This window comes from Camelus bactrianus, chromosome 32 (genome assembly GCF_048773025.1).
Source record: "Camelus bactrianus isolate YW-2024 breed Bactrian camel chromosome 32, ASM4877302v1, whole genome shotgun sequence".
NCBI classification, from domain to species: Eukaryota; Metazoa; Chordata; class Mammalia; order Artiodactyla; family Camelidae; genus Camelus; species Camelus bactrianus.
In genome coordinates, this window is record NC_133570.1 from 1,456,737 (window position 1) to 1,707,365 (window position 250,629).

At 51.7% G+C, this 250,629-nt stretch overlaps 1 protein-coding gene across 19 annotated transcripts; it reads left to right on the forward strand.

Moving 5' to 3' along the window:
• Window positions 1-13,278: 13,278 nt before the first annotated feature.
• On the forward strand, window positions 13,279-243,593 carry RIMBP2 (RIMS binding protein 2). Of its 19 annotated transcripts, XM_074356577.1 has the most exons (24): window positions 69,346-69,475; window positions 69,890-70,082; window positions 73,053-73,171; window positions 156,854-156,943; window positions 188,805-188,909; window positions 195,607-195,657; window positions 197,224-197,244; window positions 204,970-205,171; window positions 208,714-208,859; window positions 209,535-209,611; window positions 211,701-211,810; window positions 214,028-214,849; window positions 218,399-218,550; window positions 219,499-219,960; window positions 221,713-221,856; window positions 223,724-223,882; window positions 226,344-226,967; window positions 228,416-228,533; window positions 231,630-231,814; window positions 232,369-232,537; window positions 235,461-235,564; window positions 236,415-236,486; window positions 240,211-240,345; window positions 242,226-243,593. In XM_074356577.1, the coding sequence occupies exons 5-24, from the start codon at window positions 188,808-188,810 to the stop codon at window positions 242,412-242,414; spliced, it is 4,044 nt and encodes a 1,347-aa protein (XP_074212678.1). In that variant the 5' UTR covers window positions 69,346-69,475; window positions 69,890-70,082; window positions 73,053-73,171; window positions 156,854-156,943; window positions 188,805-188,807; the 3' UTR covers window positions 242,415-243,593. The 19 variants fall into 19 exon arrangements, 18 of the variants coding, with proteins under 18 accessions (XP_074212677.1, XP_074212682.1, XP_074212676.1 ...); XM_074356576.1 differs by lacking the exons at window positions 69,346-69,475; window positions 69,890-70,082 and adding an exon at window positions 13,279-13,369; XM_074356581.1 differs by lacking the exons at window positions 69,346-69,475; window positions 69,890-70,082; window positions 73,053-73,171 and adding exons at window positions 13,328-13,369; window positions 166,130-166,252.
• The last annotated feature ends 7,036 nt before the right edge of the window (window positions 243,594-250,629 follow it).

A 250,629-nucleotide genomic window follows, 5' to 3' on the forward strand; every position in this document is an offset into this window, starting at 1 on the left:
GTTCAGTTTGGGGAAGGAAAGTAGGAATCATCAGCTTTATGCAGAGAACCCTCCCTGTGGGAGTTTTGCCTGAGTCAAGACTTAAGTCCACGGATTAACGGAACATTATCTTCTTGTGGGAGGGAGAACAGAAAGGGACCCCAAGGGAATATAAGGCAATATATTTTATCACAACTCTTCTCAGGAGCTTAAGATAAAAAAGGAAAATAAGATTTATTGTTATAGCAATTAAAAATGGGTTTGACAAAAAAAGCAATAGAACACGCAACTAACAGTGTCTTAAATAAATAGGGCTTGATTTTTTTCTCACATGAGAACTAGGCAGCTGCTGGCCATGAGTCAATGGCTTATGATTCTCGGGGCCTTTCCCTCATGATTGCAAGATGGCTGCCACAGCTCCAGCCATCACATCTATATTCAGGACAGGAAATAGAATGAGGGATAATGCTATCCTCATCTACTCCCCTTTATGAGTAATGAAAACAGTTTTCCAGAATTCTTTTCTCCCGACCCCCAGTCAGCACAGCTCATTGGCCAAAACAGCATAACATGGCTACCTCTACCTCCAACAGAGTCTGGGTCCATTGCTACATTATTCAGTATCTTGTCTGTATAGAAAAGAGGAGTGAATGGCTCTTAGAAACTCTATGCCACACTAGCCAAACCAAAATTTGCGCAATATTTAGCATCTCTCTTTTTCTGTTCACTTTAGAACCAGCTATGTTCTGTCTCATCTGGGAAAAGGACAACACACTCTACAAGGCTGCTTTCCACCAAACCCGAAGGTCATGAGCTCCTGGATAAACCCAGCTCCTGCAGCAGATGCCCAGGGAGGCCCCGAGAAATCAGTACCCGGGGATGAAGAGGGGCGCCTGAGAGACCCGTGTGGGGCCCCAGGGTAAGTGCACTTTGCGTTACTGACCTGAACAGAAATGAACCCCGAGAGCATGAGCTGCCAGGAGTGACTCCAAGACAAGAGCTCTGTCCTTGGGGCTGCTTTTCAGATTCTTGTCCTGCATTTTAAAAAGTCTTATTTTGACATAATTTAACACTTTCAGAAAAGCAGCAAGAATAGCAGGAAGAATGCTTTTATATTCTTTTTGAGGGGGGGAGTAATTAGGTGTTCCTTTTTTTTGTTTTTTTTTGTGTGTTTTATATTCTTTATTTAGATTCATCAATTGTTTACATTTTGCCTCCATTTTTAAAATCATTTTATCTATCTATCTATCTATCTATCCATCCATCCATCTACCAATCATCCATCTATATAGACACACACACACACACACACACACACACACACACATGCACAGTGGGATAGGGAGAGAGATTTTTCCCCCAGACCATCTACCTGACAGTAAATTGCAAATATATCGTCCCTTTATCCCCAAATATTTTGGTGAGCTTTTTCTTAGAACATGGACACCCTCCCACACAACCACAGTACAACGATCTGAAGACTTAACACCGATAAATTACTATTTCTAATCTATAGCCCTTATTTAAAATTTTGAAAAATTTTTATTTATTTTTATTGAGTACAGTTAATTTACAATATTGTGTTAGTTTCGGGTGTACAGCAAAGTGATTCAGTTATACGTATTCACATATATTATTTTTCAGATTCTTTTCCATTTCAGGTTATTACAAGATATTGAATAGTAGGACCTTGCTCTACAGTAGGACCTTGCTGTTTATCTGTTTTGTATACAGTAGTGTGTATCTGCTGATCTCAAACTCCTAATTTACCCCTCCCTCTCCCCTTTCCCCTTTGGTGACTACAGTTTGTTTTCTATGTTTGTGAGTCTATTTCTGGTTTGCAAGTAAGTTCATTTGTATCATTTTTTATTTTCCACATATAAGTGATATCATATGATATTTGCCTTTGTCTGACTTCTCTTAGTATGATGATCTCTAGGTCCGTCGATGTTGCTGCAAATGACACTACTTCATTCTTTTTCACAGCTCAGTAGTATTCCATTGTATAAATATACCACAACTTCTTTATCCAGTCATCCGTTGATGGACATTTAGGTTATTTCTATGTTTTAGCTGCTGTGAACACTGGGGTGCAGGTGTCTTTTTAAATTATATCTTTCTCTGGATACATGCCCAGGAGTGGGATTGCTGGACAATATGGTAAGTCTAATTTTAGTTTCCCAAGGAACCCCCATACTGTCCTCCACAGTGGCTGCACCAGTTTACATTCCCACCAGCAGTGCAGGAGGGCTCCCTTTTCTCCACACCCTCCCCAGCGTTTATCGTTTGTAGACTCTCTCATGACGGCCACTCTGGCAGGCGTGAGGTGACACCTCATTGTAGTTTTGATTTGCATTTCTCTTAACAGTGAGTGATGTTGAGCATCTTTTCATGTGCTTGTGGGCGTCTATCTGTTTTCGTTGGAGAGATGTCTCTTTAGGTCTTCTGCCCATTTTTTGATTGGGTTGCTTGTTTTTTTTTTTTTTTTCTCATTAAGGTATATGATCTGTTTGTGTATTTTGGAAATTAGCCCCTTGTCAGCCGCATCATTTGCAAATATTTTCTCCCATTCTGTAGGCTACCTTTTCGTTTTGTTGATGGTTTCCTTAACTGTGCAAAAGCCTTTAAGTTTAATTGGATCCCATTTGTTTACTTTTGCTTTTATTTCCATTACTCTAGGAGCTGGTTCAAAAAACATACCGCTGTGATTTACGTCCAGGAGTGTTCAGCCCGTGTTTTCCTCTAGGAGTTTCCTAGTATCTGGTCTTACATTTAGGTCTTTAACCCATTTTGAGTTTACCTTTGTACATGGTGTTGGGGAATGTTCTGACTTCAGTCCTATACAGGTAGCTCTCTCGCGGCCACAGTTTTGACCTGCACCTTATTCCACTGGCAATTGATTTACCCCCTAAAACCCAGGAGTCTTCCCTTATGAGTGATTTTCCTGCTCTGCAGGGTCTGGGCTAGAAGCTTTGGGATCTTAATTCTTGGTGCATAGTTGTTCAGAGGATGAATCTAATCATGCATCAGCGGATGCACACTTTCAAAGTTGCCATGACATCAAATGAGGTTAGAATGTAAGTTCCCTTTAGATCTGATGAGAAGTTTTCCCCTAGAAACTGCCTGGAAGGCCCTACACAGTGTCTGTGTTCTGTCTGCACAGTTTGCAGCTCACTGGGATTGTTCCGGGTGGGGCTTGGCTTCCCCAGTGACCACAGGCCTCACTCTTTCCCCGCCCCGCCTGGATGGGTCCCTTGGACCCTGAAATCATGTTTATTTTCCTCCCCTTTGGGAAGTGCTGACAGTCAAGGAGTCACCTTCTAGAGCTCCTCCCCCTTGTAGCCGTGGGATGCTAAGTCCCAGATGGAAAATGAACCGAACCGGGATGTTTATATTTAGTGGCCCAATTAGCCACGTCCCTACAAGGGAACCTTCATCATTGCGAGGCTCACCCCAGGGGGTCCGAGAGCCTTGGAAGGAGCTAGCTGTTGACTTAACTTGCTTCGCTCTGCATGGTCCTGCTGAGGGGGTGGCACGACCTGACGCGGGCAGGCCCCTTCCAGGTCGCAGTATTGCACTGGCACCTGGTTCTGGGAGATTCTAGGGCCCCAGGTTTCTGGTCCCCAATGACGTGGGGACGGGCACCAGAAAGTCACCAGCCGGGGGTGGAACGAGTCTTGGGAACAGTAGCGTGAGTACGGGCTGGGGGCGATCGGCTGGCTGTTTCTCAAGGAGGGAGGTTTGTGGAGGATTCCTGAGCGGGACCAGCCGGAGATGACCGTCCACCACTGGGCAGGTTCTCCGAAGAGGGGAGCGCAGGACACACACCGGGTCTCCGGCGGGGGGGGGCAGGGGTGTCACCTCCCTTTAAACCTAACAGGGAGGGACGTGGCGGGCAAGTAAGGCTCTGCATCTCCAGCCATCTCTCTGTGTTTTGCTTTTCTGTTTTCCTTTCCAAAGGCGATCGAAACTTGTTAACTATTGAAGCGGATGCTCCATCTCACATTCTGCAGCTTTGATGTTTTTTTTTTGAGGTCTAGTCAGTTTACAATGTTGTGTCAATGCCCGGTGTGCAGCATACTGTTCCAGTCAGATGTATACACGCATATATTCCTTTTCACATTCTTTCTCGTTACAGGTTACTGCACGATATTGAATACAGTTCCTTGTGCTCTACAGTTCCTTGTTTTTTTTAATCTATTTTATATATAGTATCTACAAATCTAAAATTTCCATTTTATCCCTTCCCACCCACTTTCCCCCCTGGTAACCATAAGTTTGGGGGGTTTTGTTTTGTTTTGTTTCTATGTCTGTGAGTCTGTTTCTGTTTTGTACATAAGTTCATTTGTCTTATTTTTTTAGATTCCACATTTAAGTGATGTCATATGGTATTTTTCTTTCTCTGTCTGGCTTACTTCACTTAAAATGATGATCTCCAGGTCCATCCATGGTGCTGCAAATGGGACTTTGACTTTTGAATTATTGGAATTATCCAGAAACTGTTGAGTCAATTCTTAAAAAAAAAAAAAAAAGACAAGCCAACCACAGACTCACCCCAAGAGAGCACTTCCTTCCAGGGAGCTGGGGGCGCCCGGAAGAAAAAGAGAACCCATGTAGGAGGAAGGGGCAACCTGGAGGCGAGTGTCAGCGGCAGGATGCTGTTGGGGGGGCTCAAGTTCCCCGGGGGGACCTCTGCTGGGCTTTCTGCCGCGAGGTCTTCTCCTAGGAAGGGGGTTGCTTGCGTGGTCCCCCTCCCCGCAGGGACGCATCTGCTTTCCTTCTTTCCATGTCGTATAATATGCTACATGGGGTACAGGGTTGAATTGTGTCCCCATCAATTCGTATGTTGAAATCCTAACCCTGAACACCTCCAAACCCTGGTCCAGTCTGACTAGCGTCCTTCCAGGAAGAGATTAGGAGACAGAGATGAACAGAGGGAAGGCCACGTGAAGACACGGGGAGAAGACGGCCGTCTGCAGGTCAGGGAGAGGGACCTCAGGGGAAACCGCCCCTCTGGCACCCTGCTCTTGGACGTCCAGCGCCCGGATCGGTGAACAGATCAGTTTCTGCCGTGTGAGTCACCCAGTCTGGGGAACTTTGTTCCGGCAGCCGTGGTGAACGAATGCCTTTACTGCACTGTTTGGCATTGGGTGCTCAGCTCCTATTAACTTCCTACCTAACTGTACCTAGGGTTTCCTCATCATTTGTTTTCTAGGAGAATTTTTATTATTTTTATTATAGTAGAATTAAGTGGGAAGTGATGTGTTTTTAATACCCATGTCTCTGTTAAAAGTCAGAAGATAAGGATCCATGCTGGGAACAAGTTTCTCACCCTCAGTCCGTTTTGTTCCTTTATTAGCCCCTTTGTTCCCTGTAGGTAACTTACTTTGCAAACTCTGGTTTACACTTTAAGCTGTTCTCCTAAAGCAGTAGCTCAGGAAGGCGAGTGCATTTTATCTTAGCTTATGGGGCTTCCTGATTTTCTGGGTGAACCGCTGTTGGTTTCACTGCTGGGACCATCTCTGTGTTTGGCAAGATGCACAGAGTTCTGAAATTCGTGGTAGGAGTTTCCCAACCAACTGAAAAAAACAGCCACACAGTCTCTCTCTCTGTCTTGCCTGTGAGCAGGTGTCTCCTCTGCTCTCGGGTGGAATATTCTCAAATGTTTTTTCGCGTGAGCCAGCAAGGGGGAGGCGAAGTGGTTCACTGTGGCTCCAGGCAGCCGCAGACGCCCCCCAGCCTCCCCCACCCCGGGGTCATCAGTGCCGGGTTTGGTGGGGTGTCAAGCCACTCTTCCTATGAACTTCGGGAGCAGGTCCGGACGCTGTGAACAGCTCCCAACAGGGACTCAGGGAAAACACGCACTCTGAGCAGAAGGAAGGTGAGACACGAGAAGCCGTGTCTCCGGGACCTTTGGGTCTGATCACGACGTCCGAGTGGGTGGGGGGCACGGGCTGAGCCCAGGGACGGGCCGGGGGACGGTTCTCGGCGCCTCCTCGCTCCCCTGCCGGCGCTGGACTGCGATGCGGCGAAAACGCCACCCCCGCCCTGGCTCTGCCGCCTCCGCCCGCCCGGCCCTCCCGACGCGGAGCCCGGCACTCCTCCCGCCTCCCTCCCGCATCCGCCCTCTCTCCGCGGCGTCTGTCCTGGCGTCGTGCGGCTCCGTGACCTCGGAGTCAGCGGGGGAGAAGCGGGCGTGCGAGCTCCCAGCCCCCGGGCTGAGAGTTACTGCTACCACTGTGTCAAAGAGTTTCCGCCTGGGTGTTCTCCTAGGCGTCTTAAGGTTTCTGGTCTTACGTGAGGTATTTAACCCGTTTTTAGTTTATTTTTATAAACTTGAGGTGACCCTTTGAAAGCAGAGGCCATCGGGTCACTCTCACCTCACTCAGAGAAGGAAGAAGAGGTCTCGCCGAGTCTAACAAAAATGCACACCGCGTGCTGCCCTCCCCTCCCCCTCCCCCTCCCCTCCCCCTCCCCTCCCCTCCCCCTCCCCTCCCCTCCCCTCCCCCCCCTCCCCTCCCCTCCCCCTCCCCTCCCCTCCCCCTCCCCTCCCCTCCCCTCCCCTCCCCTCCCCCTCCCCTCCGCCCCCACCTCCGACAGCCTGTGTGTCCCCCACGCCAGGTGTGTCCTCATCCTCCCACGAGCTGGGGACTTTCCTCTTCTAAGTCTGGCTCTCTCACTCGCTAGTTTCCTGCTCCACTGTCACCTTCTCAGAGTGGACTTCTGTCTGCCCTCTTCCCTGCCCTGCGTGTCCTCCTGGCCTCCATCACATCCCATGTTCCAGGTTCCAGACCTCTCTGTATTTGTCCGTCATCTGGCTCTCTGTCCTGAGGACATGGGTGCCTTGAAATTGGGGGGGTTTGGGGGAGTGGTAATTAGGTTTGTTTGTTTGTTTATTTGTTTATTCTTTAATGGAGGGACTGGGGATGGAACCCAGGACCTCACGCATGCTAAGCATGTGCTCTGCCACTGAGCTGTGCCCTCCCCACTGTCTTAGGCTGTTTTTTTGCTTATCTTTCTACTGCAGTGGTTTGCTGTGTTCAGACTTTAGGTTCATACAGGATTACTTGGTAAACCTGATGCAAATTGTAACAGTAACACGTATCAGGTCTAGGAGGAATGTTTCAGAGTTGTATACAATGCTGCGTTATTACCTCTAGCCATGTTCAGTCCAGTAGCGAAAGTAAAGCAAATGTTAAATAAAGGACGTTTTTCAGTACGTCCTGTGTGTGTGTGTGTGTGTGTGTGTGTGTACAAGCCCTGTGTGTGTATATACATATATTCACTTAATACAAAATATATTTATTATATAATATATTATATACTTAATAATCATGTTTCAAAATATCTGTAAGATAATTTTTATTTTAAATGCAGTAAAATGTACCCTTTTAGAGCTCAATGAGTTTTCATAAGTAAGAGCACTCTGAGTTAAAAAGAAATAATCATCTCTGTGCATGGTAGAAAAATTTACTCTGTGCCAAAGTAAGAGTTTTAACTCTCAAACCTTGAGTCCCTAGTCCCTCTCTCAAGAGGGACCCACTCGTGCGTTGTAAGCTTTCTGAGACAGACTATACATGTATAAGCTTTCTTTTTTTATATGCAAACTGGAGAATACATGCACACTTTTTTTTGCACTTACCTTTTTTGGAGATGGTATTGTAATAACACCTCACCATTTTTTAAATTGGGGCAAGTGCTGGACTGTGTATTTGCACCATTTGCCAATTTTTCAATTGAATTTTTGGTCACATTGACTTGTAAAAGCTCTTTACATGTTAAGGAATTTAGTCCTTAGCTTGTCAAGAGGTAGATTTACATGAAGCCAATGAAGTTTCAGCTTCCATGGTCCTCACTTGTACAAAACCTTACAAGACCCTGAAGGGATCCCAGGAATGTGTTCACAAAATTCACTCAGGCAAGTCATTTTACCTGGAATCATCTCAGGCAATTGCATCTTTCTACTGAGACTTTCCCTTAGGCGAGTTCTGTCAGACACGCTGTGGGCATTTTTGACACCCAGCTCAGAGGAAGTTCAGTTAAGATGCCATTTAATTTGGATTTAGTGGGGTATGTTAAATGGGTCTCTGTCTCTTTTGGGCATAAATGATCACTGGCCGTCATGGCATGCGATGGCTGCCTGGAATACTTTTGTGGCCTTTCAGACCAAATTATCCTTAGCTAGCCTGTGCAGCCAAAGATCATATTATAACGTGAACCAAATATAAGGTATTTGGTGCTGGACGCACATGGGTGGTGGATGAGAAAAGAGATTTGAAATATATGTGAAAAATTTGTCCATGGAAAATTCTTCCAATCCCCAATCCCCAAGTCTAAGCAGAGGATGCCTTTCTCACCAACATGTGACCAGCAGGAGGTTCTCCTGTCCAGAATATCCTCAGTAATTCAGCAGACATCAGTGTAATCCATCACGTATTTGTTTTTTATTTCTTTTTCGTCGGTAACCAAACAAAACAGAATTGGTCAGAATTCCTATGCTTTTCGGACGCACCCTGGAATAGCAGTTCAGGGATGACTGTGACGGCAGCTGTACGTGGACTACATTTGTTAAAGGAAACCTTTCAACTACCAAAAAAACCTTAAGAAACCCAGATTTGATCAGTTATGCTAGGGAAATAATTTTTCTTTTTCTTTTTTTGTTGTTGGGTATTTTTGTTTGTTAATTTTTTTAAATGTTTATTTACTTATTTATTTATCTAGAGGAAGGAGATAATTAGGTTTACTTATTTTTATTTTATTTATTTTTTAACGGAGGGACTGGGGATTGAACCCAGGACCTTGTGCGTGTTAAGCATGTGCTCTACTGCTGAGCTGTACCCTCCCCCTAGAAGTTTTCTTTTATTCTCTTGGAGGAGAAAAATGTCACAAAATTATTGTCTTCTGGAGAGACCATCAAAGATTATACAGTCCCCAAAAAAATGTTTTAAAAAAAGTATTCCAGAGGTGTGTCAGGCAGCTAATTAAACACATATAAGATTATTTTTCTAGACTTTGTGATTTTTGTGGGATTTGTTAGCTTTTTAAAGTCTGGAATTTGTAGTAATTTATTTTATCGTTTTTGATTAATAATCATATTTGTACTTTGTTGTATTGGTGGGTTTTTTGTTTTGTTTTGTTTTGTTTTGTTTTGATTTTTCTTAAACAGGTTTCCTCAAGTTGAGCAAACTCCAGGTCCCTCAAAACCTGGACTCATACTTGCATCTGAAATTTGTGTTGGCAAATATTTCCTTCTGGTTTGTAACTTACCTTTTGATCTTATTTTTGGCATTTTTCCCCTCACTGTGCAGAATTTTTAAATTTCCGTGTTGTCAAATTTAATCGGCCTTTCCTTTCATCAGCCCTCATTTTCTGTCTTGGTTACAAAGTTCTTCTTCATTCCAAAATAATGAGAAAAAATTTCATGATTCTGTCAAGGATGTTTGACTTTTTCTTTATGGGTTTAAATACTTAATTCATTTGGAAGTTTTGTGTAAGAATATATATATATTTTTAATTATCCTGTTTTCTGAATATCATTTATTGAATAATCAGTCTTTTATTGACTAGAAGTGCTACTTTATCATACAGTAAATGCAGATATGTGATAAGATTCATTTATCCGAGTCTGTTCTATTGACCTTTCTGTTCATGCACCAGAACCAACAATCTTATTTATATACTTATGATATATTTTAATGTCTGGTAAGGCTGATATCCTTTCATTACTCTTATTTGAAATCTAAAAAAATTCCCAGGTTATACGTTTGTGCTTATATTTTCATGCAGAATTTAGAATCAGCTTCCCTAGGTCTAAAAAAATCCTGCCTTTTGTACCTTTGGAATCGCATTACATTTGAGGGTGGTTTAGGGAGCACTTTACAGAGTTTAAGCCTCCCATCCCAGTGCAGGGCACGCGCTCCTCCGGTCAGGTTTCCTGTTTTGTTCTCCGGTTTTCTTCGTCTATATCTTATATATTTCTGGTTCAAATCATTCGTAGGAACGTTTTCTTTTTGGATGCTACTGCAGATGGGATTTTTTTTCTTGCATGACGTTTCCTGACTGCTCTTCTTACACAGGAAACCTGCTGAGTTCTGTTTCTTATTATTTGCAATAACATACAAACTATGCTGGAAACAAAAACGACATACTATTGTATTCTGCTGAGGAATGTTCTTACTTGTGGCACTGTCTCGGTTCCCGTGGAGGGTCCTGGTATACCAGAGTAACGTCTCTGAATGCTGCTGGAGAAGGACTGAGTGGCCCCGCTGCGCCCTCCCCGCGGGCCCCCCAGGGGGTTCTGGACGGCAGGTACGCAGCTTGGCATCCGTCGTCCTGCCGCTCTCAGTGCATTCAGGATCCTGGACGGCCCGACAGGCCCGGGGGACAGGGACGCCTTCGTGCGGTCTGCCTTCCAGGCAGGAGCTAGTGGGCCGCCTGTAGCCAGTGTCGAAGAGGCTCGCTTCTCTGCTTTCTTCGAGGATGCCAGCCCTGGGCTTGGCAGCCCGTTTTCTGGGACAGGTAACCCCTTCCCACTTCATCTGTGTCATGAGTGACCCCAGAGCACGCTTCTGCTTTGCTACATTTCCCAGTGTCTCATGCACAGAATTCACCTGGTCTTTGCAGATTTCTTTTCTCTTTTTTAATATACTTTTTTGTGGGAGAGGTAATTACGGTTGTTTATGTATTTAACTTTGGAGGAGGTACCGGGGCTTGAACCCAGGGCCTCGTGCATGCGAAGCACGTGCTCTGCTGCTTGAGCTAGGCCCCCTCCTCACCTGGCCTTTGTGGAATTAGAACGTGGCTCCCAGAGGTGGAACCCCTGCCTTCCTTTTCTGGCTCCGCAGGGACAGCGCCCTCTCCTGGCCTCAGGTTGCCCCGTCCACCGAACGGGCTCACACAGAGACCCGCGGGCCAAGAACACCCTTTGGGGTGACCTGAGATGGCTAACTCCGGAGTCCCACCACACCTGGCTTCGGATGGCCGTGGTCCAGCCCGGGGAGGGGTCAGCCTCTCGAAAGGAACACGCTTCTGCTGCCGAACTGTTTCAGCACCGCGGACTTGAGGCCTGTGTGGTCAGCGGGATTGCTCCAAAACGGTTCCCTCTCTGCTGAGAAGAGACGGGTAGAAGACCGTTTTCACACCATCAAATGTCCTTCTCAAAGACTAAGTTCTTTCCAAGGGGGAGCAGCTTTTTTTTTCCAGTTGAAGTACGGTTGATTCACAGTGCTGTGTCCGTTCCGGGGTACAGCAAAGCGATGCACTCGTGTGCACATATGCATGTTCTCTGTCACGCTCTTTTCCATCATGGCTCATGGCGGGACACTGAAGGCCGCTCCCTGCGCTGGTCCATAGGTCCTTGCTGTTTATTTGATTACACTAGTGTGTAGCTGCTAACCTCGGGGGGGACAGCTTTATTTCCTTCTATCCCCTGCGTTATTTGTCCCCACAACGGCCCCACGCGGTGATGGCTCTCTTATAAGCAGATGCGATATTTTGTAGCCAAGGGAACAGACCGACCTGTTCAAGGTCACACAGAGTCAGGATTCAGACCTTGTCCAATGTGACTCCCCAATACATGGAGTTTTCCCATGGCCTTTTTTTTTTTCAGTTGAAGTGAGGCTCACATAACACAAAATTAACCTTTATAAAGTGAATAATTCAGTGGCATTTAATGCCTTCACCATGTTGTACAACCACCACCTCTGTCTAATTCTACAAAATTTTCATTGCCCCAAAAGGAAACCCTGTATGCATTAGCAGTCCTGCCCCCTCCTCCCAGGCCCTGGCGCCCACACCACTAATCTCCTTTCTCTCTCTGGACATTTCCATAAATGGAATCGTACAATGTGGTCTTTTGTGTCTGGCTTCTTCCACTGAGTCACATGTTTTCCAGGTGCAGCCACTTTGTAGCCTGTGTCAGTGCTTCACTCCTTTTGATGGCTGAATAGTATTCCACTGTGTGGACAGACCACCTTCTGTTCATCCACCCACCCATCAACAGGCATGGGGTTGCCCCCACCTGTTGGCTGTTGTGAACAATGCCACTATGATCAGGGGCATCTAAGAGCCTAGGACTAGTGGACACAGGGCTCGAAGAAGCCATCCCCTCTTGCCAGCAAATTCAGATGCTCCCCATCCTCAGGAAGCAAAAGTGGGTCCTGACTGGGAAAACTTTTGCTCCACCTGCCTGCCCCAGTTATGCAGAGGTTGTCTGGGGAAGGAGTCTCCCTCTGGCTGCCTTGCTTTTAGACCCCTGTGGTTCATGTAAGACAAACTACCCAACTACTGTGGAGGAAGGTGCATCAGAGTTTCACCGCGGAGCCAGTTTTGTAAGCCTGTTCCTTGGAGAAGCAGCAGAAAGCATCTCGGGAGAGTCTTTCCTTTTGGTATAAAGGACCTGCAGATGGCGTGTGCCTGTCTCCACCCTGTGTGTCCCTGCCCACATTCCGAGCCACAGTCAGGGCTCGTGGGCTCCAACATTAGCCTTCCTTCCATGAGCTAAATCATTTAGCATCTTCAAATAACACACGAGGGGGTTTTCATACCAGGGAATGAAGCGTGTGCATGCGTGTGTGTGCGTGTGTGTGCGTGTGTGTATGTAAGTCCACAAACGTCGCTTCCCCAGTTCACCACTCTCTACTGCGTTGCTGGGTGGCTGGTACCTTCCTGCAACAGCCTGAACTTCTGGGAGGACGAGGAGGACAAATCTGTTATTTTCTCGTGGTTCTGGAGGCTTGGGGGAGCGGGGGAGCCCGAGCAGAGGGTACAGACGCGAACAGCTTGGGCTGTGGCACACCACCGCTTAATTCCTGGCAGTGCTTGACTTTCCCAGCTTTGTGGGGCGCGCGAGGGCAGGTTTTACCTCCACTTGGCAGCAGCCAGCGGCCGGTTGGTTGCAGGAGGCCTCTGGCAGCCAGCGGGGGAGAGCTTGCGCTTTTATTCCCCGGAGGGAAAAATCACCCAGCGACACCCGGCCCCCCTCCCCAGCTCTGCTTGGCGAAGGGAGCTGCCTCACCTCCATGCCTGTCCCAGCTTTTGGCCACAGCTCGGTGCAGAAGACACTGGCAGGGAAGGGAAAGCCATCTTGGTGTGTGCATGCGTGCATGTGTGTCTCAGCACTGACGTTCGTGGGCTCTGGGCACTGCTGCATGGTGGATGGCTCCTCTCTCTCCCTCTCGGCCTGCTTGCCTGCCTGCAGAAAACTAATGAATCATTTCTAGCTGAATCCAGGCAGCGCCGGCACACCAATGCCCTCTCTCCGCCCTCCCTCCCCGCCCTCCGCCCTCCCCTCCCTCCCTCCCTCCCTCCCTCGGCCCCCAGTTTGTAATCTGACACAGTAGACTGCAGTCTCCGCGCTGAGCCTCCCAGTCTTGGCACTGCTGCTTCCAAGGTAGGCTGAGATTTATTTTTTTCTCCTAAAAATAGCTTCCCGTTTCCCTTCGCCCCTCCGCCCGCACCCTGAGCTGCAGCAGCGTCGACCGCGGGGCGACAGCCGGAAACTCTTGGCCCGGACAAAGTTTATTTTCCAGCCATTCGAGGATGCCCTTCAGCCCGGGGTCCAGGCAGCCGCCCGGGTGGCGAGGCTGCCATGGACGCTGGGTGCCGGAGCGCCGCGGCGGGGAGAGGGGGCCTTTCCAGACGATTCCTCCCTCCCGCGGGTGTGGGGCTCTGCTGCTCGGCCCGCGCGAATCCGTTTCTCGCAGGGCAGGGCTGGTGGGTCTCTGGCAGCATGGGGCTCCCTCGTCCCCTCCCGCCCCCCACCCCGGCAGAAAAGCCCCTCTGGGCGAAGTTTGACATCACACCAGGAAATGCCTTTCTAGCCCCCAGGAGTGTGAGGATGGGCTGTTTCACATCGCAGCCTCTCTGGGGCTTCGGAAGTGGTCCTCTTGGGGGTCTGGCTGGAGCAGGCACAGGGGATGTGGGCCAACAAATGAAAAACAAAAGAGTTGGTTGTATCACCCACAGCTGGGCTCGGGTTGAGAACGCAGTGAGCGAGGACCCAGCAGGCTGAGAATCTGTCAATTCACGTCCCATAGACTGACTTGAATAATTTGTTTGTCAAAACAGATGTTCCTGGCAGAATGTGTGTGTGCGTGTGTGTGGGTGGGTGTGCCCATGGCAGGCTGTTCGCTGGGGCAGGCCGTCCCCCTGGCAGTCGTGGTGCGTGTTTACAGGACAACCTGCCTGGAGGGAAGTCGGCTTTGGGAGGCCCGTGGGGGTGGGAGTGCGACTGTCCTGAGGTGGAGTCCTCTGTGGGGGCTGGTTCGCCCCTGTCCCCAGGGAGCCCACACGAATGTGGGCTGAGGCTGGGTGGACACAGCTCGCCACCAGGTCCTGGGCCCCAGGGAGCAGCCCTGCTGGGGGCTCCTGCAGGGACAGCGGACAGAAGTCCAGATCCTTCGGCTGGATCTGCATTCTCGCAGGCTCTTGGGGCAGTGGGGTGAGCAAGGAGAGAAGGGCCCTGGGGAAAGGGGTCCCCATCACCTTTGCCTGCAATACCTCCTTTCACTAGAGAGACCCCACATCATGAAGGAACAGAAAATCTCCCAGAGGGGACAGGCCGGGCAAGAGGACAGAGTGAGCTGGCTCTGAAAATGGAAGGTGGGTGGAGGGGGGAGGCTGTCCCGGCCCGCGAGCCTCTGTGTGTGTGGGGCGTGGATAGCCTCTCCTCCTGTCCAGTTTCTGAGCCAGGAGTGAATGAGGCTGGGGGAGGGAGGCACTTCAAGTTCACCCTGTTTGCAAGGTGATCACTGGTGTGGGGTGGGGGTCCTCTGGAAACACCCGCCCCTGCACCCCAGGATCTCTGGGCCCTGTGCTCTCTCCCAGCCCTGCTGCTGGAACCCCCTGGCTTTTCCTCCGTCCCAGTCCTGGCTGCTGCCTGACATTTGGGGTTTGGTACCTTGGAGTGTGGTGTGGGCTCCTATGAATTCGAGCCTCGGGGTGGGATGGTCGGGTACCACCCAGGCTCGTGGCTCTGGCCTGGGGCTGTGATGTGGGAGGAAGGCAGGCAGCCGGGCCCATCTGCAGCGTGGGGGGATCGGGCCGTGCCCCAGGGTCGAGGGTGGCTCGGCTGGCCATATGGCACTGTACCCAGGACGCGGAGCAAAGCTTTTTGAGGTTATTTCGGGGAAGTGGCTGACAGCTGATATTTTCCACCCTCCCCTTCTGAGAAGATGACAAACTGGGTCAGGGAAAGGTTGGCGTTGTCCGCGTGCCAAGGGCGGGGGGCAGGGGAGATGCTGGACTGTCCGGGCTGCCACTCGCCCCCCACCCCAGGGAGAGTTCTGTGTCTGGTTTCCCCGGGCCAGCCCACAAAGGCCGGGACCCAGCCACACCCAGACCCCAGGCCTGGGTAGTAGAGCTTCCCCAGGTGAGGCCATGCGCAGGCTGGGCTGGGAACTAGTAATTAAAAAAAAAAAGGCAGCGAACCGATTCAGCTGATTCTCTGCACCGCGATTTCCCGTCTCATTTATTTTGCTCCGCGTAAGGTTGGCATTTGGGGGAGAAGAGCACGTGCTTCAAGGGCAGGAGAAGAGGGACAGGGCAGGATCCGTCTTTCCCGAGCTTACTTTCAAATCCTCCCTCCTCTGTGTTCTTGGAAGGAAGCCTGAAGTTTCCGTTTTAATTCCCCAGTGCTGGTGAGCGTGCGTGTCGCGGCAGGACGGTGGGAGCCGTCTGCGGCGAGCAGGGCCGGGGAGGGTTTGCACCTGTCCGTTTCTGGGTGCCGGTGCTGCTGGTCCAGGGGCCCTGCTTTGAGAACCGCTGGGCCAGGGCGTGACCCCAAGGCGGTTAACCATCTGTGGGAAGCTCCTCTGCACTCTTGTCTTCGGCTGCAGGTATAAAGGAGGGGGGACTCGAGCCAGGCGCTTCCCTCTTGGGCGGGCGGGTCCAGGCTCGTAAATGTCGCAAGGAGGAGAGGGTGCTCCTTCGCTGCTGGGGGTGGAGGAGCTGGAGGACGTCCCCGCTGGATTGCTCAGCCTTGTCCATGTGACTGGAAGGCTGGGATCGGGTGGTTCTGGGAACTTGGTGAAGGACGCACCTGCCGCACCTGTCCGATGTGGATGCGCTGGAGTGGCTGACGCCAACTTAATGGAAAACTCCGCTCTTCACTTCTCTTGTTCCCTTTGAGTTAGATCGTATGTCCTATGAATGGCGTTTGCAAGAGCATCAGCCTGTCTTGTTGATGTTGGTGCCGCCTCCTTCGGTACAAAGGGTTGGATTAATCCCCCTCCTCAGCCCCTAACATGCTGTCATCACTGGTTCCTTTCCCCCGGTCTCCCGTGCCTCTCTCTGTCCTGCCCTCCCACCCCCGTCCCCACCCCCTTTGCCTTCTCCATCACGGGCAGGCTGTTCAGCGTGTTTGACGGCACCGCGGGCTTGCGTCCACGTGAAGCATCAGCGCCGCTGCATTTGCAGGTGTTCTCTGACCCCAAACCCCACTGCGCTCTAGACCTCGTTCTGCCTCCCGCTTCTCTCAGGCAGCTCTGTCCCTTTACGGCCCATCTGTGCTGCGTGTACTTCTGGCTGGTTACGTCTGACTGCTGGGTGCTGCTCCGTGGCGTTCACGGACCGCGCTTTCCTTGCCGGTTCCCCGGGGAGGGCGGCAGGGGGGCTCCAGAGCCCTGCGGTGCAGACGGTGCCGCCGCAGAGCCCTCGCGCGCGCGCGCCTCGCGAGCCAGTGTGAGGCTTGCTCTGGGCGCGCCTCAGAAGCGGACGCTGGGGCGGAGGGGGCGTGTCGCCGTCATCTCAGCAAGCCCCTCCAGCTTGCTCTGCAGAGCAGCTCTTCTCTCCCCGTGTTCTTGCCAACACTTAGCATCGTCCGGGTTTCTAACGTTTGCTACGATTTTTTTCTAGCCCTTGTAGATTCAGTTCTCCCTGAAGATGGTTGGGGGCGGGCTTTCAGAGATGCCGCAGTTCCAAACTAGCACCCGAGGGCAGCAGCGTGGGGGTGGGCAGGCTTCCGGGTGACCGGGCTGCGTCTCCTCAGAGCCACCTCTGAGGTCTCGGCAGAGGCTGCCCCGTGTCCCAGGGCCCTGCGGGTGAGAGGTCTTCCCCTTGGAGAGCCAGAAGTGGTTCTGGGAGCATCTGGGAGGGCTGTTTGACCTGCCTCACAGCGACAGAGAGTCTCAAATTAACCCTTGACCTTTGAGGCTACATTTTCAGTCTCCAAGATCTGCTGAGAAGACCTGAAGAAGCAATCATTCCTCAGGCACCTTTAGACCTGTGCACTGTGACTGGACCCCCAGCTCATTGTGCCCATCTTTCCTTTTCAGAAACCTATACTTTGGAACAGGGCATTCATGTCGTACTAAGGTTTGCTGGGCTATAGGATTCATGTGTTAAGTGGATACCTTAAAACTAACCATTTACTCTTGTCTTGACATTTCTTGGTTTTTCACTGGCCCAGGAGCCTCATGAAATGGGAGACGCTGGGGCTCCTCTGGCCTTCTGAGAGGCCGCATGACCTCTTCTTTTTTTAAATGAAGTAGAGTTGTGTTGTGTTAATTCCTGGTGTACAGCATAGTGGTTGAGTTATACAGATACACATATATGTTCCTTTTCAGATTCTTTTTCATTATAGACTATTACAAGATATCGAATACAGTTCCCTGTGCTCGACAGTAGGACCTTGTTGTTTATTTTATATATAGTAGTGTGTGTCTGCAAATCCCAAACTCCCCACCCCCTCTCCCCTCTGGTAATCAAAAGTTTGTTTTCTGTGTCTGTGAGTCTCTCTGTTTTGTAAATAAGTTCATTTGTGCTTTTTTTTGGTAAAGATTCCACATATAAGTGATGTCATACGGTATTTTTCTTTCTCTGTCTGATTTACTCCTCTTAGTATAACAATCTCCAGGTCCATCCATGTTGCTGCAAAAGACATTATTTTATTCTTTTTTTATGGCTGAGTAGTATTCCACCATATATATATGCCACAATGTCTTTATCCAGTCATCTGTCGATGGACATTTAGGTTGTTTCCATGTCTTGGCTGTTGTAAATAGTGCTGCTCTGATCATTGGGGTGTATGTATCTTTTTGAATTAGTTCCCTCCAGATATATACCCAGGAGTGGGATTGCTGGATCAGAAGGTAAGTCTATTTTCAGTTTTTTAAGGAATCTCCATAGTGTTTCCATAATGGCTGGGCCAAACTACATTCCCACCAATAGTGTAAGAAGCTTCAGATAACCTATTTTTTTTTAGTGGAGGTACTGGGATTGAACCCCCAGACTCTGTACATGCTAAGCATGCGCTTTGCCACTGAGCTGTGCCTACCCTACAGACAACCTCTTCTTAATGTTCAGCTGCATGGGAAAGCGGTGTCATGACTTCCCGGGCCTTGGGGCTCGGCAGGAACACAAACCTGTGAGGTGGTGGGGTCTGTGGCAATTGAGAGACGTGTGAAGAAACGGGGAGCAGGGTGGCCTAAGGCTATTCATCTAAAATTATCTTATTTGCTGAGGTTTCTATTGTATGTTTTTCTACACAAGCAAACACTTTGCACAAAATAGATGGTCAGTGAATACATTTTTTTGAAAGAACAAATAAAGGAAATGAAATGACCAACGTGATGCCCCGGGGTGGGGAGGCACCTTCCCTTCCTCCCTTCTCCCCTCCCCTCCCCTCGGTCTGATCACTTGCCTGAGCATTGCTTTTCTCATCCCCTTCACCGCCATACGTGTGAGTGTCTGTTTCCATGACGGTTCTCCCCTCTAATTAAGCTCCTGGAAGGCAGCGATGGGGATCGATTTCATCTCTGTATGCGGAGTGATGAAGGTGGTTCATTCACTTAGTCATTCAACAAACATATGAGCACCTGTTAAATGTTAAGTAGCATTTTAGGTGCTGGGCACAGAGCGGCCAGCAAGATGGCTGAAGTCCCTGCTCTTACAGAGATGACATTTGTGTATGTGTGTATGTGTGGGTGTGTGTCTGACAATAAGCAAGTGGATAAATAACATAAACAAATGGAGGTAGTGCCATATGGAGGATTACAACAGCCTGACGTGAGAGACTGTGACTGGTGATCCAGGAAGGCCTCCCAGAGGAGGTGATGTGTATGCTCCGCCATGAATGATGAGAAGGATCCAGCTACACAGATACCAGTGCAAAGACCCTGAGTATTTGGAGGAGGAAGGATGGCATCATTCCTCCTAGATGGCCGTGAGGGAGGTGCTGACAGTCTGTTTTTGGAGCAGGTGGGGTGACAAAGGTCTGGAGTCCCCAAGATTTTGCCCATGGACACTCAGTGTGAGATCCTAAGAGTGTCTGGAAACCAGTGGGTGGGTGTACCCTGCCAGTTGCATCCTCGGGGAACCAACGGTGGGAGTAGGGGGTCCCGTTGTCCAGGAACAAAGGTTCCCCTCCCCCCTTCCTCCTGTCCCCACCCTGCTCTACCCTCCACTCTGTGCTGCGACAAAGGAAACCTGATTGTCCTGCTTTTGGAAAAGGAGCCTCTGAGGAGGGGGGCTCATGGATGCTGCCCTATCCAGCAGAGCTGGTGATGGGGCTCTTGCTGCCAAGACCTGGCTGGAAGGCTGGAAGGACAGTGCTGAGAACTGGCGGCAGAGTGGCTCTCCGTCAGGATGTTACTGGTGGCTATTGGTAACTTTGTGTCTAAGACAGAAATACTCACCATCAGAGAGCTACTTCGTTACCTCGGATGAGGGAGGTCGATGGAAAATATGGAGATGGGTTTGCTTGCATGTTTCTGGTATTCCCTCCTAACCCCTGCCCCTGTAGGAGGAGCCCCAGAGGATCAGGAAATCATGTTTGGGCTGTGAGTCCCACGTCTTTAAAGAGCTCAGATTTTAGGGACGGAGCTGGGCCCTGCTCCTGGGGTGGCGATGCTGGTGAACTCAGAGCCCAGGGCGTGGGCAGGTGGAAGGGGTGCCCTGGCTGACATCAGACCCACGCACGCTGGCTCCGCCCCAGCTCACAGAGTGGGGTCTGCATCCTGAACCTGCTTTTCTTTTTATGACATCCTTTGATTTTTATTGTGAAAGTAATGACTGTTCACTGTGGGAAAGTTAGAAAGTATTAAACAAAAAAAGCATGAAGATGAAAATTTACTACTCATAATTCTGTCACCCAGACACATGCTTTAAATTATTATGTTTAATGCAAATATTATTAATGATCCAGAAGTTTCTTATATATAGTATTTTTTTCTTTTCTTTTTTTTAATTGATGTATAGTCAGTTTACAATGTTCTGTCAATTTCTGGTGCGCAGCATCATGTTTCAGTCATGCATATACATACATATGTTCCATTTCACACTCTGTTTCATTACAGGTTACCACGTCACCACAAGATATTGAATATAGTTCCCTGTGCTGTACAGTAGGAATTTGTTGTTTATCTTTTTTATATATAGTACTTGGTATCTGCAAATCTCAAACTCCCAATTTGTCCCTTCCCACCTCCTTTCCCCCTTGGTAACCGTAAGTTTGTTTTCTGTGTCTGTGAGTCTGTTTCTGCTTTCTACAAGAATTTTCATGGAGTTAACTATTTTGAATTATGTTTAAAAAGTTTTTATATGATAATGCTGGGATTTTTCCATGGTGTGAAAAACTCTGCAAAAACATCCTTTAGGGTGGCTGCACATTACTTCTGCAGGGCGGTCCCCACCTACTTGCCCTCCATGACCACTCAGGCTTCCGTTTTTCCTCATTATTCCCAATAATGGGCCACCATACCTGCTCTGCTTGCTGTCTTTCTGGGCAGCACACAGGGCTGGCCGTTCGGAGGGCTGTGGGGTGGGTTTTACAGCAGGGTTCCCCATGGCACAGCAGGGCATAGGAGTGGCAGATTACAACATGGTGACAACTGGCCTTATCTTCTCTCTAAAAACCCCCACTTCCTTTGGAATCCTCTGGACATCAAAGTGAATAGTGCCACCTGCCACCCAGACACCCCAGCTTGAGGTCTGGGGTCTCTTTGGACTTCCCCTGGCCCACTTCCATCCAAAGAGCCATGCAAGTCTGTTCAATATGCTTGAATGTGGTTGTGGCCAAATCCCCTGTGCTGGCAGGTGGCAGACACATAGTAGGTGCTTGGCAAAGAAACTGGTGCACGTGACACATAGTAGGTGCACACTTATGATAAACTGGTACACCTGACACATAGTAGGTGCTCAGTAACGGTGAACTGGTGTGCCAGACATGCTCCAGGATGAGCTGGTTGCCCTGGACTCTGGACAGTCCCCAAGCCCACCAGCCCTGGGTGGGGTCTTTTGTCTTCAGTTCTGGACCATTTTTTCAGGCTGAGAAATAAGGGAGCACGTGTGAACAGCTCTTGAAGCTGTAATGCAGTCCTACAACGTGCTGCTGGCCGGGCGTCACTGCGCATCCTTGCTTTTCTCTGGACACCACTGACACTAGACGAGATGGGCACTGCTGCTAGCTCAGACCCATTTTACAGACAGGACAATCACCTACGAGAAATGAAGTGACTCTTCCAAGGTCACACAGATGGCGAGGGACAGGCCAGGTTCCAAACGTGGGCTGGCCAAGCTTGGAAGCCGGTGTATACCCACTGTGTGCGGCACTGCCCTGGTGGACAGGTGGGAGATGTGCTCGGGAGACTGAGGAAGAGTGAACGGGCCAGCCTCAGTGGGGGGAAGAGAAGGGGCATGGCGGTGATGGAGATGGGGAGGAAACAGGACCGCATCACGCAGTGGCCATCGGAAGGACCTCAGTTTAGTTCTAAGTTAGAGTAAAAGCAATCGGCAGGTTCCAAGGGGAGTGGCATTATCTACCTGTTTTAACAAGGATGCTCTGGCTGCTGTGTGGAGGGCGGAATGTGGGGCAGAGATGGACTCAGGAGGCCAGGAGGGATGCAGAGATGAGACACGGGGGTCTCAGCTCAGGCCAGGGGTGTAGCCATGGCCACAGTGAGAAGAGGTCAGATTCGGGACATCAAGGGACAGAGAAGGAATAAATCAGCAGGAACAAGTCTAGGGTACAACTGTACTGAGTATGGGAAGAAGGACTGCTTAGCTGAGGAGGGAGGAGGAGGGAGGGAGGAGGGACCATGTAGATTTACATGTCTCTGATTCAGCAGTGGTTCTCAGACCTGTTAAAAAATACTGATGCTTACAGATGAACTAAATTGGTAGACCCATACAATGGAATACTATTCAGCTGTAAAAAAAGGAGCGAAGTTCTGACGCAGCCTACACTGTGGATGAAACTTGAGAACACGATGTTAAGTCTAAGGAGACAGACACAGAGGACCCCTGATTCCAGTGGTAAGAAGCATCCAGGACAGACAAATCCATAGACAGGGAGTGGACTGGTGTTGCCCAGGGCTGGAGGACTGGGGGGACTGGGAAATGATCAAGGGCACAGGGTTTCTTTCTGAGGGGATGAAAATGTTCTAAAATTAACATTCTTTTATTTGACTTTTTTTTATTGAATGAAAGATTCTTTAAATTCTATAGTGCTTTATAATTCTCAAAAGTTTCACACACACGATTTCACATAATCCCATAATAACCCTTGTGTTTTAATCCCCTACTCCTAGCTTGCCCCTCCCCCTCCCCTCTCCCCATGATCATGGCTAGTTTGTTCTGTCTGTGAGTCTGCTTCTTTCTTGTTTTATTCACTAGTCTGTTGTATTTTTCAGATTCCACATATATGTGATGTCATACAGTATTTGTCTTTCTCTGTCTGACTTAGTTCACTTAGCACAGTGCCCTCCAAGTCCATCCATGTTGTTGCAAATGGCATTATTTCACTCTTTTTTATGGCTGAGTAGTATTCCATTGTGTGTATATACCACATCTTCTTCATCCTTTCGCTTGTTGATGGACTTAGGTTTCTTCCATACCTTGGCAATTGTAAATAACTCTGCTATGAAAATTGGGGTGCATGTATCTTTTCTAATTAGCATTTTTTATGTCTTTTTTGTGTGTGTGTGTGTGTGTATATATAAATCCAGGAGTGGAATTGCTGGGTCATAGGGTAGTTCTATTTTTAGTTTTTTTGAGAAAATGTTCTCAAACTGGTGAAAATGTCCTAAAATTGACTGTGTTGATGACTGCATGTATCTTGGAATATACTAAAAGCCATCGAACTGTGCACTTTAATGGGGTGAGTTGGATGATATGTGAATTTTATCTCAATAAATCTGTTTTAAAAATACTGATGCCCGTGTGCCATCCCAAAGCACCTGCTCTCAGAAGCTGGAGTGAGCCCTGAATGCAGGTTCTTCTCAAAAACTGGGGACTGTGTGGGTGCCTTGGGGCTCCAGAGATGGTATGTTCCGTTCTGGTTCTCTGCGCAGTTTTCTTGTAGGAAACCTGCTTCTTCCTCTCTGCTGGAGGGAGGAGTGGGCTCCCTTTGTCCTCTCTGTCTTCCTCTGGCCTCTCTCAAGGTGGTCACCTTTCGGAAGACCCATGAACCCTTCCCTTGGGTGTCTCCTCCCTCCCATGCCCCCGCCCATCCTGGCATCCCTTGGGGGGGCGAGGCCCTGGAGGTGTGCAGATAGTGGGCGCAGGGTCGGAGATGTGGGCGAGGCGAGCGCAGTGATGTGGGCAGTGTCTGACACCCACCGGATCTGCGGTACTCTGAGGTTGCTTTCCTGTCTGTAACTCAGCTTGTTTTAGCTCTGCTTTTTTCTTGAGAGCAGGAAAGTTAATCTTGTTGCTGGAGGATAACTTTAGTTGTTTCGTCTTTTCTCTATCAATTCAGGATTTCACAGTTAATTTCTATTCCAGGAGGGTACAGCTGGCCGGGGTCAGCTCTGCCATCAGAGGCAAAGTAGAGTCTAAGCAGAACTGGTCCAGAATATGCCTTCCCCCTCCCCTGGGCTGCAGGACGTCTGGGGACAAGGTCTCTATTACTGTGTCAGATTATGGTCCTGCCGCATTGGGGGCTATTTGTTGTTTGCTGAATAATTCCATTATTGATGAGTAATAAATACTCCATCATTGATTAATAGTTCTGTTAATGATTAGTCTGTTTGGAGTCCCATCATAACAGCAGTACTAATAATAACAGAAGCTATCATCCTCCATGTCTGCCACCTAAGGGGCAAAGATCAGGGAGGTGAAGTCACTTGGCCATACTCATGTGGCCAGTGAATGGTGCAGTCAAGGTTAACTGTGGACACTTAAGGAAGACTGCACATCCCTAACCACCATGCCACACTGCCACTGAGGAACGTGCAGACCCGTCCCTGTATTTCCTTCTCTTTCTATGGCACCTGCAAGAGAAGTTAGTTCCACAAATGGGGCAGTGAAATGACCTTCAGTGGGTGGCATTGGGCATGGTTAGAGGGCAGAGTCTTGAGCCACACTGGCTAGTTTTGATCTTGGCTCTGTGATTTCCTGGCTGTGTGACCATGGGTATGTTTCTTAACCTCTCTGTGCCTCATTTTCTCATCTGTAGAATGGGAGAACAACGGTATGTATCTCCTCCTCAAAGGATTGCTATAATATAGGAAAAGTACTAAGTACAGAGTTAGCACCCAGTAAATGTTAACTCTTACCATCATTCTCATTCAGATGGGAAGACTGCAGATGGGCGTTCTGATGATTAAATGAGTTGAGTGATGTGAAACATTTAGAACAGGGCCTCGCGTGTAGTGAGGGTTCAATAAATTCTAGCTAGCATCATCCCTGCTATTGCTCTTGGACTCCAAACAGGCCAGGCAGGAAAGTGACAGCAGAATTAGTAGGATGATATCAATGGGACAGGATCCCATCTGATGGATTAATGGGGACCTGCTCCCCACCCCACTGCCCCGAGTCGGGGGTAGTCTCCGTAAGCTTTGCTTCTGCCGCACGAACTGGTGGCAGATCTGACCCCCTGCACAGCCCCGTCCATCACGCGTAGTAAAATGTCACATTTCCCTTGCTCTCGACGACTGGAAAGTTCAAGCAGCAGCGCTACCTCTTTGTGACGGGTCCTCTGCGGAAGTAACCACGTGGAGACGAGGCTGGACGCACGTGCGGCTGCTTGCTGACTCCGAGGAGCGGCTCCTTTAAAGCCCGGCGCGGGCTCAGCGCAGGCGCACTCGGTGTCTCCGGCCCGCGGCTCCTCCCTCCGACCAAGTCTCGCGGTGTCCAGCGGCCCACGCTCTCTGGTGAGAGTTCCAGTCGGTTCCCCGGAAGCAGTTTCCTGGTGACTGGAACGCGACTTCCTCCCGCCGCCTCCGAGAGGAGGCCGCCTTCCTGACGGGCCTGCGCTAGAGACCGGAGACGGGTCCGGGGGCTGAGGCCGGAGGTGTCGGCGGGCCTGGCGGACCCCGCGCGCAGTCCAGAAGCGCAGGCCGAGGCCCTGAGCCGCTGTGGCCGCACGAGTGTCCAGCGTGAGCCCCAGGGGCCGTGACCCCACCCTGGGGGCGGCTGACGCCCCGGGCCAGCCCGTGTGGGAGGGGGTGCCCGCCCTTGGCGTGGCGTGTCCCAGTGAAGGCCCCCTCGACGGCCCGGGCTCCGGCCTGCAGGCCAGAAGGTGGACCTGAGGGAGGCGTTGTCGCCCGCGGTCGCTCACTTCTTCTCTGCCGGACACGGTTCTAGCACCGGGGACGCGCCTAGAAACAAGATAGACGCAGTCCCTGTCCTCGTTCGGAGACGAACAAACCGGGGAGAATTGGGCACAGCGGTAAGTGATGTTCGTGAGTAATTTAACATACGGTAACGGGGGAGGCCGTGCAATCAAGGGGAGGACTGTCAGGAGGCCACTTTTGAGCCTCCAGCTCTAAATAGCCCCACCTGTGAGAGTGAGCGAGGCGTTCCTGTTAAGGAAAACAGACCGCGAGGCTGAAATAGGCTCAGAGTGGTGATTGAGGAGCAGGGAGAGGGCAGGTGTGGCTAGTACGTCTTAAGTGAAGGGGAAGACAAGCGGGCACTAAATAGATCACTAGGCCCCAGTAAAGAGCTTGGGTTGTATTCTGAGAACCATAGAAAGCCGTTGAAAGGTTATGAAAAGAATTAAAAACAATTAAAACACTTTTATATAAATGAATATGGAATACAGTGGAGGTACGTCTGCCTCAAGGAGAAAAAAAAAAGAATGGTAGTGAAATATTTACCTAAAGGCTAGGAACTTCCTCCTGAGGCGGTTCCTGGGATTCGCTGAGTTTCTGTGATGTGTGAGGAACTCTGCTAGTTACTGAGATGGCGAGGATTCAAGGAGACACATGCTCTTGCTTTCAGGGAGCTGAGAAACTGGGAATAGCTCCCGTTATGGATTGGGCATCGGTTACATGCCAAGTACTGTGTGAGGTAACGGAGGTGTTTTGTCTCATTTCACCCTTAGAGCAACATTAGGAGATAGGTATTTTAGCGTGCTTTAGGAAGGCAAAGAGTGTTCAGAGAGCCAAGTTAAGTGACTTGTGCAAAAATCACTCAGCTAGCTTGTGAAACAGAACCAGGTTTCAAAGCCAGGTTTTCAAAACTTCAAAATCTAGTCTTTCCACTACACTGACTTTTTTTCTAGATTAAAATAAATTCAAAGTTGAGGCATGTAGACAAAATCTGTAGGACAAATAATTGTTGTCAGTTATGGGAAGAAGGAGGTTATCGTCCGAATCTAGGTGATACTTAAGAGAGAAGAGTGGACAGCCTGCAGACTTGAATACTGCACCCCTGTACGTTGGGGTTAAGAAATGTTTGCTAAGGCCCAAGGATGCAGTTTGCCAGACTTGGAAGGAGTCATCTTGTGTTTTAGTTTCTCCCCAGATGTTATACAGGCTGCAAATATAAACAGCTTTAAAAACGTGGGAAAAAAAAAATCAGGCTTGATGTAGGGGACTCCCCAGCTCTGATCTGTCTCAGGAGCCAGGAGCGAAAGTGCGGATTGATTGCACTGGTCCTTTGAAGTTTGTTTTGACTTTCGTCTCCTGGGCAGTGTAGCCTAGATTTTTTTATGGACGCTTCTGTGGTTTATTTATTTTTCCTTTCTTATGAGCGGAGCTGCCTACACTGTGTGTGGGGAGAGCCAGCCGGTGGGGGAGGGAGAGATGTGTGCACGGAGTGCCCGTCCGCGTGGTCCTGCCTGGTCGATGAGCTGGGATGGGGCTGGCCTGGGCCTCCCTTTGTTTGGCTTCTGCTCGCTTGTGGCCTCGGGGTAGATGTGGTGGTTGGAGCCCTGCCCCGCTGTCTGGGGGCCAGGACATCTCTGCAGCCTAGGGGAGCTGGAAGCTCTCTCCTTCTGTCCTGTGCAGCCTGCTCCAGGCGTGTAGAAGAAAGCGGGGGAGAAACAGTGGGAAGACACAGAGTAGGTAACATGGCAGAGACCTATTGTCGACGTTCCATCCACGAGGAGCACGTGGGAAACGGGGATGCGCACGCGGGTTAGTGGGTGCACCTGGCTGACGGGACAGCTGTGTCCCCTCCCGGCCACCTCCACCCCCAGCATGATTCTGTGGCTCACAGTCTTGGGGAGAAAATGGGGGGAACAGAACCCCTTTCTCCCCAAAAGTAAATGCACATCAGAAAGCAGACTAGCTGCCCCAGGAACCCGGGGGTCTGGTCTTTGTTTTATCATGAAGGGCCACGAGGCTACTCACTGGTCACTTCACCGCCCACGCTTCCAAAGTGGGGATAGTCATCTCACACCAGTGTTTCACAAACTTGGGTCACGCAGGCGTCCTCTCCCGACCCCGTGCACGTGAGTGTGAGCGGTGACGCCCCTTTGCCTCCTCCTTTATTCCTGGAGCCCGGCGGACGCCCCTCCTCTCTGTCCTCTGTAACACAGCTTCGTGATTTCTTTTGCCCCAGTTGTTGGAGCCTGTGCTGTTGCTGACTTAATATCTGTTTTCAATGGACTCATTTTCCTTTTTAAAGACATTTATAGAGGCTAACAATAAACAGATACAATTGTATGTGATTACCATAAATGAAATCCTTATAGCATCTCAGATGAAGCAAGCCTCAAAATGAAAATAGTGTGGGAAGAGAAGTCTAACCATTCCTGGGCATCTGCTCCTGCCTGCCTGGGCTCGGCTTCTGAGACCTGCCCTCTTGATGAAAAGGGACGCTGGTGCGTGAGCATTAGGAAGGGGTTAAAGACATTCTAGCCCCTGATTGAGACTTCCTCCGGGAGGAGCTCCTGGAAGAGAACAGGTGATGAATTGATGTTACTTGATGCCACTGCTGAATAATAATAATATAATAATAATAATAATAATAATAATAATAATAATAATAAAAATAATAAAACTGTAACAGCTGACAATGGCATTCAGCTCTCACTGCATGCCAAGCACTAAGGTTTTAGCTCATTACATCTTCACAGCAGCCCTCTAAGGGAAGTGTAGGGGGCTGAGCATACCCCCAAAACGGGCATCCACGTCCTAATTCCTGGGACTGTGACAATTGCCTTATATGGCAAAAGGTGCGATTAAGTTCAGCGTCTAAGAGGAGGGGTTCATGGTCCTGGATCATCCGGGGGGCCCTGAATGCCTGCTGGTCCGGCTGTGGCCTCTGTCTTGTGCTGAGGAGCGACCTGTGGCCTGGGCTGTGATTTCTCTTGTTGCTTCTAGATCTTTCTCTCCCTTCTACATCCTCGCCTCTCTCTGCATTTCCTACACTGTTCTATTACGGGGTACTATTTTATTTTTCTTTCTTCTCCCCTAGGAATCTCCATTTTAACACCCCCTCCCCCAAATACTCCACCCATTAAGAGTTGTTGAGTCTTATCCAAAACGTGGAAAGTCAGCTTGAGCCCAGAGCAGGTGGCAGCTTGTGGGGGAAGCTAATCAGGGTTAGGAGGGGTCAGCCCAGTCATGTGACAGCTAATGCCTCTCAGATCCTGATTACTGATGACCGGAGATCTGACCCGGCGCCCTGCCTAGAGCCAGGCCAGCAGACCCCAGGTGGGGGCTGGGCTGGGCTGGGGTCCATAATTCCCAAGGACTGCGTGGCCCGTGGCTCAGGGAGAAGACGCCGGATGGCAAAAGGCATGTCCACACTTTTAAAAAATGATCGTTTAAAAATACCCTTCCTGCCTGAATTCTAAAGGTGATTTCCAAACACTGATGGTAGGTTGTAATTTTCTTATTAAGGAATCAAGGATTCTTGGGCAGCCTGTGCAATAGGTGAAGGTGACCCCCACACGCACTGGGCGGTGAGGGGCACCTGTGTGACCATTAGTAGTGACAGCAAAAAGCAGAGGAAGTGGGCTGTAAGTGGTGAGCATCACATCCTGGGTTAACTGGCTGCCCTGGTGGTCCTGGGTCCGGCACTCTGGTGCCTGCTCCAGCTATTACAGGCTTCGAGGCAGTGATCCAGCCTGTGCCCACTGAGGTGGCCCACTAACCTGCAGCCTCGCTGAGAAGACCTTATTAATCATGAACCTCTCCAGGCGTCTGAAGCCCAGCGGCATTTACTGAAATGAGTGAATTGCTGGAAATCACAGTCTCGTGGTCTAGGCCTGGGGAAGAGGAGAAGAAATGGATGGTGTTGCTCTAACATAAGGAGACAGGTCCTCTTCTGAGCTTTTTGAGGTTTTAATCTTATTGAATTCCCACATCCCTGTTGTTATTTCTGGCTTAAGGATGGGCTTTATTGGGTGAGGGACCAGGAGCTTAAATAATGTGTCCACAGTCATGTAGTTTGCATCTGGGGGTGTCGGGGGTGGGGAGGAGATTCTGATTCCAGAGCCTTCTCTCTCAACCGATGTGCAGTGGTTCTTCTGGAAGAAATGAATAGCTGAAAAGAAATTTTTTGAATTAAGGGCATGTACACATACCCTTTGTCTGTCTGTGTCTGTCTGTCTCTCACTCACTCTCACTTTCTCACGCACTCACACACATCATTTCCACCTACTTTCTCCTCCAGCCCCTTGATAAATAAGTGATTATTTCTTTGTTGAGTTTGATGGAGGCAGTTTTGGAATTTACCGAAAACCATTTCCAAAGGATCAGCTGTTAAGTTAGACTTTTCTCCTCCCTGTAATACAAATAGTCAGTCGCATTCTTTTGTTACGAAGACCACTTGTTTGGTTAGCTGGAACTCTAGGCGTTTCCTGTACTGGATTTTTGGCTGAAATCAGTTGGAACCAGGGGCAGTACTGTTGAGAGACCCTTCTATGCTGTGTTAATTTGGGGGGGGGGTTTGCCTGCAGTGCTCTTTCCTACAGCTCCTGACCCCTTTCACGCACGTGTGTGAGGGTCGCCTGTGCATGCAGCAGGGCTGGGGGGCGTGTGCCAGGCAGAAAGCAGTCCCTGGTGGGGAGCTGCGGCGGGGGAGGGGTAGGCTGCCACCGCTCTGTCCTCCCACTTCTTCGATTTTAAAGTCACATAGTCAGTTGTAAACCTGTTTTACCCACTGAGCTCAAAGATCCGTTATTAAGAGACATACGATTGTTTGGCCCAAAGATCTTGAAAAACAAATGAATTTTGCAGCTGCCCATCAGCTATGAATGATTGGAGTTCTGTGGCTTTAAAGGGCTGGAATTAGCAAAATGCTCTAACACAGCGTTTCCCCCTCCGGAAGCGTTGGAGCTGTGCCGCGTGGCTCACTCCAGCCAGGCCCAAGTGCCTGGGGTGGTCCGCAAGGCCCCGGGCTCTCACGCCAGCACACCTGAGAAGCTTCCCCTTGTATGTTCTTCACCTGCCCTGCGTGCTGGAATTTCAGTTAGTTGTTACCCTCCTTCGTTCTCGGGAGCCCTTATTTCCCTAGGGGTTGTTTTATGGGCTGAGTTGTGGACCTCCCGTCCAAATCCATATGTCTGAGTCCTAACCCTCAGGACCTCAGAACGTGACCGTTTGCTCTTTAGAGGAGATGGGGCCTTTAAAGAAGTCATTAAGGCTAAATGAGGTCATTAGTGTGGGTCCTAATCTAATAGGACTCGTGACCTTACAGAGGGAAATTAGGACACGCAGAGAGATATTAGAACTGCACGCACAGAGGGGTGACCGTGTAGGGACACGGTGAGAAGGCGGCCTCAGGAGAGACCCACCCAGACCGCACCTTGATCTTGGAGCCCAGCCTCCAGACTGTGAGACTGCGTTTCTGTGGTTTGAGCCCCAGTCTGCGGTGTTTGGTTGTGGCCACGCAAGTGGACCAACACAAGCAGCTCAGGGTGTGACACAGGCGGGGCGTAGACAGAGGTGACGTGGCCTGCCCAGCTGTTCCATACTGTTACAGCGCTTTGCAGGCGTCCCTGCCTGACCAAGCAGAAGGGGTAGCAACGTGCTGGGGGCTGGGGCCTGCAGGCACCTGTCCTAGGCTCCTCCTCCCTGCTGGAGTGACTGTCCTAACCACAGTGTCGTCTCACCAGGCCTACTCAGGGTTGTTCCTCTGTAAAGCTGTCCAACAGCCTTTGGCTACGATTCTTTCCTGCCTGTCTTTCTTTTTTAAAAATTGGTCTTTGTGGAGAACCAATATCTTTTAATTAAAAACATTTTTTTTATTGAAGTATAGTCAGTTACAGTGTGTCAGTTTCTGGTGTACAACACTGTGTCCCAGTCATGCACATACGTACATATATTCGTTTTCATATTCTTTTTCATTAAAGGTTATTACAGGATATTAAACATAGTTCCCTGTGCTGTACAGAAGAAATCTGATTTTTTAAAATCTATTTTTGTATATAGTGGCTAACATTTGCAAATCTCAGACTCCCAGATTTATCCCTGCCCACCTCCTTTCCTCTGGTAACTATAAGACTGTTTACTGTGTCTGCAAGTCTCTTTCCGTTTGGTAGATGAGTTCATAGTGTCCTCTTATTTTCTTTCTTTTTTTTTTTTTTAGATTCCACATATGAGTGATATATGGTATTTTTCTTTCTCTTTCTGGCTTGCTTCACTTAGAATAACAATCTCTAGGTCCATCCATGTTGCTGCAAATGGCATTATTTTATTCTTTTTTATGGCTGAGTGGTATTCCATTGTGTAAATATACCACAGCTGCTTTATCCAGTCATCTGTTGATGGACACATAGGTTACTTCCATGTCTTGGCTATTGTATATAGTGCTGCTGTGAGCACTGGGGTGCTGTATCTTTTTGAATTAGAGCAGAACCAGTATTTTTTAGGGGGGAGTGGGAGATAATTAGGATTATTTGTTTATTTATTTATTTATTAATGGAGATACTGGGGATTGAACCCAGGACCTTGTGCATGCTAGACACACAGTCTACCACTGAGCTACACTCTCCCCCCGTTTTAGTACTTTCTGATGTTTCCCTGTGTCTTGGCTATCTGCACACCTCTCTTGTCTGTCCTAGAAAACTGCTTCCTGGAGGGCAGGGTCGTGTGTCATTGCACATGCCCACCGTACCTGGGACAATTTCTTGCACACGGCAGGTGCTCAGAAAGTGCTTGTTGGATGGTAGCCCGTCTGGTGTGTGCTGAGTGGTTGTGTGGCTTTCCTGGGGCTGCTGCAGCAATTTACTACAGACTTGGTGGTTTCAAATAACAGAACTGTATTCTCTCATGGGCTGGAGGCTTGACGTCTGAACCAAGGTGTTGGCAGGACCACACATCCTCTGAAGGCTCCAGGGGAAGGTCCTTCCTGTCTGTTTGAGCCTCTGGTGTCTCCTGATGCTCCTTACCTGGGGAAGCATCACTCCAGTCTCTGCGCTTCATCTGTGCGTGGCCTCCTGCTCTGGGTCTCCATCTGTCCTTCTCTGTCTCCTAGAAGGACACACTCACTGGATTTGGGGCCACTCTAATCCAGTACGGTCTCACCTCCGTTTTTACATTAATTGCATCTGCAAAGACTCTGTTTCCAAATAGAGTTGCATTCGGAAGTTCTGAGTGGACACGAATTTTGGGGGGACACCATTCAAAACACTGCCATGAGTATTCACCGAGGGGATCCCTTTGGGGTGCAGGCTGGTGTTTTAGGAATCTCCTCAACTCAGGTAACATCTGAAGGAGCTGATGAAGGGGAAAAGAACACTGCTGTTGAGGGACTGGCGTTTGTGGGCCTCTGTGGGTCTGGCCAGCCTGGTTTGAGTGGAGAGGAAAGACCTCACTAACTGGAAGGTTGTAGGTGTTCTCTGGCCAGTGACGGTTCAGAAGGCATTTTTTCCATAAACCATTTGGATGGTTGGGGGCCCCTGATGTCTCCCAGAGGTTACAGATGGGCACTTATTTCTAGACTGAGGGCCATCATGCACATGTTTTGTTTGGCCAACAGAGTTAAGAAAAAAACTATAATATTGGTTATGAACATTTAAAAATTGGAATTTTTTAAAATAAAAAATTTACACAATTGCAGACAGTGGACTTTTGTGACCTGGGAGCAGTATTTGATGGGGTCGACGTCTTGACTCTCCCTTCCAGAGGGGGACAGTTTCCCTGGTGAAGGGCCAGGGAGGGAGGGCAGAAGGCCTGCACACTCAGGGTGATGGAGGGGACCTCGTCAAGCGGGCAGGTGGAATAATGCACTTGAGTTAGTGTGGAGACAGGTTCTGCTGCTGTAACGAGCTTCAGTAAGCTAGAGTGACCAAGAGCATTTGATTAAACAGTAGTCCAGGTTAGGCTTTCCTCGTCTGACAGAGGGGCTCCCCAGGCTTGAAAACCCAGGTTCCTGCTGTCCTGTTGCTCTGCTCTGGCCTCAGCTGTCTGATCCACAGGTCTCAGCACAGCCTCATTCCCGATGGCAGGAATGGAGTTGCGGTGAAAGAGAGGGCACACCCCTTCCTGGGGGACACCACCCAGAGTGTCAGCACCGCTTCTTTTACATGCATCTCATGGGTTGAGACTCAGTGATGTGGCCACGCGTAGCTGCCAGGGAGGCTGGGAAAGGTGGTCGTTACCCGGCAGCCGTATATCCAGCCACGAAATTCTGTTAACGTGTATGAAGGCGAGAATGGATACTAGGGGCCGCTGGTGGTCCTGGCCGTAGCACTGGACTTGGCTTTTGGAGCTAGGTTTGGGAATGATGGGAGCCTTGGGACTTCCCAGTGGCCTTGTCTTTGGGTGACCGCCGTGGTGGTGGAATGCGGTGGCATCAGCATCTCTAGGAGTTAGAGAGAGTGTGTGTGCATCATTTCTTGGGTCTTGAAGATGGCGTTCTGCTTCTACAGTCGACATGTTTGAAGCTAAACTCGCGTCGGTGAAGCCAAGGTCACCTAACAGGAGACTCCTTTGAGGCTCCGTTCATCTCCACTCCCCCTTGCTGACCACACCTGGCCTTCTTCATCTGCTGACGTCTCCTGTTTGGCTCCTCTAACTGTTTCAACTCCAGAAGGAGAGTGGGGCTCCTTGGCACATTGAGTGCCTTTATCCCTGCACCGGGTCCTGCTGTGGACGTTACCGGGAGCTTCAGATGTAAAGCAGAGGCACAGGTTACAGAGTTTAGGGATGGAAAGAGGGTTCCTTTATCACCTGAGGAGTAGAGATGAACGGGGAACTGTCCTTCCCACCTAGAACTCCGGAGCAGGAAATGTATTCTCATTTGAAAACAAAAGCAAATGTCTCCCAAGGGGAATATTTGCAGGTCTGCGCTGTGAGGAGAAGCCCAGATGTCAAAGCATTAAGTATTTGCTTCCAGCAGAAGATGGGATTGGAGATGCATCATCCGAGCATGCAGAGCGCAGTGGAGAGAGAACCTTGGAAAAGAACTGGTCTGTGAAGAAGGTTTTGGGGTTTTTTGGTTTTAATTGAAACTGTAATTAGAAACGTATAGAATCATCACAAGCCCCTTTGTTAGTTTTTAGTTCAGAAACCTCTCCTGCTAGTAGACGTTAAAAAAAAAAAAAAGCAGCAAAGACAGGAGTCTGGGGACTCTCACACTTGTCCTTTGTGTGTTCCTCACGTCGGGGCCCCAGCGCACGCGAGTTTTCTTGCGTTTGGTCGATGCTTTACCAAATCCTTCTCTTGGGAAGCTGAGAATGCGTTTTCCCCTGGAGTGTGGAGCATCCTTCACCCTGCTTTTGGTAAATGAAAAATATTGCCTGCTATATCAGTAAACAGAGGGTGCTGCAGCCATCAAGTCATCAGCTGCTACTGCCACCCCCGACGGTGAGCAGAGGGAACTCAGGATGGAGACCAGCAGGCTGCCTGGCTTCTGCCGCCGCCCCCAGCGGTGCCCCCTGAGGGGACTCAAGGATGGGAAAGCACAGGCAATGGCCCCAGACAGCTGAGGTGCAGATCACAGGAGTGGTTTCAGTGAGCCCAGACTCTTGCATCTTCCCACACACCGGAAAGCGCTGAGCTCCTTAACTTGGAATGTCTGGTTTTCTTTAATTAACAGTAATCTTTTGATGTTCCAACCACCTGGTCTGTGTTGCAAACACTCCTATGTACCTTTGCCACTTTGGAACAGTCTCTTAGAGCTGCGTCCTGGGTTCGAGTCCTCAAAAGTCCACCGAATAAAACATAACTCTCAGCTTTTAATTTGTGCATTTTATTTCAGTCGATATGTCTTACTCCTATTTAGATACAGGCAAGGACTCTTACCAGAAGTTTGGGAGGGCTGTTCAGCCTCATCCTACGTGACAGAGGCCATTGAATCTGCACTTTTGATGTCCTCTTCAAAAGAGGTGACACCAAAAGGTGGATGGATTACACATTTTGATAAAGCATTCATCTTTAAAAGACATGTGCCAAGCTTGTATCCGTCACGGTAGGTTATGTTCATGCTGCCTTGACAAGCAACCCCTAAGTCTCAGTGAGTTAAAACGACAAAAATTTCATCTCATCTCATTCTCCACGTTCAGGGTGGAGCTCAGTGATAAAGCACGTGGTTAGTGTGCCTGGGGTCCTGAGTTCAATCCCCAGTACCTCCATTAAAAAAAAGTGTGTAGGAGTACACATTAAAAAAAAAGAAATGATAAAGGACACAGCTAGAAGAAAGACCACTGAGTTACATAATCTAGGGGAGAGAGGTTGGTGGCCCGGATGAAGATCATGGGATGGAAGTGATCTCCAGGACTGAGAGTTAATAGGTGGTAACTGGTGGAGTGACAGGAGAGCGCTGAGTCAGCACTTCCGGCTTCCTCATCCGTCAGCGAGCAGGGCTGTCAGGGTTGCTCTTCTGGAGGGGAATCTTGCTCAAGGATTATGGTTTGTGCAGCGTGTAGCAGCCCCTCTGGTCCATTTGTGTCCTAGATACATCATTCAGGATTACGTTCAGCTGCATGTTAAAGAAAATGCAGCCTCAAATGAGATAGGGCTTTGTATTTTCGTGACATGAAAATTTCAGATGTAGGAGGGCCAGAGCTTCCAGGTATGTTGGCTTCACTGAATCACTGAGGACTCAGGCTTCGAGCTTGCTGCTCTGTCATCTTGATGACAGTGACCCTTGTCTTGATGCTGTCAGGATGGCTGCTGGAGCGCCAGCTGGTATGTCCACCTTCCGGGCTGGAAGAGGGGGAAACAATGGTGGGCAAGAAAAAAAGACAGCTGCAGCACCCCCCTTTCTTGGGAACGCTGTTCAGTGACTTCTGCCCACATTTCATTGGTCGGACCTGTCGGGTGCCCACCCCAAACTGCACCAGAAGCTGGGAAGTAATAGCTGTGTCGCTGGGGCATTACCACCACCAATACAACTCGAATTCTGTGAGGAAGAAGGAGAGTGAATGCTTATTGGGTAGGCCACAGAGGTCTTCCAAACCCCTGCTCCCCTCACCCGGTGCACGTTTCTCTTCTGGCCTGTGAGCCTCTCTTGCGGTGGGCCTGCAGGTGAATCCTCCTTGAGTTTCACTGGCGTTGAGGGTCACTGTTTTGAAAGGGAGGCACATATGGCAAATAGCCATCATTGTTTGGTGGTTGATCTAATTTCCCTAGGATGCCTCTCTTTCATAGGTTGTCATTGTGCCAGCGTTGGATGTGTGTGTGTTTGTGTGTGTACGTGTGTACTCAGACTTTTCCCAATTGTCTAAAGTATCTTGAAAGTATCTCTAGGGGAGTGGGGAACTGCTCAGTGGCAGAGCGTGTTGCTTAGTGTGCAGGAGGTCCTGGGTTCAATCCCCAGTACCTCCGTTAAAAAAATGAAAGGAAAGTTGGTCTAGGAAATGCATTTTCAATAAGTGTTATTCTTGTATGAGGTCGTCTTTAAGCTGCCCTCCTGGGTGGGAATGGAAGAGTGTTACTGCCTGAGTCCCTGCAGGGTGCAGTCTTCTGTGATTGCTGATTGTTTTGAGATCGGAACTGTAAGGAAAATTGGGAAAATGAGTTTAGAGATACTGTCTGCATTTTTTTTAAATCACATTTCATCCATCCATCCATCCAATCAAATTGTTACACGACTGCACACCAGAATATAAAATCTTATTTAATGAAATTTATAGACAAGAAGGAGAGACAGACACGAATCTTCTGAGAAGGGCTACTGTAAAAATATGGGGCAAGCCTGAGGGATGCGGGAGACAGTTTTGTGTTTAAGTCATGTCTCAGGTACTTGCTCGTGGAGTGAGCTTGTCTCTGTTTCCTTGTCTGTAAAATGGAGATGGATGATAACAGTTCGTAACTTGTGTGTCTCTATTCAATTTCATTCCATCCCGCCCCATTCTATTCTACTGTAAGAAATGGTGTTAAGACCTACGCAGTTGACCCCACAGTCTGGTCAGCCATGCCTTGGTGTTTGGACAGCTCCTTTCAGGAACCTCACCCATGGCAGCAGTGGGGCAAGACTGGGAATGGGTCAGGCTGGAACAGCGAATCAGGGGGCCGCCTTCCGGCAGTGGGACCCTGCCCGGGAGGAGACCTCCAGGTCTCAGTGAGATTGATTTCTGGGCATCAGGACAGGGTAACTTTAATGGTGTTTAGTTAAAATTTAGTATGTAAAAAAGAGAACAAAGGACTCATGAAATCATTCTTCATCCATCACTGCTCAACACGAGGCAGTTAAGAGGCTCAGTTATAAACCAGCGGGGGAGGAGAGGGAGCAGGCAGGGGGAGGCTTGGAAAGGACACTCAGGAAAGATGTGGACCTGGTTGGTCCCGGGGGACTTGAACTTCACTGGTCCAGGTGAGGGTCTCCTCTGAATCCCACTTGGTCCCTCTCTCCCTTCCCACCAACCCCACGAGGCTTTGGATTTAAGGCTTCCAGCTGTGAACTCACCTGTCCTGTGGACCCTGAGGCTTTCTTCCAGTGTCAGGAATGAAGCCCACCCCCTTGTCTCCTGCTCCGGGGGGTTCCCCACAGAGGCTGCCCTTGCTGGCAAGTCCAGCCGCCCATCGGGCCTCACCGCATCCCTTTCTGGCTACTGGCTGAGACATGGCCGGCTTTCTTCTTTCTGTACTGTTGTCAACCAGTAGCTTCTCCTTCTCCACCTGGCAGCACCCAGTACTGGCTTCTTAGACCCCTCGAGGCGCCCCCAGACCACTTCTCTCGGGTAACCACGAGCTTCCACCGTCTGGGGGTGCGTCCACTGTCTTGGGAAGCCTTAGGGGCTGCCTGCGACGTTCCCGACACAGCCACAGCCCCCTGTTGGTCACAGTGAATAAAGCATCACGCATGCCCTTAAGGAGCCTCCACTTTCCAGCTAATTTCTGCTTAAAGATGATTTCTCCCACGTCTGCACCGGTGCCACCACACGCCCACTGTGTCGTTTTCTCTTCTGAGAGCTGAGGTGGGCCCCACCTCCTTCAGCTGCTTAAGCAGAAGGGGCCTCGGGCCGCTCCTCTCTTCCTGGCCTTTGGGGAAGGATGGATGGGAGGAGGAACAGAGGGAAGGGCGCCCCGGGCTCTTTGTGATGAAGGCTGGAGCCCAGTTCCCTTTCATCCTCCCCATCTCCACGGGAGGCCTGCTCGGAGCGGCACCTGCTCGCACATTGAGAGAATCACGGGCCTTCGCCGGGTCCTGTGTGGAATTACTGTGGGAACAGGAGGACGCCCCAGTGGCATTAACCTGCCTCCCGGGGGCGCTGTAGACCTCTCCCTTTGTCCTTCATCAGACCGTGTGGAGAGGGGCCAGCACCCCTCTGAAGAGCTCCCTCCTCACCTCTGATAACAAACACACCCCTGCCAGTTGTCTCCCCTTTCACTGGGGACCGTGTGTAGGTTACAGAGCGTCCCCTCTGGGAGAAGGACGCCCCTCTGGCCCACTTCCCTGTGGGCCGTGGGGGTCTCCATGCACCTCAGAAGTGACCCATGAGTCCCACCTAGGCAGCCGGGCCCATGGGCTCCTGGCATGTGAAATCACATCCTCCCGGAAGAAAAAACGCACCCTTTTTATATCTTTGTTGGCATGGGGAGTTTCCAGTGGAGGTGTGTGGTTGCCGTGGTTGGTGTGGGGCCCTCAGCACACTAGCCGTTACTTAAGTCAGGACTGTTGTTTGCAAAAGACAGAGAAGCCCTCCCAGACGGGAGTGAGCAAAAGGAGAATGGATGGGCTGGATCAGCAGAGGGACCCAGGGTGTAGGGGACGACAGGCTTGGCTCGATTCAGGGCTCCAGTGGTGTCACCAGAATGAGGAGTCTGTCTTCTTTCTGCGTTCTGAAGTGGGCTTTCCCCTCATGGTGACAGAGTGGCTGCCAGCAGCTTGGAACCGCATTCTCTCAGGTTCCCGGCCAGTAGGGAATTGCAGAGACTTCTGTGGTAGGCAGAGCTCTAAATGTGCTCCTAGATCCCACATCCCAACTCCCGGAAACCTGTGGGTACAGTGGGGTGTCACCGTGTGATGGCGTTGCCTTGGAGGGAGAGACCTCCTGCGAAGGTCTGATCTGATCTCACGAGCCCTTGAAAGGGGAGCACTCTGTCTGGCTGGAGGCAGGCGGGAGAGTCAGAGGGTCGAGGATGGAGAAGGATCTGATGATGAAGATGGAGGACCCACGTGTGGGGACCAGAAGGCCACCTCCTGCTGCTGAGCGGCCCCAGCCAGCAGCGTGCAAGGAGGCGGGACTGCAGTCTTGCACTCACGGGGGGCTGATTTCTGCCAGTGACCTAGAGCAGATTCTCCCGCAGGGCCTCCAGCTGCGCCCCCACTGGGGCCAGCACCCTGATTTCTTCCTTGTGACCCTGAGCGGAGGGCCTGGCTGAGATGCCCATACTCAGACCTTCAGAGCCAGGAGCTGACGGTTGGTGCCGCTTGTGGTCGTGGGACACGGGCACAGCCTCTCCTGACTCCACCTGAAGGCTGGAGCCACACTGCTCAGTTCTGGTGGTCTTTTCTGCTTGTCCCTGCATCAGCCAGCACTAGGGATTCAATCCTGAGTTGCTGGTTGGTGGGTCCCCTCTCCCACCCAGCTTCGGGTCAGAGACAGGTGTGTCTACCTGTTCCGGCCATGTCCCTGTGATCTTGAACACTCACTTTCCTTGTTAGCTTATGGGAGAGAAGGGGGACGTCCTTGTCAACTGTGCACCCCACACTCGTTGCCTGTCATCTCATCCGTTCCGTGTGAGAGCTCTTCCCGTCTGGCAGCGCCAGGATGCGGGGATGCAGGCGCGAGAGAACCGGTCGCGGTGGCTGGTGCAGAGCAGCACGTGCACTGCTTTTCAAACTGCAGGTCGCAGCCCGTTAGTGATCACGGACTCGAGGTCGTCAGAGACGGAGAGGAAGCGAAGATAGTGGAGAACACAGTTGTGGTTCATGAAACCTTTGTTTCAGCTACCCGTCCCGTGTCCCTGGTGGGTTACATGCCCCGGTCCACCAGGCTTCAAGGCTGAGTAGCTGAACTTGGGGGTCGCTGGAAGTAGCTGCTGGGGGGCAGCATAGTAGTTCTGTGCCTGTTCGGGAGCCTCAAGGGGGACATCTGGCCTCCATTTTGGGGTCTTCAGAACGTGAGGTCCTCAGTGCCCCTGCTCTCACAGGTCACCTGCCCTGGTCACCAGCTCCAGGGCAGCGAGAAAGGCCCTGGCATCCTCCTGACACAGCCTCCCCAGCTCCGGGCTTGCGGGCTGGCAAAACCCGCCCGCCATCCTCCAGGAGAGTTTTGAGGGTCATCTGGGTATGAGAGGTGACTGTGACTCACTCTGAGTCTCGTGGCTGCTCTCCTGGAGAACACGCTTTGTCCATTCACTGTCCCTTGCTGTCCTCCTGTGTGCCAATACTGGATGGTGACAGGTGCTGTGAAGACAGGGATGTGAGAGAGTGGCCGGGCAGGGCTGGGTGAGGCCCCTCACGTGGGGAGATCTGAGGGGTGGCATTTGAATAGGGAGTGGGATGCTGGGGGAAGAGTGTTCCAGAGTTCTAGAATGTTCCATGTGCTGCCTGATGTCAGGAGTGAGCTTGGAAGAACGAGACGGCCAGTGAGGCAGGGAGGGGGTGCGGTGGGGAGAGGGGTGTGGGAGGAGGCCAGTGGGGTCTGGCCTTTTAGGTCGCCAGGTACCAGCGGTAGGTTCTGTGGTACCAGTGGAGCCCCGGGGACGTGACTGCCGACTCCAGGGGCCGCGTGGTTGTGCAGAGAACTCGGTGGGCAAGGGTGGGCAGGGGCCCGTTGTAAGAGTCCAGGTGGGAATAACGGCCCGGAGCAGGCTGGGTGCCGGGAGCCGCGACTGCCGTGGTGGCAGAGCCCGCGGTAACGCACGCACTTCCATGGGAGGCGCGCCCCTCCTCCCTCGGTGCGAGGGGTGTGGCTGGTTGATCTAACCTGTGGGCCAAGGTTGTGAGGGTCTTTGGGCTCCTTCCATTTTCCATTAAGAAAATCAGGGCTGCGGTTTTCTAAAACCCGTTGTACTGTGAGTGCTGTTTTAACTCATTCGTGGGTGTGTGCCGGAGACCTGATTGCTGGCGCTTACCGTGCTGTGGGGCCTTCTCCCTGGAGCGCCTGGGTGTTCAGTTAGTGTTGCCGTCAGCGGTGTAAAGCAGGCAGTTAGCACGCCTGCTCAGTGAAGGGCCTTGTTTGTCTCCATGTGGGAATATGGGTGGACAGAGTCTGGAAGTCTTACATTCTGCATGACAGAAATTTCTTAATTTTTAATTTTTTTCCTTCTTACCTTTCCACTTTACTTAGATTGTCTTAAATTTAGAAAGAATTGCTTTTTTTTTAAGTTGAAGTACAGTTGATTTACAGTGTTGTGTTAGTTTCTGGTTGACCACAAAGTGATCCAGTTGGATATATGTATATACTCGTCTTTATTAGAAAGCATTGCTTTTATTTTCTGTTTACCTCTTTTGTCCAGTGTCCGGTTACCTGGGACTTTAGTAAAAGAAACAAATATCTGGTAAAATAAATGCCATAAAACCACATGGAACAAATTTTCTTTTCACGTGTTTTCTTTGTTCCTTTAACTTTCCTTTAGTTTATGAAACAAGTGACAAGCCAGGATGCACAGAGACTATGACACGTGTGTGTCTGGGTGATTTTTAACCCGAAGAGATAGTGATGATGTTTTCATCTTTAGAAAGGTAGGAACATTAAGGAATTCACGAGAAAGAAAGTGCATACTCTTTCTCCATGGTGATTCCACCTGGGAGCTGGTCTCTAATCAGTGCGACGTCCAGGTTATAGACGAACACTTCGTAGCTGGTGTGTGCGTGTCATTTCCTGTAAATGGGGTGGTGCAAACTGCGGCCCGTCCCCTCTTCCCTCCACCACTTCCAGTTCATGCCGTGGAGTCACCAAAGCCCCCTGGTTTCCCGGCCCCTGGCTGCGGAGGCCCCCGAGTGGCGTCCGGCCAGCTGGCAGGGGACACACAGTGTTGGAAGACGCCGCCTGGCTCCCCACCGCTCCAGTCTGCCCCCGCCAACATGCAGGCCTGTGGGCTGGAGGCCAGGCCGCGGGTGCCGTGGCCCAGGCCCAGCGCGGTGGTGCCAGCGGTCTGCTTCATCGTCAGATCCTCATCTTGGCAGACTTGGCCCCGCGCCAGGCACAGCCGTGGCGTTTAACCTCAGCGGGGGTTTAAACGCATCGATCAGCCCATCAGGTCCAGGGGAGCCTTGTGACTCCGGCATTCAGGGCCCCCGTGTGAATGTCCTCCTCACGTGGGAGGGAGGTGATGACCGTCTCCTGGGTCCTGTTCGTGTGGCGCTTTCAGTGTCCTGCACGCTGAACAAGCCCGCGAGGGGTGTGTAGTGTGTGCTGGTCGCTCAGTAGGCAAGGGTGATGAGACGCTGAGCTGGTTCTTAGCCGATTGTCTCGACTGAGCGACACACAGAATTTGTGATGAGCGTCAGATAGGAAACACACCTGGGCCTTGTAAGCAGAGGCTTCATTCCGGAGGATTCTTGCCAAGGGAGCAGCGAGGGGCCACCCAAACAGGGACTGCTCTGAGCATAAAGTCTGCAGGCATCTCCAGGGTCGCAGAAGAATTTCCCTTCATGGGAAGTAGGTGGGGCTGGAGGGGGGGGTGTGGGCTGAGGAGTGGCAGCATTAGGTAGCAGATCGGAGAGAGTTTCATCCCGAGGCCTGCCTGACCCCAGGATGTCTGTCTGTTGGCCAGGCTGGGCCACAGCACAGGACATGGCAGCATTTTGGAGACATGCAGCTCTGTGAATCATGGACAAGGCACAGATTTTCTATGATCTGTAGCTGACACCAGTCCAGTGCAGGCAACTCTCAGAGGGAGTTTTTGGGGGAGAATTGTGAGGGTTCACTGTAGGAGGGGTGAAGGAGGGGCAAAGGGCAGAGGCAGTGACTTGGCTGAGGAGAGGCCAGGCCATGCAGAGGAAGGTTCTTCCTGCTTCCCTGCAAGGCCAAGGGTGCAGTGGACATCGTGGCTCTGGGGAGACATGGGAGCCTCTGGACGTCTCTGCACGCAGGCACAGAGGTGGGGACGAGCAAGCCGAGAGCAGGGAGGCCCGCTTGGCTGGGCAGGTGCTCTGCTGGCGGGGACTGGCGGTGGTTGTCCATGAGCAGAATTGAAGGAGCCTGTGTTCCCCAAGGTCTGCAGACTAAATCCGCCTGAGCCCAAGGGGAGGCTGAGGCCTGGGCGGAAGAGCAGGGCGGGACGTCCGTGTTTCCTTCTACCACCATTGGGCACCGCCCCCTGGGTGGTGTTCAGGAAGACTGGGTTCCAGCCATGGCACTGCCCCTTAGAGTTTGTGTCTTTGTCTGTTTTTAAATTGAAGTACTGGGGATTGAACTGTTCTGTATACAGTAGCATCTGCTAACCCTGAGCTGTTTTATCTCTCCTCCTCCTTTCCCCCCGGTCACCGTAAGTTTGTTTTCGATGTCTGTGAGTCTGTTTCTGTTCTGTAAATAAGTTCATTGGTATTATTTCTTTAGATTCCACATGTGAGTGATGTCATATGCTGTTTGTCCTTTGTATGGTTCCATTTAAAAGAAATGTCTAAAATTGGCAAGTCCATAGAGACAGGAAGTAGACAAGTGGATATCAGGGGTGGGGGCGGGAGGGGAACGAGGAGTGACTGCTACTAGGGGTGGGGTTTCTGTCTGGGGAGATGGAAACATTGTGGAGTTTGCTAGTGGTGATGTTTACACAATGTTGTGAATGCATTTCATGTCACAATTTGCATACTTTAAGACAGTTACAGTGGTAAATGTTAAGCTGTGTGTGTTTTATCCTAATTTAGAAACAGCCTACTGGAGTGAGTGACACCTAATAAATGTCAGGGACGTGCATGATGACCTCAGGGACAGGGCGCTCTCACCTGTGCAGCTGCCACGCTTTGCATGGCAGTGTCCTTATCCTGGAGAAAGCTCTTCAATTCTGATGCAACCACTTTCCTACTGACTGGAAGCTGCACTGTGTCAGGCCTCAGCCCAGTGTTTTATGTACAAGCCCACCTGTGTTTCCTTCCAAACCTCGTGGTCAAATCTGAAACGACAAACATGCCCACTCGCACCACTTCTGTACAACGTACTATTGGAAGTCCTAGCCATAGTAATCAGAAAAGAAAAAGAAATAAGAGGGACCCACACTGGAAGAGAAGAGGTGAAGTATCACTGTGTGCAGATGACAGGATACTGTGTGTAGGAGCCATAAAGCCTGCACGCAGAAGCTACTAGAGCTGATAGAGTAGCGGGGTACAAGATGAACATGCGGAGACTGGTTTCATGTCTTTGCTTGTCTGATATCTCACTGTTAGTGTGAAAAAACAATCCTTTTTAAAATTGCATCAAAAAAATTTACTTAGGAATAAACCAGACCTCAGCGATCTGCCGTGCCTCTGAGATTTCCCAGCCAGTGAGCTGCTGAGCCACTGGAAGTTCCTTCTAGCTTAGCGTAGGGACGGCATTGCCTCGATCCCTGCATCCACGTTTGAGTTGCGGTGTGGGTCACTTGTTGAGGGCTTCCCTAAATGGGCTTTTTGGCCGCTTTGTGCATAAGACAGAGGGTGGGGCTGCCCGCTCTCCAGGTCAGCGGGCTGGCATCTGCGGCTTTTCCGGATTGGGCACCCACCCATTCTGCTGACAGCAGTTCCCATGCTTTACTGGGAACCCAGACAGAGCAGTTTTGTGGCTCTTCTGACAATTTAGCACCAGTTACATTTCTCTGTAAAGATCAGGAGCAGGCACTGTGATTATTAGATTCCCAAGCGGGAGCTGTTCCTTCGGGGAATCTCGTGTTCCTTTCTGAGAAAGGCTGTCCATTCCTTGGGGACTTCCTGGTGTGTCTAAGGGCAGAACAAATCCCTAAGTGAGAAGAAAGAAATGACTCGGAACTGCCTCTTACGGAATGAAGGTGTGGGAGAAGAAAAAAGGTGGGGACCACAAAGCATTGATCTAAATGCTCTGATAAGACCCGCAAAATTGTGTTTTCAATTTTGAATTCATGGCCAGTGTTTAAAAAAAAATGCCCAAACGTTTCTCACAATTCTCCAGATTTCTGACTGTTTTCTTGAAAAAAGTCAGCGGCTCTGGCAGCAATCAGCTTGCACGAAGAAGCAGCAGTTCTTCCAAGTGCCACAGCCCCACCTGCCTGCTTCCATCTCCCTCACTGCCCGCTCCTGGGGGCCTCTGCCTTTGGCCCCTGGCTGAGGATGTGCTGCTGAAACGCCCACGCTCAGGTTCTTGCTCAGTTGGCAGCTTGACTGAGCCACTGAGCCCCTTTGTGGTTCCATCTCCCACCTGCAAAGGGAACTACTCCAAGGCTGTCACGGGAGATGCAGTGTCCTGGATAGACCTGGAAGTGCTTGGGGACCTTAAAGATGCTTCGAGAAATGTAAGGTTTGTTTCATCCAAATTCTGTGCACACGAGCTGAACTCACCCCGCCAGTTTGGAGATGGCGTTGAGCCGCCCTCCAGCTTGCTGATGGAAAATGATTCCTTATTTCCATAAATAATCCTGCCAAGCAAGTGATTTAATTGATTTAATGAGTCGTGTTGCGAGATTCAGACCTGGCCAAGAGTGTGTATTTATTGCCATCTCCATCTGTGGAACTTTCCTTAGAATTAGAGCAGTGCAGTTTTAGTGAGGGATTTGAGGTTTTAACTTGAATTGTCTTAGAACTCTTGGAGCATTGAGCCAGAGAGTTGGAGACACATTCTGAGCCAAACATCCTTTGATGATCTGGGGGGTTCTAAGCTTCCGTGGGAGGTGGGCGATACAAAAGTTCGACCCTTTTCCACCCTGAAAACATGTCAGAGCACATCTCATATCATGTCCAAGGACAGACAAGCAAAGATGCTGGCCCATTGACCATTGTCTTGTTCGATTCAGCTGACTATAAATAGTTCTCTTCTAGGTGCCATTTTCTCCTGAGATTTTGTCATCTGCCACCATCTCTCATATGGTGTCATTTTTGTGTGCACTTAGAGAAGGCCATTCATTCACTCACTCACTCACTCATTAAATCAGCCGTTTTCAACCAGGTGCTTTTTTTTTTGCTCCTGGCGGACGTTTGGTGATGTCTGGAGAAGTTTTTGATTGTCATAGTTGGTGGGTGTGCTGCTGGCATCCAGTTGATAGAGACCAGGGATACTGTTAAACATCCTGCAGTGTGCAAGACCGTCTTGTGCAGCAGGTAATTCTCCAGCCAAGACTGCCTTGTGCTGCAGGTAATTCTCCAGCCCCAGATTTCAGTGGTGCTGAGGTTGAATATTAAACAATGTTCACTGGGTGTCTTCTTTTCACAATCGCTGTGCTAGGCACCGGGGATGAGGTGGTGAATAAGACAGAGAGTGTCCCTGTCCCGGTGGTGGAGCAGAGGAGGACAGAGAGGCCATAAAGTCGCAAGATAACTTTAGTTCAAGCAACAAGGAAAGTTAGTCCGAGTCATGTGGTAGAGGTGGGTGTCTGGTGGGGATGATTGGTTAGTTGTGGAAGTCCTCTTTGGTGAGGAAATCGATCAGTTAGGAATTTTACTATCGAAAAGTAAGAAAATGTGACTTACCATGGTTTAAATGTTCACTTAATAAGGAGCCTAGAAGTAGGTAGCTGCTAAAACTGACTCAGGGCCAGGGTCTCTGAAACTCTCTTGGGTTCCCCCCACCCCCACCTCAGGGTCACAAAATGGCTGTTGTAGCTCCAGGCACCACATTTGTGCTCCTGGTGGGAAAAATGGCCTCAGCTCCATCCAGCGCTCCTATCACATGAGTAGAAACTATCATGAAAGCTCTGTCAACAGACATCTTATGAGCTGGGGGGAGATCTAGGTTGCATGACAACTGCAGCTGCTGGTGAGGTTGGATAGGTTAGTATTTATCCTTTCCAGCCTCTCTGGTGGAGGCAGGTGTGGGAGGAAGGTGTTAGGGGGTGGGTGTCAGGTCAGCCAGCTTTATGTGCTGGCACCTGTGACATCAGAGCTGAGCCCGTGATGGTAGGAAGGAGGTGGTCATCTGGAAACCTGTGGAAGGGCATGCCAGAGGGAGGGTAACAGCATGTGTGGGGGCCTAGAGGCTAGGGCCAGGAAAGAGAGAGAGAGACAGAGACAGAGACAGACATGCCAGTGCTGGTATGAGAACCCCCATCACCCTACTTGCTAGTTTCCTGAAGGAAAGTGCCCTCACAGCGGCCTCTGCCAGGAGGATCTGCCTCTCTCAGCTTCCCAGGGGCTGTTTCCTGCTGCTGCTGTAACAAATGGCCACAAACTGGGTGTCTGGGAGCAACAGTTCCTGCTCTCAGAAGCCTGCACTCGGTATGACAGACTGCCGTCAGGTGCTGAGAGCACGGTGCTCCCTCCAGAGGCTCTCGGGGAGACTCCACCTCTTGCCGTCCCAGCTTCTGGGGGCCACCGGCACTCCTCGACTTGTGGCTGCATGACTGCAGTGTCCTCCCCCCTCCACCTGTGTGTCTGTCTGTCTTCTCAGTGTGTCTCTTAGAAGGGTACAGTCTGTGGGTTTAGAGCCCACCTGGGTAATTCAGGATGAGCTCATCTTGCTTTACCTGTATGCCTGTGAAGACCCCTTTTCCAAGTAACAGCATGCACAGTTTCTGTGGTCCAGGATGTGGATACATCTTCTTAAAGGCCAGCCATAAACCTGTGACCGAGCACAAGCACAAGCACAGGCGTTCGCAGAGAAGGCTTGCTACCTCTCTGATGGTTTTACAGGCAGCGTCTACACCGTTCAGAATGAAGAATCCTGTTAGGAGTTGAGAGGTTATTTCTAACCATAGGGCATGGGGAACAGGCTGCTGGTTTTCCTGGTTCGTCTTCCCTTGGATCTCATCTTGTGATGCCCAACTGAGTACTCCAGCTTTTGAGCTGATCTATTACATATTTATTGAGCACTTGCTGTGTGTGTGTCCCGGCCCCGCTCCATCAGCCCGTCTCAAATCCTGTGCTTGGGCCAAGTCTGCTTATCCTGTTCTTGCTGGGCCAGGTTTGGGCTGTTCCCGGTGGAGAGCGCTGTTCCCTCTTCTCCTCGTTGGTCCCCATCTCACACATCCTCTGCCCCAGCCACGGTGGAGGAGGGCACAGAACCACTGGCCATTTCTCTCGTGTGTGCTCTTGAGTTGTGTGGGTTCAAATCCCGAATGGTTGTCTCTGAGATGGTTTTCTTGTCTGTGAAATGAGGATGCGCAGGAAGATGTACCTTATAGGCTGTTGGTGGGGTTAAGTGATACATTGTTGCTAAAGCACCTGGTGCGTTGGAAACCTCCCAGTGTCAGCTAAAATGGTCACCATCACCTCCTGCTCAGCATTCAGTTGTATCTTTTGCAAAGTAATTCTGACACCAGTTGCAAGGAGTTAGGTCATTTCCACAGGTCTGCAGCCCTCTCCCCTCTTAGAGGGTTAAGCTGAGATCACCTGGCTCAAAGCTCCAACCCTTAGTCACAAGGTTTTCCCTGTATGTCCTGCCCCCATCCTGAAACAGCCTATGGTCCCTGCAGGAGCCACTTTATTAGCATAAACTCAGGTGTGACCCTGGCGGCCATAACGAGGCCACGCCTATGACCTGGCAAATCCCAAGGATTCAGAAGCTGCCTTCAGGGACCAGGAGCAAAGGCCCCAGAGTCGCATTACACACCAGGAGGTGGCGTCTTCTAGCTGTGTTCCTGCCTCTGCGTCCACCCTCCACCCTGCTCCTGCCCAGCGGCCTGTTGTCCTCAACTGCAGGGCCAGGGCTGGGAGGGCGGTGGGCGTTCCACTCCCTGGTCCTTACACCCACCCGCCCTGCCCCCCACCTGGTGCGGTAACTCCTCCGCCTCCTCGTCCCTCTTCTGGGGTGGGGTGGGGTGGGCTTCCAGATGTTGCCGGCCCCAGCGGGATTTCTCCATCTCTTTGATTCCTGTACTCTGCCCACAACTCTGTAAACAATGCCTCTATTCAGCTTTCTTCAAATTACCCAATTTAAGTGAGCCATCTGCTTTCAGCCAGGATGGATAGGGTTTGTCAAGTCTTTTTTCATCCCACTGGGACGGTCCCCTCCCCCCCTCCTTCATTCCTTCCTTTCCTGTCCAGGACCCATCCCAGAATCACCCACAATGTATGTTGTAACGTCTCTTTAATCTCCTTTAACCTGCAGGAGATTCTCAGCCCTTTTGGTCTTCCCTTACTTTGACCATCTCTGAAAACTACAAGCCAGTTATTTCATAGAGTGTTTCTCACTCAGGGTTTGTCTGGTGTTTCCTCCTGATGGCACGCGGGGCGTGCGTTTCAGCAGGAACACTGCAGAGGCTACGTTGCCTCCGTGTCAGCGCGTCCTGCCAGTGCAAACACAGGGCGTCCGTTTGCCGCGTGTTCGAGGATGTTGATTTTGTCACTAGGTTGAGGGGCCCTCCGTGAGTTCCTTGGCTGTAGAGTTACTGTGGCCCCCCTGTAGTGAGTTCGAGGTCTGTGGGGGCCGCACCGAGACCGTGCCTCACCGAACACTCGCTTTAGCATCTGCCGATGCTCATCCGAATCAAGTATCACTTAAGACAGATGCAAAACGGCAATTTCCCTAGCACTGCTTCAGTGTTTATTGCCTGGCTTTCCTCTGTAAGGGAGAACCTTCCGCTTTCCCTCCATTTACAGATTTATGTTTACTTATATCCACTTGTGTGAATGGACTGTTATTTTATTTAGTGGTGAAATTTACCTTCATTATTTACCTTAACTCTCATCTGAAGGAGCAGTGGGAGCTGCTTCCTGTGCTGTTTTGGTGTATGACCATCAGTTTTTAGCTTTTACTTACTTTAAGCATAATGCGATATTCCAGCTCACTTTGTCCTTTCCCTGCCCCAGTCCTAGGCTTAGCCGTTTCTTGAAGGAGCCTGTTTCTTTTGGTGGAGAATGATACTTAGAAACCAAAGTTTGGGAGCCTGGGGTGACCTTTGCAGCGGGGGTGTCACACTTCTGGGGCGTCTCAGCAGACAGAGTGTGTATTTCTGTATCTTTCTGATTCCAAGTCTGTCTGTGTATCAGTTTTAATCTTCCTGAAACCACGAGTTCATAATTGTCCTTCCAAACACAGTCTGACCCATGGGTTTCCTGCAGCCTCTCCCCTCCCGTGTGTCTGACTCCTTTCCCTTGGCGATGAGAAACTGGGATTCCATTTTACACCAGGTATCCGTGCACCTGCTCAGTCCTAGAAGACGAAAGCACTGCTGAGCAGAGCTCGGTATTTGTTCACAGCTCTCTTGCCTTTGGCTCGTGGGCGCATGCTCCAAGTACTGCATTTGTAAGTTACTTAGGGAACCCCCTCTGCCCTCCATGGGGTCTTGTGTTCATTTGAAATACGGTTCAGTTCGCTAGCCTCTGTGTTCCATTTTAGGGGCCCTTTCCCATCCTGTTATGTAATTTTGGGGGTCACATGGCTCCTAAGTGGGTAGGAGAGGGACGTTTGAGTGCAGATCTCCTTGACGTGGAAGCATGTGTTCCCCTCAGTGGCAGAGGCCTTTCCAGGAGCCTTGGGCTTTGCTGTGTAGTCGCGTGTGAGATCTTGGCCTCTTAACCTTGAATGGTCAGAGGAAGAAGCGAGGGTCCAGTGAAGGCTTTCCTGGCCGCATGAGTGGTTGCCCGTCCTGCCGACTTCAGCGTTTGGTGGGATTGCGTTTCTGCCATTGGTTCCAGAGTTCGAGGCCGAGGGATCCTGTGTGCAGAGTCTCACCGTGCGCCCGCCAGTGTGGACCAGACCGCCTCATGTCCGTGTCCTCTTTATCACCACCTCCCCCCATACCATCTAGCATGGTTTACACCGTGCAGTTTGCACTGGAATCTTCTCAGGAGCCCCATGTGTTCCCTCAGCTCCCTTGCTCACGTGGCACTTGTGTAAAGACGGCCACTGAACTGGAGGTTTCTGTGAGGTGCCCAGGAGGAGAGTACAGGGAAAGAAGAGGGAGGTGCGAGGCCCAGTCTTTGGGATGAGTGAACCCCAACCCCCGAACCCAGGAGCTGCTGCCAGTGCTCTCAATGCCTTATACCAGCAGCTGCTCCCGTCCTTAGTCTCTCCTCTCCCCGTTCCAGGGAACAGCGCAGCCCACCTCATCCTCCTGACTCAGACCCGCCCGCCCCACTCTGCAGCGGCCGTCAAGCCACCAAATGTGGGCAGTCTGAGTTGAGAGAAAAAGTGTGTAAAACAGCATTAACAATTTTTATTTTTTAAATTTCTTATTTTTTTATTGAAGTTTAGTTGATGTATGATGCGGTCTTAATTGCTGATGTACAACATAGTGATTTGGTTATACATATATGCATTCTTTTTCAGATTGTTTTTTATTATAGGTTAATATTTTAATTAAATGTAATTTCCTGTGTTGTACATTAGGACCTTGTTGTTTATCTATTTTATATACAGTAGTTTGTATCTGCTAATCCCAAAGTCCTAATTTATCCTTCCCTCCCCTCTCCTTTCCCCTTCAGTAACCATCAGTTTGTTTTCTATGTCTGTTGAGTCTGTCTCTGTTTTGTAAGTTCATTTGTGTCGTTTTTTTAAGATTCTGCATATAAGTGATATCATGATACTGCCTTTCCATGTCTGACTTCTAAATGTACTATTAAAATTAATCTTATCTGTTACTTTTTCACTAAAGTCTCCCCACCTCCACATTTAAGATTACGTATATGGCTTGAATTACATTTTTCTTGGGTGGCACTGGGTTAGACCACTCCTGCCTCCTTCACGCACACCCTTATAGAAATCTTTGATCTTTTTCGCAAAGGCGGCATTAAAATGATACACTGGGAGCACTGGTGCAGGCGTGCTGGAGGGATGGAGATGGGGGAGGGTGAAGACAGTGGGAAGCAGCAGTGGAGTCAGTGTGTCACTGAGCCGGGGCTTGAAGCATCTTCTCACACGTGTGCCTGCAGCCACCACGGGGTCTGGCGCCCCGAGCATTGCTTGTATTCCTTTAGGGTCTGAGACGCAGCGGTGAGCGCCCCGTGGCTGCTGCCGGTTGGCAGGAGTGGGCTCCTTCCCAGAAGGTCCCTCCAAAGGGAACTTGGTTATTATAAACTGGGCCCTGCCTGGCTCTGCTGTGGGATCTTGCCTATGAATATTTAAATGGAGGCTCAGCTTTCAGACCAAGCACATTAGTGGCAAAGATCAAGCTTTCTGACCTTTTGTCAATTTACTCAGTGAAATATTATTCTCCTGGTTGGTTTTTTTTTTTTTTTAATAGTTGAAATGGCTGCTTTTTGTCCAAATGTGCCATGGAGAAGATGCAAGAGTGTTTGTGTCTCTCTGTATTTATATTTGAGTATATCTAAATGCAAGTAATAAAATTCCCATTCCTGCCGGCAGGATCGTGTCTCAGAGGTGGTGCGGTGGTTCAGAACCAGAGGCCCCTGGCTGGCCCCTGGCGAGGCAGGCAGAGATGGCTGAGGAACCCGGAAGTCAGAGTATAAGTCCTCTGGCCGTGGGGTCTCCCCTCCCCCTGCCCACCTCCCCAGGCTGCCTGGGGCCCCGATGCTTCAGCCCTCTTCCTGTTGCAAAGCCATCCTGTGAGTGAGCAGATTGTCAGTTAGGCCGTCTTTTGTAGGGACTGGGGAGGTCAAGTACAGTAGTAGAGAGGACAGGGGAAAAAAATCAAGCATCTTGGGACTGAGCATCGTATGGCAAAAACCCTCTGCTCCTAAATATATGCGCCTTTGAAATATGGTTTGGCTCCTGTCCAGTATTCATTCTCTGATCTTGAATAGTCTCAGCACACGCATATTTAAAGCAAGATAAAATATACACCAAAAGGGAAATTGGAAAAGAAACACATCAGATGACTGCTTCAAAGTAACATTGGAGATTGAAAACCACATACTTTGTGAGAGAATGAAAGCCACGGGGTTGACCAGGAAGACTCACGAGTGTGATGAAATGAAGCTGTGTTTGCTCTCACTGCCCCTGCCAAACCCGCGCCGTGAGACTAGCTCCTCCCGTCCCCTCCAGTGAAATCTTGGGTCGATGCTGTTGGCTTTTCTTTTTTTCCCCCACTTTTTAAACTGAAGTATAGCCAGTTTATGATATTGTGTCAGTTTCTGGTGTACAGCATCATGTTTCAGTCATACATATACATAAATATATTCTCATTTTTTTTCATTACAGGTTACTACAAACTATTGAATATAGGTCCCTGTGCTATACCATAGAAACTTGTTTATCTTTTTCATACATAGTAGATAGTATCTGCGAACCTTGAACTCCCAGTTTACCCCTTCCCACCCGCTTACCCCCTGGAAACCATAAGATTGTTTACTATGTCTGTGAGTCTATTTCTGTTTTGTAAATAAGTTCGTGTCCTTTTTTACATTCCACATATGAGTGATATTATATGGTATTTTTCTTTCTCTTTCTGGCTTCACTTAGAATGACAATCTCCAGGTCCATCCATGTTGCTGTGAATGGCATTATATTACTATTTTTTATGGCTGAGTAGTATTCCATTGTATAACTATACCACAACTTCTTTATCCAATCATCTGTTAATGGACATGTAGGTTGTTTCCATGTCCTGGCTATTGTAAATAGTGCTGTTGTGAACACTGGGGTGCATGTGTGCTTTTGAATTAGAGTTCCTAAGGCAGGGGTATCCTCTCTGTCTTTGGTCCCTTGAGTAGCACCAGTTTAGTTATCGTTTCTTTCAACAAAAAAGTCCCACATCCAAGCTCATTTAAACTGAAGCTTTTTCCTTTTCGTTGGTAGGGCCTGACTTGGGTTGGGTGCCTGTAAGGGTGGATCCCTGGTCAAAGAGGGCTGGTTCTTTGGGAAGACTCAACTCAAAGGCTATTTCCAGACTCCACCCTGGTGGGGTTCTGGATCTACCATGCTGTTGTGTTAATGTGAGGATGGGTGTGCTGGGCTGGGAGATGGCCAGGGGCAGGTGGACCCTGTGGGTTTGAACTCCGCCTCCTCTACTTCCTGACTATACGCTGTGAATAAGTAACTCAACCACAGTGTTGCTCACAGCTTTCTGCTCCTTAAAATGAAAATGACAATAGTACCTGCTTAACAGGGGGGCAGTGGGGACCAGATGACTTCCTGCACTTATGGGTGACCAGAACTCTGCCACCTCTCAGGAATGTCCATCAGCACAGCACATCCTTGTTCCCATCATCACACTGCCTGCCTCATCATGGTCCATGCACCTCATTCTAGCCATTTCTTCTTTTAAACCTGTCTTCCTGAGCATCCTCAGGCACCCCTGGGCAGCCTCTGTGGTGTGCTCCCCGCCCTCTCCCCTGCCTCCCATGGCAAGGGGTGCAGAGGTGGTGCTAGGAGATGTTTGGAAGCCCCGGTCTCTGCAGAGTGAAATGGAAAGTACAGATCTTTGTGGGATGCACGCGCCAATAAGCCCTTCCAGAGAGCAGCTTTACTTTGGAGACTGAGACACTCATAAGGCCCCAGAACCTGGAGCCTCAGCCCTAGCCCAGATCACAGGAAGAATGCTCTTCCCTCCCCTGGAGCCTTCTCACCTTGCGCCTAGCATCCTTCCTGTGACATTTACACAGTGGTTTTATTATTATTTTTTTTTTTAAAGCAAGGTTTTGTGCAAATTTTTGTTGAAAGAAACGCTGCTTGAAATCTTTGATGTTTTCCTCCAAGGTCAGGAGGCTCATGTTGATTCCTGGACATTTCCTTTTAGGGCCCAGGCTTAAAACATAAAATGTAAACTTCTGATGCAGTTATTTGTTTTGAAGAGGGTTCTGCCTTTTCATTGCTCCCCGCTGTCCCCAGAAAACAATGATCGGTTAAGAAAACAGCCCTAGTCCTTCCTGTTAACTGAGGTGATGAAGGGGTCTTTGGATAATCACATGAATCTCCGGCTTCCCTGGGCAAAGGACGGAGGTCAGCATCTGTGCGTGGACACAACGTCTTCAGAATGTTTCCATGTGGATTTCAAATGCGTATAGGAGTGGGTGTGCTGCATGAGGGGGTACAGCCTCTCCACAGATGTGGGGGATCCCGCCTCTGGGTCATGCCCTGTGGGAGAACTTCCCTGCGTGAGTCCACAGATAAAGGCACCACAAGACGCTGACGTTTGGCAGAGGGCTGTGCCGGGTAGAAATAGCACAGGCGTGGTGTTAAAAGCAGTTCTGCTTGGAGCCCAGACCTGGAGCTAACAGCATTTGCTGCAGGGCTGTCACGTGACCCTGGCGGTTTGTAAGAATGGAATAGGCAGCTGGCTGTGGGGAAGGGGGCATGGGACAGCCTGCAAGCTGCCCACCCAGGAAATGCCTCTCTGTTTTGGTGCCAAAGGAGCAGATGCAGTTTTCTTCTTTTACCCCCTTCAGCCCCCGCTGGATCTCCCAGAGCAGGTGAGCAAGTCAGCCCAGGGTTGACCCCACACGTGCCAGGTACACCTTCATGTTTGGTGCCTTGGACTTGGATTGTATACTCTGCATACCCCGTCCTCTCTCAGAGCCTGGGAACGCCTGTTCCTATATATTTTCTGACCTGCAGACAAGGTTTGGCTTATCCTGAGCATAGGGGTGGAAGGGCTGTGGGGTAGGTTTCTGTACCTGCCATCGTGAGAGTCACTGAGTGCAAGGCTCCCAGACTGCTGCGTCCTCTCCTAGGGGTGGGGGCAGCCAGGCCTTAGACCCTCCCCTGTCCGGCTGTTGTCTTGTCAAACTGCTAAGTAGGAGTATAGCCGAGCAGGACCCTATTGTCATCATTGGTGACTGTCTGATACCTGTAATGGTGTTTGGTGTTTGTAACTGCTCAACTGTGTAATGGTTTAAAGGGTTTTCTCATGCTCTTGCTGACCAGGGTTTGGCTGCAGAGGGGGGAAGCTTGGGTGGTCCGCTCAACCTCCTCGCGGTCCTCTGTGCAGGGATCATGCTCAGAGTCTTGCTCTTGACTCTGGTGCCCTTCTCTCGACTCCTTGTGGTTTCCTTGTATCCTGTTGTTTGAGCTGCAGGTCCCAGCTTGCAACAGGAGGTCTCAGGCCTCCGCTTGCTTGAAAGGCTAAAAGCATCTATCAGCTTGACTTTAAACTGCACAAGTTTCTATGTAGAGCTCCTTTCCACAGAGCCCCTTCTGGGCACGCTTTGTTCTAGGTACAAGAATGTTGAGAGTCCCAAAGCAGGAGGTGAACTTCATACCCAGCAGAGGGAAGGGGGACCTCTGCATCTGCAAAAACAAGAATAAATTTGCAACAGTTTGTTACCCCGTATTTGATCTCTGTAAAAACTATCTCACCCCCTGGAACTCTTGAACTTTTACTATAAAACCCCCTGCTTTCTCTCCCCAGCAGGCTCACAGTCTTAGAGGCATTCGTCCACTGTGACCTCCTTTGCCTGCAGGGAAATAAGGCTGCCTTTTCTGCTTCATCCAGAACTCTGTCCTCAAGTCTCAGTTCAGTAGGCGGGGTATGGAGGCTGTGTTTTGGGAACGGGAGAATGATCGACTCTCCAGGTTTTCCTAGGATGGGAGGGACTTCCTGTGCTAAACTGGGAGGGTCTAGGACAAAGCAAGACGAGCTAGTCACAGTAAGGGGGTCTGTTTGGGGGTCCTCCACTGCCCACGCTATCTCCCCGTGAATAGAGGAGGTGCCTGTTCACCTAAGATGCTTTCTCCTGTAGCTCTGAGTGGTTGTGGAAGCTGCTTCTCACCTACGGAGCACATTTTTGGGCAGCCCTGGACCTAAGGGGCCACAGTACTGGTTCCAGCCAATGAGAAGGAAGGGGAGGTGACGTGTGTCACTTCTGGGCCAAGATGATGGAGAAACACACTTCTTAACTCACCTGTGAGTTGGATGCTGAGGCCTGTGAGCCCCAGGGAACATAGGAGACACAGGGTGGAAGGGACCTGGGTCTCCGGGTTGCTGCACGTGAGGGAGCTGCCCCCAGCTAGGACCGCCTGCATTGACTGAGTTTGTAAGAAATAAATGCGCATTGCATTAAACCCCACACTTCAGTACCTCACTTGGTATAGAGGCTGGTTTGATACTGACATACTTGATATGATTCTATCCTCTTCCATTACTTTCTTGTCCATCAGCTCATTCCCCACTCCCCAACTGATCACTGTTGTGTTGGGCAGGAATTTGGGAGCCCAGTTACTGGTGCCTTTAAGCTGTTGGCTCTTTAAGAACCGTGTGCTCCACGGGGCTATGCAATCAACTTGAAAAAGGGCATTTGTGTCCTACACTATTTAATTCTGCGCGACAGTGACTGTGCATCTGCTGTGTCTTTTGTAAGTAAAAGTGATCCAGGGTTACTGTAATTTAACCCATAGAGTAATATACATTCCGGTAGAAAATTTTTATAGAAAATAATTTAGAAAAAATTTAAATCAGAACTTAATTGCAAAACATAAACAGACTCAGACATAGAAAGCAAATTTATGGTTACCAGGGGGGAAGGGGCATGGAAAGGGATAAATTAGAAGTTCGAGATCTGCAGATACTAACTACTATGTATAACATAGATAAACGAGTTCATCTGTAGAGCACAGGGAACTATACACAGTATCTTACAGTAACCTATAATGAGAAGGAATATGAAAACAAATGTATGTATGTATCACAAATGACTGAAACATGATGCTGTGCACCAGGAATCGACACAGCATTGTAAACTGACTAGACTTCGATTAAAAAAAAAAGAAAAAAATTTAAATCACCCAGAAACGTAACTTCAACACAGTCCTCACGCATAACACCTGGTGTACGTAGTTTGAATCTTACGTTGCTGGGATATTTAGAAAATGCATATGGGCTGAATGTATGTGGGGGGTATTAGGTAGTTTTCATTTTCATTTTCATCTTCATGCTTACCTACTTTCATTTTTAAGCAGTGAGCACATTATGTGTGTAATTCTTGAAGATGAGATGATTCAGTCACATCCACTTATTATCCTCTAAGATAAACTTACACAAGTGGAATTTCTGGGTCCAAAGATGTGCGTGTTTCTAAGACATTTGATAAAGAGCTTTAGATTGCATCCAGTTCTTTCTCATTTGCAGTATGCAAGATGCGCCTTCTCCTCTTACCTTGAAAGCCTTAAGGAAATTGTTTCCATTTGTTATTATTTATTATAGAAAAGTTAGAAAGTAACTATATGCAAAAATTAAGGAAATAATAGTGACAGATGCAGTGGGTGATAATTGATGCTGTGTGAAGTGCCTGTGTGCACGTGCGTGTGTCCCGTGAGAATGACATGGGCCAACACCGGCCCCCTGGACCGGGAGGTGGGGACAGGGTGCTGCTGGCAAAGCCAGGATTTCAGTCTTCATGGGTGCTGGAACGCCCTGGCTGCCGTGCCCCCTACTGCTGCGGAGCCTGGAGTCAGGAGCTGCCCCAAGCCTGGCTCTGCGACTCTCAATTGTGAGACCATCAGTAAGTCATTCAGACGTGTGGCCTGGTTTTTCCCTCTTGTTCCGTGGTAGATGATCTCTATGGCTCTTTCCAAGTGCGGCTTTGTACGATTTTATGTTTTAAACAGGGCACCCCCCGTTCATGACGACTCCCCTAGCTCCGACTTGAAACATCCCCGTTACCTCCACGAACCTCTGCCATTTGATCACAGAGACGTGTGTATTTGCAACCCTTGGTTAGTGCCAGAAAAGCATCCTTTAAAAACAGTACCTCTGGATGGAATGGGAACAGAAGGGCATTTAGAACACTGGAAAAAAAAATTAATCACCTTCTGTGTGAATATGCATATGTGTTCCCGGATTTCAACGCTCAGGTGCAGTGTGAAGTGTGGCTCACTGGTGGTGGTTTTCTTCTCTAAGAGCTTGGGAGCACAGAGCTATTAAGTGATTTAGTAATTTGAAAGAGCTTTAATGAGTCCATTTAGTTAGGCGAGGGGGGCTGACATGTAAAGGCTTGGTTTCAGATTTCTTTTGGTTGGGAATCTTTCCATTAGAAGAAAATGTGTCTAAAAGTGGCTTCAATTTTAAAAGGACGTGTATAGATTTAGATAACTGCAGGGGCCGGAGATCAGGAATGCATCAGGCAAGGTTTGATCCAGAGACTTAATGTCATCAGCCAGGACTTTGCTGCTTTTCCTCTTTCGCTGTGCCGTCTTTGGGCTAAAGGTGGCTCCTCCTCTAGTTACGAGATGGCTTCTGACACTCCCCTTCCCACCCGGGCCACATCCTTGATCACTTTGTTCCAGTGGGATAATGTGCGGCTTTTCCCAGTCTCGAAGTTCCCTTTGGACCAGCTCAGGTCCTGGACTCACCTCCACATCGTCACCCTTTCTGGGGGAAGGGGGTGCTGATCGTTTTCTTAGTCCATCTGGCCTGCTGTGGAAGAACACCACAGGCCAGGTGACTTGTGAACAACGGAGATTTACTTCTTACAGTTCTGGAGGCTGGACGTCTGGGATCAGGGTGCCGGCCAGCATTGTCGAGTTCTGGCAAGAGCCCACTTCCGGGTTGCCAGTGGCTGTTTTCTCCTTGTGTCCCCACATGTCAGAGAGGCGGGTCAGCTTCTGGGGCTTCTTGTCTAAGGGCGCTGATCTCAGTCACGAAGGCCCGCCTCCTAACACCATCACCCTGAGGGTTAGGGTTGTAGCATGTGGATATTTGGGGGGACACATTCAGCCCCCAGCATCAGACAAAGCCAGTGTTGGAGGAGGCATGGAGGAGTGAGTCTCCAACACACATGGAGTATGGTTCTTCATTCTGATTTATTTTCCTGCCCCCATAATAGAAGTGGGTTTTAGGAGGTGCTGTCCTGGTAACCTGGCTCTCTGGAGAAAAACAGCACTGCTTGTAGTCTTTGCCTGATTCCATGGTGTGACTCCAACCATGGTTGGTGTCAGGCTTCCGCTGCTTCAGTGATAATATTCCTGAACACTTAACAATTGGAGAAGGTGGCCACTGGCTTCCGCAACTGGTGGGCGCCATCTTTGTAACTTGCAGTTGTTCGTACCTGGTTAATTCGCCCATGTGGTCTGTACCAGTGGGCTCCAGCTGCCTGACGTCAGGCAGAATTTGGGTTTTCCTAAAAGGTGCTTGGCCCTGGTACTTCAGGAAACCTTGTCTTCCTAGAGGCTTATTTCAGGATGCCCTGAAGTGATGTGATGATCATGGTCACAGACTCGAGTGTTGGGGTCTGTCCTGTGGCTTTTCTGGTGTCACTTTCTGGCTGTACTGACTCTGAAGTCTGCCTGTGATTGGAATCCTCTGGTTTTGAAACCTCTTCCATAGTTCCTGGGCATCATCCTGGTCTGTTCGGTTTAGATACAAGTGTGGTGCACTGCACAAATTAATTTGTCTTTGATATTGAGGCTCCTTGAAATAAGAATGCTTTTAATCTTCCCATCCCATGTGTATAGATTTTTTTTAATGGTTAGTCTTCCTAGACTAGATGATGAATAAAGCCACTGGTAGAGTCTGAATCAATATGCAATTATATTTTAAATGCAGTCTGCATCTCAGGGCTGGGTTTCACTGGACTCTTAACCAAGGTTACACATGTCTGCCTTAATAGATTAAAAGCTGAGAGGGTTGTGAAACCTAATGTATCTGAGACCACAATGGAGGAAATGATGTGTCTCCTCGCACCACCTCCTCGGTCTACTAGTCTCACAGCAAGTATTGGTTTGAGCAATTTGAGGCCCTCCACATTTAGTCTTCCTCTCCCCTTCTTTCCCTTGGTCTTAAAGGAGGAGGCAGCGGACCCCAGGACCCCACAGTCTAGCTCTTACGGCAGTGAGGGCTGGAGCCTTAGTAAGGAGGGGACTGTTCTGAGAAAGTGCCCATAGACTCTCCTGCCTCAGGGCCTTTGCACATGCTGTGCTTTCTGCTGGAACTCTGTCTCTCCCCCCATTCTCAGGCCGGAGATGCCTTCTCATCACTCCATAGGACAGACATCTCCTCAGAGAGGCCCACTCTGACCACTCTGTCTAAATTAGCTCCCCATCAAACATCCCACTCTCTGTTTACACACTTTCTTGCTCTGTTTTCTTCTGTTTTGTGAGCTAAGGTGGTCTTGTTTGTTTGCTTGTTTGTTGTCTCCCTTTTTCCCCTCCTCTGGACTGTGTGTTCTCTTGAGGCTGGGACCTTACCTTTCTCTCCCTGTTGTTCACTGATGCTCCTGTGCTGTCGGTGGTCCGTACATTTGAATGGATGGAGTACATGGATGAGGGAAGAGCCTCCACTTCCACGCAGCCTGACCTGGGCAAGCGCTTTCCCTCCACTTGTGGGATTCAGTTTCCTTGTCTGTAAGATATGGGGCCTGCCCTTGTGACCCTTGACACACCTGTAGAAACGCATTTTCATCTTCCCAGTTTGATAATTCTGGTCACCCAGGAGACCTCCTCATCTGCATTCGCATCTTCCACTCCCCCTAGTCCCTCCTGTTGCTTGTTTGTGCCGCTGGCCTCTTCCCAGTGTAAACTGCATGCCCCTCATGGAGGATGCAGGTTGATGTCAGGGGGCCTCCGCGGTGGCCTGTGTCACTGGGGCCAGGTCTTGCCCAGGGCCTTACCTGGTGGAGGGAGCAGGCAGGGGCTTCCCTGTTACCTCGGAACATGAGGTTGGCCCAGGAGGGCAGGTGGCCATTTGGGGGAGGGCTTCGTTTTCAGATGGTAAGCCAGTCCACAGGTCAGGAGCCCCAGGGTAGCGGTGAGAGGTGGGGCGTCAGAGGCTTGGAGAGTTGGGGATTACAGAGTGGATCTAGTCCAAGACTCTCAGGTGAGGGATATGAATCTGTATAGACAGGAGGGGTCTGAGAGAAGTTTTGTGGGAGGTAAGCTGGAGGAAACTGTTGGCTTCCTGCGAACCCCTCACTCCCAGTGAGAGGCAGTGGATACAGCACGTGCCCCAGTTAAGAGGGACCTCCTGGTTCACATCCTGGTGCACGCTGCCTCGCTGTGTGATTTTCTCATCCAAGAAATGGAAATAGTAAGAGGACTTGATTCACAAATTTGTTGCTGTCAGGGTTAAATAGGTGAATAGGGCCTGGCACCTCGAAGAGGTTAAATACATGTCAGTTGATGCTGGTTGTTAAAATAACAAGTTATAATTCCTGTTGCGACAGTCTGACTTCTCAGACCAAACTCAAAGCTGCTTGTAAAACAAGGAACCTCCCTGAAGTTCGGGCTGCCCTTTGGGGCCTCCTGGGTAGAGAGCCGTCTTTTCTCTTTCAAACAGTCTTTAAAACTTTTTTTAAAAGTATTTTTCTTTCATTTTTATTGAGGTATAATTGGCATACAGCATTGTATAAGTTTAAGGTGTATATAGCAGAATGATTTGACTTACATACATCATGAAGTAATTATCACCTTAAGTGTAGGGAACACTTCATTATCTCATATAGGTAAAAAAATTAAAGAAATAGAACAATTTGTTTTTTTGGTGTTGAGAGCTCTTAAGATTTACTCTCTTAACTTTGATACAGCACTGTTGAACACTGGAAATTGACATGCAAAAGAATGAAATCGGACCCTTAACTTACATCATACACCAAAGTCAACTCAAAGTGGATTAAAGCTTGAAACGGAAGACCTAGAACTTTAAAATTCCTACAAGAGAACAGGAGGGGGAAAGCTTCGTGGCATTGGGCTTGGCAGTGATTTCTCGGATACGGCACCAGTCAGCCTTACGTCCCCACACTGTCCCTGAGCCCCTTGTACCAGTGCAAAGATTTTTCAGGCCCTGAGGACAGGAGGCTGTGGAGGGCTGTGATTAGACATGGGCTTGACTGTGGACTCCGCTGTTTGCAAATTGTATGACCTCTTGTGACCTCAGTTTTCTCATCTGTGCAGTGGGAGTAGATGTATGCACTCAGGCATCACCTGGGGTGTGCTTGTGTTGACTGATGCTCATAGCACTGCCCAGCATTGAGGGGCCCAGGTCTGGTGCAGCGCCCCTTTCTGTGCGGACCACCTCCCCTGCAGTCCTCCTGGGGTGTTCTCGGCCACGTACCTAACTATAAGGGGAAGTTGAGGGGCCCTCAGTACGCTGACTCATGTTCCAGTGCCCTCCAGGCAGAGTCACCTTCTTCATTCCCCATGACGCCAGGACCAACATAGTCTTGGTCTGCTTTTGTTTTGTACTCCAGCTAATTCCTAGGCGCTAGTGAGGGCCTCTCAGCTCACGAGGCTGATTAGAGGAGAGGAACTGAGAAGGACAATTATGATGCAGAAGGAAGGGAGGACGGCAGGAGTCAGGGTCCAAAACAGGCTGCTGTGGTGTCTGGCTCAGTGTCCACCACGTCATCTGTCAGGCGGAATCAACCTCCAGCCACTTGGAGGCCTGTCCTGAGGTTCAGGTCAGGTGGCGTGATCTGGATAATTATTTAGCTTTCTCCCTTGGAAATGGCAAACAACAGGATAGGAATTAGGGCTCTGACGCTTCTGGAGTCTTGTAATCATTTATGAGGTTGCATCTTCAAGTGGTGCAGAAAAACATGGCTCCAGGATTACAGGAGATGTGTTATAATTGGCTAAGTTGAAGATGAGACCAGGGCTGTCCTGGGTGCAAGGACGGCTACTATCTTGACTTGACTCAGCTTTTCTAGGGGTTGATCTTTCTTATCTCTGCTTTAGAACATTCCTGGCGGTTTTCTAGTTAACCCTAGAAATACTAGTTTTCAATATATTAGTTTTCAGTACTACAAGTTTTCAACTTAGTATTTCCAAAGGCCAATGTAGTAGATAGAATAAGGTATTTCTCACATTTGGAAAAGAGAATGCTTTTTTTCTTTGAAAACATTGGCAGTGAGAGTAATTACCCTTTCTCCCTCGGTCTACACTGGCCATCTGACTTATGGGGCTGCTCATCACGGGGCAGTGGCGAAGCCCTGTGTGTGTGGCCAACTACAGTCCTTGCAGCCAGGCTGCCCAAGTGAGTTCAAATCCAGACTCCTTGCCATCCATGCTGTGTGATCCACTGGGTGACTAACTTCTCTGTGCTTGGGGTCTTCACTTGTGACATGTGGAGATGATCACAGTACTGACCTCAGGGGTCTTTTGGGGATTCAGGGGTACACTTAGAACAGTGCGTACGTGAAAAGATGCTCAGCATCACTAATTGTCAGAGATGCAAATCAAAACTACGGTGAGGTATCACCTCACACCTGTCAGAATGGCCGTCATTAAAAAGTCTGATAATAAATGCTGGAGAGGGTATGGAGAAAAGGGAACCCTCCTACACTGTTGGTGGGAATGTAGTTTGCTGCAGCCATTAGGGAAAACAGTATGGAGATTCCTTAAAAAACTAAAAATAGACTTGCCATGTGACCCAGCAATCCCACTTCTGGGCATATATCTGGAGGAAACTCCTAATTCAAAAAGATACATGCACCCCAGTGTTCATAACAGCACTGTTTAACAAGACATGGAAGCAACTTAAGTGTCCATTGACAGATGACTGGATAAAGAAGTTGTGGTATATTTATACAATGGAATACTACTCAGCCATAAAAAGAATAAAGTAATGCCATTTGCAGCAACATGGATGGACCTGGAGATCATCATACTAAGTGAAGTAAGTCAGACAGAGAGAGACAAATACCATGTGATATCACTTATATGTGGAATCTAAAAAAAGGACACAAATGAACTTATGTACAAAACAGAAACAGACTCACAGACAGCAAACAAACTTGTGGTTACCAGAGGGGAAAAGGGAGGGTGGAGGGATAAATTGGGAGTTAGGGATTTGTAGATACATACTTCTGTATATAAAATAGATGAACAATAAGGAGCACAGGGAACTATATTGAATATCTTATAATAGCCTGCAATAAAAAATATGGAAAGGAATATATATATATAACTGAATCACTATGCTGCACACCAAAAATTAACACATTGTAAACTGACTGTAGTTTAATTTAAAAAAGAACAGCGCTTAGTGTATAATGAGCACTCATGACGGTAGCTGCTGTTACTGAATCTGGTAATTAACATTGAAACAGAAAGCCAGATCCCTGAAGGAAGTTTATTTTAGGAAGCAACACCACACCCCGAACTTCCTTTGAAAATACGGAAGAGACTGGGCCGAGGAGAAGCCTGGTCTGTGCCGGAAGGGCGCGTGCAGCACCCCCCCTGGGGGGGCTGCCAGCGGGAGCTCGGTCCGCGTCCAGGCGGGCGGTGGAGCAGAGGGGCTGCTCTTGAGCAGCCCGCGCGTGGGCGCAGCGCGGGCGTTGGCTCCGGCCGCGGGCTCAGGCTCGCGCCGTCCCCCGGAACGGGGCCTTTCCCTTCTTCTCGGAGCCGTCATCTCAGCGGCTTGGATGGCTCCAGAGGGTGGGTCTGCTGCCCTCGTCCCTCGTGGCTGAAACGGCTGCGATGGAGAGTGACACAGTGAGAAACCCACCGCGAGGGCCGGCGAGCACCGGCGCGCGCAACGAGGCGGGGTTGATGACGCCCCGCAGCGCGGACCGACGCAGCGCGCCGGCCGCCCGCGGGCCCGCCAGTGCTTCACGGAGCGCTCCGCGTGCCTGCAGCTCTCTAGAACGTCTCTGGGGAAGGTGGCCGCCGGACTGCTTTTCCCGGGGGAGGTTTTTGATCTCAGCTTTCAGTCTGCACTTGTCAGTGTTCCGCCATTCATGGCCAAGCAGAGACACAAGGACTGAAATCTTTATTCAGCAAACAGTCGTGGCGCCCTTTCCGTGGGCCGGGCTTCTCTCTGAGGCCTGGGTCACCCGGACTCCTGCTGTCGGTGAGCTCGTCCTCCTCGGGCACACCTGCCGAGCTCACCGCGGTGAAGGGGAAGAAATCCACGCGCCCAGAATGGCTGCCCAAGAGCAGCCTTTAAAGGGGTGGGGTGCTTTTTTGGGTCAATTAAAAAATTAATAGACTTAAAAAAAAAAAGATCAGTTTTGAGTTGACAGAAAAGTTGTTGAGAAAGCACAGGGTTCCCTGCCCCTCCTCCCTGCCCACAGTGTCCCCTGTTGCTTCTGTCTTGCGTTTGTTACAGCTGATGAGCCAGTGCTGAGACATGATTATCACTGACAGCCTAGAGTTTACATGAGGGTTCCTTTGTACATTCGGTGGGTTTGCACAAATGTACAGCGGCATGTATCCATCGTTATGGTCTCGTATAGAGTAGTTTCACTGCCCCCCCCCCCCCGATTCCCTGGGCTCTGCCTGTTCACCCCTGCCTCCCTTCCCCCACTCCTGGCAACCACTGATCCCTTTACTGTCTCCATAGGTTTGCCTTTTCCAGAGGTTATAGAGTTGGGATCATCCAGTGGGTGGCCTTTTCAGACGGGTTTCTTTCATTTACTAATATGCATTTAAGGTTTTTCTACATGTTTTCATGGCTTGATTAGCTCATTTCATCTTCGTGCTGAATACTAGCCCATTGTCGGGATGGATGGACCACCGTTTATCTGTCACCCACTGAAGGACCTCTTGGTTGCTTGTGAGGGTACTTTTAAGCAGATCTCAGCCAGTGGATATTCCAAAACAGGGAAGATTTGCTATGTATTGATCCAAGTGAACCACTAGGGGAGGTCTCTGGTTTTGGACATGAATTGGATAACTGACAAGTTATTCACCAAATGCCTTCTTGTAGCAAATGGGGGATGCCATCATAGCAAGGAAGTTGGGGTGGGTCTCAGGGGTCCTTATAATCCATGCTCATTACACTTGCACATTGCAAGGCCTGATTTCCTCAACTATCCAGTGCCAAAAACACTGACCAGATTCACCAAATAACCCAATAATGTTGAGGAAATATTGATAACCAAGGTCAGGAGAGCTGGCGTGATGCAGGGTACTAGTAATTTGGACAGTCTTTCTTTCCTTTCTCATGAGCTGTATGCTAGGAGATCCAGGTACAGGGCAGGAGGTTGCTGGATGGAGAACGGATAGAAGGCTGGACAGGAATGGGTAAGCATGCTTACACTAAGCTCTGTAGCGCCACCTCAGTCTGCTGTTGTGAGGGCTGGTCCCAATCAAATCCTATAAAGAAATCCTTTTCTCCCAGCAGACAGTGCAGGGAATACTTTGACAAATTCTTCATCTTCAGTAATTTCAGGATTTCTTGTATGTGGCCCAAATTTTCTGTTCTAGTTATGTTATTCTTAGTATATCATGCTACTTTCATTTTAATGAGATTGCTTCTTGAACTCACTGATTTTATAACTAATTGCACCAACATGCTGTGGGTTCTCCAGTGTACTCTATTTTACTCATCCTTTTACTCAACAAGCGGTTATTGTGCATTTACTATGTTCCAGGCACTAGGCTTGGGGGACAGGGTGGGGACTGAGGTGAATAAGGGCTTTGCTCTCAGAGCACTTCTGGTGGAGCACTGAAGATAAACACTTGTAAGTGGTGACAGTTTGGGGTTGATGCTTGTGCTTTAAACTGGATGGTCAGGGGACCACTTCCATGGAGAGGTGATGTTTGAGCCAAGACCTGAAGACAGGAAGGGAATAGAGTGGGTACAAATATGAAGAATCAGTTGAGCAAAACATCTCAGTGCAGAAATCCAATGGCTGTGGAGTATGGAATTAATTTATGTTCCTACAAACATGCTCCTAGTTTTGATTTTCTATTTCCTGTTCCCTGCTCCATTCCATCTGGGTTCTGGAGTGAGGGTGACGTGGAAAAGAGCTGTAGCTGGTCCTCCATGGACACAGAGTATGAGTGGGAAATAAACCTTTGTCTTTGAAAGCCACTGATATTTGGGGGCTATTTGTTGCCATAGCATAACCTAACCAATCCATCCTGACTGCTACATATTTCAAGGCAACATTGAAACTGAAGACTACCTTCAGTTGGTATTTCAACAAATGTTTGAGTAGCTTCTCTAGCTGGACACTGTGAGTTGCCTAGAATAGCACACGGGACATGGGAGGCATGGTCCCTACCCTCATGAAGCTTATGGTCTCTGGGGGACAGAGGTCAGTCCGGGCATTGGGTTGTGGGTTTTATACAGTGGTCAGCAGCAGCCTGTGCAGCAGGTGGAGAGAAAGTGGGCTGTTGGTTAACCCAGGGGTGGGGTCTTGCCAAGCTGGTAACTGGAGAACAGTGGGGGAGTAAAGCTTCGGAGACACTGTCAGGAGGGTAGTTTTGAGGGCAGACTCCAAGATATATGGGTAAAGAAATGAATAGAGTAAGTGGCTCATAGAGGAGGCGGAATAGAGGTGTAAGAGGAGGTTGGGGAGCAGTAGGGCTTCATGTGGCTGAAACAAAGAAATCAGGTGAACTGCAGGTTTTAAATTCTCAAGAAAAAAATTACTAGGAGGCACGCGCAGTCGCAGGAATGAGAATTAGGAGATTACCTTTGCTAGGCATGGCTCTCTGGGGACCGGGAGTCGTTCACGCTACCGTTGACTGGGGCCCTCTCACTCTGGACGGCAGGCCGTCCTCTGGATCCAGCGGCTTAATGAATGCCATCATCTCCAGGTGCTGGAGACCCCGCTGTCTTTGAGGTGATCATGCAAGGCGTCCCACGGTGGAAACCTTTGCTACAGATGAACTCTGTTTCCTCTGGCTTCGTTGCCCCTTAAGTTTCTTTTGTCAGTTCCCAAACCTTTCCACCTCCTTTCTCTTCAAATGTTCGTGCTTCTTGCGAGGGAAGAGAGAGCGTTTCCTTCACTCCTGTTCTGCCAGGGGTGTGATTCCCACGTGTCCGGAGTCCCATGGGGCACTCAGCCTGAGGTGGGGTGACTTGGAGGGGAGGAGGGGAGCGGTCGTGTCCTGGAAACACTGCTCGCTGTCCAAACAGACGCTTCACCCATGGCTCTGAGAGCTGTGTTCTTTTTATCTGCGTGACTCATTATGACAGATATGCCGTGTGCTGAACAGTCCCCATTTGGAGATTGAATTACCATCCTATTCAGCTGACACAAAGCAGTTCCTGGCCGGCTCGGGCAGTCCATGAATAAGTAAACAGTCTTCTAGCTCGATGCCGAGCACAAACATCGGAGGCTCAGAGAGGCTGGCGTCTGCAGGGGACAGGCAGCCGGCGCTGCTGCGGGGGGCCGAGGCTAGTCCGTCTGATCCACTAGAGATCCCCAGCATCTTGTAAGTACCCGCTTTTGGGGACGGGGAGGGGTCTGATGGATTCATGAGATATGGCTTAGACATAGAAAAATCGACCTGCGGAGTCGGGCTGGCTCAGGACGGGGTCTGTTCTTGTGTGCTGAGACACGGGGAGGGTATTTTGCTGCCTCCGAATTCATACTAATTCCCAGTTTCAAAGCCTTTGGGTCTTACTTTTGGCTTAAATCCCTGCTGCTACCCAGTGTGCATTTGCTTCCAGATCTGTCCCTGGGCCAGCGCCAGGTTCAGAAGGGCCCCCTGCACTGAGGGTCAGACCGCTGGGTAAGTTTTGAGCAGGACGCTCAGGACATGCTGTCCCTCAGGACAAAAGGCAGTGGTGTAACTTGCTGCTGGGTCGAGCGCTTATTTTTTGTCCCCTCAACCTCACTCCCTCAGGAAATCTGCTCCGTTTGAAACCATTTCGTCTTGCTCATTTAAGCATCACATAACTGGCGTTGAAAACAGCGCATTTTCAAAGCTGTCTCCCATGGACATCTCGACCTTCGCTTTGTGTTCAGTTTTGGGGCAGCCCTTGTCAGTTCTTTAAGCCCAGCTCACGAGACCGGGTTTAACATTGTGACGGTTTCAGGTAAGGAATATAATTAGATGATGAATGTCATTGTAGCACTTTCATTTCAGATTGGCACGCTGTTAGTTGAAGTAATACGTGTGAGTGTCAGGAGGCTGGTGCTGGCCGTAAGACCAGGAGGTTCTGTTCAATTTTTTTCTATCTATTCTGGTGGTAACTGGAGAGATGAAATGAACTGAGTGTCCTCTGAACATTAAATGGCAAGAACTAGATTTTTCCCTCACAGCAGAAGAATCGATTCCGCCCTGTGGGTGGACGTGTTTGTAGGACAGAACAGGTGGGCAGTGTTTTCTGTTGCTTGGCATTTGATAGTAGCAGTAAAATGTGCATCAATAAATCATTGCTCTTCTTTCCCTGTCTGCCCAAACAGCTCTGGTAATTAAAACTTCGTACAGAGTGATAGTCGAGCGGTATATTCAGTTTTACTTAAGAGGCATTAGAGTTGGTTATACACATCCCCTCAAAGGCATCATCTTGCTGGACCACTTTTGAATTAATAATAATCATACTTTACATGCAACCATATAGAGGAGTTTTTCATGCTGTGTAATCACTGGCAAGCTCCCCAATCAGCCTGGTGAGACGGAGAGGCCTTAGAGCCCTGTTATGAGTGGGCGGGGGGAAGGGGCAGAGAGCAGAGGATGGAAGGTGGTTGAAGACCCTCAGTCCCAGAGCCCAGAAAGATGAAGGAAGAAAAGAGATGAATTTACTCACTCTGTGCAGGGAGCACCCAAATTCGCTAAGTGCACTGAGAAGGCTAGAGATTACTGTCCTACATTTTCTTTTTTTTTTTTTTTTTATAAAATTAGGAAATATTTACACAACTTGCAGGCTGTCATGGTTTCCTGTGTCCCTATTTTTTTTTATGCCACCCTTAACCACTTCCCTAAGAACATAATTCCTTAGAGGGACACAAGGTCTTTGGGGATTTGCATTATAAGAAGATGGTTAAGGTGTGAAGAAGCCGTTACAAAACCCTTAAATCTCGAAAAAAAAGTCGGGGCTTAGTCAGCACACGCACGGTGCTTCTGCCGGTGGAGCTGTCTCTGGGGGTCTCTGCTTTGGCTCACTTTCCACTTGGCCCCGCTGATGGCTTGGAGACACCTCCCTGTGTTTTCATGGCTTAGCTGGGGTTTGATTTTGGAGCGAGATCCTGACAGCGTGGCGGGTGTAGCGGGGCGTGTCAGTGGTGGCCTCACTGCAGAGTAATTGCGGGGACCTGAACATCTTGCTGTGGGAGCTCCCAGTGTCCCGAGGTGGGCGTACTTGCCTTTTCCGGTCTCCCAGTTGAGGCCTGAGTCGTGCGTGGGGGCGGCGGTGGGTCATCACAGGCGGCCTCTGTGTGTTGCTCGGATCAGCGTGGCGCCCCTCTGGGGTGAGCCCTTCCTGCTGCCTGCGTCCTGCACTGTCGGTGACCACCTCTGGGAGAGAGGCCTCCAGTCTTCTTCTTGCCTGCCATCTTCCCCTCACGTCTCCTTTGCCCATCGTTCTAAATCTCAAAGTCTAGCTTGACTTCACATTACACACGCGTGTTCCGGCCTCCTCTCTCAGACTGTGGGTCCTGGAAGTACCTGATCTTACTTACGTTTGGGTCTGTCAACCGCCGGGAACTTCACTGGTGCTCAGAAGATGTTTGCTGTATTGAAATAATCTGAGCTTTGGTCAGACTGACAGTTTTTCAGTTCCAAATTCCAGGCTGAAGCCCAGCTTTCTGATGGTTCTTTTACTTGCCCGTGCTGCTTGCTTGGAACCCTAGATGCTTTCGAACTTTTGGATAAAACCTAAGACAATTCAACATATTGTCTTGTTCTGTGTGTCTAAGGAGTTTAAAGACATTTTATTAACAAAATGAGAGAGGAGTAGAAGAACTTCTGATAGTTCGATTTTTTATGTCAGCCTGAAGGTTTACTGAAATATGAGAATTTCTGTTTTTAAGTATTTGGTGGCTAGATGGGAGTTCCCTGAGAGTTTGCTACGTGCATCATGCTTGTTGGTTTTTATGTTGATTTTTATTAATTTGACCCACAGTAACACTTCTCCTAAGCCGCTGAGCACCAGTCGTGTTTATATAATTCAGGAAACGTGTAGAGCAGGCCTGGGTGCTGACTTGTGGCCCCAGGTCTGCCCCACTTGTCACCAGCCGATGGCGTGCCACCACTCTGCAAAGAGGGATAGCTAGCCCTGCGCACGATAGCTCTAGTCACATCTTGGAACGTAGAGTTCTGCTCAGAGACTCATGAAAGCTTATGTGTGTGTATTTTGCATTGATCTACACCAGGAAATTCTGGTGAAGGGAAAGAAGAGTGGCAGGCTGGAGCTAAGTTTCAGCTCTCAGTCCCTTAGCCCTCAGCGCTGCTGTTACCAAGTCCAAGCTCGTATTGGACCCTGCACAGTGGGCCAGTAAATCAAGGGGCAAGGTGTTGGGGCAAGGAATAGCGACTTTATTTGGAAAGCTAGCAGACAGAGAAGATGGTGGACTAGTGTCCCAAAGACTAGTGTCTTACCTGTGTTAGAATTCAGGTTTCTTTTATACCAAAAGGGGAGGGAGTGAAGTCAAACATTTTGGGTTCTGGTCAGCCTCCAGAGAGGGTGTGTTAATTTCGTCCTTCCTGCATGCAGTCATTCATAGGTGGGCCTGGTCAGGATGTTCCCTGTGAGCTAAACGAAAGTATTTTAGCTTAATGCTCATTACCTGGGAGGCAGGTTCCCACAGATGGATTATTGTGTGTAATTTAAACTTATGGGCAACATTCTTAGAGTGATTAACTTGTTGCAAAAGCAGTAGATACAAAGGTCAAAGTAAAAGAAACATTTGTCAGATTTGTTCTCCCCTGTTACACTATGAACTGGAAAATGTAGCCTATCTCCTGACTTGCCTGCATCTTAGGCACAGAGGAAGGTGGAGGGAGTAGAAAAGCCAACATATAAGCCGTCCTTTTGTGACAGAACATTGCACGCTTCTTCCTGCAGTTTAGACGTGACCCGTCATACCTGAGGCCTGTTGGTCCAGAGGACACACCTGATCAGACTCACCCTTTGGAAGACCCACTTGGGAATTTTCCACTGGAACCCAGCAGTGGAACTTGGTGGTAAGTTGTCCTTTATTCCTTCTGAGGCTCTGCCCCCTGTGTCAGTCAGAGGCCGTGTCCATTCTCTTGTTGTTTAAGGGTCTATTCAAAACATGTTTATCAAGGCCAACTGTAGGTTGTTAGTTGGGGAGGTCAGAACGGCGAGCAAAGCAGATGTTATCTGTACCCTCGTGGAGATAGCAGTGTTGTGGGGGAATGGCAGTGCCAAGGTCCTGAGGCAAGCAAGATGCATGAAATGTGGTTGTCTGGACACAGATGGGGGAGAGGGGCAGCTCATTCAGGACCTCATAGGTTCTGTTAGGATGTAGATTTCAAGTCTAAGAGCAATGGCCAGCTAGTAGTGACCAGTTTTACATAGGAGAGTGACATTTGATCAAAATTTGCCTCCTAAAAAAATCACTGCAAATTCTGAGTGGAGATGGAGGCAGACGTGGCGGCAAGGAGAACTGGGAGGCCACCGTGTGGCCCCCTGAGCGGCCGTGGCGGCCTGGACCAGGGTGCGGGCGCTAGAAGTGAGGGCTGTGGGAGTGGTTCTGGATGGAGCTGGGCAGTAAGACCCGCCGGCTGCGACGTTTTGGAATGGAGGAGGGGCGAGAGGGCTCACCAGCACGACTTTCAGAATTTTGGTGCGGACAGCATAGGTGGGGGGGGGGTGTCATTTCCTGCGATGAGGAAGACAGAGAGAATCAGACTTGTGGGGAAGATTCGGATTCAGCTTTGCACTGACACTGTTTTGAGTCTGAGTTACACCTGAACACAGGGGTGAGGAAGTCGGTTCAGGAGTTCCGGAGAGAAACCCAGGCTGGCTCGATTCTTCCTTTACAGCACGTTCAGTTTAGCGTTCCTGTGTGGAGGCGGGGTCTGAACACAGGGCGGTAACTGACACTGTGTGACCCTGAGATGATCTGAGGGGGCAAGGATAATAGCTGCTCCTTTCTGCCAAAGATTCCAGGGGTCAGGTGGCTGGCTGGGGGCTGGGTGCTAGTTGTTGGTCAAGCATTTTAACAGGAAGCGGAAGGTGAACCAGCTGAAACTCCGGTGCCCCTGCCTGGGCTTGGCATTGAGGGTTTCTCCTGACAGAAACAAATGGGTCGGAATCTTGTATTTCAGTAAATAGATGCTGGTGGGGATAGAGGCGATGGTGGAGGCGGTGGTGGTGAGAACGATAGCAGTGACGGCGCTGGTAAGAGGCGACCCAGGCAGTGTGTGTTCTGTAGATTTAAGTTCATACCCAATCCTGTGATTTCTGTTTTGTGTGTTCATTTCCCTGGCAGGAGATGGAAAGAGTCTGTATGTGAAACTCAGCTGTTTCAGATACAGGATAAACACTTGGTAACCATCCTTTTTTCATCACTATAAGGCCCCCCCCCAAATCATTATTTAATTAATAAAGGCAGGGTCCTTGGGGGTGGGAAGATGTCTGCATAATATCCCAAACCCTTTATCTTCCATCATGATCTGCCTAACAGCATCCATTTCTTCCGTGGATATCATTTAGAGGGAGAGATGTCTATCTGTATGCCCTCAGCAGACACACTGAGTCGTTATGGACACGTTCAAAGAGGGCACGTCTCAGTTGAGTGACGCAGGTTATCATTTGTGTGTGATGTTTTTAGAGTTCATTTGTTATGCATGGCCTAGGGGACCCAGAACTTACTCCGTTCTCTTAGGGGTAACATGCAGGTTACTTCGAGAGCTCATTACTTGATGGCTTTAAAAATTGTGTTTGGTCATTGTGGGGTTGCAAGCTACAGAGAGGAGGGGTGTGCTTGTGTGTGAATCTTTCCTATATTTGGAATGGGCTAATTTTTTTTTTTTGATAGATTGTTGGCTGCTTGGAATTGCAGATGCATCATTAAGTTATTGCATTTAAATTTAGCTCTTGTTCTCACTTTGGAAGGGGATGGAATGTTTGAATTATTTCACCATGAAGAGAAAGCAATTAGAAAATAGATCCTCATGACTTATCAAAATAGGAGGTCTAGCCAGCGAGTCTCGGAGGGCCTGCATGTTTGTCTCCGAGCAGGAGGCTCTCTGAGAGCATTCTGAGTGTGGAAGTTACAGCTGCCTTAAGCACACCTTAATGATCGCTCCGGTTTAAGCTCTCTGAGGGCAGTGCCTGTGAATCTGTCGTGCACGTTATTCACAGTATGATGGTACCCATTCCTTTAAACGGGGGCCAGGGCCCCTCTGTGTAAATATAACGTCGACCTGTTTATTCATAAACCCAAGCTGGAGAGCTTTATGTCGTCAACAGCAATTTTACGGAGGTCATGAGTGTGTGGAAACATCTTTAAAATCGTTTTCCTTTGTCAGATTTCAAGGGCAGTAGCAGTCTCATCTTACAGGCACGTCGAGTGAAGAGGGAAAGTCCTCTGGATACTGTCCCCTTCCCTGATCCCCGTCAGTAATCACTATTAAGAGTTAGGTGTTTCCTTTCAGAATTTTCAGTCTCCTTTCAGTCTCTGATGTAAGTGTTGCTACTCCAGCTTTCTTTCGGTCTCCTTTTGCAGGGCGTGCCTTTTCCCGTCCCCTCACTTGCAGCCTGCATGTGTCTAGCTCCGGAGTGGGTCTCTTGTAGACAGCGTGTATACGGCTCTTGTTCCCGTCCCCATCCAGCCAGTCTGTGTCTTTAGGTTGGAGCGTTTACTCAGTTTACATAAGGTTGTTATTGATATGTTATGTTCTTACTGCCATTTTGTTAACTGTTTTGGGTTTGTTTTTGTAGGTCTTCCCCCCCCCCTGTTCTCTTTTCTTGTGGTTTGATGCCTAGAGAAGTTCCTTTAACATTTGTTGTAAAGCTGGCTTGGTGGTGCTGAATTCTTTTAGCTTTTGTTTATCTGTGAAGCTTTTGATTTCTCCATCAAATCTGAACGAGAGCCTTGCTGGGTAGAGTGTTCTTGGTTGTAAGTTCCCCCCTTCCATCACTTTAAGTATACCGTGCCACTCCCTTCTGGCCTGAGGAGTTTCTGCTGAAAAATCAGCTGATAACATACAAGGGAACTCCCATAGTTTATTTGTTGCTTTTCTGTTGCTGATTTTAATATTTTCTCCTCATCCTTAATTGCTGTCAATTTGATGACTGTGTGCCTCGGTGTGCTCATCTTTGGGCTGATCCTGTGTGGAACTCTGTGCTCCCTGGACTTGGGTGACTGTCTCCTTTCCCAAGTTAGGGAAAGTTCTCAGTTATTACAGAATTTTCACATCTTTTCCCATGCATCCACAAACACACACACAGGCACAGTGCTTTGATATTAGAGATGTCTGTGCGTGTACAAAAATGAGGTGCATGTGTATGTGTGTGCTTACCTTGATGTGTGTGTGTATCCAAGGACATACGTACACTGCTCTGCAACCTTTAAAATTCATTTTTCCTTACTTAGGCAGTAAATGGATATGTTCCATTCGTGAAAACTCGGGTGTCTTTGACTTTCTCCCTTCCACCAAGCTGTCCACTGTCATCAGTTTGCTCCTTCTGGATCTGCTTCTGTGTGTGTGTGTGTGTGTAGTCTAATGGCCTGACTTTGTACGTTATAGGTACTCAGTCAATATTTGTTAAGACCGGGGATCATTGACCCTGGAAGGAAATGGACTCACTGGTCCATTGGCACTTTGGCCATACCATCTGTTCTTTCATGCCCCCTCTTAGATAATTTGTATTGTTCCTGCCTCCTAGGGTTGGCAGGCAGACCTGTTTACTCAATGCCGTGAGCTCTTGGAACAGAGATGATATTCAAGCTGTGAGCAGGGTCTGAGAGAAAGTAATTTTGTCTTCTCTGCCCCTATGGAGAACTTTGTCAGTCTGGTGAAGGTGCAGCCTAAACCTGTCGACCAACCCAATACCTCAAGTGTTCTGTGGGTAGCCAGACAGACACAGCCAGCAGAACCCAAATACAGTCAGACAGTTCCTGGAAAAAATTAAAATTCTTCACTAAAAAGTTGTAACTAGTGCATCAACCAATGGTCTCATGATAGTAATAAAAGTTTCTCTTCCCTTTTCTTCTGTCGAGAAATAAATCTGTACCTTTCATCTTTATTAGGTTAATTATTTCATGGTCAACCAATACAGTTTTCAGTCTGTTTTTAGTACGTAAGTTTTGGGTGTACAGCATGATAATTCGACCTCTGCGTGCGTCGCAGAGCAATCACCACGAGTCTGGTGACCATCCTTCATCATACACTCGGCCCCCCACACCCTCCGCCTGCCCCCAACCCCTCCCCTCCGCCACCCACTCGTCTGATCTCTGTATCTATGAGCTTGTTTTCTTTTACTTAGTTTGTTCATTTGTTTGTTTTTTTTTTAAAGATTCGACATATGAGTGAAATCATATGGTATTTGTCTTTCTCCCTCTGACTTATTTCAATTAGCATAATACACTCAAGGTCCATCCATGTTGTCACAAATGGCAGGGTTCCATTCTTCTTTGTGGCTGAGTACTATTCCACTCTGTGTGTTTGTGTGTATATGTGTGTGTGTGTGTATGTATACGTGTATGTGTGTGTATGTATGTATATGAAACTGTATTGGTTGACCATGAAATAATTAACCTAATAAAGATAAAAGGTACAGATATACATGTATCATATATATAGAATATCATATATATATATATTTTACATCTTCTTTATCCATTCATCTGTCAGTGGACTCTTAGGTTGTTTCCATATCTTGACTATTGTAAATAACACTGCTATGAACATGGGGGTGCATGTACTTTTTTGGATTAGTGCTTCTGGGTGTTCTTTAGATGAACACCCAGAAGTGGAATAGCTAAATCAGATGGTAATTCTATGCTTAATTGTTTGAAGAATCTCCATACTGTTCTCCACAGTGGCTGCACCAAGTTACATTCCCACCAGCAGTGTACAAGGATTCCCCTTTCTCCACACCCTCACCAACATTTGTTATTTCAGGTCTGTTTGATAATAGTCATTCTAACAGGTGTGACAGTGGATGGCCACATGCAAAAGAATGAACCTAGACCACGATCTTATACCATACATAAAAATTAACTTACAATGAATTAAAGACTTGAATATAAGACCTGAACCCATAAAATTCCTAGAAGAAAACATAGGCAGTATCCTCATTAATGCCAGTCTTAGTGTTTTTTTTTTTTGGATTTACTCACACAGGCAAGGGTGACAGGAGCAAAATAAACTAAAAAGCCTCTGTGCAGTAGAGGAAACCATCAACAAGACAAAAAGGTAGCCTCCTGAATGGGAGAATGTATTTGCAAATCATACGTCTGATAAAGGCTGAAATCCAGAATAGGTAAAAAAAAAACTCATGCAGCTCAACAGCAACAACACGCACAAACAGACAAACAAGCAACCCTGCTAACAAAGGAGCGGAGGACCTGAGTAGACAGTTTTCCCAAAAAGACACACAGATGGCCAACAGGCGCATGAAAAGATGTTCAGCATCACTAATCATCAAGGAAATGTGAATCAAAACCACAAGGAGACGAAGTCTCCTTTTTCAGTGTTTTTATGTCCGTAAGACACATGTGCTTGTTGAAGGAAACAGGGGAAGTTATTCGGTGGTACAGAGACATGGCAAAACTTGTGAGGGTTGGGGAAACCCAGTTTCCTACAACCTCAGAGGTTCTTGTGCCCCAGGACCAAGAGTCCCCTGCACAGGTTCTGGGGTCTCACTTTGGTTGGGGCCTCAGGACAGACTGTCTCAGCATAATCTCATTTGTGTGGAAATGTCTAGTTAAAATGGCTCTTAATGTCATTACTTGTCATGACTAAAGCAATTATGTATTTTAAATTCTATTTTGTTTCTTTTTTTTTTTTTTTTAAAGTAGATGAGTCAAAATGGAATGGGCTCTGTTGATACAGAAGTCTTAGTGCCAGTTACAGTCCAGTGATTGTTACCACTGTCCTGGGCGTGCCAGGGAGCACGTGTGATGCTGGCATGCTGTAATGGCCCTCTGTGTGCTGGCAAGGGTAGTAAAAAGCACAAGAGTGTGCAAATGTGTGTGGCAGAGGCTTCAGAAACTGCCAGGAAAGCTACCGCATATGGATCTTGAGAGTGTCCTTATCACTCTGGTCTCTTGGCAAACTCAGACCCTGGAACACAGCTCTCATGCTCCTTTTGTCCTGCAGAAAGAGAAGGGAGGCCGCTGTATTCTCAGCAAGGTCTTTGGGGCCCGCCATGCCCTGTGCTCTTGTGTTTGTCCGAGCTCTTTAGTTTGCAGATGACAGGAACACAGCTCAAACTAGCTTAAGCAAAAGGGAGAGTTAATTGACTGGTGTAATTGAAGAGAGCATAGACACTGGCTTCAGGAACAGTTTGATCCAGGAGCTCAAACAGTGTTTCAGGAATCTGAGTCAGTTTCCTCTGTGTTGGCTTCAGTTTTAATTAGAATCTCTTAACCATACCCTTAGAGTTCATAGACCTGATGCTACTTTCCCATCATTTTGACGCCTCTATCATTAGTCTCAGAAAGGCAGCAGAACTTTGTACTGTGGTTTCTTGGGTCCGTACTTTTCACTCAAGGAGAGCATCCACCCAAATTCTACCACCTTAACTCTTCTTTTGGAAGACCCATTTCCTGAAGCCTTGTGATCAGGATCAAGAGTTTTCAAATTCACCTAAGGTTATTCCCTATAAAAAATTGACCACGTTCCCCAGGAGATTGGGGTGAAAAAAATGAACTCATCCTTCACTGTGAGACGACCTCGTCCTCCTTACAGAGGTGTGTTTGGCATTTGCAGGCCTCCGCATCCAGGCCGATCTCGAGGCATGCTGCTCGTTGCTAACATAACTGTTCCATGGGACACTAACTGGGGTGGGTCCTGGTTTGTAGGTTCCTGCATGCTTGCCATGGCTGTATGGTATGGTCCACTCTGGATCGCTTAGAGATCTGTTATGGGTTGAATTGTATTCCCCACAAAATGTTGGAGGTCTGACCCCCAGCAGCTCAGAATGTGACCTTATTTGAAGAAGGGGTCCTTACAGATGCAGTCAAGTCAGAAAGAGGACACTAGTGTGGGCCCTGATCCAGTAGGACTGGTGTCCTTATAAAGAGGAAGTTTAGACACAGACATGCACGCAGGGGGATGCCATGTCCAGGGGGAGGCAGAGACCGGGGGGAGTTTCCACAAGCCGAAGAACGTTGCCAGTGGACCATCAGGGCCTGGGGGAGGCGTGGGGACCGACTCCCTCACAGCCTCGGGAGGAGCCAGCCCTGCCGGCACTGCGCGCTCAGACTTCCAGCCTGCAGAACTGTGAAACATAGGGGTCTGTTGAGTCACCCAGTTTGGGGTGCTTGGTCACGGCAGCCCCAGCCAGCTGACACGGGCTTTGGGGACAAGCAGCAGAACCCAGTCCTGGCTATCCCAAGAAGGGGCGTGTTCTAGAAGGATCAGCTGGAAGGAGAGGACGTGGGAGCCTAGGGAGTGGGTATTAACGGGTGGGCCCTCAGGCTGACCACTGGGAGCAGTCCGCTGCAGCTGCTGCTTTTGTGTTTGGTTCTCTCCGCTGGCCGGGGTCTTCCTCGCCCCACGGTGGGAGGGGGTGGGCACCTTGCTTGCCCTTCTCGCCAGACCATGTCCAGAGCGAAGTCAGGTGCTCTGGCCGGAAGAAGAGTGCGCATGGCCCTGTTGCACGCGGACCTGGGAGCCTGCGTCACAGTGTTGGGGGGCACCTCCCAGGAAGATGCCTCCTGGGATGCAGGCTCCCTTCCACCTGGCCCTCTGTGGCACCCGAGTACGAAGGGCCGAGGGCCACCTCCTCACTGACGCTGTCCCATCTCCACGCCAGCCCTTAGGCGTCTTTGGCCTGCAGTCCAGCCAGGCTTGTCCCTGTCACCAGTTAGTAACCAGGCAACAGCCTTTGCCCCTGGCAGGTGCTATCAGCAGAGCGTGGCCGGCTGCCCAGGGCAAACGCAAGGGCTTTGGATTCCAAGAGGAGATGGATAAGGGAGCATTACCACAGGTGGAGCTTAATTTTTAACCTGTGGCCGTGGACTGTGCCTGGTTCCCATGACGACATGGCTTTGTCAGATTAAGCCAGCGTGAGAGTCAGTCACTGTGGAACGTAGAGGATATTCATGTTAAAATATCTCAGGCTGTTTATGCAGAACTGTGGCTTCTAAAATCTCTCCTTGATTTAGTTCCCTGCTTGATTAGTGCGGATAACCCACATGCATCCTGTAAACAGGGGGGCTTTAGTTTCTGTGAATTTGTAGGATCTGTTTCCCAAGGAAGTAAGAAGTCAGCAACGACAGGGTAGGTAAAGGGTGTTGTTGTCTCAGTCCTGGGCGAGATGGGAAATGAGAGTGCGTGAGGATGAGCTGCAGCGGCTGGTTTTGTGAAGCCGTTGTCTTACTCAGCAGCGTCTGCACTCCCTGAAACCACGTTCATTTATTTGCTTGTCTGCGGTCTGTGAGACCCGCTAAACTAGAGAGGGCAGGGAATTTGCCTAATTTATTCAGTTTTCTCAGCACCTGGACTGTTCCTCTGACACGTAGTAAGCACGTGTATTTGTTGAATAGATGATGGGATGAATGAATGAATCATTAAATGAGTGAATGAATACTAACATACTGGAAAAATATTTTTTCCCCAATTTTGCTGATTTGGTGCCATATTTTGAAGGTAACTTCTTACAAGGTAATTTTTTTCAAAACATGGGAACTTCAACAGCAAGAAAGGTGTTAATTTCTGGCTTTTAGACCAAGACTCGTCTCTGATGAAAACCTGGGGTGGAGAGTCAGACTTTCTTTCTCCCTCCCACCTTCCCTCTCTTTCTAAATGGACTGTGTGCCTTGTATTATTAGCAAGATCACTGTACGCTTGAATATGACTAAAAGATCTCTTTTCCATCCTTTTCATGTGCAGTCTTACATTTGCTTTCTGTTGCTGGAATTTTGACTTCAAGGTTATTTACATTACAAAGCTATAAAAAAAATTTCTCTCTCAACGCTTTTGAAGAAGGCATTTTGCCTGAATTTCTTTTTGCAGTCCCGTCAGCTGCCAGGAAGACTGTTCAGCCGTGGCCAGGCAGTATGAAAAGGAGCCAGGCCCCTTGGAGCAGGTAGCACCAGGTAGAACGGAGGCCACACAGCCCTTGGGATGCTAGAGCGGGAATCCTTCCCCACGTGCAGAACAGACCCTACACCAGGAAAGTTGAAGGAGGGAGAAAAAAACTGAGAATGAAGAGTCCTCGATCTTTTTGTCTTTACTAGGGGGAGAGGGCCAGAGGATTTTGAGCCCCTGGTTGCTTTGTCCAGAAATCTGTCCTGCTTTGGGGAGAGCATCCTACCCTCATGAGACCAGTGACTTGAGAGACTCCATATTCATTCTGGTTACAGCGTGTTTTGTTAAAAATAATAGAAAAACCCACTCAAGTTGGCTTAAATAAGAAAGGATATTTGGGGATGTGAAGGGGAGGCAGGTCCAGATGTCATGCAGACTGCAGGTGAGGCTCGATCTGTTGTATCACAAATATATTCGGCTTGTTTCTCTCTCCCTCCTTTGCCTTGAGACTGGCTTTCCTAGGAGTTACAAGATGGTAGCTGTAATGGGTTGAATTCAGTCCCCCAAGATATGTTCAGATCCTAACCCCTGTTACCTGCAAATGTAACCCTGTTCAGAAGTAGAGCCCTTGCTGACACAGTGAAGATGTAAGTTAAGATGAGGTCATACTGGATTATGGTGTGCTGTACATCCAATGACTTGGTGCCTGTGAGAGGCCATGTGAGGACACGGAGATGCAGTATCTTTCTCTGTTCAAATAGTACAGATAAGATGCATATTTGAGGTTCAAATGATGGTGTATTAGTCACAGATTTTTTTGGCTTCAAGTTAATGAACAGTCAACTCATTCTGGCTTAAACAAAAAAGGATATTTATGGAGAGAAGAACTTCAGGCTTGGATGGATCCAGTGGCTGAAGCAATGTCATCAGGATATAGTGTCTTTCCATTTCTTGACCCACCTTTCTTCCCCACCAGCTTCATCTCAGCAGGCTCTTTCCACGCACGTGGTGGCCACCAGCAGCTCTAGGCTAACCTTCTCTTTTCCTAGCTCACTATGCAGGAAGAAAGGGAGCTGCTGCTGTTTGATAACCCAGCAGAAGACCCAAGTTTGTCTCTGATGGGACCAACGTGGCACTCAACCTGAGACAACATATGTTCCATAACAATTATTTGGTTTAGGATGGATGGCATTTTGTCCAGGTCTGGGCCATGTGCCCACTCTGGACTGAAAAGGAGAACAGTAATTTCCCAGAGAAAAAGTAGACTATTAGAACTAGAAGAATGGGGAATGGATGCAGAGCCAACCAAAACAGATTGTTCATTGAGATAAAGACATTATGGGCCAGGGTGATCAAGGAGGGCTTCCTAGAGGAGGAGGACCAGAGGCCCTGGAAGAGAGGTTGGATTCATAGAGGCAGAGGGAACAATTCAACTAATCAGACTTGATCCAGTGCTTCTGCCCTGTGTACTATGAAAGATTTAGGAATGAGAAAGATATGAACTGGCCCCTCAGTGAGTCTGATACTGTGAGAAGATAATGTGGATTTGTGAAAGGTTGCTAGCCACGCCAGCCAGCTCAGGCAAAGGGGAGACATGAGCATTACGGTGCATTAGAGCAGGGAGTTGGAAACCTATGGGTTTGGAAGAGAGATAAATGTGTTCATTTGTTTCATAAATATTTATCCATGAGAGTCACCATGTTCCTGACTTTCGCACTATCTGCTTGATAGCTTTACTATCACTTATATAGTATCATTATATTTGTTTAAATTAATGGACTGTGTAAATCTGTTTAACAACCTTGGTATCACTAGATTAAGTGGAAGATCCTGCTAGAGATAGAAGGTAAAAATAGTCAAATACATGGAAAACAACACTGCTACTCAGATCCAGCGAGATCTGGGGGGCTGTCTGGACCCGCAGACCTGAGGCCTGTTCACGCATACACCAGAGGGGAGGTGACCGTATTACAGAGGTGTACAGTACGGATGTGCATCAAATGGAGCCGTTTTCATTGAAGGACATTAAATTGCCGATGGTCCTGCGATGTGTAGGTCAGTGACTGTGGAAACGCCTGCCAGGTCTGTACCTGAAAGCCCCTTGGGTGTCACGCAGGGCCGTCCTGCGTGGGGCTTGTCGGACTGGAAAGCAGCGACGAGGTGAGTGAGATCCAGGGCTAATCTTCTAAGTAGAATCCACGTGGAGTTCTTTCTGTCCTCTCATGGCAGTTACATCAGTGGGTAAACGCCCTGAATAACATGCCTCGTGGTTTCAGACAGGCGGCAACGTCCCAGTGTCCTCGGTGGGGTGGAGGGTGAGCCCTCCTGGTGCCTTTCTTTCAGGGGAGGTAGGTTGTTCCAGCTGGAGGCTCAGTGGAGGAAGGAGAAGGGGGCTTTTGACCCTTTCAGCAGTGAGGTTGAGTATCTCTGCCCTAGAGTTCGTCACCAGGGGCCTTCTGCCCCCCAGACCTGTGGATGGCCCCGAGTTCTGAGTTAACAGGAGGTTCACGAATTAAATCATTTCGGCAGGCCAGGAATAGCTTAGTTGTCTGGGCAACTTGGAGATGGTGTCCAATGGCTAGAAAAATTTGCATGAATCAACTGATTTGCAGACGTGCAGGTTTTTTCTCTCTTTAGAGCTCTGAGATATTTAGGGGGCGTGACTCTCATCGGAAGCTCGCGGAGCCCCACAGCAGCTTTGCAGAAGAGACTTAGTGCTGTTCCCTTGGCCCCGAGTTAGCAGTGTGTTTGTCCATAACCGTGTCCGTGCTGGGGCTTAATACACTGCCTGCATAGCCATCCACGCCTCCTTTGTGATGAGCACTCGGTTCTGTCCCCTAATTACACTCACTCCTAGTTTAATCAGGTCAGTGGAAAAAGTCCTTCTCAGAGAAAATGGGGTTACAGTGTCACACCTGGTAATTACCCTTGTGACAGAACCGTAGGGAAGCTGGGTGTGTTGTAGGGCGTTGCCCCCATTCCATCGCCCGGGCCTTGGTCTAACGAGCAGTATGGAGATCGGTTACTGGAGGGACATGAGGAGGTCCTTCCTTTATCTCTGCAGAGACGTGCAGTAAGGGAGCACACAACAGAGGGGGAAGGAGCCCCCTAGGTCTGCGTTTCATGCAGGGGGAAGGAGGTGTTCGGCTCACACCCGTGTTCTCCCAGGGTGGACGGATGGGCCTCTGGGGGGGCGATGTGATGCACATGGCGCAGTGGAGGTTTGTTGACAGCCTGTCCGCCTCCACACCCCTTTCCCTCACTCCCTATTGTTTTTCGATTCACAAGGCTCAGAGGAAGCTTGCTGCATCCCCGACTCAAGGGAGAGAGCATGTGACCTTGGCCAGCTCTTTGGTTCATTCTGTCTGTCTGGCCACTTTCAGATCTGTGTGTGGCCTCAGTCCAGTCAGAGTGGCCTTTGAGAATGTGGTTACCATGCTGTCATAAAGATTTCTCCTTTTCCACTGCCTGTGGGTAACAAAGCTTAAAACACCAGACCTGTTAGCACCTAGCGTGGAATCAGAGTCAGATATTAAAGCCAGACCCGAGGAAGGGTCAGGTTTTCCCAGACCCTGGAAAGAAACTGAGCAGTATCAGCCAGGCCCCTTGTTCCAGCCCTACCTGAAGCCCCTCCCATGACTCTTTGAAACCTGGGCCATCCTAACCAACACACACAGCACTCCCCGACCTCCTGCCCACGAGGCACACGCTTGATTCTCTGTGGTGCTCTTTCCTGTCGACCGTGTCACAGCCTTGGGACCCTTCTCAGTGCCATTAAGTAAAGGCATTAGAGAAGGGTGACATGAGATGAAACCAACTCGTTATTTCTGCCTACAGATACAAATGGCACGTCCTTACAGCCAGCGTGAGCAGTTTTTATGGAAGCCCCAGCCCATGCCCTAGGGCAGTGTTTGCTAGGGGAGGAGAAGTATAGTCTAGGCAAGAGGGACGTGCCACTTGGGTGCAGACAGGACTGGGTCCACGTCCTGGCGCCGTCACCTACCGCCTACTGGATGTGGGCTGATGCTGGAATTTCCTGAAACTGTCCTGCTGCCGTGTGTTTAACCAGGACTTGTCTCAGAGGTGCTGTTTGTGGGGTTAAATGCAGTGAAAGCTGGTAAGGTCTCAGCGCCAGGACTGGTGCACAGGAGGGGCTCGGACCCGGTGACTGTGAGGCACAGGGTTGGAGGTTCTAGAAAGATAGCAGATGGGGTGAAGCGTCCCGGCAATGGGATGAAGTGGGCTCTGTGACGCCGAGTGGATCTGAGCGGATCCGGCGACCAGCGTTTCTTACTCCTCTTTCTTCTGGTGCTGTGTCCTGCCCCATCAAGCTCCTTGCTTGCTGCTTCATAGAGATTTAAGAGGAGAGCTTCCCTGTTCTTGGGAAAGGGCCCCAGGGCTCCACGCTGCCAGGTCTCAGGACATGCATGGCTTCCTGCCAGCCACAGGCTCTGTCCTGTGAGAACTGGAGTGGGGAGTCCCTTCACCTCTGTCTGGTTCACTGCTACCTGGAATAGTGCCTAGAACATAGTAGGAGCTTAGGAGACATTTGTTAATTGGTTGAGTGGATTTTTCTGTGCCTCAGTTTCCTTGGATGTTAGATGGGTTTAACAGTAGTACTCATTTTGCAGTCAGCTTTGAGAACAAGAGTGGGCACTTGGTAAATGGTGTTGTGGTTATTAATCAGGTGATTCTGCACCAGCCCGAGTTGTGAGCCCTCCTAAAGGTGATGAGATTGGAGGAGGCAGTGAGGGGAGGGAGACAAATGGGAGACAGGGAGAGAAAGGAAGAGAGGAAGAGGAGGAGGAGGGAGAGAGGGAGCGGGAATGGAGGAAGGAGGTGGGGGAGGCCAGAGACAGAGAGACTGTGTTTTGTGTGTGTGTGTGGGGGGGGAGGGGTCAAGAGGACCAGATGTCTAGGTCTGCGACAGGATACCTTAGACAGCTCCCCACCTGTCCTGCGAGCCATGTGTAGAGTATTGTAGTCTGTAACAGTAGACGTCGTTTGCTCTTGGATGCAGAGCAGCCGCCTGTAGGTTCCTTTAAAAATTCAAAATGTTTGTGGACTGTGTGCCTCCTCCAGGCAGAAAGATTGAAGCCTGTCAAAGGTGAGGAAGCAAACGCCTTTGTCTGGAGCAGAAGGACGGGGCATCTGTGAGGCAGGGATTTTCACATGGATGCCTCTGCACGCAGCTCGCCTGGACGGACTGATGGCACCTACGGTCGTGGTGGTGGAGGTCTGAAATCTTTGCCCATCACTGCAGGGAGGCCTGTCCCTGTCCATGAAAAACGGTGCTGCTTATATGTATTGGTTCCCCCCCCTTAGCTCTCCCCTAAAGATTTCTTACATCACATTCCCCACGCCCAGGTAACCAGCGTGGTTTCCTCCACACCTTGCCCCCCACTGTATAATCAGGTGAGAACACCTGTATGCCCACATTTAGGCTTTTTTGGGTTTTGTCGGCTTATAAAAAATGGGCATACATACCCTGTGTGCGTATCTGTTTCTGTGACTGGTGCGAATGCACTTTGGCTTCCTCCCGTGGACGCGATGTCTGAAGGTGCAGCAGCCATGACTGTGAACACAGCAGGGCACCGGGAGGCTGCGTGCTGGAGCGCTGGGCACCACTGCAGTCACACCAGTCATAGAAACAGACACACACACAGGGTACATTCTTTTCTGCTCAGAAGTGTGTCATGAACATATTTCATGCCAATATATACACTTCCAATTATTTTGAATTTACTTTATGGAATCCATGCTATGGATATACCACAACTAAAAAATATTTTCGCTAGCTTTATGGAGACATCATTGAAACATAACACTGTATATATATACCACAATTTTACTCAACTGTTACATTAAAAGACATTCCATTTTTTTACCTGTACAGTGCTATGGTAAGGATTCCATGGATATATTATTATGGCTTTTATTTTAAGAAATCCATTTCTAGGAATTTATGGGTCAAAATGTGTTTATATTCCTTTAAATTATGCTTCCGGCAGGTGGTTTTCCAAAAAAGACTCTAGGAATGCCCTTCCCGTCCGCTGCGTACGGAGTTTCCTGTTCCTCGCGTGCTTGCCAGCACTGGGTGTCTTCACTTTAACTTTTTTGGAGCGAATCTGATGTGTGGGAAGCATCCTGTTGTTGAGTGTTGCGTATTTCATCCATTTGTTTATGTTGTTCATTCACTTTATAGCTCCCTGACTGCAGGGGTTGGTCTCTTCTGGGACATCTTAACAGTCTTTGACCTTCAGAAAGCAGTGATGCTGAGTTGGAGGAAAGGCTGTCTTGGTTGTCTGAGCCGCAGGAAGGAGCCACGTGGACGTTGGGTGGGGCTCGGGCAGCAGGGGTGGGAGGGTGGGGGGACGTCTGTGAGAGGAGTCAGGGCGCTCCTGTGCTGCTGCGCCCTCACTCTGCTCCTGGGGGGTGACTCCTTACCTCTTCCTTTCCTCCCCTCCCCTCATTTTGATGGAGGTACTGGGGATTGAACCCAGACGTCGTGCACGCTAAGCACGTGCTCTGGCACTGAGCTGTTACCCACCCCCCTCCTCCACACCCCTTTATTTGAGGAGAGGCACACCCATTCGTTTTTCTCAGTTCAAATCAGAGGCTCTACATGGAGCTGTGTTGCCAAGTACAAAGCATTCCGTCAAGTGCGGACGGACCAGATGGGTGCAGTGATTAGGTTAGGTCCAGCTCCAGGGTACAGCAGAGCCTTTCAACACTGTCGTACGGAGATGAGGCAAGTCCTGAGGGGCCACCCCGGGGTGCCCAGGGCTCCAGCACGCTGCCTCCCGGTGCCCTGCTGTGTTCGCAGTCACGGCTGCTGCACCTTCAGGCATCGCATCTGTTGGGGGAAGCAAAGGGCAGGGGAAGGGCTGTCTCTGCGGACCCTGCCTCTCTGTCTGGCGGGATGACTCCAAGCCCGGTGTTCTCAGGCTGCGTCCAGAACCCTCTGCTCCTTCCTCTTCTGCCCTTTGCCCTGGGAGCCCCGTCCTCAGGCCCTCCTGACCTCTGGTTTGGTCACTGGACGTTGGAGAGGCTGGGATATTTACGGCTGCCCCCTGCCTCTAGTCTGGGTGGTAACAGTGGAAGGCTGTCTCCAGTCTCTGGGGCTGCCTCTGTCTCCCCGTAAAGTCTCTCAGTTACTGCTGGAGCAGGGCGCCTCTCTCGTCCTGGACCCTGGCAGACACAGCTTTCCTGCAGATGTCCACCTGTGCTTGTTGATCTGAAATGTCACACAGTCGTCTTTGCCAGCAGTGGGAGCTGGGAAGTGTGTAGGACAGAAGGCAAGGGAGCTTTTGTCAGCTTGCTCACAGCATCTGAGCAGGTGCACCAGAGGTCAGTTAGAGGCTCTTTTAATAATCAGGGGGAAAATAAAAAAAAATTAATACAATGAAACAATACACTTGTTTTTGCAGCAAAAAAATAAAAATGAAAGTCAGGGGCTAAATGGTGAGTTAGCCTGTGGGAGGGGAGCAGGGAGGTGGTGGAGCCCCAGGGTGAAGCCCGGCCTCGTGCCTGAGGCCGTCTGATGGCAGGGAGGGCCCAGGGCGAGCCCAGGCTGCTGCTGGCCCTGTGGTCACTGGGGAAGCTCGTCTTTAGAAAGGACAGCCTCTCTTTGACAAAATCCCTCAGATTTCTCCTGATCTCGCACTCACACTGCTTCCTCTCAAGTCTTAATTGTCCTGTCAAAATGGTGCCTTAAAATTATTTTTCAAACACCATTTTTTCGGCCGGGAGATGGGGCGGAAGGAAGGAGCTCAGCGGTGGAGTGCGTCCTTAGCAGGTACGCAGTCCTGGGTTCCATCCCCACTACTTCCACTGAAAACAGAGCAAAACAAAACACTGTTTTCCATAATGTACACAGGGGTTGTTGCTGTTCCTCCTGCTGCTTCTAAACCGCAGTTAGATGTTGGGGTAGAATGAATGACTACGGGAGGTGGGGCGGGATACCTCTGTGCACGCAGGTCACCTGTGTGGCTGAAGTGGGGCTGGAGGTGAGAAGTCTCTGGCCCTGGAGGAGCACAGTCACAAGTGCAGAGGGCCGGCTGTGCGCTCTGGGGGGGGGGGGGGGGGCGGGCCCTGCAGCGGGCCGGAGCGCGCGTGTCCTCCCCAGGGCCCTTGATGTCTAGCTGTTGTAGAAAACAAGGCGACAGAGCTTAAAATAAGGACGTGCTTTTTTATCCCCAACTGCATGGAAGAGGGACGTGGACAGGGTTCCTGGCTGGTCGGAGCTGGTTCTGGGCAGACGGAGCTGCTCATGTTGTCCAGAGGTCGGGCGTGCCTCTGTGTCCCCTCGCCCCACCTGGCACGTGGGCTTGGCTTGCAGGTAAGATGGAGACTGAAACACACTCTGGTCTGGGAGCCTGTGTGGGCAGAAAGAGTGTTCTCGCCGCCGGCTGGAGGCTGGCCCTTGGCTGGCGTCAGACGCCTTGGATTTCCAGAGGGTTCCCGCCGTTCCGCAACTGACAAGGGGGCTCGCTGTGTCCAGAGTGTTTGCACCAGTGTTGTCATTGATGCTGACACCTGCTTCCCTCTGGGAGTCTGGGATTCTGGTCCATCCAAGGCAGAGGCGCCTACGTGACCAGGTCCCAGTGAACTCCAGGTGCTGGGTCTCTACCGTCTGGCACGGATTAATGCTGCGGGAGTTCAGTTTGTCTTGTGTGACTCCCTGGGAGAGGACTCTGGGCACTTGCTCCTGGTTCCCCCGTGCCCTTTCTCTTTGCTGGTTCTGCTTTATGTCCCTTTGCTGTAATAAATTATAGCCCAGAGCACGACTCTGTGCTGAGTCTTGTGATCCCACTGGCAAATCTCTTCCTCTGGGGCTGGCCTTGGGGACCCGGACCCAGGGCCACTTTAATCTCTGAGAGCTGGTCTTACTGTTTGGATCAAGAATTTGTACTGAGCGGAGGAGCTCACACATCATGACCAGTCCTCCTTGACCCTGCGGTTTGCCCAAACCAAGCAGATGTAAAAGAACATGAAAAAAGGTGGTCCCTGATAAACAAGCCAAAATAATTTTTTAAAAAGTCATTCAAGTGGAGATGGAAGCTGGCTGACCAAAGCATGCCTTGGGCCGCACGCAGGCCTCGAGGCCAGTTCTCAGCCTAGGGATGGTGAGGTTGCAGGCTAGGCCAACAGGTGAGTCTGGTCTCCACTCTGGGGAGACCCACGGCTCATCCCAAGCAGATGCTCTGACCCAGAGATGTGCTGGCCATGCAGGGTGACGTCCCAACCCCTGCCCTCTCTGGCTCTCTCTGGAAGGTGCCTGTTAGCCTTTAGGTGATTGCAGGTCCCAGGGCCTGACCTGTCCGGCAGATGGCGTCTCGGAGGACACACCAGACCTGCTTCAGGTGCAGAACAGCATTCAGTGCCAGTGCCTCCCGACTCTTTACTCAGGGAGTCTTCCTTCCGCCCCGACTCATCTCTCGGAGTCCGCTGCACACAGAGAACTTTCACCATCAGGGCATTTGAGTGTCTCCTCCCTAGGCAGCGGGTGAACATGTGACCCGTGTCCTGCTTGCTAGGCGTCAGCTCTTCATGAAGTATACAGTTAACAGCACTTGGAGAATAGAAGGCTTTCTGTCATGTGTGTCCCAGGGCTGGAACTGAGCCCTTTGAGGGGAAAGAGATGAGATTGCTGCAGCTGCAGACGAAGGACCTTCTACATCAAGACTGTAAACCTCTGAACTTCCCCGAGCCCTCGCCACCGCGGTAAATCCTATCTGGAGGGGGTGCCTTTGCTGCCAGACCGGTTAATGTCTGCAATTTATACCTGCAGTGAAGCCTTGTGTCCGACAGGCAGCCTCTTCCAGCCGAGGACCAGAAGCACCGCTGACGATGAATAAAGTACCCAGGCTGCTCTGTCTTCCATTAGAGTGAAAGATGAACAGGCCAGGAAAACAGCCTTGCGATTTATCGTGTGTCACAGGCTGTAGCCCAGGGAGACCCTGGGAGGGAGAGCAACCCCGCGAGGAGGCAACTCTGCGAGAGCCAGACAGTGACATGGAGTCCTGGGTGAAGCCGGCACAGAGCGCCCTTTGGATGAGAGGTGGGTTGGAGTCCGGGGCCCTGACGTTTCTGGATCCCTGGGTGCTGAGCGCAATGCTGGCAGGGTCCCAGTGGGCTGGGCTCAGCCCTGAGACAGAGTGGGCTCTGCCCTGCGAGCTTTGTGGCTGGAGGTCCACCACTCCCCACAGTCCTTTTCAGGTCCTGGCCTGAGAGACGATTGGGTGGATGGTCCAGGGCCTGAGAGACGATTGGGTGGATGGTCCAGGGCCTGTGAGACGATTGGGTGGATGGTCCCAGGGCCTGAGAGACGATTGGGTGGATGGTCCCAGGGCCTGAGAGATGATTGGGTGGATGGTCCAGGGCCTGAGAGACAATTGGGTGGATGGTCCAGGGCCTGTGAGACGATTGGGTGGATGGTCCCAGGGCCTGTGAGACGATTGGGTGGATGGTCCCAGGGCCTGAGAGACGATTGGGTGGATGGTCCAGGGCCTGTGAGACGATTGGATGGATGGTCCCAGGGCCTGTGAGACGATTGGGTGAGTGGTCCCAGGGCCTTTTGCTTGAGCCTTCTGAGTTGATCACACTGGAGCCTTCAGAGAAAAGCGAGCAAACTCTCCAACAGTCATCGGCCAGTTGGGGTTTCTAACAAATGTGTGTTTGTGACACATCGTGGGTGTCCTAGTGGCAGTGAGTGATTGACGCTGAATATAGAGGAGGAAATATTTTTTTTATGAGTCACAAAATGTTTATTAATTGCTTGTAGATTGCTCAGAAATGTTACTTTGCTTTTACCCTTTTGTTTTTGGTTCTCAAAAAGACAAGTGTTTACCAACTAGAAAATCTAAATATATATAAGCATGGAGAAGTTTTTCAGAATTATCCAACTTCGGGTTGACCCAAGATGGCATAGACCCTCCCCACTAGGTGCAGCCATCAACCCAGGCAATAAAGCCAGACGCAGCCACAGTGGAGCTCTGAAAGGTGGGAGGAGGAAGGGGAGCTGGTTAGGGAGCCCAGGGCTGAAGGAACAAGATGCTCCCCACCCAGCAGAGGAAGGGGACCCAGATCCCAGTCCAGTACCAGAGGGCAGCCGTGGGGGCCTCACTCCCCCCCGGATGGGCAGAGGCCACTCTGATAGAACTAGGCGAACCCCGCTTCCAAACTGGGACGTTAACCTGGAGTCCTGCAACGATGACCAGCCAGGGACCAGCTCTCCATCCCTGCAGGGCCTGACTCCTCTCCCCTCCCAGATATACTCCCTCAGTCCCACCCAGCAGGCATCAGACTGTCCACCCCCCACCCAGGATGCAGCCATACCTGATGGCCTGGCCTGGAAAGTCTCTTTGACCCTTTGACGGTTGAAACTTCCCTGAAATGCCCAGCGACACCAGGGTAGCCAGGAGGCTGATAGGGTTGTGGCTGCAGGGTTCCAGGTGGGGCTGGTTCACACAAGATGCCGCGTCACCCCTGCATCCAGGCTCTCCTCCTAAGAGGGCCTTGGTTCCCCCTGTATCTCATCTCTTCCTTGTCGTGTGTAGTTTTATTCAGTTGTTTGCCCAGGTACCTCGCCCCCTCATTGGAGAAACCAGAGTTTTCTAGTTGCTTTTCCTGCCAGAGTTTTTTCTTCCGCGACCCTGGTATGGAGGCAGGCGGACGTTGGACATGTCGCTGTGTCCAGTCGGGTGCTCTGCTCTGGAACTCGGAATCTTTGCTGAGTGAAGTAGGGGAAGAGTCAGTAGCTGGAGAACGTTTATTTCAGCGGCAAGTTCCTGGCTGGGGGGTGGGTAGTAGCTTTCTGGCAGTTTCTTCAAGATGGCCTGGGGCGGCTCTCTGCTTCCTGAGCCTGGTTCTCCAAACTTTATTTTTTAAGTACAGTTTTTTTTTTTTATTAATAAACTGATTTTTTTTTTAGAGCAGTTTCAGGTTCACAGCAGAATTGAGCAGAAAATACGGAGTTCACACATATCCCTCCCCACTGACACATATATACTCCCCCACCCTCATCAGTGTGGCATATTTGATATGATCAGTGAACCAACATGGATCAACCAAAGTCTGTAGTTTACATTAGGGTTCACTCTTGATGCTGTACATTCTGTGGGTTTTGACAAATGCATAATGACGTGTAGCCACCACTACAGTATCCTACAGAGTAATTTCATCGCCCTAAAAATCCCTTGCGCTCCATCTGTTCATCCCTCCCTCCCTCCCTCCCTTTCCCCAGACCCCTGGAAACCACAGTCTTTTTATTGTTTCTGTAGCTGTGCCTTTTCCAGAAGGTCATTTGGCTGGAATCGTACAGTTTGCAGCCTTTTCAGACTGTCTTCTTCCATTGAGCAATTTGTCCTTTAAGTTTCCTTCATGTCTTTCATCGTTTGATAGCTCATATTTTGTAACTACACATATATTTTTAAATTTACATGTATGTGCTGTTCATAGTTTCTAAGAACGTTTAGAGCTTTAGCATTTTAAACTTACATAGTGATAAAAGGAATAAAGCCAACCACAAAACAAGAATTAACTCAAAAAGATACATACACCCTGCTATTAACAGCAACATTACTTACAACTGCTAAGATAGGGAAGCACCCTAAGCACACATCAACAGTTGAATAGATGATGAAGATGCAGCAGACATATATGTGTATGTAATGGAATACAGCTCACTCATAATATAGAAGTATATTTTGCCATTTTTTTTTCCCACTTCAAAAACCAGAATTTTATAACTGGCAGAAACATTTCCATTACATCAAAAACAACAAAATACCTAGAAACAAACTTAACCAAGGAGGTTACCAAAATGACACAAAGAAATGGAAAGATTTATTGCGCTCTTGGATTAGAAGAATCAACACTATCAAAATGGCCACACTACCCAAAGCAATCCACAGGTCCAATGCAACCCCCGTCAAAATACCAGAACATTCCTCACAGAACTAGAACAAACAATTCCAAAGTTCATAAGGAACCACAAAAGACCCCGAACAGCCAAAGCAATCTTTTGTAGGTCTCTCTCTCTCTTTTTTCTTTTTGTTCTCCTTTCTTATGGTTTGATGACTAGAGAAGGTCCTTTAACATTTGTTATAAAGCTGTTTTGGTGCTGAAATCTTTTAGGTTTTGTTTATCTGTGAAGCTTTTGATTTCTCCAAGTCTGAACGAGAGCCTTGCTGGGTAGAGTGTTCTTGGTTGTAAGTTTTTTCCCTTTCATTACTTTAAATATATCATGCCACTCCCTTCTGGCCTGTAGAGTTTCTGCTGAAAAATCAGCTGATAACCCTTATGGGAGTTCCCTTGTATGTTGTTCGTTGCTTTTCTCTTGCTAATTTTAATATTTTCTCGTTATCCTTAATTGTTGTCTATTTGATGACTGTGTGCCTCGGTGTGTCCCTCTCTGGGCTGATCCTGTGTGGAACTCTTTGCACTCCTGGACTTGGGTGACTGTTTCCTTTCCCAAGTTGTGGAAGTTTCCAGTGATTATCTCTCCAAAAATTTCCTCGGGTCCTTTCTCTCTCTCGTCTCTTTCTGGGACCCCTGTAATGTGAATATTAGTGCACTTCATGTTGTCCCAGAGTGCTCTTAAGCTATCTTCCTTTCTTTTCATTCCGTTTTCTTTTTTTTGTTCTGCAGTAGTGATTTCCACTGATCTGTCTTCTGGCTCGCTGATCCGTCCTTCTGCCTCGTTGAGTCTATTCTTGGTTCCTTAGTGTGGTGTTAATTTCAGTGATTTTATTCTTCAGCGCTGTCTGGGTATTCTTTATGTTTTCCAGCTCTGCCAAAACCTTTGCTCTGTGCATCTGTACTCCTCTTGAGTTCTCTGAGCATCTTGGCCATCATTACCTTAAACTCTTTCTCAGATAGATTGCTTATCTCCTCATCACTTGTTTCTTCTTCTGGGATTGTATCTTGTGCCTTGGCCTGGGAGATACTCCTCTGCCGCCTCATATTGTCTATCTAGTTGTATTTTTTGGTAGGTTAGTTACATTTCTTGACCTTGGAGAGGTGGCCCTCTGTGGGAGACGTCCTATGCGTCCCAGCAGTACACTCCTCTCTTGTCACCCAAGGGCCAGGGTCCAGCCAGTCCCAGTGTAGAGTCTGGTCTGTGTTTGTGGATCCCTTCCACAGGCTTTGGGATTGTTGTTTTCTTATTTCTAGTATCTGCCCCCAGTGGATGAGGCTGGACTAGAGGGTTCCTGGCAGGAGGAGCTGGTGCCTGCCCACTGCTGGGTGGAGCTTGGTCCTGGAGCTCAGGTGGGTGGGCTGTGTCTAGAGGCCTCTGTGGCTCAGGAAGTCTGCTGATGGGTGGGGCTGTGTTCCCACCCTGTACGTTGTCTGGCCTGAGGCTTCCCTACAGGTGTTGGGTGGGGGTGGGGCTGGGTCTTGGGGCTGATGATCCAATCAAGATGTCAGCCTCCAGGAAAGCTCATGCAGATGAACACTCCTGGAACGTTCGCCACCAGCTTTTATGTCCCCTGAATGAGCCACAGCCGTCCCCGACGTCTGCAGGAGACCCTCCAAATCCAGCAGGCAGATCTGGCCCAGGTTCCTATGAAATCACTGCCACTTCCCTTGGACCTGGCACACGTGAATTTCTGTGTACACTTCTCAAGCAAATGGAGTCTCCGTTTCCCTCAGTCTCGTGGGGCACCTGGAGCCAAGTCCCTCTGGCCTTCAAAACCAGATGTTCTGGGGTCTCCTTCTCCCAGTGGCGGGACCCCGATCTGGGGAGCCTGACGTGGGGCTTAGAGCTCTCTCTCCTGTGGGAGGGCCTCTGTGATTCAGCTGACCTTCAGCTGGTGGGTCACCCACCCCCGGGGGGTGGGGCCCAGCTGTATTGTGAGCACGCCCCTCCTACCGTCCTGCCGTGGTTCCCTCTTTGTTTCCAGTTGCAGAAGATCTTTTTTGCTAGGCTCCAGTCTTTTCTTCGGTGGTGGTTTAGCGTTCAGTTGTGGTTTCGTTGTAGTCGTGAGGAGAGGTGAGCTCGTGGTCCTCCCTCTCCGCCGTCTTGACTGGAAGTCCCTTTTTAATACAGTTTTTAAAGGTTACACTCCATTTACAGTTACTACAAAATGCTGGCTGTGTTGCCCGTGCTGTGCAGTGCATCCCGGTAGCCTGTCTTCCAGCCATTATTTACCTCCTGTGTGCTCCCACTCCCTCCCCTGGACTCTTGTCGGCTGAGTTGGCCACGTCGTTTCTGTTGCTGGCACCCAGCGCAGAAGTTCGGTGGCTGGGACAACATGCTTCTGTTTGGTCAGAGATGAGAGAAGAGGGAGCCGGTTCTCGGCGGCTCTGCTGCATGACCGCTCCGTGCCATCTGACCGGCGAGCGGTTCCTGCCGGGGGTCGTTGGTGCCCGACTCACCCTCGGGCTGAGCGTGGAGAAAACAGTGGCCTCTGAGGATGACGTAGGAGCTGGCGTTTTCATCCCTCTCTCGGAGGAGCTCGCAGGGGTGATCGAAGCGCCGTGCATGAGCAGTGTTCACGTCGAGTGCGTGGAAACGTGGCCCTGCTATGGAAGCATTCAGAGACCCTGTGGAAGGAATCTGCAGACACCCGGGAGGTGGCCGTTCGCCGGGGCCGTGTGTGGCCCTCTGGGGACATCCACCGGACGCCGAGCGCCGCCTGTCAGGTGCAGCCCTGTCAGGCGTTCTGGTGCGACCCGAGCACGTGCCGTCCCCAGAGAGCTGTCCTCTCTGGAGGGGGCCGTGTCAGACCTTCCGGGAGAGCTTCCCAGGGGCTCCGGCTCCAGCGGGCGCGTTGCCCGTGCTGGCTGTGGGATGTAGACCGCGTCGACCTGGAGGAGTTCAGCTTGGACAAGGGGCCTCCTCTCAGCGGTAGGCTGCTGAGTCGGGACGATCCACTTCATATGAAGGCGTTGGAGTCCTCTGTCATGGTTCGTGGGACTGTTTTCTGTAGCCTTAACATTTTGCTTTATTTTTTTGACTTCGCTAAAGCAAAGCCATCATTCTGCACTAGGACAGAAATTACAGATTGTAATTTGAGACTGAGAAGAAGGTTCTAGAATATCTAAAGTTCGTAGTCTACAGTTTGCCCTGAAAAATGTGCATTTCACAATTCACACTCTCAGGTACGGTTTGTATGAAAGCCATGAACAGTCTTGCGACGAAGAGACCCTCTGCAGAATCCCTCCCGGCCTGACGCCCTCGCGGCCCTCAGCTCCGCTGCCCTGGGTGGGGTCGGGACGCGGAGGAGGTGAGTGGGCTCCTTCCCACCCGACGTCTTAGGCCGTTTCGGAGACTCAGCGCTTCCTTCCTGCGACCTGTTCTGGGCCGCTAGCGGTGGGGAATCCTGAGACGGCGGCATTCCCAGGACTTTGGTGTTGTCTGTGTCACTTTTTGGTTAATTTGGGAGTTTCCTTTTTTAAAAGAAAAGTGCAGAGGAGACAATAACACAGGTGTGATTTCCGTCCCGGGGACTCACAGGGCCGGTGTCTGCTTCCAGTGATTTTCATCGTTCATACTTTCAAAAAGTTACGCATTGCTCTTGCCTTTTCAAAACTTCTTCTTGTGAAAAATTTCAGCCATACGGAGAAATTGAAAGCATAGTACAGTGAACCCTCACAGACACACCACGTAGACCCAGCCTTTTAAAAAACTGGTCATATTCGGTTGTCTGTCTATTTATCTATCGATCTACAGTCTATTTTTGATGAACTATGTCAAAGATACAGACATTGTGCCACCTCGTGACTTCATTATGCATCATCTTAAAATAAGGTCACTTCCTGCATAACCACAATATCATTATCATACCCCCAAATTCAGTCATTCCTCGATATTATCTAATGTCCAGCCCACATGCAAAAATTCTTAGCTGTTCCTCGGATAGCTTTTATCCTTTAAAAAAGAATTAAACCAAGATCCAGTCAAGCTTGATGTAGTACATTGGCTGTCACGTCTTTTTAGTCTCTTTTTAAGTTGAAAACATCCTTTCCTCCATGTCGTCGATTTATTGAAGAGACCAGATCAATGGTACATATTGCCCTTTAAAAATTATGAATAAAGCTAAATTCCTCTTTGATTTATAGCGTCTCCTCCATTACCTGCCCCAAGCCCCAGAAGCGTCCATTATGTTACTACAATATTGTGTATCCTTCCAAGTTTTACATACGTAGGTACGTGTATCTGTGTACCTAGATATCTGTAACCGTCTGTCTGTCTCCTCAGAAAATAGATGTCTTTTTGTAAGTGAGGTATAGTCAGTTTATAATGTTGTATCAATTTCTGGTGTACAGCATAGTGTTTCGGTCATACATACACATTCACGTATATGTTTTCAATTGTAGGTTACTACAAGATACTGAATATATTTCCCTGTGCTGTACAGAAGAAACTTGCTGTTTGCCTGTTTTATATATACTAGTTAGTATCTGCAAATCTCACTCCTGTTTTATCCCTCCCCACCCCCTTTCCCCACTGGTAACCGTCAGTTTGTTTTCTATGTCTGTGATTCTGTTTCTGTTTTGTAAACAAGTTCATTTCTGTCTTTTTTTTTTTCTTAGAGTCCACTTATAAGTGATACCATGTGGTATTTGTCTCTGTCTGGCTTACTTCACTTAGTATGACAATTTCTAGGTCCGTCCATGTTGCTGCAGATGGTATTGTTTCATCTTTTTATGGCTGAGTAGTATTCCATTGTGTGTGTGTGTATGTGTGTGTACACACATACACACACACACACACACATACAGACATACTACAGCTTCTTTATCCAGTCATCTCTCGACGGACATTTAGGCTGTTTCCCTGTCTTGGCTGTTGTAAACAGTGCCTCTGTTTACACTGGAGTGCTGTTCTTTAATGTAGGTTTTTTCACAAGCGTATTGCACTGGGCATGTGATTCCTCACTGCTGTCCTCGCGCTGCCTCGCGTCTTGGAGGCGTATTTGGGTTGATGAGTTTTCCTTACTCGTCTTCCTGTTGGGTTTTCCCTTTTTCTGTGTTGGGTGCAGTGCTTTCACGGCTGCAGGGTTAATGTTTGGGATGCAGTGTGTGCAGACTCAGCACTGTACACGCGAGTGAGTCCAGGCGAAATGACTGGGCTCGGAGGACGCGCACGCGTTGGGTTCAGCGGGTTCTCCCACTTGCCCTCTACCTGGCGGACCATCTCACGCTCCTGCAAGCACCGTGTGAGTGAACCTGCTTTCCCGCCTTTTCAGTACTCGACAGGCAGATTTGTACATTTTTGCCCGTCTCATGGGAACTTTGCATGCCCTTGGGTGCTGGTGAGGCTGAACATATTTTCATCTCATTTAGTCATTTGAATTTAACTTTTGTTCCCTTGTTTCCTTTTTGATATGTGAGATTACTTGATATATTCTGAATGTGAATCATGCTGTCAATTTTTGTTTTTAAATGAGAAGATTGTTGGAAATTGTACCTTTTTACTGAATCCTGCCACAGTGGAAAACCTCACTGGTGTAAGTAAGAAGTGGTCCTTCCCCTTTTTAGGAGGTGAATTCCTCTTGACAGTCCCTGTGGAGGGTAAACTCTCAAATGCTCACAGACTGAGAAATACATAATTGCAATAATTCCCATTTTTTGAGCTGCTGAAATAACACTTCTGCATTTGTGCTGAAGGAGTGCCAAGCCCTATTAAAAGTGGACACAAGTTCTCGACATCATTTGTTGTAATCTGATGCGGCGTAGCTGTCGCTTCACTAACCCTTCTCTCCTGTGTGTCGACTTCTCTTTGTTCATTTCTCGAGTGGCTGTCAATTACGCACACTCAAGGCAGTGGTCACACAGTATATGTTTGCCGCCAAATAAGGAAAGGGAAAGAAGTCAGTGGCAGCCCTGCCAGTGCCTGAGAAGGGGTTGTCCCACCCCGGGGCCCCTAATGAGGCACAAGCCACCTGTACAGCCACCAGGGTGACCTCGTCTCCCGGCAAGTGTGCACCGTCCAGACCAGCCCTTGGACATGCAAGGACACGCCTCCAGAAGGAAGGAGGGCATCAAAGGGCACTGTCATGGCTCCATGGGGTGCGTCTGGGGTATGGCCAACCCAGCTCACGAGGTGGCATGTTCCTCGGGAACATTGGGGCTGACATGACGAAGGTTGTTGGGGCTGTGGAGAGAGGCGGACGAGAGGCCTCTGGTTCCTCACGTGCAAAATGGGAACCACATGAGACAAGTCTTAGGGATGCCCTGATGGCTGTGAGGGTTAATACTTGCGATGCTGCTCTTGCGAAGCCAGCACTGCATACATGCCCTTTAAATAAAGAGAGGAATCTCAGGAGGCCTCTCGGCCAGAGAGCTGCCCTTTTACCCATGCCGTTGAGTTGCACTTGGCTGAAAGCATCACTGTGCTTCTGGGGGGATTATGTGACACTCAGTTGCGCACTGAGCGTACAGTAGCCCCTCAGTTAAGTGTTTAACCCAGTTAATCAACGTGCTTCTCCAAAGAGGGGCTTTCTCAGCACGAGGATCGAGTTCTCCTTTCTTTCCCTTAGAGACTCGAGACTGTTGAATGTGTCTTTGAGGAAGCAGATCAATAACTCTGTGCCTAGTTCCATGTGCATAAAGAACCCAGGATGAATTGTGAGCGACTTTGGAGATGACCATTCTGTGCGTGCGGGAGGATAATTGTATTACTGAGCTCATAAACCTCTCCCCGAATCCTGAGCCCTCCAGCCCAGGCTGAATGATGCCTTGGAGCTCAGCACCACTGTCATAACAAAACTCAATTAAGGCATCAAGCTGGAAGCCAGGCTGGACAGTAAATTAATTTTTAATCCACAGACATAGCACACTTTTTCAGCATGATGGATGTGCCACAGCCCAGCGGCTGCCAATCCAACGAGAAATAAAAGAGATAATCATATTTGCCACCAGTGTGCCCACCCCGCGCCCACCCCACCCCAGTGTGGGTGGCTCCAGGTAGCTGGTAGGGTTTGTCCAGTCCCACTCAAGTTCAAGAATTCTGGTGACCTGGACTAACTCTGTTTAGCTGGTGATCTTTATGATTGCTAGTGGTTCTTCTCGTTAGTTAAATCACGTAGCGAGTTAGCCTTGACAGTAAAAGGGTTACTCAAGCCTAATTCCCCAGCAGGCTCACCATTCAGCAGAGGGTGTGAGTGTCCCCCCGGGCGGAGCCCGGCACTGTGGAAAGTGTCTGGGTCAGGGTCTGCAGGAGATGGAGGGGCCGCTCAGCTGAGATTTTGGTTTTTTTTTTTGACGGGGGTAGGTAATTAGGTATATTTATTTTTAATCGAGGAACTGGGGATTGAACCCAGGACCTCGTGTGTGCTAAGCACGCACTCTGCCCCTGAGCTGTACCCTCCCCACGACTGGGATTTTGGAGAGACTCTGAAGGACTGTTTACAGGTGTGTGGGCATGGTTAGGAGAACCAGGAGGAGGTGGGGTCTGGTGACAGTGGGAGGCTGGTAATCACGCGTAAATTTGGAGAAGATGGTGTGATAGCTTGGTTGACTCCTGGAGCTGAGGATGGGGTGGGGGACCGACAGAGGTGGTGGCCACAGAGTTGGGGCGCCATCCCCAGGATGGGGTGTGGAGAAGTAAGGACTCTGACCCTTCTCTCTGCCCACCCACTGATCGTCTCCTGTTGCTCTGAATCCCTTTGGGTGGACAAGGAAGGGTAAGGACGGCAGCCCAGCAAAGTCAGCCCACTGCCCCACCCAGGGCACAGGGCAGGGTGGGGGATGGACCTGGGGGCAGATGAGCAATGTGCTTACATACAGGAGCAAAACTGGGACTCTCCTTGGAGCAGATTGTAGTTTCCAAAGATGGCCGTGAAAGTCTCTCCCATCCTTCCTGCTCTTCTGCAGGGTGGCCCCTCCCTCATCACCCAGAGCTGGGGTCCACTTCTCCAGCCCCGGAACCTCGGTGGGTCCTGTGGCTGCTCTGACAGAACGGAGACGTGGTGCTGATGTGGGCTGTAGTGTCTGGCTGGCCCACTAGCTTCCATTTCCTGGAAGTATTTCCAGTTTCCTGGAAGTAAGACACATGACTCACCTGAGGGCACCATCCTGGGAGAGGTGCCAGCCAAGCGGAAAAGAGGGGGAGACAGACAGACAGACAGACAGACCAAGGCCCACCAAGGCACCGGGCCGGGACTGAAGTGGCTGCTTACCTGACACCACATGGAACAGAGATGAACCGCCCTCTGAGCTCTTCCTGAACTCCCAAACCAGATGACCCTGTGCAAAAGAAACTGTTGTAAGCCAGTCGGTTTTGGAGTTCCCCGGAACACAGCAGCAGATAATAGGAACTGCTCGTAGAGAGTCCGGGGGGCAGGTGTGGCGCCCACACGTGAGGAAACATTACTTCAGCATCTTGTCCTGTGCCCGGCAGTCTGACGGTTTTGTGCATAAGGCGTGAGCAAAACCACATTTTTATGGAAACATATAGTTCCTATTTAATATGTGTATCTAAAAGCAGAACATGCTAACAGTGTTATTACAGCATGTATCACTAAGGAGCCGCAGTTAAAAAACAGCAAATGAGCTCCTTTTCTGCTTCCAGGGATTTTAGAGAAGTGTTTACTTGCCCTTCAGTTCAGCGAGTGTTCAGATAAACGACCGGGCAGAAGAGCTGCCTGTGTACACGTGTCGGCTGTTTGAACGTTAACCCTCCGCAATTCTTTATCTCACAAAACACCGGGAAAGCCTTGTCTCCAAGCTGGGTATGATTCCACTGCTTCTGCTTTTCCAGGTAACCGGTGCGCCCCAGGGCCGTCCCCGCAGTCAGGAGAGTGGAGGACGCCTCCTCCTGCCGCCGCTTGGCCAGGCGCTGTCGTTGGAGGTTGGCGTGGTGGTTTCTCAGGAGTCTGTGTAGGCGAGGTGATTTTTCTTTTTACATTTTATGACTCGACTGCTTTTACAAATGTGAAATTAACTTTGCATTCCTGAGACAGACTCTGTCTGGGTAGGAGGTGTTACCCTTTGTGTGTGTATTGTTGGATTCAATTTGCTGACATTTTGTTTATAACTTTTGTGTTTATGTGACCAAGTGTCCTGTAGTTTTCTTGCAATGTCTTTGCTGTTAGGGCAATGCTGGCCTCAAAGAATGAGTTGGGTAGTGTTTCCTCCTCTTCAGATTTTTTGTGAAGACTTCATGCAGAATTTGGATTATTTTGCCCTTAAATATTTGTTGGAATTCCCCAGGGAAGCTGTCTTTGACTGGAGTTTTCTTTGTCGGAAGCCCTTTACTATAAATGATATTTCTTTAATAAATAGAGAGCCATTCAAGTTACGTATTTCTTCTTGAGTGAACTTTGCTCTTTGAGTCTTTCAAGGCATTTATCCATTTAGTCTATTTTGTATTGAAATATTTAGTTCAGTTGTATAGTTTGAACATCTGTGAAAAATCAGATTGAAGAGAGCCAGTGGCATGATGGTGACATTCCTTTCCTGATGGCACGAGTATCAGTGGGGGCGTCAGGGCTCCTAGCATGTGCGCCCGTGTTTCTGTTAACAAACGTGTACTGAGCGCTTACCTGTGTCTCAGGTCCCACTCCGACCACTGGGTCTAGAGCAGCAGACAAGACAGAAAAGCAGGTGGTTGTAGGCTTCTGCGCCTGGCGTCCCCGAGGGCTCCCTCCTCACGGAGTTCCCACAGTGCGAGGGTGCTGCGGAACAGTGGCTGTGCCCCTGTGCTTCCGGGCCTCGCCGTCTGGGCTCAAAGCCAGCCTTGCCGCTTACGGGCGGTGTCCCTGGGCGAGGCTCTCTGCGCCGGTTCCCCGTCTGTGAAGTGGGGGCTGGTCGTGCCCCTGCTGGGTCGTGTGAGTATTACATGAGGAAACGCAGGCCATGCCGTTGGTTTGATGCCCTGCACACAGCGGGTGCTCAGTAATGTGAGGTGTGCAGCTGTGCGTAGACCTGTGCACTGCTGTCCTCCTGCCTGCCTGCTTCCACGTGGCTGCGGGTTTAAATAGGAAACCAGTCGACTGGTTAGCACTGTATGCAAACTAAGAGTGAGTAGGTGCTGCGTGAGGGTCTGCCTGGGCTTCTGGAGAGCAAAGTGCACGAAGTCAGGGGCACGACTTTGTCAGCTATGGTGACTCGGGTCTTTCGGGCCGACGTCTTGGCCAGCACGATATGTTCAGATAGGCCAGGTCGCAGGTTTTTAGAGGGAGGAGGTGCAGAGTATAAACATCAGACGTCTGTTGTGCTGGTAAACGCCCTCCGTTCCCATGCTGTGCACCTTGAGTCCTCCTGTTCTGAAGCCCCTCGTGCACTTTGTTTCTAGAACGGAGGCCTTCGCCACACCACTCCTGAAGGCGTCTCCTCTGCTCTCTGGCCACAAGGTGTTTTTCTTCTTTGGCATCTGGGACTGCATCTTGCAGCCGAGATCTTGACGTGGTATTTTCCCTTCCTCCCCTTGGGTGTGCGAACCCGTACACCTGCCTCTAACACGAGGCTCGTGCCATTTCCAGAGCAACTGCTGCTGTTAATTATTCAAGGCAATTGGAATTGTTTGCCAAAAGGTGTAATTTTCATTGACTGAGTTTAGCTGAAGGGTAAGGACGCAGCTCTGGGTGGGTTTGCTCGGAGAGGCTGAGGGTGTGATGGTTGTGCGTATGGCTCTGGAGCTGGGCTTCCCGGGGTCAGGTCCAGGCTTTGACCCCGGCTGGCTGTGGGGTCCTCGGTTGCACTGTTTAACTTGGCTGTGCCCTCAGTTGGTCACGGGTGATACCAGCTAGCGCCTGTCCTCCAGGGGAGCTACGGGCGTAACGGCATTAATCACGCAGGTGAGGCCTGGGCCCCGCGCCTGGCGCTGCATGGACGTTGAGTAGCCACGAGCTGCATCGTGACTGTGGTAGCTGTTGCTGTGTCTTGTCGTGTTGCTGCTGGGTGCTTCTCGGGGTGCTGTCTTCCCATCCCCAGCTGAGATGGAGGATGGTTTCCAGTTAAAATTAAAACCGAAGCGTCTCTGGGAGCCTGGTACTTTAGAACAGTGGGTTTCAGACTTTTGGGGACCATAAACCATGGAAGAAACATACAAGGAGATGCAGTTTTCACACGTGTACACATATACACACACCCCTTGAAAGACAGATTTCAGAAAAGCGTATCTGCCTTTCTAATGCCGTCTAATCTGGGTTCTTCTATTCCATCCCATCCTCTTTTATTTTTATTTTCTCTCCTGTTTTGTTTATAAAATATAGGTCATGACCCACTAAACTGATGTAACAGCCTGATGAGATATGATCCACATTTTATAGGAAACCTTTCTAGAAAGAGGCTTGCCAGAGATGCCTGTGGAATGGTGGTAAATTAGGATTGGGGGTCAGGCGCCCTCACACAGCCTGGCCAGCGGCTAACCTGCGACGTTAGGCAAAGCCCTTCCCTAAGCTGAGCCTCACTCTGCCTTGGAAAACCGGGGAAAAAGCGATCAGACCAAGTCACCCTTGAGTGTCCACAGCAGATAACATACGCTTTTCTCGCTGGCGCACTGGACTGTTACGGGAGTACAGGAAAAGTGTTGGTGTCAAAGGCGTTGTGGGTAAAGACACAGCCTCGGGCAGGACAGAGCACCACAGCAACAGCCTCGCGGAGACACGGTGCGGGGCCGGGGGCGTTCTAGGGCAAAGCAGGGTAGGAGAGCCGTCATAATGTGGAAAGTGGTTGGATGAAAATCCGCAGTGCAGAGACTGGGGCGGGAAGCTAGGCCGAGTCCTGGAGGTGCTGGGCGGAGCAGTTCCTGACAAGTTTGTAATTATTTTTCCATTGCCCGCAGTACACACCAGGGATCCTGAACTGGTGGACTCTTGCCCTCAGACAGCGGTGGCACACGTAATATGCATAAGGTTGTAAAATAAAGATAATTGCCAACATTTAAAAATTGAGAGAACTCACATAAAATGATTTCCAACTGTTCTTGAAAAATCAGAGAGCAGGCCGTGCAAGACTGGGCCGTTCCTGGGAGCATGTGGCCAACCGTCTCACACAGCCTTCTAGCCTCCAGTGCATCCACACTCTTCTCTCCTTATGGTCACCAAGGGCGTGCTTTCTGGCCTCTTCAGGGCCAAGCTTCACTTCCTGCTGAGAAGAGTTGTAATTTTCCCCAGTGCAGTTGCAGAAGCAGACCATTGCATGTTCCATGTTCTGAGCGGTCCTGAGGGTAATAAGCCTGCCTTTGTAATCCAGAGATTCAAATGTGTTCATTAAGCATCTGAAGTGTGCTTGGCACTCTGCCTGCCACCTGGTGTATTGTGGGGGATGGAGCAAACACAACCATTGCCCCCTTGTGATACAGCGGAAAAGGGGGTGCGAGAGGATGTCTGCGTCCCAAGTCTCGGTTGAGTCCCTGGGACATGCCCCACCAAGTGAGGGTCCTTGGCTTCACGCAGGAAGGAATTCAGCAGCGAGCCACCGCTGAGTGAAGGTAGATTTAGTCAGAGACAAAAGGCCAGAGAGGCCATGAGGCACGGGATTGGGTGCTCAGTTTAAAATAAAAGCAGATACTCACTCTGCAGACAGCGTGGACTGTCTCAAAAGGTGAGGGAGCAAGAGAGGCAGCGAGGCAGGGTTGCTAGTTCTTATGGGCGTGGTAGCTTCATGTGCTAACAAGTGGGAGGGTTATTCCAACCACTTTGGGGCACAGGCTGGGGTTCCCAGGAACTGGGCCACCGCCCACTTTTTGACATTTTCTGGTCTGCCTTGGAACTGTCATGGCGCCTGTGAGAGAGCCATCTCCCATGCTGATACGTTACAGTGAGCGTATAATGAAGCTCGGGGCCTCCTGGGGGTCAAATCCTCCGCCGTCTTGGGCCTCAAGGTCCACTGGGTCTTCTGCCATCTTGGTGCTAATTGCTGTGTCATTCCTTGGAGGGCTGTGCCCCCCCCACCTCCCCGTCTTATTTGCATGTCCCCACTTAGTGGTGGCAGAGCCGTGGGTGCGGCGCTGTTGTGTAAATGGGGAGGTGCTAGATGAATGAGGACAGGTCCCCCCCCCACCCCCCCGAGCGCTAGTAAGAGAAGCGAGCCCTCTCTAACCGCCTTGGGAGGGTAGATCTGAAGTTTCAACCTAAGATTGTGTGGTTGATTTTAACACAGACACACGTGCACATGCACATACTTTGGTTGTGGGACCTCTGGTGATCTCTCCTCCCCTTTTCAACACACCGGAAGAGTTGGCAGACAGCGCACCCAATCCAGCCTGCCACCTGTTCTTGTAAATGAAGGTTTACTGCAGTGCAGCCACGCCCACTCACTGCTGTCACCTAGAGCTGCGGTTGCTCTCCCATGGGGGGCGGTGCTGAGTTCTTGCAACAGTTGTATGCATTATCTGGCCTTTTACAGGAAACATGTGCTGACGTTGCTCTGTTTGCCGAGAGGTCTTTCTCTGACTCCAGCTCACACGTGCTCTGCCCAAGAGAGAGCCTTGTGGGAGTTGGTCTATGCATGGCTGTGGTGTTTCTAGTCGCCTCCTGATTTTTAAAGTGAGTTTCTGGTTCTGTACTCAGGGCCCAGGAAAATTAGGCTTAATCGGTTACTTTGGGAGCGGGAGCAAGCTGACCCAATGAAGAACCTGAAGGCATATGTCCCCTGAGGGACAAGAACCCTCCGCTTACTTGAGATGGGACGATTGTTTTGCTTGTAAGACAGAAGGTGGAGTCTTTGCAATTCTAGCCTTTTCTGGATGTTTTTTAAACAATTGCATTGCTTAAAAAGTATCAGAGACAAACCAGAAGGTGAACTCCTCCGGCTGTTCCTGGAGAGCGGTCTCCACATGGACACAGGCCAGCTTTGTGTTCAGGACAAATGGCAAGGCGCAAATGGGAACGTTTTATTGTTCTCACTTCACCTGCAGTCCTTCTTTAGCTGTAAGGTGTTCAACTTTGTGTCTGGCCAAGAGAGGCGTGCTTTCTCCTGATGAGCGAGGCGGTGGAAGGTTCTGGAGAAGACTGGAAGCCTTAGTGGCGCTTTGCTAGAATTATTTTTCCTACGGGGGCCTGGTGGTTATGCAGAGAGAGTGAGGACCCAAGGCTGCTTGCTGCCTGGGGCCATGGGGCCTCCCTGCTTTCTCCTCGGGGAGTCTGCCCTCTGGTCTCCCGGGAAGACAGTGGCTGATTAGGAGCAATTAAGCATGTTGTCAGCTGTGGGTGAACTTGAGCTTCAGCCCCAGTGGTAGGGGTCCTGTTCTTCAAGGTGGGTTTCTGTCTCCTGGGTGTTCGGTGGTGTGCTGAGAACTCTGATTGCAGAGACAGTTTTCACTGGGTTACGCAGCGCGGGTTTCCCTTTGTCCTTGGTGTGGGGCTTTCCTTCCTGCTGTAGAAGCTGCTTCTCATGCATTTCCTGTGAGGATTTAAATCCTTGTATGCTTAGTTGCCGGTAGTGCTGTGTCAGAACTCTGAGCCTTCCCAGAAACTGGCTTGAGAACAACTATCCCTGACGTGACCACACCCGGTGGGCACCGGAGGGAGATGGTGATTTACTTGATCGGGGTGTGGCGTTGGCTCTGGATGTTTTAAAACATCCTCCGGTGATGCCAGTGTGTTGATGAGTCTGGGAACTGTGGCTTGAGGGCAGCCTGGAATTGTTTCAGGGAGTAAATTTCTCCCTGGGGTTGAATGGAGGGACCTGGGTCGCTCAGACCAGCCTCGCCCTGCAGACTGCTCTCGCCCAGAGCTCCCCGTGGGGTCAGGGAGCAGGACTATTTGTGTATTCCTGAGGCCCCTGGAGCCCCGGTGACAGGAGTGTGCTGGCCAGCTGGATTGCTGTCCTGGCTCTGTCCCTTGCTAGCTGTGCGATCTGGGCTGGTTGTCTGAACCCTTTTCTCGTCTGAAAAAGGAACAGGAATTGGACTTACCTGGTAGAGCTGTTAGGAGTGGTGAGCGCGGTAATGCGTGGAGGCTCCCTGCGCACGTGGTCCGCCGTCAGCTGGAGCTAGCTATTGTTACTGCCATTCCTGTATCATTGTTATTTCGTATTATTGTTACTACTGCTGCTGTGATTAGCTCCTCAGCGCTGTTTAGAGCTAGGTAGAGGGGTGATGACATTCAGAAATGTCTGTCGTGGGAAGGAGGGTTGCGCTACTGGTTTTTAGAGATTTTAGCATCCAACAGAGGGGAGGCAGTCTTGTCCGGGAAATCATGGCACTCGTTCATCCCGCTCAGAAGACCTGGAACCGTCATGCCTTTCTGAGAGGTGGTACCCAGGGGTTCTGGAGTACAGCTGCTTGGGTCCCGTTCTGCTTTTAGCCTACCTGCTCTGTGGCACCTGGCAGCTTCCTTCAACCAGTGGTTTTCAAAATAGAGGGTGCACAGAGTGACTTGGGGGCTGGTTAAACCACGGGGGGCCGGCCCCACCCTCAGGCTCTGACTGCGCTGGTCTGGGAGGCACTGAAGCTGCGTTTTGAACAAGTTCCAGGTGTTGCTCCTGCTGTGGTGACTGGGGAACCCCACTTTGAAAACTGCTGCTTTAACCTGTCGACATACACTTTAGCATCCCTGTCCGTAAAGTGCGGTTAACAACAGTGGTATCGACCTTGTGCTAAGTGCTTCCCACTGTGCCTGGCATATTGTGCGTGTTTAGGAAATGTTGTTCATTATGATTGCAGTAAGAATTTGGTATTTGATGCCATGAACAGATGACTGGATAAATATGGAATGGAATACTACTCAGCCATAAAAAGAATGGAATAATGCCATTTGCAGCTCCTAGAGATGCTCATACTAAGTGAAGTGAGTCAGAGAAAGAAATCTCATGATATCACTTGTATGTGGAATCTAAAAAAAATGACACAAATGAACATATTTACAAAACAGAAACAGACTCATAGACATAGAAAACAAACATGGTTACCAAAGGGAAGAGGGGGGAGGGATAAATTGGGAGTTTGCGATTAGCATATGCACACTCCTATATATAAAATTAACCACAGGGACTTACTATATATATGTAGCCCAGGGAACTATATTCAGTATTTAGTAATAACTTATAATGGAAAGGAATCTGGAAAAGAGTGTGTATGTATGTGTATAATTGAATCACCTTACACTGGAAGCTAATAAACATCGTAAATCAACTATACCTCAATAAAAAATGGTAAAAAAACAAAAAACCCAAAGAATTTGATATTGGAAATTGTTTTCATTTCACATCAGCAGTGAGAAGACCATTCCGTAAATGGACTTGGGCTTCAGAACCTGTCTAACTGAACTGAATAGCATATGCCGTTAGATTCCTTCTCCAGACCTCACACCAAAATCAGTTCCAGATGGACTGAGGATCTGATGGATGGCATGAAATAAAACCCTAAACCTATAAAAATGCTGACAGAACTGATAGGGACTTTTATTTTCCCCCAGCCAGGACAGTGAGTCCTGGAGTGTTTTATAACAGAAGGGAAGAGTCGGGTGGGCTCCGTGCCACTGACCCCCTGCCACCTGCAGGGAAAGCTGGGGAGGCCGCAGGACCTGCCTTGCAGAAGCTCCCAGAGAGATGAACTGCAGGGTCATGAATGAGCAGGCTGCAGCCCAAGGCGGTGTCTGGCGTGCCCACCGAGGGTGGAGGAGTTCAGCGGGAGAGGAGCTCGTGCGCTGAGGTTTTAAGGATGCCTGGGGGCTTGATGAGGTTTGTTCATGCAGTCCTAGAGATGAGAGAGAATGTTGGTTCTTCAGTTACTGGTTAGCAAGTCTGCTCTGCATCCAGTCACCAGCTTCCTCAGAGAGGGCTTAGGATACAAGCCCAAGCTCCCGACCATTTAGCCCAGGATGCTCTGCACGGAAGTTTGGAGGAGGTTAACTTCAGAAGGAATCCCTGATGCTGTCATTGCAGAGTCCCTCGCTCTCCCCCACCCCTGGGACTTGCAGATACCAAAGAAGAGATGTAATCGTGTTTGGGACGCCAGTTTAATCAAAGCATACATCAGATATATTCTGTGAGCTCAACTGTGTAGTCGTCTTGGTAGATGCCTGGGAGAAGCTGTTCTTTTTTTCCCTTTTTAATTGAAGTGTGGTGGACTTACAGGGTTGTGTTAGTTTCTGATATACAGCATGGTGATTCGGTTGTACATACATTCCTTTTCCTATTCTTTTCCATTACAGGTTAGCACAAATTGTTGAATATGCTATTCTTTAGGACCTTGTTTGTCTGTAATAGTATAGTTTTATATTTTATAAATCTGTATTTTATATGTTTATGCATAGCAGTATAGTAATGTGTATTTGCTAACCCAAACTAATTCATCCCTACCTCTCCCCTTTGGTAACCATAAGTTTGTCTTCTGTGTCTGTGAGTCTGGAGAAACTGTTCTGCACAGAGCTTCCTGTTCCATTTGGGAATAAAACAAGAAACTCACACATTAAACGGGGGACAGGACAGTGTGCTGCGTATCAGGTGACAGAATGTACACGCCATGGAATGATGGGTCCCCAGGTTTTTGGGGTACTGTTGGGTTACATGCATTTGAATGTTTCTCTTCCAGTCTTCTAAAGGGGAACATCCCAGGTTGGCGTAAGGCATCTTTACCACCTCTCCAAGAGAAGAGCCGGTCTTCTTGCAGCTCTCGGGCAAAGGGCAGGAGTTGTGATCTGTAACCGGGCGGACGATGGGTTTGGCTGAGACCTAATAATGTTTGGTTTTGCTTGCGTTTATTTTTATGGTTACAATTTTAGAGTAAATGACAGTACTTCTCCATGTCAGTATCATGAAATCACGTCTCCTGGAAAGTGAGTTGATTTGAGGAAGCATTAACAGAAACTGAATTGACTTTAATGCAAAATATTTCCAAATGGATGGAACAGTCGGTATGCGGCTCTGGTGCAGAGTGAAGGAGGAGTTGCCTGCCTGCAGGGCGGGAAACACTGATGTGGTGCTCAGAGCACGGGAAGGGGCTAGAGGCTGGAGCAGGGGTAGGAAGGCTTCCTAGAGGAGGTGGGACTTGAGTAGGGCTGTGAAGATCGGAGAGGAGTTGGAATGGCAGGGTAGAGAGGACGAGAGACACTTCAGACAGGGGATGAGGGAACAGCAGGTTGCCAATAGGAAGGATGCTGGAATGTTCTGAGGGCCAAGCGGCTGGATGGGAGGCACCAGCAGGTGTGTGTGGGAGGGAAGGAGAGGAGAGATTATTCGTGCCTCCGAATGCTGAGGAGTGAGTGGTGGGCAGCTGCCACCCATCTGCGTGTGAGACAGAAAGTGCAGGACATCATGCCCCTGACGTGTCTCCATCTTAATTTATTACAAATTCCTTTCGGGTCATAAGAGACAGCGTTGCACATCCCCTGGTTCATCACTGAAAGTGCTTGTGGTCATTTTAATAACAACTCTCAAAACGCTTTTCAGCTGCTAAAACACATTTCAGAAAGATTGAGGAAATCAATAAAAGAGAAACACTTAGCCTGTCTTACACGCTCTACTTTGGTCCATTTTTTTCTTGGTCTTTTTTTTTTTTTCTTAATTCAATTTTTTTCTTTCTTTCTTTCTTTTAAATTTTCTTAGTGGAAGTACTGCGGATTGAACCCCGGACTTTGTGCTTGCTAAGCACGCTCTCTCCCACTGAGCTCTACCCTCTCCTCTTCTGGGCCTTTTCTTATTGACAATTTTTATTGTCTCCCGGTTGCAAACTTAGAGCCTGGGCAGTCAAGTCAGGTGAAGTGAGTGAGTCAGGCCAGACGCGAGAGACCTGGCACAAATCGGGGACGCAGCCGCCACAGCCTGCCTTCCCTGCAGTGCTGTGGGCCGTGTGTGGCTACATCTTTTTGAACCCAAGACCGTGGCCCAGGCTCAAAGCAGCAGTGACAGTGGAAGACAGGATGGGTGGTTCTCCCAGGTCAGGAGAGAAAAGTACAGCCCAGCCCAGCCTGACCAGATAGACACAGAGGCCAACATGGGGCCGCATCCCACATCGTCTGCTTCAGCTTTTCCTGAGATCGTGCAGGAGGGTCTGGGTTGTCCTTCACTTCTTTGTGTGCTCATCTCTCTCCAAAAGCTCCCGTTCTGCCCACCACCCGCCCAGCCACACTTTCAGGCTTTTTTTTTGACATGAAGATCTTTGCTTCCAGGCACAGACCTGCCGGATTGCAGTGGAAACACACCGTTTTGCAATCGCTCTCCCGGTGTGATTCACTTAGGACTCGGGGCCTCAATTGATGGCATGTGGAGCGTGCATATGCCTCTTGGCTCCGCGGCAGGGCTCCCACGCGCTGCTTGCAGCAGCTTGTGCTAAAGAGCTCCGACCGTCATCCTGCCCTGCCAGCTCCCTTTTCCTCCCCGCCTCCCTCCCGTTTCCAGACCCAGAGAGAGGCAGGTTTCTCCAGCTCTTGGCCAGGGAGCCGAGAACAGTTTGGTTTGATTCTCTTTTTTGGGAGCTTGCTTTGGCCCTGGGTATACCCATCTGCTTCCCACTGGAGAACGTGCCTCCGCAGGGCTGCCAGGGCTGGGTCGCTGCCCGCTGAGCCGTCCCTGTGGGCGGGGTGCTTAAGGCCCTGAGGGTCATGGCCAGGCTGCGGGGACCTCAGACACGGGACATGGAGCTGGGCCCAGAGCACCTTTCACACACACACAGTAGTGAGAGGCTTCTTTCCTGGGTGAAACGCCCGTGACTCTGGAGGAAACTGCGTTTCCTCCTCCCCTATCCTCCCTTCCTCCCTTCCTTTTCTTTCTTTCTTTTTTTTTTTTGTCTGTGCTTTGGTCCTGTGGCTTTAAACTGTACATTTAAAGACAAAGGACTGTCAAAGAGATGTCTCCTCGGTCTCATGATAAAATTCAAAGTTCTCCCATTGTCTCCAAGGCCCCGTGTGACCTGCAGCCCTTACTCCTAGACCCCACCTCCTACCCACCCTACTCCGCCCCCAGCCGCTCAAGCATGTCTCCACATCAGTGTCCTTCCAGTGCAGTTTCTTCTACCTGAAACGCCCTCCTGGTCATTTCCCTCCCTCCCTCCCTCATTCCCATTCTGTCTCCATTCAGACATCCAGGGACATTCTGGTAAACCAACTCCTTGGGGAAGAACCTCCCCCCTACCAAAAAAAACAAACAAACAAAAAACCACCTCTGGTTTGTAGAGTTTGCCCATTTCCATGGTGCAAATACTTACACTGGGGTTGTTTTTAAGGCACCAGTGACTTCGCTGAACACAGAGCTGGGGAGAGGCGCCCAGCCCGGGTGAGCTAGCTCCACCATGTCGCTCCTCTTTTTCTAATTAATTCTCCGTCTTCTTTATACTGCTTGATTTTTATAGTGCTTAACACTACCTGGCCTGTTACATCGGTTTGCTGTCTGTTTCTTGCCACCGTGAGGAAAGGAGCTTTGTATGTTTTGTTCGTTGCTGGACCCTCAATGACTAGAACAGTGCCTGACTATTGCCGGCATTTGGGGAATGGTAAAGAACTATTAACCATAAACACATACGATGTAGCATTGTTTGTAACAGTTAAAAGCAACCCTGGAAACATCTTGTATTTTGATTGATAGAGGACTTGGCTTTACCTTAATTGAAATTTCACATGTGTGTTGCTTGGAATTTGCATAGTAGAAATTATATTCCTGTATCAGTCTGGGAAGTTTCGATCATGCTGCAGTAACAAACATTCCCCAAACTTGGATGCTCATTTCTTAGTCGAGCTGCATGGCCACCCTGGGTTGGCAGGACTCTGCTCGCTGCGGTCCTTCAGGGACCCAGGCTGGTCTGGCAGCTGCCACCTGGAATGTTGCTGGCTGCCCTACAGAGGCATAGGAGCTTGGAGCACCTGGCCTCAGCCACTAAGTCCTCCAGTCCTGGAAGTGGCACCCAGCTCTTCTGCTCACGACTCATTGAGTGGAACTGGTCATGTGATCCCACCCAGTGCAGGGGTCCAGGGAGTTCAGTGAGCAGAAGGAGAGGAGGGCCAGCCTCCGTGAGCAGCGCGGACAGTGGCCACAGCCCTCGGGAGGAAAGTGTGCTCACCTCTGGGGTGGCGGGGGCATCAGAACAGTGTGGGAGGCCAGGGTGTAGGGTGCGGCTGCCCGTGGCTTCCAGGTACCCCTCTAGTGTCCAGGAGGAAAGTCGCAGGCCACCTGTCACATCTTCCGTTTGTCCCCAGCAGTTTGAATCCCCATGTGTTGCTGCTGTTGTGGCTTATGAAACCTCTTTTTCCCCTGAACTCGAGAAGTGCAAACCAGCCTTTGGGGCAGGGGCTTAGAGACCCTCAGTCTGAACTCAGGGGGATGCACCTGTGATGGCACGTCGCGTGTGGAGCAGCGTGTTCCCCTGTGTCGCACACGTGCTGGGAATTCTGCTTGTGTAACAAGTGAAATGGCAGCCGTGACGAGCTCTTTAGAGGAAGGCGTTTGCCCCAGGACTCCCGCATCTCTCACACAGGATGGGGACAGAGCAGGATGGGAATTAGGCTCCACAGTGTGAGGGTTTTCTCTAGTTGGTGGGGAGGAGTGTTCTTCCCACCCCGCCCTGTTTCTGGGGAGTTGGCGGCTCACCTGCTTGGAGTGTTTCCGCCTGCAGGGAGGCTCGCTCTTGTTTTTTCCGAATGCTGCGTCTTGAACCTATTTATCTCCAACCTGAAACAATGTGGTGTGTATGGCGGGATTTTAGTTTAATCCCTTTGATGGATTTTTTCCCTCATTTTGGTGATTTCCTTGTTTGTTAGTTATATTTAACCAGAAATCCTTTTGAAGGGAGAAAAATGAAGCTTGACCTTACTACAGGAACCTCACCTTAGCCCGGTGATAATCCATTTAAACGGAAACTCACAAGGAGACAGCAGACCTGGCTGCTTAGATCTCCGCTTGCCATTTTCATTCCCTTCAGAAATGGTAAGCCTTTGTCTCCTTTACTTCTGAATTCCATCCCGTGCCTGCAGAGACGTGGGCAGAGGCTGGAAAGAGAGCTGAGAGAGAGGCGTACGTGGGGGCGGCTTGAGAAGAAGGGGGATTTCTGCACCAAACAGTTGGCTCTGGTCCGGCAGCAGCCCCAGAGCGGTTTCAGAATTACCCATGTCTCAAGTTGAGCTGCGTTGCGGGCTGCGTCCCTCTCGCTTCCTGTTTCTCTTGCACCACCCGCACTGCTCCTCTGTGTCCCCGTGCCCATCACCAGGGACCAGCAAACACACCCAGTCCTGCCTCCTCCCCGCCCTGCTCTGGAGCCAGGTCTCCAGATTGCAAAGAGAAGAGCAAAGGCGCAGAGGGTGAAGTTATTTCAAGACCCATTGCTGATGTCTGATTAGACTTAGAGCGTGAGAATCATTAATTTCTATGGCTCAGTTTATTAGCTCACCTGGATCTTCAGTAAACACACACACACACACACACACACACACACAATTATTTGTCTTTAAAACTGTTGTACCAAAAAAAAGAACACTTTTAAATAAAAGAAAATACTTGCCTCTGATCCGACCCCAAATCAATAATTGAGCAGTTGATTTTGCTTTCTCATCTCCTTTATGTTCTATTTATGTTCTATGAGTCTTTTTCATATATATATTCATGTACATGCCTATATACATGTTCTTGTACACACATGCATATTCATATAGATGCATGTATGTTCACATACATACGTATATTCACATGCATATACGTATGTGTATGTGCATAATGCACCTAGACATATTCACACACATATATGCCTGCATATGTACATATTTATGTACATGCATGCATATTTGTATAGATGCATACCATTCACATACATGCATATGTAATGCTCATACACGCACATACATTCATACATGTGCAGTATATTCATATGCATGTACACACATTCATATGCATGCATATATGCACACACACATTCGTATACATGTATATACATATATATGCATGCATATACGCTCATATGCATGCATGTGTACATATTCATATGCATATGTGTGTGTGTATGTGTATATATATATATATATATATATATATATTTTTTTTTTTTTTTTACCCCTGACAAAGCTGTCACCATACAGCACTGGCAGTTTTGCTTTGCTGGTGTCTTAAGTATTGGCATCTGTCTCGTTCATGCTCTGACATGCTCAGTGTTGGGAGCCCTGGATTCCTTTACGGGACCTGCTTGGCTGTGGGTGATGGCCACCAGTGCGGAAGGCGGGTGTCCAGTCCGTGCGTGGCTGCAGCTGCTGTGGACAGTTCCCAGGCTCAGGAGTGAGCGGGACGTCTCTGCAGCGGAGTTTTGGGCTTCTCACCATTTGCTTTCACACCCTTCCCCTCCCCACTTGTGCCTCACTTCTGATTGTTTCCAGGTGGACAGACAAAGCCTCTCCGGCCACCTACCTGGCACGTGGAAGGTGACTGTGGCCCGTTTCTACTTCAGATGGCGTTTTTCTCTCAGTTTGCTGCATATTCAGCTCTGCGTTCCACGAGGGCAGCCCTCTGCCTGGTTTGCCCCGTTTCTGTGTTGCCAGCACCTACAGCCACGCCCAGCAATAGGTATCTGCAAAATTAATGATCGCTTCTCCTGTCTACTTTAAAAAAGCCCTGGCTGCTGCTAACCATGATTACACCCATTCAGCTGCTGCTGTTACTTTTCTCGTGGGACTTATGCTGGTTTCCCTAGTAGTCATCATCATGATGCAAGTGTGTTGAGTGCTCAAATGGGGCCAGAGGCGTCCTGTTGAGTTCTTGCAGCTCTGTGTGGTGGGAACTAGGAGAGGGAGACGTCGGGCCGTGGCAGGCTAGACTCTGGCCTTCTGTGGGGGCTGCAACTCCAGTGCTAGCCTCTCTTGGACCCCAGTGCCCCACCGCTTAATGCTCACGTGAGATCGTCTCTTAATTGATACCCTACTTCTGCAGGTGCTGACATAGCAACATTTTCCTCCTTTCCAGTGTTTGTTCCAATAAGAGGTTTCCAGCACCTGGTTTTAAGGAGTCACGTAGAGGGGGAGGGAGAGGGTGAGTCTTTCTGTTCTGCAAACCCGAGCATCCTCTTCCTGAGCACCTGAGTTTTAAAATGACTGAGATATGTCACTTCGGTGCTGCTCTTTTCCTGGAAAGTTGTGTGTAAAATGAACTTGTGTGCAGCAAAGTTGGTTTTCAGCACATTCATTGTTTACGGGAATCCCTTCAGTGAATGCCGTTCGAACACCAAGAATCAGCCTGGTCATGCAATTTCCATAGACTGGGTTTCTGTCTGTGTGAGGACCACCTGCTGCAGGTGCTGGGGCTTAGCCTTGGCTCGTGCAAGAGGGTCCGTGGGATGCAGTGAGCGTTTGTGGCAGCACGAAGACTAAGGTGGGGGAGCACCGGAGTTCTGTTAGGTGGCCGGGGAGATGCTTTCTCTCTAAGCTAATGGAGGTTACTCTTCTCCCAAAGGCTCGTTCAATGGTCTCTTCAGGTGTTCAGTGCCTGCCCTTTAGGTAACGATCAAGGTCATTTTGCCTCACTAGGTACGTGGGAAGACCCAGGTGAGGCTGTGGCTGGTGTCTGGCAGGTTGGCGTGTCCTTGGCCAGCAGAGTACTGACCACCTCATAGGTGCTCAGTGCATCTTCATTTCATCTGATGTGAGTGAGATTTTAAACATGAAACTGAGACAGTTATAAAACATCCAGGAACACCTGCCCAAGCTGCTAGGTAGGGGTTTCAAAGGAAGTAGACAGGCAACAGATGTTCCCATGATTAATGCATGGTTCGGATGTTGGGCTGGCTGTGTAAGGAGAGTATGTGGCATTTCAGAAATTGACTCTAGGATTTTGTGTTTTTCCTCATTGGATAACACCCTACTGCCCAGAAAAATCATTTTATACCTCTGCAAATGCCTTCTTGGCATTCAGGTGACGCTGCCTACGTAAGAGGATTTGGCTGGAAGGAAGAGCTTGCAAAATCGTTCCTATCGAATCCTTACATGAGAAATGTGATGATGAGGTTGGGGAACTGGAAGGGTTTCAACAGATGTTTCAAAGCAAAGCATTTAGCCTAACACGCCTGGGAGGAAACATGCGTATCTAGTTTGCAGGAGAGTCTGTTAGTGCGACAGGCGCCCTGATTGTGATGGGAGTCTTGGGAGCCCGCTCTCTGTTGCTTTGAGTTTCCCAGCAGAGCAGCCTGTCGTCTTCACCTGGAGTGAGAAATCAGGATCAGAGGGCAAAGGGTCTGGCTCACAACCGATCCCGTGCTTGGGGACTGGCCCCAGGGTTGGTGTGGTACCATGAAACCCGTCCACTTGCTGGGGTGGATCTGATACAGATACCACAGGTTCAAGTCTGACCATCAGCTTCAGGCTTCTGGAAATTGGCTGTTTAGAGTGGAACGTGTTTGGGTTACTGAAGCACGTGAACAGAGGCCCTCTTGGGAGAAGGTTCTCAAACTTCTGTTACTGGGTCCCCTGAGATACCGTGGGCTTCCCCTCTTGCAAGGTTGGCTGTTGAACTTTGCTTTGAGTGAACACCCCCCCCCCAATTCTTTCAGTAAATTTACCTTCCAGCTTCCAAGGCTGTTCCTGTTGTTTGACTAATGTGCTGGGGAGAGAGATCCTGATGTCAGATTTCAAATCACTGGGAGATCTTTGGGTGGAAACGTGGCCTTTGACGAAGGTTCTGTGACATCAGTTCTTAGTTTCCTTCCTTGGCGTACGGCAGATGATTCTGACAAGACGACTCTGAGGCACAGGTAAGAGGGACTGAGGCTTTTTTGAAAGACAAGGTGTGTATCGCTAGGTCAGGAGATGGAGACCACACGTGTTGTTTCAACAGAGAGGAGTTCGTACACACACACGTGCATACCCAGACCGGCAGTCAGGCGTAGGGGGACTGCAGAGGCAGACAGGGGGATGTGGAGTGGCTGACACCCTAAGGCTGGGTCGTGAAGACTCACGACATGGCGGCCGGGACCCAGGGCCTGAGGGGGCTGCCTGGCTGGCTGCTGCTGGTCCCTGAGAGGCGTCACGATGGGAGGAGTCCAGAGAGGCACCACTGTTGCTCCTGGAGTGATGTGCCCCTTTCCACTTAAGTACCGGGGCAGGGACAGCAGTGACCCGAAACCTTAGGGATGCTCCTGCCTCACTGCTCCATCCTGTCTCCCCAGCGCCCCCCTGGCAGAGTCGGAGTGAGATGGTGGGTTGAGTGCGAGACAGCATCCTCCCTTCACGGGGGGCATCGGAGTGCATGTGGCTGGCGATCATCGTATGGTGATGTTATAGACTCTGATTTATAAGAAAAGGAGCAAATTAATAAATGTCCACACACTTTATTAGTAGTGGCAGATTTGTTGCAGGACAGTTGTCCCTGCCTTATGATCACACAGTTGTGTGCAGACCCCACGTCTGAAACCTGGAGGCCTAGAAATGGGTTTACACACGTTTCTGCCCTTATATCACTGCTGTTCCTTATGAGCCTAAAGGGCATGATTGTGTGCGTGCATTCTTGTCACAGCCCTTTCAACAGATGAGATATTTCTAAACATCCCTTCGTTACAAGAAAGTTTCGTTCTCCCAGACTGTATTTTGTGTGTTGGAGTTTCCCAAAGCGAACCACTGTTTACACGAGCAAGTGAAATCTGGTCACAGCTCTTTGTTCAAAAATTTTTAATTGAAATACTATTGACTTACAGTGTTGTGTCGGTTTCAGGCGTACAGCAAAGTGATTTAGGTATACATACATACGTACATGTATATTCCTTTCAAGCTTCTTTTCCATCATAGGCCATGACATGCTATTGACCGTAGTGGCTGTGCTCTACATTAAGGTCCTTGCTACTTATTTATTTTATATACAGTAGTGTGGATCTGTGACTCCCAGACTCCTGGTTTATCTGTTCCCCTTTCCCTTTGGAAACTGTACGACTGTCTTCTGTGTCTGTGGTCGCAGCTCTATGCCAGCCGTCCTCATTTCTTTTAGTCTCTTTGAACACTCCTCCAACTCTCTGTGCCCTGAAAGTGTTTTCCGTCCTCTTCTGCCCTATACGTGTAACCCCACCCCAGCGACCCCAATTGCAGGTGTGGCCGTAGGTGTAGGCATTTCACAGATTTAGCTCTTTACTGATTGACAGACTCCATTGTGTGGTTGTTAATAAGAGCTGGTACCTGACAAGACGGCTGGACAGAAAGTGCGTTGTCTCCAGTGTGGGTTTTCAGGCGTTCATCCCTCCTTACGAGAGTGAACAGTACCATTTGAAAGGTAACTGAATATGGTGGCAGACGGGTTCCTCCTCCCCACTTTTCCAGCAGAGTTGGAGTGTCGCATGGCTGCAGCCTGGGAACACCTGGTTGATGTTTATTTCACTCACTGTAATTCTTGCATGGGCTTTTGTTTTGCTGTGTGAACAAGTGTGGCCCCAGTAAACAAAGAGATCTACAGACTAGGGCCCCGTGCATGTTTCGGAGCCAGAAAGTTCAGAGAGAGGAGGCAGTGGGTGTGCTTCATAGCTAGGACGTGAGCAGAAATGCTAGGTTAAAGGAGCTCCTCCAGTCAGGGGAGTCGCGGGCGGCCTGCTGCTCTCCCGGGACGAGACTGGCGGATCATCTACGTGTTTATCTGTTTACTTTAGAACTATTTATTGAGCCCCGAGTCGGTTCCAGGCACTGCTGTGTAGGTGCGGGGATCCGGTGGGAAACAAGACAGAGCAAGGTGCCTCCCTCACATTCTACTGGGGATGGACCAAAATAATCACACATAATTAGAAAGAAAGCAAGCGGAATTGCTGGGTCATATGATAATTCTGTGCTTATGAATCTCTAGGCTCTTTCCACACAGCAGCTGTACCATTTCCCATGCCTGCCAGCAATGTCCAAGGCGTCCGTTTTCCTCACATCCTCGTCAACACTTGTAATTTTCCTTTTTTTTTTTTTTTTAATTATAGCCAGCTCAGCAGGTGCAAGGTGGTGTCTCACCGTGATTTTCCCCTTCTCATATGCCTGTTAGCCCTTTATTGGACAAAATGTCACTGAGTTGTTCATGTTAAAATGGTTAAATTTTTCTTATGTGACTCTAACTTCAGTTAAAAAAAAAGTTTTAAAAAAGTAAAAGATATTTCAGGCTTTAGTGGGAAATGCTTTGGAAAAAATAAAGTGTTAAAGACAAATGATAAATGCTGGAGAGAGTGTGGAGAAAAGGGGACCCTCCTACACTGTTGGTGGGAATATAGTTTGGTGCAGTCATTATGGAAAACAGTATGGAGATTCCTTAAAAAATTGAAAATAGACTTACCATATGACCCAGCACTCCCACTCCTGGGCACATATCCAGAGGAAGCTCTAATTTGAAAAGGTACATAGACTCAATGTTCATAGCAGCACCATTTACAACAGCCAAAACATGGAAACAACCTAAATGTCCATCGACAGATGACTGGATAAGGAAGTTGTGGTATATTTATACAGTGGAATACTACTCAGCCATAAAAAAGAATGAAGTACTGCCATTTGCAGCGACATGGATGGACCTAGAGACCATCATTCTAAGTGAAATAACCCAGAAAGAGAGAGAAAAATATCATATGATATCACTTACATGTGAACTCAAAAAAAAAAGCCAACTGAATTTACTTAGAAAACAGAGACAAACTCACAGACACACAAAACAAACTGATGGTCACCAGGCGGGAAAGAAGGTGGAAAGGGCTCAATTGGGAGTGTGAGATTTGCAGTTACTAACTACTGTATATAAAATGGATAAACAGCAAGTTTATACTGTACAGCACAGGGGACTGTATTCAATATCTTGTAGTAACCTATAATGAAAAAGAATATGAAGAGGAATATATGTACATGTAAGACTGAAACATTATACTGTACAACAAATTAACACAGCATTGTAAACTGACTGTCCTTCAATTAAAAAAAAATACAGTGTTAAGGGCACTGGGGACATGAGATGGGGAGGAGGTGGCTGGAAGGAAGTTTGAGATTTTTAAAAAGGTGGCATGGGAATCTCAGCAAAGAGATAAAATATGAACAAAGACTTGAAAGATAAAGAAGTTAGCAAATAGATGTCTGGGAGAAGAGTGGCTGAGGTAGGGAGGGCAGCTAGTGCAAAGGCCCTGAGGCGGGGGCTGCCTGGCATGCCTTAGAAACAGCAGGTGTGGCTGAAGCAAAGTCTGGGGGAGGGAGGGAAGTTGGGGGACGTAGCTGCATGAGGACGGAAGAACCAGATCGTACAGAGCCTTGTAGTCCTTGTAGGAGTTTGGCTTTTTTATATGTAATTGAACTGGAAAACCACTGCAGGCTTTTGTGATGTAAGCTGACTTACAGTCTCACAGGAGCCCTAGCTGCCGTGTTGGTGAAGGGGGAGATGGTGGTACTAGTCAGTTTGCATATGGGATGGTTTAACCATGGGTTTGAAGCAGCTGACCTGGTTTAAGTAGCGTCATGGGAAAAGTCATCGCTCTCAAATAAAGCCCTCGCTGCAGGGAGGTGTGCTTGTTTGCCCTTCAAAGGATGAGAGCGTTCAACGCAAAAGGTTGCAGCCTAGCCTCAGTTACCAGTTTCCGTTTTCATGTTTTATTCCTTGTGTGGTTGCACGCGCCTCCCTTCGAACGACTTCATTAATAGTTGGAGATGAATCCCAAACCTTTTCCTATTAACTTTTGATCTGGAAGTTCAACCCCGTTGACATTCAGACACGCATTTGATCTTTCCTTCTGTTTTGCATGTGAGCCAATTTAGGTACCTCACGTTCAGGCGAATTATTGGACTTGCAGCCTGAGATGCCACCCAGATACCTTGTTGAGGAAAAGGCTCAGCGGGGGCAGAGGAAAGTGTTTCAAGTGTCTGGCGATTCGTGTCTTTGTGGAAGAAAAGCGTACCCTGGTTAAAAGGGTGCTAGAAACACAAAATCGCCTGGGTGGGTCCTTTGGTGTCACCTGCACTGAAGACTTTTAAGTGGTTTTTGAAAAGCCTGCTTAGATTCAGAACCGAATACAAGGTAACAGTTTTTGTGCGGCGTGAAGGGGTTTACAGTCTCTAGTTTAGTGCTGGGTTGGGAAGAAAGACCAGATCAGCCGAGTCCAGAGCTGTCCCCGCCAGCCGTCAGGCACAGCAAGTCGCGCTGCCGGAGGTTTCTGTTCAGATCTTACTGAATGCACAGTGAGTTCCTCCTGGCCCAGTGATTTTCCTCTGCCTTTCAAATTCCCTTCCCTCTTGAAGGTGCCCAGTGGAATTCTGACAAGCTGTCAGACCCAGACACCTCCTACAGAATTGAGGGGACACCTGGTCGCTTATTAACATCCATTTCCCCCTTTATTCCTGCCAAACAGAACTCCAGTTTTTTTTTTTTTTTTTTTTTTTTTTTTTTCAAGGCATCCACCTCTTTCTCTAGGCGGCTCACAGAGTCAGCAGACCCACCCTGTAGCCGGGGTCCAGCTCCCCTGGTCTCAGAGCAGCCCTGAGCCCCTGAGGGGTTGGTTCTGGACAGGGCATGTGAAACAACAGTGGCTGGTAAGAGGTGAGGAGAGACTGGCAGGTGGTTTCTAGAACAGATTTTCTTTTCTCCTGAGTGAGCTTCAAGAGGGACCCGTCTTCTTGCTTCCTTTGGACACACTAAGATGACTAGACTCTCTGAACCCATCTTGATCGCACCTGAGGGCAGATTGGACACGTGGGAGCAAGGAGAAGCAGGTGCTCACAGAGGGGGACCCTAGATCAAGCGAGGCCTGAAGGTTACTCTACCTCTGACTCGCTGTTACGTGAGCTCACAGCCTTCCTTTTTGATTAATAAGCTGGTTTAGCTTGGCTTTCTGTTTCTTGTAGACCACACCCCACTCTCTCAAAGATTTTGTAGCATTATTGTTCCTTGTGGATAAAGCACTCTGTGTTTCTGGGAGGGTAGCTTTGAAGTAATTTGATAAAATTCAGTGTTTGGTTGGACACAGATGTCTCATTTGTTGAGTATCAGGGAGAGACCGGGCTGAAAGAGGAGGCGTGAAATGTAACGAGGTCTGCGACCCGAGGACGTGTGTCCTCTACACGGGTCGTCTTCGGTGCTTCATTTCACACGTCAGATGTGCCACCACTTTTGAGGAGTTTGTTCCAATTTTCTCAGTCTGTTCTTTTCTACATGTAATTTAAAACATTTTCTGCAGTGAGCATACATTATTATAAAATCAGAAAGTTATTAGTAAAAGACAAATTCAGATAAATTAAAAATACCTTCCAAACTCTGGAGAAGGGAAGATTGTATTCTAAAGTCTGTTTAACAGACCTAAGAGTGAGAGGTTGTGTGGGTAGGTTTTCGGCTTAAAATTAAAACAGGCTCGAAACCTTCCTGGTGTTGCTGCCATTGTTCTCTGGGACTTTATTTTGTACTTGGTGGAACGTTCGTCTCTCAGCTGGAGAACGAGATCTGAGCTGTACTGCAGGGCTACCCAGTACCCACTTCTGTTTCATGGTCAGCTGAGAATTGCACAGACCTGTTTTCTGCGTTTTGTTGGCTGGAAAACCACAACTGATGACACAGGAAGGGGCGGCCCGGGGGCCTCTGCTTGGAGGAAGCAGAGATGTGAAAACTCCTGCAGCGACGAAGGTAGTGGTGACGAGGACTGGGGCGCCTTGTGCCTGTGGGTCAGGTTCCCCAGTAACTGCTGACTCCATGCTTTGCTTTTGGCCTGTTCCTGATCTCCCTCAGTATGTTCAGCTAACCCCTGGATGAGGCCTCGGACGTGAACTATGTCCGACTCCAGGGAAACAGGAGCCTCCGGGCCCTTGTTTTCCAGGGCTGCTGTGATGTGGAACGCTGTCAGCGGGGCTCAAGCAGCAGAAGTCCCTCCCCTCACGGTCCTGGGGCCAGCGTCCAAGGTCAGGGCCTTGGCCGGCTTGGTTCCCGCTGAGGGCTGGGGGGAGACTCTGGCCCACCCTCTCCTTGCTGTGGGTGGTCCGCTGGCCGCCCTCAGCGCCCCTTGTCTTGTGAGAGCTTCACTCCGCCCTCTGCCTCCATCTCCGTCTCCGCCAGCGTTCTCCCCGTGTGCGTGTCTGGGTCCAAAGTCCCCCTTTAATAAGGACAGTAGGGTGAGTCCTGCACTAGCATGGCCTCATCGTCGCCTGGCTAAGTGTATCTTCCATGGCCCTATTTCCAAACTAAGTCACGTTCTGAGGTTCTGGGGGTTGGGCAGGATTTCAACCCCTGAGTTTGGGTGGTGGAGGGGGACACAGTTGAACCCATAATGCGTGGTTGTAAGAAAATTTCATCAGGGCTCTTAGACATTGGACAGGAAAGGGGATGAAGTATTTCTGGCAGAGTCGAATAGGTTGATTTATAGCAGTCGAGCACTCTTCCTTTGGAAGCCGGTTTGTGTTTGGTGTAGAGCAGTGTCGTGTACGAGTTGCTCTCATAACTCACTGAGATGGCTCCTGGGCAGAGCAAGGTTGGCGACGGAAGGAATGACTGTGGTAGGCTAGAGTCCTGGTTCTCAAGGTGGGGCGGTGGGGGGTGGTTCTGTCCCCAGAGGACATTTGGCCATGTCTGGAAGCAGTCTTGGTGGTCCCTGCTGGGTGGTTGGGGGTGGGCGTTACCGGCATCTGGAGGATAAAGGCCAGGGATGCCTGTGAACACCCTGCACTGCACCCAGCAGTCCCTCACAACAGAGAATTATTCAGCCCCAAATATCAGTCATGTGGAGGCTGAGAAACCCTGGCTTGGATGTTCCTGCCCTCAAAAAAAAAAAAAACCTGCAGTGAAGTTCAAAAGGGAGATGAGGGGGAGGGTGTAGCTCAGTGGTAGAGCGCGCGCTTAGCATGCATGAGGTCCTGGGTTCCATCCCCAGTGTCTCCATAAAAAAAAAACCAAAAAACCTAATTACTTCCCCTCAAGATTAACAAAAGATTAAAACAAACAAAAGGGGGAAGAAGTTAAGAGAAGGATTCGATAAACACGACAGACTGGAATCTGGCATATTGGGTTCTTTTACGTGTTCACCAAACGTAATAGGAAAATAGAAAATCTACCGCAGTCATGCTCTCTTTTTAGAATAGCTTTCTGGCTCCGTCTACGAGAGGTGTAATCCCCACATCCTGCATTAACAAAACCCCAGACATTGCATGGCATTGTGTTTGAGTTCCGGCGCTGCTGTGTACCAGCTGTTTGCTCCTCAGCAAATTATCCCTCTCTCCAAGCCTCAGGTTCCCCCTCCATAAAGTGGGTACATTGATCATATTAAGAGCTCACATTTCAGGTGCGCTTACCACGCGGTAAGCACTCTGAGTGAATTTCCACACACTGATGGTCCATGAACAACTTCCTGAGGAAGTATGCTCCTTCATTTTGTAGTTGAAACATCTGAACAGATAGGTAGCTCCCTCCAGGTCATCTGGTTGGGAAGTGCAGGAGTTGGTGAGAGTTCGTTGATGGGTGAATGGATGGAGAAGATGTATAGATCCTGTAGAATAGTGTTCACCCACGAGCAAGAAGGAAGTCCTGCCGTTTGCAACAACATTGTGGACCTTGAAGACATTAAGTAAAATAGCCAGAGAAAGAGAAACAGTGTGTGTTCTCAGCTGTACGTGAAATCAAAAAAAGCCAAATTCATAGAAACAGAAGAAAGGTGGTCGTCGGGGGCTGGAGGGGAGGGATGGGTGACAGTGGTCAGAGGAACAAACTTTCAGCTACAAGATGAGTCAGTTCTGAGGCTCTGGTGCACAGCACAGTGGTCCCAGTTGGCAGTACTGTGTTGTATATCCTTGGGAGTTGCTGAGCAAGTGGACCTTAAGTGCGCTCGTCACACACATGCAGAATGGTGACTTTATGAGATGATGGAGGTGTGGACTAACCTTACTGTCGCCATCGTTGCACAGCACGTGTATCCGCGCATCAGGTCATCACTGCGTGCCTTACACTCGTACAGTGTCGCACGTCGGTGATCTCAGTAACCCTGGGTGGCAGGAGGAAGCAGTGGAGTGGGAATTTAAGCCCTTGCTGACTCCAGGGGTGTGAGACTTCCCAGCCTGAGTCCTCGCTCCCTGCCTCACGTAGCCTCAGAGCCACGAGGATCGAAGGTCTCGTGTAAGTCAGGCTCTCAAAGCCGGGCCCAGCACACGGTCTGTCCTCAGCAAATGGGAGGCCATTGTGGTTGTTAAGAGAATTCCAGGTGCTAGTCTACCTGACGGTTTCAGTTTTGTGACCAAGTAAATTATTTGAAAAAAAAATACAGTGTTGAGAGTAAAATGTAATAACATTTCAGCAAGGGAAAATATTGACCTGGAAGTTGGCCAGAAATGCAGAATCACAGGCTCCTCTCTACCCCAAGTGGATCGAATCTTCCTTTTCACAAAGTGATTCAGTCACCCTTTGGAATTTAAGAGGTCGCCTGTCAGCCCTTCGCAGAGAGGCCCCCTGCCCCTTGAACGTGACCTGGAGCAGTGAGTTAAACCAGGGCTGACTGGGCTTCTGCCCCCGCCCTCCTCTCTGACTCTCCTTCCTGGGTGAACAGCACGCACTTCAGCTTGGGTCCTCAGGGCTGGCTCTGAGCAGTCTCACTGCGGACGTGCTCATGAGAACTGGCCCTGCGCTGGCAGAAGGCGGCCAGTGGCCAGTCTCCCTCTGGCACCATCACTGGGAGGGAGAGAATCTGCACACTTCGTCTCAGGAAGTGGAAGCGCACAGCCCCACCCCGGCAGCTGTGTTTATTTGCGGAGAGAGGTGTGTTTGTCGGTGATCACCAAATATTATGATCCCATATGTCCAAGCTGATCGTAACTGTGGAAACGGTTACTTTCAGATGTATCTGCGGTGCTAATGGCGCCCGTGTCATTAGTGAGCTATTATCCGGGAGACAGTGAGGGCGGATTCCGGTGGATTTGGTCAGCTGAAAACTGCTCAAGAATGGCCCCAGGTGGATTCAGACTGCATTGTGAATTTTTGTTTCCCTCCTGCGTGAGCAGAATCAAATCATCGTGGGCACAACAATAGCAATAATAACGGCTGCTAACCGCTCAGCTGTCACTCGCTTGGTGCCAGGCCCCGTTCTGAGCACCCGCATCAGCACAGACTTGCCCCGCTGTGCTTCCTCAACAGGATGAGACAGATGTCATTGCCACCCTCACTTTCCAGGTGGGGAAGCTGAGTCACGGGGGCTAAAGGGCTTGCTCAAAGCCAGTAAACTTGGGCAGAGGTGAAGGCAGGTGCTGAGCGAGGTCAGGGTGTTGACCGCAGATGGCTCCAGGGGTGGAAGATAATTAAATATTCATTTTTGTGTGGGGGCTGTGTTAGTCACCTGTGGCTGTGTAATCAGACAACACACACTCACTGTCTCACAGTCACTGTGGGTCAGGAATCCAGACCCCGCTTAGCTGGGTCTCTGGCTCACTCAGTCTGTCGTGTGTTTGCAGTCGGTGGGGCTGCAGGCATCCCACCTGGAGAAAGATCACTTCCGAGCTCACTCACCTGGCCGTGGGCGGGTCAGGAGCTCACCTCCAGCTCACTCACCTGGCTGCTGCAGGCTGAGGTCCTTGCTGCCTGCCCGTGGGATGCAGTCATCCACGTGGGCCTCTCTGTGAAGTCATTCACCACTTGACAGCTGGTTTCCCCAGGGTGAGGGACCCAAGAAGGAGAGAGAAGCAGAGAGGCCCCACAGTCTTTTAATGGCCTGGCCCTGGAAATGGCATGCCCTCAGAAGTGGAATTGGTGAGTAAGCCAGGTATGTTGATACAGTTTTGGACAAAAGACCCAGAGGGAGTTGAGGAGCAGCGTCCTCCCACTCAAAGCCCCTCTTAGGTAACAGCCCACTGTTCCTGTGAGCTGAAGGGATATGAGGAGCCTGGAAGGAAGAGGTTGGGAGGAGACTTTCCCTGCTGCCCAGGGACCGAGGCGCCATCTGAGTGCGGTTTTGGTGCAGACGGCTGCACCGCATCTGTGGCCAGGTAGTTGAGTGAGGGGCCGGGGGAGGAAATCACAGCCGCTGCAGGGCTCGTGGCTTTCTGACGTGCGAGCTTCAAGGCAGTCTTTTGAATTACGCCCCCAGACCTGGCCTTGCCACCCGTGTTCTCAGGACCTGTCTCTACACCAGGCACTTTGATAAAGGATGTTAACCTGCAGGGGGGTGCTTGGGTGGCAGGGCACCATCCTAGCCGGTTCTCCAGCTCTGGCCGGAAGGGGTTGTCTCCCACCACTGACCAGCGGGTCCTCTTGGGTCCTGGCTGCGTGACCCCTGCCTTCCAAGGGGGCGCTCTTGCCCCAGCTCTTGCCCCAGCAGTGCTGAGCCCACACTGGGCCCCTTTCACCCGGAGGACCGGCTGCTGATGAGGATGGAAGGCCTTCTGTTAAAAAGTCAGTGGTGAAGACAAGCACCACCGCTGTCTGAGTGGCCCGGGCTAGGTCTGAGAGCAGCCCTCCCTTTCCGCCGACCAAGCCTGTCCCCATCCGACCAGTGAAGGATGCACCTGCTTGTAACCTGGAAAGCCGGAGGAGGGGGCACGGGAAGTCGTTTCTTCCTGTGACCTTACGAGTGGCTTATCTGCACTCCTGGTGATGGAAGGTGCTTTTTGGTTATCTCCCTGCAGATGCCTCAGCCCCAGCAAGCTGGAGTCTGGCCGGGGAGGTGGCTAATACATCAGGCAGCCCGATTTACGCCCCCTCCACCGCCTGCTAGTGAGTGATGCTGGGCGAGGGCCCTCCTGTGCCTGGAGTTCTCCCTTCATCAGCGTGCACAGCAGCGGCGCCTCCCTTACGGTGGTAGATTAGAGCAGATGCCCGTAAAAGGCTCAGGGTGGCTCCTGCGCGCGGGCTGGACGCCCGTCAGCTGTTGTTTCTCTCTCTCCCGCTGGACAGAGGGTGGTCGGGGAGGCTGGCCGCCTTTTCCATAGCTGGAGAATAGAGGTCCGTTGAAAATACTCTGTCATCTGTCCATCCATCCTTCTTTCTGTCTGTCTAGCTGTCTGTCTGTGCATCCATCCAGTCCATCCATCATCATCATCTGCCTGTCTGTCTATCCATCTGTCTGCCTATCTGTATTCTTAGGGGGTTAGATAATGAGGTAGGCGTTTCAGTTCTCAGGTAGGATAAGCGTGCTCCCTCCCGTGCTCTCTGATTTGAGCGTTCTTCTGGCCCGCTCTGGCTGTGCCCGCAGAGCGCACAAACTCAGCGTCGGGCCTGTGGTGCTTTTCTTCTGCATGCCTCGTGCCCTGACCCGCACACTTCCCAGCCTGTGTTTTCCCAGGCAGGCTGGTGGGGTGTGTGCAGGTGTTCCTCCCTCCCTCCTGGCTCCTCGGGGCGGCTGGCAGTCTTTGGCATCCTTGGCCTGTAGAGGCATCACCCTGCCCGCTGCCTCCCTGTTCACGTGGTGCTCTCTGAGTGTATCTGTGCTCAAGTTTCCCCTTCGTACAGGGGCAGCAGGCATATTGGATCCGGTCCACCCTTCTCCGGGATGACCTCATCTTAACTAGTTACATCTGCAAGGACTCCATTTGAAAATAGGGTCCCACCCTCAGTTTCTGAGGGTTGGGGGCTTCACCATGTGAATTGGGGGGTGCGCGATTCAGCCCATAACAGGGTATGGCCATTTCCTTTGGATTAGGACCCTGAGACTTAAAGAGGTGAGAGACTGCTAAGCCTGGCCCTTGAGGTGCAGTAACGCCGGCTCATGCCTGATGGCCTTGCACTTGGCATTCTCTGCACCCTTCCCTCCCCTGTGACCCCAGGGCTGACCCTGTGCACTGCCCCACCTGGGCACCCGGCCCTTGGCCTTGCAGCTGGGTTCAGCCCCAGGGAGGGACCGCCCTGAGCCTGAACGGCAGGGGAGGGAGAGGCTGGGGACTGCTCTCCTTTCCTCCCTGGGTGCGTGTTTCTGGCTGGGCTGCATCCTCCCCCCGTGGCTCCAGCTTGTCCCCTGGTCCCTTCAGGCCCAGGGGTGGTAGTGACCTCCCATGGTGCCTGAGCACGGGATCCCTGAGCCTCTCTTGTTGGAGACTCGCCCCACCCACGCCCTTCCAGCCAGTTCTTCCTTAACTCTTCAGGATCCCAGCTGGAGGAGCCATCTGTTTTCAGACAGCACCCTGATTGATACCACTTCCCAAGTTGAGATCATTTGTCTTGGACACATGGTAGGAGAAAAGTGGTGCAAATAGCTAGAATGGATTACAGGTCCCCAGGGCTGCTTGGAAGGCCCCTCGAGCCACTGGCTGCGAATTTATCCTGCAAGAGAGAGGTCTTGGTGGCATTGCTTCTTATCCCTTAGCCTGTTAATGAGGATCTGGCTAGACAAAGTGCATCTGTATGCCGCCAGGGCGGTCCTGCTGTGGTGTGATTAAAACATACACACACACAACAAAGAACCCTACTTTTTAAAATAGGCTCTCTTGAAGCCAGGAACCAAAGTACAGCGGGCCTTGAACCTAGTCAGACTCTAATACAATGCGGTTAATTCTGTTCATTTTCTCTGCTCCTTTCCAAAGTACAAGGGGGGCAGAGAAACTCACCTGCAGCGCCTTGCAGTTGCCATGACAACCGCTGGTGTGCCCGTTGGTGTTGCTTCCTCTTTGTGCGTGGCAATGAGCCCTGCTCGCTGAAATGTGTTTCTGTGAGCCGGCCTGCACAGCCGCCTTTTATGATTATCGCTCACAGTGGAACCAGATGATTATTAAGTTTTGCCAGACGTGGAGCATTATTTTCGAGATCCCACACAATCTCCCTCCTCTGGTTTATGTGACTGGCTTTTGCATGAGCAGCTTCGTGTCTTTGCTGTTTTATGTAGAAATCCTTCCAAGGTTAAAGTTATAATAACATCATAAAATGCCTCCCAGTGCATCAGAGGTGAGGCTCCTGATTGAATAGCTGTTCTGCCCCCGACACCAAGCCCCTAAGATAGGTCCCTTGTTAAGACATTAACAGTTTTTTCTGGGAAATAGATATATTTACACTTTTGTTAGTTGCCACATTGTATATTTTTCTATAATATAATGATATTTCCGTCCTCAAAAGAAATGGCAGTGGTGTGTGCTCAGAGCTGCATTTATGATCCTTTAGTTCATTAAATGGAATAAACTTCAGAGGCTCAAAAATAAATATTAAAGTTCATTTGTGTCCAAGACAGCGAGGAGGACATCATGTGAAACCCTCAACGTTCCTGATTTTGTCTAACGGCTGCCCTAACCAGAAACTGAAATGGGCTTTTGAAATTTTTTTTTTCTTGCTAGTCCTTTATGCTGAATCTGAGTTCAACAGAAGCACTTTCCTGATTTATCTTAACAGAGGCAGGAGTTAGCCACCGGCAGCCAGTGCAGGCTAGCGGTTCAGTGCCCAAGCTCTGGAGCAGGACCACCTGGGCTCAAGTCTCTGCTCTGCCTTGCCTCTCTGTGACGTCAGGCAAGCCATCTCACCTGCTGTGCCTCAGTTTTCTCCCTGTGAAATGGGCGTGATGATGGCATCTAGAGTCAATACGAGCCTTGAGTAAATTAATGTCTGTAAGACGGTTAGAGCAGCACATGATAAATGCATTTAAATGTTTGTCCAGTGAATAAAATAAATACTTAAGAATTCTGTTTGACTGTGCCTTCATTTCTTCCTTTGTTTGTTTGGGTCCTCTCTCTTTCCTTGTTGGTGAGCCTGGCCAGCGGTTTGTCAATTTTGTTTACTCTTTCAGAAAACCAGCTCTTGGTTTGATTGATTTTTTTAATCTCTGTTTTATTTATTTGCTCTCTGATCTTTGTTATCTCTTTCCTTCTGCTGACTTTTGGTTTTGTTTCTTCTTCTTTTTCTAATTCTTTCAGGTGGTAGGTTAGGTTGGTTATTTGGGATTTTTCTTGTGTTTTGAGGAAGGCCTGCATTGCTATGAACGTCCTTCTTGGGACTGCTTTTGCTGCATCCCATAGAGTTTGTGTGGTTGTGAACAGTGCTTTCACTAACAGTTTCTCTCGTTTTCAGTGTTACTCTTAAACCTGAGGAACTGTCGTTGAATTATGAGAGTGATGTTAATATGGTCATGTTAGGAGGACTATATTATATCCATTTTCATAACCACAGACATGCTACTTCATATCTAGTTATCCTTTCTCTACCAGGCTTTTTAATCTTAGGAGAGTTACTAAAGATACATGAATGATGGGACAGGATGAGAGCAAGTGGTGAGAAAAAGAATTATTATAAAGTTACTATTTGCTAGGCACTGTAGCAAGTGTTTAATCTGAATTGTGATTTTTTTTTTTTTTTGGTTCCAGGAAAGGTCTAGGAGTTGGGTAAGAAGTGAGGAAACTAAAGCTGACAGGGGTTGTGACTAGTCCAAGGTTGCATGGCTAGTAAGAGGTGGAGCAGGGATTTGAAATCGGGATTGCTGTGTCTGCTGCCCTTTGCTGTGACACATATTTTCTCTCTTCTGGTCAATATGCAGCTCTCTGCTCCCCAAGATCAGTGGGTTAACAGACTGGTACCTGTTCATACACTAAACTAGCCCACAATAACTGTTGGCTGGACGTATGATTGATTATTGATCCCTTTCCCCCTTGGAACTTTTACTGTGATGTCATAAATCTGGAGTCCTTAGATTCCATACATTGTCAGTACTCTGAGACCCCCCAGCTGCTTGAGTGAATTGAAGTATAGTTTCCTCACAGCTTCTCCTTCCTGGAGTAGAGTTTGAGAGAGAGACAGGTTTTAGTTCAGATCCCAGAACTACCGCTTGGTAACTCTGTGACCTTGGTCAAGTTATTTAATCCCTAGCATTCAAATTCTACATATTAAAATTGGGGTTTGTAAATGTTGTAAATGACAGAGAGAGAACGTTGGTAAAATATTTAACACTGCAGCTGGCACACAGACATTCAGTGTTAATTAGTGTACTGCTAATGTGAGCTAGATTTTATCAAGTGCCTCTTTGGCGTGGAGCTAGCCAAACATGTGTTGTCCTTTTCTCTCTGCTTTCCGCAAATCAGAGATGGTCTGTACCATCTACTCGGAGACCACTACTGCTACAGGATGGAATGGCCTTCGCCATCTTCTAATCAGCACCTTGGACAGTGAGCAAGGCTCGGTCAAGCTTGGGGTTCCCTTTTCTAATCAGTTTTAATGATCAGTGCAGACAAATGACAGACTTGATGCTTTTTAATCAGTGGTTTGTCTACTGAGTTTTACCTTAAATAGACAGAATCAACAAGTTGATTTGTTCTGAAAATACGACCTTGCTGTATGAATTCCTACTGTCAGGGTTAGTGATGCCCATTTCCTTCTCAGCTCACCAACGGCTTTCAAGATGTCATAGTTTAGTAGAGCACTATTTTGGAAAAGAATACTCTGGTTACCTTTGTTGCCATTATTATTTACCCTTGCATTTTAGACACAAATCTTGTCCGAACTTACTGTGATTGTGTAATTGTCTTGGAAAATAAATTAATATGCTAATTTTATTTCACGAATTTATTTACCTATCAAGTTACTTTTGGAAAGAAGAGGTAATTTGTGTCAAAGGTAGCTCCACTTCTGTGGTCATCACATTAAAGAATCTTTTTTTTTTTTTTGACTGAGACTTTATACATGGCCCACTCTCCCCCGTCCCCACTAACCAAAATTATTGCAGAGGATGTGGACCTCACGGGTCCTCCACTAAAACGCACGGATTAGTTGTTATGTTTTCATTTACTAGAGGCTGCGTTACTGATTTTTATGTCACTGCCATGTGTTAGCATCATGTCCATGAGCGCATCTTAGATGTGGAGGCTGTTATCAGCATAAGCAGCATGTTATGCAGTTCAAGCCCTGCTTTGGAAACTCCTTTAACAATGGTTTAATGATTCGTGTAATTAATATGGGATCTGAAATGACTGGGTGAACGTCTGTGAGTTGACACCCTTTCTTTTAAGCTTGTACTTCATAATTTACTGCCAACATTAAATGAAACTGCTAGGCCATTTGGTATGTTGGGGGCTTGATGTATGAGTAAAATCCTGTGGGATAACTGGAAGGCCCCTTTGTGGAACAACATTGCCTTTAACTAGAAACCTTGCTTGAAGCACGCTCTAGGTCTTCGCGGCACTGGAGGGGCCGCTAGAGTGCGTGCATGTTGGAGCCCAGCTCAGTTTTCTCTGGTCCCTGTCTTCCTCAGCAGTGTGTGTGAATTTTCTTTTGTCAAGAATACATACTTCAGTGAATTGGACTGTCACTAGGCCTGGCACCCCCCCCCCCACAGTTCACCACTGGACTAGCAGCTTTGGCCAAAGCAATAAAAGAAGAAAAAACAATTAAGAAATGTAAGAATTGGTAAGAAAGAGCAACATTATCATTTTTGCATATTATTATTTTAAAAATAACAAAGCAAGTAAAACTCATTTATTTTTTAAATCAACAGTGTTTATTCATACAACATCTGAGTGCCTGTGGACATGTACACATGAACACAGATGGGAGCGAAGAAGTGAGAAATAGCATGTATTAATTGAATCATGGGAAACATTTTTGGGGGTTCTGGGGAAATGGCACAATTATATCAATTCCCTTTCTGGCGTTGAAGGCCCCTCTGGTCTGATTCCAGCCTCTTCCCACCTATCTGTACACACGTGTCTTGCCAGGTGGAGTTCTGCACCTGGAGGGTCCCACTCAGGTCATCCCTTTTTTGTAATTTCTGATGCATTAAATTCCATATAAACCCTTAGTGTCTCAATACATTCATATCCAAGTCCTCACTCAATGAAAATTGACTCTGATGATCGTGTGTCAGGTTATGTGGGGACCAGAAGTGAACAGCACATGAACACCACCTTCTGGGAGATTACAATACAGCAAGCCATCATTTGTAGCGTGTGCATATGTGCTTTTTTCCCAGTGAACATGTTACATCCACTTTTTATCTCAGTAATTCTGTAATAACTCACGTGCAGCCTTGTAAAAACTGTGTATAAATGCACAGTTATGTTCTATTAATACCAGTTTTAAACGTTTACTTGCATTTCTGGACTCTAATTTTCCAAGTAGACCATAAAGCCCTTTACCGCTTACACGTCTTTTAGAATCTCCCCACAGGGCTTAACGCCTCACCTTAGATGTTACTTGTTAAATCACGGACTACAGAGGGCAGGCTATGTTCTGTGTAGCATTTTATAGTTCAGTTTTTAAAATCTTTTCATTTTGGAATAAGTTTACACTCACATAGACACTGCAAAGATAGTGCAGAGAGTTCCTGTGTACTCTTTGCCTAGCTTACCCCAGTGATTACATCTGAACCAGGAAATTGACATCACCACACTTAACCAAACCAGGAAATTGACATCGTTGCAATACGATGTTCCTGGATTTCTGTTTTTGTTGTTTTGAGAAGGTAGCTTTCTGAGTGTCTTCACTTTTCTCTCTGCGTGTCTTTTACATTGAAACCTTTTCAGGGGATTTAGTTGGAGTTCCCTAGGAGTCAGAAATAGAGAAGCAGAACATACGTGGGTGTGATGTAAAGCAGCAACTGAGGCAGAATTCTCTCCCCGGCAAGGATAAACATGCATACTGTCCCCTTTCTCTTACTTTAGCCCAAATGTGAATTACAGCCATGCATTGTTTTAAGGAGTGCTTGAATTACTTTGCCAGTGTGTGCTGTTCCATCTCTTCATAGATAAGTAAGGCCAAATTCTCACATTATTCCCCCAGAATGAGCACACCAGTTTCCAGTTTAGTCTGTACATCAGAGGGAAGTTTTATTTGGGTTTGAGAATGCTTGCTGTTGGTTCAGCTTTACAGAAAATGGCAAAATATCCACCAGCCCAGTGTTACATGTTTGAACTGGCCAGCTCTCCCCCGAAATGGAGAGCACATTGAATAAAGTGTACTCTGTTACCATTTCTTACAAGTTTCCTAGGATTGTTCAATTAATTAATTAATTAATTAAAGGGGAAATGAAGTTATTAGCACAGATGTGGAAGTTTTCCCAGAGATACTTTTGCAGAATCATTGGCACCCTGTCAATTTTGCAAAAGTCCTTGGAGAGAGATCTCACCACAGCTGCCAACCGAGAGTGAATATCCCAAGAGAGGTCTTAACTGGATTAGAGCAGAATCTTACAGGTAAGATGGCAGGAAATCAGATGTGTACCTCATCAACCAGCCAGTGTGTTTTGTCTACAAAGACAGGACTTGGAGACCCTACTAGGTGCAAAAAAGGAAACCAGCAACTGCCGAGACAAGGAAGGCATGTCAGCACTCTGTTCCAGTTTACTGGCATCTTCCATGTTTCAGAATCAAGTCTGTGACTCATGTTGAAATTCTTAATTTCATGACACAAGTGAAGCCAGTCATGGATTTCTGGTCTTTTGTTGCTTCCATTCAGTCTTTGAATGAGGGTGGTTTCCAGTCTTTGCTGGTTTTTGGGTGGTGGCCAATTATTGGAGGATGACCAAGGCAAGTTATTCTGCTCAGGGTGGTGACTTCTCAAGATATGGTTATCCTGGGCCCCGGGCAGGAAGGTCCATGCGTCGTCAGCAGCAGAGTGAACAGGCACGCAGCAGCAGGAGGAGACCCGAGGGAGGGACCACGTCTTCCTCGGTGGATGCCTCCTGCTTAGAAACTTAAACGGGTATTTCTGAAATACGGTTAGTTTCTTTTATCTTTCTTCACTGGGAAGAAAAACAAGAGAATACTTGAGAGCAGGAAGCAGCTTGGACAGTGTTCTGTGATCATGTTTTCTCAGAGACCCCCTGGCATCGGGAGACAGTTATGAGAGCCACTTGGGGACGGCTAATGGCACGGCCACGTCTTGAATCCTCCCCGGCTCGGGGTTGACATGAGAGTAAATCAGGCATTTCATTCCCTCTTGCAGCAGGGAGCGATGTAATCTCCTGCACCTCATTGCCAGGTCACGATTGCTTCTGTTGGCTTTTATTAAGTCCCAGGTCTCCCAGTGGAAACTGTCGGAAAGCAATTTCTGCAGCCAGCGTTAGTGTGAAATGTAGACCTTTGATTAGCATCATACCAAGTCTGCTAACAGAGTGATAAAATATGATGCTGAGAAACCAGGCAGCCTCTGGTCTCTGTGTTACAACTAAGTTTATGCTAATAGATCAGGGGTGGGTGTTTCTAAACAGTGTGCATGACTGTGGTCAAGAGGTGCTTTTTTTTCTTATTATTTGGCCAGAAAACTAACTACACTAAATAAAGAAAGAAACTCAAGGCTTGGAGACATCTTTATGTATAAATGTACCCGTGCTTGAAGATTTTTTTTATTGTCTTCAGTATAAGGAGCCTTAATTGTGCCGAGTTTTGCTGTCTAAGAGGGAAACAGAAGCATCTTCAAACAATATAATAGAAAAGACACAGAAAGAATATGATAGAAAATATGCAGACACAGAAATAATTTCCCAGTCTGCGTTTGGTTTTCATAATCTCTGTGGAAGTGTGGGTACAGGGAAGTGTTTTCCTAACATGAGAAGGACAGCAGCGCACATGTGTGATGACAGGTAACCACGGCCCTCTCGTCATCCTCAGCGTTGGGGTTAGTGGGCTTGCAGTGAATCCAAGAGCGGACGCCCCATCTCACCGGGATGTCCTTACTCCCTAAAACCGACCACGGGGGCCGGCACTTCCAACTTCTCAGCAGAGGACAGAAACTCACGTTTTTAATGTGAATTGTTCTGATTTGTGAAGGCAAAGAACTCAAATCAAAAACTGAACAAATGAAAAACACTGCATGGACCAGGCGATCCACGGGTCTTCTTCAGCTGGTGGGCTGCCAGTTTCCCAGCGTTTTTGTACATGTTAGTAAACTTCGCTTTGCCCAAAAAGGAGGTGGCCTCTGGGGCGAAATGAAAAGATGATCATGTTTTCTTGACCTTCTGCTGAAGAAAGTTGATGGAAAGAAACAAGGAGAGATTTCGACAAGTGCTCAGTGGTGTCCTGGGAGGGGACCAGACCCCTATTCCAGGTGAAGGTGTCTGCCAAATCATCCTGCTTCTCGGCTGCTCATTTATTCATTTATTTATTTTGCTTTATAATTTCAAATTGATTATTAGACAGTTAAGGCTACACCATTGGTTTTTAAAATCATTGCATGATTTTTATAATTAGTACTACAGAAAAGGCATTATGTGGTACAGTTTCTGTCATGAGATGAAAAGTGTGTATGTAATACAGATACATGTCTTATGTAGGTGTATGTATATATTTTTCTGTATTTTTTAAACTTATTGAGTGCAGCTGATTTACAGTTTTTGGTGTACAGCAAAGTGATTTAGTTATACATACATATGCACACATATATATACTCTTTCAGAATCTTTTCCATTGTAGGTCATTACAAGATACTGAATATAGTTCCCTGTGCTCTACAGTAGGACCTTGTTGTTTATCTGTTTTATATTTAGTAGTGTGTATCTGCTAATCGCAAATTCCTAGTTTATCCCTCATCCCTTTCACCCTTGGTAACTGTAAGTTTGTTTTTTATGTCTGTGAGTCGTTTTCTGTTTTGTAAATAAATTCACTTGTATCATATTTTCGATCCATAAGTGATATCATCTGGTATTTGTCTTTCTCTGACTTACTTAGTACAATGATCTGCAGGTCCATCCGTGATGCTGCAAATGGCATTATTTTATTCTTTTTATGGCTGAGTAGTATTCCATTGCATAAATACAGTACAACTTCTTTATCCAGTCTTCTGCCAGTGGACACTTAGGTTGCTTCCATGTCTTGGCTGTTGTAAATAGTGCTGCTATGAACATTGGAGTGCATGTGTCTTTCTGAATTAGAGTTTTCTCCAGATTTATGCCCAGGGGTGGGATTGCTGGGTCATATGGTAGTTCTATTTATAGTTATTTATTTCTTTACACAAGCTTTGTGAAATTGTCTATTTCTTACCAGGACACTGTGCTAAGAATGGAACTAAGCTCTTTTTGATGAACCCCAAATCCTCTGGCTATTTGTTTTTTCACAATATCATAAACTAGAGAAGAAGGATGAGGACACAACGTAACATTTTTAACACCTGTATAAAACAGTGAGCACATCCACGTTCTCACGTGCCTGCACTGATGACAAGGTGGCATCCATCACTAGTACAGAGACGGGGACTCATTAGCATAAAAGAAGGCGTTTTCATAGGGGCTTTAAAATAATGTCCCTTTTCTGCCCCAGATGCGCTATTTTGTGGTTGTTCTGAATTGCACTCATTCCTCTGATATTTTCCGAGCCAGCATCTAGAGGAGTCCTGTTTGTCTGATAGGAACACAGTGGGAACCTCGAATGTGAGTCACAAATACAATTTAAAATTTTCTAGTAGCCACATTATGGAATGTGAAGAGAAACAAGTGAAATGAAGTTGAAAAACGTATCTTTATTTAACCCACATATTTAAATATTATCACTTCAATATGAAGTCAAGATAGAACAGTTAATACTTTATCTTATGTTTTGTGCTATGTTAAGTCTGGAAAGTCTGGTACGTGCTTTGAGCTTAGAGCGCATCGCAGACGGGGCAGCTCCAGGTCAGCGCTCCTAGAGGCCGCGGCCCGGGAGGCGCGGATCTGACTGCTTCCAGCGCATGCTGATGTCTCCTGCGCTCCCCGCCGTGCTGAGTGCTCGAGGCTTTAAGGGCAGTCTTCTCCTTTGAGGGTTTTGTAGTCTTGTTTTGTTTTTCTTAATTTACAAATGGAACAGTTAAAAAAGTAAGCTTAATAGATAAAATTTAGTCCCAAGAATCGTATCCTGCCAAACATGCCTCCCCAGAATGTGTTCCTGAAATGCATACACATTCAGAAGCCAGAACAAGATACTCCAGGTCACAGCTCGGTCACCGCCACAGTCGTGGCTCTGACATCCAGGGGCCCTTTTTCGGCCAGACCGTTGTCCTCTCTCTGCTGTCACCCTGACATGCTGTCACCCTGACATGACACGGAGATAGCAGGCAGGGCCAGCTTGACGAGAAGAGCTCATGACTTGTGAACCCAGGACCTCGTGCATACCAAGCATGCACTCCACCACTGAGGTGTACCCTCCCCCCAGCACTCTACGTTTTGAAACAGTGCATGCAGTACGGTTTTAATTTTGTCAAAAAAAAAAAGAGGTTAATATTTCGGCATCTGCAGAGAAAAAAATGCTGACAGTAAGTACAGCATAATGTTAAGAGTGGTATCTCTGAATGGTGGAAATACAGCTAATTTTTTTTTCTGTAGTTTCTAGATTTCTTAGATTCTGTGTAATGAATTTTATTTTCAAAAGAAAAATTGTATATAATATACAAAATATATGTACATAAATTGTATATAATATACAAAAATATATTTACACATATTAAATATATATATTTAATGAGTTTGCTGTCTAGCTTAGTAGCTACAGGTCTTCAGATAAAATAACTAATCTCTCCATTTACAAGCGTCTGGATGGGTCTGAATCAAATGGGAACACCCCTTTGTGTGTGTGGCACGTTTTATAATTGTCAGAATGGTTTCAGGTACCTTGTATCACTCGGGGGATTTCCCTGAATGCGGGTTGCCACTCGGGGGGTTTCAGACATGGGGGGACACGGTGACCGAGCGGACTGTCGCTCTGTCTGGGTTCAGCACGTGGGTCCTGGCCTGCTTCCGCAGCTGGTTCCAAGGACCGTGTGGTTTGTCAGAGCCTTTGCTGTTTTGGTCTGTGTGCTTCATCTGGTGACTCTGGGGCAGTGCTTTGGTCCACCTTTTGGGAACAAGGCCCTTCCCTGGCCAGGCTGCCTGGTGTCTTTTGGCCAAGTGTACTGGGTTAAATGGTGTCCTCAAAAATTCATATCCACCAGAACCCGTGAATATGACCTGATTTGGAAATAGGGTGTTTGCAGCTCTAATCAGTTAAGATGAGGTCATCCTAGACCAGGGTGGGCCCTAATCCAGACACTAGTGTCCTTATTAGAACAGATACAGAGACACATGGGGGAAAACAGCATGGAAAAATGGAGGCAGAGAGAGGGAGTCAGCGATGAGCCAAGGATTGCCAGGAGCGCCTGGGAGCTGGAGGAGGCAGGAAGGGGTCTTTCCTGGAACCTTCAGAGGGAGCGTGGTCCCACCAATACCTTGATTTTGAACTGGGGCTTCCAGAAATGTGAGAGAATGCATTTCTGTTGTTTTAAGCCACCCGATTGGTAGTACTTTGTTACGGCCACTGCGCTAAGACTCCAGAGAAGCAGCTTTCCAGCTGTGCCTCGTGGAACTGGGTTTCCCCTGCTGGTGCTGCCAGACCAACAGGTGCCTGTGGTGTCCAGCAGCGGAGACTGAATGCAGGGTATTGACGATGCAGTGTTGCAAAGCTAGAGGAACCAAAAGAGATGGTTGGGGTAACTGACAAATGAGTGACTCCAGGTGGCAGCCCCCACGTCTGGGACTGGGGGACAGAAGGAAGGCGGTGGGTCACTGCAGCGCAGGAGCGTGGAGGAGGGCCTGTATCCGTACCGGGCCCTCTAGAAAGTGGGCTGCTGCTGGGCTGGGACCGCCGGGCGGCACGTGGGGCCAGCGCTCAGATCTTCTAGGGAGTGCTGCACAGCTGGGGTGTAGAGCTGCCCGCCGATGCTGCTGTTACCGGGAGGAGCGTGGAACCTAGGAGCAGGTAGGGTCCCCTGCCCTGCTCCCATCTCCCGCCTCCCGCCAGGGCCTCCACAGGCCGGGGGGTCTAAAAGGTGTGGCTTTCTGCCTTCCAGCCTGAGCCTGGCAGCCTCGCAGAGCGGAGTTCTGAAGAGTAAACACGGGGTCCAGAGACTGCGGGAAGACCACCAGGCACCCTCTTGTCTCACCGTCAAAACCCGGGGTATGGAAAGGGCCGTTAAAAAATATTTTCTAACTGAAGTGTAGTTGATTTACAGTGTTAGCTGTCAGGTGCACAGCAAAGTGATTCACTTGTACACGTACATACATATGTATTTTCTTTTCTGATTCTTTTCCTTTATCTGTTATTACAAGAAACTGAGTGTAGTACTCTGTGCAGGTCCTTGCTGTGTATCTATTTTATACGTAGTGACACGTGTCTGCTAATCCCTAACCACTGATTTATCCCTCCCCGCCCTTTCCCCTTTGGTGACCATAGTTTGTTTTCTGTGTCCACGATCAGCTCCATTTTGTACGTGAAGAAATTACGCACCCACTGGTTGAATACTCTCCCCCAGATTTGTAATGGACCAAGGTCCAAACACCAAGTCCCCAGCTCCACAGGGATGTTGTGTTAACAGACTAGTGAGGAATCATGGCAGTGCAGGCTGATTTCCCATGACCTTACAGCATCCTTCTAGTCAGTTCTGTTCCTACTTACAACAGGAAGGGTTTTTTTTTTTTTTTCTTTTACAATTGAAAAAAGAAAACCCCACTGGAAACCTGGGGTCCCACTGGGTGGAATTCGTGGTCTGTGAGATCAGACAGCACAAGTCAAGTCAGCTTGTGTTCTGGAGTCACAGGAAGCAGCTGAGGGCCTGCATCCGGTCGGGGCTGGTGCCCGGGGTTCTCCTGCCTCTGACCTGGGCTTTAGAATGTGGCTGTCACGCAGAGGGAATCCTGTTTGATAACAGGATTATCCCTTCTGTAATTCTTCGAGACCAGTGGAGTTTAGGAACGCGTCTCCATCCACCACCCTCTTTTCTCAAATTCAGTTTGCTGTTTTCTTTTTCGGCAACAGCATTGTGTGTGTGTTTTCAAAAGCAAAGGATTAAGCACTCTGTGATAAAGATTCATGTCAGGTTTGAGGAGCAGTGGAGAATTGATGGAGTTGGTCTGAAGCTTAGATTTTGCTTCGTGGGAAACGTGCCTATGCTGGGGTCCTCGTCCGTCCTCCAGCCCCCGTTCACTTCCTCTCTCATTATCCTTAAATCATCCCATCTGCCTCCCTCTGGCCAGGTGCACTAGCCTCCAGCGAGGCTGCCCGTCCCTCCCTGGTCCTTCCACTACCCATTCTAATCCCGTTGAGCCTCTTCTAGGTGGTCCTGGTGCCTGATGTCCCCACTCCCCTGCTCTCAGCCCTCCTGGGCTTTCCGTCAGCCTGTGAATAAAGCCCCAGCGCCTTACACCTGGCTGCCTGGCCGTCTGCACGTTCTCCACTCTTGTCTGTCCCGGCGTGCCGCTCTTGGGGCCTCTGGACCTGCTGTCCTCTCTGCCCAGGATGTCCTTCCACGGGATCCCCACAAAGCTTGCTCCCTCACTGCGTTTAGGTCTCTGCTTAGATGTCCCCTTCTCAGAGCCACGTCCCCTGGCCATGTTTTCTAGAAATCTCTATGTCTGTTTCTTTCTTTATTTCACTGTATAGTATTCACAGTTTCAGTACAGTTGACCCTTGAACCACACGGGTTTGAACTGCATGGATCTGGAGGAACCACGTGTGTAAGGAGGGCCGTGTGGGTTTTTGACTGCGTGGAGGGTCGGCGCCCCACTCCCTGCGTTGCTGAGTAGGGAAACGAGAAGGAGACAAGCAACAACACGCGTGTGTGTGTATTTACAAACGTCTCTGTCATTACAGACTTTGGGAGAATGTATCTCTGTCTGCTCTGCTCACTGTTGAAGAGCCTCTGGTGTCCTGGGCCTGTCTCCACTGGGCGTGGCACATCGCTGCGTCACAGGTCACCATGTGCTGCCCTGCACAACTGAATCGCTTCTGGGAAAAAATTCATTTTGGAAATGAGTTAGCAAGGCTGTGTTCCAATAAAACTTTATTCACAAAGACAGGAGGCAAGCACAGAAGGCACTTGACAGCCAGCTCCAGGAGGTCTGCAGAGACACAGGCATGTCCTGCGGTTTTGTCATCCCGGGCTCACCCTGCCCAGTGCCCTTCCTCCTCACTGGGCACTACATCTGCACAGTGGGGGCCCCCACACCATCCCCTGGCAACAGATATAAGAAGAGCAGGAGGGAGAGGCCAGATGGTCACCACCCTTGACTTGATGCCTTGGCTGGTCACGCCCAGTGAGCACGGGAAACCAGTTGGCTAGATGCTCGGGTTCTGGGCAGCAGACATGTGATACCCGTGACTCACCTTATGATGAGAGTCCTGCACAGTCTGTTTTGCCACTTTGGAAGCGTGCTTGCTGATTTCAGCTGGCGCTGCGGTGTGTGGACTCCAGCGTGCAGGGGGCTCGGAGGGGCCGCTGTCGCAGCTGCATGTGCCGACGTGAGTGCAGGCTGAGTCTCCTGTGCGTGGGGTGGGTGGTGGTGTGGAGGCACCCCCTGCCCACCTCCACCCAGTCCCTGGCAACCGCCAGTGTGCTCTCCGTCTCTATGAATTTACCTTTTTTTAATACTTCTTATCAAATATACACCGTATGTGACCTTTCACTTCTGGCTGCTTTCGCTAGCGTCATGTTTTCCAGGGTCATCCACATTGTAGTGTGTGTCAGTGCTTCAGGCCTTTCTGTGGCTGAACAATATGCCATTGTATGGATGGACCACATTTTGTGTCTCTATCAGCCGGTGGACACCGATGTGGGTCGGCCCCCCCTTTTGGCTGTTGTGACTAGTGCTGCTGTGAACAATTACGTACAAGGATTTGCTTGAACACCTATTTTCAGTTCTTCCGGGTATTTATCTAGGAGTGGAATTACTGGGTCAAATGGTAATTCTACGTAACTTTTTTGAGGTTAGCTGTCTTTTGAGGCAGCCTGTGTCCTGTTGATAGTGACCAGTGGGAACCAAGCATAAATGTCACTGTGCCTATTTTCATTAATAGGACAGAACACACATTGTAGGTACATGTAAACTGAGGAAATGCAATCTCTGAGAAAAGCCTTATTTAAATGCAAATGCCTCTCTGGTCATGAGCTTACAGTAGAACCTGCTTAGTGTGTTACATTTTTCCACTTCAGCTTGTCTCTAACCTGTGTTAGAAAAACAGCTTTTAAGTAGCACAGTAGCACAACAATTGCGTTGTTGGCCTATGTGTGACGCCTGAATATCAGACAGGTCAGGAATAGCATGTATGTGTCATCATGGAAGCAAGTGTACATTTATGGAGTTTTCTGAATACAGAAGGGGACTTAGAGATTCGGGATTGTCTCTCCCTACCCCGAGCCCCAGAGACTTACAGGAAAACAGGGACAGTTCTTTCCTAGCAGTCCTTTAATTTGCATAATAATCTTTCACATTCAAATTGCCCTTTACAGATTGTAAAGTGGGCTTATATGCATTATCTCCTTTAAATTTCCAGGAATACTCAGAGGGTTAAATAATTTGCTCAGAATCACACTTGGTAAATGTTAGAATTAGGTTTCAAACCCAGGTCCTCTGAGTCCCAGTGTTTCTCTGTATCATGTGATGACCTCGCCAGCGGTCCTGAGCCTTGACCACAAGGAGCAGGAATGGGGCGCAGTAGCTTTCAGGACCCTGGACAGAGGCAAAGCACTCTCGTTCCATTCTGTCTGTATCTCTCCCCACCTTTCCGTCTGGTTCTCTCACCCCCAGCACCCCACCCACTCCTGTTCCTTCCCGTCCTTCCTCTCCTCCCCTTACTCCATTCTCCCTGCCCCTGCCTTTAGGCTAACCACTTGCGAAGGCTTTTCAGACAAAATACTATCAAGCACTTCCCAGTGTTGACTTAAATTATTTTCACTCTAATTGATAATTACATTATTCTTACGTAACATGATTCTACTAGACTTACATATTATAACTACGTAGTCTGTATTGTTTGAGCATCATGTGAGGGTATGTTTATAATTCATAATGTAATTATAAGTGCCCAGCGATAAAACTGGTTTATAAAATTTTTACAGCCTTTCTAACCCGTAAAGCCAAGATGAAGAGATCAGAGAGAAACAAACGAGTGAAGCCAATAAAGTTCAGAATTCAAACTCGCTGTACTTTAATGTATCCGATGGTACTATTTTACTTAAACTAAAATTTCCTTTGAAAGTGCCTTTGACAGTGACCTGAAAGTTGACTCAACGTTCCCACCACGGGTCTCTTTCAAACTCCTGCCAGATCTTTGACTCTTAAGCACATGTGCAGCCTGGTGGCTCTCACTTTGCACGAAAGCACCGTGTGTCTTGGCCTTTGCTACGTTTCCATCATCTCGGGGCAGTCAAGGTGGTGACTGTTCAAGCCAGTGCGGGCGTGCACGCACACACACAGGCACTGGCTTTCATTCCTGAACGTAAGGAGGCACAGGATGTGTGTATATTTATTCTTTCTAGGTTTCATGGAAATAAAAAATAGCCAAAATTCCTTCCATAGCCGCCCACCCCGAGATTGTATCTGCAGCCCCCAGTCTGGGAAGCGCTGCCCCAGGCCTCCCAGAACCCCCACCCCTCCCACCTGGGGGCGTTTCAGAGCCTGTGGGCAGCTCTCAGGATCGGGAAGGCTGAAGGACCATGCTCTTCAGAAAGAGATTTAGAGGTGATGGGAGTGCAGGCAGCGGTGTGGTCCGATGTGCGTGAGCCGCCTCCCGTGGGCTCAAATCCTGCTCCTTGGCCGGCTACGTGGAGGCTGCCTTTTCAGGCTGCTTAACTCTTGGTGCCTTAGTTTCCTTGTGCACCATGTGGAGACAGTCACGTCCACCCTGCAGAGATGTTGTGAGAGGTGGATGAGCTTTTAAAAAGAAGGAGAAGAAAGCAAAGAGCTCAGCTCGGCTCCTGGCTCGGAGTAGAAGCTCTGTCCCTGGAGTGGCCACATCGTCGGACGTGGATTCATCTCCCTCATGTGTTCTCGTCGCCTGCCTCTCTCTCCCTCCCAGTGCGCCTGTGTTCATCTGTTGCTCCTCCCAGGAATGCTGCCACTTCCGGCCTGAACGGCCTTTCCCTCGAGGGTCACTGTTTCCATCAGCCCCCACATCCGCTGGGTTCTCTTACCTCCCACCGCTGCTTCCCGAGCCCGTGCCGCTGCCTCCCTGTGGGTGTCCGTGCCCCTCAGGGGCTCAGCCTGGTGCCTCCGCTTCACGCTCTGGCTGCTGCTGCCCCGTCCTCAGCACCCCTCTGGAAGGTCCTGGGAGTCATCCTGGGCGCTCCGCCCACTGGGCATCCCGCGGTCCTCACGCGGCCCGATTTCTGAGCAGCGCCGGTGCTGGTGCCCCTCATCCCCAAGTTGGTGCCTCTTTCACTTCCAGGACATCACTCGCTTGGCTTCCTGTCACTGCTGCCCGTCCCTTTGCAGGACCGTCTTCTGCCCATTTTAACCTCCATGTTTCTCCCAGTTCTGTCCTGGGTCCTCCCTCTGTCCCCCTTGATGGATCTCCTTCACTCCCATGACTCACTGACGTCTTCTCAGGATGACTTGTAGGCCCGGACAGGAGTCCAGGTCTCTCTCCTGAGCCTGAGGCCACAGAGCAGACTGTCCACTGAGCCCCCACTGGGTCCCATGCAGGCATCTCGGACTCACCGCCCCAGCAGAGCCTAACTAACATCCATCCTCAGCACTTACATCTGTGCTTCCTCCCTCACCCTGCTCTCATTGGCTGATGTCTTCAGCCCCCAGCTCCCCAAGCCAGAATCCCACGCATCCTTCTGTGACCCATCACTGAGCCGTGTTATTTCATCTTCTTTGATGTTTCCTGAATCCAGATTTTTCTCTCTGCTGCCATCACCTGAGCACAGGCCATTGGCACCTCTTCCCCAGGTGGTTGCAAATTGATCTTTTTGGTCTCAGCCTTGCTTCTCCTCAGTCGCTTACTATTCAGCAAATTCCTGACTGTAGCTCCGAGCTCCTCCTGACCTTTCCCTGCCTGGCTCTCCAAGTCTGCCCCTCCTCACTGCCCGCCTCATCCAGCGAGAATCCGCTGCCTGCGGCTCCCAGCCGTTCGTGCCCTCCCTTGTGGGTGGGTCTCTGCCTCGCTCTGGCTTCCCGGGGAGAGGCAGCACCTGCCCGCCACCTTCAGCCTGACTGGGCTCAGAGGGAGCCTGGGAGCACAGGTGGGGAGACAGCGGCAGGAGAGCGGGCTCCGGCTCGGCTCTGATGGGAAGCCCTGACCCGTCCACACAGGGTGGGGCTGCATTCCTGTATGCAGAGAGGCCCGACGAGTTAACTGACGTCTTCCTCACCCCGAGGAGGCTCCCCCTCTGAGCTGGGCGCAGCCCACCGATGCACCTCCTGCCTTGGAGCCGGCGAGGCAGCCCCTTGCGTTCTGGGGGCGGCAGTCGTGGAGAAGTGTCTCCCTGGGCCTGACGGGTGTGGGGGGAGCCTGGAAGTTTAGGGTCCGGGGTGGTACAGCAGATGCAGATCCTGTTTCAGGAGGCCTGCTGGTCCAGAAGGAGTTTATGTTCTTGTTTGTGCCACGCCGGTCCTGACACCAACTCTGAGACCAGCCCTGCCTCAGCGGTGACTTGAGAATCCCTCTGTGTCTTCTCTAACAGCCTGCATTTCTGCCATTGCTGCCCCATCACCCTGCACTACGATGGCCCGTTTCCTTTTCTGCTGTACCTGTGTGGCTTGGGGCAGGGTGTTGTGTGAGCCCCGGGCCCCCGCCGCCCTCAGGGGACCTTTACTGAATGAATAGAAGCAATGAGTCTTGAGAGAGATGGTTTCCCCTGGGAAGCTGCCCGTCGTACCCGTGGAAATGTGGACTTGAGGAGCGCTCCCGATGGGGAGGCGATGGGACCCGGTTTGCCCAGTAGGGGAACTCTGGTCTTTCCTTGGTTTTTAGATGGATAGTGAATCAGCTCGGGCTGCCGCAACAAAATGCCGCAGGCTGGGTGGCTTCAATGACAGGAGCGTATTTATTTTCCCCCATTTCTGGAGGCTGAAGTCGAGGTGCGGTGGGGTTGTGTCTGGTGAGGCCTCTCTTCCTGGTGGGTGGCCGTCCGCCTTCCCCTCTGTCCTTATGTGGCCTTGGCTCTGCACATGTGTGTAGAGAGAGAGAGGTCTCTGGTGTCTCTTCTTATAAGGACACCGATCCTGTTGTATTAGGGCCCCACCCTTATGACCTCTTCTACCCAGAGTCACCTCCCTAAAGGCCCCATCTCCAAATACCATCACACTGGGGATTCAGGGCTTCAGCGCATGAATTTTAGGGCGTGCAGCTTGGTCCGTAACAGGTCACCAAGGCAGAATTAGGTGCAAGGGGACAGATTTATCTTGGTATCCCACATCCCCCCTTTCTCTCCCTGCACACGGGGAGTTTGCACAGCTGTGTGGTTTCCTGTCCCCCCACCTCACCCCCTAATACTTGTGCATCACCCCACAATACAGATCTAACGTCTTTTACAAAGTGCACCATTTTTAAGCCAACTCAACTGTAGGCATGTTTATTATGGAAGGGAGTGCACAATATGTGTTTTCACCTGAATTAATAGCCTGTATTTAAAAACAGGGACATTGCAGGTAGAAGCCCAGAGTGCTAGCTCCTAAAAACCTGGGGGAGCCGGCAGTGCTGGGCTCTCGCTCCCACGAGGCACCAGCGGGCTGGAGCGAGTTTGCAGCCGCCCTCTCGGGTGGGGCATGAGCTGCCCGTTTGCTGCCTTCCCTGCCCCTCTAGAGTGTTCTTACAGCTGGCCCGTTCTGCCTCTTTATGTTATCCGCTGTTCTCTGAGTCTGTGTCAGTTTGCCACTTCTGCCTCAGCCCTTTTCTCCCTCCCTTGTCCTCATCGGAATTTACCTTTTGCCCATAATTTTGCTAAACAGGAAATAGGAAATCCGATCAGGCTATTCTGATTTAATACATTAGTGGATATTAATGGATTAAAAAAATCTTCCTGACTGGCACTTCCTGTAGCTGCTCTTTGAGGAGAATTTCAGGGATGCCTGGTCCCAGAAGTTCTCAATTCAGATGCCAGAACTCTCTGATCTGCTGGCCGGGAGCTGGTCCTTACCTCTAGATGTTCATCTGCGAAGTGGAGAACAGGACCGTGCCCTTTTCTATCTGAGGATGCAGACAGCTCGAGTCAACAAACTGCATTTTGGTTTTTGCGGAGTAGGCTCAGTCGCATTGTGCGCCCAGTGTTTGGTGACTCCTAAATCCTCTTACTCAGATGGCTTTAAGCATAAAGGATCCAGGACTCAAGCTGTACCATTTCCAAAGAAGCAAACGGATACACAGAGGCTGGTTTTTCTCTCTTTACCATTGTTATTTTGGGTCAAGAAGATGGAGCTTAGAGGGTGATTTCATGCAGCTGGTGTTGAGAAATTTCTTCGTTATCACAGTCCTGGTGACGCATGAGTCACCAGCCCTGCCTCTCCAGGTGGTGGGCGTGTGCTGTCAGAGTCCGTTCCTGGGTGCTCAGATGTGGTCAGTAGTCGATGGGATCACACCCCAGCGCAGGGGGAGCCGACGGGGCTCAGACCACCCTGTGGCCAGGAGGGATGTGTGCACACCTGTGACCCGGGCGCCGGTGTGGCCGGCCGCCTGCCCCAGGGCTGTGTGGAGAACCTCACTGTTCAGCAAGAGCGTCAGAGTATATTAAGTCCACCCAGTCCTCCTCCTCCTCTCCTCCTGTGAATTGTCAGAGCTGGTGCACCCGCGCCCATTGGCGAGTCCCATTTTGTCGTGTTGCAGCTAAAAGCCCACATCTCTGGGCGGCCTTCTGGTCTCAAGCATGTGGCCAGTACGCAGTGTGATCCGTATCCTGCTTGGCAGCCCTTCCTTCGTGGTGCTGATTAATCCAGAAGGGCTCAATTTAATTGGAGCAGGGGTGGCTTCCCCGGGGAGGGCGGCTCTGGTCCTGCACAGGGTCAGTGATGAGAACTTCCAGGGTAAGTTGCCTTGCTTCTCCGCATCTTAATAGGATCAGAAGTGTGAGCGATCGGCATTTTCTGAGTTTTCCCTTAAGTAATGCAAGATACATGCATGTCTGAGTAGCATCGGGGGCCTGTTGCTCCGAGGGGCAGGGAGGACCAACGTCTGCTGTCACTGCAGCATGGAGGGCGAGACCACACGTGCCCCCAGCCCCGTGCCCACCTCTGGGCTTTGTCAGGGGCGAATAAGTCTGGATAAGTGAGATGCTGTAATTTGGTGAATAAAACACATAGTCCATGTCTATCAAGTGGCGTCTTCACTCTGCGGGCCTTTACCTGGGTGTCTTGGTCATAGAAGGGGCTGTTTCAGCGTCACTGTGTGAGGGGCTCTGCCGTCTGCTGAGGAGTCTTCTGTGGAGGACTGTTTGGGGGTGAGTTTGCTTTTCAGCGGCTCGCTCTTCTGTTCCTGGCCCCCCACGGTGGGGGGCCCTGGTGCAGTACGGGCTGCCCCAGGTGCAGATTCCCGCTTGGAGCGGTTTGGGGAAGAGGCGGCCGCGCGTCTTCCCTCTGCCTGGTGGTGCTGTGGATCCGGTGCTTCCCGGGCGGGATTTCGGTCCTGAGCTTTTCTCTGGCAAAGGTTGATTTCGTCAGGTTAAGAGCTGACCTCGAATCACTGAGATGGGATGTAAATAAAGGAGATGAATGAGTCACTTTTTTTTTTTTTTACAACCACCAGAAAGCTGGATTAAAGAGCCAGCCAGGCTTCTCTTTCTGACATGGAGGTGCAAAGGCAGGTGGTGGCAGCAAGTGGAGTCTGTAGGCAAGGATAATGGTGCCCTCCACAGGGAAGGGGCCGTGACGGCGTGCAGGGAGGGGCTCGGTCCTCTACCGTCTCGTGTAATCCTCCCGGCGGCTGCTTGAGTAGGTGCTTCTACATCCTTCCATCTTAAGAGTATAGAGATGCTGGGCAACCTGCTGGGGACCACAGGGCTTACACTCGCAAAAGCTAGGTTTTGTGTTAATGAATCCAAGGTCATACTGCTCACTGTGTGACAGGTCAGTAAATCAAGGGATGAGTTATTGGGGCAAGGAATAATGACTTTATTCAGAAAGCCAGCGGATGGAGAAGATAGTGGACTAGCGTCCCAAAGGGCCATCTTGCCTGGGTTAAAATTCAGGCTTCTTCTATAAGAAAAGGGAGGGAGTGAAGTCAAACACTTCCTGGTTCCAGTCAGCCCCCCGAGGGGTGTGTTAATTTCATCCTTCCTGCGGTCATTCCCGGGGGGCCTGGTCAGGTTTCCTTTGAACTCAATATAAGTATTTTAGCTTAATGCTCATTACCTGGGAGGCACATTCCCACAGATGGGTCATTGTGTATAATTTAAACTTATGGGCAACATCCTTTTAGTGATAAACTTGTAGCAAAACCGGTAGATAGAAGGGTCAAAGTAAAAGAAACATCCAGTATGGAGTCAGATTGGTTCTTCCCTCTTAAGTCTGTGTTTAGCCCGATCGACCTCAGAACTGGCCCCCACTTAAAGCTTCTCCCGTGATTCCCTGAGACATGGCTCCCTCAGTTCGCCTGGGGCGTCTAAGGCTGCCACGGTTGGGAGTCAGGTGTTTGGGTGAGCGCACTGGTGACTGCCAGTGGCTCTCACGGGTGGGACGTCTCAGGCTGTCTCCACGTCCCTCAGGGGGCCTGCAGGGGACTACGTTGTGACTTTCTTTACTTAAAAAAGACAAGATGAATTTTTGCTGCTGCGAACATCTCAGAGGAGGGAAGTGTTTGCCACAGGCTGGGGATCACTGCTCCCCGCAACCAAACCCCAGGGGTGAGGTGTGCAGATTGCTTCCTTGTGTTTCATTGCGTGGAAACCCAGGAGATGCCACGGAGAGGAGGAGGTCGAAATGACTGCGGCCGGGGGGATGGGGCTTGACTGAAATAGGGGACCTAAAATCAGCCAGGGGGAGCCCTTCTCCTTGTGGGAGGAGCCTGAAACCGCGTGGTTCCCGCCCCTTTCCCCTTGTGAACGTGCATGAGCCTGAGATGTGGGCTCCCGAAGCATTCCAGAGGAGATGCAGGTCAGCTCGGACGTGGGTGCTCCCCAGGCAGTGGCTCGCTAGGAAGTGAGCGGAGAACACGCTGGGAGGACCAGGCGAACAGGATGCCTGCCGGCGGGGCGTTGGGGGTCTTGCCGCCCCCTTCCACCGTGGCCGTGAAGCGCCCTGCTTGCTTCTCCCTCGTGCTTTCTGAACAGGTGTCCGTCCTTCCTTTATCTTTTTGAGGCTCCTCAGCTCGCTCACTGAAGTCGTTTTCAGGTTGCTTCACTGTTTTTATTTCCTCTGGAGTCAGTTCACCCTGGCTACGGATTTTGTTAGACCTCTTTCATGGTGAGCTCTCACTGTGTGTTTTGGAATTTCCGTTTTCAGACTCATCTTTAACGGGAGATGTTTTACCCTCAGTCTCCCTCTGTGCTCACCACCCCTCACCCCATGTTACTTATTTTGTGGTTCTACCCTGCTCCCCGAGGATGCTCCCGGTCTTGGATTCGAGTTATTCTTGGTAGTGTTCAGAGCTCCCGCGCAGGTGAGGTCACTGAGCCGGCGGGTCTGCTCCCTCGGCCTCTCTAGTGCGTTACCTTGTCTAAGCAGGAGCTCTGGGCGACCTTCTTTGGAGACTGGGGACTTGACCTCAGACGCAGGTCAGGCAGTGACCTTCTTTCAGGTCTCCAGCCTGAGACGGGACACCTCCAGTCCCGCGCAGCCTGAGACAGTCGGACTCCCAGTTCTCTCTGCCCATCTCTGGACTCAGAATCCGGTGGGTCCTGGGAGCTCTACTCAACCCACGTGTTCCAGACAGCCACAGTCTGCAAAAGCTTTTATGTTGTTTTTGAGCAAGATAGACCTTGACAGAATTGCTCTATGGTTTATTTTGGCAATGTGTTTGGAGGAAAGGGGCAGGTCAAAGCTGGACTTAACAACTCCAGCTGGAAGTCAGTTTTGTTGCCTCTTTAGGATATAAACGTGTAATGCTGGCCCACACACCAGGTACTGGCTGGGATTTATATTCTGGAAGCTCCACTGCATGTTTACATACTATTTCATTATACACCTGCAGCAGTGTCATGAAGTAGCACCCCCCCATTTTACAGAGCGGGGGACTTGTGGCTCAGAGAGAAGAAAGAAATGGGTCCAACACCACAGGGCTTGTGACTTGCAGAGTCACACCCAGCCCTGCTGTGCCTCCCCATTGGAGCCCTTAACCACCGTGGCCCACATGTCCCCAGAAGTGGGGCATCACCTCACGGCGCCCTTTCCTTTTGTTCCAGGAAAATGCACTGAAGGAGGCTGCCCAAGGAGAGCACCGCCCGAAGCCCCATTATGCAGGCCTTCCCGCACGGGCCCGGCAGCACGACAAGGTAACTGCCCACCTCCACCAGCGGGCCTGGGAGGCGGGTGCTGTGAGGGTCCGGGGAAGGCGGAGAGGGGACAGCTCGCTGAGCCCTGCCCAGTGCAAAGGTGGTGGGACCCTGGGCCATGTCTCATGTCCCTTCGTGTGGCCGCTGCACAGAGCGCTCAGGGGACGTCTTGTGCGCTGTCTGCAAGGTGTCCCCACTTAGAAGTCTGCCCAGCCACACCCTCCACAGCGAACAAGCCTTCCCGTGTCCTCGCCCCCAGATCACTGTCTGTCTTAGTTTTTCTCATCCCAGGGACCAGCATCCCCCAGCTCTCAGGCCAGGCTGCTAGGAGCTGATCTGATTCTTCCTCTCCTCACTCCTGCTTCTCACTCAGCAGCAGCCCGTGACACCCCCCCATCTCCTCCGTGTCCCCCCAGTGCAGGCCACCATTTTCTCTCGCCCAGATGCTGACACGGTCTCCTCACTGGACTGCCTACCCCCTCTTGACATCCCAGAGTCATTTCCAGCAGCATCTGGAGTGATCCTGTGGTACAGACCAGATGGTGGGGCTCCTCTGAGTAAACCTTCCAGCGCCTCCCAAAGTAAGAATGAGGCGACCCCGTGGTTGCTGTCTTGCTCAGCCTGCCTCTCCACCTTTGATTCATGGAGCCTTGTCCACTCTGACCTCCTTTGTTCCTCAAACCACCATGCTTGTCCCAGCACACAAGGGTTTTCTCTACTTAGAACTCAAGTCCATCATCTTCAGACAGCTGCCAGCTCCTTGCCTTTCACATATCAGCCTGAGTCACCTCCTCAGCCAGAGCATCCTGGCCCCACTCTATGTCCCTCCCTCGCCCCCCACCCCAGTCTGGCTCTGTGACTTCACCCATCTCTTGTCTTCTTGTTTCTCTTATAACTTGGTCTGTCCCATGTCTTCACTTCTGTGTCTGTCCGTCTCCCTGCGAGAACGTCAGCTCCCAGGTGGCAGAGGTCTTTGCCACTGTATCCAGCACTGTGTCCCCAGCTCCTATAGCAGGGCGCATAGTAGGTGCTCATTAACTATTACTTAATGATTAATTGGCAGCTTGGAGTTGCTAATTTCACAGCTTTGCCAATGCCTATTTCAAAGAATAACTGAATCCTGACAATTTTACTATAAAAATTAGAGCTTTCTTGATTTGGCGCTGATTTTCCTGCTTTCCTATGGGGCTTTTTTTTTTTTTTTTTTAACAAAAAAGACCCTGTTTTTCAGGAAATAACAAGGGTTGGAGAGAATGTGGAGAAATCAGAGCCCTGGTGCTGGTTGGTGGGAATGGAAAATGGTGCAGCTGCTGTGGAAAACAGGGTGGCAGATTCTTAAATACTGAAAAATAGGGTTACCACAATGTGATCCAGCAGTTCCACGTATGGGAATACACCCAAAAGAATTCCAAGCAGGACTGAATCATCCCCCCATTTTATAGAGCAGGAAAAAAATTCACAGCATTATTCGCAAAAGCCAAAAGGTAGAAGCAACCCAAGTTGCTACAGATGGATGGATAAACAAGAGGCAGTATGCACATGCATGTGTGTGCACACACAGTGGAATATTACTCAGCCTTAAAAAGGAAAGAAGTTCTGACACCTGCTGCAGCATGAATGAATCTTGAGGACATGATGCTCAGTGAGATAAGCCAGACGTGGAAGGACAGACACTATCTGATTCCATTCATACCAGGCCCCTAGAGGAGTCAGCTTCACAGAGACAGAAAGTAGGGGGGTGGGGGCCAGGGGATGGGGGGGAGTTAGTGTTCAGTGGGGACAGAGTTTCAGTTTAAGAAGATCAAAAAACTTCTGGAGAGGGAAGGTGGTGATGGTTCATATGAATGTATTTAATGCCCCTGAACTGTACACTTAAAGATGGTTAAGATGGTACATTGTGTTGTTATGTGTATTTTACCACATTAAAAAAAAATGTGTTTTTAGTACCTCCCCAAGTCTCCCTTTAGTTCCCTTTCCTTCCCCCCAGGCCCCACCCTCTCTGTCCTCTTTCTTTTCCCAACCTGGTCTCAGAAGAGGCTCTGATAAACTCACTTACATGGAGGTGTGAATCCGTAATGAGGCATAGTGACTTTCTCAGCCCAGGAGTCTTTTTCGTTAAACAGGAACAAAAGTGAAAAAGAATGGAGGTGCTTCAGGCATTGGTGCAGGCTGACCATAGGGCTGCTGGGAGCTGGGCATAGGGAAGGCTGACCCCGGGCTGGCTTTCTTCTGTTCAGATCACTGCATGTGCATGTCTGTCTGCTCCTAAGCTGGGCTCTGATGCCAGGAGCGGTGATCCCAGTGTGGTGAGGGCAGAGCCAGGGGAGCCGAGGGCAGTGGTGCCATCACCAGGGCTGGGCGGTGGCGGGTGGGGGGGGGGAGGTGGTCACAGCACTGGGCAGCACCACCGTGTCCCTCCCTGGACCTGGGTCTCTAGCTGTGCTGATGGTTGCTCTGCTCCCATAAGACTCACCAAATCTGATGTTATTTTTCAATTAAAATTTGAAACTGCTTGACATCCACATGGCCAATAGGCACATGAAAAATGCTCAACATCACTAATTATTCAAGAAATGCAAATAAGAACTACAATGAAGTATCACCATTTGGTCAGAATGGCCGTCATCAAAAAGTCTACAAATGATAAGTGCTGGGGAGGGTGTGGAGAAAAAGGAGCCCTCGTGCAGTGTGGTGGGAATGTAAATTGGTGCAGCCACTATGGAGAGTGGCGTACAGTTTCCTTAAAAAACTACAAATAGACTTATGTGATCCAGAAATCCCACTCCTGGGCATGTATCTGGAGAAAACTCTAGTTTGAAAAGACACATGCACCCCAATGTTCATAGCAACACTATTTACAATAGCCAAGACTTGGAAGCAATCTAAATGTCCAAAGACAGATGACTGGATAAAGAAGTTGTGGTATGCATTTATACAACGGAATACTACTCAGTCACAAAAAATGAAATAGTACCATTTGCAGCAACATGGGTGGACCTGGAGATTGTCATACTAAATGAAGTAAGCCAGAAAGAGAGAAAAATAACACATATTACTTACATGTGGAATCTAAAAAAAAAAAAAAACATATGAACTTATTTACAAAGCTGAGGCAGACTCACAGACATAGAAAACAAACTCATGGTTACCAAAGGGGGGGGGGTGCGGGATAAATTAGGAGCTTGGGATTAGCAGATACACACTACTGTATATAAAACAGATAAATAACAAGGTCCTACTGTAGAGCATAGGGAACTATATTCAATACCTTGTAATGACCTGTAACGGTAAGGACTCTGAAGAGGAACAGATACACATGTATAACTGAATCACTGTGCTGTGACCAGAAACTAGCACAGCATTGTAAATCTACCATACTTCAATTTAAAAGTTATAAAAAATAAAAATATAGAGTTTTACCAGATTAAAAAACAAAAGATTTGAAGCTTCCTCCCTGCTGCCTCCACACCTTGGCCTTTTTAACAAGGCTTTAAGGCCCAGAAAAGCAGCTTGCCTTCCCTTCAGCAGCGCGTGGGGTTTGAGGGCACTGAGTGACTCACAGGAGGGACGGGAATAGCAGAGCCTTTGGAGAAGAGGCAGGGAGGGTGGCGGGGCCTGAGCAGCTGTCCTGCTCCTTTCCTGGCTTTGCAGGGTGCGCGTTTCCGCTGGGTGCCTGAGCGGGCGTCGTGGGAAACAGCAGGTCCCCAAAGACTGCCCTTGGGGGCCAGCGTCTGTGCCCCAGGGTAACTCAGAGATGCACAAGGAGTGGGTTAGTTAGTGCTGCTGGGGAAAGCATTCAGCCAGAGCACCAGATCCACGTGACCTGTAGAAACACAGGGAACCTTCCCAGCTCTCAGGAAGGTGCCTGGGAGTCCCAGTTCCCCTCGCTGAGTGTAAGTTGCATTTGCAGTTTGCTTTTTAGGAGCCCTGATTACGTAAGCAAAATGAATGATCAGAGAGCTCTTACTTATCAAGGCAGGGGGCTGTGTGGTCCATGTTTGCCCTGAAGCCTGCCCTGAAGGGATTGCCTCTTAGGTGCAGAATCGGATATTGAATGATCTGGAATATTGTATTGAATTCCCCCAGGCAGGCAGCCCTGTGGCAGGAAACAAATGAGCTGGGAATCCAGGACACGGTGAAAGGAGGTGTTCAGTGCCCACAAAGCCTGCAAACCCAGCGTTTTACTGATTGCAAATTTCTTACTTGCCCGAGTCCAAAGGGGCCCATTAAACTCCCAGGAAACTGGGCAGCCCTTCCTGAAGCTGATGGGAAATTCAGGCCCAGAATCTAGTTCTCATTAGATGACTGCTGTCAGATGCTTTAGGCTACTCTCCCACCTGGTGCCACTGTTGCTGCCGCCAGAGACTGTGTTTCGGTGCAGGAGTGAGTCGAGTGGCCGGATCTGGTGCCCGGGTCTGGGATGCGCTGTGGTGTCTGTGCGCGGTGGGGGGGGGGGGTCTCAGCACCCCGAGTCCTGGAGCCGGTACTGCGTGTGGTATGAAGTTCACGACCTGTGAACCTACGACCTACGAACTCCTCTTACCTGCTGACTAGAAACCTGAGGTGCCCTGGAATTCTGGCTCAGTTACGAGTAAGTTACGGACGCTGGGCATGCAGCTCATTGGCCGGTGCCCCCTCTTCTTTATCTTACAGTGAGAAAGCGAGGGGCGTTTACTGGGTGACGCACATGGGTATTTGGGATTTGTGGGGCCAGCTACCTTTGGCTGGAAGGCGAGGGCCCCCACACAGCCCCCAACATCTGAGTATCATTATCTGCGTTTCCTCTGTTAAAAAACAAAATCTTTTTCCAATTCTTACTTATTTTTTATTGAAGTAGAGTTGACTTACAGTGCTGTGTCAGTTTCTGGCGTACAGCGTGGTGATTCAGTAACACTTGCACACATACTCCTTTTCACTGTAGGCGGTTACAAGGGATTGGATATAGTTCCCTGTGCTCCACAGTAGGACCTTGTTGTTTCCATCGAAGGAGGAATTGTCTGGGCTTCTAACTTTGGATGTCTAAGAACTTTCTCTTTTCATTTTGGCAGGGAGGGGAGTTTATACGTCTCAGTGACAATCTCTTCCCATCCTTTTTGCTATTCCGAGACCTCTTTCCCCTTGAGTAGAATACCCTGGCTTGGTTCCCAGGAGAATGTTCTAGTTCAGGTGCCACTATGACAGGATGTGGGTCTGGTGCTATGGACTGTTCATGGAAGTGACCAGCTTTGAGCTCCAGACACCGGGCAGCCAGGGACCAGGGGCTTGTCAGCCAGTGGGCCTCTCCACGGAGGCTCCGGGCACCGGCAGGGCTGGAAAGGCAGGCAGGGCAGTGAAGTGGGGGCCAGCCTTGCCAGCAGCCCATTTGAAGCAACAGCGTGTTTTTCACTTGGAAGCCTCGGTCCTGTCTGCAGGACCGAATCAGAGAGGGTGCCCTTTTCTGCACACTTGGCTGGGTTCTTTCAGCTGCACGTAGCGGGACCCAGGCTGTGATGGAAGCACCCAGGGCCATGATTGTTCTCCTGGACTAGACAGCCGGAGTCCAGGGCCACGGCAGCTTCTGGAGACGGACGAGGACGCGGGCTCCTGCTCCCCTGCAGTGCCATCCCACTGGGGCTGTGGCTTCTGTGGTCCCCGAGACATTGCTGAGTGCCACATCCTCGCTGCAGCTGGGACAGCCACTGCTTTTCTTATAAAGCCTGTGAGGTCATCGTCCCCCAGAGACTCATGCTCGCCTGTCATTGAGAACGATGTCACACGTGTCTCAGTCTGGGTCCCTGCAGCAAAGAGATGGCACTCCCCCAAAGCAATAGGGAGCATTACTGAGACCGTTTCGACGGGTGTAGGCGAGGTAAGGGGACCGGTGGGGTGATGTGACCAGCAACAGTAAAGGGTTCTCATTTGTTGGGAAAGAGAGGAGGTTGTCACCAAAAGACATTTTTTTTTCACATGAGAGATCAGTCTTTGAGATTTCTCAGGCCAATTTTAACCTCATGTTCCCAACACTTTCTTTTTCTTCTCTTGTCTTAATTGTGGAGACACTGGAACCAGACTGTTCAGGTTTAAAGTCCTAAACTCAGGGCATCGGCAGGGCTGTATCCTTTCTGGAAGCTCTAGGAGGGTCCTGTTCTTACCTTTTCCAGCTTGTGGAGGTCCCATGTTCCTTGGCTCGTGGGCCTTCCTCTATCTCCGAAGCCAGCAGGATAGCATCTTTAAAATCTCTCTTTTCTGGCCCCGTTCCTCTTGTCTTACTTTCATAAGGACCCTCGTCATTACAGTGGTCCCCCCTGGAAAACCCTGGGCAATCTCCCCAGCTCAAGACCCTTAACTGAATCACATCTTCAGGTTTTTTTGTTTGTTTGTTTGTTTTTGCCATATAAGGTAACGTTTGCAGGTTCCAGGATTAGCATGTGGACGTCTTTGTGGGGTCATTATTCAACCTACCTCAGTTTCCCCCTACCTAAATCAACCCCTTTGTCCCTCTCTCGTCTCTCCTACCAGAAGACATGGTTTCTGTTATTGCAAACCAGACACATGACCTAAATCATGCCAATAAACATAAAGGGGACATGATAGAAAATTTTAAGTCCAAGAAATGAAAAACCAGTCTTGGTATGAGATGAAGTGTTTTAGGGTTATTAAAGAGCAAATGCCTGTAACTTTCAGAGCCTTTTTGTTGCCGAGAAGTCCTCTGCAGGTTCTTCCTCATCCTTTTCTACTCCCTTTTAAAGCACTGACTTCAAGACCAATAAAACTTGTATTTTCTCCCCCAACATGACTGCTTTCTGTTAAGTTGCTACAATGAACGCAGTATTTCCCACAATAGAAGTGAAGCATTGTAGCTCCATTGGGTAAACAGGATTTATGATCAGGCCTGACCCTCTAACATCTGTCCTAACCACTGTCTGCAACATCCCTATGGGAGAGCGGATCTGGTGCCTGCCAGTCAGTTTCCAGATTCACATCTGGGTTTGAGCTGCCTTGCAGGTTGGGGGACTGGCCATTCTTGACCAAAGTCCTGGTTGGTGCCCCTTGGAGGGTGATTCTGACTGCCCTGTGCTCTTATAAGGGACTGGATAATCACTGAATGTACGTAAATAAATGAGTTCTGCAAAGGGAGCCTGAAACCATGTCAGTTTCCCTACAAAGTGTGAGTCTGATTTCTTGGGAACACCTGACTCAGGTGGACTTCGGCTGTTCGTTCTGCTTCTCCTCTCTGATGATAGGGAATTGGATCACAAAAGCAAACTCCTGTCCGGTTGATGCTTACGCCCTAATGAGGAGCAACCCCAAGAAAAACATAAACAGTTCATAGGATGATCTCAGGTGAACGCCCATGAGAATGAAGTGGGGCAGAGAGGTGGGGGTGGAGGCAGGCAGGCTGGTCCCTGAGGGCCTTGGGAAGGAGAGGCGCAGTTGATGAAGAGGAGCCAGGCTGGCGGAGATTGGGGGTGGAGTGGGCGATGGGTAGGCATCTTCCACTATGGAGGCTTCCATAGCACGTGCAAAGGCCCTGGGGTGGGAATGAGCTTGACTTGTTAAAGGGTCAGAAAGAGGTGAGGATGGCTGCCCATGGTGGCACTGCAGCAGCAGCTCAGATCAGAGAGGCGGGTGGGCAGGTGCTACAGGACTTTGTAGGCCACCCCAGGAGTTTGGATTTTATTCTAATTTCCATGGCAGCCCCGTAAGGTTTCCATCAGGGAGTGGCAAGATCTGATTTCTGTTCCAAAAAGCTTAGACTGGCTAGTGTGTGAGACTGGACTTGCGACATTCGAACACTATTCCCAAGTCTAATTTCCTGGATTAGCCAGAACACGAGGGGGTGGCTTCTGGCAGAGCTGATATTGAGGTTCGTGTTCGGGTAGGGCTTAGTTTGTATCGGTTATGACATTTTCACAGGGAGCGTTTGAATTTTTTCTCAGGTTCATTGCCTGAGGCATCCCGCAGTAGCACAATGGCATTAAAGTACTTCTGTGAATCAGACCTCTCTGCGACCTCTTAATAACAGCTTCCCTGTAACCCTGTTCCACTTAGGAATGCCGAGTGGGATCCTCCCTTTCCTTCTGTGCCTCAGAAATTGTCAGGTTAAACGAACACTCTGTACATAAAGCATTTTATGTGAAACAGAAAGGACTTTTGTAGCTAAAAAAACATGACTTTGTGACAGTCTATTATTGAAGACATAATTCATGTTGTAACATTTGGGAGTAGGGAAAGAAATTAAAATTCTGTGGTTGAGTTAAAATATGCTGCACAATGAAAAGTAATGGAGGATAAATCAGGTAACCTCTCATCAGCGATGTGCCCTTATCTGTTTCAGAGAGGCCGTGGGAGAGATTGAGAATTAGTGGTGCGCCCAGATAAGTTCCAGACACGGTCCTGGGGGCTGTGGGTTGTGGATGGATATGGTTTCTGAGGTTATTGGAGCACTCATCATTATAATCCACGTGGAACCTGATTGCCATTTTTATCCACTTTAAGACGGGGTGAGATTTTTAGACAAAAGAATTAGTATGGCTATGCAATTTGGGTAGCATTTTGTGTCTGTTAGGGCTTTCAGTTCAGAGGGACAGAAAACAATTCAAATGGGTCCAAGTGAACTTAGGGAGTCTGTTGGCCCAAGCAACTGGAAAGGGAAACATTAGCGTCAGGCACAGCTTGATCTAGGTGCTCAAGGCATGTCATCAGTGACCTGCTTCTCCCTCTGCATCGCTTGGCTCTACGCCCATTTTGTTGGCTCTGATCTCATGTGAGTTCTTCCCTCATGATGGCAAATGATACTCCAGCCTTTGTCCTCAACTTTCCAAGTTCAGAGGGTGAGAGAGTCTCTTTCCAAATTCCTACTCAAATCCAATAGCTCCTTTTCCACTGATGTGACCGGGTCCCTGGGTCCCCAGCCAATCGCTATATCCAGGTGATGGGATTACACTGATTGGCCAGGCCTGGGTCCTAGTCCCAGTTGTGAGCCAATCCCTGCGGCTTTGGTGAGGATGGGCGGGGTGAGGAGGGAGGTTGCATGCTGATTGGTCAGCTCTCGGTCACGTGTTCACCCCAGCAGGGGTTGACCCGCCACGAAGTCCCTGATTGAGGATGAGGGAGGGGAAGTCCCGAAAGAAATTAAAGTGGAAGTGACGTGCTGGCTGGGAAACGTTGAAATAGCTGCCTTCTCTCCACGCTTGCTACTCGTAGGTGAAAGCAGAGTATGCTCGGCTTAACCACACGCTCTCCGTGGTGACCAGAGAACGCGATTTGGCCGTGCAGGAGAAACACCAGCTCCAAGCCAAGCTGGAGAACCTAGAACAGGTCCTAAAGGTAGGGGAGCTCCCACGTCCGCTCTCCTCGGGGTCCGCGCGGGGCGGGAAGGGCTGCGGGACTCCAAGCGGAAAGTGGTGGAGACCCTCAAAACCGTCAACATTCAGGGCTCCTGGGGCCGTTTTACCCGTGCTGTGGTATAAGAAAAAGCAATAAATAACGAAATTCGAATGTTTCTGGAAGCCATCCCGTAAAACCAATTACGCATTTCCATTCCTTAGGATGTTAAACACAGCTGAGCGAGAGATGATGGTAGGCTGTGCTCCTGAATGGAAATTGGGCTTAAGTTGAAGACCAGAGGTGTCTACATTGGTTTTTCGAACTTCGTGAATTTTAAGCTGTCCTTCAGATGGTTAACGACCTTCGTTATAAAGAGAACAGCTAAGTCAGAAAATGGCTTTGTCAGGAGGCAGGTAATTGGACACCTCATGCATTCCTGATGAGCTAGGATCTTCTTCAGTGTTTAATGGGTGGGTTGATTTCCTATTGATGTCACTGAGTTAAGCGGAATGAATTCTTTGGTTTTTTGGGTTTTTTGAGTGTTAAAATTTTATTGAATTCTCATCGTGAGAAAAGATTTTAAAAACGTGAAAGAATAAAATAGGAATCCTATGCAGTCCTGTAATCTGGTACCTAGTTTACTTTAAGCGGTGGTGTTTCACAAGCGTGGGGCTCAGGGCTCTGCTGCGCCCGCCGGCCCTCCTGCATGAGGGAGTGGTCTTCACGCCACCTCTGGCTCCTCTGGGGAACGGCTGAGCCCCGGGGGGAAGCGGGCTCGTGACTGGCGGGGACTGGTGTGGAGCAGGAAGTGGGTGCAGGGTTTCTCTTCAGGTTGATGAAGATGTTCTGGAATTAGTGCCATGATTACACAACCGTGGAACTGTACCAGGGCCTCTGAAATGACCACTTTAAGAGGGTGAATTGTATGGCATGTGACTTACATCTCAGTTTAAGAGTGAAGATGACCTGTTCTCTCACAGCGGGCCCTAAAGGAGGGCCACGTGCTTCTCGTGTGGTTCTCGGGGTGGCAGAGCTGTGCCCAGTGCTGGTGGCTTCTGAGACACGCTCCTGTGTCCACCTCGCCCTCTCTGGAGGAAGGGCCCAGGCTAACCCTGACCACACGGCTTTTAACCATTTGCTCTGAACTTAGAACGTAGCCTCGTTCCTAAAGAAATGAGACAGCACCACATAATTATTCTTTTCAGCGCCTGCCGTGACCGCTGACTGTGAGTTCTCTGAGACACAAAAGGTGCTTCATTCACCTCTGCCCGTAGAGCTTGGGAAAGTGGGGGTTTGGTGAATTCAGTGGAGGATGGGCTGGGAATCCAGGGTGTACCCAGGGGCTTGGCTGAGGGTCTGCTGGGGTCAAGTGACCACGGGGGACAGCGTGGAGCAGTGGTTCTCAGCAGGGTGCCTACACATCTAGAAGGCACTTGGCAGCCTGGGAACATTTCTGATGGGTCTGATGGGGAGGGGGCTATTGGGCAGAGGCTTGGGACCATGGCAGCCCTCCTGTGATGCACAGAACAGCCTCCATGGTAGAGAAGTAAGCAGCCCAAAATGTCACTGGTGCCCAGGTTGAGAAACTCCGTGTTAGTTTCCTGTTGCTGCTGTAACAGACGGGCACAACGGAAAGGAACACAGATGTCCTCTCACAGTTCAGGAGGTCGGATCCAGAGCGGGTGGGATGGGGTGGAAACCGGGGTGTCAGCAGAGCAGTGCGCTTTTTGGAAGGTGTTAGGGACGCCTTTTTCTGCCTCCCCACCTTCTCACGCCTGCTCCTGGCCCCTCCCTTGGCCTGCAGAGTCGGCAGGCTGGCGTCTTGTCTCCTCTCTGACCCTCTGCCTGCCTCTTACAAGGACCCTGTGATGACACTGGGCCCACTTGGACCGTCTCCCCATCTCAGCATCCTTAACAGAGTCCCTTTGCCATGTAAGGTGACGTATTCACAGACCCTGGGGATGGGGAGGTGGACATCTTTGGGGGACGTTATTCAGCCTGCTCCCCACTGGAGTATTTTAAGGAAGTGACCAACAGCACTGACCCTGCCTGTGGGCAGAGGAGGCCCGTTTGTAATTCCAGGGAGTGAAGTTCGCATCTATCCAAACCCGTCTCCTGCCTGCCCACAGGGCTTCAGGCCAGTCTTTCCTCCTGCCTGGAGTGGGTGAAGGCCCATGCATTCTAACTGGCATGGTGGGGCCCTCCGCCCTTCCGTCTGACCTGGGGTTAGAACCTCATCACCAGGGCCCTGCACCCGTGGAGATGCCCCAGGTTTGGATCTAGGTTCTGTCCATGGTGCCCTGCAAATAGCCCTCCCATCTTGGGGGTCCAGACCAGGGGTGCCGTCTGCCCTCAGGGGACAGACAGGGGAGGAGGCCTGTGCAGGAGCTGGGGGTGAGCTTGGGGACGTTAGGACAGGGAACTCGAGGGTCTGGGGAGCTGGATTGCGGTCCAGGAGGGGAGAGTGTGGGATTTGGGTGGGCTTGTCCTCTTAGCCCCATGGGACAGAGACCCCAGTCTGAAGGGTGGTACCAGGTGGCAGGGCCTTGGCTGGCTGGGCAGCCTGTGAGCAGCTAGCAGTGGACACGGTCATCTTTGTCACCAGGAAAGCAGCAAGAGCTGGAGAGGTTAGCAGCTGTGAGGGCCCTGTAGGGACTGGTGACAGCGTCATGGGGCAGGATTCTGGCAGATGCCACCCCCTTCCCGCCTTGGTCACCAGCCGCCGCTGCGCTGTTGTGTCTTGTTTGTCACGTGGCAGCCAGAGCAGCACTGACCAAACAGAAATCCAATCCCAGCAACACTGTGGACCCTCCACGTGCCCCCCCAGCTCACTTACGCGGCCCCAGCCCCTGACTGCCAGGGCCACCCTCACCTCCCAGGGCCTCCGTCCTCTGCTCGCTGCCCCTGCTCCACCCACTCCTAGGCCAGCCCAGAAGAGGGGCCTTGCTGGAAGCTGACGGAGCTCTGACTCAGAGCATCTTGGCTCGATGAGAAAAGAGAGAGAGAAAAAGACCTGGAGATCAGAAGAGGCTTGTCCTCTTCAAGAGGGAGATTCTGTCACAGTTGAAGGAAGGAAAGCCAACATCTCAGAAATTCACAAAACCCTCTGTGATCTGCCCTTTTCCCACACGTGGTGCTGAGAGCCTTGGGGGCTGAGAGCAGGAGGGAAAAGAGCAGGGAGGTGTGGGTTCCACCGAGGCAGTTGCTGGAATCTGGGCTCTTGGACAGAATTTGCTGCTTTCAAAGGACCACCTTCAAGTGGGGTAATTGTGGTTTAAGGAGCATTGCCTCAATATGGACTGATGGAAAAGCACAGTGATTTTCACCTTCTTCTGATATTTTGTTCGTAATAGTAAAAGGGTTATTCAGAATCAGCTCTTTTCCGCCCCTTGAGCAGTAAAGCCTGTCTGTGGCAGTAGAGAAGGAAGGAGGTGAATGCTGGGCTGAGACACAGCTGACTTGACTTTGAAAACCCTGTTGTTTCTGTAAACTTGGGTACAGTGATAACATTGCACTTCCAGAAGCCGCCCAGACTCCCCCACAACCCCCAGAGTATGGTGTCTTGTCTCCAGGTGTCATCGATTTGAACTGAATTAGCCCCCCAAACTGGTTTCAGTCAACCTGATTTGCTGGGAGCCAAAGAGAACTTGTCCAGGCTTGGGGAGCATGCAGAGGGGAAGCTGCGAGGTGCAGGATTCCAGTCTGAGCATCCCTTCAGCTGGAGCCGGACCAGACGGCCCTGCTCCCAGCCCCTGCCCTTCATCTGGGAGAAGCAAAGATGCGAGCTGCTGGTCAGAGGGAGACCAGTGACTGGCTCACAGAATCACGGTGTTGTCATCTTCTTACTGAATTATGACTGCTGCGTAGCTCTTCTTTCAGAACGCAGAAGCTGTTAGTGAAAGAGATAAGACTGAATTTGGGGCTGTTTTCTCTGAGAGATGGAGCCATGTGCTGTTGTGATGAGGGTCTTTAGGGATGAAGGCTGGGGGTCAGGGAACCACCTTGTGCTGGAGACAGGGTACACTGTGACCACGGGATCCTTGGTGCAGGAGAACCCTCGGTCCTCACACTGGGGAGAATCCTCTGGAAGCGGCTTTGTTCAGTTACCAGATGATGCACGAGGCAGTGTGATGCTCCGGCAGCAAGCGTGGTGTCTTGTGTCTGAACATCCGGTGGTCACCGCCAGAAGCTAAACTGTATCGCCTCCTCCCGGCCACCATCTTCAAAGTTCTCAGAGTGGTGGGCTCAGCAGGGGCACGCCGTTCAGTAAATGAAGAATGCTCCTTTATGTTGACATGGTGTAATCACGGCTCTGCACTTGGGCCAGCACGCATCCAGTGTCTGTCTGAACTGTTAATTACCCCGTTGGTCACGTTCGTGAGTTAGTTGGCTTTTTAGTTTCCAAATGTCACTGACGTGCCACTCGTCTTTGTACCGATAATTCAGTTTAGCCGAAGACGACGCCTGCCTCCCTCTCTCATCGTGGGTTCTGTAATCGCGAGTCCGCCATCACAGCAAGATGGTGACAGTTCTGGTTTTTTTCAGAGGCCTTTTAATTTTTTTACTTTATATTCAGTGGTTAGGAAGGTCTCAATGACCACGTGACATCTGGGCAGAGACCTGGGTGAAGGGAGGAAGGGTGTTGTGCAGAAATATGGAGAAAGAATGTTCCAGCAGAGGGAACAGCAAGCACTAAGTCCTGAGATGGAGGGGTGGGTGCCTGACTTGTTTGAGGAGAGTGCAGAGGCTAGAGTTGCAGAAACAGGATGAAGAGAGGAGCCGGGCAGCTTAAGGTCTGGAAGGTCCAGCCTCCTCCTTGCTCTCGGCCACACTGCCTCCTTTCAGCTCTTCTCGTGAGCACGCTCCAGCCACCCAGGGCCTTTGCACTTGCTGTGTCTGCTGTCTGGGTCGCTTTTGTCCTGGTCACCTCCAGGAGCCTATAAGCACGATGGCAGTTTCTGTATCTTTTCTGCTAAACAGTTTATCCCCAGTGCCCAGCCTGGTGTAGAGAAACCATATAACAAATGTTTGCTGCGTGAATGAGAGGTGGAGGCGCGATATTCTCAAGTCTGCCCTGCGTACGGTAGCCAATATTCTAAGCCCCCCTGCTTAGCTAAGAGGTGAGCCCTCGGCTTTGCAAAGCCTTCAGGAATGTATGTCCTTCCTGAGACTGACTGTCCCCTGGGGCTGAGCCACAGCCACCTTAGTGGAATTAAAATTGAATCATGTCCCGGCTGCTTACCCTCACCGATGGCTTCTTACTACACAGAGATGAAGATCTAAACTCTTTCCTGCAGGACCCTGCTCTCTCTGCCCCTCACCGAATCCCTCCCCCCTGACTCCTACTATGACCCCTTAGAGCCTGGGCCCAGCTTCACTGGCCTTCCCTGTCTCTGGAACATACTACACTTGTGTCCACCCCAGGGCCTTTGCACTTATTGCTTCTCCCACCTGGAATGCCGTTTCCCTCAGCACTTTGTGTTTCTGACTCTTGGCCAGTTGAGTCTTGGGTGTCATGTCCGTTACTTGGTGATGCCTCTCCTGGCCTTCTTATCTCCAGGAGCCCTCATCCAGGCCAGTCGCTACCATGTCATCCTATTGTGTTGTCTCCCGAGCAAACTTATCTTGCTTGTTTTGTCTGTGTGTGTGTTGTTTGTTTTCTCTTTCCAAAAATGTAACCTCCTTGAGAGAGACTTTGTTTCAGTGTGTAGGACAAAATCTGGCATCAAGGAGGCACTCAGTAAAAATATTGAGTAATTAATCAATGAACAGCTGAATGAATGAATGCAAAGTGAATGAGTGAGCGCATGCACCAGCGACAGAACTGGGTACATGAGTGATTGCACGCATGCGTGAGCGAGAGACCACGTGAGTCCTGACCTGGCCTGCCACGGCAGGCCCCTTCTGCCATGGGGGGGACCAGTGGAGCAAAAGTGCAGGCTTGTGGTCAAGGAAGCCTGTCTAGAAGGATTGCTTCTCTGGGCTTCAAGTGCTTCCGCCAAAATGCAGCCACAAGTGAAATGCAGTCTCTGGCTGAGACTCAGATTCTCCAGGAGGGCAAACCGCCGGCGAGTTTGTGATTTCCAGTGTCTGCTCGGCCCCGGCTGGGGGACCGTCAGACGAGGATGTCCCCCCACCAGGCTCCTCACCTCCGAGTCCGACAGCCCCCCGCTCGGGTCTTGGCACAAGTGTCTAGCCTGGGATGAAGTGGAGCGAACCACACGATTTTTCCCTCCAGCGTCTCAGGCTCAGGTGTCCCGTAGAAGAGCCTCATGTTTTCACGTGCACTTCCTGTTGCTGGATGTTTAGGGCATTCTGGGTGCTCAGCATCCTGCCAGCTCCAGTGAAGCGGAAAGGAGCTTGTGAAGCTTTGGTTTCTGCTTCTGACCAGAGCACATCCTGCCACCCTTCCCCATGTCTTCTTGCTCAGGACCCATGAGATGGGCTGTTTGTCAGGAGCAGAGAGACCTGTGTTACAGGATAGCCTTGCTGTCCTGGCAGGGGACAAGCGGCACACTCGAAGTGTTCACTTTGAGAGAGCCCAGTACAGCGAGCGCTTACAGAGGTGTGGGCTGGGGGGCCGGCCGGGGGGTGAGGCACAGAGACCAACAGTGCTGGCCGCTGTCCACCCGCGGCCTGAGGGCAGCTTCTGGAGCCTGGCGGGCACTGCAGCCACGGGGAAGCCAGGGGAAGTGAACGGTGTCCCCCAGATTCACATCCACCCAGAACCTGTGAGTGTGGCTGTGCTGGCAAAGAAGTTCCTGATTCCTGGAGAGAGAGAGAGAGACAGAGGAATTTGCCAGTGTGTTATCCCCTCCCAGCCCTACTGACCCACCGGCAAGCCCCAGACCACTTTTAAGTTTTCGGACATTTCCAGTAAGATGGTGGAGGGAGGCATTTCAACGTTGATTTTTATTGAATTTAGAGAAAAATCATGACTTAAACAGGACCATCCTGTTCCTTGACGTCAAGGATCCCTGAACACTCTGTCCGAGTGTGACAGGCCAGGCTGATGGCAGGTCTACAGGTAAAACTTCGCAGCCCCCTCTGGTTCTGTGACCAGCAAGCAGCGCAAATTCTAGAACTCTGACCCAGGAGTATACAGAACATTTCTGATGAGTTAAACAACATGTTATAGTTTATAATTCAAAGACAAAGGTAGTATTCGGGACCAGGTTTTGTTCTCCTGATCAACAGATTAGTCAGTTTCAGCGCAGATAATCTGAGGCTTATTTTGTGTTGATGAACAGCCGATTATGTGGGATTAATAAGTAACTCTGGCAGTGACAATTAATCTTCCCTTGTCTCCAGCTCCTCCTCTCTGGCCCTTCCGTTATATTGTATCTGTGCACGGAGACTCATCCTTACACCTATGAATACAAACCTGCCCGCGGTCATTGTCAGGTTTAATTAAGGTTTTGGAGTTCATTTTCTGAGTTCTGATAGTCGAGCTCCAATAAAGCCCTCCAGGGTTCTCTGGGACGTGAGAATAATGTTTAAGGCTCCGTCTCCAGCAAAACCCTTGATGCGCCTGATCCAGGCAGCTGATAGCATTATCTGGATGTTCAGAGACTGGCAAGAAACAGGAAATGCATTGCTTTCAAAGCTTCGTTCTCTGTTCCCGTCTCCACGGGGAGAGGTTTTGGTAAGAGGCACTGCCGGTTCATTGGCTGGTGCTGTGGGACACACGTGTGTCTTATTTGCATCCAGCAAAAGGACGGATCTGGGTCTCATTCTGAGACTAGGACGCCCCCTTCCCCTCCCCGTGGACTTGACGGTTTTCTCCTTGTTCTCTGCTGGGAGCCCCAGGCAGCCCATCAAAAGTCTGAGCTGCTGAGCATGTAAGGTGTTCAACTTCGCTCTCTGCCGTGGATTAAAACGGCATTAAGCTGCTGTTCCCTCCGTCAGGTTAAGATGCGTTCAGGAGTGATGGTGCCCAGGGCCCGCGAGGAGTGGGGCGTGGGTGAATGGCTGCCACCTCCCCGGGCCTGGGCCTGTACAGTTAGCGTGCGCCTCCCCTTCCCCTGCTGTCTCCGCTCTGGGAGCCCACGTAAGGCGCAGAGCCTCCGGTACGTCCCCGGGACATTCACTGTAGCGTGACCTGTACCGGCGGAAACAGCCGTGATGTTCACTGGAACTGAATGCAGTGATTACAGAACGAGTCAGGTCCGCATCTAATGACCAAGGGTGCAGTCCAGTGAGGGGTGCACATGCCGTTTTAGGGGGCACAGCTGAACCCACAGCAGGGGACCACCTCACTTGTTCCAGATCTGCCCCTTTCCCTCAGCTCCCTCGGCTAAAACGTCACCTCCCTGACCGGCTCGAGTGGAGTCCCCGCTGCTGCCCCTGCACCCCCGCTTCCCTATCTCCTCTTGGTCTCTGAGGTCCTCATGTGCTTGCCAGACTCCCTGTGTGCCTTCTGCATATGCCTCCCTAGCAGAATGTGAACTTCGCAAGAGCAGAGATGATCTTTGACTCACTCCTTAGTCCCTTCCAAGCATCAGGCATCTGGCGTGGAGTAAGGGTTCCATGATCATTTTTGGATAAATGAAAGCACATGGCCAGGAGGTAAACTCTGTTTCAACACAGACCCACAGGTCCTGAAATGAGAAGCCAGGTCTGATTCTGTTTCCCAGCTGTATCATCTGCCCAGCTGCTCTGTCCAGAGGCGTGCGATTCCTGGTCCCTCGTCCTGGCTGTGCAGTTCATGAACAGTCCTGTTTATTTAAAATAAGCCATCCAAATACCTCCCAAGCCAATCTGCGTCTCCCCGTTTCTACTCCCGCTGCTTGAGGCTGGGAGGCGTGCTCCCCCTCAGGTTGTGTTAGAGTTTCCTAGCTTCCTGCCTCTTCCTGCCTCCGCTCTGGCTCTGCTCCACTCTTCCCTCCACACTGTGGCTTCCGCGAGCATCAGTCCGGCCATGCTGTGCCCAGTCCAGGTCCTTGCGTGGTTGCCCATTGCTCTGAGAGTGAGGGTGATGTCATTCCGTCAAGGCCCTGGTGATGTGGCTCCTGCTGACCCCCTTGGGTTCCCCTTCCAACAGTCTGCATCCACCCCCCACACTCCTGGCACACCGGCCTTCCTTTCCACCCTTGACTTCACATCGATCCCTTTGGCCACAGGGCCTTTGCTTTGCCCTTCCCTCTTCTAACCAACTCCTGTGCGTCCTCAAAAACCCACTCATCTGTCACCTCCTCCGGGAAGACTCAGTGTTCAGCACTTCCCCTTTGTGGCATTTGTAAGTGGAAGAAATGACATTTGAGTGCAGGTCTGACTGACTGTGTCCTGCTCCTGACTGGCCTTAACCCCTAGCCCGGGCCGTTGGGGACCACTGGGGCATGATGAAGACTGTGCTTCAGAAAGATGATCTTAGTAACTCTGAACGCCGCTGTCTCTGTGTTTTCAGAATCCATCGGGGTCAGATGAGCAAGAGCAGGGCTTACCCAGTGTCTTAAGGGCAAGTCAGGAGTCAGGAGAGCTCCAAGATTTTGTAAAGGGGTTCCTACCTTCCTGATTTTTTTTCCAGTTTGAGAAACTAAGATATTTTGGCTAAAAATAGATTTCAGCTTCCAGAGCTCACATGGCTCTTTTTCATGCCAGTTCTCATAATGAATGAATCTGACTTCCACAGACAAGATGAGCAGTCATGTGGCAGGGAGAACAAACAGTTTTCAGTGCCTCCTTTCTTGTTTTTGAAGACACGAACTCAGTAAGTGCTGTGTTCTCTTCACCAGGTGTCTGGCGAAGGGAGATCGTGGGCACGGAAACAGTCCGTTATGTCCACCGCGCGAGCCAGATCCCGTGAATGTGGCACTGAAAGCCCCTCTGTTAACCGTGCTACGGGAAATGACTTTCTCCCTTCATTTCTTGGCCCAGGCAGGGCAGGACCCAAAGCAGACAACAGAGCCCCCTTTGATCTGACGCTGAGGAGATGACTCAGTTGCTCCACCCTTGTCCGCCCCTGCAACATCCGAGCTTTCCTGGGGAAGCGGCACCTTGACATTTGTAGGCTACTTAGCGCTTGTGCTAATGCCGACATCCGGCTATAAATACCACTGCTTTAAAAATAAGCCCTGCCGCAGGCGGAGCGTTTCAGACAGGCGCTGTTTGCTGTGGTGCCTCATCTCCAGGGCTTTTCAGACGGGAAGTGTTCCCGGGGGACGTGCCCTTGAATCAAACGATGTCTGTGAAAGGAGACGGAAGCCAGATGTTAGGAGTTTGGCGGGAGTTCGTCTTGGGGTGAGAGCCGGGGCGCTTCAGACTGTCTGTGAGGACCCGTGGCCCTGGGTGCTCCCGGGACAGCCGGGATGGTGATGACTCGTGGAAGTTATGCTGATGACGATGTAACTTGCCTCCCCGGGGAAGTGCGGGTGGCTCTTGGCGCTGGTCACGTGGCCTAGGGCGGCTTGTGTTCAGTGGCCTGCGAGCGCCGGAGGGGCTGGGAGTGGCGCCAAGGCCCTGCAAGGCAGTTCTTGCAAAGTCTGCTGGGCATCAGCACGTCCCACAGATATGCGTGGGGTCCCACGGGAAGTCTCCTGTAGAGCAGACTGATGATAGCGTGGAGGGACGGCGAGCGCAGATCTGGGGGCTGGCTCCCTGGGTTCAAATATGGCCTCATCGTTGACTAGCTGGGCAGCCTTGGGCAAGTTACTTAGCCTCTCTGGGCCTTGGTTTCCTTCTCTGTAAACAGGGAGAAAAATATTTCCTGCCTCAAGAGTTGTTGTGCAGATTTGATGTGTTAGATGTGTCGAATACTTGGCCAAACGCACTTCCAGAACTTAGTGAACGTTACATGCTTAGATGAGGATGTAGGTGCCTGGGGCTGGGTACTTTGGGCAGTGGTCTCTGGGAGAACCGTGACAGCACATCCTGCTTATAGGAACAAGAAGGACACAGACGGCCACCAGTTGTACCATCAACAGTGCACACCAGCGAGGGTCTCATTGCGGTGGCCCCCAGAGCCGGATTAGGAGCTCCCACGAAGGCTCCTGGTTGCCCGCTTCACCCGTCCATCCATCTGAACCCTTTCCCAGGGTGGCTGAGTTCCAGTCTGCGTTTAAGTGTGGCCTCTGTTTCAATCCTCTGGGCTGGCCATCCAGCCAGAGTTTCGCTGAAACCCCCTTGGTTGGTTCCGATGCTGGACTCATGGGTGTCAGCCTTCACACAACACGGCTACCCTGCAGATGAAGTGCATTTCCTTGAATAATGAAATGTGCCACCATGACTTTGCTTAGGACTTTGTTCCTGGCCCGGGAGGGCGGGGCACTTGGTGCTACCTCACTGCCCCCCAGTTTATACTCCTGCTGCTGCTGAGAAGGTGTCGTCTGACTCTTGGAAAGCTCCCTTGGCTCTCTGACTGCTTCTTCCCCCAAACTGAAAGAATTCCAAAGCTGTCATGATCACTAGCTGTCTCTTTATTTTGAGCAACAAGACTGAAAAATCATGCAGGTTCCGTGTGCAATATGAGACATTACAGAATGCAGTAGGGTTTGTGGCAGTCATAGATGCTGTTGAAAATATTTTCGTGAGGACCATTTGGGATAAAGTTCATGCATACCTATGTCAGACGGTTTTAAGGAAGGAAAGAGGGAAATAATTGGTTTATAAAGTGGGAAATGTGAGAGAGAGGTTAGGCTTCAGTCAGGGCTGCATCAGGGTGCTGAGGTGATACCAAGAATAGTCTCTCTTAGTCTTTCATCTCCGCTTCCTTCTGCGTCAGCCCAGTTCCCAGGCAGGCTCTCACCGAGCTGTGTCAGGGATGACAGCCAGCGCCTCCTGGCTTACCCCCCACCAGTTTAGCGCCCATGGAAGAGAGCTTTGGGCTCTTGTACCCGGAGGAGTGTAGCTCACATGCAGACCCTGCAGCCTGGGGTTGGGGTTACTCCCTGCAGAACGTCAGGCTGAAGGGAAAGGGTGCTGTCCTTGAGGTCATTCAGGATGTTGCTATGGTTTGAACAGGCAATGGCTGCCGGCAGAGCAGATTAGCAGGTGTCCACTGCGGAAAAGGAAACCAGTAGCACAAGAGCTTTTGGGACAAATTGGAGAAGGTGAAGTTTGAGTTGGGTCTGGGGCAGAGGGGGATTCGTGAACATTCAGGGGGAACTCAGGCCATTCAGGGAAGAGGCAACATCCTAATCAGAGTCAAGGAAGCAGAAGTGACCTTGAACACTCCTGGGATGTGAAAGCTGGCCCAACACGGGCACTGGGCGACCCGCTGAGGAGCTGATTGGCAAGCCTGGCCCATGAGGGAGTGGGGATGCGTAGCTGTCGGAGTCTCCTGTCCATCCGTCCGTCCGTCTGTCCATCCCCCAGTCCACTCTTGAGCATCTTTACAGTGCCTGTGAACGGAGGGTGCGTAATGGGATAGGAGGATGTGTTTGCTTCCATTTGTACAGTTTCTAAAGTTTTTTGGTATTCGGCTGGTGGGTGTATCTCAGAAGTGAAATGGAAGGATGTTTGCATCCTTCTGAGTTTTTAGAAATTCCTCAGCCCACTGGACTTCCAGCCTTTACTGTTTTGGTAAGAAGGTTTCCTAGACAGAAGGCTGGGGTCTGGGCCCAGGGAGCATCATCCTGGAACTTCTTCCACCTCCTGCACAGAAGCATGGGCTTCAGAGCCCCCTGAGATTGTGTGTCTGTGCCCCACCGTCCCAGGGAGGACACAGTGCAGACTCACTACAGTGTCTGTCAGTCCAAGGCCAACTGCGCTGAGAATGGGAGGAACAGCCGTTCATAGTTGGAAAGAAGCACAAACCTTTTTTTGGGGGGGGGTAGAAATCTTTCAAGCGAACTGACTAAGGGACATTACAATAAACCAGTGAAACTGTGGATAAGGTAAATGAAGCCATTCTCAGACTGAATTTCCCTGGACGGATTCATTTCTGCTTTGCAGGGTGTCCGCAAAGTTCAGGTTTCAGTGGGTTTTCATTTTTTTTTTCTTCCAGTTGTCACAGTAAATCTATGAAGCAGAGTTGAATCTAAGTGTGAAAACTCAAGTGAAAGAAATATGACATTTCCCCCCAGAGTTATTTAACTCTCTCAGGCTCTCCTTTGGAAAGAGTGCTGGAAAGATGCTGTCGGTTGGGGCTTGGCTGCGTCCTTCTCCTTCCGGCTCTTGGCCAGACTCAGCTGAAGGACGGGGAGCAATCTAGGTGTTTTCAGGTGGAGGGGCTTTAACGCAGGGGACCGGTTACACGGGAGGTGGAAGAGCTGCGGAGTCAGGTAAGCAACCTGGAAATACCACCTGTGCGGCTGCAGAGACAGCGGCGGGGGGGGGGGGGTTGTTCCAGGGCCAGGCACTGAGGGCTGTCCAGCAGGAGCGCGAGCCCAGAGGGGAGGGAGCCGCCTGCAGAGACAACACCGGGAGTGGACCGGGGGAGGAGCACTGCTTCTCTCGTCTTCCCGCGCTCCGGTGCCTCCTATTGGCTAACCCCCGAGCAGCAGGGCCAGGGCAGTCTGGCAAATGTAGTTACTGTGATACAGGGGGGAAGTAGATCTGAGAGCAGCAGGGCAGCTAACAGGCGCACCACGGCTACCCCGGAGTTGGGGTTGGGGGCTACTTAAAAGCAAGGTGCTGGGGGAGTCCATCTTGCCCCCACCCACGCGTGCATATGCTGAGATTCTCACCCACTCTCCAGTGCTTAGTGTTTACATTTATGCTTTAGAAACATACAAGCCACAGTCTGCCAGTTGTTTCCGTCATTTTGGAGACAAGGTTTAAAGTTTCATGACATCACTGTAAAGTGTAAGAGCAGAGAATTTTTTGTTGAGGTATAACTGACATACAGCACTGTATCAGTTTCAAGGTGTACAGCATCGTGATTTGATATTTGTGTATGTTGCAAAATGATCACCACAATGTCTAACTTCTGTGGCCATACAGAGTTACAGATTTTTTTTCCTGTAATGAGAATTCTTTTAAAAATTTGCAACAAAGTATGCAAATATGCAATAAAGTATAGTTAACTAAAGGGCTAAAGAATCGAGCAGTTTAGCTGTGCCGGCTCGCGTGGACTCCTGGTTAGCCCCGTGGGGTGCGGGAATCTCTGCCAGGGGAGCCAAAGCTTCATTTTCTGGACTCACCGCCAGCCTTAAGTTCTGTAGGGTCTCACCTCTCTGGAACTTTCCGGAAAGCAGAGCCAAAGCCCGCTCTCCAGAACCCACCAGTGTCTGTACACACAAGTGCTTCTCAGTTTGTCGACCTCTGACGAAGCGGTGTTTCTCTGCAGGTTGGGAGGGAAGCCCCGGCCTCAGTTCCCACAGGTCGTCCGTCAGCGTACTTTCCTCTCATGTCCTCAGAGGAATCGAGTCTGTGCGCCAGAGTCCCAGAGAGCCCTTTTTTCTGTCCCTCACCCTGTCCATCCTCCCTGAGGTGGTGAGCAGAGAGGCCTGGCCATCTAGATGGGAAATGGGAAAGAAATGGAGGAGAAGCGTAGATGGTAGTGACAGAGAGAAATATTAACATCTCAGAAACATTAGCCTTGCAGCACTGTGGTGTTCACCGTAGACGTCTCTGCTGGCCCTGTGTGGGAAGTCACTGCCGTCCAGGGCGAATCAGTAGCGCCTCCTCAGGCCGGGACCCGCGAGGGCGTTTAGTCTGCTTGTAAGGTTCGGGGCTCGCCTGCGTCTCTGTCTGGGTGGTTCGTAGCGCTCACTGATGTTCCATTCCCAGCCCCACCGTCTCCCTAGCTCCACAGATGTCAGCTGCAAAGCCAGCCTTTCTCCTAGTTTTGGTTTAAATGTTTTTTTCACCGTCCATTTAACTCTTCTTTGTATCAGTCGTCAAGGGAGCGTGTGAAGACGTGTGGGGCACACCCGACCAGCGTGGTGCGCCTCCAGAGCCAGCCGACAGGTCTGTGTCACAGGTCTGCCTCTACGTGTGGTTAAGACGTGGCATCCCAGGTGGTGAGGGTTCTGTCTCCTCTGGTCTCCCCCAAATGCAGAAGTCTGGTTTCCTGACAGCCACCGCGGGGGTCTTCCATCATCGCTGGTTGAATTCCATTTGGCAAATGTGAGTTAGGCTTCTACTGCAAGAGGCACTTACAGCCCGGCTGAGAAAGTGAGAATTACACAAAATTAATCAGCACAGTACAAGCCTGTTGCAGTTATTATTATACGCAGAACGATGATAGCAATGCGTATGTGGTAATAATGCGTGTATTATGTGCAGAATAATAGTTAACAGCGCACGTAATGATGACGATGATGCGGGTGTTACACACAGTGTAGTAATAGGTCCCACAGGTGATGGGGGCACGCGGCGGGGGGGGGGCCGAGTCGGGGAGGGGGCTCTGGATAAGCGGCCTCACTGCGATCATTTACTCCGTCGTACTACGTGCCAGAGGCTGTTCGAGGCCCTGGGTTGTGTCAGCAGGTGGAGGTGAGTTCTCTAGTCTAATGGACCTCACAGGTAAGTGGGGAGGAGGGAAGACATAAAATAGGTAAACACATAAATAAGCGAGATAACCTCCGGCAGGGACAGATGCTGCGACAGGCCAGGGACCAGCGTCCCAGGCAGTGGAATGGCATATGCTAAGACGTGGGGCGGGGCGGTGTGACGAGCTTGGTGTAAGAGTGGGGCTGGTCAGAGGCCAGTGTGGCTGCAACATAGTGGGGGCGGGGCAGTAAGAGATCAGGCAGAGAAGTGGGCCCCATCATGGAGGAACCCATCAGCTGTGGCAAAGAGCTGAGATTTTGTTCCGAGGGCAATTGGCAGCCACTGAGTGCTTTAAGCAGAGGACAGTGTATTGGACAGGGTCCTCCAGAGGAATAGAACCAACCGGATATAGTCGAGAGATACACAGACATAGAGATTTGTTCCAGGAAGTGGTGTACACATTACAGAAGCTGACAAGTCCCACGGTCTACCTGCCATCTGCAAGCCGGAATCCCAGGAAAGCTGGTGGTGTAATTCAGTTCAAGTTCAAAGTCCTGAGAATTTGCAGGCTGATGGTGTAAGCCCCACTCTGAGCCCCAAAGCCCAAGAGGCCAGTGTCCAAGGGCAGGAGAAGATGGGTGTCCTAGGTCAGACTGAATTCCTCCTTCCTCCGTCTTCTCGTTCTACTCGGGCCCACAGCAGGTGGGATGGTGCCCTCCTGCGTGGGTGAGGACCGCCGCTGTTACTGGCTCACCAATTCAAATGCTGATCTCTTCTGGAAACACCTTCACGACACACCATAAATCATGCTTTCCTGGGTCCCTGGGCCTCCCTTAGCCCAGGCACCAAATCAGCCATTATGGGTGGCCATGTTCTGGAGGGTGCTCCCTGGCCGCGTGGGGGACCTGTCCCTGTGGAGGACTGACAGCAGGAAGACCAACGATAAGTCTGGTGATGGCCCCAGGGAGGTGACGGCGGCTGGCCTGGGGGTGGTGGCAGTGGAGGGGGTGGTGGCAGTGGAGACGGAGAAAGGGGCCAATTCGGGAAAGATTTTGGTGCAAATGGATGATTTTCTCAGGACTTGAATGTTGAACAAGGAGGGAAGGGGGTGAGGAGAGACTCCCGGCTTTTTGGCTCCAGGAACTGAGTGGATGGGGGGTCATTGCCGAGATGGAGCAGCCTGGGGAAGGAAGTGGTTGGAGAGGGAAAGTCAAAAACTCTGTTTTGGACAGGCTGAAGTTGAGCTTCCTCTGGCACATCCAAGTGGAGATGATGGGTGGGCCGCTGGGCGTGAGGGCAGAAGCAAAGATTTCATTTGGGAGCATGGTTCATACATGGCTGTTCAACTGTGATGTGGAGCAGGGAGGCTGGAGCTCGGTGGGGGAGCACGTGCCTGGCATGTGCGAGGTCCTGGGTTCCGTCCTCAGTGCTCTATTTAAAGAAAACAAACGGAAGCGGAAGGTGTTTCAGGAGGAGGTGGCCCCTCATGTCACGTGCTGCTGAGAGGTTGGGTCCCCAGGCCAGAGAAGTGCCCGCTGGCCTGGTCGTCTCGGCAGGAGTGGTAGGAGGGACACCCGGATGAAGGAGCTGGGAGGTCGTGCAGACAGTGAGGTCGTGCAGACAGTGAGGTCGTGCAGACATCCCCGTAAGCAGTCTGCTGAGCAGTGAAGCAGATAAACGGGCCGCAGCTGGAGGGGAGGTGGCCTTGAAGGGGCAGGTAAGATGTGGGCGATGCACTGAATCAACAGAAAGTTCGCAGCTAATCTTGTCCCCACAGCTGCCATGGTCATCGTAATTAACCTGAAATACGATGTCTCCCAGAGGGCGTATGTTTTTACCCGTCGTTTTTGCTTTTCTGACAACCCCTTTATATTGACTTGGTTCATCAGCCTGAAAGCTGTAACAGCTGTTTCCATCTCTCTGATCAACAAGCCCCCGTCCCCCTTTCGCCTCTAAGCAAGGACCCCACTCAGGCGCTCGTTGTCCCTCTGTCCTCCAGTGACCCCCAAGGCCTGTGGGAGCACGCCTGGAGCAAGTGCCATGTTCAGTTAACGTGTCTGATGAATCCTTGTATGGAAAGTGGTTTCCTCCTTCCCCTGATGACTTCCTTCCCAAAGCGAAATAAAGATGAGCCAGGCTGCGCGGGCAGTGACCACTTCCAAAATGAACAGAAGCACAAAAATCAGCCCGAACAATAGTGCAGTTAAGCAGCTGCGTAGTCATTCCTCCAAACCAGGTTGGCTGCTGGGGAGCCTGAGGGTCCTGATCTGCCCTGGTGGGTGTCACAGTGAGGGTGGTCGGGCAGAAGGGCCTCAGGCCAGGAGGGGGTCCGTGGTTAGGCGTACGCTGGCTTTGCAGTGTGCCGTTCCTGGGCGGCTTCCAGCGTCACATGTGGACTTGGACTTAAGCAACCACTCGGCTTCCCTGAGCATGTGGCCCGTGTAAACGGTGGCCGCAGCACGCAGCGTTGTTTGGGAGAGTGCCTGGCACGTGGTCGGTGCTTAACAAGTGGCAGCAAGTGTTCTTTATCACCTCGTCTTACCAGTGCCGTCAGCCCAGCCACTCAGCACCTTGCCGGTGGAGTCGCTGGTCACTGGATACGTTCTGCCTCTCCTGCGCACCTTGAGTTTATGCTAAAGAGGCGTCCCGGGCTGCTGCGTGCGTCCCGGGCTGCTGTGTCACAGAATTCTTCATTACCTGATGCTGCACTGCGAGGTCCTGGGTGACAGGACACTGCACAAGGTCGATGGGGAGGGGTTTTCTTGTATTCAGAGTAAAAGGTGGTAGACTTAGTTGAAGCCAGGTACTATTCTAACTCATGTAATACTCAGAACACCCCTACGAAGCAGGTGTTCATTCATAATTAACTAATCAACATTAGTTATCTAGTTAATTGTTAGTTAATTAGCCTTCTACAAATTCATCATAATGCTGATGAATAATTAACCCCGAAGAAGCAAATGAAGCACAGAGAGGTCAAGTCACTAGCTCGAGGGTGCAGAGCTGGGAGGCAGCAGGGCTGGCACCTGAACCCAGGCAGTCTGAATCTTGATCACTGCCCTCCACCTTTAACTGACCTGAATTCCTGGAAACACATCTCCACCATCACTGTCCCTGCAAGCACCTGCTGGAGAATATTGAGGAAGTTCCAGGAGCTGGGAGAGGCCAGTGTGGCTGAAGCAGACTGAGCGAGGAGGCCAGGTGGTCAGAGCTGAGCTCCGAGGAGTCCCGGGGGCAGATCACAGAGGACAGCTTTAAGGATTTGGCTTCTGTACTGAGTGACCTGTTCAGGGGCGGGGACTACAGCTGGAGACCAGGTGCCTGTCTACATTCTAGGGTGGGAAGGCAGACAGTGGGCAAGTGAAATGTGTAATATATTAGATGGTGGTAAGTGTTCTGAGCCAAAATAAAGCAAGGCGGTGAATAAGGATGCTGAGGAGGGGAGAGGTTACAGTTTTACTTATGGCTTCACTGAGAAGGTGGTATTTGAGCAAAGTCTGGAATTTGAGAGAACAAGCTCTTCCAGTATTGGGGGGAAGGGTGTGACTGGCAGAGGGAATAGCATGTGCAAAGGCCCTGAGGTGCCTGGCCTTTGGAAAGATAAAGCCCAGGGTGGAGAGCAGAGTGGGACAGGCAGACAGTGGTAGAGGGATGTCGGGAGGAAGGAGGAGGCAGGACTTGCAGCCTCATCACTGCAGCTTTACTCGGGTGGTGAGGGTCACTAAGGGGTTCCGAACAGAGAAAGAACGTGACCCACCTTCTGGGTGCAGAGATCCCTCAGGCTGCTGGCTGCCAGGGGTTGGGGTTCATGGGTTCATGTGGGTATCTGGCCGGTTCTGACCAGTAGAAGCTGTCCAGCGTGTTCTGGAAAGATGTTCCTTCCTGACGTGATGGAGGAGAAAGGCGCCCCCCTCACAGTCTTTGGTTCCTAAGGGACGTCATATGAAGCAGTGAGCAGCGTCTGGAGCAGGGAACACCCTGGAGGCTTCCCAGGCGCTCCGGGCTGGCCTCACACCCGCAGCTCCACAGTGGACGACCTGGCCCAGTGCGTCCTCTGGGTGAGGATTGGAGGAATCCTGGCACCATGCTGTTCCGGGGCCTGGAAGACCCTTCCACCCGCAGCTCCCTGGTCTCTGCTTCAGTGCTGTCTCCTTGGTGGGGCTCCAGCTCCTTCACTGGATCCAGCCGGCCTCTGCTGCACCCACAGCTCCATCCCCCAGCCCCCTGCTGTATTTTACTCCATGGCATTCAGGACCACCCCACACACTACGCATGACTTAACGCGCGCGGCTGCGGTCTGGCTCTCCCCCTAGGACGTAAACTCCGAGCGTTGGGCTTGTTTGTTTTTGTTTCCTCACTAACGCCTTCATAACCCAGGGTGGTGAGGGGCACGAGACAGGCGCTTGGTAATTATTGCCGAGTGAGTGAGTGAGTGAGTGTTCATGGCAGCGGCAGGCGGACACCTCATTGTCGGGTCAGGGGGTGGGAGGGGAGTGGCGGCCAGTCCTGTAAGCTGGAGGTGGCTGCGTGCCGGCTTGAGTGGCCCAGTGGAGCTCCCTGCTGCCACCTGCTGTGGTCTGGCCTGCCGGCTCGCTCACGCCCTTTCTCACCTGCTCCCACAGTTAGGACTTCCGTTCAGGGAGGCCGAGTCCTGCTGCTCTGTGTGTCCAGGTTCTTGGCACGTGGTAGGCGCCCAGTAAATACTGGTTGGATGAATAAACATAAAGAAGGAGAAAATGGGCGAGGAAATGGAACAGATCCCTCTCTGGAACTAAAAGCCTTGCACAGGTGGTCCACCTGCCCTCCAACAATCCATGAACGTTGGTGGGGAACAAGCAACATGACTTAACTCTGGTGCTCGTAAGATGAGGCCTGATACCGACAGAAGTAATGCCCTCTGAGTCGGTGAGCAGTGTTTGTGTGAGAGTTTCCAGAGCCACTCAGCGCTTGGAGAGCTGCTGACACCTTCCGAGGCGCTGGTGGCTGGCTGTCTTCGTGGCGCGTCCCGGCCTTGTGCCTTGTGCCACTGGCCTGGGAGTCACGGTGGGTTGGTGGTGGGCAGGGGGGCTGGTCTGTCCTAAGAGATTGTTAGGAATTGCCAGACCTGTGGCGAGGGGGTAGCTCAGTGGCGGAGCACATGCTTAGCGTGCACGAGGTCCTGGGTTTCATCCCCCAGTGCCTCCATTAAAAAAATTTGCTGCACCCAGATTGGGAATCACAGCTCTGCAGGGCCAGGAGAAGCATGGTCAGGACTGGCCCTTGGAGGTGCGGGGGCTGCAGCAACAGAGAACCCCTCTCCCGCCTGGGATGGCGAGACCCGCTCAGGCCAGGAAGGCTGGACGCTGGCGAGGGTGCAGGCGGGTGTGTGGGGGCTGTTTCTGTCGTCTGTCTAGCCCACAGACAGACACGAATGACCCATTCCTGCCCCAACTTGGGCAAGTTACAGTGACTGACAGACACGCCCATTTCCACATGTCGTGGGATTTTGTTCGTGCTTTGAGGGAGAGGGGTCTGTCTTCCCAGGATTCCGGGTTCTGGTGAGTGTTTCCATAGCAACAGGGAAACCAGCATGTGTCTGCTTTTGGGGCAGGGTACCTGCAGCTTCCCAGAGAACTCAGACAGTAGAGGGGACTGTGTGGTGGTTCAGCTCACGACCGGAGGCGAGGCCAGTACGTGATGTCAATGCACACATGACGTGTGCAGCGTGGGACGGCAGGAAAACTTCACTTTTTCAATGCAGACAAGTCGCAGAAATCTGTGACCTGATATCCGAGAGCTTCCTCGTCCGCAGTTGAAATTGTTCAGCTCCAAATCTCTCCCAGAAGGAAGGAACTTCTGGTGCCAGAGGGTGGAGTGGACTTGAGAAAAATGGTGAAAAGAATAGAATTTACCTCCCTACCCTCCTCCCTTATCTCCCCGTGCCCCCTTCCCCAATCTGGAGATGAAAATAATAAAGTTTTAAAGTAGTAAATAATAACAGTAAGTCAACAACACATTGAGGCCAAGGAGGAAGGTGTGCTAGGGCCCCTCCCTGGCATGGCAAGGTGCCTCCTATCTTTACGGGTCCCGTGAAGGAGGGGCTGGGTCCACAGTGGGGACTGCGGTAAACTGGAGGCGTGTGCTTGTGACTCCGCCTCTGCCAGCCCCTCCAGTGGGACACGCCTTCTCTTTTTTTGAAGAAATCTGGACTTTGATGTGAAAGATCACGATTATAAAATGTTGATCACTAAGTCACATTGGGCATGTATCTTGTTACAGAAAAGAAAGAGGAAGGGAGGGAGGGAGAAAGATAAATCCAAATGTCGTGTTCCTGGTTCTCCATGAAGCGCTCCAGGTGGTGGAAGTCCGCCCCACGCGCACCTTTTTCTGTGTGGTGTCCTTTCTCGTGTTTCCTCGCCTCGGGGGCTCACAGGGTCACGACAGGGCTGTGGTGGTCCCGGCTGTCCTCTGATGCTCATTGGTGGGTTCTCCTGGAGAGTGACTTTGGGTAGGTGAGAAGTCATCAGAGATGAGGAGAAGATGCTGGAGTTAGAGGAAGGGTCCAGCCCTGGGCCTCCCTGCTTTGGTGGGACCTTTTGGGAGGGACCAGTTGAGGAGTCATTTGGACCCGCAGGGCTGAGCACTGTTCTTCACGTGAGTCAGCAGACAGGACCGAAGCCCGAGATTCAAAGGCTCCACTGGGGACTTAGATTTGAATCCCAGATGGCCGCTTACCATGTGGGACAAACAAGGAAAACTGCGTCAGTTTTCCCATCTGTAGAATGGGGCTGGCTACAGCATCTCCCTCCTATGATGATTGCAAGGATGACATTACTTACGTGGTGGTGAAAAGCTCGGAACGATACCCCTGTGCAGGGAAAGATCTGTGAATCTTGGCTGGTACTTGCAGAAGACCTGGGGGAGAACAGAAAGAGGAGAGCAGTTTTCAAAACAGGAAGAAGAGGAATTCATCTCTGCAGGAGACCCAGTTGTGCTCACGTGCTCCTGGCATGTAAAATATAAAAAGTGAAAACTGAGGGAGAAAGGCTTGTGGGTGGGAGGGTTTCTCCGGCTCTCCCTGCAGCCCCTGGGAGGAGCCGGGAAGGTGGGTGGTGAGTCAGAGCGGGGAGCTGGCCGCGGGGACCCGGGATACCGCTCCTTGCGGGGCACCAGGCTGACCCACCTGTCCCCCGCACAGCACATGCGAGAGGCTGCGGAACGGCGGCAGCAGCTGGAATTGGAGCATGAACAAGCCTTGGCTGTCCTCAGCGCCAAGCAGCAGGAGATCGACCTTCTGCAGAAGGTGAGCTGGTGGGCCTGGGCCTGGGCTGGGGCTGGAGGGAGGCCGGCAGCGGGCAGGGGACCAGAGGTGGGAGCCGGCTAGTTGCTCCCCCGAGCCCTCTTTTGCAGGCTTGAGAGTGTCCCCCTCCCGTTCCTGGCGTGGGAGGATTCTGAGTCACGGGTGCCGCCCCGTGTCTCTAGTTGACCCTAAGTTGACACGTGTTCAGGTTCCAAACTGCAAAATCAAACGAAAAGCTCTAACAGTTGGTGCTGGCGAGACTGCAGGGAAAACGACAGGCCTGGGGTTGCTGACAGGGATGTGACTCACTTCAGCTTTGGGGGCCAGCAACCCGACAGCATCAGAATTAAAATCCAGGTGTATGCGGACCCTGTGACCTTCCATTCTGTGAATACGCCCTGTGAGAAACACAGGGGCCGGTTCAAAAGGCTGGTGTTTGTTTTGTTTTGTTTGTGCTGCTGTGTGGGGCTCGGCAGTGGGGCTCAGTCGGATGCCCATCGAGGGTGTGGCTGTGTCAGCTGTGGTGCATCATGCCCCAGGCCAGCACAACCAGCACGACAGTATTAGAACGGATAGTTCGGGTTTCCATCTGCTACCTCGGGGAGATTTGCATGGTGTGCTATTAAATGAGCAAATCGAGTTTTAGGGCAATAAGTATAGCCTGAGCTCTTGAACAGAGGATGAGAGAGAGAGAGAGAGAAAAGGCGAGAAAAGAGGGGAGGGCGAAGAAAGAGCAGAAACCGGAGGGGAGGAGGGGCGGAGGGGACCAGGCAGCTCAGAAGGCGCGTCCCCAAGGCACCTGTGATAAGAAAGTTAACCCGGCCCCGTTCGTAGCCTTCAGCCTTGGTCCTCCTGCTTCTCTCCAAATAGGTATGAAGCTTTTGTCTTTATGGCCAGGGGCTCGAGGTCTTTGTGTGTAGCGCCCATCCTATACATTTCCTTCCCGAAGCCCGGTGCCCCCCACTCACAGGAGGGCAGCCAACCCTCCTCCAGCCAGAGCGCAGCCTGACCGTTGGTGCAGGTGCTGGTCCCAGCCCCCGCACCTGCTCAGGCTGGGAGGGGCTGCAGTCACTTTCTCCTCCACGGGGGGCGGGGGGAGGGGCCCTCCAGGTCTGTGATCTCAAATAAAGGACAGGACATTGCCCCGCCTGGCTGGTGATAGGGATCCATCAGAGGGGCTTTTCTCCTCCCGAGTTTATTGGCAGAGTGGGCAGCATCAGGCCAGTAACTCCTGAGGCTGTTTCTCTGATCATTTACGGCGACCTCATATTAGGGCTAGGTTTCACTGGGCCGGCGCAGTGCAACTGCCACAGCCCTCGTCACCCGTCATGAGAAGTTGGCTGGCACGCTGAGAGGCAGTATTTCATTAGCTGCTATCCAGAAAGGATATTGCCAGGATGCAGACAGCGGCATTACTCTTATCTGCTCCCGCCATGCAGGGCAAGGGGGGCCTTCCGGCGCCCGGGAGACGCCTGCCTGGTACCTGCACCCCCGGAAGCCCTGTCCCCAGGCTGGGAGCATCCAGGCCAGATAAAAAGCCAGCAGAAGTACAAACATCGTCCAGCAAGGGTGACCGGTCGTTTTTCTCAGCAGAGCATCCTCCGAGGCAGGGTTTTACTTCCTAAGTCCTGACGCTGAGGAAAGTGCTCCAGAGCCGAGTCCGTTCTTCAGCTCCTGCAGTGCCTCCTGGGCCTCATCCGGCGTCCTCTGCTCCTTTCCCCCTGGATTCAGCCTTGTCCCTGTTTGTTTTTTGTATATATATTACCATTATTGAAGTCTGGTCAGTTTCCAGTGTGTCCATTTCTGGGGCACGGCACAGTGCTTCAGTCATACGTGAACATGCATGTATTCCTTTTCATATTCTTTTCCACCACAAGTTACTGCAAGATACTGAGTACAGTTGCCTGTGCTCTGCAGCATGAACTTGTTGTTTGTCTGTTTTATAGACAGTAGTCAGTACCTGCAAATCTCAACTCCCAGTTTATCCCTTCCCGCCCTTTCCCTCCCCGGTAACCGTCAGCTTGTTCCTGTGTCTGAGAGTCTGTTCGGACACGTTGATGCTTCATCGGTGGGGAGCAGAGGGAGGAAGCTGACGAAGTGCACGTGTGCCCATTGCATGGCTTCTCAGAGGTCTGGTTCCTTTACAAAGTGTTAGGAAGTTTGAGCCTTGAGTGGAGCGGGGTTGCTGAGTTCTTTCCAGGGTTCATGTCTCCGTCTGATTCCTAGCAGGGACAGCCTCCGGGCTGCACTTGCTGTTGGGATCGCTCGCTCACTCATGCACACTCACACAGTCGTGCACTCACGCGCTCACACTGACTCACTCACACACACGCACATGCACTCAGCAAGTGTTGGCTGGCTACCACCCCTGTGTCGGCCACTCAGCCGTTGTTCAGGAGACTGGGAACGTGTGCTGGGCAGGAGGAGACCACGGCCCTCCAGAGTGAGACTGAGTGAATAAGGGCGTGAAGGCGTCTAAGTGAGCAGCAGACACCGGTGTGCAAGTGCTCGTGTCCTGCGATGGGAGGACAAAGTCAGGCCCTGGTCCCCCTACCACGATAAAAGTCACCAGAGCTCTCTGAGCTCCAGTTTGATTCTCATGAGACAGCAGGGTGCGATCTCTCTAAGGAGCAGCCTGTTCCCTCGGACTACAACTTGCTTTACCTCTTAGCCTGCTCCAGTGGGACCCTGCCTCCGTCTCACCAGGGCCGTAGTTCTTGTTAAGTCACCTGTGTGTGGACTTTGTTCTCAGTGGTCAGTGCCCTGCCCTCATCCTCTCGGACCCAGCAGCACAGTTTGAGGTGGTCAGTCTCCCCATCCTCCAGGCTTCCAGGACCCCACCCTCTTTCAGTTTTCCTCCTTCCACCACTCTACCCCCTTAACATCCTAGGTGTTCCCCAAGCCTCGTCCACAAACCACACCTCTTCTTGATCTGCACCTGTCCCCTCTGTGGTCTCTGGTCCCATGGGTTTAGGTGCCACCTGGGCGCCAGCTCCCAGACTTAGATCTCCAAGTCAGAGTCTGCCTCTGAACCCCACTTCTTCTATCCAGCCTTCCCTGAGACATCCCACTGGGATGATCTCAAGCGTGACGTCCCAAGTTGAATTCTGGTCCAGCCTCCGCAGGCCCACTCATCACGTGTCGTGCCTGGCTCTCTGTTTGTGCAGCCTCTCTTTTTCCCTGGAGGTGACCGCCTCTTTCTGTGTGTTTGGTCTGTTCTCTGTGCACCCATCACCTCCTTCTTCCCAGACTTTCTGCCAAAGCTGTAAAACCCCTCCCAGGATGCCCATACCCTCCCAGGGAGGCGTTAATTTCATTGCCCTGGAGCCTCGTGCCTGGAGTTCGGGCTGGATGCTCCTGAGGGCGAAGTGGAGCTGGGCCTGGAGATTCCGTTCACCGCCCTGGGAATTCCTGACTTCCTTTTACACCAGGAGCCTCTGTTTCCTGGACCCCCTAATACTCCTTTTCGTGATGTACAGCTTGTGTGTAGGGAAGCCAGGGGTATATTTTCCCCTGAGATGTAGGTGGATTTTTGCCACATTTTCCAATACTTGGAGGCCTGGGGTTGGAGAGCATACTCCTGGGCCCCTGAGGGCTGGGCTCCAGAACCCTGATGTCTCCCTGGGTAAATGGTGACCGGGGTCCAGAGGCTCTGGTTGCTTCCCCTTCCCAGCATCCTGTGCAGAGGGCGTCCTTGACTTACTATGAGTAGCAGCTATAATAACCCAGATGTATGAGCAGAAGGGTTTTCCCATATTTAAAATTCACCTGCAGACCTGACCGACGTCACTGGTGTTTAAAATTCCTCTCCCATGTGGGGAACGACTGCTCCCAGTTTTAAGGGCATTCCTGACACATGCGATGCTGAGAGAATTTGGACTCACCCTGCAGTTCATAAAAATGCTTTGCCTCCGTTTGAAGTGCTCCCCTCGGGGGTGTTGGGTTTAGCTGTCGTGCGTGGATGGCAGGGAGATCACGGGCTGGCCCTCTGGTTCATTCAGTGTCTTGGTTGCCCCTGTGACGCACTCCTGGAGTCCTGGCCCACGTTCACGGCTCCCTCAGCTCTGCGGACCTCAGGGACCCTGGTGTGAGAATCTGCACACAGTGCTCAGTCCAGCTCCGCGAATCTCACTCACTTTTCTGCAAAGCTAATATTAACAACACCCACGAATGACTGTTGCTCTACTCCATTTGAACCAGCGCCCATTGTCCCAACCCCGTCACCAAGGTGCTTGGGTGGCTCATTTTGAAGTGCCCCGTCTGCCTGAGCTGAATGTCCAGAGCACTGGCAACAGGGAATCAACTGCCCCCTCTGCACGGCGCTGACCCGCGCAAACAGTGTGTTTGCTGCCATGTCGGCCCCCTGGACCTCCAGCCCCTGGGGGACAGTCTCCTCCTTCTGACGGCAGGAGTCGCGGTCCCTCTCAAGTTTCACTGTAGGAAACCGTGTCTAAGTGAAGGTCTCAGCTTCCCCACGCATTGGCAGCGGCTCCCGAAATGAGCCTCGCAAGAGCTGTTGCTTAGATTCTGTGAGAATTCGGGGCTGCCAATTTGAACTGTTAATTTTAACCAGCTATCCTGAGTGCCCAGATGGCCCAGCTTGCAAGTAGCCAGCGAAAACGAGCTCCTGATTTTTCACGCGGAGCCAGATCCCAGCTTGTCACGGCCAGCCTGGCCGTGTTATCACAGCCCACAGTGGAGTTCTTGGTTCTTCACGCTGCCAGTGGAGAACTATCTTTGACTTGAGCGGCTCAGTCGCAGGGTTATTTATATAATCCCTGTGTGTTCTCTGGCTCTTTGCCGCCCCTCTCCCCCCCTATTTTGTGATTTATTGTCGCTCCTGTGGGTTTTGCTTTGAAAGGAATGATTTCGAGCATTTGAAGACTGAGCTGAATTCAAGAATGGGCTAATTAATTTGCTGGGTTCTATTCATGTCCCAGCTCTTAAAAGCCTCATTGGAAATACGTGCGAATGAAATGCATATGAATGAACTCTATGGCAAACTCAGGCTGCTTTTCACTTTGCGTCTGTGCCGAGGAAGCCAAGCTCTTCCTTTCTTCCGTCCAACACATGGACGTTTGCATGTGAGATGTGGAAGCTGCTAAGACAGCTCTCACTGGCTTACTTAGGATGTTGATTACGCTCCCGATTGTTCTCCAGGCACCTGGAGAAAACGTTCCTCTGGAAATGAGAGTTTTCCATGCAAATCTCAGTTTAATGCATGGACTCTGTATAGGAGGTCGGTGTTTTGAGAGGCAGCTGCCCTGCAGCATCAGGAGAGCATCCTTGTTAACACTGAGTGTTTTTTCGCTTCCCGCTTCCCGGGGCGTGTTTGTGAGACCAGGGAGCCCAGGCGCACAGGACGCATCGGCACGGCGACGCGCTGCGGGCCTTCTCCTCCGTCTTCTGACGCCCTCCACTCTCAGTGAACTTTGGTGTCTCCAGCTTTACAATGGGGGGTGTTGCGTCTTCAGCAGTTGATGGTTGTGCTCATTAGGACTCTTGGTTTTAAGTGACCAAAAAACACAAAAAGAGAATTTTAGTTGCACATTCAGCTGAAAATCTGGCTTCAAATGTGGCTGGATCCAGGGCCCAGACCAGGTGGTCTAATTAGTTTGGTCAGATGGGGTTGAATCCAGCACCTCCTAAATCCCATCCGACCTCCATTGCTCTCCTGCCTCTGCTCTCCTCCGCCTTGGCTTCACTTCCGGTTTCCATGTAGAGGCCCTGGCTGCCCTAGGCTTGCCCCTCATAGTGGCAAGATGTCTGCAGCTGCTCCAGACTCTCCTCCGCTCAGACTTAAGTCTCAAAGACAAGGGGCCCCCTTCCTCCCAGCATTCCCAGACAAAGTCTTTTTGTTCTGACTGGACTGTGCACTCACCTGTTAACCAATCACTGAGAGCCTAGAACCATTCTCATGCACTTAGTAGGTCCCCAGCAGTCAGGGTCTCTTCCTGGGACACAATTCCAGATATTTACTGTCATCAGAATGATAGAACTTCAGGGTCTGTGAAGACAAGAAGTATTTATGCTGCATCTCAATTTTGTGTGACCTCACCATTTGGCCCAGGCAGCAGCTATCCTGCGAAATTTCTTTCATGAAACTCATAGTTTCTTATTCTGTGGAGCAGATGGCTTTGTGTCAGGTAACTTGAAGAATGCATCCCCCCCACCTCCACTACATCTGAGCCTCTGAGAGCCTGGCAGACACTCAGGACCCCTGGGACAGCCTCTCCTCAGGGCCTGGGGTATCTCAGCAGACCTTTAATTATCCAGGGGTCAAGTTTGAGTGACTTTTTTCCCAAGCAGTCAAGGACATTTGAGAAGATGATGGCAACCTGAGGCTTCGGGAAGAATTATCTGGCTGTTCTGAGTTCAGCCACCTTGTGTGTGTGACCCCTTCTCAAGAACAGAGTCAGGGCCTCCCACCCTCCTGCACCAGCCGATCGTTCTTTGCCAGATCGGAGGAAAAACTTTTCCAGTTTTTACAAAGAGTGTCAAACCCAACCCAAATCCATTCTGTCTTGCCCCAAGGGAGAAAAAAATGAGACCTGATTTAGAACCTTTCAGTTTAGAGGCTTACTAGAGTACTGCGAACCAGCGACCCACACTCCCTGATAATTTAGGTACTAATCTCTGATTTCCTTCTCTTTTCCCTGCCTTTAAATGTTCACTCTTGTCTTTTTATCGTTAAAAAAAGGCTCAGGTTGAAGCTAAGAAAGAGCATGAAGGCGCAGTGCAGCTGCTAGAGGTAAGCGAACCTTCCTTTTTGGGGATGGGAGAGGCGGGGGCTCACGTCGATGCCTCGTAGAAGAAACCGCTCACCTTTACCGATTGCGCACCGGGTACCGGTTACCAGTGCTGTCCTCCCATTGTCCCGTGTCAGCACAAGCAGCCTCGTGTGTGTAGGTGCCATGATGATTCCCATGTCACGTGCCTGAAAGCCGGGCACAGAGAGGTTAAGCAGTTTTCCCGTGGCCACACAGCCAGCTCAGAGCTGCGAGTCTCAGATGGGGTCTGCTCTCCTCGGCTGGCTCCTCTTGGATGGAAGGCAAGGAGGGTGAGCCCTCTCACTCACAGGGATGACTTCCTCCAGGAGGGAGGGAGGATGGACCCTTCCTGGGGGCGTGCTGCCACCAGGTGGGCAGGGGAGGGCGAATCTGAGGGGAGTACTTGTCCTGACGAAGCACCTGGTATCCGGGGAGGCATTTGCAGGATCAGAGGGAGGGTGACCGAGGGAATCACAGCAGTGAACGCCATGCGAGGCGCTGCCACGGGCGTTGTCCCCACGAGCACGGCATGAATTACCCTCCCCGGCCACCCAGAGGCCTTTCTCACTGGCCCTGATGGCAGGGGTTTGGCAGGGAAGTGGTGTCAAGTCCCAGCGGTGTGGGTGGCGTGGCAGGATGGCCCCTCTTCTGTCCCAGCTGGTGGCCGGGTGCCAGCCTCCTCGGGAGCAAGGGGAACTCACGGAATCACCTGGGGGTACCTTGGCCGTTCAATTCCTTATGCATAGTAAGTGTGCATTAAGAGTGTACCCACTGAAGACCAAGGTCACCCGGTTGCTGATCCCTTGCTACAGACACAGCAGCGGGGGAGGCCGCACAGCGTGGGGCGGCCCTGTGGGGCTGCTTCCCCTAGTCCCACTCCATCAAGAAAGGTCAGAGGGGCCTTTCCCCTGGTCCTGCTGTCTCCAGATACGGGAAGCACTTGTCCTATTTAAGATGACCTTGTCCCTCGTCCCCAGGGGAACACGACCACTTAAAACAAAATATATGCATCTCGTATATTGCCTTTTAAAATCTGTTCCTCCCACAGGAAAAGGTTTCATCATTATCATCATCTGTATTAAAATTGATTTTTTTGAAAGCTTCCATTAGCTAATGAATACCTGGAGGGCTGAGAGTGAGAAATAGCAGGTGGGAAAATATGTAACCTGGGGAAGTGGAAGCAGAGCTCCCGGGGCCCATCCATCTCCCTGAAGAATCACGGCCTCCCTGGCCTGACTCGCCCACCGCACTTTGATTTGCATAGTCTCCTGGCTGGAAGCGCAGTTTCTTTTTACTCCTTGCCCGAATCCCATTGGTTTGCTCGGCTGTGTTGTTTTAATCCGCTTTCTGAGCTGCCGCTCCGTGACGGTCCCGCTGAAGTGGTGTCACCCGGTGCTGGGTGGCAGGGCATGCATGCCCTGACACGTGGGGACAGGCATAACGTGCTTTGGGTTGAAGAGCGGAGAAGGTGGTGCATATGTGCTGAGACTGTCTTCTTTTGTCCCCAACACCTTCCTGTCCCTGTGTCTTGCTTTGCTCGCACCCAGAACACGCTGGACAGCATGCAGGTACTTCCGGGACGGACGTCTTCCCCTCCCCGTGTGCTTGGTGGTGCTTTCCCCGTGCTTGGACCAGCGGCGCGCCCCTGGGCCTGCTCGGACCAGCTCTTCTGAAAATGGGCAGCTCAGCAAGGTTCTGAGCAAATGGCAGCTTCCCGATGCCGTTGTGGGGACCGGGGGCCGGGGGAGCCAAGCTGCTTGTGGGAGCTCCGCCCCAGGGAGATGCTTTAATCTGGGCCTTGGGGCCCGACGGTCTGTCCTTTGAAGGGATGAGCAGGCCCAGTGCAGAGCAGTCGGCTTCCGTTTTCTGCCAAGGCTGTAACTTTCAGGCTGGAAGAGTGTCTGTGACTTCCGATGACCACGGGGAGGAGAGATCGTTAGCATGGTTCTGCCTACCCTGGGGCCAGCCACGTGCATGCAGCCCAGATTCCAGGGGCTCGGTCATCGGAATTCAAACCTTGCACCTGAATGTCCCGCCTTCCCGCCCCGTGTGGCAGTGGGCCCCTCCAGCGGGCCAGCGGGCCCTTCCTGCCTCCTCCAGCAGGCAGCGCCTGGGCGGGGGGGGGAACTGGGCTGTCCCTCCAAACAGGGTTTTGAACCTCTTCCAAAACTCTGAGTTTGGCTGTGAGTTTGCAGAAAGCCCGACGGCTTTCCTCATTGCTAGATGGGTGGTTCTCAAAGCGGGGTTCCCGGACCTGCAGTGTTGGCATCACTGGGGAGCTTATGCACCTCCTTAGGATGAGCCCTGGGCCTGCGGAATCGGGAGCCTGGGGCTGGGGACAGAGGCCTGTGCTTTAACCAGCCCTCTGGGCAGTCTGACGCAGCAGCTGTTTGAAAGGCATCGTTTAGGGAGTCTGCTAGGCTGGTTAAGGAAAGAAGCGTCTGAAGGAGTGAGGCCCGGGGAGTGCTGGCCGACCGTGGTCCAGCCCTTTCGTACCCGGGACCTCCCGCCCGCTCGCCTTCACAGAAGTGTTAACTGAGAGCCGGCAGAGGGAGGCCCCGCCTGCTGGCCGCCCACGCTGTCTGTAGCGGGCAGTGGCGTTTCCATTAGGAAGTTCATTTTCTGGGAGGCTGTGGTGCACCCCACACGGCGGGCTGGTGACCCCCTTAGGTCAGATAGTCTGCGAGGCAGCACAGCCCACTTCCTGGCGCAGCCAGAGATAACAGAAAGTGACAGATAAGGTCGACCTCAGGAAACGTGTTCAGTAAAATCCCCTCAAAACACCCACATGCGTGAATCTCGTTCTGCGGACATTTCTCAGTCCCGTTTCCTGATGAGTGAGTGGCTGGGGTGTTTGGGGCTGAGGGGAGGGGAGGTGTCAGGACTCCCGAGGACTGATCTGGGCTCACCTGGGGACTTCACCAAGACAGGAGTTAGGAGGCAGCTGAAAATGGAACTTTCCAGAATCAGGACGGAGAGCTCTGTTTGCAAACCTGAGAGCCTCAGAGCGCATGCTGTCCCAGAGTCTAGCAGGTTCCTAGCTCTTGGCACTTTATGAAGGAATCGGTTCAGCATGTACAGAGTTACACAGCACCAGCTACAGTGTGGACAACGGCGTTCACTGAAGACTCCCTGCCGGCACTGTGCAGAGGGCGCCCCTCCAGGACATCCGGGAAATGAGGAACATGTGGTCTCACTCGGTCTGGGTGACACCCGGGGAAACTGAGGCGGAGTCAGGCGCAGAATCTGGACCCAAACCCTCTACCACCACATTGCAGCTTCCGTTGGCCTGGGAGTCCTGACCTCCCTGCGACGGCGGGGGCTCCGCTTTCCTGCCAGCAGAGCAGTACCGAAGGCTGGATGGGGCACTGACTCCCGCAGCAGCTGGCCTGGGAAGCGCTGGCCGGGTGGCCTGCCCTCTCTTTGCTGGCGGCGCAGCAGGAGCAGAGACGGTGGGCACAAGTGACAGGTGTGATGGAGCGTGATGCCCTCCAAGCCAGCCAGGGGGGTTATCATCACCCTCATTTCACTGACCAGACAACCAGGACACAGAGAGGCCGAGCCGCTCACCACGGACATGCAGCTCCGAGAGCAGAGCTGGGCCCTGAGGGCGGAAGGTCCATGGGTAACGCGTGGTGACTGAGGGACCCAGTCTCCCTGAATCTTGAGGTTGTACCGTCTGGAGCACATGGCTTCCCGGTCGTGGTGGCAGAGAGAGCTCCTGTCCCTTCTCCTGTGTCTCAGCTACAGAAACAAGTGTCACCCTTGTTTATGGGGCCACTGGCCAGAGCTAGTGGCATGGCCCGACTTCGCTGCAAGAGAGGCTGGGAGGCGTGGGCCGCGCAGCTCTGATACTGGGTTGCTGTATCAGCCAGGCTGAGACTCTTGACTCCAGCTTCATCTCCCCCCTGCCTCCCCTTCCCACCCTGGCTGGCGCCCCAAGGGCAGAAGCTGCAGTCAGGGAACAGCAAGGGGTTCTGACGTCCCGCCAGTGAGTGGTGTCCGTCTGTGTGCAGGGTGCCTCCGTGTCAAATGCGTGTCTCTGCAGAACAAGGAGACCCGCGGTAACCAGAGCCACCAGTGTTGAATTCACTGTGCTTGAGTTGGATGGTTTGGTAAATGCATTAATCGTGTGAACCAAAGCAAACGTTTAGGGCACTTGTGTTTTCACGGCGCTGAATCCGTGCACATTACAGGAAGCAAAGCGTGAATTAAGGAGCCACCTTCGCCAGGGTCTGCCCTTGGTCCTTACTTTGTGTCAAGATTGCGTTGTTCTAGAGTCCAGAGCAGTTCCTTGTCAAGATCCTGCAACTCAGAGCCTGCTCGGATGAATTCCTGGGCTGTCCTGTGTCTGTTACAGTTGTAGGCGTGAGCTGGTGCGGGCTGAGTGTCAAAGGCCGGCGGAAGGTGTTTCTTAGCTGGGGCTCACTGGGGACGAGTGCTGAGCAGCCCTCAGCGCTCCCGCTGCTGAGAAGAGGCAGGGAGCCCTAACGCACTGCCCCAGGCCCAGGCGCACTGCCGGCCTGCGGTCTTCCGCGCCCTGCGGGGAGCTGAGTTACCAGTCCACGGCCCCTTGCAGCGCTGGGCCAGGCCTCCGCCCACAGAGGCCTGAAGGCCTTAGCATCTGTTTACAGAGCCCCTCCCATGCCGCCAGAGGCTTACAACTGACCATCGTTCTGGAGGGCAGGCTTCTCCCCCACTTCACAGATGAAGAGACTGAGGCCCACTGAGCTGATGTGCCTTGCCTCCGGGTCCCCCGAGACAGTGAGGGAGTGGTGGGCGTGGGATCGAGACCCTGCCCAGAACCTGGAGTCACAGAGGCCCGGGTCCGCCCTGCCACTTCCTGGGTGTGTGACCTTGGCGTTCAGTCCATCTGGCCTTGCCTTCCTCACGCATACAAGGGCTCATCCCAGGTCACCCCATGGAGTCCCTCTGAGCATCAGCAGTCATGTGGGAAGCCCTCCGGCAGGGCTGGCGCACAGCAGGTATTCAGTGAGTAGTAGCTGGCATCACGGAGCTCGCTTGCACAGACACCGCACAGAACAGCGTACTCCCAAGTGGCTCCTCAGGGCGACCCAGTCTGCCCCTGGTTTGCTGTTCCAGCCCGAGTGTTGACAGCACCCCCTTACTCTCCAAACGGTCCCGGTTTGGACACAGAAGACAGGGGACAGCGCCCTCATTCATCCCTTTTTGACACCCGGAAGTCAGATGAGAAATACGGAGCGAAGGAACCTGAGAGAGAGTGCTGGCAGGCGCGTCTGGCTGTGCTCGCCTTCGTCTTCATAAATACTCGCATCCAAATTTGCAAGTCTCCGCTGTTTATTCCAATTATAGTTGACTTGCCTGATGACTGTGCCATCTGTTCCCACTGCGGCCAGGACGCAGCCGCCCTTCGCTCCTGAGGCTGCAGGTGGCAGATCTCTGGGTTGGGAGGAGCGGGGCTGGGGACACAGCGATGGGGACAGGCCAGCGGCCAGGTGAACCCCAGTGGGCGCGGTGCTATGAGTGCTAAAGTAAACACTGCCGTGCAGGTGAGCGCCCGGGGCCTCGGGTAAACGCTGACGTCCAGGTGAGCCCCTGGGGCAGGCGGCTGGGCGCTGTTTTCCTTCCCAGCATTTGGAAGAGTGCTTTCTGCTGGTGGCTCAGGGGCTGTGGGGGCACCAAGCCCCAGCGACCCACGCCCGCTGCAGCCAGGCCAGGGGAGCCTGTCCACGGAGGCTCTGGAGGGAGAACCTGCCTCTTTCCCAGGAGAGGGAAGCAGCAGGGGAGCCTGGCGAAGCTTCCAGAGGGAGCCCGGACCTGTGGGAAGCTTTTCGGGTTTAATGGGCTGCTGACATCGCATCTGCTGGGTGCTCGGACCTTCCCCTGGGACGAGTGAGAGCAGGCGTCTGGGAGCTGCCAGGCTTTGGGGAGCTGGCGTCCTGCTGCCTTGAAGCCATGTCCTGGGAGACCCAGAGGAGAAACAAAACAGGAATCGAGGAGAGAGGCGTGAGCAGCGAGGCGTGAGCCTGCAGGACCCTCAGAGTTTCTGGGGTAGACACGCGAGATGGGAGGGGCTTAGCCGTGCATCTTCGCCCCCAGGTCCCAGTGACAGCGAGTCTCAGACCACACTGTCACACGTGTTCAGATGCATGAAGGGGTGCACATGCATGTGTTCTGCTGCTCAGTGATGTCCCTCCCCTCTGCCTTCTCGGAAGCTTCCACCACCAGCTCCCACGAAGCTGACACGAGGCCCTGTTCTGGTGGCCTCAGGCAATCAGACATCCTTTGAATCAGCGTCTGGTCACGGGACCGTTTTGAGCCCAGCCTTGGGTGCCATCCCCAGATACGCTAGTTACGCACTCTTCATCCTGGGCGGGACTGTGCTGGGATCTCCCATATTTTGAATTCCTTAAATTTCACCATTGGACTCCCGTTTCTTCCATCTATTACACCTTGGAAAAAGCTCATCATTTACCAGTTTTTTTTCCCGATACCGGCCATACTCAACAGGCGTGCGTGGGGCGTGGATGGAGAGACAGGTAGCGGATGTCTGTGGAGCAGCTGCCTCTGGAGCCCAGCCTTCCTGGCATCTGCGTGGCCCGCCCCTGGGGTGGAATTCTCAGTTCCAGCGCTGACTGCTCTAGAGCGGAAGTTCACGCCCCTGGGACGCATGCTCTCCATGCAGAAGGGCTGCAAATTAGAGACCCCAGAGCCACCCTGTGTGTCTGGGCCTTGGGTGGGGACAGCCAGAGGCCACCCTCAGGGCCACGCAGTGCTGGGACTGCTAGCACATTCCAGGTGAAGTGGGATCACAAGGTGGTGACCCCCAGGCCAGGGCCATCTCTGCCTGAGCCTTGTCTGACCAGGCTGTTCATAAGCCTTCAGAATACCCTCCAGTGTCTGACAGTTGAGAGATTTTTCCATCGATATGAAGATTCGCTGCTTCTCTGGGAAAACTGGCGGTTTTGCCCACAGTGGGCCAATACTGAGACGCAGACGCCCTCGTGGACGGAACACACAGCCTGGGTCACCTGGTCCCCCAAGACAGGCATCCCCCACCGACTCCACGGACGTGTGGTGGACACGATGGTTGGGCGTCGGCTCTGCTGCTCCTGCCCCCAGGACCCTCCCCTCATCTCTCACGTCAGAGCTGGCTGCTGGGGAAGCGGCGGTGAAGGAAATGCTCCCTGGAAGGCGGCCCTCAGGGAGCTCGGGCCCTGGGCCCCACCGGCAGCGGTACCCAGGAGATGGAGTTAACGCAGCAGCTGAAGCACGCAGTGGTCCGGCGCCTCCACGTGAGCCCTGGCCTCTCCCTGGTTTCGTCTGGGTCCCGCAGGGCCTGCCCTCCGCCCGCCTCCGCCCCTGAACCCCCAGCAGCAGATCAGGGCAACAGCTGCAGCCGGGGGCCCCTGTTCAGACAGGCCTCAGACGCCCCGTCTCCGTGTGGGTTCCTGACACCTCAGCCACTGTCCGTACTTCCAAGCCCTCCTTGCGGAGGCTAGGTGGCTGGTGGCCGCTCCCCACCTGCGGGCGCCGCCTGCCCTCCAAGGCCAGTCACTCACACCTGGAGCAAGGGTCTGGTCTTCAGGGCTGAGCACAGGGTGGCCAGAGCCCTTGGCCTTGTGGCATCTGAAGTCACCGTCCTGCTCCCGGGCGGGCGCTGCATCTCCGCGGGGGGCCCAGGCGGGAGGCGGGTCTGACCTCCTCTCTGTGTCCCCACCTGCACACAGGTGCGCCCAGTGTCACTGCTGTGCCGTCCTCGGAGGGAGCAGCGATCCCAGCCAGGCTCGGTCAGCCTTTCAGAAGAAGAATCCTGCTGATTTTTTGTTTTTAATGAATCCAAGAAATTAATTACAAGTTTGGGATTGGTTAGGTCTATTTTTAGGATTCTGTGATCTCAGACATAAATAGTACTTCATTCTGGACTAAGGAGCTGAAAGTCTTCATGCCTGTGGAGGACATGGAGAAAAGGAGTGGCTGGTGCAGGGGTGGGGGTGTGTCGCGAGCCCCCTAGCCAAGCCAAGGGTCCGTCTAGCACCGGCCTTCATGCCTGTGTGCACACCACGTGAAACCAGACGTCGCTCAGCCTGACTTGGTACCCAGCTCTGGTCCAGGTGCTGGAGCACAGCAGAAAAGCAGCAGACCAGACTTCTGCCCTCGTGGAGCTGGCACGGTAGCAGGGACGTCCCACCTGCCATCCAGCAAGGAACAGAGGCCGGCCGGGCCCGACGCAGCCGGAGCAGCCCTTGCTGTGAGGAGCGTGACACCTGCAGACCCGGGGCTCTCCTCCCCACGGCTTCAGCAAGCACCCGTCGAGCACCCGCGGTGGGCGGGCTCTGTGCAGAGCCCTGAGGGCGTCCTGGGGAGCCAGAGGCACAGGCTTGAAGCTGACGGTCAAGTTGTGGAGACAGGCGAGGAAGGATCAGGGAGCTTTAGAGTGTAGGGTGGTGAGTGCCCAGAACAGAACACAGCAGGGGAGGCAAAGCGGGCTCTCCACGCGCCCCTCCTTGGGTGGGCGTGCACCTGTGGGCCAGTGCGGGGAGCTCGTGTTTCTGCACCAGGAGTGGAAGCGCAGGAGCGTAGACTCTGGTTCCCCGGGAAGGAAGAGGGGCTGGATGATACCCGCCCAGCTGAGAACCAGCCAGGGCAGGACCAGGCAGAGCGGGGGTGGGGGGGCTGCCCTTCCAGGATGTGTGCCCAGGGACACTTCAGCCTCCCTAGTGCTCCCGAGACTCCTCCGGCATCTGCAGATGGCAGCGATGTTGCTAACCCAGTCCAGCAGGTAGACCTTCCCTTTACTGCTGAAGCCGTGTGCTTTGGGGTTCTGCAGGACTACAGGCAGGGGCCTCCACGAGATGGCTGCATCCGTGGGTTAGCCACGGAGCCATCCCCCGCGGCCGGGCTGTGTCCCCGCCCCGTACTCCAGATCTCCAGCATCTGTGGTGAGGCGTGCCCACCACACAGAGCCCAGAGCAAGCCGCAGTTGGCTGGGCCGAGTGTCTGCAGGGTGTCTTGGCACCTGCGCTTGCCCACGTTTGCCCTGGGAGCCAGGCTGCACAGAGAGCTTGGTTTTACCCGTCGCTGTTCATTCTTGCATGGAGGCACGAGGCAGCCCTTGGCCACGTACACGCACACACATATGCAGACACACTCAGACGACACATTTCAGGTGTGCACGTGCACAGACACTGTCGTCCACGGTGCACATGCGGCACCTTGTGCACACACATGCACGCGCACTCACACACAGACACGCGTCCCCGCGAGCCAGGGCTGCCTGCTGACCGTGTGTCCCCGCCTGTGCCCTGCAGTGCAAGGTGCGGGAGCTGGAGGAGAAATGCCGGGCACAGAGTGAGCAGTTCAGCCTGCTGTCCCGGGACCTGGAGGAGTTCCGCCAGCACGCCGGCAAGATCGACCTGGGCGGCAGCTCTGCGGCCCCCTCGGACAGCCCCTCGTCCCCCAGCAAGCCCTTCCCGAGGCTCATGAACGGACTGGCCCCCCCCATCAGCAAAGGTGAGCGCCCCGACCTCCCTCCCATGGTGGAGAAGGGCCGGCTGGCCTGTGGGGCACCGCTGGGCACAGCTGGGGTGTGGATGACAGACGCCCCTGGGGAGCGGCCAGCATCGAGGGCCTTGTGGTGATACGAGGCTGGCCAGTGTGCCTTGAGCACGCCTGCTGTGCTGGGCCCTGGCTGGGCACCTGGCGGGTGTCAGCTGGCATGACCTCACACGCCCTCGAAGCTCTGGTATGCAGGGAGCCAGGGCCTGGCCCCGAGGGTCTGGCTCTGGGTCTGCGCTGGGAGCTGCCGGGCGTGCTTCTGTGTGTCTCCCCTCCTCCTCCAGCGACCTCCCTGTGACATCGCTGTGCACTTGAGAGCTTCCGTTCTGACAAAGGCTGCGGTAATGACAGCGGTGAACTTCCACGCTTTCCCATCACGTTTGTGTTTAGGAAGCCGAATGGGGCGCAGGGGGTTAACTCCGCGTGGTTGGGGGGCATTTAGTCTCTGTTACGGGCGAAGTGATCGCAGAGGCATTCGACTTAACCTCGTCGGAGGTCCTCGGTGTAGGCAGCGAAGTCCCCTGCTCAGTCGGGGAGCACTTTCTCCCTGCTGAAGGTTAAACGGGTCACAGGCTGATTTTATCCACCTGAAGACAGTCAGTTTTTCTTTCAAACTTAGGGGAGGTGAGGGCTGGAGCCCCACCTTGGAATTCCATAAAAGAATTTGCAGATCGCTCCTAGTTTTCATCAGAAGATTGGGGTGCTTTTTACTATTAAAACAAGGTGATGATCTGTGTATCTTGATAAATAATGTTTCCCCCCCACCCCCTTCCCATCCTGCTCGTGCGTTAGAGGGAATGCTTAGCTCTATGAAAAACCAGACAGAAGGAGGAGGTCTGAGCGCCTGGTACCCCAGGCCCTTCTCCAGGCAGCAGCCCCGGGCCTCCTGTGTGAACAGCATGCGAACACGTGAGTCTAGTGGAAGCTCATGCGTCAGTGGAGAGGGGAGCAGCGACTTACCTGAGTGAATTGGCGTCGAGATTGATCTGGAAAAAAAGGATGTGATTCCCAATGGCGGAAAACGGACACTGACCAACAGCAGACCAAACAGAACCCCAAACAGCTCTGCTAAGCAGATCACTCGGCTCCTGGTGGACTAGCTGGTTTGCACAGGTTCTGTTTAGCCGCTTGGAAGAGCCACGGTGCTAACTGACCGGCTCGTTTAAAGGACTGCTCCCTCGCCCACAAGGTGCTTCTGGGGGCAAGACCGGGCACGCTTGGCATCAGCCTCGCGGCGTCCTTGCTGTGCTGGCGCCACTGGGCCGCTGGGGGCTGCCGGCAAGAGGGCTTCCTCTGCAACCCCAGCGTCCTTCTCAGGGTCGCCCTCTGACCCCTTAAGGACGAGGCGGGAACCCGCTGCTGGGCCGGCCTCCTCTCTGTGTGCGTCTTCAGGAAGGTGTGGGCAGGGCCAGCGCACAAGGTCGGAGAAGGCCCTGCAGACGTGCTCCTGCCTGAGGCCGGGGTGGCCCAAGGCTGAGAAGGACAAGGCCGATGGTGTGGAGTCACGTCTGCAACAGGAAAGGCGGCCATTGCACAGGGACAGGATTATCCCTAAAAATCTCCAGGAAGGGGCTGCTAGAAAGAGGCATGGGGGTGTGTCCTCCGCCCGGCTGCCCCTACACACTGTCTCCTTCCGTATTGGAGCTGGGATTTGCTGAAGCACCAGGTAGAATCATGGATTTGGGCTTGGTGGCCATAGTCTCCAGAAAATACATCTGTTGAAGCGCCCGCATCAGGAAAGGGTGGGATGTTCCTGCCGTGAGGGCACAGGGGCCAGAGCTGCCCCCTCACTCACAGAGCACAGAGCAGGTGACATCGGCCATGCTCGTCAGATTGTTTTTCTCAAGGGAGCTGGATTTGCTGAAGGTGAATACAAGGAGTCTCTGCTACATTCTTTCCCCTTTACTGTGATGTCACCCCTGCTGGTCACTGGCAGTGTGTTAGTCAGCACGGGCAAGGTTCAGCTGCAGAAGCCTCGGGGGCTTAAAACAGCTCAAGCCTCTATCTTGATGATGCTCCAGTCCGCCTCAGGCCGGCTCGGGGCATCGGTTCCACATGGTCTTCACTGGGTAATGCTGACAAACAGAGCCGCCTCCATCTGGAATGTTCCATTGCAGGGGAAGGGAAACGTAAGAGATTAGACACCGACTCAAAAAGGCTTCCTCCCCAAGCAGGGCACGTCACTTCCACTCTCAGGCCATTGGCCCGGATGAGCCATGTGCTCGGGTCGCACTCCTGCGTCGCTCAGAGGAAGGAGATGCGGTACTGGTTCTGCAGCCAGGCGCTGTCCTCAGCCTGTGAGGCTTTGGGAGTCAGTTCTGCAGTGAATGTTTCCTTTGCACCTGCCGTCTGCCCGCCAAGCACTGTTGGGGGCATTGGGCCTGCTCGGCAGTAACCAGAGCCCAGCCACTGCTCCCTGGGACCCAGCATTCCCGCAGGGACCCCCTGTCTGTTTCAGCATCGTTCTGTTACGATGTTGCTTGCCTGCGGTTCTCTCAATCGGGCAGGGGCAGTGGGGGTGACTTCCAAGCAGCCTTTGTGGGAATGCTTCTCACAGTATTTGGATTTCCTGATTTGGACTCAGTAAGTCATCTTCTTCAGTGAACAGTCCCCCTGGTGTGAGAGCCACGGTGAGAGACTAGACAAAGCCGGGGAGGGGGACCTGCAGGCCACGGGGAGCAGGAGCTCGGGGTGGAAAACCAGTTGCTTCTCTGCCTCACACCCAGGCCTAGGAAACATGCCTGAGGCTGCTCGGTCCAGGCCAGCACTGGCCAGGGTGCTCAGTCCCCTCCCTGCGTGCCTGGGACGGGGCTCTCGAGCCCCCTGAGGACAGGACCAGCAGAGAGCCACTTTGGTCCTGGTTAGTCTCTTGTCAAAGTGTTTTTCAGCCATAAGTCCTTTGGTCACTTTGTGTATAAGTCAGGACGATTTGGGTCACAAGTGCCAGCACAGCCAAACTACACCGGTGTGAGCAAAAAGGGCTTTATTTACCACGTCGAGTAGATGAAGGGCCAGTAGCTTTAGCTTCAGGTACGGCTGGATTCAGGGGCTTCAGCCCCGCCACTCCATCTTACAGATCCTCTTACGAGCAGGCTCCATTCTCAGACGAAATTTCTTCCTCCTGGTGGCAATATGGCTGCAGTATCACTGAGTCTCATCTCCCCTCAGGTTGAAGCTGGGGAAAAGGAGAGTCTCTCTGCCCATGACTCCCACTAAGTTCTCTCTGACTGGACCCTCCTGTCTCATAGGCAACACCACTGTTAGCACCAGACGATTGTGGTAGCCAGGAGTAGACTCGGCCAGATGGATGGTCCAGGGACAGGGGTGGGGTCAGACCAGCCTACAGGAAATAAGAGTGGAAAATGGGTGGGTCCCAAAACGAAAGTCAAAGGCTGATGTCAAAGAGGAGGAAAGACACACTGGGAAGGCAAAGAACCAGCGTGCTTTTTTTATTTCCCTTGTGTCTTTCTTCAAATTGTTCCAATGTTCCCGGCCAGGTCAGGAGAGTTCCATCAGAAGCCACGCTGTGATTGGTGACTACGTCCGGCCCCTCCCGCTCCCGGGTGACAAGCCGGAGCCTCTGTCCGTCAAGCCCACCTTTCTGTCCAGATCTGGTGGCCCAAGATGCAGATTTGAATCAGACGTGAGTCCTGGTCCTGGCCTGCCCGTGTCAGGCGTGGAAGTCAGCACCCCTACCACTCTCTCTTTGCAGCCCCTCCTTGTCTTCCTCTCCTGCCTCCTTCCTTTCTCTGCCATTGACCTGTCTTCCCTGACCCTGCTCCGGGCCAGGACGTGGGCCCCATGTGCACGGGCGGGGGGTGTTCTCTTAGTGCAGAAGGACTGTGAGCTGGTCAGCACCTAAGAAGTCAGGTCACAGCGAGTGTCGTGAATGTGACAGGACAAGCCTGTGACCCGGAGGGATGAGGCAGGAGACAGGGCGGCCCTCTGAGAAGGGCCCTTCTGCTCTGCCGTACTTTCAGGCGGGTTATTTCTTAGATTCCACAGACTAGTGACATCACAAGCCCTGCGGAGACCAGTGCTTTATAAGCATCCCTGTGTGACCGAGGAGCCTGCAGAGAGGGACCCGCCGGGAGGAGGGGAGGGACCCGCGGGTGTGGGGGGCCTCCAGGGGGCGGGGAGGGACCTGCCCATCCATGGGTCACACCCAAGACAACATACATGTTCTCATCTCACGGGAGTTCCACCATCTGAGGCCGAGGAGCCCTGGGGACCATGACAGGCGGTCCCTGGGTGTTTCCAGCATGGCGTGTGGAGCCTGCGGCTTCAGCGACATGAGCATCCGCTGTGTCTTTGACAGATGGATAATGAACGGGCTTCCAGCACCTCCAAGCAGAGATACTCGGGGAAGGTCCACCTGTGTGTCGCCCGCTACAGGTAAGAGGGACGCTCTCCTTTGCACCCTCTGGGCATCTGTGAGCGTGGGAGGCCTCAGGCAGGCGAGGTGGTGGGTGCGGGACCCCTCCCGCAGTGCCGAGAGAACGTGGCGGCTCGGCCAGGCTTCACAGGGTGGCATGTCTGCTGTGACGGGAGGGGCTCAGGCACTGCTTTCCTTTTCCAGGGCTGCCTTTAAACACAGCCACAGGTAGGGCAGCTCAAAGCAGCAGAGGTCCACTCTCTCCTGGTTCCGGAGGCCGGGAGCCAGAGATCAAAGTGCCGGGGGGCCGCCCTCTCTGAAGGCTCGGGGAGGGTCCTTCCTGCCTCTGCCATCCTCTGCTGGCTGGCAGCCTCCTTGACGCCCCTCAGCTGTAGCACCGCACTCCAGTCTTGGCCTCCGTCCTCAAGTGCCCGTCCTCCCTCTGTGTCCCCCCCATTTTGTATAAGGACCCTGTCGTTGGATCCGGGCCGCCTGACTCCAGTATGATCCCACCTTAACTTGATCACATCTGCAAAGACCTTTCCAAGTAAGCTCACCTCCGCAGTGCCAGGAGTTAGGGGCTGAACGTCTCTCTGTGGACACCGTCCAGCCCGCAGCGGCGGCAAACTGACTCTCAGGGAGGGGTGCCCGTGTCCACAGCCCCTGTTTGGCACTGTCCCGGCGTCTCCCCTTGAGCCCGGCGCCCGCCCGGACCATGTCCCGCGGCCGTCACAGCTGCCGAACCCATTGCTCATCGGAGGGCCCGTGCCCACTGAGAGCTAGCGTGGGCCTGTCTGGTCACACACGGCTCTCAGGTCCCTTATGGTTGCTGCCAGGAACCAGGTCTCAGGATCCAGAAGCCGGGCTGCAGATGCTGCCCTCGCCACAGCCGTGGGCTTTGTTCCCGCGGGGCTGGTGGGGGCAGATGGAAGAATCTGGGGTCTCTGAGATTCTTGCCTAGACGTGGACCTGAACTCTCCCAGGGCCTTGTTCCCAAGTGCAGGGGCCTCCTCCTGGCTCCCCAGTCCTGAACCCCCAACCATTGGTGGGTGACTGCGGGGGCTGCGACCTCACCCCCGCGTGCCTGGAGGATGAGTGACACCCTTTTTAATTTACACGATCATGGCTCATGATCAGTGATGTCACTTTTACTTTCTTGATGAGGCCTTTTCTGCTATTTTAAATGAATTCATCTTTGAATTAGAAAATCAAAACTTTCTCTAGCATGTTTCATTTGCACGTTGGATATGACTTCAAAAAAATGTTAATTCCAACATTTTGAGGATTGGAGAAGATGGTCACTTTAACACTCCTGGTGGAGAGAGAGAGAGCAAAATCCACTTTCCAGGATGTATGTTTTTTACTGAAGTGTACTCGCGTTACCATGTGTTAGTGTCAGCGGACAGTGTCGGGATTCAGTTATACTAGGGTATTTGGGCTGTGCGTAGCCAAGACCTTGAAGACGTGCGTGACTTTGGCCAAACAAATTTGCTTCCTAGGGATTTATCTTCAAGAAGAAAGCATGCGAGTGTGAAAAGATACGTCCATAAGGATATTTGATGCAAAGCCAATTACGTTAGCCAAAAAGAGCGTCAGAACTCAGATGAGGAGAGTGTGTGAACCTGTTCGGTGGACTGGCACACGTCCATTAGAAAGGCCATGATAGAGTGTTTCACGGGGTCGAAGGAGAGTCACGCGTGTTGCAAAGTGTGAAAATGAGCAGGTTACTGTTTACCAAGTAGCTTATGTCATATGCTCCCATCCTTGTTCAGTAACAGGCATTGAAACACTCCAGGGTTAATGACTTTCTTATTTTCTGACTGATCTGGAAATTTATAACGTATAATTTGGAGTCATACAAAGGTCATCTGATACGGAGGAGTCTGAGCGGACAACGTGGTTTCAGAACTAGCTTTTTATTTGAAACCTGGGTGTGTGAGCCGTCGAGGGCCTGCATTTTCAGTGTGCAGACGACTCACTGGCACCGAGTCGTTGCTCGGGTCTGGAACATCCCGGGAACAGCAGAGAGGGCCCCGGCGCTTGGCCAGGGGCGGGCTGGGCTCAGGCTCCGTCCCGGGCACCACCTGAGCGTGTTGTCTCTTCCTCTAGTTACAACCCCTTCGACGGGCCCAATGAGAACCCAGAGGCCGAGCTGCCGCTCGCGGCGGGGAAGTACCTGTACGTGTACGGGGACATGGACGAGGACGGCTTCTATGAAGGTCTGGGGGGCCGCGTGGTGGGCGGGGGGCCAGCTCCCATCACCCCGGCCGCCCCAGGCCCCCACTCTGACCCCGCCTCCAGACTTACAGGTGGCCCCTTTTGTTTGGCTGAGTCTCAGGCATTCACCTGCATGCAGCCTCCGACCAGACACACGGGGCTGACGGACAAGGGGTCTCTGCCTGCCTTCCGTCTCACTGTCCAGTGCCCTCAGGGTCCCCCAGGTGACCTGCTTTCCGCAGGACCAGGGCCCATTTAGGTGACCTCACCTGGTGCCCTGCGATCCCGGGACCGTCAGGCTCTGGCCCCGCGAATGGCCCAACCATTCCCTTATGGTCACCTCCTATAGCATGAAATCAGGAGCCGTGAACCCCTCCACCCACCCGGCCTTGGTCCCCTTTGTAGGAGACGGGGGGGGGGGGCAGGTGGCACCGCCAGCAGCTTCCGAAATCAGGATGCCTTGGTTCCCTCAACTTTTCTGTTGCCCTGATAGCAGGGTTTTGGTTTCCTCCTGTTCCCTCTGATGAGGAAAGTGATTTCTCGCTCAACTAGGAGGTTTCTCTTTCATGACCTCACAGAGTTTCCTTGGAGCTGATGGAATCAGTCTCAGCTCCGGTCCTGAGGTTTACGGGGGCCAGAGATCAGGCTGCTCGGCTGACGTTTGGAGGCCAGCCCCGCCCGGCCCGGCTCCCTGTCCGTCAGTGAGCAGCAGTACAGGCGTAGTGTGGACAGAGAACCCAAGAAACTTCCCACGGCCGGTGGCAGAGCAGCTCGAATCTTACCATAAATTCATGTTGCTCGCACCAGTTTGCACACCAGGGTGGAAATCTGAGCTCCAGGCGGCTGTCGGGAAACCCTCGCTGGAAATCCCTAGAACACGGGCGCCAGGCGCTGTGCCCACGTAGACTTTCAGAGGCTGGATTAAAGGCAGATGCAGAGCTCAGCGCTCCGCTGTCCGTGGGACCGTGGGAGGCTTGCCCCGGCTCACGGCAGCCTGTAACTGTTCCCGCCTCAGGGGCGGCCGTGAGGAAGGAGACAGCGAGAGATGCGAGCAGGGCTTGGTACCCAGAACTTGTTCCGTAGATGTCAGCCCCCACCCCCGCCCTGTCTTTCCCTGTGTCAGACGACGGCTGTTTATATAGCATCCTCTAGGCAGGGGTGGACATCTCAAGACTCCCTTCCTGGGTGGGGTCAGGGACAGAATCAGATCCTCATTGGTTCTGGGAGACTCGGGACTGACTTTGGTTGGCTTCCCTTTCCTGGGCCCTCACACGTCCCCTGAGGTGGTTGCGGGGTCTGTGGGGAGAGACCCCTCCGTTCTGCACTTCCCAGCCTCCCAGGCCCCGCCCGGTCAGGCCCTCTCTCTGCGGCTGCTGGTGCTGAACTGGGGGAGCTGCCATTTCTGGCTGGTGCTGAGAGGTGACCCAGCCGGAGCAACCTTGATGCTCCGGAACATGCTTAGTTTGCAGGGCTCTGCTGTTGCAGGCTTCCGAGCCTCAGGTGGGGAGAATGCAGGACGTGAAGCCACTTCACGGAGCAGAGAGGGGTCCCCGGTGTGAGTGCTGCAGCCGCAGAGCTAGTCTGGTGGCATTTGGGGGCCACTCTGCCCGCAGGTGATTCTCCAAGACCAGGCTCATCTGTTTCACACCTGGTGGGCGCACGCTGGGAGTCGCATGCTGGGAGTCTCACGCAGGTGGACACGGAACTTCCTTTGCAGGGGGGAAGCCGCCTTCTAATTCCTGTTCGTGTGATCACTCACTAGGAAATTGTCGTGAGGTGTCATTTTTTTCATCTCCAAACCCATGTGGCTTACATGTTGTTTGTCCTCTGACAAACCTTTGCTGCACATCTGCTGTGTGCCGGGCATCCCTCTGGGACAGTTCAGCGGGCGGGACGCAGGCCCACGCCCTCCCAGAGCAGCGCCCACAGTTGGAGGGGTAGTCAGTCCACGTGTGCAGCTGAATGAACACGGTGCCGTGGGCACCGCGGAGAAAGCCAGACAACTGATGGAGAGGGTGGCAGATGGCAAGTACTGGGGTGCCATGGCAGGGGCGGGGTCCAGGCGAGGTGACATTTGAGTGGTGCATGTTAAGAGCTGAGGATCCCACTGTAACCTCGTTGCTTTCCGTAGGGTCCCGTCGGGGGAGATGCAGACTTGCGGCAGGACCTCAGGCCCCCATGTGACGGTCGGGCCCTAACAGTGTCTTTGTGCCCAACAGGCGAACTCCTGGATGGGCAGAGGGGCCTGGTGCCCTCCAACTTCGTGGATTTTGTCCAGGACAGTGAGTCTCGGCTGGCCAGCATGCTGGCGAGTGACCAGGAGCAGAACCTCATCAACCATTCCGGCATCGGCATCTCCCCGCTGGAAGGGGAGAGTGTCCTGGACCTCCACTCCCCGACGCTCACGGACTCCGGCCTCGCCGACAGCGGGGCGGGGACGCTGGACGTCAACATTGATGACATTGGAGAAGACATCGTGCCTTACCCTCGGAAAATCACCCTCATCAAGCAACTCGCCAAAAGTGTTATTGTGGGCTGGGAGCCCCCGGCCGGGCCCCCGGGCTGGGGGACGGTGAGCAGCTACAATGTGCTGGTGGACCAGGAGATGCGCCTGAGCCTCACGCTGGGCAGCCGGACGAAGGCCCTGATCGAGAAGCTGAACACGGCGGCCTGCACCTACCGCGTGTCCGTGCAGTGCGTCACCAGCAGAGGCAGCTCGGACGCGCTGCAGTGCACGCTGCTGGTGGGCAAGGACGTGGTGGTGGCGCCCTCCCACCTGCGGGTGGACAACATCACGCAGATCTCCGCCCAGCTCTCCTGGCTGCCCACCAACAGCAACTACAGCCACGTGATCTTCCTCAATGAGGAGGAGTTCGACGTCGTCAGGGCTGCCAGATACAAGTACCAGTTCTTGAACCTCCGGCCCAACATGGCCTACAAGGTGAAGGTTCTGGCCAGGCCGCACCAGGTGCCGTGGCAACTGCCCCTGGAGCAGAGGGAGAGGAAGGAGGCCTTCGTGGAGTTCTCCACGCTGCCTGCAGGTGAGCTGTCCTCCGGCGGCCCCGAGGGAGGTGCCCCCCGGTGTCCCCCACGTGTGCACGCACGGGTGCATGAAAGGGAGAGAGAGAGAGAGCGAGAGAGAGAGAGATGACGGGAGGGGAGGAGAGAGGAGAGGACTTGGATTGTGTCCGGGGGCCACGTTGTTAGAAACATTTAACATCTATCTGCAAGAGGCTCACCCCACCGCAGACAGCAGGAGACGACGGCCTCCCGGGGGACCGGGTGGGAGAGCTCCGCCTCCCGGCGGCACGTCCTCTGGCCGTGCGCTCAGGGGGTGGACTGGAGAAGCGAATGCCCGCAGCCGTCTCAGAACCGTTCTGCTCTGCTGTGTCTTCCTGTCGGTGCACACGTATATCTAACACGGGTGGCTGAGTTTGTTGTGAGGAAGTCCCACTGCGGTGCCGCTCTGGGTCCCGGGCACCCCCTCTGTGCTCTCGGCTGTGACAGGAGGAGGGAGGGACGCCCCCTCCCCCCCCCACTCCCTCCCGGGAAGCTGTAAAGAGATGGGTGGGATGGCCCAGCCTCCTGGGTCAGCTCTTCCTCTGCTTCATAGGCTCCCAGAGCTGTTAGGTTAAGGGGCAGCTGCCACCTCTGCCTCCAGAAGGTTCCATCATGTGGGGCTCTGCTGGGCTCATGGACAAGGCAGCCTTTCCAAGCCGGGAAGGAGGCTGTGCCCGGCCTGGGAGCCTGAACACCGGGAAGACCAGGCTTCTCGGAGCAAAGAAGGTCCCGTGTGCACAAGTGCTTGAGGACGTCTTTTGTCTCGTCTAGGGCTGTTCTCAGTCCTGGGACGCTCACCTCATCCCCTTGACATGCTGGTCCTGACACCCTCCTTGGATTTGTCTCCGTGATAGGGGACCCAGCCCCACCCAGCCTCATGGGTCAGCCGTTGTGCAGACAGTTCGGTCGTCCTCCAGAATCATCTCTAGAGGGCGCATGAAGGCTCCCATCTAACGTGGGATTGGCTTTCCAACTCGCGGTGGCTTTGCTTTTTATTTCGTTGTGCTTTCCAGCCTCTTTGAAATCTGTCATCAGCTAGAGTCTGACCTACAGACCACAAGGTTGGGGGCAGGTGGGACAGACGCCTTCAAGGAGCAAGCGTGTCTGAGTAGGTGCTGATCTGTGACAGGTCAGTTTGTTCGTGCTGGACGATGACTTTCGGCTTCCTGCCTGCCTGTCAGGGTGTCTGCTGAGGATCCTGGGACAGTGATGCCTGCCGTGAAGCCTTGTGGTCAGTGCTGGGGAGGGGGAAGAAACGAGAAACCCCAAACCTAGGGGCTCCACTGGGCTCAGAGGAGAGGCAAGGAGCATGTCCACTGGGACGGCTGGGAAGGGCTTCGTGGAGAAGCTCACGCTGAGGTGGGGAGGAACAGAGACCCAGCAGGAGGCCTGGATCCCGAGGCACGTCCCCACAGGTTCACGCCCAGTTCCTGGGTGTCTCGTCAGCTCGGGCTGATGTAACAAAATAAACTGAGGGGCTTGTGAGCAGCAGGCATCTACCTCTTGCAGTTCTGGAGGCTGGGAGTCGAAGATCAGGGTGGGGGCAGACTCCGTGTCTGGTGGGGCCCAATTCCCGGTCGGCAGACCACGTCTTCTCGCTGTGTCCCCGCCTGGTGGACGCCGGGGCGCGAGCTCTCTGGGCCTTTAGTAAGGGCACTAATCTCAGTCACCCCCACAGACGTCCACCCCCCAGTAACATCAGCTGGGGCTTAGGACTTCAGCACGGGAGTCTGGGGGGACACAGATATCCAGTCCACAGCAGGTGACTTCCGCTGCCCGTCCGGGAGGAGAGTTTTGACCGTGGCCACGACAGGAGTGAGAGGTGGGGGCAGGGCCGCCTCTGAACCTTGCTCAGCATGAGCCCCGGCGCCGGGTGTGTGGTGGGACGAAACGCCCCGCGTGGTGGGCGTCAGCACAGCTCTTCTCAGCATCGGCCCCGCTCTGGGCTGGGAGGAGGGGTGGGCTGGAGTGCAGGACACAGCTTCCTCCACCAGCGAACCTGGCCTCTCCTGTGGCCGCTCTCATCTCAGGAGCCGGAGCCCAGCCCGGTCCAGACCAGTTTCATTCTTGACTTTCGCTCTTAAGAGTAGCAAACCTTCCTGACTGCTGCGAGGCGGCACCTCCCTGTGGTTAGACTTGCGTTTCTCTGATACCTAGTGATACTGAGCATTTTGTCATGTGCCCACTGGCCATTTGTATGTCGTCCTTGGAGAACTGCTTGTTTAGGTCTCCTGCCCATTTTTGGATTGGGTTTGTTTTTGTTGTTGTTAAGTTGTATGAGCTGTTTATATATTCTGGAAATTAAACCTTGTCAGTTGAATCCAATGGCAAGTATTTTCTCCCATCCTGTAGGTTGTCGTTTTGTTCTGCTTATGGTTTCCTTTGCTGTGCAGAAGCTCTACTTCAATTAAAAAAAAAAAGTGTAACAAGGCTGTCTGTCCTGTTTGAGTGGACTGTCCAGGTGGAGTGTAACTTCTGAACCAGGCTGGGCCGAAGCTCTGAAGCCCAGTATCACCCACCATGTGCTGAGGGTGGGGTCGCACCTTCCTTCGCAGATGAGCCGCAGGCGAGCGTTGGCGTGAGTCCTGCCGCCAGCGCTTGATAGCGAGTGGCTTCCCTGCGACCTTAACTTCCTCCTCTGCAAGCTGAGGAGGAACTTGCAGGGCTGTTTGAAGCGTCCGAAACGAGGAGTGGCGCGTAAGACATCCTCAGCCTGCAGCCGTCCCTCCCCACCGAGCCGCCCCCAGGACCTGAGCGAGGCCTTGGAGGACGTGACGCTCATAGCCTTCCCCCTGATGCCTCTACGTTCCTTTCCAAATACAAGTTTCCATACTTCCAGACACAAGGGTGCCGGGAGTTTTGCACCAGAGGAAAGGGAGGCGCCCATGGGTTGGGGTGCAGACGGGCCCTCCTGCTGAGTGAGACCAGGAGCTGACGGGGTGACCGGCGACGTGACCCTTGCCTCCTTGTTGCTGGGAGTGACCGCCTAGGACGGTCTCGGGAGACCCAGTGAGCACGGTTCAAGGTGGTTTGGGCACAAAAGAAGCGAGTCAGCTGGGGCTGCTGGGTGTGCGGAGCCGGGTCCAGGTTCGGGCCTCATCAGAACCTGTTTCTCTCCAGCTTTCCGTTTTGTCCTCACCAGCGAGGTGGCAAGATGGGTGATGTGTGGTCCAGCCTACATGCTCCCAAGTCTGCTGGAGAGAGGGAGGGCCGGGGTTAGGGGGTAGGGGGTGGTGGTGCAGAAGAGGAGGGGAGAGGTGACGGTGGAGGGGGTGTCTCATGGCCGACTGGCCAGGCTGGGGTCACAGGCTGCCCTGGAGATGGAGGTCAGTGAGCAGGAGTTCAAGGGGCACCGTGGGGCCCCCGGGAGCTGCTGCTTCGCCCCGCCCCCCACTCTGTTCCACCCTCTTCTCCCTCCTTCCCCCAGAGGCTTCGCTGAAAGATGCCACCATCTTCCAGGTGCCACCAGCGTTAGCGGCTCGGCTGCCAAAGGGCCGTGTTGTGAACATCTCTCTGTCTCTGCCCCACAGGTCCTCCAGCCCCCCCACAAGACATCACCGTCCAAGCCGGGGCCACCCCAGCCACCATCCAGGTGTCCTGGAAACCGCCTGCCCTAACGGCTACCGGACTGTCCAACGGGGCCAACGTCACCGGCTATGGCGTGTACGCGAAAGGGCAGAGGGTGAGTTTCTGCTGGGGCTGCGCCTGCACCCAGGGCCGCCCGCCCACTGCTCGCTGAAGGCTGGTGTCCCCTCTCCTCAGCCCGCCAGCGTTTACTAAGCACCAGCTGCCCCGGCACCCCAGGGCCCGGCTGCGGAACACTGAGAACCCCCGTCCTTTCCTGCCCCGTCCTCCTTTCCAGAATGCTCTCTGCCCCTCCCGCGCTGACTGCCTGCCCTGCTCTGGACCTTTCCTGTTCTCCTCCCCCAGGGACCAAGCATTTCACCTCTCTTGAGTCCCACGATCTTGAGCCCCCTCCGTAGGCTTGAGGACTCCACCAAGCTGGTTCTCGGCCGGACGGCCGCAAGTCCAGGCGCCTCAGAAACACTGCAGGGCCCTTCCCGCCGTGTTAGGGAAACCCATCAGCTCAGCGCCACCCCTCCTGGCAGACGAAAGAGACACGCTGCCCTTGAGGGGCTTGAGCAGGCTTCTGTCGGTTCCCCACTGTCCCCTAGACCAGGAGGTGATGTGTCAGAAGCACGTGTCTGAGTTCCCTCTGGGAGAGGGGCCCCTGCAGGATGCCCCCCGCTCCGTGCACGCAGGAGGCCCACCGGGCAGGGCTTCCCCTGCAGAAAAGGCCCTGTGCTGTCTTGTCTCCCCCGCAGCAGCAGGAAGCCGACACGGGCTCTGCCTGGCCCTCCTCTGTGCAGAGCTTTGGCAGTAACAAGCCTGGTGTCCTGATCCCTCTGTGGCCCCGCATTCGTTTCCTAGTTGCTTCCGGGTGTGGAAGCAGAGGGTGTGCTTAGCCGTCCCTGCGAACCTCCAGCAGCTGGGCAGGAGCAGGGGCTGCAGACTGCGCAGCCTGGCTGGAGTCGGATGTTGTGGGGGGCGGCCAGACCCCTGGCCGCTGGCGAGGGGTCTGCAGGGCCCGGGGCCCGGGCAGCCAGTGAGTGGCGCTCTCTGTGCGCAGGTGGCTGAGATCATCTCCCCAACGGCGGACAGTACAGCCGTGGAGCTCGTGCGGCTGCGGAGCCTGGAAGCCAAGGGCGTGACCGTGCGGACCCTCTCTGCGCAGGGCGAGTCCGTAGACTCTGCCGCCGCTGCCGTTCCCCCCGACCTCCTGGTGCCTCCAACCCCCTACCCGAGAACTGCTCCCACGCCGAAGCCATTAGCAAGTGCCGGAGCCCCCGACGCCAAAGAAGAGCACCTGGGTCCCCACGCCAAGCTGCACGAGGCCTGGGGGCTCAGCCGGGCGCCCGCCCCTGCCCACGGGCACATGCTGGAGCCGCCCGGCCTGCAGGGCGCGGGCCCCGGGAGGAGGTCGCCCTCGCCCAGCCGCGTCCTCCCGCAGCCGCAGGGCACCCCCGTCTCCAGCTCCGTCGCCAAGGCCATGGCCCGGGAAGCTGCGCAGAGGGTGGCGGAGAGCAGCAGGGTAAGGCTGGCCATTTCCTCGCTGGTTCCGCTGCACGGGCTGTGTGGATCGCGCTCCGTCCCTCCAGCTCCCCGGGATGGGACACCCCACCAGCACCCGCGTCTGTGAAGAGAAGCACACGGGGTGGCTGCCGTGACTTGGGGGGAAGGACACCTGTTTATCCTCCAGTTCCCCCCGAGGACTGCGGTTTAGGCCTGATCCTGAGGGAGCCACACTGTGTTTTTGTGTCGTAAACGTGGACCTGGATAACCAGAGTAAATGGATATCTCCCAGCCTGGCTTAGCAGATGGGCTGCGAGCATCCCACTCACTGGGCATTGGTCTGTGTCCAGGGATCCAAGAGGTGCCTCCTGGGACCTGTCCTCCTAAATGAGGCTGCCCTCCTGGCTCTGCCCATTTGAGGCTTGAGTGTGTGTGTGTACACATACACACACATAGGGATGGACGTATTTACACGTGTGTGTAGGTACACACATACGTATGTATGCCGACACGGTTACATACAGAATTGCATGCATGCAAATGTATCGGCATGCCTGTCCCTGGAACTGTCTGGGCTATGGGGAGGAGGGCTGTTTGGATGGTGGTGGGGCCATATTCCAGACGGCAGGGGCAGTGATACGTGAAATTTAAGAGGCATCTACAAAGGATGCCTAGGAGAGCAGGCTCTGGAGCTGGGCAAGGCCCTGTGCCCCTCCCTGCCTGGTGCAACCCCCCACCTCTTCTTTGGGCGCGTCCATCTACCAGGGTACCCAGCCTGTGTGCTGCAAGCCTGAGGTCAGGGCCCTAGCAGAGGGGACAGTGGTGGCCAGTGGCCTTCTCAGCCCGGCCATCCTGAGGCGTTTTTCCAGGGCAGTGACCCTGCTAGTGCCTCCTCTGAGATGCAGGTGGAGAGATACCCAGGCCGGTGCTGGGAAACCCCCGCTTCCTGGGCATCCCTGGGGCTGGGCCAGGCTGCCTCTGTCCTGGAGGCCAGGTTGGGAACTGGGGCACGCAGGCCACGGCCAGGACAACTGGAAGGGATGAGCCTGCGGCAGCACTCCAGTACCTGTTGGAAACTGGAAATCCAGGCTTTGATGCAAACGCTCCCAGTTTGTCAGCAGTTAGACAGCACCGTGTGCCCTCAGCTTCACAGTATGCATGCCTGCCATGGGCCCACGGCCCCTGTGCTCTCATGGCCCACAAAGCAGGAGTTCAGGCTCAGTGCTTCTGGCAAAGCCTGTGGGCAGGAAGGGGCCGGTGGGTGAATGCTGCCCCCCTCCCCTTTCAGGTGGCAGCCACGCATCCTGCCACCCTGAGGCCCCCAGGCAGCACCCCTGAGACTGGGATGAAGTCAGACACTGGGCCCAGGAATGCCCGGGGCTGCTGGCCCTCCAGCCTGGCTCCTCTTCCAGAAGGTGTGCAGGGAAAGCAAACATCTGAGCTTCCGTTTTCAGGAAAGGGTCACTGATCATATCAAGAGCCAGGCCAAGGTGACAACTGAGGAAGAGGAGCTTTTCCTTGGCACCTGCGCCTGAGCTCCAGCGAAGGCCAGAGCTAGTTCTGGGGAGGGCGGGAGGCCGGCTCACCTGCAGCCAGTGCACTGGCTCACTCAGCCCAAGTCCTGTGACCCTGGGGCTCCGAGGCGGCCGCGGGGCTGGGGGAGGGAAGGACGCCGCCTGGAAGACGAGGAGCCTGGAACCCCGCCCCCCTTCCCCGCACCTGGCACCTCCCGACACCTCCCCTCACCCGTTTCTTTCCTTTCTCTTCCAAGTTAGAGAAAAGGAGCATCTTCCTGGAGCGGAGCAGCGGGCAGTACGCGAACTCTGACGAGGAGGATGGCTACGAGTCCCCCGACGTCCGGAGGAGGGGCACCTCGGTGGACGACTTCCTGCAGGGCTCCGAGCTCGGCAAGCCGGTGAGCAGGCCGCGAGCCCCCGCGGGGTGGTGCGTGCCGGGCCTCGGCCGCCCGAGGCCCACGAGCACGAGGGGGAGGTGCAGGCCCAGCTTACAGCGGCCGTGGGTGGCTTGGGGAGTTTAGATTTCACAAGGCCTGTGCATTTGTGACCTCATTTGGGGACAGTTTCAAAAGTCTCACGGTGAGGCTTTCCCCCACCGATGGCCCTGCGCGAGTGTCCAGGGGGTGCCGGGGTGACTTTGTGGCTCAGTAAGTCTGCAGGTAACCGCCTGGTCTCAGTTTAGGCAAAACCTGCAATGTCTTTACTCATGTTAATCCGGCAGAAGTTTGTGGGGCATCTGCTGCATGCTAGCCGTCATGGGGGTTCAGAAATTAAACGGTCAGCATCCTGCCCTCAGAGGGACACTTCCCCTTCCAGACTAGGCCCGCGAGTGACAGATGCACCCAGTGTGGGTTTTGTCTCCAGCGTTCCGCTCACGCACCTGCTGGTGGAAATGTCCTTGAGTGGTTTCAGGACTTATCACTGGACAGCAGGAAGGGTGGGGCCTGGAGGGTCCTGAAACCTTGAGACGTCAGAGCTGGAAGACACCTCAGTCCCTTCAGCACCTGCCTCAACAGCCAGGCTGGGGCTCAGCCTCTCGAGGAAGAGGGCCTTGGACCCTCACAGACTTGGGGTCACTTCCTGGCTCTGCTACTGCTAGTAGGCAAGATACCCAGCTTCTCCAGTCATCAGGTTCGATAAGATTAAAGTAATTGTATTTGCATTAGCTTGCACATGAGAAACAGAACAACCAACTAACAGTGACGAAGGTGCCACAGACGTTTCGCTACTCAGCATCGCGGGAGGTCTCGGGGAAGTTTACAGGGTTGGCTCTGCTGCTCAGTTGTGTCTGGGCTTCAGGTTCTGAATCTTCTGTTCTTTTGGCCTTTTTCTCATGGTTACAAAGCAGCTGCCATAGTTCCAACCGTCACATTCTCCTGTGACAGCTCCCCAAGAAGGAAAGGAGGGAGGGGTGAGAAGAGGAGGGTTTCTCCTCAGGCACTTCCGTCTGTTAGAAAAGTCTTCCAGCAGCCATTCTTAATCCACACACACAGCAGAAGCAGCATCTTTGTGCACGTAGGGCGTGCAGCCGGCGTGGGGTGACACGGGCCGTGCTGAGTGACGGGTGCCCGCGTGGTGGGGGCCGGGACCCCTGGCTGGGGGCCAGCCCGTCTTCTCAGATCCCCATCGGCTGCAGAGGCTTCGGCTTACACACGAGCAAGCTGCCTTCTCTTGCTCTGCAGTCAAACCTTTCGGCTGCACCCGGACTTCCCGGCGTGCGCCCATCGACGCGGTCTTCCCCAGGCTGTTCCGCAGATGCCCCGGCGTGTGCGCGTGTGTTTCCAACTCCATGGCAGTCCTAGGACTCCTGAGTGTCCCTGTGTGGTGCACACGCACCCATTCGCCACCCCAGCACCCTCTCCTGCACGACCCTAGGCACAGTGTACGTGCTCCCCAGGTCCCAAGCCTGCTGCCACCTGAGTTGCAACCTCTGGCTTGATCCTTTGTCCAGCCACTGAGTTGGAGGTGCTGACAGGACCCAGAAAAGCGGTGCTTCCCCATGTGTCTCGTAAGCCCCGTGGTGCCGTCCTGCTCAGAGCCCAAGGGCCTCTGCCCACTCCCGTCTGGCCTTGGGAGTTGGGAGGCCGGGTCTGGTCCTCTCCCTGCCACCCCAGCTCGCCGCGTGCTGGGGGACCGTGGTTCCCTCACCTTTAAGGTGCGTGGCTCATGCAGACAGCCAGACACTGTCCCAGCCCAGAGCTGGCAAAGCCAGGGAGGCCCCGTCGGGGGCTGCCCCTTCACCTGCGTCCCCTTCTCCTGCCCCAGCCGCACTGTGGCCACGGAGATGACTACCACACGGAGAGTAGCCGGGGGTCCGACTTGTCCGACATCATGGAGGAGGACGAGGAGGAGCTCTGCTCTGAGATGCAGCTGGAAGATGGGGGCCGGCGGCGGCCCAGCGGCACGGCCCACAACGCCCTCAAGGTCAGTGCGCAGGGGCACCGGGTCCCTCCACGCCGGCCCCGCCGGCGCCCCATCCCCTCCTTTTGCTGGGGCGCCAGGCCAGCCCCAGAGGGGCCTTGCCCAGCAAGCAGAGCCCGCAGACGTGGGTGGGCTGCTTTCTCACTGCTGAACCTGCACTCGGGATCTTCCCGGCCCTCCTGTCCCTCCTCTTTGCCACAAGCCTAGCTGAAGGCGTCTGGGAGAATCCAGCTGGCACTCCCCAGGGACACCCCAGTTTGTACTAAGAACTGAATTGGAAAGAATAGAACAAAGACTGTGGTGCGTGGGGGACCAGCTGGGGCCGTGCGGAGGCCCCATGGTGGGGTGAGCCGAGGCAGGCCCTGCCGGGGGGCTGGGAGAGGGGCACGGAAGGAGGTCAGAGGAGGGTCGGCCGTCCTGGAGGACAGGGGGGTCCACACACAAGCCCCTTTTCAGGCACCTCCCACCAGAGACAGACCCTGCACCCTCTGCTTCCGCCTTTGGTGTGGCCGTCAGTGGGGGTTTGACGTGGGGGGGGCCACCTTAGCAGAGACTGAGCTTGAGGAAGCCGCCCTGGGTGTGCGTCCTGGTCCCCTGGGAGCTGTGCTGCCATGGCTGCTGCTGGCCTTTCTTGCCGGACGTCTGTTCGCCCGGCACGAGCTGGTCGCGGCTATGCACCAGGCTGGGGGTGAGGATGGACTTGCCCCCCCCCCCCGCAGCTGCTCCCAGCCTAGGGGGGTAGACAGACAAAGGGCAGGAGAGCTGGTGCGGCCTGTGGGTTCTCAACTGAACAAGGCCTCGGTGGGGAGACCCCTGCTGGGGCTGCCGTGCCTGGCCCCAGGCCTTCTCGGAGAACGTGGAGCCGCGCGTGTTGAATGGTGGACAGAAAGCAGCACCCAGATCTGGCTACTAGTTCGGTAGCCACTTGCACAGACTAGACTGACTTCTGTTTTCCCAGCAGAGGCCCCTTCAGGGCCTTGGAGACGCTCCGTCCCCAGAGAGCATGGCAGGTCGCTATGCAGACCTGCACGGTTGCGCTCCTCCCCCGGCCCCGGCCGCCCGGAGCCACCGTCCAGCAGGATTCACAGGGACCCTTCTTGGCGGAGGGAGGCCCCAAGCTGCCGGTGGTCCCGCCTGACCCGGCCCCTCAACCCCCAGCTTCCCCAGCTGCCCGCAGGGCTCATGGCGGGGCTGGTGAAGCATGTCAGCTTCCCTCCCGTCCTCTGGGCGGGGGCCGCACTTCTATGGATTGTGTGGAAAGAAAAGGGCAGGGAGAAAGGCCAACCCAGCCGCACTAGCACCGCCCTGGCCCCAGAGCAGCCACGGGGAGGTCAGAGCTGCGGGGAGACACAGTCTGGGGGTCCGCCCTGCTCCCTTGCTGCCCTTCCCCCGACACTCCCCAGAACAGACATCCATGAGAGAAGCATGTGCCGCCCGCCTCCGTGCCCGGCACTCGGGGCCCCAGGCGCTCAGCAGGTGCTGCTGCACTAGGCGAACTGCCAGGTCCTGTGTGCTCAGGGCTGCGGGCTGGCAGGGCGGCGGGGGCTGCAGACCCCAGTGCTCCCTCTCTGACAGGACGAAAGGCAGGGCTTGGCTTCCTAGAGTCCGCGAAGAGGGACTCCTGGTTCCATGGGAGCAGAGGACTGGGCCGAGGGAGGTCCCTGCAGAGAGAACCACATGCAAGGATGGGCGGGCAGTTGTGTCCACCCCCGACGTTCGTCAGGCCGCCTCTGGGTGGCCGTTCCCAGGCTGGGCCCTGCAGCCCGTGCTGGCGGGGGCGCGGCTGCTCGTTCGGGGCTTGGAGTCCAGGCGTGCCAGAGGGACAGACGTGGATGGAGCACAGACCTCCTAGGACCAGGGTGGGGGCTCAGCGCCCAGGTCCCCAGTTTCACATGCTCACACCCAAGCCAGGGAGAGAGGTGGTAGGTCAGCAGACCAGACTGGATTTCAGGAGGTGCCGAGCGCTGGACGACCTCCAGCAGTGAGGGTCCTGGTTCAGTCGGGTCACTTTTGTGAATTGTCTCTAGCCACCAGCACCCCACAGCTACTGCCTTTTGAGTTTCTGAGGGTGCAGCCAGAGGGCAGCGGGCTCAGGTGCCCCCACCCCCGCCCGGCACAGCCGCCTCGCAGAGCCCAGCGCCTGAGTCACCGTGAAGCCTCCTGCGCCCAGCTCCCCACGCCCCGGCTGCCGCTCTGTCCTTGGTTGAGCTGCATGGCTGTCTCCGCAGGTGGCCTCGGCCCCTGCGTGTGCCCCTCCCCTGCCCCGGCACATCCGCCCCACCCATTATGTTCTCATCTCAGAGCTCGGCCAGCACGTGCCATCGCCCCCCATGGGTACAAGCATGCTTTCTGCCCCTCGCCTCGGAGACTAATTCTGTCTGTGTTTTCTCTCCTTCCTCTGCCCGCTTCATGTCTGATCATGCACTGTTTCCCGGCACCCATCCTCACACACCGCCCCCGTCAGGAGTGCCCTAGGAATAGGACCCCTGAGGCAGCTTTCTTGGAACTCCCCGAGTACCCCCAGCACACCCACCACAGTAAGAAACTTTTCAGTATCCCCGAAGTGGCGGAGGAGGACGCAGAGCGCTGCGAGCTCTCGCACAAGCAGGGCGTAGGGCACTCCTCCAGGGCCAGTGCGCCCAGGTTCCCCGCGGAGCGCAGGGCCGCCAGCGACTTCTTTCTGGAAGACAGAGGCTATCGGTTCAGCCGCTCGGCCACCCGGAGCCCAGACAGCGGCCTGGACTGTGGCAGCGAAGAGGAGGAGCTGTGGTTCAGCTTCCGAAGCACGGCTGCCCCGTGCAGCCCGGGCCCCAGGCGCTGTCCCTGCAGGAGAGGCCCGAGGCCCCTGCTGGCCCGGCGCCGGACGCTGACCCGGCAGAGCAGCATCGAAGAGGACTTCGGGGAGCAAGAGGAGCCTGGCGGCATCCCCAGGAGCGAGGACGCGCCCCCGAGCCCAGAGAGACCCCGCCCCGGCAAGTGCGGCTGGGAGGAGCCCGCGGGTCTCGAAGATGCCCAGGATGCCTGGAGGAAGAGCTCAGACGTGCCCGACAGCAGGGCCACTGCCCAGCACGCACAGCCGCCCCCCCGGGTGTGTGACGCGGCCTCCCCTCACATCTGCCTGCCAGCCCAGTCCATCTTCTCACCCTGTTGGTTTATGTTGGTGTCCATCCCGGGGGTCTGCCGGCTGGCTTCAGCGCTCCATGCATCTTTGCTTTATTCAGCTTCCCGGTCTTTTGACCCTGCGATGATTTCTTTTCTTTGCTTTAGAATAATGATTCCCCCACTCCCAAATCAGTGGTGATTATGGCTGCTTTAATTAAAGGACAACTGAATCTAAATTTTAATTAAGGGTTAGCTGAACTACGATTATCCAAAAGTTTGGCAACACATACTTTTCAAAATGAACCACAGGGCCTTTTTTGACTTTACGGTGGGACTGAAGGTTTTTCTCTTGTGGTTTTGGTTTTCTGTTGTGGTTGGTTTGGGCCTTTATAACTAGAAAAAAGGGAGAACAGTTATTGAAGAGATCCATTTTTGCCTTTGTTCCCAAAGGTTTTTTTTTCCCCTGTTTCTTTCCTGCGACCAGTTTTCAGAATGAATTTTCTATCATCAGCTCTAGACACATCCCGTGCCTTGTCTTCCAGGCGTGGTAGTGTGTTCAAGAGCAGGGACTCCCTCCAGGCTTCATTCATCTCCCTATTGTGTCCTCCTTCCTGTCATGCTGGACTTTCCCCTGAAAACACAGGTGAGGCCCCCCCCCCCCCCCCCCGGGTGCCAGGCCTGGGTCTGAGCCGGTGCAGTTTGCGACCTGGCCACAAGAGGGCGCCGACCCCCCCCCACAGGCCACAGCCTGTTCCCCGCCTGGAACATGCTGAGCACCAGAACTCCCAGCCCGGATTCATCCCCTGGCTCCCTGAAAATTTCCTGATTCCCAGCGCCAGGGAGCTGGAGGTTTTGGTTTGATTCTCTTTTACGATGCTAACCTTCAGTGCAGATCAGAGGTGCACGTATCTGTGAAGCAGAGCTACTCAGGTTAGCCCTGAAACGTGACTGGTGTGTCTGGATGTGGGCCAAGACGCTGCCCTGAGCTTCAAAGCTGACAACACACGGAAACGTCCGTCCCTGAGCTTTCGGTAGCCTCATGGACAACTTGTCCAAGCAGGGCGCTCGGAAATGCAGTGTTTCCCCACTTTTGTGGTCACTGGAGGTGGGCAGGCTGCCCTGAGACCAGGAAAGAGGCGTATTTAAGTAACTCTCACTTTGGTTCAAAATATCTAGCTTCAGCAGCAGTAGCAGCAAAAAAAAGCCTCCCGGGGCTTCTCTGCCCCGCCCCCACGAGCGCAGAGCAGCCGCGTGCAGAGGCGAGCGCCTGGACGGAGCGCTGCTCTCTCGGGCCCTTCAGCTAACCTTTCAGTTAAAAGCTACGTTTAGTTGCCTTTAGAGCTTCTGCTTCTAATTGGGGTTGACTGGGCTGACTTGATCCTTCGGTTCCCACAGCTACCAAGCCTTCTGACTTTGTTCTTGTTTTGTCTTCAGATTTTAGGAAACCCAGTGTCTGCAGGACGGGCTGGGAGGGCGGATCGTGTGGCCCGGAGGCTGTCCCGCGGCAGCGCTGGCCCCCACAGGTCCCGGCCAGTGATGGGCCCCCCTACCGGTCAGTGGGCCCGATCGAGGCCTCCCTCTTTCTTTTACCCACAGAGCAGATGGCTGTTTGGTCGTCGGTCTGAACGTTTGAAAAAAAGATTAGGGACCATTTTCTGTATTTTCAACTAAATACAAAAAGTTCTTGGTTATTTATGGCAAAAGAGGGCAGAGACAGCAGAAGAGAAAGAAAACCTATTTGTAAGTATTCTCCGAATATATTGACCTTTTCCGTCAGCTTCTTAACTTTGTTTTTCTGGAGAGGCTGCCGGTGTGAGCGTTGAAGAGATGGTAAAGGGCCGTCCCGCGGGGCCCAGTTCACGCACTGCCGAGATGCCCATGGTGAGGGCAGCGGAGGCAGGGGTGGTGGCCGAGCTCCTGGTGTCTGCACAGGCCCCGTGCAGATGCAGAGCTGTCCGAATGTGTGCAGCACTTCGGCACCTGGGACTGAAGCTGTGAAAAGCACTAGGAGGCCCAGATGTGTCTCAGGAAGGGTGTGCTGCCCCCGTCCATCTGGTCACCCGCCGTTCACACGTCACCCTCTGGTGGCCGTTTCCATTCCTTTAATCACTTTTTGGAATTCAGCCAGCAGTGCTGAAAGCTGTCACTACTCATTCTAACCAATCTGCCCGAGGGGAAGCGTGGCTGAAGGGCAGATGGGAATCCCCCTGGCCAGCACTGGGACGAACCGCGGCCCAGACAGTCCCAGACAGTATCACAGACGGGACCACAGAGCCCGGCAGTGAGCACGCTCACACACGTGAGACAAAGCAGGGAACCGCAAAGCCCAGGGAGACCCGGAACACAGCCCTGGCCACGCGGGAGCGGCCCTGGGTTAAACGGTGCTGGTCTCCGCTCGCGTCAGCCAATGATGAAGGCCTTTTAAAAGCAGTGCAGGTCCCCTGAGGCTCCAAACAACAGGGGGACGTTTGCTTTTCCATCTTTACAGTTTTTAGGATGTGTTTATTTTTATCAGTAAAAGTTTCATAGGACATTAAAGAGTCTTAAAAACAGTATTTTCAGCTGAAAAATAACAAAACCTGCACAGGCGGGGAGGACGCTGGGCGCCCTCAGAGCGGGGGCGTCCTGAGCCTTCGGGGCTCCTGACGGCTGTGAGCTCGCACCGCCCCCTCAGGCCTCAGTTCCCCTGTGTGGTTCCCTCGGGGACAGCTGCACAGGTTGGGGCTGGTCCCCTGGCTTACAACAGAAACGACGTGTCAGGACCGAGCGTCTTTAGGAACCAGGTAGGGCCGGTCCGAGGCTGTTCCTCCTGTGGAATGTGGTCCCCAAGCCCTCACTTGGTTATGACTGACGAGTGACGACCACAGGCACTGCCCTCTGCACGAACGGCCCATGTTCCCTGGTGGGCAATGCACGTTGTGGCCCCGGAAGGGGTGTCCTCTGGGGGAGGTCTGGTGGCCGCCTCCTCCAGGCTCCTGGGACAGAGAAGGAAAGTCTACAGAATAGAAAATGACGGTGCTTCCTGCCGGCACCTGGACAAGGGAGTAAAGGCGGAATCAGTGTCTCTGAGTGCCCTTCGGTCAGGGTTGTCTTCCTCCTAGTGGGACGCCAGCCAGGTTCGCAGGAGTGATGCTCTGCTAACACCTTAACAAAAAGGCCTCTTAATAATATAACTCAAAAAAGTGCTCCATAAGCCCACGACAGGGCTGCTGCTACTGCGCCCGACCCCTTACCGGGCAGCAGGGCCAGAAAGCACACAGCAGGCACAGTCAGCGTCGGCACTAAACACGCATGCATGGCCCGCGCATGGACCGGACGGCCTGCTGTATTTTCAAAAGACAAGAGTGAAGTGTGTCCAGCAGCCACCAAAAAAGAGGAGAGTCCTACCCCAGACCCGGGTGGGGCGGGGGGGAGTGCACGGTCAGCGACGCGCGAGCAGGCTGGTCTCAGCCAGCCCCGGGTGGTTACGCTTCCTTGTGCGGGGGCAGTAATGAACAGCCCAGAACTCGGCTGTACTCGAAAAGCGCCCATTTTTTTTCCAGAGGAACTTAAATCTGCAGACTGTATTCTTTCTAAATGTATTTCTAATAAGCAATACATTCACAAAAAATGCTATACCTTTTAATATGCTCTAGGTTTCCTCAATTAAAAAAAAAAAAGCCCCTCTTGAATCAAAAAGACAAAGATTATGTAGCTCCACATGTGCCAGATTCAAAACCACGTCATCAGCGTGAGGTGGGGAGCGAGCGCAGGACCTCGCGCGCGGGGCCGCGTGCTTTACCTCCCAGCTCTCCCCGCCCCCTAGTTCACTGCATTTAAAAAAGTCAGTCTTTCCTGCGTGAAAAAAAAATGCTCTTTTTCACCTCAGCGTGTCTGCTGGTGAAAGAAGTGGGTGTTCTGGCTTTTCCCCCAGCTCCTCTCCTGTCTTCCCACCCCTTGGCCTTGTCCCTCCTCCTGTGCTTGTGAGCTGGTGACAGGTTTTCCCGGGCAGGCTGGCTTGTTCTGAAGGCTGGAGTGGTTCTCATTTACTTCCCCACTGATCTGAGCCCTCTCGTGGGGTCGGAACGGTATTCTCTGCTGGCCGACCCTCGTTCCGTAGTACAGACCCGTGGGTGGTGAGGTGTGCACATGTCTATGGTGATACCACGGGTATTACTAGGGTTTCAAAAAGCACGGTCGTGGGTGGACTTGAAACTCGACTCTGCCAGGAGGCCGTTGGCTCACTGCAGTGACGGGTGCACTTACGGCCACTTAGTATTCAGAGCTGAGGGGGCAGCGTGGGCCTGTTACAAGCACATCCCGGGTCTCTGGGCCTGACCCGGTGGCCGCCCTCCCGTCGCTCATGCCTGCTTTGCAGGGGTCACTGGCGCAGTGGCTCCCGCTGCCTTCACCTGCCACGTGGCTAGAGTCACCCCGCTGCCTGGGTTTTTTAAGTTACTTGCTTTTCTGAGCTATCTATCTGATCATTCCCTCTTGCATAGTAAGCTATGTTTTTGTTTTGTTTTTTTTAAGACAAAAGTTAAAGTGCCAAATCCATTCCCCTCACTTTGCAAAACGCATTTCATGTGCCAGCGCACGTCCCCGGTCGCGGGTGGGGGATGGCCGGCAGGCATCACCAGCACCTGTCCTTCACCCCACCCGCCCGCAGATGAATACAGGGGTCGCGGCCGGCTCTCCCCGGACTTCTACGAAGAGTCAGAGACGGACCCCGGTGCGGAGGAGCTGCAGGCGCGCATCTTTGTGGCTCTCTTCGACTACGACCCCCTCACCATGTCCCCGAACCCAGATGCCGCAGAAGAGGAGCTGCCCTTCAAGGAAGGGCAGATCATCAAGGTGGGGGCACGGCTGGGCGGGCGGGGGGCGCGCCGCAGCCGGCGCCTTAACCCGCGGGGGAGGGAGGGGCTTCCAGCGCGAAGTCTGCGGAGTTCCGACGGGGCGCTGGTGACTCGCCTTCCGAAGTGGTCCTGATGCTTGTCAGTGAAACGGCCTTTGGAGGACAGCGGCGCTCACCCCGCGGAGTGCCACGCGCAGTCTGTCCGTGGAGATTATCTCCTCACTCTGGAATGCCTGGCGGTGGCACCGCCTCCTTACGGGGGACCCGTTTGCTGCGGCCGGAAGCAGGACGTGTGGCCGCGGCGGCCCGTCCGCGCGGGGCGGGCCTCAGTGTGCGTGGGCTCTTGGGCACGCGCGCGTGCAGCGGAGCCCCGGCCTGCGGTGGGAGGCCCGGGGCTGTCGAAGCCCCGGGGCGGAAACGCGCTCTTGGAGAGGCAGGTTTGCGGCAGGGCTACGCACATGTGTTTCCGGTGCTCCCCACGTCCGCTGGCCTCTCGGCAGAGCCGATGTGCTCCCGAGCCCCCAGCGCCTTACTCCCGCTTCTCACACTGCAGGTTTACGGGGATAAAGATGCTGATGGCTTCTACCGCGGGGAGACCTGTGCCCGGCTCGGCCTTATTCCTTGCAACATGGTCTCTGAAATCCAAGCAGACGACGAGGAGATGATGGACCAGCTTCTCAGACAAGGCTTCCTCCCTCTGAACACACCTGTGGAGAAAATAGGTGAGCAGCGAGCCCCTTCTCCCCCGTGAACCTGGCAGCAAAGCCAGTCTGCGCGCAGCAGGTGGTGGTAAAGGAAAGCACAGCATTTATTGCAGGCGCCCAGCAAGGAGAACCAGAGGCTTGTGTTCAGGAGACCTGAGCTCCCCTATGGCTTTTAGGGAAGAGCCTTTAAAAACAAGGTGAGGGAGGGGCCGCAGGGGGCCTGGTCATCTCATGGGCGTGCTTCTGATTGGCTGGTGGTGAGATAACTGGGTGGGCCTTCTGGCTCCAGCCGGTCTGGGGTCTGTGTGCTGGTGGTCAGCAGTTAACTTCTTCCACCTGGTGGGGGTTTTAGCATCTGCAGAACAACTCTCAGGATATCGTCCACAGCCCTTGAGAAGGAGTGAAGGGTCCTTGACATTTTTATGGCTAAATTATTATTTCATCTTGCTTGACTATTTCCCTTTGTTTCTGTATTTTTCTCACTTCTCTGATTAAATTTGCTCTTTAGAACTCAGGAAAGGCTTAAGAGGCTAAAATTTTTCTACAAATAAGGGGCAGGGGACGGTGGGGAGGGGGTCCTGTCCCCAGGAAGGCCCTGTAGGGTCCTGCTCGGTTTCAGTGGAGTGTCAAATGGTGCAATCCCTTCCCAGAACAGTTGGGTGGGTTCTTGTAAAGTTAAACCTACACTTAATTCAGTCCAGTTCCATTTGTATATACTTACTAGTGCTCTCCGCTTTGCACACAAAAAAAGCTGTCCATGAATGTTTATGGTGGTTTACCTCATAGTCACTGATGACTGGGAACCACTCAGACGCCTTCCAGGTGGATAAATAGCTGTGGTGCACCCATGAGAGGGGGTACCACCCGCCAGTAAAAGCAGAAGACTGTCCATCGTTCAGTGACATGAACGGGCCTCAGAGCCACTGTCCAAATGAAAGAAGCCAGGCCCCAAAAGCTGTATCTGTGTGATGCCACCTAAAGGGTGTTCTGGAAGAGGCAGGCACACTGGGACAGGAAGCCGATCGGTGGCTACCCGGGTTGGCACGGACAGCAGGGGAGCGTGAAGGAGTGCTGGGGTGATGGCACTGTTCTGTGCCTCGGTTGCTGTGGTTGGATGGAGAGCTGAGTTTATCAGAACTCACTGAAGAGCGAATCCTCCTGGATGTAAATTACACCTCGACAGAGTAGGTGTGCTGCTCCCGCCACCTTCAGAGACGCGTACTGCGCCTTCCCTGCGGCGCTGGCAGCAGGTGCAGGCACCGTCACTGACTGGCCACCGCTGTGCCTTGTGCTAGGAAATGTCCCTGCAGGCCCTGCAGAGGTGCGCTGCTTATCTGAAGTGAAAGTAGTGTTTCTTTTCTTTTTCTTTTCATATCTCTTTATTTTTTTTTCAAGAAGGTTGGGTATGTATTATTTTTTTGAACTATGGTCAGTTTACAGTGTTGTGTCAGTTTCTCAGCATAATAGTTCAGTCATACATACACATACAGATTCATTTCCGTATTCTTTTTCAGTATAAGTTACTACAAGATATTGACTATAGTTCCCTGTGCTGTACACTATGAAATTGTTATTTATCTCTTGTACATACAGTAGTGTGTATCTGCACATCCAGCCTCTCAATTTATCCCTTCCCACCCCCTTCCCTCCCTAACAGACATAAGTTTGTTTTCTATGTCTGAGTCTGTTACTGTTTTGTAAATAAGTGCCATTTGTCTTTTTTTTAGAATCCACATATAAGTGATATCATATATTTTTCTCTCTTTCTGGGTTAGTTCACTTAGAATGATGATCTCTAGGTCCATCCATGTTGCTGCAAATGGCAGTACTCCATTCTTTGTTATGGCTGAGTAGTATTCCATTGTATAACTATACCACAGCTTCTTTATCCAGTCATCTGTTGATGGACATTTACATTGTTTCCATGTCTTAGCTGTTGTATATAGTGCTGCTGTGAACATTGAGGTGCATGTATCTTTTTGAATTAAAGTTCCCTCTGGATATGCGCCCAGGAGTGGGATGGCTGGGTCACATGTTAAGTCTAGTTTTAGTCTTTTAAGGCACCTGCTGCTGTTTTCCACAGTGGCTGCACCAAACTGCATTCCCACCAGCAGTGTAGCAGGGTTTCCTGTTCTCTACACCCTCTCCAGCATTTATCGTTTGTGGACTTTTGAATGATGGCCATTCTGACTGGTGTGAGGTGCCACCTCAGTGTGGTTTGGATTTGTGTGTCTCTGATAATTAGCGAGATGAAAGCAGAGATTCTTACCCAGCGGCCGAGGCCTGGCTCGTGCGCAGACACGACGCCTGATGCAACCCCTGAGAAGCCGCGTAACTAACGTGTCGCTTTCAAAACACTGGCCTTTAATAGTTCTCATTTATATGCTTTTTTTTAAAAAAATGTTCTAAATTCCAAAAATCGGTTGTGGGCAAAAAGGGCCTGGGCTCAGAAGCAATGCTTCGATCCCAGTTTCCCCGGAACAGTTACTAGACGCCCGACACCGGGGTTGGCCAGGCAGCCTGCGCGGCCTGGAGGGGCCCCTCTGCCCTCCCCGCGGGCCGCCCGCCTGCGGCCACACAGCCGGGCGGCGGGAGCCCCTGCGCCATCGTCCTCTGGAAGGGGCGCTGTTGACAGCACAGCCACAGGGCGCAGAGGAGGTGGCGGGAAGGGGCCCCTTTCCCCCGGGCGGAGCCGCGCTTCTCCGGGGGCGGAGCCGGGCTGCACCTCGGGTCCCGGGGAGAATCACCCGGTTTGGTGGCCCAGCAGCCCGGGGTGGGGGGGGGGTTGGGGTGGGCAGCGCTGCTGGCCCGGAGTCGGCGGGCCTTCCCGCCGCGGGGGCCGCGCCCGAGCCGCCCTGGAGACAGGGCCCCGGGACGCCTAAACGTTTCATGGCGACTCTCCTCCCCTCCCCGCCCCCCCCCACCCCTGTGACGCGGACAGAGAGGAGCAGCAGGGGCGGCAGGCCGCGCGCGCCGCCCACGCGGAGGATGGTGGCGCTGTACGACTACGACCCGAGGGAGAGCTCGCCCAACATCGACGTGGAGGTGACCCCCCCCCCCCCCCGCACGCGGTCAAGGGGCAGGGAGGGGCGGGCGGGCGTTCCCCGGGGCGGCTGACGGCAGACGCAGAGGCTCGGCGCCCGGAATGCGGCTGGCCTCCGCTCCGCACCAGCCCCGCTCCTCGGCGCTCCCGCGGCCCGGGCTCGGGGTTCCGGCTCAGAGCTTCGGGGTCTGTTCTGTCCGGGCTCGTGCGCGTATGACGCCTGACGACTCTTAGATACGAGCTCTGTCCCTCCACCTTCATGTCTAGGAAGAAAAGTGCCATTTCTCTGGTATCTGCTGGGTTCTGTGTGCCCACCTCCAGCCAGGAGCCTGGCATGTCGCGCACACTTGACATTTACCTGCAGATGTTTTTACAGTCAGAGAAAGGCTGTGTGCGCAGTGGTCCCCGCACTGCAGAGAACATCCCAGAGCTCCAGGCTCTAAGTGACCTCTTTGGCTGCTTCAACGGCAGGGCCACCAGCAGAACCTGCTGATGGCCTAGAGAGCTGGCCGCGAGCCGGCACAGCAGCCTTTCTCCTGCGCGCTGGCCACATTTTGAGTTGTCCTTACTTTTCTACCAAGCTATGAACAGGGGTGTTCATTAGATTTGTGCCCTTCTTCCTTATCTGCCTGGACGAAATCTGATTGGAAAAAGTTCCTTCTTTTCTTACGGGTATGTTCGGTGTATATAATATGCTGGAAACAGAGTAAGTGTATTCACATTCTTACACTTAAACACCAGTACATTTAATACCAAAATAATAAGGAAAAGAAAGAATACCAGAAATCATGGGTTGTTTTTAAAGCAGCCTCTGTGCACAGGAAGAGCGCTGACCTTGTGCTCTGTCTGCAGGCCGAGCTGACGTTCTGCACGGGAGACATCATCACTGTTTTTGGTGAAATTGATGAAGATGGCTTCTACTATGTAAGTTTTTGAAACCTCTGTCTGTCCTCTCAGCACTTCTGTCACTCGTCTTTGTACTGCCGTGTGTCAGGCTAGATTATCAGTAAAGACAGACGGTGTTTGTGATGCTAAGTGTCCTGTTTTCGTTGCTAAGCTTACTTTTTATCAGTACATTTTTGACTTGTATACAACAGTTTTTCATAATTATTTTGAAAGCACTGGGTTTGACGTGCTAACATTTTATTCAGAAGTTACACTTATATTCTAGAAATTCTATCTGTATGTATTTTTTGGAGCACCTTTTTTATGGCTTTTGGTATCAGGATTACTCTAGAGATACTGAGTGAACTGGAGAGTTTCCGGTATGTTTCTGTCCTCCGAGCAGATCAGTGACACAGGTAGGTCTCTCACCACGTGAAGGTGCCTGCAGTCAGCCTAAACGTCGTCCAGGTTCAGTGCCTTTTCAGAACGCAGTTGTACAGAAGTTTTAATTTGTTTAAATAACTGTCTTCTTAAGGAGTCAGTTTTTAAAAATGTGTATATATTTGGAAAACCATGCCTTTCATTTAGATTTTTCAAGTGTTCAGACAAAACTGGACATAGTATTTTCTGGTAATTTAAAAATGTTTTTCTAATATTATCTGCACATGCCCATTCCTACATTATGTTTTGTTTTTTCTCAAATAACCTTGCTTAAATTTTATATGATCGTGAGAATCAGATGTAAATTGATATGAAATGTACATTTTTTAGTTCTCTCTCCACCAAATGGCTTTACTGTTACTTTGTTGGTCGAATTTACTGAGTTGACTGCCCAGTCCACTCACCGTTACTTTTTATTTCATCAACAAGAACACCTGACTTGACGCCAGACATGTTAAACTTCCCCAAACCCGTGTTCTCTGACATCACGCGCAATCGTAAACACGCTCAGGAGAGCTGGCGGCTCTTTCATGGGCTCGGCTGCTGTTCCCGCGACGACAGCGTGGGCGTAGCCAGAAGGACCCCTCTTGTCTCTGGGCCTCTCCCTCCATGACGCGCGACATCCCCAGTTAAGTCGCCGCGTTGTCGCCAGGCACTTGAGGCTTCTGGTACCTGTGATCCTTAACCCTTGTGCTGTGTCAGCCAAACGCGTGCGCTGCGTGAGCTGACTGGGCGCGGGGACCGGCGGGGACAGGCGGCACCGTTTGCTCGGACGTGAGGCCTTCCGACAGCTCGCGTCTGGCCTCCAGCACATCAGCAGTGGGACGGGGGCTCCAAGGGCAGGGGTCGGGCGGGGAGGGGCGTGCGAGCGGGCAAACGTCCAGGTCAGGTCTTCTCTGAGAGACAGGGGCTGTCGGGCTTGCCGGTGGGCTGCTGAAGGGAGCGGGAGCCCCGGGCCGCCAGGCGGCCCGTCGCCGGCGTCCAGGAGGCGTGCTGTTTGTGGGCCGGCCCGGTGCGGCCCCGGAGCCTGCACTGAGGTGCCCCTGGGGAGGCGGGTGAGCACACGGAGGAAGGAAGACGCGGAGCCCGAGGGCGCGAACAGGACGCCGAGTACCTCCAAGGTGGGGGCGCGCGCCCCCGGAAGGCTGCAGGGCCCCCAGCCCGCGCCGGGCACCCGGCGTGGGCGCGGCCGTGTGGCGTCGCAGGCACGTGCGACGTGATTTAATGGCATCGAGGGTGGGAGGCTCAGGAGAGCGCGCGACGAGCCGCGTCGCGGTCACGGCCACCGCTCTGGCGTCACCTGGAGGCCCGGAGCTCCGGGCGGGAACGCGGCCCCGGGGCCTGTGTGCGGGGCTGTGTCTCGTGCAGCGCGGAGCGCGGTCCCCAGACGCAAGCCCGCCGCCCCGCCGGTGCTCACCCAGGAGCAAGGAACGTGGTCTCCAGCTGCTGGAGGGCGATCTGGCCGCGCTGGCCTCACTGAGGGGCCGGAGACTGGACAGGGTTTTGAGCGTCTTACGTACAGGTGTTGTCTGCAGCCCTTGGTGAGAAGGAAGTCACCGGGCGGGCACGTGCGCAGTAAGCAGCGAAGGGGTGTGAAGCCTGGAAGGAGCAGCCACGGAGAAAAGGAGACGGGGCGGGGCGGGCCGCGCAGGTGTGCGCAGGGCCCCGGGGGGTTAATGCGCAGGAAGACGGGACGTGCCTGGGGCTGCCTGTTTTTAAAAAGTCAACCTGAATTTCTAATTGTGATAAAATACATAAAACCACCATCTGAGTCACTTAAGAGCTAAGTATGCTCGGACTGTAGAACCGTCGCCGTGTCCCGCTCGCAAACTCTTGCCGTCCTGCATCGGCCAGCTCTGTCCCCTTGAAACGCGAACCCGCGTCCCTCCTGCCCCGGGCCCGCCACCTCCTCACGACTCTGACTCTGACCGCGCCAGGAGCCTCACCACGGCCTTCCGACTGGTTTATCTCCCTTAACACACCGTCCCCGGGCCAGAATCACCTTCCTTTTTAAGGCTGAATACTCCTCCACTGTTCATGCATTTCATCCATTGATGAAGTTAGCCTGCCTCCGTCAACACAGGTGTGCAAGTACCTGCTGAAGACTCGGCCTTCACGGCTTTGGGGTGTACGTCCAGCCATGGAGTTGCTGGATCGTGCTAGCTCTGTTTTTGACTTCTCGGGGAACCGCCGTAGTTTCTCCCGCAGTGGCCGCACCATTTCACACGCCCACCAACAGTGCACAGGGGTTCCAGTTTCGCCACATCCTCACCAACAGTATTTCCAAGCATTTCACAGCGGCCGTTCCGGTGAACGTGAGTGCTTCTCCCGCGGTCGTCTTTACGTCTCCCTGAGTCGTGTGCGGAGCAGCTTCCGTGTGCTCCTGGGCCGTCTGTCTGTTTTGGTTTTTTTTGGGGGGGGGGATAACTATTAAGTCCTTTGGCCACTATTCACTTGTTCCGGTGAGGCTGTAGAGGGTGTACACCCGCGATCCCCCCCTTACTAGATACGTGACTTGCAAACACTTTCCCCCTTCGTGTAGGTTTCCGTTTCAGCCTGTGGATCGCGTCCGTGGATGCAGTTGGGAGTTCGGACCTGGCAGGCCGCCTCCTCCCAACTGTCATCTCCTGAACACAGAAACGCACCCCCACGTTGTCCGGGCCAGTCAGCTTTGAACTTGGGTCTGGTTCTTGGGGGGCAGGTTAGCGCGGGGGGCAGGGAGTGGCAAGGTGGGCTGTGCGCCGCTCGGGACTGGTGTCTGCTGGGCGGCTGGACTGCCTTACGGACGCGGATATGCGAATGGGTAGAACAGTCTGGAAGGATGCACACCGAGCTGAAGCAGGCATCTCGGGGTGGGCGGGTGCGGACACTTTCATTTCCCCTGCTGTGTGAGCGTTCATGCGGAGAACGCAGTCACGCGTGAGAATGAGAAACAGCAGGCCGAGCAGGTCAGTCCTCCCAGTCCCGCCTCGGCGCCTGACCTCCCGGCCTCCACTCTGCACCCCCCGCCACGTGCTTGAGCGCAGCTAGCTCCCGGGGTCCCTCGGGGTGGTCCAGGCAGCCAGGGCTGAGCGCCACTAAGCGGTTCCTGAGCATCCCCTCGGCACCACCCGGGCAGCCCCGCCGAGACTCTGCGCACAGGGCCGTGCGCGGTCTTTCTTACCATCAGAGCAGTTTGGAAACAAGAGTCCCAACTCCCACCACTTCAGAGCCAGAATGGACTCCACGCGCCCCTGCTCTGAGCTGCTCCTTCCGCTAAAGCGGGCAGTGGGTTTCTGCAAAGGCAGTCAGTTGTCCTTCTGCCTTGGTCCTGTGTTTTCAGGGGGAGCTCAATGGGCAGAGAGGCCTTGTACCTTCCAATTTCCTAGAAGAAGTGCCTGACGACGTGGAGGTCTACCTCTCCGACGCGCCGTCCCAGTACTCGCAGGACACGCAGCCGCGCTCCAGGACCAAACGGGTAAGCCCGCCCCCGCCCGCCCCGCCCCGCGCGCCCGCGGCCCCCGCACCGCTGCTTCTGTTCCCCAGGCCGGAAAGCACGTGCCCGTAGTTCTTCTCTGCCCTTCCACGGGGTTGTCTAAAAGTTCTTAATCCTGAGCCTCATCACCTGCTCTAGTCACAAAGGGACTTCCCAGCCTGCGTCAGATGCACATTCCAGTGTGATCACGAGTGGAAGGGCCGGCTGGCCCTCAGGTCTGCGGGCAGTCGCGGCTACCTGCCCGGTTAGGGTGTTAGCAGGCCCCCTTAACAAGGACCAGAGAACTTCTCACCCATACTTAACTAGTAGATTACATTCATGTTTAGTGTCTCATTTTTATTTTACTTCATCACTGCAAGTTTTTATATATTATATTTTTATATATATATTTTTATTTCTTTGCTCATCTGCTTGGAAACAGAAGAAGAGTGTTCATTTCACACCTTAATCAGGCAATGTAGCCTTCACGTAAGTGAGCAACTGAAGATACCCATACAGATACCGGCTTAAGCTACCTTAGCCCGGCTAACGCGGTAGACTTAAGGCTGCACTGTGGGGTGACAGAAAAGAAATATGTCTCAAAACCTCATTGGACCTATAAAGCATTACTTGCTCTCAGTTGTAAAGCAACTGAATTTGTAGTGAAATCAGTCATCTTGAATAATCATTTCCTACAACTTACATTAAGAATATTTGAAAGGCCACCATTGGGAACATATTTCTTAACAGGCTAATTGTTTGTTTACACAGAGCGTTCCAATGTCTCCTCATGACTAAAGCTGCATATTGCATTGTTAGCCACTCGTGGAAAAAGCACAATCTAGTAAATGTTTACTGTAGGAAATTTTACTTAAAAAAGCACAACTCGAGATGGAGCGGAGGAGGAGAGCGAGCGAGGCGCTCTCGAGTTGGCTCTGGCCGCCCCGCGCGGGCGCCACCCTCCCAGGGCGCCCGGGCTCCTCGGCGCAGGGCGCGCTGGGAGCGCGGCGGCTGCGGACGGCGCCGTTGGTACCAATGCAATACTGAGCGAGCGAGCGCGCAGCTCAGACGCTGCACTAGCCGAACACACGGTATCTTCAGGTGTACTCGGGATGCTGTATAGGTGTTTTCCATTAGAATTAGACCTTGATTGTAAATCCAAGCAAGCTTGAAGCCCCTTGGCTCACACCATTTGCCTCTTGAACGGTGAACGCTCACTAGAAAAGGGTTCGCTCTGGTGAGGGGAGGGCCAGCGGGAGGACGGCTCCCCGCGATCTCGCGCGCCTGTTCCGAGGCAGCGAGACGCCGCCGTGCGCTCTGTGCTGACACAGACGCGTCTTTAATCGCTTGGAAATAATGAAAGCATACACTAAGGGCCTTTAAGCTTTCTTTGATTGTAATTAAGGTTCATTTTAGTTTGTTTTTTTTTTTTCTTTCAACCGGTGTGCCATCTCCAGTGTTTCTGCAGTAACTAACCCACGCAGGAGTGCGCTCGGCAGGGTCAGGGTTTTACATACCCCCGTAGGTTTCCAATACAACACGATTCCCTTTAAGAACCTCTGCTTTTAAGATAACTGTTGGGTACTCGGCCGACTTGACTCTCACTCCAGTTTAACTTTTTTGTTCTCCTCTGCTTTGGGTCTTAGTTTACAAGTCAACTACCTAGCTTTGTTTTGACAGCCACCCCTCCCCTGAGAGCCACACGGGTGGCCGGGTGGCCGGGGCCTCGGAGCCGAGCCACAGGCGGGGCGTGTGCTCCCCGTGGGACCCCGCCCCGGCAGCAGGGCAGCACCCCTAACCTCTCCTGGTGGGAAGCGGGGTAGTGTGTTGCTGTGTTACTTGGCGCTCATGCACTCAATAAATTGTAACAATGTACCTACTAGGTTCCTCCTGAGGGTTCAGGTACAGCAAGGAGAGCGCCATCCCCCACAGCCCATCTCCATTCGGGGTCACCTACGTCATCTGTGGGTACTGGTAGTCCTGGGAGAGGCAGGGAAATGTCCTCGAAAAAGAAAAAGGGGCTGCTTTCCAAAGGCAAGAAACTGCTGAAAAAGCTGGGTGCAGTGAAATGATTCACGAGCTTCTGGACAACTTCCAAATCTATGTAATTTTCTTTAATTCCAAACTAGGGCTTTCATGACTCAAGTACTTCCTAAAAAGCCAGTCTTCTCCCCCCGCCACCAGTGGAGGAGTGCGCTTTGCACTGCCACCCACTTTGCCCGCCTGCGAGGACAAAGGGCCGCGCCGCCCCCTCGCAGCCCCGCCCACCTGCGCGCGGTGCCGGGTGGGGGCGGGCCCTCGGGAAGGAGCGGGGCGGCAGCTCTCGGCAGCTCCCTCCCTACTGTGGTTCAGCCTTTGTGCGCTGGTCACCTGCCCTTACAGGAATGATTTCAACCTTCCTCCCTTTTCAAAATGCCTGCCTCATAACGCATAACTCACGTTAACTCTGGTCTTGAAATTCCTAGTTTAATCGCCTTGATGTTCTGCCTTATAAATGCAGTGGTTTGTACCGTCTAATAAAACTGCGGTGTACACTCTGTATGTGCGTGCAGTGCTCTCCATCCTCACACACACAGCGCTTTGAAATCGAGTTGCACACACTTAAGATCCCGGCTTTTCATCTTTCAAAGCCAGCCAGGCAACACAGAAAATGTTTACTTACTCAGATCATTCAGAGAGGAGAGGAAGTGACTCTGGTAAAGCACCACTACTCCAGTGTGCCAGAAAGCTGGTAATAGTCACTGCTTTTAGTGTTACATTTTGTGGCATATGGATTTTCGTTACTTTCTCTGTCAGAACTCCATACACAAATAGTCAGCAGCAAACAGCACACACGGAAAGCAATCCACGTAACGCATAAGCCACACCAAAAACATCCTAAATTAAGTCTGTTCAGACTGATTCCAGACTGACCTTCACCATTGGCACCTGAACAAAAACACATTTACAATGTTGCCGGCAGATGGGTTTGATGGTTACTACTTTGTAATTCTGGTCCTCTGGTCCACTTGTAAATTGTTTTTACTCTTTATACATACTTTTCAGACTGCCTTTCTTTTGTAATTTATGGAAGGTTTATAAATGAATGACAGAGCTTTCCCCATTGTGTCTTCAAAAACTGTAAATTGTAATATAGTAGTATGTGGTAATTTATTAAAAGGAAATTAATGTGTGGTTAAGTTCTGTGTGGGTGTGTGCATGTGTACAGCTAGTGTAAAATATTTTATAGAAATAAAATGTTATTTTATACAGTGCTGTTTATTCTGTACGTTTGTTTTAAACACTTTTTACCACAACAGCATAACTGAGCTCCTTTCTCCTATACATACAAGAAAAATTCTAACCTTTTCTGGCACTACTGTTTTCTGAAAATAATTCTGATCTATGTCTGGGTAGTCATTTACAAAATTCTGTCACACTTGCATCACTGGTGACAATCCACTCAGCAGCAAACAAAAGGAAATTAGCGTCAAGCCAGTATTTCTGGTGAAATACTCATGTGCAACAAAGATTTCGAGAGTGAATTCAAACCGCAGTCATAATATTTCCGTTTGGCAACTTTAGAATTCAAATGAGCTAATAAAGAGCTACACCAACTAAATACTAAAATACAACCTAGCATTTCATACACCACACGTTTTCCTAAAAGCCTGTAATTTAAAAATCCCCCAAATAATAGGGCTTATTCTAATCAAGAGGTAAAACCAACAGGCTTATGGCAAAATGAAAATATAATCTAAATGCATAACTTTATGAAACTATATACAAGCATATAAAATTATAACTGCTATCATAGTGTCCTTCACACTGAATTATGCTTCCACCTACTACATCTACAAAAAAAAAAAAACTTATGTTTGAATAATTGATGACAAAGAAGTACCGCATAATCTTATTTACATGTGGAATCTAAAACATTCCAACACGCAGAAGCACAGGTGGTTGCCAGGGGCCGAGGGTGGGGAATGTGGGGGGAGGCTGGGCAAAGGGCACAAAGTTCCAGGAATGTGAGATGAATAAATTCTGGAGACCTAAAGTTAAAAAAAACTGAAATGCTAGATCAAGTGGAATGTCTTACATTTTAAAACTTCAGTTTAATAAATACCAATATAAGAAATTAAAGTCTACACAACAGCATGAATGTACTTAATGCAACTACACACTTAAAAACGACTGAAGTGATAAACTCTGTTATGTAGACACGTCACCAGAATAAAAAGAAATGACCATTTCTCCAAAAAAAAAAAAAAAAAAAACTAGTGAAAGTAACCATGACTAAGTCTTTGGAAAATACTCACAAATTCCCTAAAACACGGAAATGCAGGCTAGCCCAGAACGACAAAGACACTGTAAGAACGCTAGACCAACAGCGTCACGGGTGTAGACGTGAAAGAGTGTAACAAAATGCTAGCAGCAACGCATCCAACAGCATGTGAAAAGCAGGACGCGCTGGGCTCTGCGTGGTCCAGCCTAGGACTGAACGCTGGCTCAGTACGCTGGAGGCAGAACCCGTGTCTTCTGCTGTATTAGCAGGACAGGATGGAAAAGCTATCTAATCACATCAGTAGATGTGAGGAAAGCACTGGACAAAATCAACACCTGTTCAGGAAACTAAGAAAAGAAAGGAGTTTATTTCAACTTAATAAAGTTAACAGCCAACACACCTGACGGTGAAAACCTGGCCACGTCCCCCTTCTGTCAGAGCCATGGCCAGCGTGTCCGTGTGATTCCGCGTGCTCAGCACTGCGCCGGGGCTCGCGGCCAGCACCACAAGGAGGAAAGTCACACACTTCTGAACGGAAGTGAAGCAGCCTGTCTGCAGGTGATGTGACTGTGTGTAGAACTTACGGGGCCTACAGAGTGCTGTCAGCACCAGCAGGTGACCGTGGCAAGGTGCTGGGGTCCAAGGCCAGCACACAAACATCAGCTGTGTTTCTACAAACCAGCAGGGAACAATCACAAATAAAAATACAGATACAAGTGACATGAGATAAATAAATGTAATTAGTTACAACAGCATCAAAAACATGAAATTCTTAGGGACTAATTTAACAAAATATATACAAGACTTGTATACTGAAAAAGGTAAGGAACCGCCTCGAGACTATGAGAAAGCCCCGAAACTTCGAGGTATGTAATGTGCACGGTTTGGAACATACAATACTGTTAGATTGTCAACTTTCCCCCAAGCAGATTTACTGGTTCTACTGAAATGCCAGTCAAGACCGCAGCAGGCTTTTTCTAGAAACTGATAACCTGATTAAAGACTTGTACAGAAATGCAAATGCCCTGGAATAGTCAAAACCATTTTGAAAAAGATGAACAGAGTTGAAAGACGCACACTGCCTGAACGTGAGACTCACAGAGCTGCAGTGATCAAGGCAGTGCTGCTTCCGTGTAAAACACTGACGTAAGTCAGTGGGACAACACAGGCAGTCCAGAAACAGAGGCTCTCACAGAGAGCCAGTTCATTTTCAACAAAGGTGCCACGGCAATTCGGTGGGGGAAACACGGTCTTCTCCAGAAATGCTGCAGGAAAAGGGGGACTTACAGGTGGGGAAACTGACCTTAATCTTACATAATACACAAAATTGTAACTCAAAATAGAACACAGTCATAAATGAAAACCTTAAGACTATAACATTTCTAGAAGAAAACATAGGAGAATTTTGGCTAGAAAGATGTCTTCTATGGATGGGACGCAAAAGCACACATTGTAAGAAAGAAGCCCTGATTACTGGACTTCACTAAGGTGAAGAACGTCTCCTCTCTGACACGTAAGAAAGTAAAACAGCAAGGCAGAAACTGAGAGGAAACACTCACAGTGCAGATGGCTGACAAAAACATCTGTATCCAAAACACGTAAAGAAAATTCACAACTCAATACGACCAACCAATTACAAAAATACGTGCAAAAGACTTGAACAGGAACTTCATGGAAGATATAAGAATGGCTAATATGCACACAAAAATTCTGTGTCAGTGAGCAAGGAAATGCAATGAATAATCCAAGCGAGGTAACGCCACACACCCACCAGAGCGGACAGACCGACGTCACCAGGCATCGCAAGGATGCGGAGCAGCGGGAACTCTCACGCAGCGCAGGGCACAATGGCTCGTGGAAGCAGAGACATGAGCACACAGGTCCAGCAACTCTACGTCTATGTATTTATCCACGAGAAGTAAAACTATGTCCACACAAAGGCTTGAACAGGTTTTTTTCATAGTTTAGAGTAGCCCAAGATAGGAAGCATCCAAATATTCTATCTGTCCCTGTGATCAAACAGCATGAGCACAGCCATCCAGTGGTGCCCGGCTCAGCAAGCACCACGCAGACCGTGAAGTGCAGATCACTGGCCGCTTGGGGTCAAGGTGAGAAGGGCCGTTCGCGAAGAACCAGGAAGGAACCTTCTGTGGGACGGAGCATTTTTCTAAATCTTGATGGTGACAGAGACAATGGAGTGTATACATTTGTCAGAATTCATCAAACTGAATTCACTTATGTGTAAATTACAAGAAAGTTGATTTAAAGCAATAGTGTATAAGCTGATTAACAGACAACTGAGTTAAAGTGCTCGAAGATTCTTGTGTTGTCCAGAAAGGAGGAGGTTTATTTCCTACTCTGATGCCCCAGCCTCACAGGCCCGAGGCCAGAGGCCCTAACAGGAAGGAAGAAGGCACGCACGTTCCTAAGACAGGGGCTCTGTGGCCCGGGGGCCTCCTGGGCAGCTGCCATCTCCCTGCACCCCAGAGCCAGGAGCCACGTGCCTGCTCGTCCTGAGGCAGCCCTGCCGCGCCACAGCCGAGCCCACGTGGCCCCTCCAAGGGCTCCTTTCTGCCACACCTGCTCAGCCCTCCCACTGGACTTAGGTGGGTAGGGAGCACTGGCAAACGGGGCCTGGATGGGCCTGCTTCTCCCGGTGCCCACAAAGAAAACAGGCCAACGGCAGAACATCCAGTGCTGAAGTGCAGCTGGAGGCTGGGACTTAGGACCCGGGTTTCCTGGAAGCCTGACTGGCTGCTGCCCACGGATGAGCTCACCTCTCTGCCTGGCGTAATCTCAGTCCAGCTGGTGCCAACATTTCTGAGTGTTATGTCCAAGTCTCAAACCGAGAGTCTTAAGAGAACTGGGCGGAGGCCTGCCACTAGGAGTTTTTAAAGCCCTCTGGTGGCCAGAACACATAGCCAGGGTGCAGAGCTACTGCAGAGGACAGAAGGGTCCCTCAACACAAATGCATGAATATGGGGGGGGGGGAGTTACTGAGTTAAGGGTTACATGCATTATTTATCCTTTCAGTAAGTTTCTGAGAAACTGCCATGCGTCAGACATTGGTAAAGACACTGGGGAGACAGGTTTCTGTCCTCCTGGATTCCTAGAAGCATTTGCATCCTAGTTGGGGGAATAGAAAAAGCACAGCAAGTAACATGCTGTTGATACCAGTAAGGCTGGGGAGAAGAGAAAGGGTGCACCTCTATGCTGGTGCGATGCTGAAAATTTAGAAGGTGGTCCCTCTGCTGGTGACAGCTTAGCTGACCTGAAGGAGCACGTGGAAATCTGGCCCTGAGGTGGGGTGAGGGCACCCGGGCAGTGTGGGGAGGGCAGGACCACAACGCCATGCCCTCATGGTGACTGCCTTTTGGAGATGGGCACCCAGTGCAGGTACGAGAAGATGTGTGGCTCCATCGCTCTGTTACAGACCAGTTCAAGGGACTCGGAGGAGACAGGCGGCTAGAACAGGGGCCGAGCCGTGGCTGGACATTCGTAACACTGTGAAGGCAGAGCTCCTAAGATGTAACGGGGAGCCCAAAGGGCGCCATGGGAAAGAGTCGGCTCAAGGAAGAGGCCAAGGGTTTTGGCCTGAACATCTGGAAAAATGGAGCTCCAGGGAGGGGAGTCACAGCTCAGCTTCAGGCATAAGTTACTCACCCAGAGGTTCTCAAAGCGTGGCCTGGGGACCCCTAGGTCTCTCAGGGTTTTTTCCTACGACCGGTGCCGGAGCAGACACCATGCCCTTGCTCAAAACCCACCAGCCTCTCCCTTGAACAGGAACTAACATGTCTCCTTAAGTCCCAAGGTCCAGGCGCAAAGGAAGAGATGCGAAGAGAAAACCAAAAACCAGCCAGAATCAGCTGCAACAAAGACGGCAACAAACCCGACCTTCAGCAGACCTGAGGTCTCTCCCCTACGCTGATGTTCCTGCATCGGCATCCCACGTGACACACCCTCCAATGGCTACAGCAGGAAGCTGCAGACCAAAACAGGGCAGGAGGGTGGCATTCTGCAAGGCCCGCCCTTTCCCCAGAAGAACGCAGGGGCCTCCTCATCGCTAGCCTTGCCCCCCCCCCGCCCCCGTGCTTGTTCTTTACAGCCCAACCCCTCGCCCACTCGGACAAGGAGCTGCTCTGTGAGCTAACCCCTGCTCTCCACCCTCTGGCCCACTGAATGAAGCCGGCTCCGCGCCGCCCTCAGCTCCGCCTCCCTCCTGCTGTGTGAACCTCAAGCGAAAAGAGCCCTCCCCGCCCGGGCAGAGGGCGTCCCCTGGACGGGCCACAGGACCTAACTCAGTGACACTAAGAGTTCATCCGCCTTCCTCACTCTAATTCTTTCACAAGTAAACAGTATTTTCTGGAGGCTTCAGGACACAACAGCATCGTCCTAACAGTTACTGGAACACAGGCTTACGAACTGTTTTAGAAACAATTTCTCATATACAAGTACCAGTGAATGTAGCCACCAGAAGCAAAATCTGCGCCCTCAGCAATCTGAGAGGCTAAGGAGGTTTCAAGACAAAGAAGCCTGAGAACCGCAGCAGCAGCGCTTCCCGGGAGGCAGCTGGTCGTAGGAAACCAGGGCTGGGAGCACAGACGGTCCGCATCGCCAGAGAGACGAGTCCTGGGCGTGTCAGCAGGGCTGAGATACCCGCCCCACCTCTCAACCCAGACGGACGAGAGGCGAGCCCGTGTCACTCACAGGCAAACGGTGTCCCGGGAGAGCGGGTGTGCTGAAGCAAGAGAACCTTGTCAAAGGAGGGGCTGCTGACACACAACCTTCGGCCCCGGCGGACGCAGAGGACCTCTGAGCACCCAGAGGACGGTGTCCAAAGAGGCAACACTGGTCTGAAACAGGTGACCTCAGGGACAGAAGTTCTCAGGCGGGGAGGCGGGGGCGGGGGGGGCGGGAGGTCTCTGGGGGCCGGGGTCTGGGGTTCCCACTTGACTTCTGCCAACGAGGCACAAGGCGCTGGGGGGACAAGCCCGCGCCATCGCCTGACTGCAAAGCGCCTGCACTCTCCACTGACTTGATCGCTAGAAAATTTTATAATCTCTCTCTTTTTCGCCCTGGATTTTTAAGTAATTGGATTGGAATGATGAATGCAAACAGAACCAAACCCAGCCCTAGAAATACTGCATTGGAATGACAACACCAGCTCCGTGAATGGATTAAACCTTAAAAATATACACATTTCTGAAGACTCACATAGCACCAGGTTGAAACTGGTGTTGAAAAAGTGTTTGCCAACAAATTCCAGAATACTCAGACAAACCTCTATGAGCTCCAGGGAATACCATGTTAAAAAAAAAAACAAAAACAAACAAACGCTTCACTAAGGGGCAAAGGTTTTGACTTTTGAGGAAAAACCTCTGTGCACCCAGAAGAGATCCGGGCAGACTGCCTATTGTAACGCACTTTTGAGTAACAACCGCAACATGGCTGACGGGTCAGACCAGGCACTGAGAAGGGAGGGCCTGCGTGTCTTTAACGCTGAAGCCTTCAGCTGAATTCAGGTGTGCGTGCTTCTCTCTTAAGGAAGAAACCTGGATTTCAGCGTTCTCGCTTTGTTCTTGGAAAGCACTGCACTGGATTCCCTCACAGGCACTCCGCTGCGCCTGCCTCCTGGCACCAGCGCGCCTGCTGCCACTGTAAGAAGCTGGCTGCCTTTAAAAGCAGCCCTCCAGTAGGCATCCTTTGTGTTTGCGCGTCCATTCCACCTTCTGGCTGTAGCACCCGAACTTTCCTGTGCGGAACCACTCCTTCACCACCCCCAGACGGGACTCAGCCAACAACTCCAAGTACCTGTTAGGACAGCACGTCCCTCAGGTCCCAGGGTGTGCAGACAGCCCGAGCGGTGCTACACCCATCGTGGAAAAGGTGCTCCTCTCACTGCAGTGAGGCTGAGACACAAAGCCAGATTCCGTGACAGCCTCTGCAACCCCATCTGGGCAGAACCCGCCCAGGAGGAAGCAGATCAGGGTCCCCAGCATCAGTCCATCAATCACGCTCTATAC

Coding starts and splice junctions, on each gene's coding strand:
- RIMBP2 (XM_074356572.1), top strand. CDS start 166,522: ATGGAAATTGGGCTTAAGTTGAAGACCAGAGGTGTCTACATTGGTTTT. Junction 208,860..209,534: donor GATGCAGATTTGAATCAGAC/GTGAGTCCTGGT, acceptor TGTCTTTGACAG/ATGGATAATGAACGGGCTTC. Junction 240,346..242,225: donor CGCGCTCCAGGACCAAACGG/GTAAGCCCGCCC, acceptor TGTACCTACTAG/GTTCCTCCTGAGGGTTCAGG.